Below are 242,630 nucleotides of genomic sequence, written 5' to 3'. Positions count from 1 at the left end.
AATCAACAGTAAAAACAATAACATACACCCTCCATTAAAATGGTTAATAATTAGTCAATAAACACATTAAAACAGTAAACAGATTAAAACATAGAATCTTAGAACCCTAAAGTTGGAAGAGGCCATCCAGTCCAACCCCATTCTGCCAAGAAACAGGGAAATCACCTTCAAATCACTCCTGACAGATGGCCATCCAGCCTCTGTTTAAAAGCCTCCAAATGTGCCATCACGCCTAGGGCTGTAGCTCTTAGTGAAAGAGGCGTGGACGTGACATCTTTTCCCCAGGGGATTGCTTCTTGCCCACCTTTAGGGAACTGGAACTCCCAAGGACCAGGACACAACAGATAACTCAAAATGGTATTTATTGTTGACAAAGAGTTATCTTTCTGGGGGATTAATCTTGATATTTCAAAAGGGACAAAGAAAAGATATGTTACGGTCTCTGAAGCCCTGGGTCCAAGGAGTTTTGCAGCTGAGAAGCTTTCCCTGTTCCCTCTTTCCTCAATGGCTGTGAAAGTCGGAACAATCACAACCCCAGTCCAATGCCTACGTTGAAGGCACAGAGTCTTCCTCTTGATGCCAAAGGACCAGTTTGAGGGCGCTTGAGTCTCCTCAACATCGTCCAGGGTGAACTGGGCATGAAGTCTGAGTCCCAAGGGTCAAACCTGAGAATTGGTGATGAGATATAACGTATCCAAGGGCCTTTAGAGCCAAGTCCTTTTTCACGTCCATCTGCTGAGATGTTTGATGGTGGAATGAGAAGAATGCCCTGCCCTCTTCCCCAGGAAGGGGAGGAGCCAAACATTTAAGCAGGAGAGGCAGTTTAACAGATGCAGACAACATTGATAGAAAGCAATAGCAAAGTATTGTGCTCCAAAACTCTGTCTGTCTGAATCTGGAAGTCCCAGAGTAGTTTGGCGTGTTCATTCTCTGTAACCTTTTCCGGCTTGTGATCCCACCAGTTCCTTGTCGCAGGCAGATGGTATTTGTGGCACAGGTTCCAATGGATCATCTGAGCAACAATGTTGTGCCTCTGCTTGTAGTCTGTCTGCGCGATCTTCTTGTAGCAGCTCATTATATTATTATTATTACTATTATTATTACTATTATTAGTATACTGGCACAAAAACACAGTATGCCACAGCAAACGAGATATATATGCTGGATTTCGTATCACAAAATTAAAAGTCGAACACTTCCCAAGCTTCTAGGACTATTTTATAATGATAGTAATTGAATACAGGGGTTCACAATCTTTTTAAACAGAGGGCCAGGTCACAGTCCCTCAAACTGTTGGAGGGCCGGATTATAATTTGAATTTTTTAAAAATGAATTCCTATGCACAGTGCACATATCTTATTTGTAATGCAAAAAAACACTTTAAAACAATACAATAATTAAAATGAATAACAATTTTGACAAATATAAACTTATTGGTATTTCAGTGGGAAGTGTGGGCCTGCTTTTGGCTGATGAGAAAGGATTGTTGTTGTTGTTTTTGTGTGCTTTCAAATAATTTCAGGTTGACCCTGAGTGAGGGCTGGGTAAATGACCTTGGAGGGCCGCATCCGGCCCCCGGGCCTTAGTTTGAGGACCCCAGGTTTAATATGATAATAATAATAATAATAATATAATATAATAATGTTAATATTAATTTATTATTTATTTATTTAGTTCATTTGTATACCGCCATTCTCAGCCCTAAGGCGACTCATAGCGGTTTACAACAAGCAAAAACAAGGCGAACAATCAAGGCGGCATCAACAAGATACTTAAAAACAGTTAACACAGAAACAAATTAAACAATTTAACAGTAATAAACATTCAGTGGCGTCTCATAACTAGAATCATGATCCAAACTCGTCAGTCGTAGTTCCATTTCCTGAAATTCATTGCACTGCTTATTCAAACGCCTGTTCAAATAACCAGGTTTTCACTTTCCTCCGGAATACCATCAATGAGGGGGCCAATCTGATGTCCGTGGGAAGGGCGTTCCACAGCCGAGGAGCCACCACCGAGAAGGCCCTATTTCTCGTCCCCGCCAGCCGTGCCTGTGTTGCAGGCGGGATCGAGAGCAGGGTCTCCCCGGAAGATCTCAAAGTCCTGGTGGGTTCGTAGGTGGAGATGCGGTCGGATAGGTAACTTGGGCCAGCACCGTTTAGGGCTTTATAGGCCAAAGCCAGCACTTTGAATTGGGCAGATGGATGTGAAAATATAAATTTATTATATTTATAGAAGTCAAATGACAAAAAGAGAAAAGGACTCAGACCCAGGCCTGCCTCCCTTCAATCTTCTTCAGACTCCATTGAAATGAATGCTGTGATTAAATCACGCCGCAATGCGTTTCCTCGGCCACTAGAGGGGGGCAGAGAGCAACCCTGGGAAAGAGGACCACCAAAGGGACAGGGACAGGGCGTTCATGAATACTAGATTTACAATAGTGTAAATTAGCCTATAGGCTGGCATGTCGCCGGGGGGGGGGGGGGCTCGAGGGGCTTCAGCCCCCCCCCCGAAACTCTCATGGTCGTTCGCGAAAAGGCCTTACTGGTGCATTATTTAAACTGTTATATTTATTCATTAGGCCTGTTTGATCAAGAAAAAATTTGTTTCTAAAATCGATTCGTAATTGGGGTGTTTTTTTGTTTCGATATTTAAAATATTAACAAAACTTTCCAAAAAAATGCTTTGTTATTTACGAAATTTCGTAAATATTTACAAAACATTTTTTAAACTCCATTTGCCTAGTATTTTAAATATCGAAATTTTTTCTTGATCAAACAGGCCTACCAACAGACCTCTGAGGATGCCTGCCATAGATGTGGGCAAAATGTCAGGAGAGAATGCTTCTGGATTGGTCATACATACAGCCCTGAAAAGTAAACTCACACAACCGGCCTCCCGCGCCATCCAATCGGCTCCGCCGGCTCCTGCGCCCTCCTCCTCCTCCTCCTCGGGTGAGCGCGCGCGCGCCATCCAATCGGCTCCGGCTTCTGCGCCCTCCTCCTCCTCCCAGCTGTGTTGCAGGAAGTGCTAGGAGGAGGAGGAGGAGGAGGAGGAGGAGGAGGGCGCAGGAGCCCGAGCCAATTGGATGGCGCGCGCGCGCTCCGCTCACCTTTACAACCGGCCTCCGCTCCTGCTGTTAGCCCCGCGCGCCATCCGGCTCGGGCTCCTGCGCCCTCCTCCTCCTCCTCCTCCTCCTCCTCCTAGCACTTCCTGCAACACAGCTGGTAGGAGGAGGAGGAGGAGGAGGGGGGCGCAGGAGCCCGAGCCGATTGGATGGCGCGCGGATGAGCGCGCGCGCGCCATCCAATCGGCTCCTGCCACGGTGCACTCACTGCTGGGGTGCTTGGGAGCGCCGGATTGGCTCCCAGGCACCAGCACATGACCACAGCACTGAAGTCAGCACAGCAGCCGCCATTCCATTTATGAGACGAGCTGAAGCTCGTAAAAAAAATGGGGCTGCTGTTTCGATATTTTCAAACCCTTCCGGGTTTGAAAATATGTTTTGATATCGCGTCGGATATGCAAAAAAAAAACGATTTAAATACGAAATAACGAATTAACGAAACAAAACCGACAGGCCTATTATTCATATCATGGGAAGTCTGACTTGGCCACGGTAGTCCACGCTCTGGTTACATCCCGTCTAGACTACTGCAACGCTCTCTACGTGGGGTTGCCTTTGAAGACGGCTCGGAAGCTCCAACTAGTCCAACGCTCGGCAGCCATGATCTTAACAGGAGCGGAGCGCAGGGAGCATACAACCCCCCTGTTGCGCCAGCTCCACTGGCTGCCGATCTGCTACCGGGCTCAATTCAAAGTGCTGGCGTTGGCCTTTGGAGCCCTAAACGGTTCGGGCCCAAGCTACCTATCTGACCGCATCTCTGCCTATGAACCCACCAGGAGTTTGAGATCTTCCGGGGAGACCCTGCTCTCGATCCCGCCTGCTTCTCAAGCTCGGCTGGCGGGGACGAGAGATAGGGCCTTCTCGGTGGTGGCTCCCTGGCTGTGGAACGCCCTTCCTACGGACATTAGACTATCTCTAATGGTATTCCGCAGGAAAGTGAAGACCGGGCTGTTTGAGCAGGCGTTCGAATAATTAGTGCAATGATTGGTTAATGAACACTGGAACGGAACAATGGATGACGAATCTGGATCATGTTTTTGATGACGAGACGACAGTGAATGGGTATTGCAGTAACTCTTTATTAATTGTGTAATGTGTTAGGTTGTTAACTGTTTCTATACTGTAGCACTGGATTTTTGCTGTTCGTATTTGTTGTGAACTGCTGTGAGTCGCCTTCGGGCTGAGAACAGCCGTATAGAAGTCAGGTAAATAAATAAATAAATAAATAAATGATCTGATCATCATACTCAATATATCCCATATGCATGGAGGGGGTATTGGGGTAATGATACAAAAGGTTTGCTAGGCTAGACCTCTTTCACTCAGACTCAGCCCCCCCCCCCAAAACTCAGCCCCCCCCCAAAGCCCCCCCTGAAAAAAAAACTCAGCCCCCCCCCACCCCGAATCGAAATCCTGCCTACGGGCTTGCCTATAGGACAGGGCAAACTTCAGCCCTCCAGGTGTTTTGGCCTCCAACTCACACAATTCCTAACAGCTGGTATAGAATATGTCACCATTGTGTTTAAAAGGTGGTGAATTTGTTCTTGGAGGATTAGAGGAAGAGGAAGCAGTAGCAGTAGCATTATCTTAATAATAGCAATAATCCTAATCATAGAATCATAGAATCATAGAATCAAAGAGTTGGAAGAGACTTCATGGGCCATCCAGTCCAACCCCATTCTGCCAAGAAGCAGGAATATTGCATTCAAATCACCCCTGACAGATGGCCATCCAGCCTCTGCTTAAAAGCCTCCAAAGAAGGAGCCTCCACCACACTCCGCGGCAGAGAGTTCCACTGCTGAACGGCTCTCACAGTCAGGAAGTTCTTCCTCATGTTCAGATGGAATCTCCTCTCTTGTAGTTTGAAGCCATTGTTCCATTGCGTCCTAATCTCCAAGGAAGCAGAAAGGAAGCTTGCTCCCTCCTCCTCCCTGTGGCTTCCTCTCACATATTTATACATGGCTCTTATCATATCTCCTCTCAGCCTTCTCTTCTTCAGGCTAAACATGCCCAGCTCCTTAAGCCGCTCCTCATAGGGCTTGTTCTCCAGACCCTTGATCATTTGAGTCGCCCTCCTCTGGACACATTCCAGCTTGTCAATATCTCTCTTGAATTGTGGTGCCCAGAATTGGACACAGTATTCCAGATGTGGTCTAACCAAAGCAGAATAGAGGGGTAGCATTACTTCCTTAGATCTAGACACTAGGCTCCTCTTGATGCAGGACAAAATCCCATTGGCTTTTTTTGCCGCCACATCACATTGTTGGCTCATGTTTAACTTGTTGTCCACGAGGACTCCAAGATCTTTTTCCACACGTCCTGCTCTCAAGCCAGGCCTCATCGTCCCCCATTCTGTCTCTTTGCATTTTGTTTTTCCTGCCAAAGTGGAGTATCTTGCATTTGTCCCTGTTGAACTTCATTTTGTTAGTTTTGGCCATTCATCTCTCTCATCTAAGTAGAAAACAAGCTTGCTCCCTCCTCCCTGCGGCTTCCTCTCACACTAATCATAGTATTATTATACCAATCATAGTATTAATACGAATCATAGTATTATTATTATTATGTTTATTATGTTTATTTACCACTCTCACTTTTCTCTCCACAAAGGAAACTCAACGCAGCTTGCATTAAAAGAATTTTAATGCAATCTAAAATCTACAAATACTCAAACATTAAAAATGAGTTTAATATCATTGGTTAGTTTAAAAATCAGTTGAAATCCATAAAAAAACATTCAAAACAACAACAATAATAGCAATCAGAAGAATACAGATTAATAACAGTAGAAGAGATAGCCACTCAGTTTTTGTTTTTTTGTCATGTCAGGAGCGACTTGAGAAACTGCAAGTCGCTTCTGGTGTGAGAGAATTGGCCGTCTGCAAGGACATTGCCCAGGGGACACCTCATAGAATCATAGAATCAAAGAGTTGGAAGAGCCCTCCTGGGCCTTCATCCAGTCCAACCCCATTCTGCCAAGAAGCAGGAATATTGCATTCAAATCACCCCTGACAGATGGCCATCCAGCCTCTGTTTCAAAGCTTCCAAAGAAGGAGCCTCCACCACACTCCCTCCGGGGCAGAGAGTTCCACTGCTGAACGGCTCTCACAGTCAGGAAGTTCTTCCTAATGTTCAGATGGAATCTCCTCTCTTGTAGTTTGAAGCCATTGTTCCGCGTCCAAAACCTGGATGTTTTGAAGTTTTTACCATCCTTGTGGGAGGCTTCTCTCATGTCCCCTTTGCATGAGGAGCTGGAGCTGACAGAGGGAGCTCATCCAGCCACTCAGTGATAATGAAGAAGAAAGGAATAACAATTAAAACTATGGAATCTTAGCAAGACCATGACAGTGATTCAGTTGCAATCTATCTATACAGTACACATAATATGTATGTGTGTGGCTGGGGTGCCCACTTCCACAGACAGGCTCCCACTTCCACAGTTTTACCCCACATGCTGAGGAGCCACCAAAAGCCCTCCCGTCAATGACATTTTGGGTTATAGCGAGCGCCATGAACATGTGGGTCAACCCCCGCCAATGTCCTCCCCAAACACCACACTGCCCACCACCCAAAATGCTTTCACACGGGGACATCATTTGGATTGCTGGGTAGGAATGGTTGGGATATGTGTTTCTTTGAACAGAACAGTGGTTGCCAACCTTTGCTCCTCCAGGGGTTTGGGACTTCATCTCCCACAATTCTTAACAGCTGGTTAGCTGGCTGGGATTTCTGGGAGTTGGAGTCCTGCACTCCTGGAGGACCAAAGATTGGGAACCACTGGAACAGAAGAAACGGGACCATTATCTGGTTTTAAACAGTGGATTTGAATGGTGGAGGCTCCTTCTTTGGAAGCTTTGAAGCAGAGGCTGGATGGCCATCTGTCAGGGGTGATTTGAATGCAATATTCCTGCTTCTTGGCAGAATGGGGTGGGACTGGATGGCCCACGAGGTCTCTTCCAACTCTAGGATTCTATGATTCTATGAATGTATTGTCGAAGGCTTTCATGGCTGGGATCACTGGGTTGTTGTAGGGTTTCCAGGCTGTCCGGTCCTGTGTAGAAGCATTCTCTCCTGACATTTCGCCTGCATCTATGGCATTATTCCACAGATATATAAACCCCACTTGCCTAGCTTCCAACATAGCTGGGATTTCTGAGAGTTGTAGGCCAAAACACCTGCGGAAGGACCCACAGGTTGAGAACCACTGATCTATGGCATGCATCCTCAGAGTTGTGAGGTCTGTGTATTGTTGAAGGCTTTCATGGCCAGAATCACTAGGTTGCTGTGTGTTTTCTGGGCTGTCTGGCCCTGTTCCCAATGCATTCTCTCCTGACGTTTTGCCTACATCTAGGGCAGGCATCCTCAGAGGTTGTGTGGTCTGTCAGACTGGGTTGCTGTGAGTTTTCCAGGCTGTCTGGCCATGTTCCAATAGTAGCATTCTCTCCTGACGTTGCCCCACATCTCTGACAGGCATCCTCAGAGGTTGTGAGGTCTGTTGGAAACTAGGCAAGTGGGATGTGTTGTCGAAGGCTTTCATGGATGGAATCATTGGGTTGCCGTGAGTTTTCTGGGCTGTCTGGCTATGTTCCAGTAGTAGCATTCTCTCCTGACGTTCCCCACATCTCTGGCAGGTCTCCTCAGAGATTGTGAGGTCTGTCAGACTGGGTTGCTGTGAGTTTTCCAGGCTGCCTGGCCATGTTCCAGTAGTAGCATTTTCTCCTGATGTTTCACCGCATCTGTGGCGAAAGGCCTCCTCAGAGGTTGTGAGGTCTGTTGGAAACTAGGCAAGTGAGACGTGTTGTTGAAGGCTTTCATGGCCGGAATCACTGGGTTGCCGTGAATTTCCCAGGCTGCCTGGCCATGTTCCAGTAGTAGCATTCTCTCCTGACGTTTTGCCTGCATCTCTGGTAGGTATCCTCAGAGGTTGGGAGGTCTGTCAGACTGGGTTGCTGTGAGTTTTTTGGGCTGCCTGGCCCTGTTCCAGAAGCATTCTCTCCTGATGTTCCACCTGCATCTATCTGTGGCAGGCACCCTCAGAGGTTGTGAGGTCTGTCAGACTGGGTTGCTGTGAGTGTTCCGGGTCTCTCTGACCATTTTCCAGAAGCATTCTCTCCTGATGTTTCACCTGCATCTGTGGCAGGCATCCTCAGAGGTTGGGTGGTCTGTCAAACTGGGTTGTTGTAGGATTTTTGGGCTGTCTGGCCATGTTCCAGAAGCATTCTCTCCTGAGGCTGTGGCTAAAGGTATCCTCAGAGGTTGTGAGGTCTGTTGGAAACAACACAAGTAAGATGTGTTGTGGAAGGCTTTCATAGCCGGAATCACTGGGTTGCTGTGAGTTTTCTGGGCTGTCTGGCCATGTTCCAGTAGTAGCATTCTCTCCTGACGTTTCTCCTGCATCTGGGGCAGACATCCTCAGAGGTTATGAGGTCTATGTCTTGTTGAAAGCTTTCATGGCTGGAATCACTGGGTTGCTGTGAATTTCCCAGGCTGCGTGACCATGTTCCAGTAGTAGCATTCTCTCCTGACATTTCCCCACATCTCTGACAGGCATCCTCAGAGGTTGTGAGGTCTGTTGGAAACTAGGCAAGTGAGATGTGTTATGGAAGGCTTTCATGGCCGGAATCACTGGGTTGCCGTGAATTTCCCAGGCTGCCTGGCCATGTTCTAGTAGTAGCATTCTCTCCTGACATTCCCGCCTGCATCTCTGGCAGGCATCCTCAGAGGTGATGAGGTCTGTTGGAAACTACGCAAGTGACATGTCTTGTCAAAGGCTTTCATGGCTGGAATCACTGGGTTGTTGTAAGTGTTCCGGGCTGTCTGGCCCTGTTGAGAAGCATTCTCTCCTGACGTTTCTCCTGCATCTCTGGCAGGCCTCCTCAGAGGTTATGAGGTCTATGTCTTGTCGAAGGCTTTCGTGGCCGGAATCACTGGGTTGTTGTAGGTTTTCCGGGCTGTGTGGCGCTGTTGAGAAGCATTCTCTCCTGATGTTTCTCCTGCATCTAGGGCAGACATCCTCAGAGGTTATGAGGTCTATGTCTTGTTGATGGCTTTCATGGCCAGAATCACTGGGTTGTTGTAGGTTTTGCGGGCTGTCTGGCCCTGTTGAGAAGCATTCTCTCCTGAGGTTTCTCCTGCATCTGTGGCAGGCATCCTCAGAGGTTATGAGGTCTGTTGGAAACTACGCAAGTGAGATGTGTTGTGGAAGGCTTTCATGGCCGGAATTACTGGGTTGCCGTGAATTTCCCAGGCTGCCTGGCCATGTTCTAGTAGTAGCATTCTCTCCTGACATTCTCGCCTGCATCTCTGACAGGCATCCTCAGAGGTTGTGAGGTCTATGTCTTAGTTGAAGGCTTTCATGGCCAGAATCACTGGGTTGTTGTAGGTTTTCCGGGCTTCTGGCCCTGTTGAGAAGCATTCTCTCCTGTGGTAGCATTCTCTCCTGACGTTTCTTCTGCATCTCTGACAGGTCTCCTCAGAGGTTGTGAGGTCTGTTGGAAACTACGCAAGTGAGATGTGTTGTGGAAGCCTTTCATGGCCGGAATCATTGGGTTGCCGTGAGTTTTCCGGGCTGCCTGGCCCTGTTCAGAAGCATTCTCTCCTGAGGTTTCTCCTGCATCTGTGGCAGATCTCAGAGCTTGTGAGGTCTGTGCAAGTGGCGGGCGGGCAGGGGGGAGGAAGAGGGGAGAGTCAAGCTCCGGAGGGAGGGCGGGGATTGGCTGTGTCGCGCGGGGGCCGTCCAATCGGCGCTGGTTGCGCCTGGGAGGCCCCTCCCCTCTGGGTGGGCAGGCGCGGCGCTGGTGGGTCGGTGGGCAGAGCCGTCGGAAGAAGGGCTTCTCTGCGGCCATGCTTCTTCTTCTTCTGCTGGTGGTGGTGTCCTTCTTCCCGCCGTGGGCGTGGGCTGGGCTGCCGTCCTTCCGTGGCCAGGTGTGGGAGAACCGCCCGGCGGGGACGCGCGTGTCGGGGCTGAGCGTGCCCTTGGCGCGTCTGTCGCGGGGCCCGTGGTGCGCGGAGGTGCGGGGGCGGCGCCGGTGGCGGCTGGAGCTGCTGGGCGAGGGTCGGGCGCACTTCCGGGCGGCGCTCCACGCGCGGAGCGGGCGCGTGTTCCTGCGCACGGCGCGCCCGCTGGACCGGGAGGCGGTGGGGGCGTACGGGCTGCGCCTGGCGCTGTGCTGCCGCCCGCCCTGCCCCGAGCCCGAGGGGGCCGCCGCCGAGCTGGCCGCGCTCCGGATCGCCGTGCTGGACGCCAACGACCACGCGCCGCGCTTCCCCCGGGGCGCGCCCTCGGAGCTGCGCGTGGCCGAGACGCTGGCGCTGCGGGCCGAGGTGTGGCGCGCCCGGGCCGAGGACGCCGACGCCGGGCCCAACGCCGAGCTCCGCTACTTCGCCCGCCCGCCCTCCGCCCACTTCTTCGTGGTGCCCCGCAGCGGGAGGGTCGTCCTGGTCCGCTCCCTCCTCCGACGGCGCGCACCCATCCCGCTCCGCCTCTTCGCCCGCGACCGGGGACGCCCCGCCCGGCTCAGCGCCCCGCTCCAGCTCCGCGTCCTCCCCCAGCCCGTGCCCAGGCCCAGGCCCACCCCCACGCAGCCCCGCCGCCTCCCGAGGAGCCTCCTCTCCTCCTCCCCCCCGCCGCCCCTGGCCTTCGCGCTGCCCGAGGACGCCCCGCCGGGGCTGCTGCTCGCCTCGCTCCGCCCGCGCTTCCCTCCCGGAGCCCGCTTCCAGCTGGAGGGGACCCTCGGCTCGTCGCCCCTCCGCGTGGGCACCCACTCCGGGGAAGTCACCTTGGCCAGGGCCCTCGACCGCGAGGAACGCGCCTTCTGGGACCTCACCTGCCGCGTCCAGGACAAGGAGACAGGTACGGACGCTTCGGTGCCCCCTAACCCCCCCCCCCAAACAGGCCTCGGATGTGGGTTGAAGGGCTCTCACAAATCCCACCCAGATGTAGAGTGGGTCATGGGGGCTCTATGTGCCAAGTTTGCTCATTGGGTGAGGGTCGCAGTGGTCTCAGGAAATGAGGGAAGGTACTGCAAGTCCCATGATCCTTGATCCATCCTCTTCAAAACTGCACCAGGATGTAGAATGGGTCATGGGGGGCTCTTTGTGCCAAGTTTGATCTGTCATTGGATGTGGGTTGCAGCGGTCTCGGGAAGTGAGTGGAAGTACTTCAACTCCCATCATCCGTGGTCCTTCCTCATCGAAACTGCACCAGGATGTAGAGTGGGCCATGGGGGCTCTGTGTGCCAAGTTTGGTCTTGATCTGTCATTGGTGAGGGTCACAGTGGTCTCAGGAAGTGAGTGAAGGTACTACAACTCCCATCATCTATGGTCCACCCTCCTTCAAACCACAACAAGATGTAGAGTGGGTCATGGGGGCTCTGTGTGCCAAGTTTGGTCTTGATCTGTCATTGGTGATGGTTTCAGCGGTCTCAGAAAGTGAGTGAAGGTACTGCAGTTCCCATTATCAATGGTCCAAATTGTTCCACACCACACCAGGATGTAGAGTAGTTTGTGGTGGCTCTGTATGCCAAGTTCGATCTTGATCCATCATTGGTGAGGGTTGCAGTGGTCTCAGGAAGTGTGTGAAGGTACTGAAAGTCCCATAATCCATGTTCCATCCTCCTTCAAACCACAACAAGATGTAGAGTGGGTCATGGTGGCTCTGTGTGCCAAGTTTGGTCTTGATCTGTCATTGGTGATGGTTTCAGCGGTCTCAGAAAGTGAGTGAAGGTACTGCAATTCCCATTATCTATGGTCCAAATTGTTCCACACCACACCAGGATGTAGAGTAGTTTGTGGTGGCTCTGTATGCCAAGTTCGATCTTGATCCATCATTGGTGAGGGTTGCAGTGGTCTCAGGAAGTGTGTGAAGGTACTGAAAGTCCCATAATCCATGTTCCATCCTCCTTCAAACCACAACAAGATGTAGAGTGGGTCATGGTGGCTCTGTGTGCCAAGTTTGGTCTTGATCTGTCATTGGATGAGGGTCGCAGCGGTCGCGGGAAGTGAGGGAAGGTACTGCAAGTCGAATATATATGATAACAATTATAGTTATAGGAGCCCCTGGTGACCCAGCGGGTTAAACTGCCGAGACGCTGAACCTGCTGACTAAAAGGATGGCAGTTCGAACCTGGAGAGCAGGACATTCGCCCCCGCTTCTGCCAACCTAGCAATTCGAAAACATGCAAATGTGAGTAGATCAATAGGAACTGCTTTTGCAGGAAGGTAATGGCGCTCCATGCAGTCATGCTGACCACATGACCACATGACCTTGGAGGCATCTATGGACAATCCTAAGGCTGATGTGGCCCCTCCATCAAAATGAGTTTGACTATCTTAGGCCCCTTCCACACAGATGAATAAAATCCCACGTTTTCTGCCATGAACTGGAATATATGGCAGTGTGGATGCAGATACTCCAGTTCAAAGCAGATATTGCAGATTATCTCTCTTGGTATTCTGGGTTATGTGGCTGTGTGGAAGGGCCCTAAGTCTCTGTTAAGAGAGGAAATACATGTTATTGGGTTGCTGTGAGTTTTCTGGGCTGCCTGGCCATGTTCCAGTAGTAGCATTCTCTCCTGACGTTTTGCCTGCATCTATGGCAGGCCTCCTCAGAGGTTGTGAGGTCTGTTGCAAACTAGGAAAACGGGGTTTATCTATCTCTGTGGAATAATGTCCAGGGTGGGAGAAAGAGCTCTTGTCTGCTGGAGGCAAGTGTGAATGTTGCAAACGGCCACCCTGATTTAATGCCGTTGTAGCTTCAAAGCATGGCTGATTGCTGCCCGAGGCTGTTAGCTGGCCCTGATTGATTTTTGTCTGGAATTTCCCTGTTTTTTGCGTGTTGCTCTTTATTTACTGTCCTGATTTTAAAGTTTTTTAAAATATTGGTAGCCAGATTTGGTTCATTTTCATGGTTTCCTCCTTTCTGTTGAGATTGTCCACATGCTATTGATATTGTTATTCAGGATGGGTGAAATGTCATAGAGGGATCGGATGTTTCTATAACTGTTGGAAGCTTTTTTGAGGCAAAGATTTTACATCTGCTGTGAATATGTTTCCTACTTGCTGTACCCACCACGCGTTGCTGTGACCAACCTTCCCTCCCTCTTTTTCTCCTTCTTTCTTTCTCTCCTTCCTTCCTTCCTTCCTTTTTTTGCTTTCCTTCTCGTTCCTCTCGAGCTCTTTCCTTCCTTCCACTCCCTTTTTCTTTCTCCCCTTTCTTCCTTCTCTGTTGAAGTGCAGGCGTTTTTCTTTTGCATTGTGGTGGACACTGGTCCTTGAACCCAGGTGAAAAAAACAGGTGAATGTCTGCATCTCTCACAGTTGTATTTGAACAGGCAAAGTGTATTTGTTTCTATCACACTAGCTGTACCTGCCACGTGTTGCTGTGGCCAACCTTCCCTCCCACTTTCTCACCTTCTTTTTCTCTCTCCTTCCTACCCTTGTTTTCTTTCCTTCTCTCCTTCCTTCCTTCCTTCTCTTCCTTTTCCCTTCCTTCCCTTTTCTTTCCCTTCTTTCTCCCCTTTCTTCCTTCTCTACCTATTCTTGGACTGCAACTCCCAGCAGTCCTCCTGATCAATCTATCTACCTATCTACCTATCTACCTATCTACCTACCTACCTACCTATCTTATCTATCTGGAGGATTGCTGGGAGTTGCAGTCCAGGAATAGGAAATGGGAAATATGCCGGGATTGGGATGCTCTCAAAGAGATCCAAGGAGAAGAAAGCTTGCAGCTTGGAAGCAGTGCATTTGGAGCATCCTCCTCTCCTCAAGGGCCTGGTCCAGGGGATGCTGGGAGCTGTAGTCCGGAATAGATTGTGGATATGCTGTTGTGTGTGTTTTTTGCCAGGGGAGTCATTTTTACACATTCTCTGTAGTGTCTTTTTGCTTTTTTTGGCTTTTTAAGTCTCTTCCGCTGTGTTTTTCAGTGTTTTTATGAGTGACAGTCACTTGTTGGCCTGACAGGTGTCTTGTATCCAAATTTGGCCCAATTCTGTCGTTCATGGGGTTCGGAATGCTCTTTGATTGTAGGTGAACTATAAATCCCAGCAACTACAACTCCCAAATGTCAAGGTCTATTTTCCCCAAAACTCCATCTGTGTTCATATTTGGGCATATGGAATATTTGGTCCAGACCCATTGTTATTTGAGTCCACAGTGCTCTCTGGATGCAGGTGAACTACAACTCCCAAACGCAAGGTCAAATGCCCACCAAATCCTTCCAGTATTTTCTGTTGTTCATGGGAGTTCTGTTTGCCAAGTTTGGTTCAATTTCATCATTGATGGAGTCCAGAATGCTCTTTGATTGTAGGTGAACTATAAATCCCAGCAACTACAACTCCCAAATGACAAAATCAATTTATTTGAGTGATGGTCACTCCTTGGGTTAGTAGGTGTCTTGTGTCCAAATTTGGTGTCAATTTGTCCAGTGCTTTTGAGTTCTGTTAATCCCACAAACGAACATTACATTTTTATTTATATAGATAAACTAGCTATCCCTTGCTGTGGCCCAGTCTGTGTATATGTGTTTTGTGTGTGTATATATGTGTGTATATATTTGTGTATATGTGCATATATGTGGTTTTGTGCATGCATTGTAATGTATTTTTTTATTTTTTTGCCTTTTTACATCTCTTCCACTGTGTTTTTCAGTGTTTTTCTGAGTGATGGTCACTTGTTGGCCTGAGAGGTGTCTTGTGTCCAAATTTAGTGTTTTTGAGTTATGTCAATTCCACAAACGAACAGAACATTTTTATGTATATAGATATTATACACTGCTGATCAGAGCTTTTCAAATATTTTTTTAGACATGTATCATCATTTTGCAACATAGCCATTCAATTTTATCAGCAAGCCAGAGGTTAAACCAACCCCTTATACTAGAGATGGACACATACATATACATTGTAACAAAATGTATGGAGATACTACATGTTTCCCAAACAGCCAGGATTTTATTGATTTTACAGATAGTTGCTTTTGTTGCCGTTGCATTTTAGTGAACCCCATGCATTTCCCCAAAAGATGACACTAAGAAAAAAGGCAGGCTGGGTGGATGTAAAAAGACATTGTAACAATTCGCTTCTTTGTCAAATGTGTTCTTAATTGTGGTTTGCCAGTCCATGTGCACACATAATTACCATGAGGAGGTGGAAAGCATCTTCTTGGAGGCAACAGTGATGATGATTGTGGTGTTGTTGTTGATGATGTAGACCGGGGGTCCTCAAACTAAGGCCCGGGGGCTGGATACAGCCCTCCAAGGTCATTTCCACGGCCCTTGCTCAGGGTCAACCTAAGTCTGAAACGAAGTCCAAAGAAGGCTTCAAACTACAAGAAAGGAGATTCCATCTGAACATGAGGAAGAACTTCCTGACTGTGAGAGACGTTCAGCAGTGGAACTCTCTGCCCCGGAGTGTGGTGGAGGCTCCTTCTTTGGAGGCTTTTAAACAGAGGCTGGATGGCCATCTGTCGGGGGTGATTTGAATGCAATATTCCTGCTTCCTGGCAGAATGGGGTTGGACTGGATGATGATGGCCCAGGAGGTCTCTTCCCACTCTATTCTATGAAGGAGCCTCCATTACCCTCCTCTCTGCCTGGAGGCTGGGTGGCCATCTGTCTGGGGTGCTTTGAATGCAATATTCCTGCTTCTTGGCAGAATGAGGTTGGACTGGATGATGGCCCAGGAGGTCTCTTCCAACTCTACGATTCTATGATTCTATGAAGGAGCCTCCACTACTCTCCTCTCTGCCCTGGAGGTTGGGTGGCCATCTGTCTGGGGTGCTTTGAATGAGATTTTCCTGCTTCTTGGCAGAAAGGGGTTGGACTGGATGGCCCACCAGGTCTCTTTCAACTCTAGGATTCTATGACTTGAAAGCATACGGCAACAACAACAACAACAACAATCCTAACCCATCAGCCCAAAGCAGGTCCACACTTCCCATTGAAAGACTAATAAGTTTATCTTTGTTAAGACTGTTCTTTATTTTAATTATTGTATTATTTTAAAGTGGGTTTTTTTGCACTACAAATAAGATCTGTGCAGTGTGCATAGGAATTCATTCATGCTTTTTTCAAATCATAATCCGGCCCTCCAACAGTTTGAGAGACTGTGACCTGGCCCTCTGTTTAAACAGTTTGAGGAGCCCTGATGAAGACTATTCATTTGGTGTTCATCATTATGATGAACCCCACCAAGTCCTTCTCTGCTGGTGGATCATGCCTTCCGTATTCTTTCCAGTGATAGGAACGATTGTGTTCCTTTCCTTGCTGATCCCCGTAGTTGGAAGGCCAGTTGGTGGAGCTGCAACATCATTGTGGGCAGTGAGTAAGGTGATGCAGATGAGGAGGAAATGGGCAGTCCTCCAGATACTCACTGAAGCAGAGAATTATAGAGATCCAAGGCACCACAAGCTTTGGTCCTCCACGTGTTTTGGACTTCAATTCCCACAATTCCTAACAGCCTCAGGCCCTTTCCTTTTCCCCCTCAGCCACTTGGCCATACCTTGTCATGTTAACAGTCCGTGATTGGTGACAGGAAATGTTTCTCAATCTCCACTGGCTGCCAATTTGCTACCGGGCTCAATTCAAAGTGCTGGCGTTGGCCTTTAAAGCCCTAAACGGTTCTGGCCCAACTTACCTATCTGAACGTATCTCGGCCTATCAGCCCACCAGGACCCTAAGATCTTCTGGGGGGGCCCTACTCTCTATCCCGCCTGCTTCACAGGTGCGGCTGGCGGGGACGAGAGACAGTGTTGTATCTCAGGCTAAGATTCACCTTGCTGTCTCTGACAAACCAGCCAAACTTGTGAGGTAGGAAGTTTATTGTGAGGTTTTCCAAACAAATCAGAGTATAAGCAGTAAAAAGATCAGTAGTACAAGGTAAAAATCCAATATAATCCCTTTGAGTCAAAGCAGGAGACTTGAAGCAAAGAAGCAGAGTAAAGTCCAGGAAATAGCATGAGGTTACATGAAACAGGCTTTTCCCAAGCCCCAAGCCCCAGAGCCGGAGCTAAAGCGAGCCATTTTTGCAACGTTGGAACTGACGCCGAACCAGCTCCAAGGCAGTTTACTTATAGGTAAAACATCAAAACACTGAACATCAAACAGGCAGCTAACAAGCAGTTTTCCCACCAACGGATGAGCTCAAGACTTGGCCGCAATTCGTAAACTCCATCTCAACACCTGTGGGGCAGCCTGACCTTCACCAGCTGTCTTATCAGCCACATTCCGTTCCTGTGAGAAAAGTGGCTTGTCTCTAGCTACAGATTGTGACTGAGAAAACTGAGAAAACTGAAAGCCCACACCTGCATCTGTATTCCCATTCCCATCATGCTCATCTGCACTTTCAGTCCCATCATGCTGTTGTTGTTGAACCACAACAGACAGGGCCTTTTCTGTGGTGGCCCCGCGGCTATGGAACGCCCTTCCCATGGAGGTAAGATCAGCTCCCTCATTGATGGTATTCAGGAAAAGACTAAAAACGTGGATGTTCGAGCAGGCATTCGGTTAACTCAGTGCAATAAGTGTAATGATTGAAGGACTGGCAATCTGGACGACGAAACTGGATCACGATTTTAGTCAAAAGATGAATTGGATTGTTTATTGATATATGTATTGTGGATTACGTTTTTATGCTTTTAAACTGTATACTGTTGTTTGTTATAAGTTGTTGTAAACCACGTTGAGTCGCCGGCTAGGCTGAGAAACGGCGGTATACAAGTATAGCAAATAAATAAATAAATAAATAAATCTTCCCAATGCCGCGACCCCTTAATACAGTTCCTCATGTTGTGGTGACCCCCAATCATAACATTATTTTCGTTGCTACTTCACAACTGTCATTTTGCTACTGTTATTAATCGTCATGTAAATATCTGATATTCAGGATATTCTGTTATTTAGCATTTATTATTATTATTATTATTATTATACTTTATTTGTACCCCGCTAGCATCTCCTAGAGGATTCGATGCGACTTACACAGGCCGAGGCCTCAACAACACAACATAACAATACAATCAAGCAAATCAAACAGTTAAAACAAATTAAAGCAAGGTAAACAACAAGCACAGTACATTAAAACACAATAAAACTGGGCCGGGCCAAAAGGTGGGTACAAGGATTAAAAGTGCTGATGTGACAGGAGGTGTATAAAGGGTTTCTAGGGCAAGTGCGATGTGCGGTGTGCAGCAATCATTGGTTCTGGTAAAGTGCTTGTGGTACTCGGTGGTGGAGATTTCCTAATCTGGGAAGGCGCATCGGAAAAGCCAGGTTTTTAAGTTCTTTCTGAAGATAGCCAATGAAGGGGCCTGTCTAAGGTCTTTGGGGAGGGTGTTCCAGAGTTGGGGGGCCACCACTGAAAAGGCCCTGTCCCGCATACCCACCAAGCGCGCTTGCGACGCCGGTGGGATCACGAGCAGGGCCTCTCCAGATGACTGAAGAGAACGCGTGGGTTCGTAGATGGAAATGCGGTCACTTGCTCAGCTGGTTCGAGGTTTTGGGCTGGAGTGTTACCAGTACACTGATGACACTCAGCTGGTGCTGAGGATGGAGGGCAGACCAGACTCCATACCTGTGCCTCGAGGCCGTGACTGGATGGCTGCATGCCAGCAGGTTGAGGGTGAATCTGGCAAAGACGGAGATCCTATGGTTGGGTCGACCAGGCAGTGGGGACATCCAGCTGCCTACCCTGGATGGTGAGGTGCCACGCCCATCATCATTGGTCAAGAGCCTGGGAGTCCTTTTGGACCCTCTGCTGAGGATGGAGGCCCAGGTCTCCACCGTGAGCAGGACCGCCTTCTTTCTTTCACCTGCGGCAGGCTAGACGGCTGACCCCTCCCTGTCCAGGGACGACCTAGCTACGGTGATCCAGGCCACAGTCATCTCAAGACTGGACTGCTGTAACACCCTCTACATGGGCCTCCCTCTGTCGGTGATCCGGAAGCTCAAACTGGTACAAAATGCAGCTGCTCAGCTTCTTGCGGGAATTCCGATGAGATGCCACATCACCCCAATCTGACTGCAGCTGCATTGGTTACCCATTGAGCACCAGATCACTTTCAAAGGGATGGGACTCACCTTGAAGGCCTTGCATGGTCTGGGGCCGATGTACCTGAGGGACCACCTCATCCCCTCCCAACCCCAGAGATCCCTCCGTTCTGAGGACCAAGATCTGTTGGAAATTCCCAGTGTCAAGACCTTGCGTCTAACAGCAACCAGGCGCAGAGCCTTCACAGCAGTGGCACCATCGCTTTGGAATACTCTGCCACCCGAAGTCCGTGCCTTGCGGGACTTATCAGCTTTCCGCAGGGCTTGTAAGACATGTCTGTTTCGACAGGCCTTTGCTCTTTGATATTGCTGTTTTTAAATTGTTTTAAATTGTTTTTAAATTGTGTTCGATTTTAGCCTGTTCTTGTAAGCCGCTCCGAGCCCCAGGGGAGTGGCCGCATAGAAGTTCGAATAATAAAATAAATAAATAAATAAATTCATCCAGAAATACCTGATCTGACCAAATTTGAATACTAGTGGGGTTGGGGGAGATTGATGTTGTGATTTGGGAGTTGTAGTTGCTGGGATGTACAGTTCACCTACAATCAGAGAGCGTTCGGAACTCTTAGCCAAAAAGTAATCCAAATGTCTTCTAAAGATCCAAAACGACAAAGTCTAGGAACAGCCAGGAATCACAGATACGGCATAAGTTCACAAGCAAGAAGATATAACTAGTAAAAACTTGAACAGAAATACAAGAACAGGAACTTAGAAATCGTCCAGGATATTTAAATCCAAAACGAAGGCTTGACTTGAACCAAGAACCAGGGAACTCAGGCTTAGCTTCTCACTCTAACACTACGTTGCTTGAACTGACCTTAAGGTAAACAACTTGCTGTTTAATAGACACCCATGAAATCATTTCGTTTCCCATGAATTTTCTCCACAACTTTCCCATGTAATCTCTCAGAACGACACAATCCATTTTCTGCTCTGGAAATAAAGACTTTTGTCGATCTCTGTAGCTACAGGTGGTTTCTTCTGGGAACTCTCTGCCCCAGAGTGTGGTGGAGGCTCCTTCTTTGGAAGCTTTTAAACAGAGGCTGGATGGTCATCTGTCAGGGGTGATTTGAATGCAATATTCCTGCTTCTTGGCGTTGGACTGGATGGCCCATGAGGTCTCTTCCAACTCTTTGATTCTATGATTCTCACTCAACTCTTCACTCAATTCCTTATCTGCTGTTGCTACTTCTGTCTCCCCTGAATGTCCTGGAAGCCCTGTACTTTCTGAGCCAGTTTTCTCACGAGAGAACCACCATTTCCCAGACTTGAAGGCCCATCACTTTGTGCCACAGGAAGCTCACAATCCTCTCTAAATCGTCTGTTGAACCATCATCCTCTGGCTGATCTACAACAGCTGACTCCTATGCAGGTCGTGGAGGTGAACCTTCTTTGTTTTGCTTCTCCACATTGACATTCTTCTTGATGGTGTCATTTATCTTCATCCCTTGATTGGTCCTCATCTCTCTCTTGTTCTAGAGCCAGGTAAAGAGAGAGATGAGGACCAATCAAGGGATGAAGATAACTGATACCACCAAGAAGAATGTCAATGTGGAGAAGCAACACAAAGAAGGTTCACCTCTAGGACCTGCTTAGGAGTCAGCTGTTGTAGATCAGCCAGAGGATGATGGTTCAACTGATGTGCCATTGATGCCAACACAAATCCATTGCTTGCTGGACAAGAGGGCTTCTTGCTCAACTAGCTTTTCTAGATATGATCACTGCACATCTAGATCTCCAACAACTGTTTTCATCACACCTGTTGAGTGTTCCTGGCTAAAACACATCCATCTCAATTGATTTGAAACAGCTTCAAACATCAAAGTCAGAATGATCCTTCTGGGAAACTGTGAGTCACCGAGGGGAGTTAGTTTTGAGGGATCTCAAGTTTTTAATTAGGCTTAATTCAACAGAAACAAACTATATCAAACCACAGTGACTGTGGTTATGCTGACTGAGCATGATGTGAGTTGAGCACCGTGTATCTAGAGAGCATCCGTTTGGGGAAGGCTGGTGGAGGTAGTGAGAGGACTGTGGACATTTGTAAATTAGGAATCACTAATTAGTGCTCTTTAGGATTTGAAAAAAAATTGTTCCTGTTTGGCCTTATAGCATAAGACATGATGACATAGAAGGAAAAATAAATGTAGATGGAGGCAGAGAACAAGCAAATTCACATAGAGTTAGAAGGTGTCATCCTAAAAGAGATTAAACAGAGAATGCAAGCTGTTGATGGGGATTGTGTTGAGGTGCGTACTGTGCGTTGTTAGGTGAGTAAGTTTAAAGATGTTGAGGGGACACCTTCTGCTGTCAAGAATTCAATGACTGCACGTTGCTTAAGTCACATTGACCGACAGTCTGCACAGGGTTCCATACTTTGCACTTTACCAACACAACTGTTTAATGCTAAGGCTTCCCACCAAAATGGAACTGTAGAGGAGAGTCTACCTAACAAGCCTGTACCTGCTGCATACCAGTACTACCATCTCTTGAGGAGTTACGAAGGTGGAGGCATTACTTTTCATTACTTTTGGGGTGATGCCTTCTGCTGTCAAGAATTCAATGACTGCACATTGCTTAAGTCGCATTGACTGTCTGTGCAGGGTTCCATACTTCGCACTTTAACAACACAACCGTTCAATGCTAAGGATTCCTGCTAAAATAGAACTGTAGAGGAGAGTCTATGGAACAAGCCAGTACCTGCCGCATACCAGTACTACCATCTGTTGAGGAGTCACGAAGGTGGAGGCATTACACAACCATTCAATGCTAAGGCTTCCCACCAAAATGGAACTGTAGAGGAGAGTCTACTGAACAAGCCAGTACCTGCTGCATACCAGTACTGCCATCTGTTGAGGAGTCACGAAGGTGGAGGCATTACACAATCATTCAATGCTAAGGCTTCCCACCAAACTGGAACTGTAGAGGAGAGTCTACTGAACAAGCCAGTACCTGCCACATACCAGTACTGCCATCTGTTGAGGAGTTACGAATGTGGAGGCATTACACAACCATTCAATGCTAAGGCTTCCCACCAAAATGGAACTGTAGAGGAGAGTCTACTGAACAAGCCAGTACCTGCCACATACCAGTACTGCCATCTGTTGAGGAGTTACGAAGGTGGAGGCATTACACAACCATTCAATGCTAAGGCTTCCCACCAAACTGGAACTGTAGAGGAGAGTCTACTGAACAAGCCAGTATCTGCCGCATACCAGGACTGCCATCTGTTGAGGAGTCACGAAGGTGGAGGCATTACACAACCATTCAATGCTAAGGCTTCCCACCAAAATGGAACTGTAGAGGAGAGTCTACTGAACAAGCCAGTACCTGCCGCATACCAGTACTACCATCTGTTGAGGAGTCACGAAGGTGGAGGCATTACACAACCATTCAATGCTAAGACTTCCCACCAAAATGGAACTGTAGAGGAGGGTCTACTGAACAAGCCAGTACCTGCTGCATACCCGTACTGCCATCTGTTGAGGAGTTACGAAGGTGGAGGCATTACACATTCATTCAATGCTAAGGCTTCCCACCAAAATGGAACTGTAGAGGAGGGTCTACTGAACAAGCCAGTACCTGCCGCATACCCGTACTGCCATCTGTTGAGGAGTTACGAAGTTGGAGTCATTACTTTTCATCCAACCCTTGTACTAATGGCAAAAAATCAATGCCAACATACAGCAACACAAAGAAATCACAATAACTAATTACTACATAGAACTATGGACTTAAAATAATCTAAAACCATTAAACATAAGACATACACAAAATGTAAACATTCAGGCAAGCATAAAATCATCTTGGTATAAACATTAAAATCCAGAAATGGTATACCATAGTCATTCTGAATGGTCATGGCACATGTTCCTTCATGATTGACATGTTGGATTCATGACTTTTAAAGAGTTATTTGGGTGTGATTCCAAGGGAAGGGTTGTCCCTGTTTTCTGTACCATTGTCTTGGCCGTGGAGGGTTGAGAGTGCTTTGCCTGCTTTTTTTCTGGAACAACTATTCCAGGAGCTCCAATTTTATTTGCTTGGAACTAAAGGTTTGTTTGCAATCTCAGGCTTGAGATTTTGCAACAGGGTGGCTTCCTGTTATAGCAGGGGTAGGGAACCTTCGGCTCTCCAGGTGTGGTGGACTTCAACTCCCACAATTCCTTGAGGCTCGTGTAAGCCTTTGGGGTGAATGCCGAGCCTCAAGGAATTGTGGGAGTTGAAGTCCACCACACCTGGAGAGCCGAAGGTTCCCTACCCCTGTGTTATAGTTTGCAATCATAGGGCAAGCCACCTGTCAATAATAGCTAGGATCCCTGGTCCCGCCCCTCTCTGGGTTTTTTGGAGGGAAGGGGCCATTTTGCAGTCGGTCTCAAAAAGGAAGTCAATGCAGAGGATGTATAAAGACTTTCTCCTGTACAAAGACCTCCCAGGGGAGAACAGTTTTGAGAGCATTGTCGAAGGCTTTCATGGCTGGAATCACTAGGTTCTTGTAGGTTTTTTCGGGCCATAGGGCCATGTTCTAGAGGCATTTCTCCTGACATTTCGCCTGCATCTATGGCAAGCATCCTCAGAGGTAGTGAGGATGCTTGCCATAGATGCAGGCGAAACGTCAGGAGAAATGCCTCTAGAACATGGCCCTATAGCCCGAAAAAACCTACAAGAACCTAGTCTTGAGAGCCTCTACATATTCCCAAAGGGTTCCAGGGAAACAGCTTTACAGCCCTGAGGACTTCCGGAGGGAATAACAGCTCTGCTCATCTCCAGCTAAGTGACTACAGGCCTGCTGGTACGTCTGCTCGGTTCTGAGACGCAGTTCAGCCGGTAGTAGACTCAAATCAGTCAGGTTTAGGTTCACAGCAGCCTGGGAGGAGCTAAAAGGGGGAATTTTCCTTTTAACAAAGTTTTTGAAGATAGTGCCTGTTTCCTGTAAACAAGATTGCAAGAGCTAATAGACTAGGTTCTTGTAGGTTTTTTCGGGCTGTATGGCCATGTTCTAGAGGCATTCTCTCCTGACGTTTCGCCTGCATCTATGGCAAGCATCCTCAGAGGTAGTGAGGTCTGTTGGAATTAGGAAAAAGGGTTTATATATCTGTGGAATGGCTGGGGTGGGGCAGAGAGCTCTTCTCTGCTGGAGCTAGGTGTGAATGTTTCAACTGACCACCTTCATTAGCATTTGAAGGCCTGGCTGAGCCTGGGAAAATCTTCTGTTGAGAGGTGTTAAGATGTGCCTGTTTGTTTCCTCTCTGTTGTTTTGCTGTTCTAATTTTAGAGTTTTTGAATACTGGTAGCCAGATTTTGTTCATTTTCATGGTCTCTTCCTTTCTGTTGAGATTGTCCACATGCTTGTGGATTTCAGTGGCTTCTCTGTGTAGTCTGACATGGTGGTTGTTGGTGTGGTCCAGCATTTCTGTGTTCTCAAATAATATGCTGTGTCCAGGCTGTGTCCAGCCATTCCACAGATATATAAACCCATTTTTCCTACTTCCAACAGACCTCACTACCTCTGAGGATGCTTGCCATAGATGCAGGCGAAACGTCAGGAGAGAATGCCTCTAGAACATGGCCCTATAGCCCGAAAAAACCCACAAGAACCTAGTGATTCCAGCCATGAAAGCCTTCGACAATACAGCTAATAGACTGTTACGCCTGTTTGTTCATTAATAAAGAACTGTTATATTAGGTTCTTGTGGGTTTTCTCGGGCTATAGAGCCATGTTCTAGAGGCATTTCTCCTGACGTTTCGCCTGCATCTATGGCAAGCATCCTCAGAGGTTGAGAAGGTCTGAGGATGCTTGCCACAGATGCAGGCGAAACGTCAGGAGAAATGCCTCTAGAACATGGCTCTATAGCCCGAGAAAACCCACAAGAACCTAGTGATTCCAGCCATGAAAGCCTTCGACAATACATTGAACTGTTATATTTCTCATAAAGACTGTTTAATAAGGGAAATTTCTCTAAAGGCTTCTTTTCGGGGCCCCTGGCTTTCCGCTGGATCCAAGCCATACATCCTCTCTTAAAGGCACTTCATTTAAGGTCCAGCGGCGACAGAACAGCTTTCCTTTCCTCTTTCTTTCTCTCTTTCTCTCTTTCTCTCTTTCTCTCTTTCTCTCTTTCTCTCTTTCTCTCTTTCTCTCTTTCTTGCTTTCTTTCTTGCTTTCCCCTTCTCTTTTCTTATTTCTCTGTCTTATCCACGTCTCTGCTCTGACCTGTTTCTGACTTGGTCCCAGCTGTTCCTATTTTCCTTGCTGCTGTTGACAGCTGTCTTGATGGCGACAGAGCCTTCTCCCACCCTCACCCCAAACCCAACATGGGTCCATTGTCAAGGCTGTATTTATAGAGCCTCCCCCTCTCTCCCCCCCCCCCCCCCCTCTGGTTTGTGGAATTACAGAATAAAATACAAACACTTCAAAGGGAAAGACAGAAATCCTCCTTAGTTGTAGAGGAATCTTTTTAAGAGGGATGTTTTCCAAGTGCCGGGGACTCTTCTTGGAGCGAGAGAGAGCAGGCGTGCTGCTATTCAGCTGGGATTCCGCCTTCCCGGAACGTGCTCTAATTCTTATTTCATATCTGGCTGTTTTCCTCCCCTTCCCCGGGTCCCACCGAGTGCGCAAAGGCTTTAATGTTGTCGGGAAGATCTCTTTCTGGGGTGGCTTCTATCGCGCCATCTCTCAGGTCCCCACGGCCTGATCCAAAGCGCGGTCTTAAGGCTTCTTGAAGTGTCTCTAATCTCTCATCTTGTTTTCCTCCAGAGCAAATCCATTCCCTTTAATGTTTTCTGCCAGTTCTGTGTCATTTGCAGCGGTTCAGCAGAGAGAGAGAACGGCACATTGCAGGGAAAAAGGAAAAGGATGATGGCTAGTTCTAGAAATAGCTGCTCTCAGAACTCGGGCTAATAATAATAATAATAATAATAATAATATAAAACTTTATTTATACCCTGCTACCATCTCCCCAGTGGCGCAGTGGGTTAAAGCACTGAGCTGCTGAGCTTGTTGATCGAAAGGTCGCAGGTTCGATTCCGGGGAGCGGTGTAAGCTTCCGCTGTCAGCCCTAGCTTCTGCCAACCTAGCAGTTCAAAAACATGAAAATGTGAGTAGATCAATAGGTACCGCTCTGGTGGGAAGGTAACGGCGCTCCATGCAGTCATGCCAGTGGCCACATGACCTTGGAGGTGTCTACGGACAACGCTGGTTCTTCGGCTTAGAAATGGAGAGAGCACCACACCCCAGAGTCAGACACGACTGGACTTAATGTCAGGGGACGACCTACCTACCATCTCCCCAAGGGACTCGGTGCGGCTTACATGAGGCCAAGCCCACAACACAACAATACAAGCAATAACAACAACAATACATGCAATTAAAATAAATCACGTAAACAATAAACAGCTATCCTGTGGCCCTGAGACAGTTGTTTTTTATGTTGCCAGTGAAAGAAACTGCTGTGTGGATTGGTGGAAAGTACCAGAAAAGTAATATTACAGAAACAGCGACACAGAAAGACAAATTCCAGCGTGATCCCCCTGCTGCCCCCCTCTTTTGCACATTTAATAAACATTTCTGTTTTGGAGAATGAAAGTTTCCTGAAATCCATATTTCATTCAAATGTATAAGGACAGGGATGGGCAAACCCAGACCCGAGGGCTGGATGTGGCCCTTTGGGCTCTTTTCTCAGGGCCTCCTCTCTCTCACCATCCTATCCTTCCTTCCTTCTCTCTTTCCTTCCTCGTTCCCTCCTTCCTTCCCTACCTCTTCCTCCCTCCCACTCTCCTTCTTTCCCTTTCAGCTTTTCGTCCTTCTTCTCTTCCCTCTTTCCTCCATTCTTCCCCCACCTCTCTCCTTCTTTCCTTCCTTTCTTCCTTCATTCACTTTTGTCTTTCCTTTCCTTCCTGCTTTCTCTCTTTCCTTCTCCCTTCCCATCGTTCCTTGCCTCCCTTTTACTCCCTCTCTCCTTTCTTCCCTTCCACCCTTTCGTCCTTCCTTCCCTTTTTCCTTCCTCCTTCCCCCTCTCTCTTTCTCCTTCCTTCCTTCTTTCCCTTTTGCCTTTCCTTCCTTGTTTCCTCCCTCCCTCCCTCCCTCTATTCCCTTCCTTCCTTTCTTCTTTCTCTCTTTTCTTCCTCCTTCCCTCCCTCCCTTCTTTCCTTACCTCCCTCTTACTCTCTCCAGGTATCCTTCTTTCCCTTCCATCCTTTTGTCCTTCTCTTCCGTCTTTCCTCCCTTCTTCACTCTCTCTCTTTCTCCTCCCTTCCTCCCTTCCTTCCTTCCCTTTTGTCTTTCCTTCCTTATTTCCTCCCTTCCTTCTCTCCCTCCCTCCATTCCCTTCCACTCTTCCTTCCTTCCTTCTCTTCCTCCCTGCCTTCCTTTCTTCTTTCTCTCTTTCCTTCCTTCTTCCCTTCCTCCCGTTTCTCCTTACCTCCCTTCTACTCCCTCTCTCCTCCCTTCCCTTCCACCCTTTTGTCCTTCCTTCCCTTTTTCCTTCCTCCTTCCCCGTCTCTCTTTCTCCTTCCTTCCTTCTTTCCATTTTGTCTTTCATTCCTTCCCTCTTTCCTCCCTCCCTTCTCTCCCTCCCTTCATTCCCTTCCACTCTTCCATCCTTCTCTCCTTCCCTCCCTTTCTTCCTTTCTTCTTTCTCTCTTTTCTTCCTCCTTCTCTCCCTCTCTTCTTTCCTTACCTCCCTCTTACTCCCTCCCTCCTTCCTTCCCTTCCAACCTTTCATCCTTCCTTCCCTCTTTCCTCCCTCCTTCCTACTCTCTTTCTCCTTCCTTCTTTCCCTTTTTTCTTTCTCTCTTTCCTCCTTCCGTTCCCTTCCACCTTTTCTTCCACCCTTCTCTTCTGTCCTTCCTTCCCTTCCTTCTCGTTTTCCTTCCTCCTTTCCTCCTGAGGATGTTTACCTGGGAGAACAGAAGGTAGAGAGGGAACAGGAGAACCATGTTTCACGATTTCAAAGGGTGTCCCATTGAGGAGGAAGAGAGGGAAAGCTGATTTTCTGCTGCTCTGGAGACCAGGCCACAAGGGAGCAATGGTTTCCAATGGCAGGGGAAAAGATTTGACTGAACAGCTTAGAAAGAACTTCCTGGGGAGTGTCATAGCCTACCTGAGAGTCTGGTGGAATCTCCTTCTCTGGAGGCTTTTCCGCAGAGGCTGTCTATCGGGAGTGCTTTGCTTGTGCCTCCCTGCATGGCAGGGGGTTGGACTGGATGGCCCTTGGGGGTCTCTTCCAAGCCTAGGATCCTATATCAGGAGTAAGCAAGGTGGGGTCTCGTGGATACACTTTTTCTCTCCCGTCCACCATCTCATCCTGACCAAGTCCAACCCTTTCGGGATCTAAACGTTGCCCGTCTTTAATGTATTGTCGAAGGCTTTCATGGCTGGAATCACTGGGTTGTTGTAGGTTTTTTCGGGCTATATGGCCATGCTCTAGAGCAGTGGTTCTCCACCTTCCTAATGCTGTGACCCCTTAATACAGTCCCTCATGTTGTGGTGACCCCCAACCACAACATTATTTTTGTTGCTACTTCATAACAGTCATTTTACTTCTGTTATAAATCATAATGTAAATATCAGATATGCAAGATGTATTTTCATTCACTGGACCAAACTGGGCACAAATACCCAATGCACCCACATGTAAATGCTAGTGGGGTTGGGGGAGGATTGATTTTGTAATTTGGGAGTTGTGGTTGCTGGGAGTTATAGTTCGCCTAGAATCAAAGAGCATTCTGAACTCCACCAGCAATGGATTTGAAGATAATTTGAAACACAGAACTCCCATGACCCACGGAAAACACTGGAAGGGTTTGGTGGGCATTGACCTTGAGTTTGGGAGTTGTAGTTCACCTCTATCCAGAGAGCTCTGTGGAGTCACGCAATAGTGGATCTGGCCCAAACTTGGCACAACTACTCAATATGTGCAAATGTCAACACTGGTGGAGTCTGGGGAAAATAGACCTTGACTTTTCGGAGTTGTAGTTCCAGGGATTTATAGTTCCCTACAATCAAAGAACATTCTGAACTCCACTGATAGAATTGGCTCAAACTTCCCACATGGAATCCCCATGATCATTAGAAAATATTGTGTTTTCTAATGGTCTTTGGTGACCCCTCTGACACCCCTTTGCGACCCCCTTAGGTGTCCCGACCCCCAGATTGAGAAACACTGGTCTAGAGGCATTCTCTCCTGATGTTTTGCCTGCATCTATGGCAAGCATCCTCAGAGGTAGAGAGTTCTGACCTCACTACCTCAGACCTCACTACCTCTGAGGATGCTTGCCATAGATGCAGGCGAAACGTCAGGAGAGAATGCCTCTAGACCATGGCCATGTAGCCCGAAAAAACCTACAACAACCCAGTGTCCCGTCTTTCCTTCACTTTTTTCCTCCGAAAGAGAAGAGGAAGGGGAGGAAAGGGCAGGGAGGGGTCTTGGGGAGAAGCCCCTCCCTCCTGGCCCACCCACCATGTGGCCCCCCAAGTTAGAAAGTTTGCCCATGCCTGTATTAGGATCACCAGAAGATGGAAGACCTCATTTCCTAGGCTGACCCTGGACCCAAATGCACTAATGGGTCATCCCTGCTGTACAGGATTCTGGGCCTTCTTTTTCACGATCCTGTAATATCAACATGCATATTCATCTAACCCAGTGGTTCTCAACCTTCCTAATGCCGTGACCCCTTAAGACAGTTCCTCGTGTTGTGGTGACCCCCAACCATAACATTATTTTCGTTGCTACTTCATAACTGTCATTTTGCTCCTGTTATGAATTGTAATGTAAATATCTAATATGCAGGATGTATTTTCATTCACTGGACCAAATTTGGCACACATACGCAATATACTGGTGGGGTTGTGGGGTGATTTTGTAATTTGGGAGTTGTAGTTTCTGAGATTTAAAGTTAACCTACAATCAAAGAACATTCTGAACTCCACCAATGATGGAATTGAACCAAACGTGGCACACAGGACAAACAGAAAACAACCAGAAGGGTTTGGTGGGCATTGACCTTGAGTTTTGGAGTTGTAGTTCACCTACATTCAGAGAGCACTGTGGACTCAAATAATGATGAATCTGGGCCAAACTTGGCATGAATACTCAGTTTACCCAAATGTTCACACTGGAGGAGTTTGGGAAAAATAGACCTTGACATTTGGGAATTGTAGTTGCTGGGATTTATAGTTCACCTACAATCAAAGAGCATTCTGAACCCCATCAATGATTGAATTGGGCCAAACTTCCCACATAGAACCCCCATAACCAACAGACAATACTGTGTTTTCTGATGGTCCTTGGCGACCCCTCTGACACCCCCTCGCGACCCCCACAGGGGTCCCGACCCCCAGGTTGAGAAACACTGATCTAACCTGTAATTTGTTTTGACAGCTGGCTATTTTGCCCAAAAATCGATAATCCTTTGCTATGGAAATGAGTAGAAAGACTTTTTTCTTCTTCCAAGGGTCATCTGATGACCCTGATTTGTGTGGGAGATTCAGGACAGGCTTTTCGTTCATATGTGGAACTCAATGTCACAAAATGTGGGGGGGGGGGTGCACAAAAAAGAGTTGATAAATATGTGGGACATGAAATAGATTTCTAGGTCACTTGTCATGATGGTTCAATGCAGGCTTGAGATTCTTTGACAACCGTAAGTCGACCTGCTGTTTAGCTTGACTTCTCAGGGTTGCAGAACCATAATGTGGTTGGTAACGTTCCTCCTCTCTGAATTCTTCCACACACCCTATGGTATTGGACACTCCCTAAGGTCAGAGCCTAAAAGGTTTAGATTTTTGGACCTCAACTCCAGGAATCCCACAGTTAGCAGAGTCAGTGGTCAAACTTTGCCCGACAGCATCAGCTTCTTGGAGCGGACTTCATACAATGCTTTCCCTGATCAAAGAAGATGGTTTCAGGCGCCGTGCCCAATTATTTCTTGTCTCTGTTTCCAATCGGACTCTAGAAACGAGGAGTTTGAAATGCCATAGTTTAATCTGCAGAAAAACACAATCAGGTCAGTATATACATAACAGTCGAGTGCTACAGCATGTTGTATTTTATAATGTGTTTTTTGTTTGTGTCAGGAGCGACTTGAGAAACTGCAAGTTGCTTCTGGTGTGAGAGAATTGGCTGTCTGCAAGGATGTTGCCCAGGGGACATTGCCTGGATGTTTTACCATCCTGTGGGAGGCTTCTCTTATGTCCCTGCATGAGAAGCTGGAGCTGACAGGCAGGAGCTTAGGACAAGGAACAATGGCTACAAACTACAAGGAAGGAGATTCCATGTGAACATGAGGAAGAACTTCCTGAGGGTGAGAGCCGTTCAGCAGTGGAACTCTCTGCCTCGGAGTGTGGTGGAGGCTCCTTCTTTGGAGGTTTTTAACCAGAGGCTGGATGGCCATCTGTCGGGGGTGCTTTGAGCGCGATTCTCCTGCTTCTTGGCAGAATGGGGTTGGACTGGATGATGGCCCATGAGGTCTCTTCCAACTCTTTGATTCTAGGATTATATCATTAGAAAGAACTTCCTGACTGTGAGAGCTGTTCAGCAGTGGAACTCTCTGCCGGGGAGTGTGGTGGAGGCTCCTTCTTTGGAGGTTTTTAACCAGAGGCTGGATGGCCATCTGTCGGGGGTGCTTTGAGCACGATTCTCCTGCTTCTTGGCAGAATGGGGTTGGACTGGATGGCCCATGAGGTCTCTTCCAACTCTTTGATTCTAGGATTATATGATTAGAAAGAACTTCCTGACTGTGAGAGCTGTTCAGCAGTGGAACTCTCTGCCTCTTGTGGAGTTTGGTAGAGGCTCCTTCTTTGGAAGCTTTTAACCAGAGGCTGGATGGCCATCTGTCGGGGTGCTTTGAATGCAATTTTCCTGCTTCTTGGCAGAATGGGGTTGGGCTGGATGGCACATGAGGTCTCTTCCAACTCTTTGATTCTAGGATTATATGATTAGAAAGAACTTCCTGACTGTGAGAGCTGTTCAGCAGTGGAACTCTCTGCCTCAGAGTGTGGTGGAAGCTCCTTCTTTGGAGGTTTTTAACCAGAGGCTGGATGGCCATCTGTCGGGGGTGCTTTGAGCGCGATTCTCCTGCTTCTTGGCAGAATGGGGTTGGACTGGATGGCCCATGAGGTCTCTTCCAACTCTTTGATTCTAGGATTATATCATTAGAAAGAACTTCCTGACTGTGAGAGCTGTTCAGCAGTGGAACTCTCTGCTCTGGATTTTGGTGGAGGCTCCTTTTTTGGAAGCTTTTAACCAGAGGCTGGATGGCCATCTGTCGGGGGTGCTTTGAATGCAATATTCTTGCTTCTTGGCAGAATGGGGTTGGGCTGGATGGCCCATGAGGTCTCTTCCAACTCTTTGATTCTAGGATTATATGATTAGAAAGAACTTCCTGACTGTGAGAGCTGTTCAGCAGTGGAACTCTCTGCCTCGGAGTGTGGTGGAGGCTCCTTCTTGGGAAGCTTTTAACCAGAGGCTGGATGGCCATCTGTCGGGGGTGCTTTGAATGCAATATTCCTGCTTCTTGGCAGAATGGAGTTGGACTAGATGGCCCACAATGGGGTCTGTTCCAACTCGAGGATTCTAGGATTCTATAAATAGGAGATCCTTTGCCAGAGGGTTTGCCTGGATCTACACCAGCATATCTGAGATTACAAGTATGAGCGGCATGTGTGTGTGTTTGTGTGTGTGTGCAATTTGTGGGTGGTCGTTGGCAGGCGCTGTTAAGTTTGCTTTCAGAAATAAGGCGAAAGAGGGCTTGATTTTCCAATGAGCATTAACGTCTTAAAATGACTTTGGCATTTAATGTTAAGAAGGCAACACATTCCCATTAGTGTTTGAGTGGCATGCCTTGAAAGATCTTTTCTCGCGTAATCCTCTGTCATGTTGGGCTTCTCTGACCTCCCGTCATCCCTCGGCATTAGCTCTGTAATCCCCTTTCGTTCACTTTTTTGCCCCCCTTTCCCATTCCTTAGCCAGGGATTTACTTTGGGCGGGCGGGGGGTTGAGCAGGTTCTCCAAATAGGTAACGCCGATCCTGTTATGTTTTATTTAAGCATATATTTGTATTGCTTAAGCCATGTGTCGGGAGAGCCAGCTCTGGCATTTGAATATTTTATCACATCGGGCTTTCACTTAGAATCATAGAACCATAGAATCAGGGGAGACAGAAGTAGCAACAGTAGATAAGGAATTGAGGGAAGAGTTGAGTGAGAATCATAGAATCAAAGAGTTGGAAGAGACCTCCTGGGCCATCCAGTCCAACCCCATTCTGCCAAGAAGCTGGAATATTGCATTCAAATCACCCCTGACAAATGGCCATCCAGCCTCTGTTTAAAAGCTTCCAAAGAAGGAGCCTCTACCACACTCCAGGGCAGAGAGTTCCACTGCTGAACAGCTCTCACAGTCAGGAAGTTCTTACCAATGTTCAGATGGAAGCTCCTTTCTTGTAGAATCATAGAATCAAAGAGTTGGAAGAGACCTCCTGGGCCATCCAGTCCAACCCCATTCTGCCAAGAAGCAGGAATATTGCATTCAAATCACCCCTGACAGATGGCCATCCAGCCTCTGCTTAAAAGCTTCCAAAGAAGGAGCCTCTACCACACTCCGGGGCAGAGAGTTCCACTGCTGAACAGCTCTCACAGTCAGGAAGTTCTTACCAATGTTCAGATGGAAGCTCCTTTCTTGTAGAATCATAGAATCAAAGAGTTGGAAGAGACCTCCTGGGCCATCCAGTCCAACCCCATTCTGCCAAGAAGCAGGAATATTGCATTCAAATCACCCCTGACTGATGGCCATCCAGCCTCTGCTTAAAAGCTTCCAAAGAAGGAGCCTCCACCACACTCCGGGGCAGAGAGTTCCACTGCTGAACGGCTCTCACACTCAGGAAGTTCTTCCTCATGTTCAGATGGAATCTCCTCTCTTGTAGTTTGGAGCCATTGTTCCATTGCGTCCTAGTCTCCATGGAAGCAGAAAGGAAGCTTGCTCCCTCCTCCTCCCTGTGGCTTCCTCTCACATATGTATACATGGCTATCATATCTCCTCTCAGCCTTCTCTTCTTCAGGCTAAACATGCCCAGCTCCTTAAGCCGCTCCTCATAGGGCTTGTTCTCCAGACCCTTGATCTGCTCCCTCCTCCCTGTGGCTTCCTCTCACCTATTTATCCATGTCCCTCATCATATCTCCTCTCAGCCTTCTCTTCTTCAGGCTAAACATGCCCAGTTCCCTAAGCTGCTCCTCATAGGGCTTGTTCTCCAGACCCTTGATCATTTAGTCACTTGAATGAAAGGATCCTGCGTTTTATCCGAGGCTGCGAGTTTGCCAGCGATATTGATTGAGAGGACATCTCCTGGCTTGACCAGAGAGCTGGACCAAGAGAGAGAGGGAAGTCATGGGAGAGGAGAGGAGGAGGAGGACAAAGGCCCCTTTCACACAGGTGCACAACATCCACATTGAACTGGATTATCTGGCCATGTGGACTCGAGCACTTCCAGGCAGCACTAAATCACGGGTTTTAATCAGTGCACCCAAATCCTTTGGAATTACCCTAGACCATGCCCTGACTTACAAGAAGCACTGCCTGAAAGTCAAGCAAAAAGTGGGCGCTAGAAATAATACCATACGAAAGCTGGATGAGGGCGAACAAATTGAAATTGAATCCAGACAAGACAGAGGTCCTCCTGGTCAGTCGCAAGGCCAAACTGGGCATAGGGTGACAGCCTGTGTTGGATGGGGTTGCACTCCCCCTGAAGACACAGGTTCGCAGTTTGGGTGTGACCCTGGACTCATCGCTGAGCCTGGAACCACAGGTTTCGGCGGTGACCAGGGGAGCATTCGCACAGTTAAAACTCGTGCGCCAGCTGCAACCGTACCTTGGGAAGTCTGACTTGGTCACGGTAGTCCACGCTCTGGTTACATCCCGTTTAGACTACTGCAACGCTCTCTACGTGGGGTTGCCTTTGAAGACAGCTCGGAAGCTGCAATTAGTCCAATGCTCGGCAGCCATGATACTAACAGGGAGCATACAACCCCCTTGCTGTACCAGCTCCACTGGCTACCGATTTGCTACCAGGCTCAATTCAAAGTGCTGGCGTTGGCCTTTAAAGCCCTAAACGGTTCCGGCCCAAGCTACCTATCCGACCGCATCTCGACCTACGAGCCCACCAGGACTTTGAGATCTTCCGGGGAGACCCTGCTCTCGATCCCGCCTGATTCTCAAGCACGGCTGGCGGGGATGAGAGATAGGGCCTTCTCGGTGGTGGCTCCTCGGCTGTGGAACGCCCTTCCCACGGACATTAGACTAGCACCATCTCTAATGGTATTCCGCAAAAAAGTGAAGACCTGGCTGTTTGAGCAGGCGTTCGAATAATTAGTGCAATGATTGGTTAATGAACATAGGAACGGAACAATGGATGACGAATTTGGATTATGTTTTCTGATGATGAGACGATAGTGAATGGTTATTGTAGTAATTGTTTATTAATTGTGTAATGTGTTAGGTAGTTAACTGTTTTTACATTGTAGCGTTGAATTTTTGCTGTTCTTATTTGTTGTAAACCGCTGTGAGTCGCCTTCCGGCTGAGAACAGCGGTATATAAGTAAGGTAAATAAATAAATAAATAAAGCTGACTGGCACAACCTGGGGATCACAACCTGTGCTAGTACGGCTATACCAGGAGCTCCAACTTTATTTGCTTTGTATTAAATGTTTGCTTGCAGTCCAAGGTTTCAGGGATTCTGCAGAAAGGTGGCTTCCTTTGGTTGCAGTCCTAGGGCAAGTCACCTGTCCATCATCGTTAAGTTTTGGTTCCGCCCCTTGTTCAGGACAATTGGGAAGGGAAGGGAGCCATTTTTAGATAGTCTCAGTAAGGAAAGCTAATTTAGAGGACGTGTACAAGCTTCTCCTGTACAAAAGCTTCAACCCTTAAGACTTTCCGGGGGAGAACAGTCTTAAGAGCACCCAAAGATTTCCAAAGATTTCCAGGGAAACAGCCCTAAAGCTTTGAGGAGTTTCGGAGGGTAAACAGTTTGGAAGACCAAAGAACTCCACCTGGAGAATCTACTGGCCTTACTGGTAGGTCCACTTGGTGCTCGAGATGCAGTTCGACCCGGTAGCGGAGCCCACATCAGTAAGGATTAGATTACAGTTAGCCTGGGAGAAGTTAAAAAGGGAATTTTCCTTTAAAGTAAAGAAACAGTTATTGAAGACAATTGCCTGTCCCTCGTGGACAAGATTAGGAAGCCACCAGTTTAATTTTATTGAAGACAAGAGAAGTTTCTGTTCCCACAAAACCCACAAGAACCTAGTGATTCCAGCCATGAAAGCCTTTGACAATACATAGTTTCTGTTTGATTGTTCATTAATAAAGGACTTTGTTATACTTCACAAGCCATCTAAAAACCATTTGTGGTGGAAAATCCTTGAGAACTTCTCTTCGGGGGGGGGGGCCCTGGCTTCCTGCTGGGCTCAAGTTGCACGCCCTATTTTAAAGGCAATTCTTTACAGGCCCAGCGCATGACAGAACACAACCAGACACAGTGAAGACATCTGCCCTTGCGCTATGCTGCTCTGCTGCTGAGTATGCATGCCCAGTGTGGAACACATCTCACCACGCTCAAACAGTGGATGTGGCTCTTAATGAGACATGCCGCATTATCACTGGGTGTCTGCGCCCTACACCACTGGAGAAATTACACTGTTTAGCTGGTATTGCACCACCTGACATCCGCCGGGAAGGAGCAGCCAATAGTGAAAGGACCAAGACAGAGACATCTCTAGATCATCCCCTGTTTGGGTATCAGCCAGCACGTCAACGACTTAAATCTAGAAATATTGGCATTCAGGAAGAGAGTGAAGACCTGGCTCTTCGAACAGGCTTTCAACTAAGCAGTACAATTGATTGATTACTGGAATATGGATTAATGGACAACAAGATCGGATGCTGATTCTATTGATGAGACGTGATGGATTGTTGTTTTTGAACTGTTGTATTGATGTTGATGTTAATTGATTGATATTACTGTTTTTAAATGATCATGATTTTGTACGGTATTGTTTATACTGGTTGTTAACTGCTCTGAGTCGCCGTTGGCTGAGAAGAGCGGTGTACAAGTAAAGTAAAGTAAAGTAAAGTAAATAAATAAATAATAAGATCTACAGAGACACTCACTGGAACACCTCAGCAAGCGAGAGTCCAAAAGTGGCAGGCTCAAACCCAGCACCTCAATCCATGGCTGATACCAAATGAGAGACTCCCCCCTGGGCACACAGAAGACGGGGCGACTTGGAAGGCGCTGAACAGACTAAATGCCCATCTTTTCCTCCAGTGAGGCTGAGGGTGGTGGATGGCGTGAGCTCAGGAGTTCTTGGTGGGCTATGCCGATCAGGTGTCCGTGCTAAGTCTGTTATTTTGGGGCTCTCCCTGTAGCCCTGAATTTTGGGGACCCCCCTGAGAAGCCTCTTGACCCTTTCCCTTTTGGCTTATGTTTCCTCCCTCTGCGACATGTACGCATACCTTTCTTACGCTTTCCGTTTGTAATTCTGGCACGTTGCCCATGTTTAGCGCAAGTGAATATACATGAGGCAAGTTTAGTCAACAAAGCTGTTTCTCTCCTGACTCGAAATGCTACGCACGCGGGAGATTTAGATATCGCATCTCTTGCTGCCGGCAGTCAGATTAGGAACATCTTTGCGAGGCCGCTTGCAGTTGAGCACCAAAGCTGTTTAGACCTGCTGGTTGTTTTCCACCCTTCATCATGCAAACATTTTAATTTCGGCAGAAGTCGTTAGCTTTTGCCCCACTTTCGCTCCAGATCTAACGGCATTTCAGCACAAATCTGTTAATCTGGTGACAGATGTAAATCGTCGAACATATGGACCAAGTCTGTCTTACTCTCAAAGCTGGCTTGTAACATTTGAAATTGGAGGACGCGTTGTGAGGCGGATACGTGGTTGGCTTCGCTGGAAATGACTATTTAATATCAGAATGCTGCTGATCCTTGTTTCTTTTATTCCATTACCATTTTTCAATCTCTAATCTGACATATAATGTTTATTACATGATTTGTAAATACTTGAGGATCTGTTCATCATATGGTTCGAGTTGCAGATTTTTTTCCCAGGCAGGACTTTCATTTACACCCAGTTGGGTTAAAAAAAACCCGATTGGTCCCTCATTAGAGTCCACACACGCCTCAGAAAGCTCACGCTTTTCTGTGTGTTCCCAGACACCAACATCTCCCCCTAAAAGACTTAAAAAGTAAAAATTACAAGGTTTGAATGAAAAGTAATGCCTCCACCTTTGTAACTCCTCAACAGATGGCAGTACTGGTAAGCAGCAGGTACTGGCTTGTTCAGTACACTCTCCTCTACAGTTCCATTTTGGTGGGAAGCCTTAGCATTGATTGGTTGTTTAATGCCTCCACCTTCGTAACTCCTCAACAGATGGCAGTACTGGTATGCAGTAGGTACTGGCTTGTTCAGTAGACTCTCTCCTACAGTTCCATTTTAGAGGGAAGCCTTAACATTGATTGGTTGTGTAATAACTCTACCTTCATAACTCCTCAACAGATGGCAGTACTGGTATGCAGTAGGTACTGGCTTGTTCAGTAGACTCTCTTCCACAGTTCCATTTTGGGGGGAAGCCTTAGTATTGATCGGTTGTGTAATGCCTCCACCTTCGTAACTCCTCAACAGATGGCAGTACTGGTATGCAGTAGGTACTGGCTTGTTCAGTAGACTCTCTCCTACAGTTCCATTTTAGAGGGAAGCCTTAACATTGATTGGTTGTGTAATAACTCTACCTTCATAACTCCTCAACAGATGGCAGTACTGGTATGCAGTAGGTACTGGCTTGTTCAGTAGACTCTCTTCTACAGTTCCATTTTGGGGGGAAGCCTTAGTATTGATCGGTTGTGTAATGCCTCCACCTTCGTGACTCCTCAACAGATGGCAGTCCTGGTATGCGGCAGGTACTGGCTTGTTCAGTAGACTCTCCTCTACAGTTCCATTTTGGGGGGAAGCCTTAGCATTGATAGGTTGTGTAATTCCTCCACATTCGTAACTCCTCAACAGATGGCAGTATTGGTATGCAGAAGGTACTGGCTTGTTCAATAGACTCTCCTCTACAGTTCCATTTTGGCGGGAAGCCTTAGCATTGATCAGTTGTGTAATGTCTACACCTTTGTAACTCCTCAACAGATGGCGGTACTGGTATGCGGCAGGTACTGGCTTGTTCAGTAGACTCTCCTCTACAGTTCCATTTTGGCGGGAAGCCTTAGCATTGAACGGTTGTGTAATGCCTCCACCTTCGTAACTCCTCAACAGATGGCAGTCCTGGTATGCGGCAGGTACTGGCTTGTTCAGTAGACTCTCCTCTACAGTTCCATTTTGGCGGGAAGCCTTAGCATTGAATGGTTGTGTTGTTAAAGTGTGAAGTATGAAACCCTGCGCAGATGGTCAATCGATGCAACTTAAGCAATGTGGAGTCATTGAATTCTTGACAGCAGAAGGTGTCACCCCAAAGGAGATTCATCGGCTGTTTATGGTGATTGCGTTGATGTGAATATTGTGTGTCTTTGGGCGAGTAAGTTTAAAAATGTTGAGGTGGGAATATCTGACTTGTGTGACAAACAAAGAGTTGGATGTCCTGTGACAGCAACCACAAGCAAAAGGTTGACAGATTGCTTCAGGATGATTGTTGTATCACTCAGAGAGAAACTTCAAGCATAATTGGCATTTCACAAGAACGTGTGGGTCACATTATTGCCCTGCTTGGCTATCGGAAGATCTGTGCACGATGGGTACCCAGGATGTGTTATTTCATTGTTACTTTTTAGGTAGAAAACCACATTGGTCCTAGAATCATAGTTTCCTGTAAACTATATTTGATTTTTCTTCTGCCAAAATAGATGTAGAATGTTTATAATAATTATGTAATAGTGAAATTGGTCTATAATTACTTGGTTTTCTTCTGTCTTGACCATCTTTAGGAATTAATGTCATAGATTCTGTTTCCCATGTTTCTAGTATTTTCTCCCCGTCCAAGATCGGATCAAAAATCTTATGCAATTGTAAACTCATATAGTATAATGCTGAGAATCCATTTGTTAGAGAGTATTTCTCACTTTTCATTTTTTGTAATTGTCTCTGAAATTGTATTGGTTTATTTACCATTTGTTGTTGTTCTTTCAATATCTGAGGTATATTTTGTGCATGAAGATATTTTTTATTTGTTTTATGCAAATCTCATATTTTAAAAATAGGTTTGAATAATTTTTTTATGAGGACTATAAGTTAAGGAAGAAAATAAGTTTCCCCCCTTACATTTCATCAACAGTTATTCCAATCCTTTGCTATTTGCTATTCCTAATTGGAGCTTGAGTAGATTTGTTTCTGATTTGTCCTTCACCGAATGCCTCTTGTGGTTGGAAACGAATTCTCCTGAGATATTTGACAGCCAAAGTATTATTGTCAGAAAATACTTTTATTTGCTTTTAGTTTCCTGGCTTTTGAAAAAAAGCACTTTAGTTTTAAGTGCAGAGAGCAAAGAGAGGTCTGTGACAAAGTGATATTATTTTATCTGGTCTGAAAAAGGCAAGCTGTCTGGGAAAGGAGCACAACCCGCCTTCCTTGTTTTGGAAGAGTTCATATTTTATAGATGAGCAGAGAGCAGGACTTGAAAGATAGAGTTGGTCGCTGTCATCCTGCATTTTTAGAATTGACAGATGGAGACTGTTTTACTTTTAAGCATTTGGAGCAAGAAGTCGCATCTCTTGGAATGCTCCTCTCTTGGAATGCAAAGATACAGAATGGGTGACAATGCCTGGCTCGAGAGCAGTACGTGTGAAAAAGATCTTGGAGTCCTCGTGGACAACAAGTTAAACATGAGCCAGGAATGTGATGTGGCGGCAAAAAAAGCCAATGGGATTTTGGCCTGCATCAAGAGGAGCCTAGTGTCTAGATCTAAGGAAGTCATGCTCCCCATTCTCTATTCTGCTTTGGTTAGACCACTTTACCTGGAATATTGTGTCCAATTCTGGGCACCACAATTCAAGAGAGATATTGACAAGCTGGAATGTGTCCAGAGGAGGGCGACCAAAATGATCAAGGGTCTGGAGAACAAGCCCTATGAGGAGCGGCTTAAGGAGCTGGGCATGTTTAGCCTGAAGAAGAGAAGGCTGAGAGGAGATATGATAGCTATGTATAAATATGTGAGAGGAAGCCACAGGGAGGAGGGAGCAAGCTTGTTTTCTGCTTCCTTGGAGACTAGGACGCGGAACAATGGCTTCAAACTACAAGAGAGGAGATTCCATCTGAACATTAGGAAGAACTTCCTGACTGTGAGAGCCGTTCAGCAGTGGAACTCTCTGCCCCGGAGTGTGGTGGAGGCTCCTTCTTTGGAAGCTTTCAAGCAGAGGCTGGATGGCCATTTGTCAGGGGTGATTTGAATGCAATATTCCTGCTTCTTGGCAGAATGGGGTTGGACTGGATGGCCCATGAGGTCTCTTCCAACTCTTCGATTCTATGATTCTATGATTCCTCTACTATTCCCATTCACCATCACCATTGTGATGTTTATGCAGGAGAACCTCCAAATGCGAACCTCACCTCCTCCAAGATGAACTGAACCCCCTCAACTGGGCTCTCCAGGCCAATGGAGACTCCACCTCAGGCATCAGAAGAGCTGCAAGACAACCAAGAACAAGCCACGAGAGTAAAGATGAAGATCCACCCAGAGGAAAAGTGTTCCTGCCAGACATCAAGGGAACCACTGACCGCAGAGGGAAGCTGAGGAGGAAACACAACATACAAACTATCTACAGACCCACCAAGAAAATCCAACAAATGCTCCGTTCAGCAAAGGACAAGAGGGATCATCTCACTTCTGCAGGAGTCTACCGTGTACCATGCAGCTGTGGACAAGTCTCCAGAGGGACCACCAAACGCAGCATTGCCCAGACACGCATCAAGGAACATGAAAGGCACTGCAGACTACTCCAACCAGAGAAATCAGCCATAGCAGAGTGTTGCAATCCAGAGCAGGGAACGAGGCCCTAAGATAACTATCCACCACACTTGGCTGTGAGAAACAATCCTTTTTTATTGAAGAAAAATGGTTACAAAATAAAGGAAAAATGCAAGTCAAAAGCCACAGCAAAATCAGCAAACATGAATTTAAATGGACAAAGCAAAACCAAAAGCCTCACTGGGAAATACTGGAATCTGTTAGCAATCCACTAACCGTACTTGATATCCTAGAAATCTTTCCATACTATGGCCAGGGAACCGGGAGAACTGCCAAGGTCTTCATCAATTCTGAAACGATGCCTGAACTGAGGGAATCAGCCTGGCGTATTGCAATTAAAACTCAAGAATCGGTTCCGTGAACCGCCCTTCTGTTTTGAAACCAATGTTTTTAATTCTTGAATTCGGGAGGATCGACGCAAACTGAGTGTTTTACTTCTGTCTTCCCAAATTTGGCCCCTTCTGTTGTCATTACAGTTAACAGGTGCAGAAGGGAGGGAAAGTTCAAGGTCTCCCTCTGAAACATTCTCATGAACACTGGTACTTTCATTTTCCAAATCTACAGAAGTTCCTTCCTCACTAATTTCTGGAACACTGGCATTTTCCAAACCTACAGCAGTTTCTTCCTCACTAATTTCAGGAGCATTGGCATCAAGAGGTACATTTTCATTAGCATCAGTAAATATACTTTCATTAGCATCAGGAGGAACAAACAGAGAATCAGGTTCAAGTTCAAACTCAGGCTGAACACCTGAGGAACCAACCTGGAAACAGCATATTATTGAGAACACAGAAGTGCTGGACCACTCTCACAACCACCATGTCAGGCTACACAGAGAAGCCATTGAAATACACAAGCATGTGGACAATTTCAACAGAAAGGAGGAAACCATGAAAATGAACAAAATCTGGCTACCAGTATTAAAAAAACTCTAAAATTGCAACAGCACAACAGAGAGGAAACAGGCAGAGACATCTAATTACCTCTCAACAAAAGTTTGCCCCAGGCGCGATCAGGCCATTGTATGCTAATCAAGGTGGTCAGTTGGAAGATTCACACCTAGCTCTAACAGACAAGAGTCCTTTGTCCCACCCTGGTCATTCCACAGATATATAAACCCTTTTGCCTAGTTCCAACAGGCCTCACTACCTCTGAGGATGCTTGCCAAAGTGCAGGCAAATGCCTCTAGACCAGGGCTCCACAAACTTTTTAAGCAGAGGGCCAGGTCACAGTCCCTCAAACTGTTGGAGGGCCGGATTACAATTTGAAAAATAAAACATGAATTCCTGTGTACGCTGCACATACCTTATTTGTAGTGTAACAAACACTTAAAAACAATACAATAATTAAAATGAGGAACAATGTTAACAAATATAAACTTACTAGTATTTCAATGGGAAGTGTGGGCCTGCTTTTGGCTGATGAGATAGGATTGTTGTTGTGTGCTTTCAAGTCATTTCAGACTTAGATTGACCCTGAGAGAGGGCCGGGTTAATGACCTTGGAGGGCCGCATCCGGCCCCCGGGCCTTAGTTTGAGGACCCCTGCTCTAGACCATGGCCATACAGCCCGAAAAAACCTACAACAACCCAGTGATTCCGGCCATGAAAGCCTTCGACAATACATTGAACCTCCAAGTGATTTGCTCTTTTTTGTGTACCTGGCGGTGCTTGAGTTATTTGAAAAAGGCATTCTTTGTTTTGGGGCAATCGGTAATACCCTTTAGTTAATAAGTTAACTAAGTATGAATTAGGGGGAAACCAGTCCGTTATTGAAAGGAGTCACAGTGCTCTGCCTAGCTTGGGAGTGATCCTGGATTCATCGCTGAGCCTTGAACTCCAGTTTTCGGCTGTGGCCAGGGGAGCTTTTGCACAGCTCAAACTTGTCATAGAATCCTAGAATCAAAGAGTTGGAAGAGACCTCATGGGCCATCCAGTCCAACCCCATTCTGCCAAGAAGCAGGAATATTGCATTCAAATCACCCCTGACAGATGGCCATCCAGCCTGTGTTTCAAAGCATCCAAAGAAGGAGCCTCCACTACACTCCAGGGCAGAGAGTTCCACTGCTGAACGGCTCTCACAGTCAGGAAGTTCTTCCTCATGTTCAGATGGAATCTCCTCTCTTGTAGTTTGAAGCCATTGCTCCATTGTGTCCTAGTCTCCAGGGAAGCGGAAAACAAGCTTGCTCCCTCCTCCTCCCTGTGGCTTCCTCTCACATATTTATACATGGCTATCATCATATCTCCTCTCAGCCTTCTCTTCTTCAGGCTAAACATGCCCAGTTCCCTAAGCCGCTCCTCATAGGGCTTGTTCTCCAGACCCTTGATCATTTTAGTCGCCCTCCTCTGGACACATTCCAGCTTAGAGTCAATATCTCTCTTGAATTGTGGTGCCCAGAATTGGACACAATATTCCAGGTGTGGTCTAACCAAAGCAGAATAGAGGGGTAGCATGACTTCCTTAGATCTAGACACTATGCTCCTATTGATGCCTGAGGCCAAAATCTCATTGGCTTTTTTTGCCGCCACATCACATTCCTGGCTCATGTTTAACTTGTTGTCCACGAGGACTCCAAGATCTTTTTCACACGTACTGCTCTCGAGCCAGGAATCGTCCCCCATTCTGTATCTTTGCATTTCGTTTTTCCTGCCAAAGTGGAATATCTTGTGCGCCAGTTGCACCTGTACCTTGGGAAGTCTGACTTGTCCACGGTGGTCCATGCTCTGGTTACATCTCGAATAGACTACTGCAATGTATTCTACGTGGGGTTGCCTCTGAAGACTGCCTGGAAGCTTCAATTAGTCCAACGATCGGCAGCCGGGTAGCTTACAGGAGCGGCGCTCGGGGAGTGCACAACTCCCTTGTTACGCCAACTCCACTGGCTGCCAATCAGCTGTGTCCAATCCCCAAGACTGCATTTTTCAGGCAAAAAATAAACTGACAGTTCAGCTTTTGGTGTGCCCAGTGGTGCAGTGGCAGGACTGCTGACCAAAAGGTTGATGAGTAGGTTCTTGTGGGTTTTTTCGGGCTATAGAGCCATGTTCTAGAGGCATTTCTCCTGACGTTTCGCCTGCATCTATGGCAAGCATCCTCAGAGGTTGTGAGGTCTGTTGGAAGTAGGAAAAATGGGTTTATATATCTGTGGAATGACCAGGGTGGGACAAAGGACTCTTGTCTGCTGGGGCTAGGTGTGAATGTTTCAGCTGATCACCTTCATTAGCATTTGAAGGCCTGCCTGAGCCTGGGAAAATCTGTTGCTGGGAGGTGTTAATCTGTGCCTGGTTTTTTCTTCTCTGTTGTTTAGCTGTTATAATTTTAGAGTTTTTTTAATACTGGTAGCCAGATTTTGTTCATTTTCATGGTCTCTTCCTTTCTGTTGAAATTGTCCACATGCTTGTGGATTTCAATGGCTTCTCTGTGTAGTCTGACATGGTGGTTGTTGGTGTGGTCCAGCATTTCTATGTTCTCAAAGGTTGATGGTTCAAGTCTGGGGAATGGGGTGAGCTCCCATCTGTCAGCTCCAGCTTCCCATGCGGGGACATGAGAGAAGCCTCCCACCTGAGAGGACTTCATATTTTCTTTTGAAAGCAACTTATTGAAAATTGCATTGCCAAACGATGCCATTCAGAATTTATGTCTTCATTTATTGATGGCCTACAGTGCTGACTTCCAAGGTTTTTCGTGTCCTCCTCATCCATGTTGAAGAAGCCACACGCCCACACACTGCGCATTGGAATGACCTCAAAATGCCAGGCTCAACCTGACTTCTCAGCCAGTGTTGTTTAATCATAGTAATACAATACCTCTTCCCTCACTAAAATGAAATAATGCAGAATATAGACTCTAATTGTGGAGACATGTTCACCCAAGTAAGATGCTTTGTCTTGTCAGTCCCACCCCCCCCCCCACCTTTGAAATCATTGAGTCTGTCATTGCCCTCCATTTATTGTGACCCACAGACGGTTCTATTGAGAATGACACGAGTATTTCTGATTCATAAAACTCAATCTGAAACATTCATAGCAAATGTTTGCAGAGAAAGCAAAACGGGAACAAGGCTAACGAAACCAGAAGTCTGCAAATTAGCTGACTTTTGTAGATGGACAACGGATTTAATGATTTGACGTGGTAATGTGACAAGTCTGGAGGCAAATCCTATACTAGCCAAGCTTTGACAAAAATTAATAACTTCTAACTTGTTTCCTGGAAAGGTTTGGCCTCCTGTTTTGAGCATCTGTACTTAGGAATAGAGTCCAAAGAACGGATGGGGCTTCCTTGGGAGCGGCCACACATAGAATAACATTACTCAGTTTTAACATGGGATAATTCTAATCTTTAGAACAGAATCTTCTCTTATGATATACAACCAGATGTAATTATGCAAGGCAGTGGTTTCAGTTGTTAGACTGAATAACCTGTTATCTCTGATCTGTTAGGAAAACAGAAATTTTCTCAGTGCATAAAACGCTTTAGAAGTGTTTTTCAGTGCCCAAAAATATATCTACCTCTCCCATAAAGCAACATGTTTTATATCATGCACTCAAGAGACAAGAATGAAGTAGACTTTGATAAAAATGACATATTTGGTTTACTCACAACTTTCATGTGTTCAGCATACACAGGTATAACACTTATCAGTCCAGTTTCAGATATGTTTGAGATAATTCTCTTGTGCCATTCGGCCAGGGCATTTCTTACAACAACAAGCAAGCAAGTGTGTGATCTGAGGTCTTTTTTTTTTTTATAATAATCTTTATTGGTTTTAAAATGACAAGTTACAAAATTACAAAATTGAGAAGGGGGGGTAAAGAGGACATAGGGGAGAGGGGGACGGGGAGGGTTGTCTTGAAACAGGAGGGAGGGAGGGACGGATGCTCTGAAGGAAAAAAGAAGAGCAGGCAGGGGGGCGGCAGTTCCTTGAGTATTGTTACTTGTTATGATCTTCTTGTGGGTACGTAAAGTGAGTGCCTTTCCTAGGATCCAGTGTGTCCCACATAGGAGACAAGTCGGGCTGTCGGCCCTTGTGGCCTAAGCATTAGTGGCACTCATGGAAACCTGTAAAGTATATACCTGGGTAATAAACTGTCTTACCCCTTGGGGACCGTGGTCCCTAGTCCTGCCCTTGGGTGTGTAGAGATGGGGGGGGGGGAATGGGAGGGGGATCTAAAAGCGACTTCCATTTGGGTTCCCTACAGAGTGTTCTCGGTTTCTCTACCGAGGCCCAGTTTAATTTTCTTGATTTCTTTTGCCCCTTATTTTCTAAGGGTCGGTACCACTGTGTCTCTTCTTTTTGTTTCTTCAAATCATTCATATCTCTGCCTTTCGTAGTCTTCGAATGCTGTCCAGTCTGTTAATCTGACTGGACCTCCGGAGCTTGATCTCAAAAGGAATGTCAATTTGTCTATATCTTTGACTTCAGAAATTTTGTCTATCCATTCTTCGATGTTGGGAAGATGCTCATCTTTCCAGTGTCTTGCCAGAACTATTCTTGCTGCGGTAGAGATGTATGTCCATATGATGTCGTCGTTATTATTGAGATTGAAATCCTCATCCGTCAGCCCTAATAGGAAGTACTCTGGTTTTCTGGGGAATCGTTTCTTGAGTATTTTCTGTGATTCTCCCTGGAGCTCAATCCAGAATTTTTGTACCTTAGGGCAGGTCCACCACATGTGGAAATATGTACCAAGGTGGGCCTTGCACTTCCAACATAAGTTTTGATAATTTGAATACATTTGGCTCAACTTGTACGGTGTTAGATACCAGCGGTGGAAAGTTTTCAGCCAATTTTCTTTTAACGCAGAGGAGTAGGTGTATTTCTGTGATCTGAGGTCTGAAGTAGTCTGTAGTCTGTCCGCAGTCATCTGCCTGTCATGGTCATCTGGTCTGCAGCCCCTTTGATAATTTTTCAGGAAAATCCCATTTGAATCCCAGCCCTGTAATAATGGTTGTTGTGTCTGTTTCCAGCTGAATATTCCATTTTCTGTGGTGCGGAATGTCTCTTAGAAAACCCAAGCTGTGTCGCTCTACACCGGTATCTGTTACATGAGACTCTAGCACCCTGGGAAATTAACTTGGGCACGAAAGTTCAGCTGTCAGCAATCGTTACAGACTTCCTACCTGGCGTAATGAATCAAAACGTCTATTCTTCATGCTGGGTCCCTAGAATTCTAGCGAGCAAACTCTTCATTGCCAGCAAAGCGGAGAAAATACGACAAATCCTTGTCCTTTGGCAACAGCAGAAATTAAAGGTCAAAAGTCTGTTTTCAATTTTTTCATCTCCTGTCCCCCCCCCCCCCCCCACTACTTCTTTCCAAGTCTTCTGTCAACAAATCTTCGTAGCCTAAATGAGCCCGGAGAGCCTTCAGACTCGGAATAAAAATAATGCCTTCAAGGGTGTTTGCATTTAAAAAACACACTCATGCAACAGCAGGGTTCCTTTTGATGTGACATTTTAGCACCATGAGGTTGAAATGTGTGTGCTTTAGTTTAGGCTTCATCTGACTGTTTGAGGAGCAGCGGGTTAAACCACTGAGCTGCTGACCAAAATGTAGGCAGTTTGAATCTGGGGAGCAGGGTGAGCTCCTGCTGTTAGCCCCAGCTTTTGCCAACCTAGCAGTTTGAAAACATGCAAAGGTGAGTAGATCAATAGGTAATGCTCCATGCAGTCATGCCGGCCACATGACCTTGGAGGTGTCTCCAGCCAACGCCGGCTCTATGGCTTCAGAAGGGAGGGAAGAGGAGGTAATGTTGGGAGAGCAACCCAACGGGTAGTTAAAGTGCTTCTGAGGATATTTTGCAGGGAATTGTTTCCTTTATTCAGGGAAGGTACACTGGAATAGCCACATTTTCAGGTTCCTCCCAAAGACTGCCAATGTGGGCGCTTGCCTGATATCCTTGGGGAGTGACTTCTAGATTCGGGGGGCCACCATAGAGAAGGCCCTGTCCCTCGTCCCCACCAATCGCGCCTGCGAAGGGGGCAGGAGCGCAAGCAGGGCCTCTCCAGATGAACGAAGAGATTGTGTGGGTTAGTACACAGAAATGCGGTCACGCAGGTAGGCGGGTCCCAAACCGTTCAGGGCTTTGTAGGTCAGAACCTGCACCCTGAATTGGGACCGGAAAATGAACTGCAGCCAGTGGAGCTCCTTAAACAAGGAGATTGGCCGCTCCCTGTAAGTTGCTCCAGTTAGTTACCTGGATGCCGCCTGTTGTACCAATTAAAATTTCCGAGCCGTCTTCAAGGGCAGCCCCACGTAGAAGAGTGCATTACAGTAATCCAATCTGGTTGCATTGCAGTAGGTGGTCTGTAGTTTGCTCTGTGAAATGTAAGGATGATCCAGTGGAGCCAGTGCAGCCCCAGCCCAGCGGAACGGCATAGCCTCCAACCCAGCACTGCAGCAGTGTGCAGGTGCAGCTGTACCAGGAGCTCCAATTTTGTTTGATCTGCATTGTATGTTTGTTGTAGTCCTAAGTTTCAGGGACTCTGCAGATAGGTGGCTTCTTTTGGCTGCAATCATAGGGTAAGCCACCTGTCAATTATAGTTAGGTTCCCTAGTCCCACCCCCTTTTTGGGTTTTTGGAGGGAATAGGAGCCTTTTTGGGTCAGTCCACACAGAGAAGCCTTTCATGCAGGACATAATACCAAGAGCTCCTGTAGAAAGCTTTGTCTTCTACAGCTTGGCCGGGGTTATATAGCCTTACAGCTCCTTTGCTGAAGGACTTCATTCAACCATCATGGAAACCTGAGTTCTTTTTCCCCTGGAAGTCTACAAAGCTCTGCTTGGTAAGAGTCACTTGCGGAAGCCAGAAGCAGTTGGTACCGGGTGCAGGGGCTCCACGCCAACAGAGGCAAAGACAGACTGTCCAGATTAGAAGTTAAGGATTTCCCCATTAGTTACAGTTATGAAGATAGTGCCTGTTCCCTGTGGACAAGATTGAGAGAGAGCCAATAGACTGTTAAGAAAGCCTTAAAGTACCTGTTTGTTTTCAATAATAAAGAACTTTGTTGAACCTTTAAGCAATCTAAAGACTCTGTTTTAAGGAAATCCAAAGGCCTTTAATCTGAGGCATCCCCGGCATCCCGTTGGGCACACAGAATTTATGTCCTGTCTACAGTCTGATGCACAGGCCCAGCATGCGACAGCACAAGCAGATTCAGAAGGGTGCAAGTGACTGCCTCCAGAACCAATCTGGAATAGAAGTGCTCTGGATGAGCCCCAGGTCTGCCTACCAGTGAAGACATGGTCCAAATGAAGGCAGGATCATCAAGTTTGCAGACGACACCAAATGGGGAGGGAGAGCCAAGACTCCAGAGGACAGGAGCAGGATTCAAAACGATCTTGACAGATTAGAGAGATGATGGGCCAAAACTAACAAAATGAAGTTCAACAGTGACAAATGCAAGATACTCCACTTTGGCAGGAAAAACGAAATGCAAAGAGACAGAATACCTGGCTCGAGAGCAGTACGTGTGAAAAAGATCTTGGAGTCCTCGTGGACAACAAGTTAAACATGAGCCAACAATGTGATGTGGCGGCAAAAAAGCCAATGGGATGTTGGCCTGCATCAATAAGAGCCTAGTGTCTAGATCTAGGGAAGTCATGCTCCCCATGCTCTATTCCGCTTTGGTTAGACCACACCTGGAATATTGTGTCCAATTCTGGGCACCACAATTCAAGAGAGATATTGACTCTAAGCTGGAATGTGTCCAGAGGAGGGCGACTAAAACGATCAAGAGTCTGGAGAACAAGCCCTATGAGGAGCGGCTTAAGGAGCTGGGCATGTTTAGCCTGAAGAAGAGAAGGCTGAGAGGGGATATGATAGCTATGTATAAATATGTGAGAGGAAGCCACAGGGAGGAGGAGGGAGCAAGCTTCCTTTCTGCTTCCCTGGAGACTAGGACGCAAGGGAACAATGGCTTCAAACTACAAGAGAGGAGATTCCATCTGAACATGAGGAAGAACTTCCTGACTGTGAGAGCCGTTCAGCAGTGGAACTCTCTGCCCCGGAGTGTGGTGGAGGCTCCTTCTTTGGAAGCTTTGAAACAGAGGCTGGATGGCCATCTGTCAGGGGTGATTTGAATGCAATATTCCTGCTTCTTGGCAGAATGGGGTTGGACTGGAGGATGGCCCAGGAGGTCTCTTCCAACTCTTTGATTCTATGATTCTAAGGCCTTTGAATGAAAGGAACACTTTTTGGAAGAGCTCCTTGTGTGAGTGGTAGGTGTAAGTGTGATTTGGAGATTTCTTTGCACCTTGTTCTGCTGTGTAATACAGACGGCACACATCGCAGCCCATGCCAGTCTCTCTCTCTCTCTCCGTTGCGCTCTCAGTCCTCTGGCAAGCCCTCGCCAGCTTATGCTTCACCAGACACTGAAAGACTTCTTTCCACAACTTGTCTGCTCGCATTTGTATGCCTTGGTGCAGAAAACATACAGTCTTGTCCAGTCCCTGTTACAGTTCTAAACTGAAGCCATGGTCGAGGAGCAAGTCAAAAATGTTTTTGCATACACTCCAGTTGCCTTTCTTTGACACATAATGGCATCGACTCATCCTCCGTTATCCCATTTTTTCAACTGCTTTCCTCTGCACTTTCCTTCTTTGTCCTTGGCTTACTTCAGTTGGAGAATAATAATAATAATAATGTATTGTCGAAGGCTTTCATGGCCAGTGATGAAGGGTCTGGAGAACAAGCCCTATGAGGAGCGGCTTAAGGAGCTGGGCATGTTTAGCCTGAAGAAGAGAAGGCTGAGAGGAGTCATGATAGCCATGTATAAATATGTGAGAGGAAGCCACAGGGAGGAGGAGGGAGCAAGCTTCCTTTCTGCTTCCCTGGAGACTAGGACGCAATGGAACAATGGCTTCAAACTACAAGGAAGGAGATTCCACCTGAACATGAGGAAGAACTTCCTGACTGTGAGAGCCGTTCAGCAGTGGAACTCTCTGCCCCGGAGTGTGGTGGAGGCTCCTTCTTTGGAGGCTTTTAAGCAGGGGCTGGATGGCCATCTGTCAGGGGTGATTTGAATGCAATATTCCTGCTTCTTGGCAGAATGGGGTTGCACTGGATGATGACCCAGGAGGATACTATGATTCAAGGTTGCGGGAGCCCTTCTTCCCATTTGTTTTTTTCCCCCATTAACAATTTTTTTTTTGCCATGTTGATCGTACCCTGATGTTGTTTTTGGTTATACGTTTAAAATGTTGGAGATTCTGCCTTGCTCATAATTCATAGGAAGCAGGGCCAAGTTAACAAATTCTTTGGTTGTCCTGTGATGCTGGGGCCCAGGTCAGTGTAGACTCCTTGGCTTGCGCATTCGATGGTTATGACCTAGTTTATCTATTGAGCAGAAATGTCAAAGGGAGCAAATAATTTTAGGCAAAGAATCTGCAAAGACAACATTCCTTCACTGTAAAATTCCTGTTTGCCTCTGAGTGCGTGAAGTGTGCTCATATCCAGCCTTCACTCAGCCATGAAACTCTCCAAGTTGCCTTTGGCCAGTCGGTCTCTCTCGGGCTGACCCTCCCTTCAAGGGTTCTTCTGCTGGGAGGATAAAATGGGGAAGGAAGAGGGGGAGGGAATCATGTATTCTTCCTTGAGCTTTTTGGAGTAAATACAGGGTAGAAATAAATAAAAATGACTGCATGCTTGCTATGGCTAGGTGCATGAGCCAACAAAGTTAAACATGAGCCAGGAATGTGATGTGGCGGCAAAAAAAGCCAATGGGATTTTGGCCTGCATCAAGAGGAGCCTAGTGTCTAGATCTAGGGAAGTCATGCTCCCCATGCTCTATTCCGCCTTGGTTAGACCACACCTGGAATATTGTGTCCAGTTCTGGGCACCACAATTCAAGAGAGATATTGACAAGCTGGAATGTGTCCAGAGGAGAGCGACTAAAATGATAAAAGGTCTGGAGAACAAGCCCTATGAGGAGCGGCTTAACGAGCTGGGCATGTTTAGCCTGAAGAAGAGAAGGCTGAGAGAGGATATGATAGCCATGTATAAATATGTGAGAGGAACCCACAGGGAGGAGGGAGCAAGCTTGTTTTCTGCTTCCCTGGAGACTAGGACGCGGAACAATGGCTTCAAACTACAAGAGAGGAGATTCCATCTGAACATTAGGAAAAATTTCCTGACTGTGAGAGCCGTTCAGCAGTGGAACTCTCTGCCCCGGAGTGTGGTGGAGGCTCCTTCTTTGGAAGCTTTTAAGCAGAGGCTGGATGGCCATCTGTCAGGGGTGATTTGAATGCAATTTTCCTGCTTCTTGGCAGAATGGGGTTGGACTGGATGGCCCAGGAGGTCTCTTCCAACTCTTGGATTCTATGATTCTATGATTCTATGATTCTATGGTGCATACCACGCTCTTGAAAAAAGCATTAGTATTTAATTATATGTTGTGGCTTTCTACACTGCAAAACAATACAAACTATATTTTACAAACATGTATGGTAGTGGGGTGATTGTGGAATCTTTCCCATTATACGGTCGATGTTCAGCCCTTCTGCGTCCCCAGTGGGTCACAGTGCTCGGATGAGCCTTAAAACCGAGCAGGAAGGTAAAACAACAAGAAACGACAACTTTGTCCAAACACCAATTTAATACAGCAGTTTTTCTTAATCTAGCGGTTGAGACCACTGGGGGGGGGGGGGGGTCACAAGGGAGTGTCAGAGGGGTCGCCAAAGACCATCAACGTACACAGTATTTTCTATTGCTCATTGGGGTTCTGTGTGGGAAGTCTGGCCCAATTCTATTGTTGTTGGGGTTCAGAATTCTCTTGGTTTGTGGGTAAACTATAAATCCCAGAACTACAACTCCCAGATGTTCAAGGTCTGTTTTCCCCAAACTCCACCATGGTTCACATCTGGGCATATCGAGTATTCATGTCAAGTTTGGTCCAGATATATCATTGTTTGAGTTCACAGTACTCTCTGCACATAGGTGAACTATAACTCCAAAACTCAAGGTCAATGCCTATCAAACCCTTGCAGTGTTTTCTGTTGGTCATGGGAGCGCTGTGTGCCAAGTTTGGTCCATACTATCATTGGTGGAGTTCAGAATGCCCTTTGATTGTAGGCGAACTATAAATCCCAGCAACCACGACTCCCAAATGACAAAATCAATCCCCTCATTAACCCCACCAGTATTCAAATTTGGGTTTTATCGGGTATTTGTGCCAATAAAACTATAAATCCCAGCAACTACAACTCCCAAATGTCAAGGTCTATTTTCCCAAAACTCCAGCAGTGTTCATATCTGGGCATATTGGATATTTGTGTCAAGTTTGGTCCAGATCTATCATTGTCTGACTCCACAGTGCTCTCTGGGTGTAGGTGAACTACAACACCAAAACTCAAGGTTCATGCTCACCAAACCCTTTCCGTGTTTTCTGTTGGTCATGAGAGTGCTGTGTGCCAAGTTTGGTTCAATTCCAACAAAGGGCCTACAAAGCCCTTTGATTGTAGGTGAACTATAAATCCCAGCAACTACAACTCCCAAATGTCAAGGTCTATTTTCCCAAAACTGCAGCAGTGTTCACATCTGGGCATATTGGATATTTGTGCCAAGTTCGATCCAGGTCCACCATTGTTTGAGTCCACAGTGCTCTCTGTAGGTGAACTACAACTCCCAAACTCAAGGTCAATGCCTACCAAACCCTTCCAGTGTTTTCTGTTGGTCATGGGAGTTCTGTGTGCCAGGTTTGGTCTATTCCATCATTGGTGGAGTTCAGAATGCTCTTTGATTGTAGACGAACTATAAATCCCAGCAACCACGACTCCCAAATGACAAAATCAACCCCCCCCCCCAACCCCACCAGTATTCAAATTTGGGCGTATTGGGTATTTGTGCTAAATTAGGTCCAGTAAATGAAAATACTTCCTGCATATCAGGTATTTACATGATGATTCATAACAGGAGCAAAATTACAGTTGTGAAGTAGCAATGAATATAATTTTAGGGTTGGGGTCAGGGGCGGCTCAACCCATTACGCAAAGTAAGCATTTGCAGTATAATTGATTTTGCCCAGGGGCAAAATTGGGGCGCTCTTGGGAGGAAATAGACCTTGACATATGCGAGTTTTAGTTACTGGGATGTATAGTTCACCTACAATCAAAGAGCACTCTGAACTCCACCAATGATGGAATTGAACCAAATATGACACACACAACTCCCACGACGAACAGAAAATATATATCAGGGATTGGTTTTGGGGGGGGGGGGGGCGCACCAAAATACGGTTTGCTTACCGTTGAAATTTACCTAGGGCTGCCTCTGGTTGGGGGTCAACACAACAGGAGGAACTGTATTAAGGGGTCGCGGCATTAGGAAGGTTGAGAATTACTGTAATACATTGTCGAAGGCTTTCATGGCCGGAATCACTGGGTTGTTATAGGTTTTTCCGAGCTATATGGCCATGTTCTGGAGGCAATTTTTCTCCTGACGCTTCGCCTGCATCCATGGCAAGCATAGATGACCTCACTACCTCTGAGGATGCTTGCCATAGATGCAGGCGAAACGTCAGGAGAAAAATTGCCTCCAGAACATGGCCATATAGCCCGGAAAAACCTACAACAACCTACTGTAATCCAGTTTGCAAAGTTCCATAGATTGTGCACCTTGCAACGAATCTGCCTCTCCTTGCTTCCTCCTTTCTTCCCAGTATTTGTGGCGCTCGCACTCCTTCTCTGTCCTGTTCTGCATCCTCTTTCTGGCCAGAAGCAAGTAGAGTGGATTAAACTTCCCTTATTCTCTCTCCCTAAGTCGGTGAGAAAGAATAATCCCTTCGTTTCACCTTGTTCTTGGAACAGCCCCTTTAGCTAAAATTTATATCTTAATTTCCTAATGGAAAAGTATTATCTTTCTCACTCCCATTCTCTCTCCGAATTGTTAGCTAACTGTAAGCAAACGGGGTTGGGATTTATTGCACAAAGTTATATCCTCAGGTTTAAGGTCTTGGTCTGGAAACTTTTGAAGTTAGGAAGATGCTGAACTGGCCATTCTAGCACTTTGGAGAGAGACCACTAAGGCTCCATTCATTTAAGAGTGTTTTGGTTGCTTGCTTGCCTGCTTCAAGTCACTTCTGGTCGCTTCTGGAGTGAGAGAATCAGCCGTCTACGAAGATGTTGCCCAGGGGACACCCAGATATCTTGCAATCCTGCGAGGAGGCTTCTCTCATATCCCCCACTGACATGAATCCTACTGGAGCATTGCAGCGCACCCAAATACTTGGGAGGAGTTACTCTGGACCGTGCTCTGACCTCCAAGAAGCACTGCCTGAACATCAAGCAAAAAGTGGGCGCTAGAAACAATATCATACAAAAGCTGACTGGCACAACCTGGGGATCACAACCAGACACAGTGAAGACATCTGCCCTTGCGCTATGCTACACTGCTGCTGAGTATGCATGCCCAGTGTGGAACACATCTCACCACGCTCAAACAGTGGATGTGGCTCTTCATGAGACATGCCTCATTACCACAGGGTGCCTGCGCCCTACACCACTGGGGAAATTACACTGCTTAGCCGGTATTGCACCACCTGACATCCGCCGGGAAGTAGCAACCAATAGTGAAAGGACCAAGGTGGTGACATCTCCAGCTCATCCCCTGTTTGGGTATCAGCCAGCACGTCAACGACTTAAATCTAAAAATAGTTTTCTAAGATCTACAGAGACACTCGCTGGAACACCCCAGCAAGCGAGAGTCCAAAAGTGGCAGGCTCAAACCCAGCACGTCAATCCGTGGGTGATACCAAAGGAGAGACTCCCTCCTGGGCACACAGAAGACTGGGCAACTTGGAAGGCACTGAACAGACTGAGCTCGGGCACCACGAGATAGCAGAGCCAACCTCAAGAAATGGGGCTACAAAGTGGAATCCACGACATGCGAGTGCGAAGAAGAGCCAACCACTGCAAGGAATCAGGAAACATGAATCCAAGGCATAAATATAAAAGCATAAAACCCAAGAATCAAAACCATGAAACAAAGGCACTTAAAACATGAATTTTCCAAGCAAAGCTTCCATGAATCAAGGATGAGATCTTGACTTGATTCCAAATGATGCTTCATCTGACTACATATCCTGTACTTGAGACTTTTATCTCCTTGTTAGCTATGTTTCTAATGCTCAGAAATTGGTTTTGCTTTATCTGAGAATGTCTTATCTTTTTCTCTTGGAGCCTGGCAGAACGCCGAAGCCACTGTTCGGCTCTCCTATTTTGACTGATTTCCTCTCATCTATCTATTTGCTCATTAATTTCTGCAGCTGGGCCAAGTGCCGAGCTGCTTTCATGTTCCACATCATGGGAACTCTCTGGTAACAATTCAGAAAGCACACCATCATCCCCACACCCCTCAGGGACATTCTCATGGGAAATTACACTTTGAACAGGGATCTCCTGGCCATTCTCTGCATCAAGATCACTGACCAAACCATTGCCGTCTTGAAACTCATCTTGAAACCCATTGACATCACTCCCCACATCCAAAGCACCCTGATCCTGGAACACAACCACAGGCTGAGCTCCAACATAAATCTTCACTATGTTAGTACAAGGAAAAAGTATGATGTTCCTATGCGTGTAACGTTGAAGTCAATACGGACTTTAGGAGGGTCTCCCCAGTAAGAGAGACCCCCTGGGACCGCACCAAAGAGGGTCTATGACCATGGCGAGCCATCAGAGAAGCCTGATTCCAGCAATTTTATTAATATTAATAATTGAAATGAGACTCTTGCCAAGGCGAAGAAGAGGCATTGAGGTTTAATGAGCGATTCAGCTGAGTCGGATGCAAATGCGAGGATAGCTCACCCACAAGCATACCAGTATATTGATCATAGGCATATTTATAGCAAATTCAAAGTTGCAGAGTTCAAACTCCCCGCCCCGGCTTCCCTGTTGTTCCCTGCCCCCAGTGCCTCTGGACCAGTCAGGAAGCTCCAGTCGTCCGTAGGAACCAATGGGGAGACCTCTGCCACCTGGTGGCGACAGCCAATCAGGAGAGATGGAGGCGGGATGAGGGAGCACAAAGGAATCTGGGAAAGGAAATGCCATGTGGCCGGCGAGACAAAGGGGAAATCTCAAGCCAGCCTGATCTATCAACATGTGGAGACTGGGGTGATTGTTTCTTGGTGGAGATAGCTGAATTAATCAGAGCGAAGGCAAAAGGTTTTTCAAGGACCTTTTTGTCCTTCAGGAGGAAATATGGTTAAGATTTTTGCCAAAGGGGCCAGCTGAGGGCTGGGCAATTCCTCCGAGGGCCACCAGCTGCCCAGGCTATTGTTCATGCAAAAGGAAGTTGTGGGGGGAAAAAATCCTGGAATGTTTGGGGCTTTGTAGTCCCTTTGGTGGAGTTTCTTCATGTATATAGGGGAAACAAAGGTCAGAAGAAAAGGGGAAAGGCTTCTGCCACACAAAGAAACCAGAAAACACATTTCCTATATCTAAAGTTCATAAAAGGCAAGATTTCATAAGGTTTGTCCATGTGGGGGGAAAGAGTGTCCATAGGGGATGGCTAAAACACAAGGGTGTTGCACAAAGGTCCTGGCAGGAGTTCTTGAGTGGTCCAAATAGACCTGGTGTCTCTGGAAACAAACTTTGCTCCCCGTCCTTGGAGAACCACAGCTCCCGAGAGAGGCAGAGACCCCAAGGTCTAGCTATTCCCAAAGTTTCATGCGGTCCTCATTGTTGTTAAGGCCTTGGCAAATTGACCAAGACTTAACCTCTATTGTGCAGTCTGGTACCTTTGTCCTTTGCAGAACTATAAGTCACCATCCTTTTTTGGGGGGGGGGCATGCTCGACGTCAACGTAATGCTTCATTTTACGATTTGCATGTGTGGCTTCCTCTGCAACCACAGGTGTGTTGTGAATGCTGAAAGACGCAACCGCTTTTGTTCTACAAGCACTACTTATTTTTAGGTAGGACACAAAGTACTTAAGCGCTGTAAAAGGTTAAGACTTTGGAGTCTATACTAAGAAACTTAAACTTGGAAGAGTTAATCGCTTCACCAGGGAATTTTCCTTTCCAGAATCCACTTACAAGTTGTTTATAGGCGACGGATTATGACCGTGCACGCGAAACTACAACTACCTTGTTGTGAGACGTTCCAATAAGACTATGCGATGCCTGATGGATAAACAAAAGGTTAAGAGAGACCGACCATATGCAAAGCGAGCAAAATTGGCCAAGATGATCTCTTCCCAAGTAGAGATGAAAAGCAAGTCTGGACCGTTCCATGGTCTGCCTTGGAAGGTGCTTCAGGGATATTATAGCTCGGAAAGAAGATTATACTGTTTACGAGATCAGTGTGTGTGACAAAGGGTTATATTTAGAGGGCTCAGCGTACTTAATTGTTCCGATAATGTGGTGTTCTTTTAAGTGTGCCGAGAGTGCTCTCTCTGTATAGTATGTCAGAAAGCACACCTGGTTGAAATCTTGAACGCAGCCACCATTTTGAACCTTTTCGTTTTGAGCATTTCTGGAAATGGCAAGCGCTGAGCTGCTGAACTTGCTGACTGAAAGGTTGGCAGTTTGAATGCGGGGAGTGGGGTGAGCTCCTGCTCTTAGCACCAGCTTCTGGCAAACCTAGAAGTTCGAAAACATGCAAATGGGAGTAGATGAATAGGTACCGCTTCGGCGGGAAGGTAATGGTGCTCCATATAATAATAATAATAATAATAATAATAATAATAATACTGCGGGGAGTGGGGTGAGCTCCCGCTCTTAGCACCAGCTTTAATAATACTGCGGGGACCAACAACCAACAAGCCATTTGAACCAATGCCATCAAAGCCAGAATTGAAAAGTCGACAACAGATCTCAAATGTGGACTCTGCAAGGAAGCAGATTAAACAATAGATCACATCCTCAGCTGCTGCAAGAAAATTGCGCAGACAGACTACAGGGACCTCTTGACCAGGAGCCAACTTGACCAGGGACCAATTTGACCAGGAACTCCTTTGTCTAGGGACCTTTTGAACAGGGACCAATTTGACTAGAGACCACTTTGACCAGGGACCAACTGACCAGGGACCAACTGACCAGGGACCACTTTGACCAGAGACCACTTTGACCAGGGACCAACTGACCAGGGACCACTTTGACCAGGGACCAATTTGACCAGGGATCACGTGACCAGGGACCCCTTGACCAGGGACCACTTTGACCAGAGACTACTTTGACCAGAGGCCACATGACCAGAGACCAATTTGACCAGGGACCACTTGACCAGGGACCACTTTGACAAGGGACCACTTGACCAGAGACTGCTTTGACCAGAGACCGCTTTGACCAGGGACCACTCTCCAACATTAATACTAAAAGAGTTACGAATCAGTTTTTGGTCAACTTTGGATTTGGTTTGGTTATTTGGGGTGCTGATTTGGAAAATGGCATTGGATAGACCACATCAGCCCTAGTTTCTGATACAGAACATATGCCATCCAGTAGTCCCCATCTCCTCGCCCACATAAAACCATATTTAATAATCTAGAGCTGATGTGGTCTATCCAATGGAATTTTCTGAATCAGCACCCAAAAAACCCCTATTTACTAGCACTAAAAATGAAGATACCAAGGTGCCACTACTTCCACGCACCACATGGAAGGGCTCTGCTGAGGGGAAGGGAGGAAGAGGAGAAGCAGGAGGCTTGTTGTTGGGAACCATTCATCTAAATCCTTATGAAGGTAGAAAAGCAAGAGCATGAAACGGTTCTGGCCCAACTTACCTGTCCGAATGCATCTCCCCTTATGAACCTGCTAAGACTTTAAGATCCTCTGGGGAGGCCCTGCTCTCGATCCCGCTTGTATCACAAACACATTTGGCGGGGACGAGAGACAGGGCCTTCTCAGTGGTGGCCCCTCGCCCTGCCTAGGGACATTAGATCGGCCTCCTCCCTCTTAACATTCCGGAAAAGAGTCAAGACCTGGCTGTTTGAGCAAGCATTTGAAAACACAACGTAAAGGACATAGGAACTTGGAACGACTGGACTACGAGATGGATAATGTTTTCAATTAGGAGATGCAAATGGCTTATGTTTTATTACTTTTGTTTGGTTTTACACTATGTATTAATGTTTTATGATGTTCTGGGCATCGAATTGTTGACTCTGTAAATCACCCTGAGGTTCCTGAGGGCTGAGAAGGGCGGTCTACAAATTTAGTAGATAAATAAATAAATGGGTTGGTACTGGGCTCGGCAGTTCATTTACACCTTTTGATGCCTCCAAAGAGCTATTTGCTAGCACTAAGATTTCTTTCCCTTTATTACCCTGCAGGAGCGGATTGGTACGTCGTGCACTTGGAACTTACCGTGACGGACGTCAACGACAATGTCCCGGAATGGGCCATGCAACCCTTTCCCTACTTGGCCACCGTGTCACCAAATGCCTCGGCCGGCAGCAAAGTGTACAAGCTCTTGGCGGAGGATCAGGATGAAGACGAAAACGGGGCTGTTGAGTATTTCCTTGTGGGAGGTAAATACAATACCATTCCCAATAGACAAAATATTGAATTGAAAATAAAATGAGAGTTACATTAATGACTAACAGTCCCCTGCCAGGTGTTGCTGTGGCCCAGTCTGGTGATCTGGAAAATAAAGTAAATAGAAAGTGCTGGTTTCTAATATATGTAATATATGTAATGTCTTTCTGCTTGTGAGTAAACAGTGTTTCTTGCTGTTTCTTTGTCAGTGTTGATGTGGAGAGTGTCTGATTTGCCTACTCTGGAACATGCAACATAGCATTGTCCTTCTTTAGGGGTCCCTTTAATCATAGAATCCTAGAATCCAAGAGTTGGAAGAGACCTCCTGGGCCATCATCCACTCCAACCCCATTCTGCCAAGAAGCAGGAATATTGCATTCAAATAACCCCTGACAGATGGCCATCCAGCCTCTATTTAAAAGCTTCCAAAGAAGGAGCCTCCACCACACTCTGGGGCAGAGAGTTCCACTGCTGAACGGCTCTCACAGTCAGTAAGTTCTTCCTCATGTTCAGATGGAATCTCCTCTCTTGTAGTTTGAAGCCATTGTGCCATTGCGTCCTAGTCTCCAGCGAAGCAGAAAGGAAGCTTGCTCCCTCCTCCCTATGAGTTCCTCTCACATATTTATACATGGCTATCATATCTCCTCTCAGCCTTCTCTTCTTCAGGCTAAACATGCCCAGCTCCTTAAGCCGCTCCTCATAGGACTTGTTCTCCAGACCCTTGACCATTTTAGTCGCCCTCCTCTGGACACATTCCAGCTTGTCAATATCTCTCTTGAATTGTGGTGCCTAGAATTGGACACAATATTCCAGATGTGGTCTAACCATAGCAGAATAGAGGGGTAGCATTACTTCCCTGGACCTACACACTAGGCTCCTCTTGATGCAGGCCAAAATCCCATTGGCTTTTTTTGCCGCCACATCACATTCCTGGCTTATGTTTAACTTGTTGTCCACGAGGACTCCAAGATTTTTTTCACATGTACTGCTCTCATGCCTTTCTGCTTGTGGGTAAACAGTATTTCTTGCTGTTTCTTTGTCAGTGTTAGTAATGAGAAAGTGTTGATTTCTTATATATGTAATTTCTTTTATGCTTATGGGTAAACAGTATTTCTTCCTGTTTCTTTGTCAGTATTGATGTGGAGATTGTCTAGTTTGCCTACTCTGGAACATGCAATGTATCATTGTCCATCTTCAGGGGTCCCTTTCAAATCTATGATACTATATCTCTCTCTGTGTTAATCATATCTATCTATATCTATGGCTGGATGGCTCTCTTATCAAGAAGGCTTTGGTTATGTTTTCTTGCCCTGGTGAAGGGAGTTGGACTGGATGACATTAAATATTTTCTGTTAGTCATGGGGTTCTGTGTGGGAAGTTTGACCCAATTCTGTCATTGGTGGGGTTCAGAATGCTCTTTGATTGTAGGTGAACTATAAATCCCAGTAACTACAACTCCCAAATGCCAAGGTCTATTTCCCCCAAACTCCATCTGTGTTCATATTTGGGCGTATGGAATATTCGTGCCAAGTTTGGTCCAGATCCATCATTGTTTGAATCCACAGTGCTCTCTGGATGTGCGTGAACTATAATTCCCAAACTCAAGGTCAATGTCCACCAAACCCTTCCAGTTTTTTCTGTTGGTCATGGGAGCCCTGTGTGCTAAGTTTGGCCAAATTCCATCATTGGTGGAGTTCAGAATGCTCTTTGATTGTAGGTGAACTATAAATCCCAGCAACTACAACTCCCAAATACCAAGGTCTATTTCCCCCAAACTCCATCTGTGTTCATATTTGGGCATATGGAATATTCGTGCCAAGTTTGGCCCAAATTCATCATTGTTTGAGTCCACAGTGTTCTCTGGATGTAGGTGAACTACAACTCCCAAACTCAAGGTCAATGCCCACCATGGAACCATAGAATCAAAGAGTTGGAAGAGACCTCATGGGCCATCCAGTCCAACCCCCTGCCAAGAAGCAGGAATATTGCACCAAACGCTGCTAGTGTTTTCTGTTGGTCGTGGGAGTCCTGTGTGCCAAGTTTAGTTCAATTTCATCATTGGTGGAGTTCAGAATGCTCTTTGATTGTAGGTGAACTATAAATCCCAGCAACTACAACTCTCAAATGACAAAATCATAATTTTTGGAGTGATGGTCACTCCTTGTGTTGTGAGATGTTTTGTTGCCAAATTTGGTGTGATTTCGTTCATTGGTTCTTTTGTTTTTAAGGTACTCATTATGCACAGAACATTTATATATAGAGAGACCAGAGTTCTGTGTCCTTGTAGTAGGTTTTCCTCCACTTCTCCTCATATAATGTGTCCAGAGGAGGGCGACTAAAATGATCAAGAGTCTGGAGAACAAGCCCTATGAGGAGCGGCTTGGGGAACTGGGCATGTTTAGCCTGAAGAAGAGAAGGCTGAGAGGAGATATGATAACCATGTATAAATATGTGAGAGGAAGCCACAGGGAGGAGGGAGCAAGCTTGTTTTCTGCTTCCTTGGAGACTAGGACGCAATGGGACAACGGCTTCAAACTACAAGAGAGGAGATTCCATCTGAACATGAGGAAGAACTTCCTGACTGTGAGAGCCGTTCAGCAGTGGAACTCTCTGCCCCGGAGTGTGGTGGAGGCTCCTTCTTTGGAAGCTTTTAAGCAGAGGCTGGATGGCCATCTGTCAGGGGTGATTTGAATGCAATATTCCTGCTTCTTGGCAGAAGGGGGTTGGACTGGATGGCCCAGGAGGTCTCTTCCAACTCTAGGATTCTATGATTCTATAATCATTAAGCTTTGGGAAGGAGAACATTTGCATAGGGCTCTGATTTTACTTATAAGCAAATGAGAATTTACCCAGTTTTTACTTTCTGATGCAACATATGAAACTCTTTGCAATTCTTACTGGACATTTTGGGAATTGCTCTCCAGAATGTATTTGTTAAATACCGGCGACTATTGACCATTTGATTACTTTTATACTGTTTATACTGTTTTATACTGTTTAATGCTATACTGTTATTTAAACTGTATATTTATGTTTTGGTTATGGGCACCATGAGGTGCCGTTTTGTTAGCCGCCCTGAGTCCCTCTGCGGAGGTCAAGATAGGACGGGTTACAAATGTTCGAAATAATAATAATAATAATAATAATAATAATAATAATATGTTCATGAGGGATAGGAATTTATACACATAGCAAAAACAAGTGTGCATTGCATTTTAGAAGAAATGTGCATAATATACTTGGAAAGTGTTTTAAAGTTGTGGAGAAACAAGGATGGAAGAAACATTAAATTGAAAATAAAAGGAGAGTTACATTCATAGAATCATAGAATCATAGAATCCTAGAATCAAAGAGTTGGAAGAGACCTCATGGGCCATCCAGTCCAACCCCATTCTGCCAAGAAGCAGGAATATTGCATTCAAATCACCCCTGACAGATGGCCATCCAGCCTCTGCTTAAAAGCTTCCAAAGAAGGAGCCTCCACCACACTCCGGGGCAGAGAGTTCCACTGCTGAACGGCTCTCACAGTCAGGAAGTTCTTCCTCATGTTCAGATGGAATCTCCTCTCTTGTAGTTTGAAGCCATTGTTCCCTTGCGTCCTAGTCTCCAAGGAAGCAGAGAACAAGCTTGCTCCCTCCTCCCTGTGGCTTCTTCTCACATATTTATACATGGCTCTCATCATATCTCCTCTCAGCCTTCTTCAGGCTAAACATGCCCAGCTCCCTAAGCCGCTCCTCATAGGGCTTGTTCTCCAGACCCTTGATCATTTTAGTCGCCCTCCTCTGGACACATTCCAGCTTGTCAATATCTCTCTTGAATTGTGGTGCCCAGAATTGGACACAATATTCCAGGTGTGGTCTAACCAAAGCAGAATAGAGGAGTAGCATTACTTCCTTAGATCTAGACATTCATGATCATAGTGGTTAAACCCTAAATGAATGCAGTTGGGAGACAGGCAAGAGATAGAGAGCATGCAATAAGATTGAGAGTATAATAAAAGGAAATTATTGGCCACATTTGGTCCCTGATCCCAGCTTCCATGTTTGTGTTTGCGTCTTTCTGTCTAGGTGGAGAAGACAGGTTTGAGGTGGAAAGGGACACAGGTTGGATCAAAACCACAGGTTTGTCGTTGGAGAAGGAGAAGGAATACGTCTTGACTGTGATGGCGGCTGATCAACCTGGCCGCCAAGGCTCTCCTGCCTATATTTCTGTGTTTGCTGGCCGTCGACCCCCACAGTTCTCCAACACATCGTATGCTGCTTACATTCCTGAAAATACTCCACCAGAAGAATCGTGAGTACTAACAGGACACCTCTCTTTTTTGCTGTTCATTCATACGCAGGATGTGATCCTGGTGGCAGCTGCTCTTTACATTGCCTGTTGTAAACAGGTCCACGCAGCTGCAGTACATTTAGGTGGCATGAGGGAGTAAGCATGTGAAAAGTAAATTTTACATTAAGACAGTGAAAGAGTTAAAGGGAAAGGTGGAAAGAGTGAAATGAGTGAAAGAATTTGGGATAGATAAGTGTTGCCAGGCAACCAGGAGGAGATATCTCTGTGGAAGGTTAAGAGGAGATCACATTGACCGGAGGAGGAAAAAATGGCACAAAAAATAGTTTTGAGAGAGATTGTTTTGTTTTGGAACAAAGAAGAAGAAGATGTTTAAGAACACACGCAGAGAGAGACAGAGATGCTGAATTGAAGGATGCAGAAAGTGTTGCAATCCAGAGCAGGGAACGAGGCCCTAAGATAACTATCCACCACACTTGACTGTGAAAAACAATCCTTTTTTATTGAAGAAACAATGGTTACAAAATAAAGGAAAAATGCAAGTCAAAAGCCAGAGCAAAATCAGCAAACATGAATTTAAATGCACAAGAACAAAACCCAAAGCCACACTGCAAAATACTGGAACCTGTTTAGTGATTCACTAACCGTACTTGATATCCTAGAAATCTTCCCAAGCTATGGCCAGGGAACCCGGGAGAGCTGCCAAGTCTTCATCAATTCTGAAACGATGCCTGAACTGAGATAGTCAGCCCGGTGGAAGGCAATTAAAACCCAAGAATTGGTTCCGTGAACCGCCCCTCTTCTTTGAAGCCAATGTTTTTAATTCTTGAATTCGGGAGGATTGACGCAAATTGAGTGATTTACTTCTGTCTTCCCAAATTTGGCCCCTTCTGTTGTCATTACAGTTACCAGGTGCAGAAGGGAGTGAAAGGTCATGGCTTCCCTCTGAAACATTCTCATGAACACTGGTACTTTCATTTTCCAAATCTACAGAAGTTCCTTCCTCACTAATTTCAGGAACATTGGCATTTTCCAAACCTACAGCAGTTTCTTCCTCACTAATTTCAGGAGCATTGGCATCAAAAGGTACGTTTCCACTAGCATCAGTAAATATATTTTCATTAGCATCAGGAGGAACAAACAGAGAATCAGGTTCAAGTTCAAACTCAGGCTGAACCCCAACAGAAAGGAAAGTCAGGCAAGGAAGTTTTGATTGCGTGTGTGCATATTTGCACCAATCCGAGACTATAAAACCCATGATGTAGGAACAGTCAAACATGGCACTGTATTGATGCTTTCTTGGCTTGGCTTGATTGTAAACTGCCTCTTAGTATTTTTCTTCAGAATTAAACTATAGTGTTTTAATCTCCTTGTTGGAGCCCTTGGTGGCGCAATGGGTTGAACCCTTGTGCCAGCTGGACTGCTGACCAAAAGGTCGGCGGTTCAAATCTGGGGAGTGGGGTGAGCTCCTGCCTGTCAGCTCCAGCTTCCCATGCAGGGACATGAGAGAAGTCTCCCACAGGACGGTAAAACATCCCGATGTCTCCTGTGCAATGTCCTTGCAGACGGCCAATTCTTTCACGCCAGGAGCAACTTGCTGTTTCTCAAGTTGCTCCTGACACACACACAAATAATAATAATAATAATAATAATAATAATAATAATAATACTTTATTTATACTCCGTTACCTTCCTTCCTTCCTTCCTTCCTTCCTTCCTTCCTTCCTTCCTTCCTGTCTTTCCTTCTCTTCTTCCTTCCTTCTCTATCTCTTTCCTTCCTCCCCCCTTTTTCTTTCTCTTCTGCTCTTTTCTTCCTTCTCTCTTTTCTTCTTTCCATCCCTCTTTCTCTACATCTTCCCCCTTCCTTCGCTCCCTCTTTCCTTCCTTCTTTCCCTTTTTTCTTTCCTTCTCTCCCTCCTTCCTTCTCTAACTTTCCTTCCCCCTTATTCTTTCCCTCCCTCTTTCCCTCCTTCCTTCCTTCTCTACCTCCTTCCTTCCTTCCTTCCTTCCTTCCTTCCTTCCTTCCTTCCTTCCTTCCTTCTCTTTTTGCTTCCATGCTTCCTTCTCCCTTTCCTTCTTTCTTTCCCTCCTTCTTTCTTTTCTCCCCTTCCCTCCCTCTTTCTTCCCTTTTTTCTGTATTGTCGTTTAGCTTTTCATCATTTCGCTTTTGGGGGCTTTTTAAGTCTCTTCTGTTGTGTTTTTCAGTGTTTTTATGAGTGAAGGACACTCGTTGGACTGTTAGGTGTCTTGTGTCCAAATTTGGTGTCAATTCCCCCAGTGGTTTTGGAGTTCTGTTAATCCCACAAACGAACATGACATTTTTATTAATATAGATTATTACCTACAAAAGAGCAATGGTTAATTCAAATTATGGATGTAATGAACCTGGGTGAAGTGACCCAACTCTTAACAAGACACCCCGGGAGACCAAAGAACAGGATGGACTTGTGACCATTCAGAACGGAAAGGAAGTGAACCTGCCTTCACCTTGGATGCTCCTTCCGTCCCCTCCCAGATGAGTCTCCTTTGCTGCATGAATTTCCCATGTTTCATTGGCCTTCGGATGACTATTATCTTCTGAGCACAAGCTGCCTTGATGGAATGTGTTGCCTTTCCATTGAGAAAGATGGACGGATGACGCTGGGTCCATATGCGAGGCGATATCCATATGCATCGAGGACTCTCTCCCCCTTTTCAGGATAACCGCTGCTCTAATCTTACCAGCTGTTCGCTTGACCCATTAAAATCGATGGGACTTTGTTGAACTTTGGAGCCGATCTGACAACAATCTGTCATAATTTTGTGTGCGTGCAATCAGATTAAACCTAAATGGTTTACTATCCGATTTCCTGCCCATGCATTCCAAGAACGGCGGGTTTTCTGGCCGTTCCTTCGAAAGCAAAGCAGCATCACTGTGTAGGGCTCAGAATTGGCCAATTCTGTGAAGGTTGGGTATAAGTTTATTTATTTATCGTGTCAGGGCAACCAGTCAATTGTATTACATTTCTAACAGAACAAAACAAACAAACAGACAAAACACAGAATTTGCAAGCTTGGTAGTTGATTAAATGTCCTTGGACTAGTATCTGGCCCCTTGGAGTGCCTCTGGTGTTGCCACAAGGAGGTCCTCCCTTGTGCATCATGTGGCAGGGCTCAGGTTGCATGGCAGCAGGTGGTCAGTGGTTTGCTCTTAATAATAATAATAATAATAATAATAATAATAATAATAATAAATTTATTTGTACCCTGCTACTATCTCCCCATGGGACTCGGTGCGGCTAACATGAGGCCGAAGCCAAAATACATCTAACAACATCAATCTTGTTGTTGTTCATTCGTTCAGTCATCTCCAACTCTTTGTGACCTCATGGACCAGCCCACGCCAGAACTCCCTGTCGGCCACCACCACCCCCAGCTCCTTCAAGGTCAGTCCAGTCCCTTCAAGGATGCCACCCATCCATCTTGCCCTTGGTCAGCCCCTCTTCCTTTTGCCTTCCACTTTCCCCAGCATCATTCCCTTCTCCAGGCTTGGCTGTCTCCTCATGATGTGGCCAAAGGACTTCCACTTTGTCTCTAGTCTCCTTCCCTCCAATGAGCAGCCGAGCTTTCTTTCCTGGAGGATGGACTGGTTGGATCTTCTCGCAGTCCAAGGCACTCTCAGGACTTTCCTCCAACACCACAGCTCAAAAGCGTCTCTCTTCCTTCGCTCAGTCTTTGCTAAGGTCCAGCTCTCACATCCGTAGGTGACTACAGGGAAGACCATGGCTTTGACTAGGCAATGGATCTTGGTTGCCAGTGTGATGTCTCTCCTCTTTACTATTTTATGGAGACTGGACATTGCTCTCCTCCCAAGAAGGAAGCGTCTCCTGATTTCCTGGCCACAGTCTGCGTCTGCAGTCATCTTTGCGCCTAGAAATACAAACCCTGTCACGGCCTCCACGTTTTCTCCCTCTATTTCCCAGTTGTCAATCATTCTTGTTGCCATAATCTTGGGGGGTTTTTTTTATCAATAACACAACATCAATAAACAATCAATAAAATACAAATCATATAAATCACATAACAAAACAACTATCAATCGTGACATATAAACAGTTTTAAAATGTCTGGGCCAAATGTAATAAATTAAAATTGAGAATATGCTGACGTGAACAGGTAAAAAATATAAGTGGATAGGATTTTTCAGAGAGGAACGAGGGAGCAACAATCCATGCTAAGTCAGTATTAAAGTGCATTATGAGGGCATATTGTTGAGAGTTCTCCTATTCTGGGAGAGCACACTGGAACAACCATGTTTTCAGGCTCCTCCTAAAGACTGCCAACATTGGGGCATGTTGGATGTCCCTGGAAAGTGAATTCCAGAGTCGAGGGGCCACCACCGAGAAGGCCCTCTCCCTCGTCCCCACCAATTGAACCTGCAAGGGAGGTGGGAGCGTGAGCAGGTCCTCCCCAGGTGATCAAAGAGATCGTGTGGGTTTGTACACAGAAATGCGGGCACGCAGGTAGGCGGGTCCCAAACCATTCAGGGCTTTGTAGGCGAGAACCTGCACCTTGAATTGGGACTGGAAAATGAACGGCAGCCAATGGAGCTGGAACAGGAGGGTTGACCACTCCCTGTAAGGAGCTCCAGTTAACAACCTGGCTGCCACCTGTTGAACCAGTTGGAATTTCCGGGCCGTTTTCAAGGGTAGCCCCACGTAGAGTGCATTACAGTAGTCCAATCTGGAGGTGACTAAGGCATGGACCACCCTGGCCAGATCTGCCATCACAAGGTACGGTCGCAGTTGGCGCACGAGTCTTAATTGTGCAAAGGCCCTCCCAGCCACCACCGACGCCTGAGCTTCAAGTGTAAGTGATGAGTCCAGGAGGACACCCAGACTGCGGACCTGTGACTTCTGGGGGAGTGTAACCCCGTCCAACACAGGTTGCCACCCTATACCCCGATCTGGTTTGCGATCTACCAAGAGAACCTCTGTCTTGTTGGGATTGATCCTCAGCTTGTTCCTCCTCACCCAGACAGTCACAGCAGCCAGGCACTCGTCCAGCACTCGAGGGGCTTCCTTGGAGTTAGGTGGAAAAGAGTAGTAGAGTTGCGCATCATCTGCATAGAGATGGCATCCAACTCCAAAACTCCGGATGACCTCTCCCAGTGGTTTCATGTAGATGTTAAAGAGCATGGGAGACAGAATGGAGCCTTGTGGGACCCCACAGTTCAAAGGCCAGGGGTCTGAGCAGGGGTCTCCCAGCTTCACCATCTGGGATCGATCCTCCAGGAAGGACCGGAGCCATGACAAAACCGTTCCCCCAAGTCCCATCCCGGAGAGTCGTCCCAGAAGGATACCATGATCGATGGTATTGAAAGCAGCTGAGATGTCCAAGAGAACCAACAGAGTCACACTCCCCCTGTCCAGCTCCCAATAATGAGGATGATTATGATGTTTTTATATTCTTCCCTATCATCCAACTCAGGGCCGATTCCAACTTAGAGAAAGGCAAACATTCAATGCCTCCGTAAAACAACAAGTACCAACATAATAATCCAAAATAACCTCACATGTGAAAACAACTTAGAACCTCACATTTATAAATTAAATAAAATCAATCAAAATTATATAATGACATAAAACCTGAGCATAAAACATCCACATTGATTTACAGGAGCCAGCTAAAGTTCACAAAGCTCTGTGGGTTGATTGTGTGACCAGTGATGATAACTGGACTAACGTGGACTAACAGAGCTAAAATACAATAATAGTTCTCAACCAGAGGTCTGGGAGTAGTTTCTCACTATCTAATCCTCCTCCTCTTTGTATACTAGTGAGTAAAAATAAGTCTTCAGAGGAAAAGTGTTCTTGCCATACATCAAGGGAACCACTGACCGCAGAGGGAAGCTAATGAGGAAACACAACATACAAACCACCTACAGACCCACCAAGAAAATCCAACCAATGCTCCGTCCAGCAAAGGACAAGAGGGATCCTCTCACCTCTGCAGGAGTCTATTGCATGCCATGCAGCTGTGGACAAGAAGCCTCCATAGGGACCACCAAATGCAGCATTGCCCAAACACGAATCAAGGAACATGAAAGGCACTGCAGACTACGTGAACCAGAGAAATCAGCCATAGCAGAGCACCTGATGAACCACCCTGGACACAGCATGTTATTTGAGAACACAGAAATGCTGGATCACTCCAACAACTACCACGTCAGGCTACACAGAGAAGCCATTGAAATCCACAAGAAGCATGTGGACAATTTCAACAGAAAGGAGGAAACCATGAAAATGAACAAAATCTGGCTTGTTGTTGTTCATTCATTCAGTCGTCTCTGACTCTTCGTGACCTCATGGACCAGACCATGCCAGAGCTCCCTGTTGGCCGTCACCACCCCCAGCTCCTTCAAGGTCAGTCCAGTCACTTCAAGGATGCCAGTATTAAAAAACTCAAAAGTTACAACAGCAAAACAACAGAGGGGAAACAATCAGGCACATCAAATCACCTCTCAACAAAAGATTCCCCCAGGCACTTCCAAGCCATTAAATGCTAATCAAGGTGGTCAGTTGAAACATTCACACCTAGCTCCAGCAGACAAGAGACCTTTGTCCCACCCTGGTCATTCCACAGATATATAAACCCATTTTTCCTACTTCCAACAGACCTCACTACCTCTGAGGATGCTTGCCATAGATGCAGGCGAAACGTCAGGAGAAAATGCCTCTAGAACATGGCCATATAGCCCGGAAAACCTACAACAACCCTAAGTCTTCAGTTGTTTATTTTGAAGTAGATGAGGAAGGGGACCACCTTGATTTCTTTAGGGAGGGGGTTCCAGAGGTGGGTGTGATCACGGAGAAGGTCCTCTCTCTCTCTCTCATTCCCACCAGCCATGCTTGAGATGGGTGTGGTGGGACCAAGAGCAGGGCCTCCTCCGCTGACCTCAGAGCCTGAGCTGGTTTGTAAAAGGAGATGCCGTTGGTCAAATAGCTCAGGATTATAACTGATGTTGGATTTCACTAAATGTTTTAGATATTTAAAATCTTTTGTATACATTCTGTAGCTTAAACTGCTTTTTGATTGTTTCTCCCAGTTTCTGTTCCTTCGTCACATCCGAATGTGATACGTTAGCAATGAGTTAGAAATTATTCTTAACCATTCTTTTTCCATCCAGATTTTTGACACTGTCTGCTTTGTCACACCAAAACGAATCACTGAGCTATAGCCTTGTGACAAATCCAAATGGGCTTTTCGGCATCAATGAAGTAACGGGGAATTTGTACCTCAGTCGAAATATGGATTACGAGAGCGACCAGCACCAGTTCCTCCTTGTGGTCCAAGCAACAGAAGACCCAGGGCAGCTGAGCAGTACGGTTGAGGTGAGTGCTCCTTAGAGTCCATCCCTATATCTATCGTCTCGTCTCGTCTCGTATCTATCTATCTATCTATCTATCTATCTATCTATCTATACCAGTGGTTCTCAACCTGGGGGTCGCGACCCCCAGGGGGGTCATTTGGCTATTTCGGAGGGGTCACGAGGCTGCCTCCTTTGGCCCCAAACCTCTGCAGCATTTTCTTTTGGTCATGGGAATTCTGTATGCCCAGTTTAGTTCAATTCAGTTGTTGGTGAAGTTCACAATGCTCTTTAATGGCATGGGAACTATATATCCAAGCAACTGCAACTCCCAAATGCCAGGGTCTATTTTCCCCAAACTCCACCAGTGTTCAAATTTGGGCATATTGAGTATTCGTGCCACGTTTGGTCCAGATCCATAGTTGTTTGGGTTCACAATGCTCTCCAGATGTAGGTGAACTTCATCTCCCCTAAATGACGGTCAATTCCTCCCAAACCCCTCCAGTATTTTTTGTTTTACATGGGAGTTCTGTGTGGAGGTCTCCGTGGTCTGTGGAAGTCAGAGCTGAATCGGTTGTAGGTACTGCAAATCCCATCATCTGTTTTCCATACTCCCCCAAACATATTTTTCTGATTTATCATGATACTTTAATTATGTTGAATTTGTAACAATGAAAACACATCCTGCATATCAGATATTTACGTTACAATTCATAACAGTAGCAAAGTTACAATTATAAAGGAGCAACGAAAATTTTATGGTTGGGGGTCACCACAACATGAGGAACCATATTTAGGGGTCACGGTGTTAGAAAGGTTGACAACCACTGATCTATACATACATACACACACATATATACATACCACCCCAGTGGGGTCATTCCTTGATGGTAAAAGGCTCCATTAATGCTTAAATAGATCTTCCAGAGAGGCCCTGCTCTCGGTACCACCACCTTCGCAGGCACGTTTGGTGGGGACGGGAGACAGGGCCTTCTCTGTGGTGGCTCCCCAGCTATGGAACTCTCTCCCTGGAGACATTAGGTCTGCCCTCTCTCTCCTGTCCTTCAGGAAGCAGCTAAAATCCTGGCTTTGGAGCCAAGCATTTGCAGATTGATGGCGACCTGATATAGACGAAGAGTTATTTGCCCACAATGTTCTAGACTGAGTTGGATGGAAGTGCATCTCTTTTAACTTTTGGATGAGAGCCAGTATGGAGTCGTGTACTTGGTTCTGGAGATCAGGGTTCGAATCAGCCATGGAAACTCACTGAGTGGCCTTGTGCAAGACACACTCTCTCAGCCTCAGAAGGAGTGAAAGGAAAACCCCTCCAAACAAAGCTTGCCAATAAAGCTCCATGATCTTAGAGTTGCCATAATGTTGTGATCGGAGTTGACCCCCCCCCCCCAGGATTTTGTGAAACATAGTTCAAAATCAAGGAATTCATAGTTTTGCCAAGGACACCAGGCTGGAATGATCCCATAATCCCCTATCTTTCCTCCTTTTTTTATGGACGGACTTTTATGGACTTTGGGGGGGGGGGGGGCTAATGTGACTTCCTTTTAGACCCTGCATGATTCCCCCTTTTCCTATGAACTCTGTGTATGCTCCCTTGCCCAGATCCTATACCCTATATGTATGTATGTCTATATTAGAAAATATAAAGGAAAGCAACCTTTTCATGAACCAACAACTCATGGCTCTTGGAGTTTTCAAACTTCCTGGGCTGATAATCCCCTGACAAAGGACTCAAGCAGATCCATTTGCATGGACAATAAGTAAATGGCTCTATTTATCTGGACCTCGGAGGGCTGATAGCCAGGCCATCCAGAACAATGGAGTCTATGGACATACTGGATCACCCAACACAAAGGATATCTCTCCATCTGTGAGGAACCGGGGATTTGTCATCCGTCTCCCTGCTGTGCCACATCCTGTTCTCTTGAAACTAGCATCTACTTCATCAATGAACTCCATATCACAGGACAGTGTAACAAAGGACCTGGCCTCTCGGGGCCAGACAAAGAATGTTAATTCAAAGAATCAAACAATAACCTAGGCCAGGCTTGAGAGCCTAAAGCTATCACCCAGCCATTTGGCAAACACCAGCCATTCTTAATCCAGTCAACTAGACATTTCTTCATTGTTTCCCTGTTGCCCGCTGCCCTTCTACCTCATTGGCTGAGCAGCCAAAAGCAGGGCCAGGGTCCTGCTTCGGTTGCTTCTACCCTGCCCTTCTCACTCCGGGGGGGACTCAGGGCAGCTTACAAAAGCGAGGCACAATTCGATGCCCGCAGTACATAACAATAGTAAAACAATAACATCAGTTAACAAAACAGCAGCTTTAACAATAACATCAATTAACAGGAAACAGTAATTATTATAAGGCAAAAACACCCATAAAATCAATAAAAGCGATAAAACCAATATAAACCATTTTCCTCATTAACGGTCAGCGCTTCACAATCTCATAGTTCAATTCCAATTCCACACTTATCAGTCCACCATTGGATCTCCTCCTGGCTTGCTGACATCACAGTCCACCATAACAAAGCCAGCTCAGGGGAGTGGGGGTGGGCATGGGAACTTTTGAATCTGAATGGTATATATATTGTATCTCTCTGCCCAGTAGGTATGTCGATTTTGTTGGCGGGCTACTGTGTTCTGTCTTCCAGGAGCTTGGTTTGCATTGTCTTTTAGCTGCATGGGATAGCATTCCTTTGCATTTCCCCAGGGTTGCTATAGACCCAGCAGCACCCTGGAAGTTAAACAGCATCAGAGTCTGGAAAGCCAGGCTGCAGGCCCTCTGCAGTTATTGGTTTAGAAAGTATCTCTTTGGGTTTGGAGTCCGTCTTTTTTCCTGGGCTTGAGATCTCCATTTTGGAATCTCCCCTGCCTCCTTCCGTAGAAAAAAGAACCTCAGATGTGCTGTTGGTCAGGCAGGGAGCTCTGAAAAACCCATTGTGAGTACTATTGAGTTATAGAGTGAGAAATATTAAGATATTGAGATAGTAATTGAGTAATTGAGTTATAGAGAAATAGAGAGAAATAGTTATTGAGTACTATTGAGCATTACTTCATCTCCAAAACTGACCTTGTGCTTAGATAGGGGAAGACCTGTTCTTTCTAACCAGAGCAGCTCAGGGTTAGGGTGAAAGATCCCAGGATTTTTTCTACCATTTGGAGAAAGGTTACCTCAGCAATTGAAGAAAAGGGAAAGAAAGAACATCTCTATGGTTTCTCAAATTGACTGTTTGTGTTGTAACTTGATCAAGCTGTGCCAAGTCTGCCAAGGACTTTGGAAATAAAGATTTTGTTGATGTTCATATCTTGACTGGCATCAGTTGCTGAAAGTGTTGAGTTATTGCTTCAAAGAAAGACCCCCAGCAGTTCGCCCAGATAAAGAGAGAAGCACATCTTAGTTTTAATGTTATAGCGTCTGGGTGTGACGACACATACTGCAATCGTCATCCTTTCCAGCTGGAATGAAATAAAAGCTTGGTGGCTTTCTCTTCAACTTGGTGAGATTTATTCTGAAATACTGGCTTCTTTTCTCACCAAACAACCCACAATGGTTGAATCTCTCTATCCACAGTCACTCTAAATTGCTCGACAACAGAGTTTGTCTTAGAGTTGCCATAAGTTAGAAACAAAAACACATAGTAATAAACTTCAGTGAGTCCCAGACTGAGAAAAACATGACATATACAGATGATGATGATGATGATGATGATGATGATGATGATGATGATAGCAGCTGTCATGCTACTAAATGTGCTACTTTTTTTCTCATTTTAGGTTTGGGTTGTAATCACAGATGTGAATGATTGTGCGCCAGAATTCCAGCAGTCAATTTATACCAAAGACAATGTTCCCGAAACAGTGATGGTAACAACGGCACTTCTACAAGGTTAACACCATTCTTTTTTCCCTTCTAAATGGGACATTGCACATCATGTTGTTAGGTTTGGCCGATCCAAAAAGCAGGCATGTTGACTACTCTTTCAGTATGTTGTGCTCTGCCCTGAGTCCCCTTCAGGGTGAGAAGGACAGAATATAAATCTTTCCAATAATAAATAAATAAATAAATAAATAAAAATTAAATAATAATAAAGTCAATTTTATGCGCCAAGGACAGTGGTTACTTATTTATTTATTGGTGGTTTCTGTTTTTGGTAGTCTGCTTGACCGATCCCTCACGAAATTTGAGACACGTTCTGATTGGGCGCCTCATTTTCTGTCCCGACAGTGTCAGCCAGCGACTGTGATTCTGATGAAAACGCGGACATCCTGTATTACTCCCTGAGCCCTGATTTCAGCATTTCCGATTCTGGCGCCATCTTCCCGGCAACGCCGTTGGACTACGAGCGCCCCAATCACCTCTATGAGTTCATCGTTATGGCCGTGGATAAAGGAGACCCTCTGAGGACCGGGACGGCAACCGTCAGGATCCGTATCTCAAACATCAACGATGAAGTGCCCAAGTTTTCACAACCAGTGTAAGTCCATACTGGGCAGTTTTGGATTCCAGTTTGTCTCCATTTCTGAAAACATTAATCCAAGGCACGAGTATGCAATCATAAACTCCAAGAGTACAAACCGTGAAACAAGAAATATTTAAGCATAACTCTTCCAAGCAAGGCTTCCATGAAACAAGAACGAGAACTTAACTTGATTCCAAACGATGCTTCATCTGGCTACATCTCCTGAGGTTTCCCCCACAGCTGTGGCAGGCATCCTCAGAGGTTGTGAGGTATTTTGGAAACTAAGCAAGTGGGGTTTACATATCTGTAGAATATCCAGGGTGGGAGAAAGCGCTCTTGTCTGCTTGAGGTGAGTGTGAATGTTGCAGTTGGCTGCTAGGCCATTCATTGCGCATCAAGCTGGCTCATTCACACTTGCCTCAAGCAAACAAGAGTTCTTTTTCCTACCCTGGACATCATTCCACAGATACACAAACCCCATTTTCCTAGTTTCCAACAGACCTCAGAACCAATGAGGATGCCTGCCATAAATGTGGGTGAAACGTCAAGAGAGAATGCTACTGGAACAAGCCATACAGCCCGGAAAACCCACAGCAACCCTGGGATTCTGGCCATGAAAACTTTCAACAACGCAATCTACCTATCTTCTAAGAGTAATTTCTATTTGGCTGTGCCTTTGTATATGTCTGCATGCGTGTGTGTGTATCTACCAACCTACCTACCTACTTATCCATCCATCCATCTATTGGGTTGTTGTAGGTTTTTCGGGCTATGTGGCCATGTTCTAGAGGCATTCTCTCCTGACGTTTCGCCTGCATCTATGGCAAGCATCCTCAGAGGTAGTGAGGTCTGTTGGAACTAGGAAAAAGGGTTTATATATCTGTGGAATGATGACCAGGGTGGGACAAAGGACTCTTGTCTGCTGGAGCTAGGTGTGAATGTTTCAACTAACCACCTTGATTAGCATTTGATGGCCTGGCAGTGCCTGGGGCAATCTTTTGTTGAGAGGTGATTAGATGCCAGTTGAAACATTCACACCTACCTCCAACAGACAAGAGTCCTTTGTCCCACCCCAGTCATTCCACAGATATATAAACCCCCTTTTCCTCGTTCCAACAGACCTCACTGTTGTATCTCAGGCTAAGATTCACCTTGCTGTCTCTGACAAACCAGCCAAACTTGAGAGGTAGAAGTTTATTGTGAGGTTTTCCAAACAATCAGAGTATAAGCAGTAAAAAGATCAGTAGTACAAGGTAAAAATCCAATAAACTCCCTTTAGGTCAAAGCAGGAGACTTGAAGCAAAGAGGCAGAGTAAAGTCCAGGAAATAGCATGAGGTTACATGAAGCAGGCTTTTCCCAAGCCCCAAGCCCCAGAGCCGGAGCCAAAGCGAGCCATTTTTGCAACGTTGGAACTGACACAGGATCACTTCCAAGGCAGGTTACTTATACGTTAAACATCAAAACATCAAGCATCAAACAAGCAGCTAACGAGCAATTTTCCCACCAACAGATGAGCTCAACACTTGGCTGCAAGTCGTGAACTCTCTCCTAACACCTGGCCAGCGTGACCTTGTTTCCCACCCAGTGTCTTATCAGCTAAATTCCATTCTTGTGAAAACAGCGGCCTGTCTCTAGTTGTGTCTCTAGCTACATGAGAAAACTGAAAGTCCACATCTGTCCTCTCATTCCCATCATGCTGGTGCTCTGTACTCTCATGCCCATCATGCTGTTGCTGCTGCTGAACCACAACACTCACAACCTCTGAGAATGCTTGCCATATATTCAGACGAAACGTCAGGAGAGAATGCCTCTAGAACATGGCCATATAGCCTGAAAAACCTACAACAGCCCAGTGATTCCGGCCATGAAAGCCCTCGACAATACATATCTATCTATTGATTGGATGGGAGGAGAGAACTTTTTGGAAACCAATTTCACTATGTAACAAAATTTGAAAAATGTTCTGTTTCTGGTTTAAAAGTGTCATTTCCGGTTTAATTGTGTGGTCCTTACTTTAAAAGGAGTTCTTCCACGCGAGAAACTTGGCTTTTGTGGCAGCCACAAACTAGGTTGAATTGGTTGAGACTCAATGATGGGAAACTCATTGAAAAACTAGAGCAAAATGTGCTGCAGGATATCCTAATAAACCTTTTCCATGTTTTTATGATTGAACCAATTAGGAAATAATGACCCAGGAACAAAAAATGTGTTACATCGTGTTTTCCTTTTTGATTCAGGCAGGCTTTTAAAGAAGCCTTTTAAGGATCATGTCAGGGGTTGCTGTGGTTTTGAGTTTTGAATATATTTTATGGGTTTTGACTGAATTTTAAAATTCAAATGACATTTAATTCTGGGTTGTTGTAGGTTTTTTTGGGCTATGTTGTAGAGGCATTCTCTCCTGACATTTCGCCTGCATCTATGGCAAGCATCCTCAGAGGTAGTGAGGTCTGTTGGAACTAGGAAAAGGGGTTTATATATCTGTGGAAGGACCAGGGTGGGACAAAGAACTCTTGACTGCTGGAGCTAGGTGTGTTCGGGCTATATGGCCATGTTCTAGAGGCATTTTCTCCTGACGTTTCGCCTGCATCTGTGGCAAGCATCCTCAGAGGTAGTGAGGTCTGTTGGAACTAGGAAAATTGGGTTTATATATCTGTGGAATGACCAGGGTGGGACAAAGGACTCTTGTCTGCTGGAGCTAGGTGTGAATGTCTCAAATGACCACCTTGATTAGCATTTGATGGCCTGGCAGTGCCTGGAGCAATCTTTTGTTGAGAGGTGATTAGATGTCCTTGATTGTTTCCTCTCTGTTGTTTTGCTGCTGTGATTTTAGAGTTTTTTTTAAATCCTGGTAGCCAGATTTTGTTCATTTTCATGGTTTCCATTTAATTCCGCTTTAATGTTTGTATATTAGTAATTTTCATATGGTACTGAAATGCTTTTAGCACAAAACAAACAAGATCACTGTGCTGGAAGGATGAAAGGGAGGAAGGGAAGGATGGAAGGAGAAAGAGGGAGAGAGGAAAGAGGGAACGAAGAAAAGACAAAGGGAAGGAAGGACAGTAGGAAAGAAGCACGAAAGGAAGGGAAGGGTGGAAGGAGAATGAGGGAGAGAGGGAAGAAGGAAAGACAAAAGGGAAGGAAGGATGAAAGGGTGGAAGGGAAGGATGGAAGGAGAAAGAGGGAGAGAGGAAAGAGGGAACGAAGGAAAGACAGAGGGAAGGAAGGCAGTAGGAAAGAAGGACGAAAGGAAGGGAAGGATGGAAGGAGAAAGAGGGAGAGGGAAGAAGGAAAGGCAAAAGGGAAGGAAGGATGAAAGTGTTTAAGGGAAGGATGGAAGGAATGGATGGAAGGGAAGGAGGAAGGAAATAGAGAAGGAAGGAAGGAGGGAAGGAGAAAGTGGGCGAGAGGGAAGGCGGGAAGAAAGAGGGAAGGGAAGGAGGAAGGAAAGACAGAATGAAGGAAGGACAAAAGGAAGGAAGGAAAAGATGGAAGGAGAAAGAGGGAGAGAGGGAAGGATGGAGGAAAGAGGGAACAAAGGAAAGACAGAGGGAAGGAAGGCAGTAGGAAAGAAGGACGAAAGGAAGGGAAGAATGGAAGGAGAAAGAGGGAGAGAGAAGAAGGAAAGACAAAAGGGAAGGAAGGATGAAAGTGTTTAAGGGAAGGATGGAAGGAATGGATGGAAGGGAAGGAGGAAGGAAATAGAGAAGGAAGGAAGGATGGAAAGAGAAAGAGGGCGAGAGGGAAGGCGGGAAGAAAGAGGGAAGAGAAGGAGGAAGGAAAGACAGAATGAAGGAAGGACAAAAGGAAGGAAGGGAAAGATGGAGGGAGAAAGAGGGAGAGAAGGAAGGAGGGAGGAAAGAGGGAACGAAGGAAAGACATTGCTATTGTTTTAATGTTATTGTTTTGCTTTATGAGTTTATTGTTGTATTTGTTATACTGTTGTTTTATTGATGTGTTGGCCTTGGCCTCTTGTAAGCCGCACCGAGTCCTTTTGGGAGATGTTAGCGGGGTATAAATAAAGATAATAATAATAAGGAAGGAGGGAAGGACAATAGGAAAGAAGGATGAAAGGAAGGGAAGGATGGAAGGAGAAAGAGGGAGAGAGGGAAGAAGGAAAGACAAAAGGGAAGGAAGGATGAAAGGGTGGAAGGGAAGGATGGAAGGAATGGATGGAAGGGAAGGAGGAAGGAAATAGAGAAGGAAGGAAGGAGGGAAGGGAAGGAGGAAGAAAAGACAGAATGAAGGAAGGACAAAAGGAAGGAAGGGAAAGATGGAAGGAGAAAGAGGGAGAGAGGGAAGGATGGAGGAAAGGGAACAAAGGAAAGACAGAGGGAAGGAAGGCAGTAGGAAAGAAGGACGAAAGGAAGGGAAGAATGGAAGGAGAAAGAGGGAGAGGGAAGAAGGAAAGACAAAAGGGAAGGAAGGATGAAAGTGTTTAAGGGAAGGATGGAAGGAATGGATGGAAGGGAAGGAGGAAGGAAATAGAGAAGGGAGGAAGGATGGAAGGGAGGAAGGATGGAAGGAGAAAGAGGGAGGGAGGAAAGAAGGAAGGAAGGAGGGGAGGGAGGATGAAGGAAAGACAGAATGAAGGAAGGACAAAAGGAAGGAAGGGAAGGATGGAAGGAGAAAGAGGGAGAGGGAAGAAAGAAAGACAAAAGGGAAGGAAGGATGAAAGGGTGTAAGGGAAGGGTGGAAGGAATGTATGGACGGGAAGGAGGAAGGAAATAGAAAAAGAAGGAAGGGATGGAAGGGACGAAGGATGGAAAGAGGGAGGGAGGAAAGAGGGAAGGAAGGAGGAAGGAAAGACAGAATGAAGGAAGGATAAAAGGAAGGAAGCAAAAGATGGAAGGAGAAAGAGGGAGAGAGGGAAGGAGGGAGGAAAGAGGGAACGAAGGAAAGACAAAGGGAAGGAATGAAGGACAATAGAAAAGAAGGACTAAAGGAAGGGAAGGATGGAAGGAGAAAGAGGGAGAGAGGGAAGAAGGAAAGACAAAAGGGAAGGAAGGATGAAAGGGTGTAAGGGAAGGATGAAAGGAATGGATGGAAGGGAAGGAGGAAGGAAATGGAGGCGGAAGGAAGGAGGTAAGGGAAGGAGGAAGGAAAGACAGAATGAAGGAAGGACAAAAGGAAGGGAAGGATGAAAGGGTGGAAGGGAAGGATGGAAGGAATGGATGGAAGGGGAGGAGGAAGGAAATAGAGAAGGAAGGAAGGAGGGAAGGGAAGGAGGAAGGAAAGACAGAATGAAGGAAGGACAAAAGGAAGGAAGGGAAAGATGGAAGGAGAAAGAGGAAGGAAATAGAGAAGGAAGGAAGGATTACAACGTAATTACAAATGTCAGAAATGGGGGCTCACTAAAAGAGTTTTTAAAGGCCAAGGGAAAAGCACGTTTCTTGGCACACCTTCTAAAGGCAGAGGGAGCGAAGCCCGAGAATAGCTGGGAGGGGAGCGCATCCCACCGTTTAGTCTGCCTTGGAGGGCCAAGGAATTCTCTCGCGACGCAAGCGAAAGGCTTTGAATCCTCAGGCCCTTTGAAGTGCTGCGTGTTAGTTGTCAAAGCGGGATGTACACGGAGACGTGGCAGTGTGCCGTGATCAAGATGCCAACTTGTCAGCAGGATCCTTCTCCAACAGCCTTCGCTCTGTTCCCCCTTTGCCCCCTCGGTTTTTTGTACAATCTTCACATTGCCAACAGCATCCCATTTGCACCGAGCATTGGTTGCACAAGGAGAGTCTTTGGAAGAATGGATGGGCAGTTAATATTTTTTCCCCAACCAGCCATCATGTGGATAGTTGGAAGCAGAGCTCTGCCTTTCCCCACATTTTTTTCTTCCTTTTAGTGTTATTTTGTAGTTAATGCATATCATTTGGTAGCTAATTGTTCGGCAGCTTGTAGTTAATTTCCACTGGCCACATAGGACAGTTTTTGTGTATTTCTTTTAGGTTCTATTTTGTTGTCTCTCTCTCTCTGTCTCTGTGTGTGTCTCTCTTTCTCCACACACACATGCACGCATGCACGCCCACACACACACACACACACACTAGCTATCCCCTGCCATGCATTGCTGTGGCCCAGTCTGCGTATATGTGTTTTGTGTGTGTATATATATATATGTGTGTATATATTTTTGTATATGTGTATATATGTGTGTTTGTGTATATATGTGTGTTTGTGTATATATGTGGTTTTGCACATGCGTTGTAATGTATTTTTGGGTTTTTTTGTTTTTCAGTGTTTTTATGAGTGATGGTCACTCGTTGGCCTGATAAGTATCTTGTGTCCAAATTTGGTGTCAATTTGCCCAGTGGTTTTTGAGTTATGTTAATCCCACAAATGAATATTACATACACACACACATATACATACACATATATATAGACATACACACATACACATACATACATACATTTACTGTACAGCAATTACTGACAACGAAATAGGATCATGATTAAATTAAGAGACGCATTGGTCTGTATTGGTGGCCCAATACTGTGAAATGTATATGTTTGTGTTTTATATTTTAATTGGAATATTGTTGTTTTAATGATGTTGTTGTAAACCGCAATGAGTCGCCGTTTTAGGCTGAGATATTGGCGGTATACAAGCGTACTAAATAAAAAATAAAAAAATAAATAAATAAAATATATGTATGTGTGTGTGTATATATATATATATAGAGAGAGAGAGAGAGAGAGAGAGAGAGAGAGAGAGAGAGACCAGCTTCATATTATGTTGTTTCAAGATGTTCAAGTATTATGCTATAAATACATATTTTCATAAGTAAAACAGATTGGAAAGAAATCAACATATAGCTTTTCTAGCAGGATGCTCTATATCATGTATGGACAAACCCAGGCCCAGAGTCCGGATGCGGTCCCTTAGGCTCTTTTCTCAGGCTCTCCTCTCTCTCACCATCCTATCCTTCCTTCCTTCTCTCTTTCCTTCCTTCTTCCCTCTCTCTTTCTCCTTCCCTTCCACCCTTTCATCCTTCCTTCCCTCCCTCCTTCCCTCTCTCTCTCTTTCTCCTTCCTTCCTTCTCTTTTGTTGTGGTTCAGCACCAGCATGATGGGAATGAGAGTAGTGCAGATGTGGGCTTGCAGTTTTCTCATGAATCTAGAGACAGGCCTGTGTCTTCACGAGAATGGAATGTAGCTGATAAGTCAGTTGCTGGGAAGCAAGGTCATGCTGGCCAGGTGTTGAGAAGGAGTTCATGGCTTGCAGCGAAGTGTTGAGCTCATCTGGTGGGAAAACTGCTCGTTAGCTGCTTGTTTGATGTTTGCTGTTTTGATGTGCAACGTATAAGTAACCTGCCTTGGAATTGATCCTGTGTCAGTTTCAACGTTGCGATATGGCTCGCTTTAGCTCCGGCTCGGGGGCTTGAGGCTTGGAAACAGCCTGCTTCATGTAACCTTATGCTACTTCCTGGTTTTTACTCTGTTGCTTTGCTTCACGTCTCCTGCTTGGACTCAAAGGGATTTTATTGGATTTTTTACCTTGTACCACTGATCTTTTACTGCTTATACTTTGACTGTTTCAATAAACTTCCTACCTCACAAGTTTGGCTGGTTTTGTCAGAGAAAGCAAGGTGAATCTTAACCTGAGGCACAACATCTTTTGTATTTCCTTTCTTCTCTTTCCTTACTCCTCTCCCTCTTTCTCCCTCCCTCAATTCCCTTCCACTCTTTCATCCTTCCTTCTCTCTTCCCTTCCCTTCTTTTGTCTTTCCTTCATTCTGTCTTCCCTTCCTCCTTATCTCCCTCCCTTCTCTCCCTTTCTCCTTCCATCCTTTCCCTCCACCTTTTGTTCTTTCCTTCCTTCCCTCTTTCATCCCTCTCTCCCTTCTTTACCCTTTGTCTTTCCTTTCTTCTCTCTTTCCTTTATCCTTCCATCCATTCCTTCTATCCTTCCCTTCCACCCTTTCATCCTTCCTTCCCTCCCTTTTGTCTTTCCTTCCCTCTTTCTTCCCTCTCGCCCTCTTTCTCCTTCCATCCATCCTTCCCCCCTTTCATCCTTCCTTCCTTCTCTATTTCCTTCCTCTTTCCCTTCCATCCATTCCTTCCATCCTTCCACCCTTTCATCCTGCCTTTCCGTTTGTCTTTCCTTCCTTCCCTTGTTCTTCCCTTCTTCCCTCTCTCCCTCTTTCTCCTTCCATCCTTCCCTTCCTTTCGTCCTTCTGTACTACTGTCCTTCCTTTCATCCTTCCTTCCCTTTGTCTTTCCATCGTTCCCTCTTTCCTCCCTCCTTCCCTCTCTCCTTCTTTCTCCTTCCTTCCTTCCATCCTTCCCTTCCTTTCATCCTTCCTTCCCTTTTGTCTTTCCTGCCCTCATTCTTCCCTCCTTCCCTCTCTCCCTCTTTCTCCTTCCATCCTTCCCTTCCTCCCTTTCACCCTTCCTTCCTTCTTTCATTCCCTCTTTCCTTCATCCTTCCCTTTCTCCCTCTTTCTCCTTCCATCCTTCCCTTCCTTTCGTCCTTCTTTCCTACTGTCCTTCCTTCCTTCCCTTTGTCTTTCCTTCGTTCCCTCTTTGCTCCCTCCTTCCCTCTCTCCCTCTTTCCATCCTTCCCTTCCTCCCTTTTGTCCTTCCTTCCTTCTCTCTTCCCTTCCTTCCTTCCTTCCTTCCTTCCTTCCTTCCTTCCTTCCATCAGTGGGCAGCCAGTCCTCCTTGCAGGGAGTGCTATCATGCGGCCCCCCAAGTTAGGAAGTTGGCCCAGTCCTGCTCTATATGTTGACTGTATATAGCGTCTTTCCCTAATTGCCAACTGGAAATGCAGCCAGCAACGCCTTTCCTTTCATGTGATGCTTATGTTTGCGTTTCCTTTCATCTTTTCTTGCACTGAATGTCTTGTGTTTGACAGGTACCGGAGTTTCGTTTCAGAGGACGCAGGTCCCAACACCCTGATTGCAACCGTTCATGCCATAGACTCTGACGGAGACGGCGTCTCGTACAGCATCACTGGAGGGAATCAAGGGGGGAATTTTATTATTGACCCTCAGAAAGGTAATTATACATTTGTGGCTATTATACATTTGTGACTTCAAATTCTGGCATGTGTCATGAGATGGGTTGGAGTCTGTGTCCTATCTTAATTATTCATCTATATAAATAAAAATGTCATGTTCGTTTGTGGGATTGACATAACTCAAAAACCACTGAGTGAATTGACACCAAATTTGGACACAAGACACCTCTCAGGCCAACGAGTGACCATCATTCATACAAACACTGAAAAACACACTAGAAGGGACTTAAAAAGCCAAAAAAAATACAAGGTATGCACAAAACTATATATATCTATATAAATAAAAATGTAATGTTCGTTTGTGGTATTCACATAACTCAAAAACCACTGGTCAAATTGAGACCAAATTTGGACACAATACCCACATCAGGCCAACAAGTGACCATCAATCATAAAAGCACTGAAAAACACAGTGGAAGGGACTTAAAAAGCCAAAAAACAAAAATTACATTACAACGCATGCACAAAACCACACATATATACACACACACACACATATATATATACACACATATATGCGTATACACATACAAAACACATATACAGAAAGGAGGAAGGAAGGAAGGAAGGAGAGAAGGAAGGAGAGAAGGAGGGAGAGAAGGAGGGAAGGAGAGAAGGGTGGAAAAAAAGAAGGGCAGAGAAGGAAGGAAGGAAGGAGAGAAAGAGAGAAAAAAGAAGAGAAAGAAGGAGGGAAAGAGAGAAAACGAAAGAAGGGTAGAGAAGAATGGAAGGAGAGAAGGAGGAAGAGAAAGGGAAAGAAGGGGAAGGAGAGAAGGAAAGAAAGAAAGGTAGAGAAGGAAGGAAGGAGAGAAGGAAATAAAAGTGAAAGGGGGAAGGAAGGAGAGAAGGAAAGAAAGAAAGGTAGAGAAGGAAGGAAGGAGAGAAGGAAATAAAAGTGAAAGGGGGAAGGAAGGAGAGAAGGAATGAAAGAGAGAAAGAGGGAGGTAAGGAAGGAAAGAGACAAGGAAGGATGGAACCAAAGAGCAACAGAAGCGAGAAAAGAAACCGGTAGAGAAGGAAGAAAGAAGAAGGGAAAGAAAAAGAGGGAAGGAAGGAGAGAAAGAAAAAAAGAGAGAAAGAGGGAGGGAAGGTTGGCCACAGCAATGAGTGGCGGGTACAGCTAGTATGTGTGTATGTGTATATATATACACACATACAAACACACTAGGGCTGGGCGATTTCGTTCGTTAATTTCGTAATTCGTTATTAATTCGTCATTTTTTTGATAACGAAGCGATATTGAACCATTCAGGAGCAACTAAAAAACGAAACGAATTTTTCAATTCGTTTCGTAATTGTTTCGTAATTGTTTCGAAATCGTTTCGAAATTGTTTCGTTATTATTTCCGCATGTCTGGTGCAAGTTTTAGGGTTGCTGTTTGTTTTCTCAGTGAAAAAAAAAATATAATTATCGCACCAACAGTCAACAACAGAGGGAGAGGGAAGCTTCAGAAGTTTTTTTTAGCGTATTGCGCGATCGCGGCCGCCATTAAAGAATCGATTCATTATTGTTTCGTAATTGTTTCGTAATTTCCGAAATTCCGTAAATTTCGAACTTTTTTAAAGGAAAATTTCGGAATTCTTTTAAAAATCGAAACTCAAAAACCCCCTAAAAACAAATCGAGTTTAGAAACAATTTTTTCCGTGGTTGCCCAGCCCTAAAACACACATATACACAAATATATATACACACATATATACACACAAAACACATGTACACAGACTGAGCCACAGCAACACATGGCAGGGGATGGCTAGTGTTTACATAACTATGGTATGAATGGGTACTTTACCCTTCCAATGGATTTCTTCTGATTTTGAGGGTTGCTTCTCGTTTCTGTCCTGGTGAACTGAACTGGAAGAGCCAAATCAACAGCATTATACTGACTGTGCCCACATAATGCATTTTGAAACTGCATTATATGATCAGCATGTAAACTTGTGTAATGCAGTTTAACCTCATTTTGCCTGCTCAAATGAGGCCGTAAAGTTTTGCTTCTGCAGCGATTCGCTTTGGGATTTGGCCCCTCCACCCTCCCTCCCGTCAGAGTCTTCCTCCTGAGCCTTCTTCTGTAGCTGTGCTCTTTATGTCTCTGCAGATCCCTTGATATCCTCGACACTCGTGTTTCTGTTGACAATACATCACAGCCACATTTCTCCTTTTCAGTGGTGTTTGTATTCTTCACGAAGCCCGTCTCCTGTGGAAGCTCTTTCGTTGCATTGTCCCTTTCAGAAAGAAGGCAAACCCAGGACATTGTGCTTTATTAAACAGTCGAGAGCGGTTCTGCCTTTCTGACACACTGGAGAAAATATTCAGCAAAATCCTCCCCCAGCTTGGAAAGTGAACCATTGCTAGCTGTTGCTATAATAAGTGTCCTTGAAGGTGTTGGTTTCTGTGACCACTTCATTGTCAAGTTAATGCTCTTCACGTATATCGCAATACTCATGAGGATTGCGCCACGTGTATTTGCCAGATACAGTCAGCAGCCTACATTTTTAGTTCTAAAGATGCTTGGATGTAAGCCGCATTTTTCATAAGCATATTATTATTATTATTATTATTATTATTATTATTATTATTATTTTAGTTGAAGCTATAAAGGTATCAGCAGAAGTGATTGCTATCTGGAGAGAAGTATAGATCCTAGGACTTCATCACACTAAAGCAGCGTTTTCCCTGATGTTTTGGCCTTCAACTCCCAAAAATTCCAACAGCTAGTAAACCGGCTTGGATTCCTGGGAGTTGTAGGCCAAAACACCTGGGGACCCACAAGTTGAGAGCCACTGCACTAGATGTCACGATGCCAGGGCTCTGCCTTATTCAGGTAGAGATGAACCAAACACTCAGTTTACATCAAACAGTTAATGTTGTATCAAACAGTTAACAGTTGTATCAAACAGCACTTACTTTCTGGCTGTTTTAATAGTCCAAAACATAAAACATAAAGATAGCACTCAGCCACAGAATATAAAAACAAAAACATGGTTGCAGGTTCAAGATAACACCACAGTCAAAAGGTTCAGTCCAGCGGTCAAACTCCGAAAATTCAATAAACATAGTCCAGGGATCAAGAGTCTATTGTAGTTAACAGCCAGTCCAAAGATTCAAGGTTCCAGGATTCCAAGAGTTCGGGAGACAGGTCAGGATACCGAAAATCCACAAACTTGGGGAAAAACCAGCAGCATCTACCACCAAAATAAGACAAATACTTTTCTCTCGAAGATCAGTCCCAAGTCTAGCTCCTTATATCCAGAAACATCCAGCTGCAACCCATCTCTTGCATACCTCCACCCTTGATTGCTTTCACCTATGAAGTCTTACTTACAGATTACTCAACCCTTTAGAACTAAGACTTACATTAACCCTTCCATCACCAACTGCTAGGCCTACCACCACCAACCACCACCAACGGCAGAACATGATCCATGACATTAGAGCATCTATCCATTTTAAATCCAGGTGCTGCCTCCTAGAGAATTGTGGGGTTTTTAGTTTAGAGAGTCCCAGGACCTCTCTGGCTGAGAATGTTAAAGGCCCCTCTTTAAACTACAAACACCAGAATTCTGCAGGAGTGGATTGATGCAGTGGTTCTCAACCTGGGGTCCCCAGATGTTTTTGGCCTACAACTCTCAGAAATCCTAACAGCTGATAAACTGGCTGAGATTTCTGGGAGTTGTAGGCCAAAAATATCTGGGGACCCCAGGTTGAGAACTACTTCTCTAGTGTGATGAGGTCGCTAGTGTTTTCAAAGAGGAGATTCAAAGGGTGTCTCACTTTAGAATCCTCAAACTAGTTGAGCCTTCACACGCTGGGCTTGTGCATCAGACTGTAGACAGGACATAAATTCCGTGTGCCCAACGGGACGCCGGGGCTGCCTCAGATTACAGGCCCTTGGATTCCCCCAAACAGAGTCTTTAGATTGCTTAAAGGTTCAACAATGTTCTTTATTAATGAAACAAACAGGTACTTTCAAGCTTTCTTAACAGTCTATTGGCTCTTGCAATCTTGTCCACAGGGAACAGGCACTATCTTCATAACTGACACTAATGGGGAAATCCTTAACTTCTAATCTGGGCAGTCTGTACTTGCCTCTGTTGGCGTGGAGCCCCTGCACCCGGTATCAACTGCGTCTGGCTTCCGCGAGCGACCCTTACCAAGCAGAGCTTTGTAGACTTCCAGGGGGAAAAAAGGAGTTCAGGTTGCTGTGATGGCTGCCTGAAGTCCTTCAGCAAAGGAGCTGTAAGGCTGTAAAATCCTCAGCCAAACTGTGGGGCCTTTTCTCCCTGGCCAAGCTTTTTATTTGTCGTGTCAGAACAACCAGTCTAACAGAACAAAGCAAACAAACAGAAAAATACACTACTTGTGGGTTTGGTAGTTGGTTAAATGTCCTTTGACCAGTATCTGGCCACTTGGAGTGCTTCCGGTGTTGCTGCAAGAAGGTCCTCCATTGTGCATATGGCAGGGCTCAGGTTGCATTGCAGCAGGTGGTCAGTGGTTTGCTCTTCTCCACACTCGCATGTTGAGGATTCTACTTTGTAGCCCCATTTCTGAAGGTTGGCTCTGCATCTCGTGGTGCCAGAGCGCAGTCTGTTCAATGCCTTCCAAGTCTCCCAGTCTTCTGTGTGCCCAGGAGGGAGTCTCTCATTTGGTATCAGCCATTGGTTGAGGTGCTGGGTTTGAGCCTGCCACTTTTGGACTCTCGCTTGCTGAGGTGTTCCAGCGAGTGTCTCTGTAGATCTTAGAAAACTATGTCTAGATTTAAGTCATTGTAGACTGTATATCTCCCGGCCAAGCCATAGAAGATGAAGCTTTCTACAGGAGCATGCAGTCATGCTGGCCACATGACCTTGGAGGTGTCTATGGGCAACACCAGCTCTTTGGCTTAGAAATGGAGATGAGCACCAACCCCCAGAGTTGGACACAACTGGACTTAAAGTCAAGAGGAAACCTTTACCTAACTTGAGTTGATATCATGCACAGAGATTTCCAAACGACGCTCTATGTAAAAATGAATGGTTTTGGGACAAAGCTATGTTTCATAGAATCATAGAATCCTAGAATCAAAGAGTTGGAAGAGACCTCCTGGGCCATCCAGCCCAACCCCATTCTGCCAAGAAGCAGGAATATTGTATTCAAAGCACCCCTGATAGATGGCCATCCAGCCTCTGCTTAAAAGCTTCCAAAGAAGGAGCCTCCACCACACTCCGGGGCAGAGAGTTCCACTGCTGAACGGCTCTCACAGTCAGGAAGTTCTTCCTCATGTTCAGATGGAATCTCCTCTCTTGTAGTTTGAAGCCATTCTTCCATTGCGCCCTAGTCTTCAGAGAAGCAGAAAACAAGCTTGCTCCCTCCTCCTCCCTGTGGCTTCCTCTCACATATTTATACATGGCTATCATGTCTCCTCTCAGCCTTCTCTTCTTCAGGCTAAACAGGCCCAGCTCCTTAAGCCACTCCTCATAGGGCTTGTTCTCCAGACCCTTGATCATTTTAGTAGCTCTCCTCTGGACACATTCCAGCTTGTCAATATCTTTCAATTCAACCTAGTTTGTGGCATCCACAAAAATGAAGTTTTTGGAGTAGAACAACTACTTTCAAAGTAAGGACTGCACGTTTAAACAGGGAATAACACTTTCGAACTAGGAACAGATCCCCCCCCCAATATTTGTTACATACTGTTACCGAATGTATTTCATGACCTCTCCCGTGAAACTGCCATTTGACATAGCGAAGATCTCTTTGAGCAAGACAGAATATTTGGAAGGGAAGACGAATGCACAGTCGTTCCGTTTGAAGTGACTCCGATGGCTTTGCCTGATCAGACTCCAGTCTCTCCCTCTTTTTTCTCCCCCTCATTTGTGGTTTCTTATGTTTTGCACTCTGGGTTTGTGCCCTCTCCTGCGTTGGGAAGCTAATCAGAAGTAAATAAGATGCCACAGATCTGTCCTCCTCCTCCTCCTCCTCCTCATTTGATCTGTCTTCGGGGTTCACTTATCATGAAAAATTAATGCCCATGCAAATAGTGCTTTTGCAATATTAATGTCCCAGATACGAATGTATTTCAGAAGCCAGAAAGAAAAGATGTCATCAAATGGATTATAAAAGGAATTGAAGGAAGTATCCTGTGCAGGTGGCAGCTTCCCCTGCCTCATTTATGGCTTTTGTTCTGTTGCAAATGCTTAATTGGCCTTAATACCGCGGGTATTCAGGTGCTAAGGGAAGAATGCAACGGAGAGAAAGCGCTCCTTTGGTGTGCAGCTGTTCATGTGAGACAGTTCCACCACTGATCGTTTGGAGTTGTTTTGCTGCTGAAAGGTGCGGTTTATGAACATTGCATTTTGCAGCAATCAGTGTGATTAACAGATGAATTCTGAACTTGAGGTGAAGGTGGGAGTCATAGAATCCTAGAATCAGAGTTGGAAGAGACCTCCTGGGCCCTCATCCAGTCCAACTCCATTCTGCCAAGAAGCAGGAATATTGCATTCAAAGCACCCCTGACAGATGGCCATCCAGCCTCTGTTTAAAAGCCTCCAAAGAAGGAACCTCCACCACACTCCAGGGCAGAGAGTTTCACTGTTGAACGGCTCTCACAGTCAGGAAGTTCTTCCTCATGTTCAGATGGAATCTCCTCTCTTGTAGTTTGAAGCCATTGTTCCATTGCGTCCTAGTCTCCAGGGAAGCAGAAAGGAAGCTTGCTCCCTCCTCCTCCCTGTGGCTTCCTCTCACATATTTATACATGGCCCTCATCATATCTCCTCTCAGCCTTCTCTTCTTCAGGCTAAACATGCCCAGCTCCTTAAGCCACTCCTCATAGGGCTTGTTCTCCAGTTCCTTGATCATTTGAGTCGCCCTCCTCTGGACACATTCCAGCTTGTCAATATCCGGCATTCGATTCTGGACTGTAACAAAAATCATTAGTGGGGAGGCGAGGCATCGATTTGGGGTTGGGGAAAGAGGAGAGAAGCCCTGACAACGTGGTCCTGACATGCCTCCTTTTTGGGGTGTCCATTGTTGTTGTTGTTCATTCGTTCAGCCGTTTCCGACTCTTCGTGACTTCATAGACCAGGCCATTCCAGGGCTCCCTGTCGACCGTGGCCACTCTCAATTATTTATTGATTGATTTATTTCCAAATTTAATACAATAAGAAAAAACAGTATACATCATCAATATAAAATACATTAAAATACAATTCATACAATTCATACAAGTTACAAATTCATCGCCATCTGCCAGAAAGGTCAGCAGTTATTAACTCAACCATCATTCTGCAAATGCATTATCCCAAAGCCATGTTTTTACCAGCTTTCTAAAGGTCAGGAGGGAAGAGGCAGGTCTAATCTCCATCGGGAGGGAGTTCCAGAGCTGAGGGGCCACCACCGAGAAGGTCCTGTCCCTCGTTCCCACCAAAAGTGATTGCGAAGGAGGTGGGACCGAGAGCAGGGCCCCTCCAGAAGATCTTAACAACCTTGATGGTTCATAGGGGAGAATCTGTTCGGATAGGTAAATTGGGCCGGAACCATTTAGGGATTTATAGGTCAACACCAGCACTTTGAATTGTGCTCGGAAGCTGATTGGCAGCCAGTGGAGCTGGTGCAACAGAGGAGTAGTATGCTCCCTGTATCCTGCTCCTGTTAGTAGTCTGGCTGCCACTTGTTGGACGAGTTGTAACTTCTGGGCAGTCTTCAGAGGCAACCCCACATAGAGAGCGTTGCAGTAGTCTATATGGGATGTAACCAGAGCATGGACCACTGTGGCAAAGTGAGACTTCCCAAGGTACGGGCGCAGCTGGCGCACCACCCTCAAGGTCTCCTTCAAGGTCAGTCCAGTCACTTCAAGGATGCCATCAATCCATCTTGCCCTTGGTTGGCCCCTCTTCCTTTTTCCTTCCATTTCCCCCAGCATCATTGTCTTCTCTAAGCTTTCCTTTCTTCTCATGATGTGGCCAAAGGACTTCATCTTGGCCTCTACTATCCTTCCCTCCAATGAGCAGTCGGGCTTTCTTTCCTGGAGGATGGACTGGTTGGATCTTCTGGCGGTCCAAGGCACTCTCAGAACTTTCCTCCAGCACCACAGCTCAAATGCATCTATCTTCCTTCGCTCAGCCTTCCCTAAGGTCCAGCTCTCACATCCGTAAGTGACTTTGAAGAAAACCATTGTTTTAACTATGCGGATCTTTGTTGCCAGTGTGATGTCTCTACTCTTCACTATTTTATCGAGATTGGGCATTGCTCTACTCCCAAGAAGGAAGCGTCTTCTGATTTCCTGGCCACAGTCTGCATCTGCACTCATCTTTGCACCTAGAAATACAAACCCTGTCACGGCCTCCACGTTTTCTCCCTCTATTTCCCAGTTGTCAATCATTCTTGTTGCCATAATCTTGGTTTTTTTGACGTTTAGCTGCAACCCGGCTTTTGCGCTTTCTTCTTTCACCTTGATTAGAAGGCTCCTCAGTTCCTCCTCGCTTTTGGCCATCAGAGTGGTGTCATCTGCATATCTAAGGTTGTTCATGTTTCTTCCAGCAATTTTCACCCCAGCCTTGCATTCGTCAAGCCCCGCACCTCGCATGATGTGTTCTGCATACAAGTTCAATAGTTTGGGTGAGAGTACACAACCCTGCCGTACGCCTTTCCCAATCTTGAGCCAGTCTGTTGTTCCGTGGTCAGTTCTGACTGTTGCTACTTGGTCCTTAGACAGATTCCTCAGGAGAGAGATAAGGTGATTTGGTATCCTCATGCCACCAAGAACCCACAATTTATGATTATCCACACAGTCAAAGGCTTTGGAATAGTCAATAAAACAGAAATAGATGTTTTTCTGAGACTCCCTGCCTTCCTAATGCACACACAAACACACACACACACACTTGATCCTGCTACGACTTACTGTAACACAGTCCAGGATCTGGAGAACCATATAAAGTGTTATAGTGGGTCATGTGTGGCAAACCCAAGCCCCGCAGGCCACATCTGGCCCACCATGACTTTTTATGTGGTCCTCCAGATCCTGGACGGTGTTACAGTAAGTCGTAGCAGGATCAAGTGTGTTAAAGAAAAACCTTATGGTGTTAATTATTATGTGCAGCTGGTAGTGTAGGTCAGCCAGCATGTTTGGGCCACACCTGATAGGGTACAACTGTATGGATTTTAGAATACAGTTTGGAGAAGCAATATGCTGTAATTCTGCCATGCCCTAACAGCAATGCTCTTTGCTATGGTGGAATAGGTATTTAATCAAGGTTTATGTTTTGCTCTCTCATTTGAATGTATTTATCGTGTCAAGGGCAGACCAAACAGTTGCATTGCATTTTTTAAACAAACAAACAAACAAACAAAACACAAAATTTGCAAGCTTGGTAGTTGATTAAATGTCCTTTGACCAGTGCCTGGCCCCTTGGAGTGCTTCCGGTGTTGCCGCAAGAAGGTCCTCCCTTGTGCATGTAGCAGGGCTCAGGTTGCATTGCAGCAGGTGGTCAGTGGTTTGCTCTTTTCCACACTCGCATGTCGAGGATTCCACTTTGTGGCCCCATTTCTGAAGGTTGGCTCTGCATCTCATGGTACCAGAGCGCAGTCTGTTCAGCGCCTTCCAAGTCGCCCAGTTTTCTGTGTGCCCAGGGGGGAGTCTCTCATTTGGTATCAGCCATTGATTGAAGTTCTGGGTTTGAGCCTGCCACTTTTGGACTCTCGCTTGCTGGGAGTATCTCTGTCCAGCATTTCTGTGTTCTCAAATGATATGCTGTGTCCAGGTTGGTTCCTCAGGTGCTCTGCTATGGCTAACTTCTCATGATTAGAGTTTGATGGGAGTTGTGATACAGGAACATCTGGAAATCTACAGGTTGTTGCCTTTTGTCGGGAGAGTGGGATTTGACAACCCTGCTTTTTCTGTACGAAAATGGCGATGCCAAACGAGTATCTTAATATCATTCTGTTAAACAGCCGAAACATGTCAAGTTATAGGAAAATGTACTAAGGTGAAGAATTGCATCCAGTGCAAATGGGCTCAAAGCTATGAGAGCTTCTGCCACGAGAAATCTGTTTGTCTTCAAGGTCCTGAATGACTTCTCTGCGGTTCTGGCTGCAAGAAGGATTAACCCAGTTCTTCTCCCGGAAAGAAAAAAACCCGGGTTGTCAGTATAGATTTTTGAAGGCTTTTATGGAGGTGGTTGCAGCATATTTGTGCCTCCTTTTGCTGTAAACGCCGTTGATTTGACTCATTCCGTCAGTAGCCCACCCGAGTCCAAATCTGCCACGCTGTCTCCTTGGGCATTTGATGTGCAGGCGGTGCTGTCAGTGGAAGTGTTCCTGATCTGTCAGAATGTCAAGGTGAAGCCGTGACACATGTCAGAATCCAAGCAGCGAAGGCGAAGACAGGGCATTGGCAAGTCAAGTGAATGGCACTTGTCATGTTCACAATGGTCCATTTGCAGATGGCACATTTTATTACGCCGGATAAATAATAGACGCAATGTGATGGCACTGCTGCTGCTGCAAGAGAGAGAGAGAGAGAGAGAACGGCATGTGCTCAATGCGGCTTTTCACATCGCTCCACTCGGCTTGGCTTTTCGAAATAAACTTTTTATGCACTTCTGATTTGCTGACCGTTGCATGACCCACCACATCGAAAGAGGTCCCGCTGAAGCAGAGGACACTCACACCTTCTGTCAGCTTTGCTTTCTAAAATAATGTCAGGATGTGCAGCAAATGCATCATGCTTGGAACACAGAGCAAATGCCACGTGCCTGAAAGGTTGCATCAAGTCTCAGACAAACTGGCCCGAAATTACAGGAGCAATGAAGATCACTTTGTATCCTTCTGTAACTATTTATTTTAAAATTAGTATATGTGGTGGTGGTGCCAGCAAGTGTTCCTGTTTTCCCTTTTGTCACTTAAATAATACTTAGGCGATCCCTCGTTGGACGAGTAAGATGGTCTTCCTTGATGACTATTTTTGTGGGTGTGTAGGTGACTATGGAGCCCTCTTCTTGACCCGCATCTTCTCCCACAGTGAAGGCATTGGTTTCCAGGTGGAAGGCGGTCCCAGTCGGGGTTGGCTTGACGCGCCTTCCTCCTGGCACGTTTCTCTCTTTCACCCTCCACTTGTGAATTCTGCAGCACTGCTGGTCACAGCTGACCTCCAGCTGGAGCGCTCAAGGGCCAGGGCTTCCCAGTTCTCGGTGTCTATGCCAGAGTTTTTAAGGTTGGCTTTGAGCCCATCTTTCAATCTCTTTTCCTACCCACTAACATTCCGTTTTCCATTCTTAAGTTCGGAGTAGAGCAACTGCTTTGGGAGACGGTGGTCAGGCATCCGGACAACGTGGCCGGCCCAGCGGAGTTGATGTTGGAGGACCATCGCTTCAATGCTGGTGGTCTTTGCTTCTTCCAGCATGCTGACGTTTGTCCGCTTGTCTTCCCAGGAGATTTGCAGGATTTTCCGGAGGCAGCGCTGATGGAATCGTTCCAGGAGTTGCATGTGACGTCTGTAGACAGTCCACGTTTCGCAGGCATAGAGCAGGGTTGGGAAGACAATAGCTTTATAGACAAGCACTTTGGTATCCCTATGGATGTCCCGGTCCTCAAACACTCTCTGCTTTATTCAGGAAAATGCTGCACTCGCAGAGCTCAAGCGGTGTTGTATTTCGGTGTCGATGTTGACTTTGGTGGAGAGGTGGCTGCCCAGGTAGCGGAAATGGTCAACATTTTCTAATGTTACGCCATTAAGCTGTATTTCTGGCATTGGAGAGGGATTGGCTGGTGACTGCTGGAAGAGCACTTTGGTTTTCTCGATGTTCAGTGACAGGCCAAGCTTCGTGTATGATTCTGCAAAGGTGTTCCGAGGGGCTTGTAGATCTTCTTCTGAATGTGCACAGACGACATTGTCATCAGCATAATGGAGTTCTATAACAGATGTTGTTGTAACCTGTTTTCCCTTTTGTCACTTAAATTATTATTATTATAATATTATTATTATTATTGTGGTTGAATCCAGACTCACAAAGTTTGGGAACACAATACACCAGACATCACGATTGTGGAAAAGAAAACAGTCTGGATTATTGATGTCGCCATACCGGGTGACAGCCACACTGAGGAAAAACAACAGGAAAAACTCAGCCGCTATCAAGACCTCAAAATTGAATGGCAAAGGCTCTGGCATCAACAAGCACAAGTGGTCCCAGTGGTCATTGGCGCACTGGGTGCCATGCCAAAAGATCTCAGCTGGCATTTGGAAACAATCAACATCGACAAAATCACGGTCTGTCAACTGCAAAAGGCCTCCTGACTTGGATCTACGCGCATCACTCGAAAATACATCACACAGTCCTAGACGCTTGGGAAGGTTCGACTTGTGATTTTGTGATACGAAATCCAGCAGAGAGATCTCTGTGCACGCTCCGCTGAGACAGGCCATTCTTCTGTTTCCTCCGTCTGCTTCTCTGGCCCTGGAACTCAACCAAAAAGCTCCTGTTTTGTAGCAGGTTTCCTATGAGGCGGGTGAGGTGGTCGTCCTTTGTGAGATTATACATTTTTCTCAGGAGGAGGCAGTGGTTGACAGTCTCATACGGCTCAACCATTACGCAAAGTAAGCCTTTGCAGTATAGTTGATGTTGCCCAGGGGCGCTCTTGAGGCGCTCTCGGGGGAAAATAGACCTTGACATATGCGAGTTGTAGTTACTGGGATGTATAGTTCACCTACAATCAAAGAGCATTCTGAACTCCACCAATGATGGAATTGAACCAAATATGGCACACAGAACTCCCACGACGAACAGAAAATATATATCAGTGATTGGTTGGGGCGGGGGCGCCAAAATACTGTTTGCTTACCGTTGAAAATTACCTAGGGTCACCTCTGCTGGTCCCACTGGAAGCCAGAGTGCCATCATCTCATTTTCCCCATCTCCATAACTCAAACCCTCTTTCAAAGCCTGCTGTGGTCTGGAAACCTCTCGCTCTACGGAAGCCGGGGTCTTCTCCTAATCTGTTTGGAACCCCCAACCCTCTTTTCTCTTTGGCAGGCTTAATCCGCCTCCGTTCAAGCCCACCTCCCAAACTGCAAGGGCAAGAGTATGTTCTGAACGTGACCGCTACGGACGACAATGCTTCCAGTGGACCGACTTCCCTTTCCAGCACTGCTCTCGTTCTCGTGCATGTGGATGATGTCAATAATAACAAACCCGTATTTCAGAAGGTAGGTGATCTCACCTCAGATATTTGGAAATAAGAAATCATTTCTGTATTAGTCTATATTGTACGGGGGGGGGGGGGGGGGTGTAGGGGGTGGGTGGAAAAACATTAAAAATAATTTGTTATACTTGTAATTACAATGCCCAAATAGTAAAATAAATATCACTTTTCTGTTTTTGAAAAATGATTAAATACGAGGGTTGAATGAAAAGTAATGCCTCCACCTTCGTAACTCCTCAACAGACGGTATGCAGCAGGTACTGGCTTGTTTAGTAGACTCTCCTCTACAGTTCCACTTTGACAGAAAGCCTTAGCATTGAATGGTTGTGTTGTTAAAATGAAAAGTAATGCCTCCACCTTTGTAACTCCTCAACAGATGGCAGTACCGGTATGTGGCAGGTACTGCCTTGTTCAGTAGACTCTCCTCTACAGTTCCATTTTGGCAGGGAGCCTTAGCATTGAACGGTTGTGTTGTTAAAGTGCAAAGTAATGCCTCCATCTTCGGAACTCTTCAACAGATGGCAGTACTGGTATGCAGCAGGTACTGGCTTGTTCAGTAGCATCTCCTCTACAGTTCCATTTTGGTAGGAAGCCTTAGCATTGAACGATTGTGTTGTTAAAATGAAAAGTAATGCCTTCACCTTCATAACTCCTCAACAGACGGCAGTACTGGTATGCGGCAGGTACTGACTTGTTCAGTACACTCTCCTCTACAGTTCAATTTTGGCGGGAAGCCTTAGCATTGAATGGTTGTGTTGTTAAAGGGAACATTAATGCCTCCATCTTCATAACTCCTCAACAGATGGCAGTACTGGTATGCAGCATGTACTGCCTTGTTCAGTAGACTCTCCTCTACAGTTACATTTTGGCAGGAAGCCTTAGCATTGAACAGTTGTGTTGTTGAAGGGAAAAGTAATGCCTCCACCTTTGTAACTCCTCAACAGACGGCAGTACTGGTATGTGGCAGGTACTGGCTTGTTCAGTAGACTCTCCTCTACAGTTCCATTTTGGTAGGGAGCCTTAGCATGGAATGGTTGTGCTGTTAAAGTGCGAAGTATGGAACCCTGTACAGACGGTCGGTCAGTGCGGCTTAAGCAACGTGCAGTCATTGAATTCTTGACAGCAGAAGGTGTCACCTCAACATCTTTAAACTTACTCGTCCAGTGATGCACAGTACTCACATCAACACAATCGCCATAAACAGCTTGCATTCTCTGATGGATCTCCTTTGGGGTGGCACCTTCTGCTGTCAAGAATGCAAAACATCCGGGCGTCCCCTGAGCAACAACCTTGCAGATGGCCAATTCTCTCACACCAGAAGTGACTTACAGTTTCTCAAGTCACTCCTGACACAACAAAAGTTTGGCACTTTTGGACAGGTGTAGGTAGATTGCTGGAGTTGTGATAGAAAAGTGCAAAAGGGAGACTTCTTATATTTCGGGATATATTTACCTACCTGTTTCATGTTTAGGGGATTATAGATGACGGAAAGTTTTGTGCGGAAGTGTCGGATTCCGAGAGAATTGGCTCTGCACATTGCAACAGAAAGATGTGTGTTACACAAAGGTCACTGTGGTTGGAGAGCTGTGAGATGGCTTTGCTACGATATTTTCACATTTCTGAGATACCAGCGCTTTTGGTTGAGAAGCAACAGTAGGGAAGAGACATGAAGGCATCGAAAATGCTGTTTATTCGGCCCGTGGTGTTTCAAACAAAAGCCAGGGTCACTTGCAAAACACGGCGGTTATATTCTGTATCCTTCAGATCCTTTTTTGACAAGTGAGAAATGGTTGAAAGATGGAACAAACGCGATTTCTGCCCTTTGAAGATCTCTCCTTTTGTCCCTTTCTTCTTTTCCCTTTTTTGTTCGCCCAAGACGAGGCCGTTAAATATCCTTCTGTGAACCTTTTGTATTTTTTCCCCTATTTTCCTTGCGATGTCCTGAGGTCATGGATTCCTTCCACTCCCTCCTGGGTTGCCATAAGTCAAGCATCGTATGCTGGTTGTTTGAACATGTGTTTGTGGTGCTCTTCTGTTATCGGTCTTGCCATTCTTTGCTAGTGTCAACATTACCGCGAGCATGCGTCGGTGCTGGAGAACCAGCCGGTGGGGACATTTGTGTTGCGCGTCGAAGCCACAGATGCCGATGAAGGAACCAATGGGGAAGTCAAGTACGGCTTGATGCATAGAGACGGTGCTCTTCCCATGTTTCACATTCATCCCGACACAGGTAAAACCAGCCGTTGGGCTTTAGGGTTAGTCCGAGGGTAAATAAAGGGGTCGGTGGTCCCTTCGTGGTTATGAAATCAAGTTTGGATTCAATTAAAGATCACTTTCAATGTATTGTCGAAGGCTTTCATGGCCGGAATCCTTGGGTTGTTGTAGGTTTTTCCGGGCTATATGGCCATGTTCTGGAGGCAATTTTTCTCCTGACGTTTCGCCTTCATCCATGGCAAGCATCCTCAGAGGTAATGAGGTAAAGCAGACCTCATTACCTTTGAGGATGCTTGCCATAGATGCAGGCGAAACGTCAGGAGAAAAATTGCCTCTAGAACATGGCCATATAGCCCGGAAAAACCTACAACAACCCATCACTTTCAATGTTGGGCTGTTGTAGGTTTTTCGGGCTGTATGGCCATGTTCTAGAAGCATTCTCTCCTGACGTTTCGCCTGCATCTATGAGCAGCAGAAAGTCAGTTTCCCCTCCCCCTCCTCCTCTTTAATGGGACACCCTTTTGAATTTTGAAACAAGGTTCTCATGTTTATTTATTTATTATTTACTTATTTACATCACTTATATCCCGCCCATATCAGCCCGCAGGCGACTCCGGGCGGTCTACATATCGGCACAATTCGATGCCATCAATACATACATTCAAAAGCAAAGACAATTAAGTGCATTTAAACAAAAAAGATAGTGCAATAACAATTTTAAAAGAGCTCTATCCTCTCATTCCAATCCCCGTCCGTTTCACCGTCTTGGCCGTTCCTGGGTCACTCTCCATCTCAAGCTTGACTATCTATTCCGGGGTTCCGAATGCTTGCTTGAAGAGCCAGTTTTTCACTCTCTTTCGCAAAGTCAGGAGGGAGGTGGCTGATCTAATATCCCTAGGCAGGGAGTTCCACAGCCGAGGGGCCACCACAGAGAAGGCCCTGTCCCTCGTCCCCGCCAAGCGTGCTTACGAAGCAGACGGGATCGAGAGCATGTTCCCTCTCTACTTTCGCTTCTCCCAGCTAAACATCCCCCAGGAGGAAAGGAGGAAGGAAAAAGAGAAGGAAGGGAGGAAGAGAAAGATGGAAGGAAGGGTGGGAATGGAGGGAGAGAGGGGAGGGAGGGAGGAAAGAGAGAAGGAAGGAAACACAAAAGAGAAGGAAGGCAGGAAAGAAAGAAAGAAGGAAGGAGGGAGGGAGGAAAGAGGGAAGGAGGAGAAAAGGGGAGAAGGTAGGGAGGAAGAGAAGGATGGAAGGTAGGCAGGGTGGAAGGGAATGGAGGGGGAGGAAAAAGAAGGAAAGGAAGACAAAAGGGAAAGAAGGAAGGAAGGAAAGGAAGGAAGGAAGGAAGGAAGGAAGGAAGGAAGGAAGGGGGGAGAAAAGAGGGAAAAGGATGAAAGGGCAGAAAGGAAGGGAGGAGGGTGGGAGAAAGAGGGATGTAAGGAAGGAAGGGAAGGATGAAGAGAAAGATGGACGGGTGGGAATGGGGGAGAGAGGGAAGGGAGGGAGGGAAGAGAGAGAGAAGGAAGGAAACACAAAAGAGAAGGAAGGCAGGAAAGAAAGAAGGAAGGAAGGAGGAGGGAAAGAGGGAAGGAGAAAAGGGGAGAGGGAAGGGAGGGAGGGAGAGAAGGATGGAAGGTAGGTAGGGTGGAAGGGAATGGAGGGAGGAAGAGGGGAAGGAAAGAGAGAAGGAAAGAAAGACAAAAGGGAAAGAAGGAAGGGTGGAGGGAAGGAAGGAAGAAAGGATGGAAAGGAAGGGGGGAGGGAGGGAGGGAGAAAGAGGGATGTAAGGAAAGAAGGTAACGATGAATAGAAAGATGGACGGGTGGGAATGGGGGGGAGAGGGAAGGGAGGGAGGGAAGAGAGAGAGAAGGAAGGAAACACAAAAGAGAAGGAAGGCAGGAAGGAAAGGAAGAAGGCAGGAAGGAGAGAGAGGGGAGAAGGAGGGAGAAAAGAGGAAAGGAGAAAAGGGAGGGAGAGAGAGGGAGGTAAGGAAGGGAGGGAGGGAGGAAGAGAAGGATGGAAGGAAGGTAAGGTGGAAGGGAAAAAGAAGGAAGGAAAGACAAAAGGAAAAGAAGAAAGGAAGAAAGAGAAAAGGACAAAGGGAAGGGGGAATAGAGAGGGAGGGGAGGAAGAGAAGGATGGAAGGAAAGCAGGCAGGGTGGTGGGAATGGAGGGAGGGAGAAGGGAGAGAGGGAGGAAAAAGAGAAGGAAGGAAAGACAAAAGGGAAAGAAGAAAGGAAGAAAGAGGGGGAAGGAAGGAAGGAAGGAAGGAAGGAGAAAAGGAGAAAAGAAGAAGGGAAGGGAGGAGAGGGAGGGAGAGAAGGAGGGAAGGAAAGAAGGCAGGATGGAAGGGAATGGAGGGAGGGAGAAGGGAGAGAGGGAGGAAAAAGAGAAGGAAGGGAAGACAAAAGGGAAAGAAGAAAGAAAGAAAGAAAGAGGGGGAAGGAAGGAAGGAAGGAAGGAAGGAGAAAAGGAGAAAAGAAGAAGGGAAGGGAGGAGAGGGAGAGAGAGAAGGAGGGAAGGAAAGAAGGCAGGATGGAAGGGAATGGAGGGAGGGAGAAGGGAGAGAGGGAGGAAAAAGAGAAGGAAGGAAAGACAAAAGGGAAAGAAGAAAGGAAGGAAGAGGGGGAAGGAAGGAAGGAAGGAAGGAAGGAAGGAAGGAAGGAAGGAAGGAAGGAGAAAAGGAGAAAAGAAGAAGGGAAGGGAGGAGAGGGAGAGAGAGAAGGAGGGAAGGAAAGAAGGCAGGATGGAAGGGAATGGAGGGAGGGAGAACGGAGGGAGGGAGGAAAAAGAGAAGGAAGGAAAGACAAAAGGGAAAGAAGAAAGGAAGGAAGGAATACAGGGGGAAGGAGGGAGGTATGAGGGAAGGAAGGATGAAAGGGTGGAAGGGAAGGGAGAACGGAGGGAGAAAGAGGAATGTAAGGAAGGAAGGGAAGGAGAATGGAAAGAATAAAGGGCGGACTTACGGAAGGAAGGAAGGAAGGAAGGAAGGAAGGAAGGAAGGAAGGAAGGAAGGATAAGATGATGAGAGAGAGGAGGGCTTGAGAAAAGAGCCCAAGGGGCCACATCCAACCCCCGGGCCTGGGTTTGCCCACACCTGGCCTGCTTAAAAACCTATGCCTTTGCTTCTTTGTGCCTTACTTACGTGGATGTGGGTGAGGAATCCTCTTTTGTGCATATATGCATGCGTGCTAGACTGAGTCATTTGTGTTTGTGGTATCTGTTTCTAGGTGTCTTAACAACCCTTCAGGTATTTGACCGAGAGAAACAGAGGGAGCACCCGATCACAGTGACGGCGACGGACCAGGCGGCAGAGCCGCTCATTGGGATCTGCCAGATCACGGTGGTCATCTTGGACGTCAATGATAACAGCCCCAGATTTGAAAACAGCCACTATGAATGTAATTACCACTCCCTTGGTTCTCTGACTGTGAGCTTGTCTAAGGGCAGAGATCTCTTTGGTGTGTGCTTTCCGTGGTTCATTTGTGTCCTCACCCTGCATTGAAATATATTCTATTATTATTATTGAAAGAAAGAAGAGAAAGAGAGGGAAGGTTGGTCACAGGTTGGTGGCAGGTACAGCTTGTGTGTGTGTGTGTGTGTGTGTGTGTAGGGAACCCCTGGTGGCACAGTGGGTTAAACCACTGAGCTGCTGAACTTGCTGACCAAAAGGTTGGCAGTTTGAATTCAAGGAGCAGGGTGAGAATAATAATAATAATAATAATAATAATAATAATAATAATAAAACTTTATTTGTACCCCGCTACCATCTTAGATGAAGGGCTAGAAGGCAGGATCATCAAGTTTGCAGATGACACCAAATTGGGAGGGAGAGCCAAGAATCCAGAGGACAGGAGCAGGATTCAAAGGGATCTCCACAGATGAGAGAGATGATGGGCCAAAACTAACACAATGAAGTTCAACAGGGACAAATGCAAGAGACTCCACTTTGGCAGGAAAAACGAAATGCAAAGATACAAAATGGGAGACGATGCCTGGCTCGAGAGCAAGACGTGTGAAAAAGTTCTTGGAGTCCTCGTGGACAACAAGTTAAACATTAGCCAACAATGTGATGTGGCGGCAAAAAAAAACCAATGGGACTTTGGCCTGCATCAAGAGTAGCCTAGTGTCTAGATCTAGGGAAGTCATGCTCTATTCTGCCTTGGTCAGACCATACCTGGAATATTGTGTCCAGTTCTGGGCACCACAATTCAAGAGAGAGATTGACAAGCTGGAATGTGTCCAGAGGAGGGCGACTCAAATGATCAAGAGTCTGGAGAACAAGCCCTATGAGGAGCGGCTTAAGGAGCTGGGCATGTTTAGCCTGAAGAAGAGAAGCCTGAGAGGAGATATGATAGCCATGTATAAATATGAGAGAGGAAGCCACAGGGAGGAGGAGGGAGCAAGCTTATTTTCTGCTTCCTTGGTGACTAGCACGCAATGGAACAATGGCTTCAAACTACACGAAAGGAGATTCCATCTGAACATAAGGAAGAACTTCCTGACTGTGAGAGCCGTTCAGCAGTGGAACTCTCTGCCCCGGAGTGTGGTGGAGGCTCCTTCTTTGGAAGCTTTTAAACAGAGTCTGGATGGCCATCTGTCAGGGGTGCTTTGAATGCAATATTCCTGCTTCTTGGCAGAATGGGGTTGGACTGGATGGCCCAGGAGGTCTCTTCCAACTCTTTGATTCTAGGATTCTAGGATTCTATCTCCCCAAGGGACTCGGTGCGGCTTACATGAGACCAAGCCCGCAATACATCAATACACAAAGGCAATAACAAATAATCAATACAACAATTAAAATAAAATAAAACTCAAAAACAAAAATACACAATAAGCAATAAACAATAACAATAGTGACATAAAGCATTTAAAAAAACCTATGTCCAGGCCAGATGTAATAATTAAAATTTAAAAGTGCTGGACATGAGCAAGGAGGTGAACTAGGATAGGGTTTTCAGAGAAAGATGAGGGCGCGCAGACAATCCTAAATCAATATTAAAGTGCATTTGACGACATATTGCTAAGAGTTTTCCTTATTCTGGGAAAGCACACTGGAACAACCACGTTTTCAGGCTCCTCCTAAAGACTGCCAGCGTTGGGGCAGGTCTGATGTCCTTAGGGAGTGAGTTCCAGAGCCGAGGGGCCACCACTGAGAAGGTCCTGTCTCTCATCCCCGCTAGGCGTGCCTGTGGTGCCGGCGGGACCGAGAGCAGGGCCTCCCCAGATGATCTTAATGTCCTAGCTGGTTCATAGGAGGAGATGCATTCGGACAGATAAGTCGGACCAGAACCGTTTAGGGCTTTATAGGCTAAAGCCAGCCCTTTGAATTATGCCCAGTAGCAAACTGGCAGCAAGTGGAGCTGGCGCAACAGAGGAGTAGTATGCTCCCTGAGTGCCGCTCCTGTTAGCATCCTGGCTGCTGAGCGTTGCACCATTTGAAGCTTCCGAGCAGTCTTCAAAGGCAACCCCACGTAGAGAACATTGCAGTAGTCTATACGGGATGTAACCAGAGCGTGGACTACCGTGGCCAAGTCAGACTTCCCGAGGTATGATCAGCTTCCGCTGTCAGCCCCAGTTTCCGCCAACCTAGCAGTTTAGAAACATGCAAAGGTGAATAGATCAAGAGGTACTCTGGCAGGAAAGTAATGGTGCTCCATGCACTCATGCCAACCACATGACCTTGGAGGTGTCTACCGACAACGCCGGCTCATTGGCTTAGAAATGGAGATGAGCAACAACCCCAAGAGTTTGATACGACTGGACTTAATGTCAGGGGAAAACCTTTGCTTTTTAAATAATTCTACTCTCCACTATCCTTGAATCAAAAGCCCAAAGCATTACATCTACACAAACCCAGAGTGAAGAACCGGCTATGTGGACTCTATAGCTTGTGACAGCTCTGAGACGATTTGGTGTGTTGTCTTGTGCAATTGGGTTAACAACCGCTAGCGTCCCTTCTGCTTTCCTAGATTTCTTAAGAGAAGACACCGACGTGGGGACAAGCTTTCTCCGTGTCGCGGCCCACGATGACGACTATGGCTCGAACGCCTCCATTACGTACTCTATCGCCAAGGGGAAACCCAACTACTTTGAGGTCAATCCTACCACCGGCTGGGTTTATGCCACTCAACCTCTGCTGCAGGTATGTTGTTACAGATGGGTTGATTCTGTAGCCAGGTGTGTCAAGGGATGGATTGTGTAGCTGAGAGAGAACAGTGAGGGTGACGCCAAGCATGCCCCCCCCCCCCCACAACAAGGGATGGTGACTTAAAGTTCTGCAAAGGACAAAGGTACCAGACTGCACAATAAGTGTTAAGTCTTGGTCAATTTGGCAAGGCATTAACAACAATGAGGATCCCATGAAACTTTGGGAATAACTAGACCTTGGGGTCTCTGCCTCTCTCGGGAGCTGTAGTTCTCCAAGGACGGGGAGCAAAGCTAGTTTCCAGAGACACCAGGTCCATTTGGGCCACTCAAGAACTCCTGGCAGGACCTTTGTGCAACACCCTTGCATTTTAGCCATCCCCTATGGACACTCTTTCCCCCCACATGGACAAACCTTATGAAATCTTGCCTTTTATGAACTTTAGATGTATGAAATGTGTTTTCTGATTTCTTTGTGTGGCAGAAGCCTTTCCCCCCTTTCCTCTGCCCTTTGTTTCCCCTAGATACATGAAGAAACTCCACCAAAGGGACTACAAAGCCCCAAACATTCCTGGATTTTTTTATTCACAACTTCCTTTTGCATGAACAAACTTCCTTTTGCCTGGGCAGCTGGTGGCCCTCGGAGGAATTGCCCAGCCCTCAGCTTGCCCCTTTGGCAAAAATCTTAATCATATTTCCTCCTGAAGGACAAAAGGTCCTCGAAAAAACCTTTTGACCTCGTTCTGATTATTCATTCCACTCAAAGCACAATAGATCAGGCTGGCCTTTGTCTCGCCGGCCGCATGGCATGGCATTTCCTTTGTTTACCCCTTTCCCAGATTCCTTTGTGCTCCCTCATCCCGCCTCCATCTCTCCTGATTGGCTGTCGCCACCAGGTGGCAGAGGTCTCCCCATTGGTTCCTACGGACCACTGGAGCCCATCGCCCAATCATGGCAGGGAACAACAGGGAAGCCGGGGCGGAGAGTTTGAACTCTGCAACTTTGAATTTGCTATAAATATGACTGTATTGGTGTGCTCCCCCCATGCTTAGCTTTGGCGAATTATTGCAGCTTTGCATCCATTTCAGCTGAATTGCATTAAACCTCGATGGCTTTTCTTCAACTGGTGAGACTTTTCATTGGGAAATCAGGGAAAAATATGGGATGCTTCTCTGTCTCACCAGGGAAAAAGAACTCTTTGATGAGTCTAATCGGTCTCTGCCTCCTGGCAAAGACCCCTAAATTTTAGCTCTAGATCAAGGGGCCCTGTTCTACCTTCGCAGCCCCTTTTCTCTTCTTGTATACAGCCTTCGTGTCACTTTGACGGTTGCTCCCCACCCAAGGGCCTGCTCTTCTTAAATGAATTATTTCCATACGCATGAAGTCGTTCGCAGCTGTCATGTCACGCAGATTGCTGCTTTGACTGAGAAGGAAAGGAACAAGGAACAGGGTTGGCAAGTCGCCTCCAAGAGACAGCGCATGGAGTCCATTACTGTTTTTTTTACTTCTGTATTATTATGTTTATTATAATGTTTCTCCCACCCTGGATGTCATTCCACAGGGATATAAACACCACTTGAATAGTTCCCAACAGACCTCACAACCTCTGAGGATGCTTGCCATAGATGCAGGCGAAACGTCAGGAGAGAATGCTTCTAGAACATGGCCAAATAGCCCGAAAAACCTACAACAACCTCTCCCACCCTGGACATCATTCCACAGGGATATAAACAACACTTGCCTAGTTCCCAATAGACCTCACAACCTCTGAGGATGCTTGCCATAGATGCAGGCGAAACGTCAGGAGAGAATGCTTCTAGAACATGGCCAAATAGCCCGAAAAACCTACAACAACCTCTCCCACCCTGGACATCATTCCACAGGGATATAAACAACACTTGCCTAGTTCCCAATAGACCTCACAGCCTCTGAGGATGCTTGCCATAGATGCAGGCGAAACATCAGGAGAGAATGCTTCTAGAACATGGCCAAATAGCCTGAAAAGCCTACAACCTCTCCCACCCTGGACATCATTCCACAGGGATGTAAACACCACTTGCCTAGTTCCCAATAGACCTCACAACCTCTGGGGATGCTTGCCATAGATGCAGGCGAAACGTCAGGAGAGAATGCTTCTAGAACATGGCCAAATAGCTCGAAAAACCTACAACAATGCAGTGATGGAGTTTTTCGGGGGTTAAAATGGCATGATGCAACTTGTAGTTCACTCACAACCTTATGCATATTGTATTGTCAAAGGCTTTCATGGCTGGAATCACTAGGTTCTTGTGGGGTTTTTTGGGCTATAGAGCCATGTTCTAGAGGCATTTCTCCTGATGTTTTGCCTGCATCTATGGCAAGCATCCTCAGAGGTAGTGAGGAAGTAGGAAAATTGGATTTATATATCTGTAGAATGATGACCAGGGTGGGAGAAAGAACTCCTGTCTGTTGGAGCTAGGTGTGAATGTTTCCACTGACCACCTTGATTAGCATTTGATGGCCTGGCAGTGCCTGGGGCAATCTTTTGTTGAGAGGTGATTAGCTGTCCCTGATTGTTTCCTCTCTGTTGTTTTGCTGTTGTAATTTTAGAGTTTTTTTTAATACTGGTAGCCAGATTTTGTTCATTTTCATGGTCTCTTCCTTTCCATGAAAATGAACAAAATAAACACAATCTGGCTACCAGTATTAAAAAACTCTAAAATTACAACAGCAAAACAACAGAGAGGAAACAACCAGGCACAGATTAACACCTCCCAGCAAGAGATTTTCCCAGGCTCAGCCAGGCCTTCAAATGCTAATGAAGGTGATCAGCTGAAACATTCACTCCTAGCTCCAGCAGAGAAGAGCTCTTTGCCCCACCCCAGCCATTCCACAGATATATAAACCCATTGTCCTAATTCCAACAGACCTCACTACCTGTGAGGATGCTTGCCATAGATGCAGGCGAAACATCAGGAGAAATGCCTCTAGAACATGGCTCTATAGCCCGAAAAAACCCACAAGAACCTACTTATGCATATTGTACAATTAAAAAAACCAACTTCTTCAAATGACACAAGCAACGCTGAATCCTCAAGCTAGTAATAAAGAAGGTAAAAATAAATGAATATGTCTGCCTGTGGCATTATTTGGAACATACCATTTCTGAGCAACGAAAATAAAAGCATGGTAGATCTGGTATTGTATGTTTGAAGGTAGGTAAAGGTAGTCCCCTGACATTAAGTCCAGTCGTGTCTGACTCTGGGGTGTGGTGCTCATCTCCATTTCTAAGCCGAAGAGCCAGCATTGTCCGTAGACACCTCCATGGTCATGTGGCCGGCATGACTGCATGAAGTGCCGTTACCTTCCCGCCGGAGCGGTACCTATTGCTCTACTCACATTTGCATGTTTTCGAACTGCTAGGTTGGCAGAAGCTAGGGCTGACAGCGGAAGCTCACGCCGCTCCCCGGAATCAAACCTGCGACCTTTCGATCAACAAGCTCAGCAGCTCAGCGCTTTAACCCACTGCGCCACCGGGGGCTCCATGTTTGAATGTATGTTTGACACCAGCCTCAAAAACGATTGCCGAAGTAACCCTTTCATGTCCTGTCCCACTTTCCTTTCCTTTTCCTTTACCAGAAATCCTTCATAACTCAAGAAATTATTGCAACGGATGGAGGGAACAGGAGCAGCAAGGCGGAGCTCAGGGTGACCGTCACCAGTGCAAAAAACCAGCCTCCTCGGTGGGAACAGGACACTTACCAAGTCATTATCCCAGAAAGCACAGCAAGAGATACATCCATTGTGGTGAGCGGGGACTGGGGATGGGACTGTGAAGCGCAGGCTTCAAAAAAAAAAGAAGAAAAGAAACGAGGGGTTGCTAAAGACCATCAGAAAACATATATTTCTGATGGTTTTATTTATTTATGTATTGACTTTGCTTCTATACGGCTGTCTCTCAAGCCCGAAGGCGACTCACAGCGGTTCACAAACAGTAAAAACAGTAGAAACAGCAGTGGTTCCATACAACATATAACAATTGACTTAACACATTATCCATAAATTACCAATAAGCAATTACAATGCACAATTATTACCAAAAACAACCGTACCCAATCTTCTCATCATCCAAGCGTAGTCCAGGTTCCTCGTCCATTGTTCCGTTCCTATGTTCCATTACCAGATTGCACTAAATTACTCAAACGCCTGCACAAACATCCAGGTCTTCACCTTTTTGCGGAATACCATTAGAGATGGTGCTAGTCTAATGTCCGTAGGAAGGGCGTTCCACAGCCGAGGAGCCACCACCGAGAAGGCCCTATCTCTCGTCCCCGCCAGCCGAGCTTGAGAAGCAGGCGGGATCGAGAGCAGGGCCTCCCCGGAAGATCTCAAACTCCTGGTGGGTTCATAGGCAGAGATGCGGTCGGATAGGTAGCCTGGGCCGGAACCGTTTAGGGCTCTAAAGGTCAACGCCAGCACTTTGAATTGAGCCCGGTAGCAGATCGGTAGCCAGTGGAGTTGGCGCAACAGGGGGGTTGTATGCTCCCTGCGCTCCGCTCCTGTTAACATCATGGCTGCCGAGCGTTGGACTAGTTGGAGCTTCCGAGCTGTCTTCAAAGGCAACCCCACGTAGAGAGCGTTGCAGTAGTCTAAACGGGATGTAACCAGAGTGAGGACTACCGTGGCCAAGTCAGACTTCCCAAGGTACGGGCGCAGCTGGCGCACAAGGTTTCGTTGTGCAAATGCTCCCCTGGTCACCGCCGAAATCTGGGGTTCCAGGCTCAGAGAAGAGTCCAGGGTCACACCCAAGCTGCGAACCTGCGTCTTCAGGGGGAGTGCGGCCCCATCCAACACAGGCTGTAACCTGTGTTTTAGAAACCTTTTTGGCAGAGAAGGCTGAAGATCTCAACACCTGTTCTTCTCTTCCTTTTTGGAAACATTGGTGGGGTTCAGAATGCTCTCTGATTGTAAGTGAACTATAAATCCCAGCAACTACAACTCCCAAAGGTCAAGGTCTATTTTCCCCAAACTCCACCAGTATTCACATTTGGGTATATTGAGTATTCTTGCCAAGTTTTGGTCCAGGTCCATCATTGTTTGAGTCTACAGTGTTCTCTGGGTGTAGGTGAACTACAACTCCAAAACTCAATGGCAGTGCCCACCAAACCCTTCCAGTATTCTCTGTTGGTCATGGGAGTTCCGTGTGCCAAGTTTGGTTCAATTCCATCATTGGTGGAATTCAGGATGCTCTTTGATTGTAGGTGAACTATCAATCCCAGGAACTACAACTCCCAAAGGTCAAGCTCTATTCCCCACAAATAGCACCAGTGTTCATATTTGGGCATATTGAGCATTCGTGCCAAGTTTGGTCCAGATCCATCATTGTTTGAGTTCACAATGCTCTCTGGATGGAGGTGAACTACAACTCCAAAAATTCAAAATCATTGCCCACCAAACACTTGTAGTATTTTCTCTTGGTCATGGGAGTTCTCTGTGCCAAGATCAGTTCAATTCCATCGTTGGTGGAGTTCAGAATGCTCTTTGATTGTAGGCGAACTATAAATCCCAGCAACTACAACTCCCAAATGACAAAATCAATCCCCCTGCTCAACCCCACCAGTATTCAAATGTGGGCACATTTGGTCCAGTGAATGAAAATACATCCTGCATATCAGATATTTACATTACGGTTCATAACAGTAGCAAAATTGCAGTTATGGAGAAGCAATCAAAATAATGTATTGTCAAAGGCTTTCATGGCCGGAATCACTGGGTTGTTGTAGGTTTTTCTGGGCTATATGGCCATGATCTAGAGGCATTCTCTCCTGATGTTTCACCTGCATCTCTGGCAAGCATCCTCAGAGGTAGTGAGGTCTGTTGGAACTAGGAAAATGGGTTTATATATCTGTGGAATGACCAGGGTGGGACAAAGGACTCTTGTCTGCGGAGCTAGGTGTGAATGTTTCAACTGACCACCTTGATTAGCATATAATGGCCTGGCAGTGCATGGAGCAAACTTTTGTTGAGAGGTGATTAGATGTCCTTGTTCAGCAAAGGACAAGAGGGATCCTCTCCCTTCTGCAGGAGTCTATCATGTACCATGCAGCTGTGGACAAGAAGTCTCCAGAGGGACCACCAAACGCAGCAGCAGCATTGCCCAAACACAAATCAAGGAACATGGAAGGCACTGCAGACTACTCCAACCAGAGAAGTCAGCCATAGCAGAGCACCTGAGGAACCAACCTGGACACAGCATTTTATTGGAGAACACAGAAGTGCTGGACCACTCTCACAACCACCATGTCAGGCTATATAGAGAAGCCATTGAAATCCACAAGAAGCAAGTGGACAATGTCAACAGAAAGGAGGAAACCATGAAAATGAACACAATCTGGCTACCAGTATTAAATTACAACAGCACAACAACAGAGAGGAAACAAACAAGGACTTCTAATCACCTCTCAATAAAAGTTTGCTCCAGGCACTGTCAGGCGATCAAATGCTAATCAAGGTGGTCAGTTGAAACATTCCCACCTTGCTCCAGCAGACAAGAGTCCTTTGTCCCACCCTGGTCATTCCACAGATATATAAACCCTTTTTCCTAGTTCCAACAGACCTCACTACCTCTGAGGATGCTTGTCACAGATGCAGGTGAAACGTCAGGAGAGAATGCCTCGAGACCATGGCCATATAGGACCTCACAACCTCTTAGGATGCTTGCCATAGATGTAGGCGAAACGTCAGGAGAGAATGCCTCTAGACCATGGCCATATAGCCCGACAAAACCTACAACAACCCAATCAAAATAATGTTTTGGTTGGGGGTCACCACAACATGCGGAACTGCATTAAGGGGTTGCGGCATTGGGAAGGTTGAGAACCACTGGCCTTTACCCAAGCCAAGGAAACTTGAGGTGGAAATAATCTGTGGTTGTACAAAAATTGGGTGTCCAAATCCCTTTCCAAGCTAGTGGGAGATCTTGCCCTCTTCCTGCTCTCAGATACGAAGCCTCCGTTTCTTGTTCTGTTCGTCACGTGGTGTTTTATTTATTTATTTATTCATTTATTTACTTTGCTTGTATACTGCAATTTCTCAGCCTTGTAGGCGACTCAACGCGGTTTACAACAAGAGCAAAAGTCAATCCAACAGCATACAAAATTTAAAAACCATTAACAGCATAATATACAGAATGACACATCAATAGCAACACATTAACGTCTCGTAACTAGAATCGTGATCCAATTCGTCTTCCATAATTCTGTTTCCTATATTCATCGTGTACATTGCATTGTTTAACCGAACGCCTGTTCGAACAGCCAGGTTTTTAGTTTTCTTCTAAACACCATTAACAAAGGGGCTGATCTAATGTCCATGGGAAGGGCGTTCCACAGCCGAGGGGCCACCACAGAAAAGGCCCTGTCCCTCGTCCCCGCCAGCCGTGTCTGTGATGCAGGCGGGATTGAGAGTAGGGCCTCCCCAGAAGATCTTAGAGTCCTGGTGGGTTCATAAGCAGAGATACGTTCGGATAGGTAGCTTGGGCCAGAACTGTTTAGGGCTTTAAAGGCCAACGCCAGCACTTTGAATTGAGCCCGGTAGCAAATCGGCAGCCAGTGGAGCTGGTGCAGCAAAGGAGTTGTATGCTCCCTGCGCTCCACTCCTGTTAAAATCATGGCTGCCGCACGTTGGACTAGTTGAAGCTTCCGAACCGTCTTCAAAGGCAACCCCACGTAGAGAGCGTTGCAGTAGTCTAAACGGGTGTTGATGAGGCCTTGCCCCTCTTCTCGGTGCATGAATGTCTCTTTGCTCCTGTGTGTGCTTCTATGTCTCTCCGTATATGCCAAGAGCCATCTCTGAATCTCTGAATGTTTGCAATTGCACAGACCATTAAAGCCACATCCCCGCTCGGAGACCCGCGGATCACGTACAATCTGGAGGAAGGGCTCGTTCCAGAGACCAACATGCCAATACGGTTCTACTTGACGCCAAACCGAGACGACGGCTCTGCCTCTCTCCTCGTCGCCGAACCTTTGGATTACGAAACCACCAAGCATTTCTTGTTAAGGATTCGAGCCCAGAATGTGGCCGCGGTGCCACTCGCTTCATTTGCCACTGTCTATATTAATGTGACAGGTGCGTAATGTTCATTTAATGTTCGGGCAAAATGTGCGCCAGCCGGTAGCGCATTAGTTTCACCTGCTTCATCCTTGGATCCAGTTGAACTGTTCAAGGATGCCGGTTTGGAAGTGCTAAATAACATACTGTCAACATCGAAAGAGGCCGCATTTAAAGGTTGTGGAGCTTGATTTCCAACTCTGATTGGAGGCAAACATAGCTGTCATACGAGGGTTGAATGAAAAGTAATGCCTCCATCTTCGTTACTTGGGTTTGGATGGGAATATTTTAATAAATCAAACGCAGAAGTAATCCTTAGAATGTGCTCTTTAACTACCACTATTCACTTTCCCACATAATCAGCAGACAATTGGATACATTTCTGCCAACGATGAACAACCACTATTCACTTTCCCACATAATCAGCAGACAATTGGATACATTTCTGCCAACGATGAACAACCACTATTCACTTTCCCACATAATCAGCAGACAATTGGATACATTTCTGCCAACGATGAACAACCACTATTCACTTTTCCACATAATCACCAGACAATTGGATACATTTCTGCCAACAATGAACAACCACTATTCACTTTCCCACATAATCAGCAGACAATTGGATACATTTCTGCCAACAATGAACAACCACTATTCACTTTCCCACATAATCAGCAGACAATTGGATACATTTCTGCCAACAATGAACAACCACTATTCACTTTCCCTCATAATCAGCAGACAATTGGATACATTTCTGCCAACGATGAACAACCACTATTCACTTTTCCACACAATCACCAGACAATTGGATACATTTCTGCCAACAATGAACAACCACTATTCACTTTCCCACATAATCAGCAGACAATTGGATACATTTCTGCCAACAATGAACAACCACTATTCACTTTCCCTCATAATCAGCAGACAATTGGATACATTTCTGCCAACGATGAACAACCACTATTCACTTTTCCACACAATCACCAGACAATTGGATACATTTCTGCCAACAATGAACAACCACTATTCACTTTTCCACACAATCACCAGACAATTGGATACATTTCTGCCAACAATGAACAACCACTATTCACTTTTCCACATAATCACCAGACAATTGGATACATTTCTGCCAACAATGAACAACCACTATTCACTTTCCCACATAATCAGCAGACAATTGGATACATTTCTGCCAACAATGAACAACCACTATTCACTTTCCCACACAATCACCAGACAATTGGATACATTTCTGCCAAAAATGAACAACCACTATTCACTTTTCCACACAATCACCAGACAATTGGATACATTTCTGCCAACAATGAACAACCACTATTCACTTTTCCACACAATCACCAGACAATTGGATACATTTCTGCCAAAAATGAACAACCACTATTCACTTTTCCACACAATCACCAGACAATTGGATACATTTCTGCCAACAATGAACAACCACTATTCACTTTTCCACATAATCACCAGACAATTGGATACATTTCTGCCATTTTCCACATAATCACCAGACAATTGGATACATTTCTGCCAACAATGAACAACCACTATTCACTTTTCCACACAATCAGCAGACAATTGGATACATTTCTGCCAACAATGAACAACCACTATTCACTTTTCCACACAATCACCAGACAATTGGATACATTTCTGCCAACAATGAACAACCACTATTCACTTTTCCACACAATCACCAGACAATTGGATACATTTCTGCCAACAATGAACAACCACTATTCACTTTTCCACATAATCACCAGACAATTGGATACATTTCTGCCAACAATGAACAACCACTATTCACTTTTCCACATAATCACCAGACAATTGGATACATTTCTGCCAACGATGAACAACCACTATTCACTTTCCCACATAATCACCAGACAATTGGATACATTTCTGCCAATGATGAACAAGTTTTCTGAAGCTGTCATGGAAGAAGTCGACACTCTGTTTCCACAATCAGTGTCTCACAGTTCTCTCATCCTGGGTACCCATCGTGCACAGATCTTCCAATAGCCAAGCAAAGCAATAATGTGACCCACACGTTCTTGTGAAATGCCGATTATGCTTGAAATTTCTCTCTGAGTGATACGATGATCATCCTGAATTAATTTGTCAACTTTTTTGCTTGTGAAACTCAGTGGTTGCTGTCACAGGAGGTCCAACTCTTTGTTTGTCACACAAGTCAGATGTTCCCACCTCAACATCTTTAAACTTACTTGCTGAATGACGCACAGTACTGACATCCACACAATCACCATCAACAGTTTGCATTTGGGGTGACACCTTCTGCTGTCAAGAATTCAATGACTGCACGTGGCTTAAGTCGCATTGACTGACCGTCTGTGCAGGGTTCCATACTTCACACTTTAACAAAACAACTGTTCAATGCTAAGGCTTCCTGACAAAATGGAACTGTAGAGGAGAGTCTACTGAACAAGCCAATACCGACCACATACCAGTACTGCCTTCTGTTGAGGTGTTACGAAAGTGGAGGCATTACTTTTCATTCAACCCTCATATAACTTACTTTGACTAATGACATGTCAAGAAAAAAAGGAGGTCTGATGTGTTAGAGCAGTGGTCCTCAACCTGGGGTCCCCAGATGTTTTTGGCCTTCAACTCCCATAAATCCTAACAGTTGGTAAACTGGCTGGGATTTCTGGGAGTTCTAGGCCAAAAACATCTGGGGATCCCAGGTTGAGAACCACTGTGTTAGAGGCATGACACGTTCCAATCTGTTGGGTATAAAATTCAATATAGCAAGATACTTTTCCACATTGCTGGTCTCTCTAAGTGCCTTGGACTGCAACTCCCATCAGGTGTAGTTAGCTTGGTGTCTTATCAGGGATGATGGGAACTGTACAGCAACAAGGGGAAGGAATCAGGGTTGAGTTGGCATTCATCTTTACATATTTTGATGTGGACTGTCCATCACAGTGTTTCTCAATCTTGGGGTCATGAGAGGGTTTCAGAGGGGTCGGCAAAGACCATCCAAAAGCATCTGTTTTCGATGGTCTCCCTTTGGCAGAGGAAGCTGAAGATCTCTCCGTCGGTTTGGTCCTTCTCTTGCTTTTTGGAAACGGACAGTGAATTCTCCAACCAAAAGCCCTCCTCCCCTGTGATTGGCCAGCCTTTTAGCCAAGGGGAGGGCTGTTTCTGAGACTCCAAGCAGAGAGGGGAAATGCGCACCATGATAGCATGGTGCGCATGCACGGAGGGAGAGGATGTGAGGCTGGAAGGAGGCTCACGCCAGTCAGTCCCTTCAAGGCATGGGGGTTCTGTATGGGAAGCTTGGCCCAATTCTGCATTGGTGGGGTTCAGAATGCTCTTTGATTGTAGGTGAGCTATAAATCCCAGCAACTACAACTCCCAAATGTCAAAGTCTATTTCCCCAAACTCCACCAGTGTTCACATTTGGGCATATGTAGTATTTGTGCCAAGTTTGGTCCAGATCCATCATTGTTTGAGTCCACAGTGCTCTCTGAATGTAGATGAACTACAACTCCAAAACTTGTGGTGAATGCCTACCCAACCCTTCCAGTATTTTCTCTTGGTCATGGGAGTTCTGTGTGGTTCAATTCCACCATTGGTGGAGTTCAGAATGCTCTTTGATTGTAGGTGAGCTATAAATCCCATCAAAATGTCAATGTCTATTTTCCCTAAACTCCACCAGTGTTCACATTTGGGCATATGTAGTATTTGTGCCAAGTTTGGTCCAGATCCATCATTGTTTGAGTCCACAGTGCTCTCTGGATGTAGGTGAACTACAATTCCCCAACTCAAGGTCAATGCCCACCAAACCCATCCAGGATTTTCTGTTGGTCATGGGAGTTCTGTGTGCCAAGTTTGATTCAATTCCCTCATTGGTGGAGTTCAGAATGCTCTTTGATAGTAGTTGAACTATAAATCCCAGCAACTACAACTCCCAAATGACAAAATCAATCCCCCCCTCAAACCCACCAGTATTCAAATGTGGGTGTATTGGGTGTTTGTGCCAAATTTGGTCCAGTGCATGAAAATACATCATATATATCAGATATTTATGTTATGATTCCTAACAGTAGCAAAATTCCAGTTATGAAGTAGCAACGAAGATAATGTTATGGTTGGGGGTCACCACAACATGAGGGACTGTACTAAGGGGTCGCGGCATTCGGAAGGTTTGGAAATGCTAGTCCATCAAGCCTCTGGAAATGGCTAAATCTATCTCTATAGTTTTAACAATCCCAATAACTGTTAAACACATGGAGTGACTGTCTGACTCTTAAACGCATTTTAGACGTCAACGACAACGTCCCTTTCTTCACCTCCTCAATTTATGAAGCTTCAGTGACGGAAGGAGCTGACATCGGAACCATGGTTTTCCAAGTCTCTGCCACCGACCTGGACCTTGGCCAGAATGGGGAAGTAGGTTAAAACTCAAACAGTGTTGTTATTGTTGTTGTTATGTTAATTTATATCCCATTTTTCACCCCACAAGAATACTCAAAAGTGTTGTTTATAACGTTGCAATCAGTGTTTTGTGATGTTCCTCCCCAAAGAATGAGATGGCAGGTCAGCCTTCCTTCGTTTTCTTTTGCTCGTTCCTTAGTTTTATTTTGAATCAGTAATTTTGAACAATGCTGTGAACACAAAATCACATGTGTGTACTCAGTTTACTGAATGTTGCCTGAGACCTGTTGCTTTCTTACGAGGGTTGAATGAAAAGTAATGCCTCCACCTTCGTAACTCCTCAACAGTACTAGTATGCAGCAGGTACAGGCTTGTTCAGTAGACGCTCCTCTATAGTTCCATTTTGGCCAGAAGCCTTAGCATTGAACGGTTGTGTAATGACTTTGTAACTCCTCAAGAGATGGCAGTACTAGTATGCGGCAGGTACAGGCTTGTTCAGTAGACGCTCCTCTACAGTTCCATTTTGGCCGGAAGCCTTAGCATTGAATGGTTGTGTAATGCCTCCACCTTTGTAACTCCTCAACTGATGGCAGTACTAGTATGCGGCAGGTATTGGCTTGTTCAGTAGACTCTCCTCTACAGTTCCATTTTGGTGGTAAGCCTTAGCGTTGAATGGTTGTGTAATGCCTCCACCTTCGTAACTCCTCAACAGATGGCGGTACTGGTATGCGGCAGGTACTGGCTTATTCAGTAGACTCTCCTCTACAGTTCCATTTTGGCGGGAAGCCTTAGCATTGAATGGTTGTGTAATGCCTCCACCTTTGTAACTCCTCAACAGATGGCAGTACTGGTATGCAGCAGGTACTGGCTTGTTCAGTAGACTCTCCTCTACAGTTCCATTTTGGCGGGAAGCCTTAGCATTGAACGGTTGTGTTGTTAAAGTGCAAAGTATGGAACCATGTGCAGACGGTCGGTCAATGCGACTTAAGCAACGTGCAGTCATTGAATTCTTGACAGTAAAAGGTGTCACCCCAAAGGAGATCCATCGGAGAATACAAGCTTTTTATGGTGATTGTGTTGATGTGAGTACTGTGCGTTGTTGGGCAAGTAAGTTTAAAGATGTTGAGGTGACACCTTCTTCTGTCAAGAATTCAATGCAGTCATTCATGTTTAATTGCACTTGATGTTTTTGCTTTATCAATGTATGTAATTTGTAATTTATTTCAGCATTGAATTGTGTATACCACCCTGAGTCGCCTTCGGGCTGAAATGGACGGGATAGAAATAATGTAAATAAATAAAATAAATAAATGACTGCACGTTGCTTAAGTTGCATTGACCGACCATCTACGCAGGGTTCTATACTTTGCACTTTAACAACACAACTGTTCAATGCTAAGGCTTCCTGCCAAAATGGAACTGTAGAGGAGAGTCTACTGAACAAGCCAGTGCCTGCCACATACCAGTACTGCCATCTCTTGAGGAGTTACAAAGGTGGAGGTATTACTTTTCATTACTTTTGGGGCGACACCTTCTGCTGTGAAGAATTCAATGACTGCACGCTGTTTAAGTTGCATTGACCGACCGTCTGTGCAGGGTTCCATACTTCACACATTAACAACACAACTGTCCAATGCTAAGACTTCCCACCAAAATGGAACTGTAGAGGAGAGTCTACTGAACAAGCCAGTACCTGCTGCATACCAGTACTGCCATCTGTTGAGGAGTTACAAAGGTGGAGGCATTACACAACCGTTCAATGCTAAGGCTTACCGCCCAAATGGAACTTTAGAGGAGAGTCTACTGAACAAGCCAGTACCTGCCGCATACCAGTACTGCGATCTGTTGTGGATTTATGAAGGTGGAGGCATTACTTTTCATTCAACCCTTGTACTTAGGCGATCCCTCATAGTCTGAGGATGTTGGGCCTCCAAATGTAGTGTCTTGGCAGTGGGTCCATAGGTGGGTGTGGAGCCCAGACCTGTTGCAAAGCCAGAGATTAAAGTCCTGCTTTTCATTGTAGATCTCTTCTCTCCTTTCCTCTTTCAGATCACTTATTCTCTGCTGCCCGATCGCAGCGAAGACTATACTTTCTTCCATTTGGATTCTAAAACAGGCGCAATCTATACGGCCTCTGTGTTTGATAGAGAAAGGAAAGCGTCCTATCTTTTGGAAGTGAAGTCGACCGACGGCTCGGAATCGTCTCGTCCAGGAAAACACGGGCAACCAAATTCTGGTGAGAAAACAGAGGGCAAAATCAGTCATACAGTATGTGTTTACTTAAAGAAAAAGTTGTTTATTTTCTATTTTATTTTATTTTTTCACTTTTACTGTTACAAAAGGAATGGGCAACCACTAGGGATTGGACAGGCTGCATTGGCTTCTCCTTTAGCTGCCCCCAATGCCTCCCTACACCCTTTTTGCTTCCAAATGCAGCCAATTAGGGTGCAATTCAAATGTATTTTCGGGTCCCCTGGGGCTGTGTTAACCCAGAAAGCAACTTCTGGTACTTTTCCTATTTATAAACAGCATTTCTGGGGACTAAACAAGCTAGGAGGGACCAAAATAGTAACAAATTGCATATGTAGAGAATTTAATTTTCCACCTAATGAAAAATGTTTTCAGGGTACTAGACCTTGAAAATGACTTTTGGGTGCCATATGTGGTCAGTGTGTGTTGCACCTTCTCATGAGATGATGCGTTTGATGAACTGCAAATGATATAATGTAGTAACTGAGTAACTCCCTGGACGTGCAGCGGGTTAAACCACTGAACTGCTGAACTTGCTGACCCAAAGGTTGGTGGTTCGGGGAGCGAGGTGAGCTCCTGCTGTTAGGCCCAGCTTCTGCCAACCTAGCATTTGAAGCCATGCAAGAGTGAGTAGATCAATAGGCACCGCTTCTGTGGGATGGTCATGGCACTCCATGCAGTCATGTCAGTCACATGACCTTGGAGTTATGACCTCTAGATTGATCTACCTACCTACCTACCTACCTCTATCTAATCTATCTATCCGGAGGATTGCTAGGAGCTGCAGTCCAGGAATAGGAAATGGGAAATATGCAGGGATTGGGATGCTCTCAAAGAAATCCAAGGAGAAGAAAGTGTGCAGCTTGGAAGCACTGCATTTGGATCCTCCTCCTCTCCTAAAGGGCCTGGTCTAGGAGATGCTGGGAGCTGTAGTCCTGAAGAGAGTGTGGATATGCTTTTGTGTGTTTTGTTTGCTGGGGGAGTCGTTTTTGCATATGCGCTGTAGCGTCTTTTTGCTTTTTTGGCTTTTAAATCCCTTCTGGTGTGTTTTTTAGTGTTTTTATGAGTGATGGTCACTTGTTGGCCTGAGAGGTGTCTTGTGTCCAAATTTGGTGTCAATTCGTCCAGTGGTTTTGGAGTTATGTTAATCCCACAAATGAACATTCCGTTTTTATTTATATAGACTAGCTGTACCCACCACACGTTGCTGTGGCCAACCTTCCCTCCCTCTTTCTCTCCTTCTTTCTTCCTCTCCTTCTTTCTCTCCTTCTTTCTTTCTCGTCTTCCTTCCCTCGCTCTTTCCTTCCTTCCCTCTTTTTCTTTCCCTTCTGCTTTCCCTTCTTCTTCTCTGTTTCTTTTCTAACTTCCTTTGCTCTTTGGTTCCATTCTTCCTTGTCTCTTTCCTTCCCTGCTTCATTCTTTCCCTATTTCTTGCTTCCTTCCTTTCTTTTTCTTTCGTTCCTTCCTTCTTTCCCTCTTTCTCTCCCTCCTTCCCTTGCTTCCTTTGCTCTTTGGTTCCATCCATCCTTGTCTCTTTCCTTCCTTCCTTCTCTCCCTGTTTCTCTCTTTCGTTCCTTTCTCCGTGTTCATATATGTGTGTATAGATTTGTGTATATATTTGTGTATATGTGTACATATGTGTGTTTGTGTACCTATGTGGTTTTGTGCATGCATTGTAATGTATTTGTTGGTTTTTGGCCCTTTACGTCTCTTCTATTGTGTTTTTAAGTGTTTTTTTGAGTGATGGTCACTTGTTGGCCTGATACGTGTCTTGTGTCCAAATTTGGTGTCAATTTGTCCAGTGGTTTTTGAGTTATGTTCATCCCACAAATGAACATTACATTTTTATTTATATAGACTAGCCGTCCCCTGCCACGCATTGCTGTGGCCCACTCTGGTGGTCATGGGGGTTCTGTGTGGGAGGTTTGGCCCAATTCTAACATTGGTGGGATTCAGAATGCCCTGTGATTGTAGGTGAACTACAAATCCCAGCAACTACAACTCCCAAATGTCAAGATTCTATTTTCCCCCACCAGTGTTCACATTTGGGCATCCAGATCCATCATTGTTTGAGTCCACAGTGCCTGCTGGATGTAGCTGAACTACAACTCCAAAACCAAAGGATACTGCCCTTCCAGTATTTTCTTTTGGTCATGGGAGAACTGTGTGCCAAGTTTGGTTCAATTCCATTGTTGGTGGAGTTCAGACTGCTCTTTGATTGTAGGTGAACTATAAATCCCAGCAACTACAATTCCCAAATGACAAAATCATTTTTTTTTTTTAGTGAAGGACATACATTGGGTTGTTAGGTGTCTTGTGTCCAAATTTGGTGTCAATTTGTCCAGTGGTTTTTGAGTTCTGTTAATCCCACAAACGAACATGACATTTTTATTTTTATAGATTATTATTAATTAATGTTTTAATTTCTTGGGGACTTGTGGGTTATTGGCTTTGAAATCCATAGTCTGTGGTTTACAGTTTCCCTATCCCTACTCTAATTACTCTATACGATGCTGGTGTAAAATTTGGATAATTGCGTAGCCAGGTTATAGACCAGGGGTCCTCAAACTAAGGCCTGAGGGCCAGATGCGGCCCTCCAAGGTCATTTACCTGGCCCTCACTCAGGGTCAACCTAAGTCTGAAATAACTTGAAAGCACACAACAACAACAACAACAACAACAACAACAACAACAACAACAATCCTATCTGTGAACTGACTGTGACCTGACCCTTTGTTTAAAAAGTTTGAGGACCCCTGTTATAGACAAACTGTTCATACTGCTACTCACCATATGGTCCTTCTATCAGAGCCAGCAGCACAACAAAGGGATAGTCAACGGGCAGGCTATTCCAAGACCATCTGATGGTCAAGGGACTTTTGCTGTGTTCTCAAAGAAGGAGTTAAATTGGGCCCGCGAGGCTCGAGGATGGGAAACGTACGATGCAACCATACAATTGCCACGTTAGACATCCGTTCTTCACGTGTTATCTGCTTAGACAAATTGAATGTGACATTCATTTGATATCCAAGTGCTTTTCTGAGTAATGTTGGTATTATAAATTGTCCCACAACCCTAAGGGTTAGTTTCTGCATTGTCTGTGTTATTCGTCTTCATTTAATGTGCGGCGAGACAGTTTTAGGAATTGTAGCTGACAGAAGTGGCACAGCCAAGGATTTTAATCTCTCGTTCCCCCGTCTCTCTAGACACGGCCTACGTGCGGGTTTTTATTAGTGATGTGAACGACAACAAGCCTTCCTTTACCAAGAATGTCTATGAAGTCAATGTGGATGAAGACCAAGACGTTGGATCGACTGTCATTACCGTCAGTGCTAATGATGAAGACGAAGGTAAACCCTTCAGAATTCCAAGTCGCGGCACCTGAAATATTAATGAGTTCATTTCTCAGGAGCGTGAAGGCCATATTTTCATGGGGGAACATCTCTTTCATCTATCTCTATTTATTTAAGGGCTTCTCTGTGGCTGAAAGGCACCGTTCATGCCTTGAGCTTGACAGATTGTAAGTTTGCTTCAATAATGGGCGCATGAGGTCTTGTAGCAAGTATTTATGGCACTCCAGGACAGGAAAAGCCCTCTGACTGTAAACACCACACCATTGATTGGGAAACAATCCTTTTATTGAAGATAATTAAAAAGCAGCAAGTAAAAAGCACTTAAAAGAAATAGGTAAATCCAATTAGGTAAGAAGATAAGCAGGAACAAAAATAATCCAGGGGAAAGTTCAGCAAAGTCCACACTTCTCTAATTTGTTGTTGTTGTTCATTCGTTCAGTCGTCTCCGACTCTTCGTGACCTCATGGACCAGCCCACGCCAGAGCTCCCTGTCGGCCGTTACCACCCCCAGCTCCCTCAAGGTCAGTCCAGTCACTTCAAGGATGCCATCCATCCATCTTGCCCTTGGTCGGCCCCTCTTCCTTTTGCCTTCCACTTTCCCCAGCATAATTGTCTTCTCTAGGCTTTCCTGTCTCCTCATGATGTGGCCAAAGTACTTCAACTTTGTCTCTAGTATCTTTCCCTCCAGTGAGCAGTCGGGCTTTATTTTAATTATTTAATATAATTCAGAAAACCAGGAAACATTAATCCAAGGCATGAGTATGCATTCATACAATACAAGAATCCAAACCAAGAAACAAGAAATACTTAGCAAGGCTTCCATGAACAAGGATAAGAACTACACTTGATTCAATTGATTGGAAAACAATCCTTTTATTGAAGATAATTAAAAAGCAGCAAGTAAAAAGCACTTAAAAGAAATAGCTAAATCCAATTAAGTAAAAAGATAAGCAGGAGCAAAAACAGTCCAGGGGAAAGTTCAGCAAAGTCCACACTTCTCTAATATAATTCAGAAAACCAGGAAACATTAATCCAAGGCATGAGAATGCATTCATACAATACAAGAATCCAAACCAAGAAACAAGAAATACTTAGGCAAGAATCTTCTAAGCAAGGTTTCCATGAACAAGGACGAGAACTACACATGATTCCAAATGATGCTTCATCTGACTATATTTCCCATACTTGCAACTTTTATCCCCTCGTTAAACTATTCCAAGCACTCAGAAATTAGTTTCGCTTTAATTGAGATTCCCTTATTTTTTTCTGTCGGATCCTGGCAGGCCGCCAAAGCCACTGTTTGGTTCTGAGCTTCTAAGTAAGGCACCCGCGGTTCACCCGGATAAAGAGAGAACCACGTCTTAGTTTTAACTTTATAGTGTCTGGGTGTGACGGCACAGTGCCTTTAAAGAACTCCCTTGCAAGCAGGGTGGCCTCTTAATTGTAAGATATAATAATAATAATAATCTTGGCCTTGTGTGAAATATCTTTTATCTCCCGTTCTCCATTTTTAGGAACCAATGCCAAGCTAAGGTACCAAATTACAGCTGGAAATACTGGAGGAGTTTTTGACGTTGAGCCGGAAATGGGCGCCATCTTCATTGCCCGGCCATTGGATTATGAAGAAGCCCAGCTGTACGAACTTCACTTGCTGGCCTCGGATGGGAAATGGGAGGATTACGCTATTGTTATCATCAACATTGTGAATAAAAACGACGAAGCGCCTGTTTTTGCTCTCAATGAATATTACGGAAGCGTGATTGAGGAACTGGATGGACTTCCAGTCTTTGTTCTTCAGGTATATTTGGGTATGCTCCTCTACATCATAGTGAGCGCGTTCCAACATAGTCAGTTTGCCGTATCCCCTTTGATCTCCTCCAGCCCCACATGAGTAGGCCTGGCTTGAGCTGTGCCCCTTGCTGCTATGCATCCTTGAAGATCAGGGGTTGTTGTTGTTGTTGCTGCTGCTGTTGTTGTTGTTGCTGTTGCTGCAGTAATATCGCTGTTGATCTACACTTTACTTCGGTGATCCCTCATTGTTCGAGTAAGATTGTCGTCCAAGTTGAGTGTTCTGTTGGTGGGTCCGTAGGTGACTGTGGAGCCCTCTTGTTGACCTGCATCTTCTCCCACAGTGAGGGCATTGGTTTCCAGGTGGAAGGCGGTCCCGGTCGGGGTTGGCTTGACGCGCCTTCCTCTTGGGACATTTCTCTCTTTCACCCTCCATTCGTGCTCTTCAAATTCTGCAGCACTGCTGGTCACAGCTGACCTCCAGCTGGGGTGCTCACAGGCCTGGGCTTCCCAGTTCTCAGTGTCTATGCCACAGTTTTTAAGGTTGGCTTTGAGCCCATCTTTCAATCACTGTGCTGTTGAAGCACAGTGCCCAAATATCTCTAGTCTCCATTTCCAATCAGGAGTCCCCGGTGGCGCAATGGGTTGAACCCTTGTGCCGGCAGGACTGAAGGCCGACAGTCCTCCCAACACAACTCTATGGCCACCAAAAAGTGGACCATAGAATTCCACTGGAGGACTAGACGTATGTTCTCTATAGGAATCTCTAGGCTCTTTAGTGTGACAATAGTCAACATCTGGTTGAGGCTGACAGTACCGTTGCACTTGATGTCTTAGAGCATTTCATCAAATCCATGAATAATCAAATCTGCAAAAGTCAGTAGGCATAATTCTACTGTATTATAATCCTTTTGAGTTTGGTGTGTCAATACTCGCCAAAAAACCGAGCGTAACTCGAGTGGGATGTCACTTCGAGAAAAACCCATAATTTCATGGTATTTATAGTTTAATAAGAAAAATATATTATTGTAATATGTAACTGTATTTAATAAACCAAAAACTAGTTATTTAAGTTACCTGCTTTTTCTATAATGCAATATATCTCAGCATTATAGAAAAATGCTGGTGTAGGAGCTGAGGATGAAATGTCCTTCTTGGGATGTGGCCCCATCTTCTCTGTATGCGGCTGCATGCGGCTGTGTGTCATCGAAAATGGCTATGCGTGTCAATGCTGACACACGTGTCATAGGTTCGCCATCATGGTCCTAACACATTACTTTTGGAAATCGTTTAGCAGTTATATATATATACATGTACATACATACACACACACACACTAGCCATCCCCTGCCAAATGTTGCTGTGGCCCAGTCTGTGTATATGTGTTTGTGTGTGTGTATGCATATGCATATATATATATATATATATATATATATATATATATAAATGCGTGTATATATTTGTGTATATATGTGTGTTTGTGTATATATGTGGTTTTATGCTTGCGCTGTAGCATCTTTTTGCTTTTTTGGCTTTTAAAGTCTCTTCTGCTGTGTGTTTCAGTGTTTATATGAGCGATGGTCACTCATTGGCCTGATAGGTGTCTTGTGTCCAAATTTGGTGTCAATTCGTCCAGTAGTTTTTCAATTATGTTAATCCCACAAACGAACATTACATTTTTATTTATATAAATACTAACTTTCTCTGGGCCACGTGTTGCTGTGGCCCACATGGAGGTTCTGTGTGGGAGGTTTGACCCAATTCTGTCGTTGGTGGGGTTCAGAAGGCTCTGTGATTGTAGGTGAACTATAAATCCCAGCAACTACAACTCCCAAATGTCAAGATTCTATTTTCCCCAAACTCCACCAGTGTTCACATTTGGACATATTGAGAACTCGTGTAGAGTTTGGTCCAGATCCACCATTGTTTGAATCCACAGTGCTCTCTGGATGTAGGTGAACTACAACTCCAAAACCAAAGGACACTGCCCACCAAACCCTTCCAGTATTTTCTGTTGGTCATGGGAGAACTGTGTGGGAAGTCTGGCCCAATTTTCTTGTTGGTGGGGTTCAGAATGCTCTTTGATTGTAGGTGAACTATAAATCCCAGCAACTACAACTTCCAAATGACAAAATAATTTTTTTGAGTGAAGGACATACATTGGGTTGTTAGGTGAACAGTTCTCCTTCCTTGGAAACTTTTAAACAGAGGCTGGGTGGACATCTGTCAGGGATACTCTGATTGCCCTTGGTGGTGCAGTGGGTTAAACCCTTGTGCCGGCAGGACTGAAGACCGACAGGTCGGAGGTTCGAATTCGGGGAGAGCACGGATGAGCTCCCTCTGTCAGCTCCAGCTCCCTGTGCAGGGACATGAGATAAGCCTCCCACAAGGATGACAAAACATCCGGGCATCACCTGGGCAATGTCCTTGCAGACGGCCAATTCTCTCACATCAGAAGCGACTTGCAGTTTCTCAAGTCGCACTTGACATGAAAAAAGGGCAACAAAGGGAGAAAGAAGTCAGAAGGAGACCAGCTAGGTTAGCAGTGAAAACACTGAGCAATCAGACCGCCCTTGAGAATCAGTGCTCATCCGTGCTCTCCCCGGATTCGAACCTGCGACCTGTTGGTTTTCAGTCCTGCTGGCACAGGGATTTAACCCACTGCGCCAAAGGGGGCTCCTAGTACAATAACAACAACAACAACAACAATAATAATTTTTGTTGTGTCAGGATTGACTTGAGAAACTGCAAGTCGCTTCTGGTGTGAGCGAATTGGCTGTCTGTGAGGACATTGCTCAGAGGACGCCCGGATGTTTTTTGATGTTTTGTCATCCTTGTGGGAGGCTTCTCTCATGTCCCCGCATGAGGAGCTGGAGCTGATAGAGGGAGCTCATCCGTGCTCTCCCCGGATTCGAACCTGCGACCTGTCGGTCTTCAGTCTTGCTGGCACAGGGATTTAACCCACTGTGCCACAGGGGGCTCCTAGTAAAATAACAATACTACTACTACTACTACTACTACTACTACTACTAATAATAATAATAATGTTTGTCGTGTCAGGATTGACTTGAGAAACTGCAAGTTGCTTCTGGTGTGAGAGAATTGGCTGTCTGCGAGGACGTTGTTCAGGGGACGCCCAGATGTTTTTTTTGATGTTTTGATAACAACAAAAACAACAATAATTTGGGCAATGTCCCCTGGGCAGCATCTTTGCAGACAGTCAATTCTCACACAGCAGAAGCGACTTGCAGATTCTCAGGTTGCTCCTGACATGAAAAAAATGTAGCCTGCAGTGTTCTGAAAGTTGCTTTTCCTACCTTTTCATAGGGATGCTATTTGCTTTCTGCTTCTGTGTAGTTCGTCATTAGTTCTTGTCCTTTGTTCCAAATTGGTCTGTGATGTGGTGACATTCTATCATGTGGTTACTAGAGTTCTTCCTTTCCCAACTTCCATTTCTCTAGGTTGTAGCCAACGATCCTGACAGCGCCCTGGATGGTGGTGACATAAGATACTCCTTGCATGGTCTTGGTGCAGACGATGTCTTTGCCATCGATGAGAACACAGGCAGCATCTACTCCCAGAAGATCCTCGACAGAGAAGAGCGAGCCCTTTGGAGATTTGTTGTGTTGGCCACCGATGAAGGAGGAGAAGGACTCACTGGCTTTGCAGATGTGATTATAAACATCTGGGACATCAATGACAATGCTCCAGTCTTCCCTTGTATGCCCAGCAACTGCAATGGGACCGTCTTTGAGAATTCTCCTGAAGACACCTTCATCATGGAGATGACAGCGACAGACTTGGATGACACAAATGTCGGTCTGAACGCCATTTTGACGTATCGAATAGTGGAGAATGTCAAAAATGACTTTGATATGGACGTGTTCAAGATCAATCCCAGCACTGGCAACATCTATGTGACAGGAGGGATGGTGGACAGAGAAACAGCAGACAAGTATGTCCTTGTGATTGAAGCAAAAGATGGAGGAGGACTGACAGGAACGGGCACGGCCACCATCTGGGTTGCGGACATGAATGACCACATCCCTAGTTTCACCCAGGATGTTTGGCACGTTGTCATTCCTGAAGCTAGCATGGTCGACTCAGAGGTTCTGGAGATATCAGCCGTGGATGGAGACAGTGGGGAAAATGCACTTTTGACGTTCAGCATTATTGGGGGAGATCCTGATGGAAGGTTTTACATTGAAAGTCATAAAGAAGACCAGCGTGCTTCTCTCCGGCTGAAGAAGGCCCTGGATTACGAGGAGATCCAGGAAAGGTGGTTCAACCTGACCATCAAAGTCGAAGACCTGGATTTTTCTAGCGTTGCCTTCTGTTTGATTGAGGTGGAAGACTGCAATGACCACAGCCCTGTTTTTAGTTCCCAGTTGGTTCAGCTCAGCCCTTTCTATGAAAACATCCCAGTGGGGACCACCATCATCACGGTGACGGCCACCGATGAGGACTCCAATTTGAATGGCGACATTGAGTATTCCATCCAGTTGGATTCGGATCCCGCTGGACAGTTTGCAGTGGACCAAGATGGCCATGTCACTGTGTCCAAAGCCTTGGATAGGGAAGCCACTCAGGCCTACGGCTTGATCGTTCAGGCCACCGATCAAGGCGTCCCTGCCCAAACTGGAAGTGTTACAATATTGATTGACTTGCTCGATGTCAATGATAATGGCCCAAGGTTTGAGGCGTCGTACATGCCTGTGGTCTGGGAAAATACTCCTGGACCTCAGCTGGTTGATATGAACACCACCTCGAATTTAATTTGGGCTTTTGATCCCGACAGCGATGAAAATGGACCACCCTTTGTATTTTCCTTGCCTCCCGATTATCAGAACCCGTTGGATTTCTCTCTTACTGACAATGGAAATAACACGGCAACAATCACTGCTCTGCGGTCTTTTGACAGAGAGAAGCAGAAAATGTTCCATATCCCCATTGTGATAGCGGATAGTGGGAGCCCACCCATGAGCTCCACAAACGTCTTGGCTATCACCATCGGAGATGAAAACGACAACAGCCATGAACCTGGCCATAAGATCATCTATGTTTACATACACCGAGGTAGGTACCCTATCAATGGTAGCTGCATACACATATAATGTGTGCAATGTCTCTGTAGTAGTCTCCTTCCAGGAACATTAGAAATCGTTGTTTGGTTAGAAGTGCTAGGAATCCCTTGGCAGATAAATTATGTATGCCAGGGTGGTTGCAATTATTTCCTCCAGTTCTAGATAGAGCAGACTTGCTCGACAAAATGGGTGAATTTATTTGCAAAAATATTTGTCAACTCTGATTCCCAAGATTTTGTGGATGAAGACCTGGCAGTTTGATTCTTGACCTGTGTTATATATGGAATGTATGGGCAAAAGCTACTTTTTCTTTAATATTGTGCATGGAAACTATTTTAAAGCACACTCGGAGACATCTGCATGGGACCATTCTTTCCCCCCACAAAATCTTACATTTAAGAGCAAAACTTTTGTTATGGAGACCTTGATGGAAAAGATGGACAAAGAATAATAGGTGGGAAAGGATGGCACCCATTAGGACAGTGTTTCTCAACCTGGGGGTCGGGACCCCGGGGGGGGGGGTCGCAAGGGGGGTTACAGAGGGGTTGCCAAAGACCATCAGAAAACACATTATTTTGGATGGTCTTAGGAACCCTTTTGGCAGAGAGGGCTGAAGATCTCTTCACCTATCCTTCTCTTTTTGGTGTTGGTGAACTACAACTCCCAGAGTTCAAAAACAGCCACCCCAGCCCTGCCAGTATTCAATGTTGGCTATGTAGGCGGTGTGCCAAGTTTTGTGCAGATCAATTTTGGGCTGGTTTCAGAGTGCTCTTAAAGGTTTCTAGGGTAGGGGCTTTCCTAATCTCTCCAGGAAGTGAGTTCCAGAGTCGGGGAGCCACCGAGGAAAAGGCTCTCTCCTTTGTACTCACCAAGCGAGTCTGGCAGGGGTGAAAGAAGGGCCTTCTCAGAAGAATGGAGGGCCCGAGATGGTTCATGGAGGGAGATACGGTCACGAAGGTAGGTGGGTCCCAAACCGTTTAGAGATTTATAGGTGATAACCTGCACCTTGAATTGGGACCGGAAAATAAACAGCAGCCAGTGGAGCTCCTTAAACAGGGGAGTTGACCGCTCCCTGTAAGTTGCCCCAGTTATTAGTCTGGCTGCTGAACGTTGGGCAAGTTGTAATTTCCGGGCCATCTTCAAGGGTAACCCCACGTAGAGAGCATTACAGTAATCCAGTCTAGAGGTAACTAAGACGTGGATCACCATGGTCAAGTCAGACTTCACGAGGCAAGGTCGCAGTTGGCGCACAAGTTTTAACTGCGTGAAGGCCTTCCCGGCCATCGCCGACACCTGTGTGTCAAGTGTCAGCGTTGAGTCTAGGATGACCCCCAAACGGCAGACCTGTGATTTCAGGGGGAGTGCAACCCCGTCCAGCACAGGTTGCCACCCAATACCCCGGTCAGCCGAACAACTGACCTGGAGGACCTCTGTCTTGTCAGGATTGATTCTCGGCTTGTTGTTCCTCATCCAGGTCGCCACAGCAGCGAGGCACTGGTCCAGTATCCTTGGGGCTTCCTTGGAGTCAGATGGAAAAGAGTAGTGGAGTTGGGTGTCATCTGTGTAGAGATGGCTCCGTACTCCAAAGCTCCGGATGACCTCTCCCAGCGGTTTCATGTAGATGTTAAATAGCATGGGGGACAGAATAGAACCTTGCGGGACCCCACAGGTCAATAATACATTCATGTTGCTGAAGTCAGCTTTATTTCTAATGAAATTTGGAGTTTCTCTGTACAGCAGAGAAAAAATCAGAGTATTTTCTACCGCATTACTTGAAATGCCTTGGATCATAACCTTTGTGAACGCCAAATGGTAATAAAAATGATGAATGCCGTAATAAATGCTCTGGCATATAAAGCTCTTGGGAAATCAGAAAATTAATGCAGAATTATTATAATTTATTTCAACAGGAAAATGGTCAACCGTAGTGCTCGGGGAAGTGTTTGCGCCCGATCAGGATGACTGGGACAATAAGACGTTTGTCCCCGAAGAAAAAATGCACAAGTGAGGATTGTATTTGTGTCAAGTGGGATAATATTTAAGACGTATGCTCCTGTAACGATGTCCTTATGCTTTGTTATGTATCTTACGTGTATAGAGATGGGATTATTGTTTGCTACAGAGAAGGCAGCCTCTTTTAAACTAGGAGTGGGCATTTATTGGTCATTTTTCTGTTGTTGTCCTTGTCGCTGAGTATCAAGTCCTCCAAAAGTCAAGGTGTGAAGCAAGGCTGATGGAGGAGAGACCCGTTCGTCCTGTCATCTGTGTGTTTATTTATTTATTTATTTATTTATTTATTTATTATTTGAACTTCTATGCGGCCACTCCCCTGGGGCTCGGAGCAGCTTACAAGAATGACTAAAATCTAACACATTTAAAAACAATTTAAAAACAGCAAATCAACAATCAAAGGCCTGACGAAGCAGATATGTCTTGCATGCCCAATGGAAAGCTGATAAGTCCCACAAGGCAGGAACTTCAGGTGGCAGAGTGTTCCCGAGTGATGGTGCCACTGCTGTAAAGGCTCTGAGTGTGGTTGCTGTTAGACGCAAGGTCTTGACACTGGGAATTTCCAATAGATCTTGGTCCTCAGAATGGAGGGATCTCTGGGGTTGGGAGGGGGTGAGGCGGTCCCTCAGGTACATCGGCCCCAGACCATGCCAGGCCTTCAAGGTGAGTCCCATCCCTTTGAAAGTGATCCGGGGCTCAATGGGTAACCAATGCAGCTGCAGTCAGATTGGGGTGATGTGGCATCTCGTCGGAATTCCCGCAAGAAGCCGAGCAGCTGCATTTTGGACCAACTTGAGCTTCCGGATCACCGACAGAGGAAGGCCAATGTAGAGGGCATTACAGTAGTCCAGTCTTGAGATGACTGTGGCCTGGATCACCGTAGCTAGGTCGTCCCTGGACAGGGAGGGGGTCAGCCGTCTAGCCTGCCGCAGGTGAAAGAAAGAAGGCGGTTCTGCTCACGGCGGAGAGAGACCTGGGCCTCCATCCTCAGAAAGAGAGGGTCCACAAGGACTCCCAGACTCTTGACCAACGATGACGGGCGTAGTGCCTCGCCATCCAGGGTAGGCAGCTGGATGTCCCCACTGCCCGGTTGACCCAGCCATAGGATCTCCGTGTTGCAACCCCAGAATGGAGATGACAATGTGTGAATGACAAACGTGCATCCTATGTCATGTTCTGTGACTCCTTTGTCTTCCATCCCAGTGCTTGTTGTTGAGTCTTTCCGTATGCCGATTGGTATCGAGAGCTAAGCCCGTATCCTCGGAAGCTTCAAGCTTCAATCTTGTGCTCTCGTCCTGGTCTTGCTTTTGGTTTTCCTCTGGCCTCCAAAGAAGGTAGAACAGAGGAAGCGGAGCAATAGCTCATGCTTACTTTCCCTTCTCTGCTGGGTGGTTTTGTGAATTGGATCCAGAACGACAGAAAAATAACTAGGAAAAGAAAGGGGTGGAACTATTGTGGGAGATGGACCTCCTGAATGAATAGCCTCCACAAGCCTGGACTACTGCCAGCAAAGTAAGTACTAGTTTGCAGTGATGCCAGCCAAAGACATTGGTGAAACGCCAGGAGAAAACAGTAATAATGACAACAACAACAACAACAACAACAACGTGTTGCTATGAGTTGTCCGGGCTGTCTGTCCATGTTCCAGAAGCATTCTCTCCTGATGTTTCACCCACATCTATGGCAGGCATCCCCAGAAGTTGTGAGATATACGAGGATTGAATGAAAAGTAATGCTTCCCCCTTCGTAACTTCTCAACAGATGGCAGTACTAGTATGCGGCAGGTACTGGCTTGTTCAGTAGACTCTCCTCTACAGTTTCATTTTGGCAGGAAGCCTTAGAATTGAATGGTTGTGTTGTTAAAGTGCGAAGTATGGAACTCTGTGCAGACAGTGGGTCAATGCGACTTAAGCAACGTGCAGTCATTGAATTCTTGACAGCAGAAGGGGTCACCCCAAAGGAGACTCATCAGAGAATGCAAGCTGTTTATGGGGATTGTGTTGATGTGAGGACTGTGCATCATTGGGTGAGTAAGTTTAAAGAGGTTGAGGTGGGAACATCTGACTTGTATAACAAACAAAGAGTTGGACATCCTGTGACCGGGTTTCACAAGGAAAAGGTTGACAGATTGATTCAGGACGATTGTCGTATCACTCAGAGAGAAATTTCAAGCATAATTGGCATTTCAATTATGCTTGAAATGCCAATTATGAAACCGCATTGAGTCGCCTGTTAAGGGCTGAAAAATGCGGTATAGAAATAAAGCAAATAATAAATAAATAAAATTTCACAAGAACATGTGGGTCACATTATTGCTTTGCTTGGCTATCGGAAGATCTGTGCACGATGGGCACCCAGGATAAGAGAACTGTGAGAAGCTGGTTGCAGAAACAGAGTGTTGACTTCTTCCATGATGGCTTCAAAAAACTTGTTCATCATTGGCAGAAATGTATCCAATTGTCTGGTGATTATGTGGAAAAGTGAATAGTGGTAGTTAAAGAGCACGTACTAAGGATTATTTCTGAGTTTGATTTATTACAATATTCCCATCCAATCCCAAGTAACGAAGGTGGAGGCATTACTTTTCATTCAACCCTCGTATAAACCTCCCTTGCTTAGTTTCCAATATATCTGTATTAGGTCCAGGGTGGGAGAAAGAACTCTTATCTTTGCTGGGAGAAGGGAAATGCATCACAATCAGCCCTTTAGGGTGAACTTCTACCTGTAGAATTAATACAGTTTGACACCACGTGAAATGGTGTGACTGAATGCAGTGGAATAATGAGAATTGCACTTTTGCAGGTATTTAATCTGCTTTGCCAAAGGGTTCTATTGCCTCATTGAGCTACCAACCTCAGCACCTTGTATCACTGAGTCATGACAGTTCAAGCGATAGAGAGGATGATGGAAGCAAAATGGGGTGAAAGAGCCTCTCTTTTCCTCCCTGCGTTCTTGTGAACGGAATGTTTCAGCTGCAAAAATACCCTTTAGCTCTTTATATAAACAAACCCAGCGGATGTGATAAGAATCTCGTTTGAGGATGAAGTGGGGGGTGAAGTTTGTCCCTCTTGTTGTGTTGCATTTCTAGGTCTTTCAAACTGAATCAAAGGACTGGCTCTCTGATCATGATGGATCATGCCCCTCAGGGAACATATGAGTTTAAAATCAGAGTGTCAGATGGAATTTGGCCAGATGTGGTCGCAACCGTCGAGATACACGTCAGAGAGATAGAAAATGAAGCCATTCGGAACTCGGCAACGCTACGCCTGGCAGGTTTGTTGCATTTGTCGTTATAGCTTCATTACCCCTTGTGCTTGGAAACTCAATCCTTGGACTCTGGTCAGGACCCCATCCTCTCCTGGCCACAGCCCTCCCTTTGCTAGTGGTTCTAGTTCACGGTGATGCCAACTGAGCATTCGGTGGCTTCAATCCAGTTGCTGATCCCAAATGAAGTAGACCCACTGAAGACATTTTTGAATTGATTCAGCAGGTCTCATAGTATTATATTTAGGTCTTTAAATTGCATCCTCTTCTTGTTTTTAATAGAGTCTCGCTTATCCAATATATATATAAATGGGCCAGCAGAACATTGGATAAGAGAAAATTTTGGATCGTAAGGAGGGATTCACGAAAAACTTATTAAACGTTAAATTACATTATGATTTCACAAATTAAGCACCAAAACATCATATTTTATTACAAAACTAGCCGTCCCCTGCCACATCTTGCTGTGGCCCACATGGGGGTTCTGTGTGGGAGGTTTGGCCCAATTCTATCGTTGGTGGGATTCAAAATGCTCTGTGATTTTAGGTGAACTATAAATCCCAGCAACTACAACTCCCAAATATGAAGATTCTATTTCCCCCAAACTTCACCAGTGTTCATATTTGGGCATATTGAGTATTCTTGTAGAGTTTGGTCCGGATGCATAATTGTTTGAGTCCACAGTGATCTCTGGATGTAGGTGAACTACAACTTCAAAACTCAAGGTCAATACCCACCAAACCCTTCCAGTATTTTCTGTTGGTCAAGGGAGTTCTGTGTGCCAAGTTTTGTTCAATTCCACCGTTGGTGGGGTTCAGAATGCTCTTTGATTGTAGGTGAACTATACATCCCAGCAACTACAACTCCCAAATGACAATATCAATTTTTTTGAGTGAAGGACATACATTGGGTTGTTAGGTGTCTTGTGTCCAAATTTGGTGCCAATTCGTCCAGTGGGTTTTGAGTTATGTTAATCCCACAAACGAACATTACATTTTTATTTATATAGATAGACAGTAAAAGCAGTTCAATACACAGTAACATTATATAGTAATGACTCCATTTACGAATTTAGCACCAAAACATTGCAATGTATTGAAACAGCTTCTTGGGGATTCTTCATCTTCAGAAGACGAAGAGGAGCAGGAAAGTGTTCAGGAATTGGAAGGGCAGTTGGAATCAGAAGATGAGGTCTTGCAAGTGCCCACATTTCTGGAAAGGCGAAAGGAAGCAGAGCAGAGACGGCGTTCAGCTAGAATAGCTGCTAGAAACACCGAGTTAATTGGGAGCCTCCCTAACCCCTCCTCCGAGGGGAATTCAGGGCTATAAGTCAGAAGTAGGAGCAGTTAGCTTTCCCTGGTAACAAACAACTCTGATGTTGATGTCTTAACTCCAATTGTACCTGGTTTGAGTCTGCTTCGGAGGATTTAGGGATCATTGCCCGTTGTCTGATGTAAGACTGCTGTATCTTTTGAACTTTACCAGAGACTTGAGTTTTGTGTCTGCATTAAGACTTCCTTGCTTCCTTTTGCATTTTTCAACTGCATGTGCTCTTCTTTTGTGTTTGCTGAAGTAAAGCATTTTCTTTTACTTTCAACATGGTATTAAGGCTGTTCTTGAAAGGCAAATCAGGACACAGCTGTGAATCTGGGTGGAAGGCCGACTGCGTTAGATAATACAGAATGTTGGATGAGCAAAGGTTGGATAAGCGAGACTCTACTGTATGCCCACACTTTGATTTCTCAGAATATGTTGTACTTGAAGCTTTTCTAGCAGTGTTTTCTAACATTATCTCAACCATGTGTTTTCGATTGCAAGTCCCATCAGCCTCAAATATGACTTGAATCCATGTGGATGTTGGGAGTGGTAGTTTAATACTAGACACCAACCTGAACACACTGGTTTAGACACAAGAATTTGGGGTGAGCCACAAAACTTCATTATCAAATAATATTTCTGAAGAAGTAATATGTGTGTGAGCGGAATCAGGAGAGAAAGAAATAGAGTCTAGCTTTTGCTTCTGTAAAACCAGTTTGTAGTCTCTTTAAATTTGAAACAAGTCAGAACTCAAAAATTCTGGATCAGAACAACTGCTTTCAAAGTAAGTACACCACAATGAAACAGGAAATAATACTTTCAAACCAGGAACAGGGATTTTTTTCCAAATGTTGTTACATGATGTAATTGCTGCCTCCCAGTCCCTCCTCTATGTCTTGCTATTGTGAAGCTGAAATAAGGGGTGAGATGTGGGTGCCATGTGCAGTTTTGAGCTCCTCAGAGGAGAGATGGTTGTAATGCAAAGTCCTAAGCAAATGCTTTAAAGACATGTGAATAACCCGATTTTCCTTTTTCAAATTGACCTTTTGGATCAGACATGACTGCGGAAGAATTCCTAAGAAAAGATAAGCTGGAAGAAAGCAAGCACGACAAGTTCGTAGACCTTGTGGCGGAGATCTTTTCAGTCCGCCCCGAGGATGTTGCTGTTTTCAGCGTGTCAGATGTCGATGGGAGGCAAACGGATCTGAGATTTGCGGTCCAGAATGGCTCGTTCTATTGTCGGCCAGAAAAACTGCAAGGGCAGATGGCTGCCTTTAAAAACAAGGTGAGGCTGAAAGGTTGCACGCACTCAAAGGGTACAAGGCACAATCACGGGTTCCAGAGAAATTATATGGAAAATGAGTGTTTGTGGATTGCTCAAACAGAATCTTAAGCACTGTTCATCTTTTGGGAGAAGACTGAGGCAAAGAAGGTGTTGAGTAGCTCAGCCTTTTCGCTATTAGCATTTTGCCATTGCCTCTATGCAGTGACCATAATATTTCCAGTCTCCCTTTTCATAGAATCATAGAGTAATAATTCAAACATTCATAGAATCATAGAATCATAGAGTTGGAAGAGACCTCCTGGGTCATCCAGTCCAACCCCATTCTGCCAAGAAGCAGGAATATTGCATTCATAGAATCATAGAATCAAAGAGTTGGAAGAGACCTCCTGGGTCATCCAGTCCAACCCCATTCTGCCAAGAAGCAGGAATATTGCATTCAAATCACTCCTGACAGACGGCCATCCAGCCTCTGTTTAAAAGCTTCCAAAGAAGGAGCCTCCACCACACTCCGGGGCAGAGAGTTCCACTGCTGAACGGCTCTCACAGTCAGGAAGTTCTTCCTCATGTTCAGGTGGAATCTCCTCTCTTGTAGTTTGAAGCCATTGTTCCATTGCGTCCTAGTCTCCAGGGAAGCAGAAAACAAGCTTGCTCCTTCCTCCCTGTGGCTTCCTCTCACATATTTATACATGGCTATCATGTCTCCTCTCAGCCTTCTCTTCTTCAGGCTAAACATGCCCAGCTCCTTAAGCCGCTTCTCATAGGGCTTGTTCTCCAGACCCTGGATCATTTTAGTCCCCCTCCTCTGGACACATTCCAGCTAGTCAATCTCTCTCTTGAATTGTGGTGCCCAGAATTGGACACAATATTCCAGGTAAAGTGGTCTAACCAAAGCAGAATAGAGCATGGGGAGCAGGACTTCCCTGGATCTAGACACTAGGCTCCTCTTGATGCAGGCCTAAATCCTATTGGCTTTTTTGCCGCCACATCACATTGTTGGCTCATGTTTAACTTCCTGTCCATGAGGACTCCAAGATCTTTTCCCCACGTACTGCTCTCGAGCCAGGCCTCATCATCCCCCATTCTGTCTCTTTGCATTTCGTTTTTCCTGCCAAAGTGGAGTCTCTTGCATTTGTCCCTGTTGAACTTCATTTTGTTAGTTTTGGCCCATCATCTCTCTAATCTGTCAAGATCGTTTTGAATTCTGCTCCTGTCCTCTGGAGTCTTGGCTCTCCCTCCCAATTTGGTGTCGTCTGCATCTATGGCAACCTCTGAGGATGCTTGCCATAGATGCAGGCAAAACATCAGGAGAGAATGCCTCTAGAACATGGCCATATAGCCCAAAAAAACCTACAACAACCCTTTTGATGATGTTGTTCGTTGTTTATGTTTTGGTTTGATTTTGATGTAATATGTTGTTCAGGCTTGACCCCATGTAAGCCACTCCGAGTCCCCATCGGGGAGATGGTGGCAAGGTATAAATAAAGATTATTATTATTATTATTATTATTATTATTATTATTATTATTTGTGATGTATGCAAAGCTCAAGGGCTGTTTTCTAAACTGCATTTTCCCTTCAGATCCAGCTGGCTTTAGGGGTAAATATTTCTCAGATTGATGTGGACGAATGCCAGAGGACCGACTGCAGCGGAAGCAGCGGCTGCACCAACTACATCACGGTGAGCGACGTCCCTTCCGTGACAGACGCAGGGAGTGTCTCGCTGGTCTCCGTATCCACCAGCGTCAGCGCCATCTGCACCTGTGCAGCCAGAGAGCGGGTCCATCGGTCGTGCAACTCTTACTCTCACAGCCCCTGTTTCAACGGAGGGACTTGCATTGACATGCTCAGCGGTTACAGGTGAGAGGAGGAACGATGCCTTCCACATTTCCCCTCTTATTTATTTATTTATTTATTTATTGACAGCTTTTCTCTTCCGCCCTTCTCCTCACCCCGCAGGGGACTCAGGGAGGATTTATTTTATTTGTCGTTTCGGAGCAACCAGTCCATTATATATTACATTTCTAACAGAACAAAGCAAACAGACAGAAAAATACACATCTTGTGAGTTTGGTAGTTGGTTAAATGTCCTTTGACCAGTATCTGGCCACTTGGAGTGCTTCCGGTGTTGCTGCAAGAAGGTCCTCCATTGTGCATCATGTGGCAGGGCTCTGGTTGCATTGCAGAAGGTGGTCAGTGGTTTGCTTTTCTCCACACTCGCATGCCGAGGATTCCACTTTGTAGCCCCATTTCTGAAGGGTGGCTCTGCATCTTGTGGTGCCAGAGCGCAGTCTGTTCAGTGCCTTCCAAGTCGCCCAGTCTTCTGTGTGCCCAGGAGGGAGTCTCTCATTGGGTATCAGCCATTGGTTGAGGTTCTGGGTTTGGGCCTGCCACTTTTGGACTCTCGCTTGCTGAGGTGTTCCAGCGAGTGTCTCTGTAGATCTTAGAAAACTATGTCTAGATTTAAGTCGTTGGCGTGCTGGCTGATACCCAAACAAGGGATGAGCTGACATTCAATGCCAATTTTGACATACAACATATACAGACATACACAGAGGCTATTTAACTTTTTCTCTCATCGTCCATCTGCGATGCTGACGAAGTACTTCCGCATTCCCCGCATGCTTTTGCTGAAGTCTTTATGGCCTCATAAATCAGTTAATTTAGCCTCCCCACACATTAAGGTGGTACCTAATTTTCCTACTTGACAGATGCAACTGTCTTTTGTGTTGCAAAGGTCGACAACGGGCTACACAATTGGTTGGAAACCCACTCCAACCCGGGCTGGCTTCGAACTCATGACCTTTTGGTCAGAGTGATCTTAATGCAGCTGACACTCAGCCAGCTGTGCCACAAAAGCCTCTTAGTTTTTTTCTACTAATTATCTCAAAAGTTATATTTCACAACATTCTATTTTCAAGAATGGACATTTGGATAAATCTCGTGTGCCATTTTGCCAGACCTCGTCTCTATTGCCCTCTTTTTCCTCTTTTTCCTCCTTTGTGTCTGTTTTTAGCTTGTCAATCTGTGGACTCTTGTATTTAATTTGTGTTATTTTTTTTTTTACTCTGTATTTTTTTTCTTTAATCTGGAGAGATATCTGGAAACTGCCAGGCATTCCTAACAGCTTATTGGAGGGCCAAAGTTTGCCCATTGGCTTTGTTTCACCTTAATGACCCTGAATCTCTCCTTGCACGTCCCTGGCACCAAAACATCAACCAATTCTGGCCGTTCCAAGTCCAAATTGCACGCCAGTATTAAATAATATATACCACCACGTACGTAGGTAATGTCCAACAGTGATAGCAATGGCAATAATGGCAGGAACCTTTGCAAGCCTCTCTTGTTACCACCGTTTCTCTCTCCCTTCCTCTTTCTCTCTCGCTCTTTCTCGTTTATGTTTGTTTCAGATGTCAATGTTCTGCTTCATTTCATGGACCAGATTGCCAGCAGACCAAGCGCAGCTTCCACGGGGATGGCTTTGCGTGGTTCCGTCCCATCAGGCCTTGCTTTGAGAGCTCCTTGTCCCTCGAGTTCATCACGGACGCTCCAGATGGACTTTTGCTCTACAATGGTCCCTTGTCCGACTTGGGTTTTGGGAACTCAGAAAACTTCATTGCAATAGGTATTTCGACCTGACGTGTTAAACGGCAGATTAATTAATCCGGACGCCATTACTGTGCTGCCGGAGTTCTCTTGGTGTGTAGGAATGATGCATCAGGAGAAGGGGAGGCAGGAGCAATATTCCTCCTTCCCTCTTCTCCTGGCGCGCCAATTCTACGCTCCAAGACATCTCCGGCAAAATTGTAATGGTGGCCGGTATGTTAATTTCCTTTTTTTAAGGATTTAAAAGGGGGGGGGGGGGTTGGGAGGAGGCGTGGGCTGCCTTGGGGTTTTTGGGTTCCAGGAGCCCAAAAATCCCGAGACAGCTGTGTGGATTGGAAACTGGAAGCCGTGCAATGCAATCTCCGAACCCTCATTACTTAGGCGATCCCTCGTTGTCCAAGTAGGATAGTCTTCCAAGATCAGTGTCCTGGCAGTTGGTCCGTAGGTGACTGTGGAGCCCTATTCTTGACTTGCATCTTCTCCCTCAGCGAGGGCATTGGTTTCCAGGTGGAAGGCGGTCTTGATCATGGTTGGCTTGGTGTGCCTTCCTCCTGGCACGTTTTTCTCCTTCGCCCTCCATTTGTGCCTCTTCAAATTCAACAGCACTGCTGGTCACAGCTGACCTCCAGCTGGAGCCCTCAAGGGCCAGGGCTACCAATTCTCAGTGTCAATGCCGAAGTTGAGCCCATCTTTAAATTTAAAATTTTAAAATTTTAAAATTGTTGTTTTTAAATTGTTTTAAATTGTTTTTAAATTGTGTTAGATTTTAGCCTGCTCCTGTAAGCCGCTCTGAGCCCCAGGAGAGTGGCGGCATAGAAGTTTGAATTATAAATAAATAAATAAATCTCTTTTCCTGCCCACCAACATTCCGTTTTCTGTTCTTGAGTTCGGAGTAGAGCAACTGCTTTGGAAGACGGTGGTCGGGCATCCGGACAATGTGGCCGGTCCAACCGAGTTGATGGCAGAGGACCATCGCTTCAATACTGGAGGTCTTTGCTTCTTCCAGCACGCTGACATTTGTCCGCCTGTCTTCCCAAGAGATTTGCAGGATTTTTCGGAGGCAACGCTGATGGAATCGTTCCAGGAGTTGCATGTGACATCTGTAGACAGTCCACGTCTCGCAGGGATAGAGCAGGGTTGGGAGGACAATAGCTCTATAAACAAGCACCTTGGTCTCCCTACAGATGACCCGGTCCTTAAACACTCTCTGCTTCATTCGGAAAAATGCTGCACTCGCAGAGCTCAGGCGGTGTTGTATTTCAGTGTCAATGTTGACATCTGTAGAAAGTCCACATCTTGCAGGATTATAGCATGGTTGAGAGGACAATAGCTCTATAAACAAGCACCTTGGTCTCCCTACGGATGATCCGGTCCTCAAACACTCTCTGCTTAATTTGGAAAAATGCTGCACTCGCAGAGCTCAGGCGGTGTTGTATTTCAGCCTCAATGTTGATGTCTGTAGACAGTCCACGTCTCGCAGGCATATAGCAGGGTTGGGAGGACAATAGCTCTATAAACAAGCACCTTGGTCTCCCTACGGATGTCCCGGTCCTCAAACACTCTCTGCTTCATTTGGAAAAATGCTGCGCTTGCAGAGCTCAGGCGGTGTTTTATTTTGGTGTCGTTGTTGACTTTGGTGGAGAGGTGGCTGCCAAGGTAGCGGAAATGATCAACATGTTCTAATGTTACACCATTAAGCTGTATTTCTGGCATTGGAAAGGGATCGGCTGGTGACTGCTGGAAAAGCACTTTGGTTTTCTTGATGTTTAATGACATGCCGAGCATCTCGTATGCTTCTGCGAAGGTGTTTTAGAGTGTCTTGTAGATCTTCTTCTGAATGCGCACAGACAGCATTGTCATCAGCATACTGGAGTTCTATAACAGATGTTGTTGTAACCTTTTGGCTTTCAGTCTGCTGAGGTTGAATAGCTTGCCATCTGTCCGATATATGATTTCCACTCTGGTTTGGGAGGAGGTGTGGGCTGCCTTGGGGTTTTCGGGTTCCAGGAGCCCAAAAATCCTGAGACAGCTGTGTGGATTGGTAACCGGAAGCCATGCAATGCCATCTCCGGGCCCAATCCACACGGCATCCTCAGATGGAAAGACATGGGCATTCTGAATGACTCAGGTCTTTCCAGGTGTCGAATTACTTTGGGACAAAGCAAGGTTTTCCTGCTTTGTGCTGAAGGAATTCGTTTTTACCTGATGCGTCATTTGGATGCTCCTGGTGAAAACACGGGAGGGCGCATATTTTAGGTGCTGTGTGGATGCACCCAAACTCAAAACCACATCCCACCAACCAGGGAAGTGCTACTCAGATAGAGAGATGGCACTTTTCCTTTTCAAAAATACTGTGTTCCTTTTGCAAGTGCAGAATGAACTTGCCCACTCAAGAAAGGAAAGTGAGATTTGTCCGTTCTTCCATCACAAAATTGATTTCCACTTGCAAAAAGCTGTGTATCCATTCAAATAAATCATGGAGAGCTGAACCTACAAATAACAGCACTCTCATCTTTCCCATTTCTATTCATAGAATCCTAGAATCCAAGAGTTGGAAGAGACCTTCTGGGCCATCATCCAGTCCAACTCCATTCTGCCAAGAAGCAGGAATATTGCATTCAAATCACCCCTGACAGATGGCCATCCAGCCTCTGTTTCAAAGCTTCCAAAGAAGGAGCCTCCACCACACTCTAGGGCAGAGAGTTCCACTGCTGAACGGCTCTCACAGTCAGGAAGTTCTTCCTCATGTTCAGATGGAATCTCCTCTCTTGTAGTTTGAAGCCATTGTTCCTTGTCCAAATCTCCATGGAAGCAGAAAACAAGCTTGCTCCCTCCTCCCTGTGGCTTCCTCTCACGTATTTATACATGGCCCTCATCATATCTCCTCTCATCCTTCTTTTCTTCAGGCTAAACATGCCCAGCTCCTTAAGCCGCTCCTCATAGGGCTTGTTCTCCAGACTCTTGATCATTTTAGTCGTCCTCCTCTGGACACATTCTAGCTTGTCAATCTCTCTCTTGAAATGTGGTGCTCAGAATTGGACACAATATTCCAGGTGTGGTCTAACCAAAGCGGAATAGAGCATGGGAAGCAGGACTTCCCTAGATCTAGACACTAGGCTCCTCTTGGTGCAGACCAAAATCCCATTGGCTTTTTTGCCGCCACATCACATTCCTGGCTCATGTTCACCTTCCTGTCCACGAGGACTCCAAGATCTTTTTCACACGTACTGCTCTCAAGCCACATGTCCCCGATTCTGTCTCTTTGCATTTCGTTTTTCCTGCCTAAGTGGAGTATCTTGCATTTGTCCCTGTTGAACTTCATTTTGTTAGTTTTGGCCCATCATCTCTCTAATCTGTCAAGATCGTTTTGAATCCTGCTTCGGTCCTCTGGAGTATTGGCTCTCCCTCCCAATTTGGTGTCTTCTGCAAACTTGATGATCCTGCCTTCTAGCCCTTCATCTAAGTCATTAATAAAGATGTTGAACAGGACTGGGCCCAGAACGGAACCCTGCTTTGGGCACTCCACTCGTCACTTCTTTCCAGGATGAAGAGGAAGCATTAGTGAGCACTCTCTGGGTTCGTCCACTTAACCAATTGCAGATCCACCTCACCATAGTTTTGCCTCTCCCACATTGGACTAGTTTCCTTGCCAGAAGGTCTTGAGGGACCTTGTCAAAGAAGGCCTTCCTGAAATCCAGACCCGCTCCATCCATGGCATCATTCCCCGCATCTACCCAGCTTGTAACTCTACCGAAACCTCTATCTATTCCTCTAAGTCCAAGTTTTCATGGCTTTATGATAAATCTATAGGCATGTCTTGTGTTGTGCAAAGAGACAGACATATATTGTGGTGGTTCCTTTTGCAAAATCCCAGTTGCTTTTTGTTTTCCATCCTTCAAAAACTCTGTTTTCTTTAGTAATAATGAATAGCGTGTTGTGCGTTCCTTGGGGTTCTTTTGAAAGGGGAACATGGACCCAACAGAGTGAAAATGTGTGTTTGGTAGCTTTAAATTTTGCATAAAATGAGAGTTGGGTTTTCTTGGACTGCTTTCTGAAGACAGTGTGCTTGTTTTGAGTTGGTTGCAGTCCCTGATGGTCTGCCGGTTGTTTTAAGACGGCAAATGCGTGCTCTGTGCTCTGAAGTGTGCGGTTACAATTCCTTCTTCAGACTGGGGCTTCTTGCCGATCCGAGTTGACGTTATCAAAGGGAAAACAAAGCAGACAACTCCATCAAAAGGAGCCCACTGGGGAGCATCCCTCGGCTTTGAGTGTTTCAGATATTTTGAGGCAGGTATTACATCATTAATGAAGACTTACTCATGTGTGTTGTTGCTTTTTGTGACTTGGTGGAAATGCAGACCGGCTTCTTCAGAGGTTATCTTTCTCAAGGCTTGTGAGAGCAAAGCTAATTCCATTATGCTGTCCTATTTGTAGGAAGGACAAATTGAGGGGGGAAACCACTTCTCCTGCTCCAGAGATGGCTCTTCCTGTCTTCAGGGGATCACAATCCTAATCATGTTTCAATGTTGGCCTAAATCACCCCCATTTCCTTTTGGAGAGAGTGTTGACCACCCACAAGGGAAGAGGCTGAGACAAGAAGGGATCACTATACTACATGGTGCAAAGAAGCCCTAAAAGATGGATGAGCTTTTCTTTTAAGACAAAGAACTGATTGCGCTTGAAGTGGAGGTGGATGAAGTCATTAGAAATACAGCACAAGGGGATAGATGGGAATCGGTCATTGCTCCGGTGCATCCGTGGAGAGCAGTGGCTCCCAACCTTCCTAATGCCACGACCCCTTAATTCGCTTCCTCATGTGATGGTGACCCCCAACCATAAAATTAGTTCCATAGAATCATAGAATCCAAGAGTTGGAAGAGACCTCCTGGGCCATCTTCCAGTCCAACCCCATTCTGCCAAGAAGCAGGAATATTGCATTCAAATCACCCCCGACAGATGGTCATCCAGCCTCTGTTTCAAAGCTTCCAAAGAAGGAGCCTCCACCACACTCCGGGGCAGAGAGTTCCACTGCTGAACAGCTCTCACAGTCAGGAAGTTATAGAATCCTAGAATCCAAGAGTTGGAAGAGACCTCATGGGCCATCCAGTCCAACCCCCTGCCACAAAGCAGGAATATTGCATTCAAATCACCCCTGACAAATGGCCATCCAGCCTCTGCTTAAAAGCTTCCAAAGAAGGAGCCTCCACCACACTCCAGGGCAGAGAGTTCCACTGCTGAACGGCTCTCACAGTCAGGAAGTTCTTCCTTATGTTCAGGTGGAATCTCCTCTCTTGTAGTTTGAAGCCATTGTTCCAATGCGTCCTAGTCTCCAGGGAAGCAGAAAACAAGTCATTAGAAATACAGCACAAGGGGATAGATAGGAATCGGTCATTGCTCCGGTGCATCCGTGTAGAGCAGTGGTTCTCAACCCTCCTAATGCCACGACCCTTTAATCCGCTTCCTCATGTTATGGTGACTCCCAACCATAAAATTAGTTTCCTTGCTACTTCATAACTGTCATTTTGCTGCTGTTAGGAATAGTAATGTAAATATCTGATATGCAGGATGTATTTTCATACAAATTTGGCACAAAGACCCAATAGACCCAAATTTAAATACTGGTGGGATTGGGGGAGGGTATTGATTTAAAAACATAGAATCATAGAATCAAAGAGTTGGAAGAGACCTCCTGGGCCATCATCCAGTCCAACTTCATTCTGCCAAGAAGCAGGAATATTGCATTCAAATTACCCCTGACAGATGGCCATCCAGCCTCTGTTTCAAAGCTTCCAAAGAAGGAGCCTCCACCACACTCCGGGGCAGAGAGTTCCACTGCTGAACGGCTCTCACAGTCAGGAAGTTCTTCCTCATGTTCAGATGGAATCTCCTCTCTTGTAGTTTGAAGCCATTGTTCCTTGTCCTAGTCTCCAAGGAAGTAGAAAACAAGCTTGCTCCCTCCTCCTCCCTGTGGCTTCCTCTCACATATTTATACATGGCTATCATATCCCCTCTCAGCCTTCTCTTCTTCAGGCTAAACATGCCCAGCTCCTTAAGCCGCTCCTCATAGGGCTTGTTCTCCAGATCCTTGATCATTTTAGTCACCCTCCTCTGGACACATTCCAGCTTGTCAACTCTCACATATTTATATATGGCTATCATGTCTCCTCTCAGCCTTCTTTTCTTCAGGCTAAACATGCCCAGCTCCTTAAGCTGCTCCTCATAGGGCTTGTTCTCCAGACCCTTGATCATTTTAGTCGCCCTCCTTTGGACACATTCCAGCTTGTCAATATCTCTCTTGAATTGTGGTGCCCAGAATTGGAGACAATATTCCAGGTAAAGTGGTCTAACCAAAGCGGAAAAGAGGGGTAGCATTACTTCCCTAGATCTAGACACTATACTACTTTTGATGCAGGCCAAAATCCCATTGGCTTTTTTTGCCGCCACATCACATTCCTGGCTCATGTTTAACTTGTTGTCCACGAGGACTCCAAGATCTTTTTCACATGTACTGCTCTCGAGCCAGGCATTGTCCCCCATTGCAACTTCATAACTGTCATTTTGCTACTGTTATGAATAGTAATGTAAATATCTGATATGCAGGATGTATTTGCATACACTGGACCAAATTTGGCACAAGGACCCAATAGACCCATATTTAAATACTGGTGTGATTGGGGGAGGCTATTGATTTTGTCCTGTGGGAGTTGTAGTTGCTGGGATTTATAGTTAAGCTACAATCAAAGAGCATTCTGAACCCCACCAACAATAGAATTGAATCAAACTTGGCAGACAGAACTCCCATGACCAGGAGAAAATACTGGAAGGGTTTGGTGGGCATTCACCTTGAGTTTTGGGAGTCTCTACATCTAGAGAGCACTGTGGACTCAAATAATGATGGATCTAGACCAAACTTGGCATGAATACTAAATATCCCCAAATATGAACGCTGGTCGGGTTTGGGGAAAATAGACCTTGACATTTGGGAGTTGTCGTTGCTGGGATTTATAGTTCACCTGCAATCAAAGAACATTCTGAACCCTGCCAACGATCGAATTGGGCCAAACTTCCCACACAGAACCTCCATGACCAACAGGAAATACTGTGTTTTCTTGTGGTCTTTGGTGACCCCTCTGACACCCCTTCGCAACTCCTCCAGGGGTCCTGACCCCCAGGTTGAGAAACACTGGTGTAGAGATATACGCAGAGACACTTGCGGTGCAATTCTCTGCATGTCCACTGACTGGTCAATGTCACTGTCATGAGCAGGAGACCCCAGTGGTGCAATGGGTTAAACCCTTGTCCTGGCAGTACTTGTTGCACTCCAGAACAGGAATAACCCTCTGACTTTAAAACACCACATGTTGAATAGGAAAACAATCCTTTTTTTATTGAAGATAAGTTAAAAAAGCCAGGTAAAAATATGCTTTAAGAAAATAGATGAGTCCAATAAGGTAAGAAGATAAGCAGGAACTAAATATTCCAAGGTAGGGTTCAGCAAAGTTCAAAAGTAAGATCTAGACTTTTGTAGTACAATCCAAAGTACCAGGAAAACATTACTCCACAGCATGAGTATATAAGCACAAGAGGCAGAGAGTGAAACAAGAAATCCTTAACATGAATCTTCCAAGCAAGGCTTCCATAGGACAAGAACAAGGACTTTGCAGGATTCTGAAACGATGCTTCATCTGACTATATTCTCCCTGGTGATAACTTTATATCCTTCTGTTAGGCTATTCCCAGCAGCACCCAGAATCTGGTTTCATTTTCCTTGACTGCCTCTCACCCTTATCTCTCAAAGCCTTGCAGAACGGCGAAGGCCTTGGCTGAGCTGTCTGTTTTGGCTAATTTCCAGCCACCTGTCTATTTGCTCACTTTCGATCTGCTCATTAGTTTCTCCAGGTGCCAAGTTGTTTTCAAACCCCAAATCCTGGGAACTCTCTGGGTCAGGGAGTAAACTATCATCCCTGTACCCTGTAGGGACATTTCTCATGGGAAACTACACTTTGAACCAGTGTCCTTGTGTCATTCTCTGCATTAAAATCATTGACCAGACCATTGCCATCTTGACCCTCAGTGACATCATTCCCCACATCTAAAGCACCTTGATCACCTTGAAACACAACCACAGGCTGAACTCCAACAGTACTGCTGACCAAAAGGTCGGTGGTTCGAATCTGGGGTGTGGGTGAGCTCCTGTCTGTCAGCTCTAGCTTCTCATATGGGGACATGAAAGAAGCCTCCCACAGGATGGTAAACACATCCGGGCAATGTTCCCATCCTTGCAGATGGCCAGTTCTCTCACACCAGAAGCAACTTGCAGTTTTTCAAGTTGCTCCTGATATGAAAAAAAAAACTGTTATGAGTGGAACTTACTTTAGATTAAGTATAGGATTGCAGCTTTATCATATTGCAGAATTGGAAGAAATTGTGGGAAAATATTCCATTTCTTTCCACTTTCCAACCATAATTGAGACCTGAAGCAGGACCTCCCACACATTTCACTCCAAAACTCTGACCATACCAGCTTTCTGATGCAACTTCAGATGTAACAGCAAGTAACACATTCAACAGCATCACTAGTTCAGTGCAAATTGAATTAAATTAAATTAAGGGCTGGAAGAGACAACCCTCCATTCCCTGCCTAGTGCCTGTGTGGGACCAAATCTATATCTATTCTTTTCTTTGTCCTTAATTTCAGAACTTTTGGGTGGCATTCCTGTGCTGAAAGTAGACCATGGTTTGGGCACCACAGAACTGCGTTTGCCTGGTTATGTGAACGTTACGGACAAAAAGTGGCATCGGCTGGAAGTGAGGAGCGGCAGGCAGGTAAATCGCACCCATTTAATACATATCCATTTTTTTATTGGTTGCTGATGGACAAATTGTGAGCATCTGAAAGGGCAACAGACGTCAGGAAGTTCAGCCTGAGTGAATTTCAGCAGATTTTTCTCCCCTTGCAATTATCATATTCCCAAATTTTTGGTAAACTTTTACAAGCCTTCTCCTTCAAACTGTGCCTCCGGCTATGATGGATGTCAAGTCTTCTCATATCCCCTTGCTCCATAATCTATATAAATAAAAATGTAATGTTAGTTTGTGGGGTGAACATAACTCAAAAACCACTGGAGGAATTGAGACCAAATTTGGACACAAGACACCTCTCAGGCCAATGAGTGACCATCACTCATAAAAACACTGGAAAACACAGCGAAAGGGACTTAAAAAGCCAAAAAAGCAAAAAGACACTACCGCGCATGCACAAAACCATATATATATATATATATATATATATATATTAGGCCTGGGCGGTTTCGTTTCGTTAATTCGTAATTCGTTAATAATTCGTTAATTTTTCCAATTACAAAACGATAACGAACCATTCTGGAGCAATCATTAAAAAAACGAATTTTTAAACACGTTTTGTAAATGCTTCGTATTTCGTTATTGTATTCGTTTCGTTATTGTTCAGAGGTCGTTTCGTTATTATTTCCGCATGTCTGGGCCAGTTTTATGGTTTAATTAGTGAAAAAAAATTATAATATCACACCAACAGTCAACAACAGAGGGAGAGGGAAGCTTCAGAAGTTTTTGGAGGTTTTTTAGCGTATTTCGCGGTCGCGTCCGCCATTAACTAATCGATTCGTTATTCTTTCGGAAATCGATTCGTTATTTTTTTACCATTTACGAAATTTCGTAAATATCGAACTTTTTAAAAGGAAAATTTTGTAATTATTTTAAATATCGAAACAAAAAACCCCCCAAAAAACGGATCGATTTTAGAAATTTTTGCGTTGTTACCCAGGCCTTATATATATATATATATATATATATATATATATATATATACACACACACACACACACACAGTAAACACACATAATATTTTCTGACCCACTTCTCCTTACTTGCTTACTTATATTACTACTTCATAATAATAATAATAAATGTTATCTGTGACCTGCTTTTCCTTTTTTACTTATATTACACTAACTAACACGATATTTGTTCCTGGGTTATCAGTGCCATTATTTCCTATTTGTGCCTATCATTTAAAAAATGGGAAAACTATAATACCCCTCAAAAGCTTAATAACAAATATTATTATGATATGATATATGACCATCTTCTATATAAATAAAAATGTCATTTTTCTTTTGTGGGATTAACATAGCTAAAAAAAAAACACTGGGCAAATTCACACTAAATTTGGACACAATATACCTCTCAGGCCAATAAGTGACCATCACTCATTAAAACACTGGAAAACACAGCGAAAGGGACTTTAAAAGAGAAAAAACAACAATTACATTACAACACATGCGCAAAACCACACACACACACACACATATATTAGGCTTGGGCAATCCATGGTTCTAAAAGGTTCTAAAGTACTTACAAAACTAAAGTTCTGGTGGTGAAAATTTCAGAACTCTAACAAAACTTTCAAAATTTAATTATTATTTCATTATTGGTGATTTTAATGACAGAACCAATTAGGAACTGCCATTTATTATGAAATTTTGAGAGTTTTGTTAGAGTTCTGAAATTTTCACCACCAGAACTTTAGTTTTGTAAGTACTTTAGAACCATTTAGAACCATGGATTGCCCAAGCCTAATATATATATACGCAGACACACATATACACAAATATATACACACACAAAGCACATATACAGAGCTTGGGCCACAGCAACGCATGACATGGGATGGCTAGTAATAATAATACAACTTTATTTATATACCACTCTTATCTGGGCAACTCAGCGGACTCAGAATGGTTTCCATGTAACATCATCAATACATACAGAGCAAACAACATAAACATAACATGTTTCCAATCTCCCCTTCTTGGGCAAAGTCATGGAAAGCGTGGTGGCCTCACAACTCCAGGTATTCTTGAGAGACACGGATCATCTGGATCCGGCACAGTCTGGTTTCAGACCGGGACATGGTACCGAGACGGTCTTGGTCGCCTTAGTGGATGATCTGCGCCGGGAGCTAGACAGGGGGAGTGTGTCCCTGTTGGTGCTCCTGGACCTCTCAGCGGCCTTCGATACCGTCGACCACGGTCTCCTTCTGGGGCGCCTTGCAGAGATGGGTCTCGGGGGCAATGCTTTGCAGTGGCTCCGGTCATTTCTGGAGGGTCGTACCCAGAAGGTGTCATTGGGGGACTCCTGTTCAACACCACAGCCTTTGACCTGTGGGGTTCCTCAGGGCTCCATCCTGTCCCCCATGCTGTTTAACATCTACATGAAGCCGCTGGGTGAGATCATCCGGAGTTTCGGGGTGCGGTGTCACCTGTACGCAGATGACGTCCAACTCTGTCACTCCTTCCCACCTGCTACTAAGGAGGCTGTTCAGGTCCTGAACCGGTGCCTGGCCGCTGTGACGGTCTGGATGAGGGCAAACAAACTGAAATTAAATCCAGACAAGACAGAGGTCCTCCTGGTCAGTCGCAAGGCCGAGCAGGGTATAGGGTTACAGCCTGTGCTGGACGGGGTCGCACTCCCCCTGAAGACGCAGGTTCGCAGCTTGGGTGTGACCCTGGACTCATCGCTGAGCCTGGATCCCCAGGTTTCAGCGGTGACCAGGGGAGCATTTGCACAGCTTAGGCTTGTGCGCCAACTGCGACCGTATCTTGGGAAGTCTGACTTGGCCACGGTGGTACACGCTTTGGTCACATCCCGCCTCGACTACTGCAACGCTCTCTACGTGGGGCTGCCCTTGAAGACGGCCCGGAAGCTTCAGCTAGTCCAGCGCGCGGCAGCCATGTTGCTAACAGGAGCAGGGCGCAGGGAGCATACAACGCCCTTGTTGTCCCAGCTCCACTGGCTGCCGATTTGCTACCGGGCCCAATTTAAGGTGCTGGTGTTATCCTACAAAGCCCTAAACGGTTCCGGCCCAAAATACCTTGCAGACCGCATCTCGGCCTACGAGCCCACGAGGACCTTGAGATCATCTGGGGAGGCCCTTCTCTCGGTCCCGCCTGCCTCACAGGCACGTCTGGCGGGGACGAGAGAGCGGGCCTTCTCGGTGGTGGCCCCCCGGCTGTGGAACGCCCTCCCTGCTGAAGTTAGACAGGCGCCCTCCCTTATGGCCTTCCGTAGGAGCCTGAAAACATGGCTCTTTGAGTTGGCCTTCAACTGAGTGCTATATCATTGGAAATGATGACCGGAATGGACCACGACTATGAAACCGATATGTCCCCATGATATGACGAAGCGGATTTTTAGTATAAGTATATGTTATGTAGTAGTAGATTGTTGTGTACTGTTTTGATTTATTGTAAACTGTCTTTTCTATGTTGTTGTTCACCGCCACGAGTCGCCCTAGGGCTGAGAGTGGCGGTCAATAAGTGCAAGTAATAAATAAATAATAATAAATAAATAAGATTAACAAAACAATATTGTCACCATAACACATATATATTGCTTGAAATGCATGTTGGATGCTTGCTCATTTGGAAGTCCAAATAAAAATAAAGCTGCATTCTGATTTTAACTATATTTTGTATCAGTCTCCAGTATTGCTTTGCTTTGTCACATGTCCACTACAAGGTACGTCCAGCCATATGTGACGGACATTTGGCAAAGAATACTGGAGACTGATGTGATGGCTTTCTTTGTTTGGACACAGGACGTGCGGTTCAGTTTGGATCGTTGCAGAACCGCAGTCGTGTCCGAGATGGAAGGAGTCGGAAAATGGCTCTCCACCGAAGACCGAACAAACTGTGAGGTGGTGGCCTTTGTTCCACAAGCAAGGAGGTAATGTTTACATGATCACAGTTGATACCTTACCCTATTTTATTTATCGTATCAGGAGCAAAGGTACAGTTATAATGTATTTCAAAAGCAAACAAAAAACTTGACATTCTATTCAATGTCCTTTGACCAGAAGCTGGCCATTTGGAGTGCCTCTGGTGTCGTTGTAAGAAGATCCTCCGTTGTGCATGTGGCAGTGCTCAGACCGCATTGTAGTAAGCAGTCTGTGATTTGCTCTTCTCCACACTCGCATGTCGTGGATTCCACTTTGTGGCCCCATTTCTGCATCTCGTGGTGCCTGAGCGCAGTCTGTTCAGCGCCTTCCAAGTCGCCCAGTCTTCTGTGTGCCCAGGGGGGAGTCTCTCATTTGGTATCAGCCATTGAGTTTGAGCCTGCCACTTTTGGACTCTCACTTGCTGAGGTGTTCCAGCGAATGTCTCTGTAGATCTTAGAAAATGTATTTCTTGATTTAAGGCATTGGCGTGCTGACTGATATCCAAACAGAGGATGGGCCGGAGATGTCACCGCCTTGGTCCTTTCACTCTTGGCTGCTACTTCCCGGAGGATGTCAGGTGGTGCAATACCAGCTAAACAGTGTAATTTCTCCATATGTGTAGGGCGCAGACACCCTGTGATAATGTGGCATGTCTAATTAAGAGCCACAGCCATTGTTTTAGCGTGGTGAGATGTATTCCACCTTGGGCATACCCTGAAATGAATATATAATAGAGGATATTCTTTTGTCACTGAAGGTTGAAGAAAATGCAGCTTCTAATTTGGCTGGTGTCTGTAAATGGAATGGAGGCAATGCCTATGTCTCTGGGAGGTATTGAAAACGAATCCCACGTGGGCATGAGAACCAGTCCTTGTGGTGTAAAGCTTTGACTTTTTTTGTGGCTGGACTGTAGCATAGTGATACAGTCTTAAGTTTGAATAAAGAGGCATGTGTGCCATCACACCCAGACATTGCAAAATTAAAACTAAGATGTGCTTCTCTCTTTATCTGGGTGAACCGCTGGGGGTCTTTCTTTGAAACAATAATTCAATACTTTCAGCAACTGATGCCAGTCAAGATATGAACATCAACCAAATGTTTATTTCCAAAGTCCTTGGCAGACTTGGCACAGCTTGATCAAGTTACAACACAAACAGTCAATTTGGGAAACTATAGAGAGGTTCTTTCTTTCCCTTTTCTTCAATTACTGAGGTAACTTTTCTCCAAAAGGTAGAAAAAATCCTGGGATCCTTCACCCTAACCCTGAGCTGATATGGTTAGAGAGAACAGGTCTTCCCCTATCTAAGCTCCAGATTATTTTTGGAGATGAAGTAATGCTCAATAGTACTCAATAACTATTTTTTCTCTATTTCTCAATAAGCTGCTCTTTATCTCTATATCTATCTATAACTCCATCAGCTTCCCTGTCTAAATAACCCAATAACTCAATCTATCTATCTATCTATCTATCTATCTATCTATCTCAATTTCTCAATAGTACTCACAATGGGTTTTTCAGAGCTCCCTGCCTGACCAACAGCACATCTGAGGCCTTTTTCTCCACTGAAGGAGGAAGGGGAGATTCCAAAATGGAGATCTCAACCCTAGGAAAAAGGGCGAACTCCAAACCCAAAGAGATACTTTCTAAACCAATAACTGCAGAGGGCATGCAGCCTGGCTTTCCAGACTCTGATACTGTTTAATTTCCAGGGTGCTGCTGGGTCTATAGCAACCCTGGGGAAATGCAAAGGAATGCTATCCCATGCAGCTAAAAGACAACCCAAACCATGCTCCTGGAAGATGGAACAGGCATGGGCTCAGAGTATTTTCTCCATTCCCAAATCCAACATTTTCAATGCTGAGCCTAATACGCCTTGCCTGTGACAATTGTGTTTGAGTGACTCTGATTTTTTTTATTTTTTGGTGTCAGGAGCGACTTGAGAAACTGCAAGTCGCTTCTGGAGTGAGAGAATTGGCCATCTGCAAGGACGTTGCCCAGGGGAGTCTGGATTTTTTATGCTTTGCCATCCTCGTGGGAGGCTTCTCTCATGTCCCTGCATGGGGAGCTGGAGCTGACAGAGGGAGCTCAGTTCACTCTCCCCAGATTTGAACCGCTGAGCTGTCGGTCAGCAATTCTGCCAGCACAAGGGTTTAACCCAGTGGTTCTCAACCTTCCTAATCCCGTGACCCCTTAATCCAGTCCCCCATGTGGTGGTGACCCCCAACCATAACATTGTTTTTGTTGCTACTTCATAACAGTCATTTTACTACTGTTATAAATCATAATGTAAATATCTGATATGCAGCATGTATTTTCATTCACTGGGCCAAACTGGGCACAAATGCCCAATACGCCCAAATGTGAATGCTAGTGGGGTTGGGGGAGGACTGATTTTGTAATTTGGGAGTTGTAGTTGCTGGGATTTATAGTTCACTTATAATCAAAGAGCATTCTGAACTCCACCAGCGATGGATTTGAACCAAACTGGGCTCCCATGACCAACGGAAAACACTGGAAGGATTTGATGGGCATTGACCTTGAGTTTGGGAGTTGTAGTTCACCTATATCCAGAGAGCACTGTGGACTAATGCAATGGTGGATCTGGACCAAACTTGGCACAAATACTCAATATGCTCAAATTTGAACACTGGTGGAGTCTGGGGAAAATAGATCTTGACATTTGGGAGTTGTAGTTGCTGGGATTTATAGTTCATTACAATCAAAGAACATTCTGAACTCCACCAACGATAGAATTGGCTCAAACTTCCCACATGGAATCCCCATGACCATCAGAAAATACTGTGTTTTCTTATGGTCTTTGGTGACCCCTCTGACACCCCCTCAGGGGTCCCGACCCCCAGGTTGAGAAACACTGGTTTAACCCATTGCGTCACCAAGGGAGTGATCCTGTTGACTCAATGACATTCTGTCATAAAAGAATTTGGTTTGCACTTGCAACCGAATGAAAGCTTCCGTAGGAGTCAGCTTTGGGGATTTGCAACACTAGTTGGTTTATTATCCGCTCTAGGCATCTCTCTCTCTCTCTCTCTTTGTAGCATGGTTATACTAACATTCATCTCTTATTTAGCACCTCTGTGTTTTGAAGGTACTTGAACATGAATCAGGTTCTTCAGTTGGGCGGAGTCAAGGAATCGATGCCGTATCCATACCCTCAGTTACAACAGAAACATTTCAAAGGATGCATTCGCAATCTTATTTTGGACACTCAGGTAAATCAGAGGGCGTTAGAATAATGCATAAGTTCATACGAATGAATACTTTAGGATTGAAAAAAACAAACCCAAAGGGATCTCTAGACTCCTATCATAATATGATTCTGCTACACAGTGGTTTGCTTTAAAGTTAGGATGTATCCAAATAAAACCTTATATTGTATTGACGAAGGCTTCCCTGGCTGGAATCACTGGGTTGTGGTAGGTTTTTTGGGCTGTATGGGCCATGTTCTAGAAGCATTCTCTCCTGACGTTTTGCCCACATCTATGGTAGGAATTAGGCTTGGGTAACCACGGAAAAATTTGGTTCTAAACTCTAAACTTTTGTTTTTAGGGGGCCCTTGCGTTTTGTTTTTTTTAATAATTCCGAAATTTTCCTTTTAAAAATTTCGAAATATACAAAATTTCGTAAAATTACGAATCGATTCGTTAATGGCGGACGCGATTGCGCAATATGCTAAAAAAACCTCCAAATGGGACAGGAGGAACTTCTGAAGCTTCCCTCTCCCTCTGTTGTTGACTGTTGGTGTGATAAAACAAACAACAACTCTAAAACTTGCACCAGACATACGGAAATAATTACAAAATAATTACGAAATAATTACAAAATAATTATGAAATAAGTACGAAATAAATTGAAAAAATTGTTTCGAATCTAATTTACTCCTCACACTATTCCTGCATGGCTCAATATTGGATCATATGCTAATTTAAATACGAATTAATAACGAATTACGAAATTAACGAATGAAACCGCCCAAGCCTAGTAGGAATCCTCAGAGGTTGTGAGGTCTGTTGGAACTAGGAAATTTGGGTTTATATATCTGTGGAGAGTCCAGGGTGGGAGAAAGAGCTCTTGTCTGTTGGAGGTGGAGCTGACTGTGAGAGCCGTTCAGCAGTGGAACTCTCTGCCCCGGAGTGTGGTGGAGGCTCCTTCTTTGGAAGCTTTTAAACAGAGGCTGGATGGCCATCTGTCAGGGGTGATTTGAATGCAATATTCCTGCTTCTTGGCAGAATGGGGTTGGACTGGATGGCCCAGGAGGTCTCTTCCAACTCTTTGATTCTATGATTCTATGAGGTAGGTGTGAATGTTTCAGTTGGCCACATTGATTAGCATCTGACAATTGTTTGGTGTGGCTTGTTACTGCTTGGGGGGGTTGGGACCCCCAAACACGAATCAAGGAACATGAAAGGCACTGCAGACTCCTTCAGCCAGAGAAGTCAGCCATAGCAGAGCACCTGATGAACCAGCCTGGACACAGCATTTTATTTGAGAACACAGAAATGCTGGACCACTCTCACAACCACCATGTCAGGCTACACAGAGAAGCCATTGAAATACACAAGAAGCAGGTGGACAATTTCAACAGAAAGGAGGAAACCATGACAATGAACAAAATCTGGCTACCAGTATTACAACCTCTGAGGATGCCTGCCATAGATGCAGGCAAAACGTCAGGAGAGAATGCTTCTAGAACATGACCATACAACAAGAAAAGCCTACAACGACCCAAAACCTTATATTTATTCCAAGTCTGTGAGAGGCACATCCCCTAGGACAGGAATGCAAAGGGTGTTTGAGTTCAGTCCAATAAAATTCCACCTTGCTTGGCACAGGTGTAGTTTGTCAGTGTGTATTTCATGTATGATGTATGTTTAAATGTAATTTCATGTAGTAGGAATGTGATTGTAATAGAATTGTATTGCCAGAATGTATGTTTACACAGTAAACTTAAAACAGCAAAGTAACTAGCTGTGAGAATGTGACCCTGAGTTCTTGGTGTGTGCAACATTAGGAAGTACCAGAGATAACTCCCTTCCAGCTGCAGTTTGCTTTTGAGCCTGTCTCTTTCGGTTTGTGTTCTTCACGTTTTGTCTGCTCATGGTGTATGTTGTATATTTTGGAACTGCTCAAGTAAAGCTAAAACCTGCTTTTTACCGGAGACTCCGGAGTCCATTATTCAGTGCTTCCGCGATTCTTTGCCCACGCTAACATAGTTGTGATTCAGCACCTCATTTGACATATATTTCCCTTATCTCCTTTCTATTGATCATGCACCTCCCCCTAAATTTGGTCGTTCTCATATTACAACCTGCCTGCATGTTCCCATGTGAGTTGCACATTGTGCAGCTACAAGCATCCTTTGCATTCTTGCACTTGTTACTTTGGGAACAAAAGGGGAAACACCTCTGTGGAAATGTGCCACATATTTAGGAAAGTGGAGAATTAATTAAATGGGGGGGGGGGGGAGGAAATCCTTGGCCTTGCTACACTACGTCTGTTCCTTGTAGAGCAGGGATAGGCTGCGCCCATACCTTGGGAAGTCTGACTTGGCCACGGTAGTCCACGCTCTGGTTACATCCCATTTAGACTACTGCAACGCTCTCTACGTGGGGTTGCCTTTGAAGACAGCTCGGAAGCTCCAACTAGTCCAACGCTCGGCAGCCATGATTTTAACAGGAGCGGAGCGCAGGGAGCATACAACCCCCCTGTTGCGCCAACTCCACTGGCAGCCGATCTGCTACCGGGCTGAATTCAAAGTGCTGGCGTTGGCCTTTAAAGCCCTAAACGGTTCGGGCCCAAGCTACCTATCTGACCGCATCTCTGCCTATGAACCCACCAGGACTTTGAGATCTTCCGGGGAGACCCTGCTCTCGATCCCGCCTGCTTCTCAAGCTCGGCTGGCGGGGACGAGAGATAGGGCCTTCTCGGTGGTGGCTCCTCGGCTGTGGAACGCCCTTCCTACGGACATTAGACTAGCACCATCTCTCATGGTATTCCGCAAAAAGGTGAAGACCTGGATGTTTGTGCAGGCGTTTGAGTAATTTAGTGCAATCTGGTAATGGAACATAGGAATGGAACAATGGACGACGAACCTGGACTACGCTTGGATGATGAGAAGATTGGGTACGGTTGTTTTTTGTAATAATTGTGCATTGTAATTGCTTCTTGGTAATTTATGGATAATGTGTTAAGTCAATTGTTATATGTTGTATGGAACCACTGCTGTTTCTACTGTTTTTACTGTTTGTGAACCGCCGTGAGTCGCCTTCGGGCTTGAGATACAGCCGTATAGAAGCAAAGTCAATACATAAATAAATAAGGTATGGCTCACCATTCGCTTTATTGACCAAAATGGATGTGAACTGTAACTTGACATCACATGGAGGGCCATGGGTTCCCCACCTCTGTTTTGGAGGCTGCGGTTACATGTGTGTGTGAGATACCAGGGGATTGATCAGCCACAATAGCCTGTTTCTCACAGTGTTGGCATTTTGAAGTTCCTTTTTTTGGCACCCGATCATAATTCTCTTTTACTTTTTTTCTCTTAAAGCTGTATGACCTTGAATCTCCCGCAGAGTCTTTGAACAGCTCTCCTGGTTGCGCCTTGACAGACGGCACTTGTGAGAAGAGGGGCTCCTCTCCTTGTGGCCCACACGGGAGATGTCACGGCGAGTGGGGCTCCTTCACCTGTCACTGCTTGCCAGGTTACTATGGCTCTAAATGTGACAAAGGTGAGCGAATGCTTTTCCCTCTTGGTATTTATTTGTCGTGTCAGATCAACCAGTCAGTTATATTACATTTCTAACAGAACAAAGCAAACAAACAGATAAAATACAAAATTTGTGAGTTTGGTATTTGGTTAAATGTCCTTTGACCAGTATCTGGCCACTTGGAGTGCCTCTGGTGTTGCTGCAAGAAGGTCCTCCATGGTGCATGTGGCAGGGCTCAGGTTGCATTGCAGCAGGTGGTCAGTGGTTGGCTCCTCTCCGCACTCGCATGTCGAGGATTCCACTTTGTAGCCCCATTTCGGAAGGTTGGCTCTGCATCTTGTGTTGCCAAAGCGCAGTCTGTTCAGCGCCTTCCAAGTCGCCCAGTTTTCTGTGTGCCCAGGGGGGAGTCTTTCACTGATTGAGGTTCTGGGTTTGAGCCTGCCACTTTTGGACTCTCGCTTGCTGGGGTGTTCCAGCGAGTGTCTCTGTAGATCTTAGAAAACTATTTCTTGATTTAAGTCATTGACGTGCTGGCTGATACCCAAACAAGGGATGAGCTGGAGATGTCTCTGCCTTGGTCCTTTCACTATTGGCTGCCACTTCCTGGCGGATGTCAGGTGGTGCAATACCGGCTAAGCAGTGTAATTTCTCCAGTGGTGTAGGGCGCAGACACCCCGTGATAATGCGGTATGTCTCATTAAGAGCCACATCCACTGTTTGAGCGTGGTGAGATGTGTTCCACACTGGGCATGCATACTCAGCAGCAGAGTAGCACAGTGCAAGGGTGGATGTCTTCACTGTATCTGGTTGTGATCCCCAGGTTGTGCCAGTCAGCTTTCGTATGATGTTGTTTCTAGCACCCACTTTTGCGTGATGTTCAGGCAATGCTTCTTGTAGGTCAGAGCACGATCCAGAGCACGATCCCTCTTGGTATCGTGCAGAGTATATTTTGCTGAGACCCCCTTCATTGATGGATTTCAAGAGGTCCTCCCAGTGATCACTTGTTTGGTCACCTGAAAACTGTGGAGGCACCTGGGCTTTGGGAGGACCCAGAGCCCAGGTGAAGGGAATGGAAGCAATATGTAGAATTTTGTGCTTTGGAACCAATGTGCATGTCTGTGCTCCCTGCAAAGCAAGACGAGGCTGAAAAAAGTCATCAAGCCCAGATTGGATCATGGTGGAAACAGGGTGTGAAAAAGGGCAGCCCCAGAGGCAATCAATCTGCAAATTGTCGAAGGCTTTCATGACCGGAATCACTGGGTTGTTGTAGGTTTTTTCGGGCTATATGGCCATGTTCTAGAGGCATTCTCTCCTGACATTTCACCTGCATCTATGGCAAGCATCCTCAGAGAGTAGACTCCAGTAGTCACATGAATAGGGGAGGGCAATTCTAAAAGCCTGTTTTTATCTCCCCCAATTTCTCTAGTTGCTGAAGAATACTCTTTTGGGCCAGGAAGTCACATTCGTTACCAGCTTCCTTTCACCGCACCTCCTCGCAGAACACTCGTTGAGGCCATGATGAGAATGCGTGAGCCCAACGGTATTATCATGAGCATGTCTTCCCGGAGCAAGAATGAACACATCACCCTCCAGGTGAAGGATGATGCTGATGATGATGATGAGTGGCGGTCAAATGTCAGTTCAAAGTGAATGTTATTCTGATCCAGTGAGGCATAGACAGGATGGATCTCTCCTGGTGCGGTCCGTTCATTGCTATTGTGTTAGGGATTCCTCATCTTCGGAAGAGGAAGGGGAGCAGGGAAGTGCTCAGGAATTGGAGGGAGAAAAAGAATCAGATGATGAGGTTGTGCAAGTGCCAACATTTCTAGAGAGACGAAAGGAGACAGAGCACAGGCGGTGTTCAGCTAGGATAGCTGCTAAAAACGCTGAGCTAATTGGGAGACGCCATAGCACCTCCTCTGTGGGGAAGTCAGGACTATAAATCAGAATGACTCTGATGCCAATGTTTTCACTCCAATTGAACCTGCTTTGTGTGATCATTGCCCGTTGTCTGATGGAAGACTGCTGTTTCTTTTGGGACTTTGTAAGAGACTTTAATTTGTGCCCACATTAAGACTCCCTTGCTTTCTTTTGTATTTTTCAACTGCATTTGCTTATCCTTTGTGCTTGCTGAAGTTAAGCATTTTTCTTTTACTTTCGGCATTGTCTTAAGGCTGTTTTTGAAGAGCAACTCATGACATATGGCTTCACATTTGTGCCCTTGGTTCCTCTTCACTTCCAGTGAAATCCAGAACGGCCATACTAGTCTAGAAAAAGAGCATTCATAGAAACCGCTAAGGAGTGTCACATGGGGCCTAATGTAAATAAACCATGCGTAGATCACATTTGATCAGCCCACATATGCTATTGTGTGTGTTTTTGCCGGGGGGGGGGGGGTCATTTTTGCGCATGCACTATAGCTTTTTTTGTTGCTTTTTTGGCTTTTTAAGTCCCTTCTGCTGGGTTTTTCGGTGTTTTTATGAGTGATGGTCACTCGTTGGCCTGAGAGGTGTCTTGTGTCCAAATTTGATGTCAATTTGTCCAGTGGTTTTTGAGTTATGTTAATCCCACAAACGAACATTGCATTTTTATTTATATAGACTAGCCGTCGTCTGCCACACGTTGCTGTGGCCCAGTCTGTGTATATATGCTTTGTGTGTGTATATACGTGTTTATGTGTGTTTTTGCATATGTGTGTGTGTGGATGGGTGTATATATATGAGTGTGTGTATATTTATGTATTTGTGTTCATATGTGTACATGCATATTGTGTATATGTGTGTGCTTGTCTATATACATATTTGTGAGTACATATGTGTATATGTATATGTGTGTATATATGTATATTTGTGTGTGCATGTGTATATGTATATATATTTGGGTATGTATATGTATGTGTGTATATGTGTGTGTGTTTGTGCATATATATACGTGTGTGAGTATGAATGTGTGCATGCGTATATGTATATGAGTGTATCTGTATATGTATGTATGGTGTATGTGTGTATATGTGTGCATGTGTATATGTATATGATCATATATGTATATGTATGTATGGTGTATGTGTGTATATATGTGTATGTTTGTGCATATATATACGTGTATGTATGAATGTGTGCATGTGTATATGTATATGAGTGTATCTGCATATGTATGTATGGTGTATGTGTATATATGTGTGTGTGTTTGTGCATATATATACATGTGTGTGTATGAATGTGTGCATGTGTATATGTATATGAGCGTATCTGCATATGTATATATGGTGTATGTGTGTATATGTGTGTGTGTTTGTGCATATATACGTGTGTGTGTATGAATGTGTGCATGCGTATATGTATATGAGTGTATCTGTATATGTATGTATGGTGTATGTGTGTATATGTATGTGTGTTTGTACATACATATATGTGTGTGTGTATGAATGTGTGCATGTGTATATGATTGTATCTGTATATGTATGTATGGTGTATTTTGGGGGGCTTTTAAGTCTGTTCTGCTGAGGTTTTGTGTGTGTGTCTGTGTGTGTGTTTAGGGGTGAGGGACACTCGTTGGACTGTTAGGTATATTGTGTCCAAATTTGATGTCAATTCGTCCAGTGGTTTTTGAGTTATGTTAATCCCACAAACAAACATTACATTTTTATTTATATAGATAAAATAAACAAATATTGGCATTGACCAATTGCTGTGTCGTTTCTCTACTTGTGTGCTAGCCACCTTGTAGAATCCATTGCTGAAATGTACACATAGTCTTGAGTATTTAAATGAACAACTCACAAAATGTTGGATTCTTATATCCATCCCTATTGATGAGGCAAGGTGCGACATCCTCTTTTGAGCCCGTCAGCTCCTCACATTACCTTCGCTTTGACATGAATGTATGCCACTCTCCTTGCTTCTCCTGGCTTTTTTGTCCTCGAGTGGTGGAATATTAATCTAAGCAATAAATAAATGAACCATGTATGCTTTGTGCACATTTACCGGTCAATTCACATTACCCTGATATATTAATATAGCATCATCCCTGCGGGAAGATTGCTGCATTTATCTAATCGTGTGAAAAGAGCTGCATCTCTGAACTTTGACTCTGTCTTTATGTGTGTGTATGTATATACACACACACAGTTTGCAGCCCACAATTGAATCTATAGATCAGGCATGGGCAAACTTCGGCCCTACAGGTGTTTTGGACTTCAACTCCCACAATTCCTAACAATTCCCACAATTTTATTTAATTGGAGTTTGTTTTGCCATTTTCCACAACAGGTCATTGTTGATAACAAGGGGCAACTCCCACAATTCTGTTAGGAATTGTGGGAGTTGCCCCTTGTTATCAACAATGACCTGTTGTGGAAAATGGCAAAACAAACTCCAACTAAATAAAATAGACAAGCTCACAATAGGTTCCATAGACAACAGAAAACCCCAGCCATATCTCAATATGCTAAAGAAACTGGAACAGAACGGAATAACAAAGATTGAGGACTTACTAAAATCAGATGGGACTGTAATTCAATGGGAGGAAATAAAAGATAAATGTGGGCTTGGAAATTGGTTACAATGGGGAGGGCAGAATTGAAGACTAAGGAACCCTCAGAAAAATATTTTGACAAAATAATAAAATGGAAAGTTGAGAAGGAGAAAGTAATCATGGGATTTATATATAAAATAATCACAGAAATACAATATAACACAAAATCTACCCTAATAGAAGTCTGGAAGGAGGAATTAAATTGCAGTGAGAGAGAAATAGATAATTGGATGAAGTCAATCAATAAAATAAAATACCTAAAGATTAAAGAAATGCAACGGAAAATACTGACAAAATGGTACAGAACTCCTGTGCAGCTGGCGCACGTTTAAATCATGGAAACGTGTCCAAAATTATGCTGGCACAATTGTGGAAAAATAGGAACATACGCCCACATGTGGTGGGAATGCAAAAAAATCCAAAAGTTCCAAGAAATAATCAGGAAGGAAATGGAGGCGCATATTAGGGATACATATAGAATGGAACAAGACCCAATTTTTCACCCGGAAATTGGAAAGTAAAGGGGAATATAAAGAAAATGAGGAAATAATAAATCACATGATAGAGGCAATCAAAGCCTCGGTGGCCCTGGGCTGGAAGGACCACAAGAAATGGGATATAAAAACTTGGTATAAATATCTAGCCGATTACCATCTCCAAGATTGTATTATTGAAAGGAAAAGTTACTATATGACAGGTCAAAGCAGAAGGACATGGGAAGCAAAATGGAAGGGTCTCATACACAGAATAAAGGGGAAAGATAAATACACCAAATTGGGAGGGATAGCCAATAGTCCAGAGGACAGGAGCAGAATTCAAAACGATCTGGACAGATTAGAGAGATGGGCCAAAACTAACACAATGAAGTTCAACAGTGACAAATGCAAGATACTCCACTTTGGCAGAAAAAATGAAATGCAAAGATACAGAATGGGGGACAATGCCTGGCTCGAGAGCAGTACGTGTGAAAAAGATCTTGGAGTCCTCGTGGACAACAAGTTAAACATGAGCCAACAATGTGATGTGGCAGCAAAAAAAGCCAATGGGATTTTGGCCTGCATCAATAGGAGCATAGTGTCTAGATCTAAGGAAGTAATGCTACCCCTCTATTCTGCTTTGGTTAGACCACATCTGGAATACTGTGTCCAATTCTGGGCACCACAATTCAGGAGAGATATTGACAAGCTGGAATGTGTCCAGAGGAGGGCGACTAAAATGATCAAGGGTCTGGAGAACAAGCCCTATGAGGAGCGGCTTAGGGAACTGGGCATGTTTAGCCTGAAGAAGAGAAGGCTGAGAGGGGATATGATAGCCATGTATAAATATGTGAGAGGAAGCCACAGGGAAGAGGGAGCAGATCAAGGGTCTGGAGAACAAGCCCTATGAGGAGCGGCTTAGGGAACTGGGCATGTTTAGCCTGAAGAAGAGAAGGCTGAGAGGGGATATGATAGCCATGTATAAATATGTGAGAGGAAGCCACAGGGAGGAGGGAGCAGGCTTGTTTTCTGCTTCCTTGGAGACTAGGACGCGGAACAATGGCTTCAAACTACAAGAGAGGAGATTCCATCTGAACATGAGGAAGAACTTCCTGACTTTGAGAGCCGTTCAGCAGTGGAACTCTCTGCCCCGGAGTGTGGTGGAGGCTCCTTCTTTGGAAGCTTTTAAACAGAGGCTGGATGGCCATTTGTCAGGGGTGATTTGAATGCAATATTCCTGCTTCTTGGCGGGGGGTTGGACTGGATGGCCCATGAGGTCTCTTCCAACTCTAGGATTCTATGATTCTATGATTCTACACGGTGTTAAATAAGACTATTCTCATGATTGAACAATTATAATAAACATAGCAAATGTACTTAACTGTTCCTGGGTGGGGGGTGGGGGGTTGTGGTGGTGGTGGGATTGGGGAAAATACTGGTATTTTGAATGTGAATTTCAAAGTTGGTATGTTTCTATGTATTATACAATAAAAAACTTAAAAAAAACCATAGTCCTAGACACTTGAGAAGTGTCCAACAGCCAGCATAGTGTTTGCTGCATACTAATCTTGTGCATCACATAATAATAATAATAATAATAATAATAATAATAATAATAACAACAACAATTTTATTTGTATATGCAAAGTTTCAGGGAAAAAAACAATAAAGACATCCAACCCCCCCCCCCAAAGGAATTGTGGGAGTTGAATTCCAAAACACCTGGAGGGCCGACGTTTGCCCGTGCCTGATCTATAGAGTCCTTCCACCATTTGTGGGCTGTTCTTCAGTATATACTGTAATATGAAAGGCAAAAATGATTGACACCTGTTCCTGCTTTCCTTGCAAGGTGGTCCTTGGCTTATTAACGGTGTCTTACAACCTGGGAGACGGAGCCTTTGTCGTCAGCCTTCCTTCCTATCAAGTGGATAATGGGGAATGGCATCAAATTTCCCTGGAGAGAAATGAAAACGAGTTCATTCTTTGCTTGGACGGAGGCGGCGGGAAGAGAGAAATCTCGAAGGCAGCGGGAGTCTACAAGGAGATCATCCTCGATCCCAACAGTTTGGTCGTTGGCAACACACACCCTGTCAATCAGAGCCACGCTTTCCAAGGTGAAAATCATATTCCGCTTATCCGTTGTCTCCGGTAGCTGTCCATCACGGAGGCAGGACGATTAAAAGAGTCACGGGATGACATTTAAGTGCCATTCAGAGTATTTGCGTATTAGCATTTTGCCTTCCTTACTCTTCGTGTGTTGTCCTTGCACAGCTAACAATCGAGCCAATGATAGTAAAGGGTTCCAAGGAGACATTCATTCTCCCACTTTGATTATTTTAACTTTTCTCATACAAATCTTAGCCAGTTGTAACATCATGTAAAGCAGGGGTGGAGGCAGAGGTGGCCCTAGGTAATTTTCAATGGTAAGCAAACAGTATTTTGGTGCCCCCCCCCCCCAACCAATCACTGATATATATTTTCTCTTTGTCGTGGGAGTTCTGTGTGCCATATTTGGTTCAATTCCATCATTGGTGGAGTTCAGCATGCTCTTTGATTGTAGGTGAACTATACATCCCAGTAACTACACTTGCTGCACTTGCTCCCTTGCCTGGCCCGCTTTGGGTCCGGAGGCGTGCCTGAAGACCCCGGCGTGTGCACCAAAAAGTCACCTTTTCTCCTGACTTTCTCCTCAGCCATTGGGACCAAGGAGAGAGAGAGAGAGAGAGAGAGAGAGGTGGAGATGCCCACCTTTCCTGAAGGTAGGCGCAAAAACAAAGGAGGGAGCGGAGGTGGGAGATACCTCCAGCCGGAGCGTCTCTCTCTCTCTCTCTCTCTCTCTCTCTTGGTCCCAATGGCTGAAGAGAAAGTCAGGAGAAGAGGCGACTTTTGGTGTGCACGTTGGGGTCTTCAGACACGCCTCCAAACCCGAAGCGGGCCAGGCATGGCGGGTGGAGCACCGGGGGATCAGGAAAAGGAGCCGGTCATGGGGAAGGGATTGAACGTGGAGAACGATTGAGCGCCAACTCTGCTCGTGCACCCAGTGGCTGAGTGGAGCAGGAACGAGAGGGGCTAGGCGAGGTTCAAGGGCCCGGCCCCTTTGGGAAGAGGATTGCCTGGCAGCGAGGCAAGAAGGCCGAGGCTCCCCCCGGACTGCTCGGGCTGTTGTGAGCTGAGGGGGCGCTCCTCAAGTGACGGTCGAGGGGCATTTACAGAGGCGCCTCTGCGCCCCTGGCAAAAAAAGTGTTCTGTGACCACTTACTTCACGTAATGGACGAGCCGCCCCTGGGTGGAGGTAAGGGTAACATTTTCAGAGCGGCAGCTATAAGGGGTGATACTGAAACGATTGAGTAGTAGAGAGAAGATTTCAAATAATTTGAATTTATCAGACAGGGTAAGATATAGAAATAATTCCCCCTCACTGCTTCACCAATTATCAGGAACCTGGGGAAAACAGCCGATTTCCGTTAATTATAAGGAGCTTGGCAGGGAAAAGAACAGGGGTTTTTAAAATAGTGAAAGACGCAACTGGGAGATCTTGAAACTGTTTCTTCAATTGTTTTCTCTGCCACCTTTTTGTTTGGTATTAAGGCTGAGTTGTATATGAAAAGTATACTTAGTAACACCCGCAAGTTCGCAGCTTGGAAGTGATCCTGGACTCATCACTAAGCCTGGAACCTCAGGTCTTGGCGGTGGCCGGGAGGGCTTTTGCACAATTAAAACTTGTGCGCCAGCTGTGCCCGTACCTTGGGAAGTCGGATCTGGCCATGGTGGTCCATACTCTTGTTACATCCCGAATAGACTACTGCAACGCTCTCTACGTGGGGTTGCCTCTGAAGACTGCCCGGAAGCTTCAACTAGTCCAACGAGCGGCAGCCAGATTACTAACAGGAGCGGGTACAGGGAGCATACAACTCCTCTGTTGCGCCAGCTCCACTGGCTGCCAATTAGCTTCCGAGCACAATTCAAAGTGTTGGTGTTGACCTATAAATCCCTAAACGACTCCGGCCCAGTTTGCCTGTCCGAACGGATTCTCCCCTATGAACCATCAAGGTTACTAAGATCTTCCTTAGGGGACCTGCTCTCGGTCCCACCATCCTCGCAGGTGCGTCTGGTGGGGACAGGGCCTTCTCGAACCTAGTGATTCCAGCCATGAAAGCCTTCGACAATACATTGTTTCTTCAATTGTTTTCGCTGCCACCTTTTTGTTTGGTATTAAGGCTGAGTTGTATGTGAAAAGTATGCTTAGTAACACCCTTTTGTGTTACAATAGTGTTTGTTTTATTTAAAGCAGTGGTTCTCAACCTGGGGTCCCCAGATGTTTCTGCCCTTCAACTCCCAGAAATCCTAACAGCTGGTAAACTGGCAGGGATTTCTGGGAGTTGTAGGCCAAAAACATCTGGGGACCCCAGGTTGAGAACCACTGATTTAGAGGGTTTAAATCACAATGATATTCACACTGAGGCTGTTATAGAGTGTTAACAATAAATAAAACGTTTATTTAACAGGCTTAAACTTCTTCTGGTACAAATGCGTAGTGGTTTCAGTAAGTTACTGGTACATAAGCTTCTGGTTACGTTTGATGTACAATTCTTAGATGGGTTCTGGGTTCAAATCTTTATTTATTTATTTATTTATTTATTTGCCATATTTATATACCATCTTTCTCAACCCAAAGGTGACACAAGGCGGTTTACAGTCGGCAATCAATGCTCCCAACAACATAAAATATAATTAAAAACATTAACATATAAGTAATATAAAAACAGTAGAAACAATTAAAACAACAACAATAGGTAAAGCAAGGTAAAGGTTTTCCCCTGACATTTAGTCCAGTAGTGTTCGGCTCTGGGACTCTGGTGCTCATCTCCATTTCTAAGCCGAAGAGCCGGCGTTGTCCGTAGACACCTCCAAGGTCATGTGGCCGGCATGACTGCATGGAGCACTGTCACCTTCCTGCCAGAGCGGTGCTTTTGCTCAGATATGCATATGCATATGCTCAGATTTGCATATTTTTGAACTGCTAGGTTAGCAGAAGCTGGGCCTAGCACTTGCTGACCTTGCTCCCCAGATTTGAACCAGTGACCTTTCAGTCAGCAAGTTCAGCTCAGCAGTCTCTGTTAATGTAAGATTAGTGTAATGTGAATGTTTAAATATAATTTTGTGTAATGCCTGTGAATATAACCTGATTGCTTTACCAAAGAGTGCGTTGACACTGAAAGGGTTAATCAGTCAATCCTCTAATGAACTGTGAAGATGTGACCCTGAGTGTGCCTGGAACGTGTAGGGAGGATCCAGAGATAAGACTTCGTTTGTCCTTCTAACTTCGGTGTGTCTTTTGTCTTGTTCCTGTCTGTTTGGTTGGATGTAAATGCGAATGTGTGCTGTATATTTGCTCTACTCAGTAAAGCTACATGTTTGCTTTTCCTGAAGTCTCAAAGTGTCCATTCTTCTAAGCTCCGAATGTCAAGGTCAGATGCCAGCCAATTAAAGAAGTATAGTTTATTGTTCAAACAAATACAAAACAGCCCAAAACAAAGCCACAGGGCAAAAAACACTTCAGTGTGAAACAGTCCAAAAAGGCAAAAGAACCCACAAAACTCCAAATCAGAATATAACCTGGATTATCCATATATATAATCCGGATTAAACTCAAAATGCTTAAAGTCAGCTCAAACTTGCTCCGTCAAACAACAGAAGCAAAACAAACTGTAGAATGATGTTCACAGCCACTCTAGAGAGCAGCAGCCTTTCAAGGGTTGCAAAATGTAACCCGAGCCTCAAACACTGTAGGAAACACCACGCTGAACTCCGAGGCTGGTATGCAGGAATGCAGGAAGGATGATAATGCCAACTCCAGAAACACAGCCGCAGACGTGGAAGGGAGAGTAATACCAATAGTTGAAGTTCAGTCCAGTCCAGTCCGAAGGGAAACGAAATGCTGCAAGGTCAGGTCCCGATCCAATGGAAGTCACAAGGAGCCAAAGCAATGGGGGCAATACGGCAGCTAATGCAAATATCAAAACAGTGCAGTCCAGCAGAAACCCACACAGTTACAGCCCCCTTTGCTGCTTAAACCCAGAGCATAACTTACGTTCCAAAGTCTTCTTCCAAACCCGTCTTCTGTAACACAACGATCCAGAAAGCACCCAACAAGACACCTTGCCGATTGCAAAGTTACAACTGCAAACACTTCCATTTTATCTACAACTCATCAGAACTTGATTCAGCCAACACCCTTGTCCCAGCTGCATCCTGTTGAAACTCCTCATCCGAACTGGAGTCGCCCCTAGTTCAGCTCAACCCATCCCCAGCTGTGCTTCTTCCACCACTCCTCCAAATAGTCCATCTCTGGTCTAATCCTGAAGTTCCCCAAGACCCATCTGTGCCTTCGCTACTCCAACCTTCAAACGTGCCACTGCTTGTGGGTTCAGCACAAATATCCTGAATCTCTTGAACTCTTGTCCAATCCAACCCATCAGACCCAGAGTCTGATATCCCATCATCCATATCATTTGCATCAAAACCTTCAAAAGAATCCTCATCAGTTGGCTCACTAAGTATCTCCCGGATTCTTTTCCTCTGTTGCTCTTCATCATAGTCTTGCTCGCGAGTAGTTTTCCTGCCTCTCCTAATACAACTAGTGTTACTATCACTGCCAGCAGACTCTATCACAACACCAAAGCTTCTGTCGCACTCTGACAATCTCCCCACAACACCTACCATCTTGGGTGTCATGGCTCCTTGGAGGATGGAGGTTGGCATTGAATGTATCTTTAGATTGTCAACAAACTCCTGCAAGGAATGCCTTCCAATTTGGAGGGAAGAGTTCAGAGCCGAGAAGCAGGGAGTGGAGTGGGAGCTCGTCTGCTGTGCTTCTGAACCTCTGAGGCCATTGTTAAACAGAACACATGCGCAGCCTTGCAGGGCCTGTGACATCTGTTTCAAAAATAGTTCTCGATCAGGAGTTTTTGAAAAACCGTGTCTGTTTTGTATTTCGCCTTAGGATGCATGAAGGATGTCAGATTCAATAACTACAGGCTCCCTCTAGATCCTTCCCTGAAGGAGCTGGTATTGAGTGCCCACGGAGTGAAGAAAGGCTGCCTCTCTGACGCCTGCAAAAGCAATCCCTGCAGCCAGCAGTTTGTCTGCATTGACCTGTGGATGGTGCATGAGTGCAGGTAAGGTTATGCGGGTTCCTAAAATTATGCATTTCTTTATTGACTGTGTTCTCAGCCCACAGGCGACTCAAGGCGGTTTACAGAGGCAACAATTCAATGCCCGACAACACCATAAAATACATTTAAAACCGCAATCTATAAAAATAAAAACGTAATGTTCGTTTGTGGTATTTATTAGGCCTGGGTAACAACGGAAACATTTGTTTCTAAAATCGATTCGTTTTTGGGGGGTTTTTGCGTTTCGTTATTTAAAATAGTTACAAAATTTTCCTTTAAAAAAGTTCGATATTTACGAAATTTCGTAAATGTGAAAAAAATTACAAAACAATAACGAATCGATTTCCGAAATAATAACGAATCGATTCGTTAATGGCGGACGCGACCGCGCAATACGCTAAAAAACCTCCAAATGGGACAGGGGGAACTTCTGAAGCTTAATTAAACCAAAAACAACTATAAAAACCCTTAGAAAACCAAAAACAACTATAAAATTTGCCCCAGACATGTGGAAATAATAACGAAACGACCTCAAAACGATAACGAAACGAATACAATAACGAAATACAAAACATTTACGAAACGATTTAAAAATTCGTTTTTTTAAAAAATTGCTCCAGACTGGTTCGTTATCGTTTTGTAATTGAAAAATTAACGAATTTTTTAACGAATTACGAATTAACGAAATGAAACCACCCAGCCCTAGTATTTATTTATTTATCGTCTCAGGCAACCAGGCAATTGTATTACAGAGAAGGCTCTGTCTCTCATCTCTGCCAAACATAATTGTGACAAAGGCGGTAATGTGAGCAGGGCCTCCCCAGACGATCTTAAAGTCCTAGATGGTTCATAAGGAGAGATGCATTTGGACAGGTAAGTTGGGCCAGAACCGTTTAGGGCTTTATAGGCTAAAGCCAGCACTTTGAATTGTGCCCGGTAGCAAACTGGCAGCCAAAGGAGCTGGCGCAACAGGGGAGTTGTATGCTCCCTGAGGGCCACTTCCGTTAGCAACCTGGCTGCTGTCCGTTGGACCAGTCGAAGCTTCTGGACAGTCTTCAAAGGCAGACCCATGTAGAGCACATTGCAGTAGTCTATGTTGGATGTAACCAGAGTGTGGACTAGACAGAATGAACCTCTTCCTCCAGGGATGCTTCTGTTTTGTTGTGTGTGTGTCAGTTCAGTACAAAGCATGGTGTTTTCTTTTGGAAGGGGTACTTTTAATATACTACAATGAGTCAGTGGTTCTCAACCTGTGGTTCCTCAGATGTATTGGCCTTGGGAAGTCTGACTTGGCCACAGTGGTCCACGCTCTGGTTACATCCCGTATAGACTACTGCAACGCTCTCTATGTGGGGTTGCCTCTGAAGACTGCCCGGAAGCTTCAACTAGTCCAACGAGCAGGAGCCAGACTACTAACAGGAGCGGAGTACAGGGAGCATACGACTCCTCTGTTGTGTCAGCTCCACTGGCTGCCAATTAGCGTCCGAGCACAATTCAAAGTGCTGGTGTTGACCTATAAATCCCTAAACGACTCCGGCCCAGTTTACCTGTCCGAACGGATTCTCCCCTATGAACCATCTAGGTTGTTAAGATCTTCAGGAGGGGCCCTGCTCTCGGTCCCACCACCCTCGCAATCGCGTCTGGTGGAGACGAGGGACAGGGCCTTCTTGGTGGTGGCCCCTCGGCTCTGGAACTGTCTTCCGTTGGAGATTAGATCTGCCTCTTCCCTCCTGACTTTCAGAAAGTTGGTAAAAGCTTGGCTTTGGAGTATAGCATTTGCAGAATGAGGATCGAGTCAATAACGGCTGACCACACTAAAGGGCTTTTGTAATTGTATGATCTGTATTTTAATGTATTTTTGTATTAATGTATTATGATGCTATTATGTTTACTATATTTGTGTTGAATTTTCTGCTGTTAGCCGGCCTGAGTCCCTCTTCGGAGGTCGAGAAGGCCGGGTTATAAAAGCTCTAAAGAAATAAATAAATTGGCCTTTGATTCCCAGAAGTCCTAACAGCTGGTAAACTGGCTGGGATTTCTGGGAGTTGTAGGCCAAAACACCTGGGAAGAACCACAGGTTGAGAAGCACTGCACCAAGTTAAAAATCTTTTGTCTGAATGTCAGTGATAAGGCTTCCTCTGAGTTTAACATGTGTTGTTATTTGTAGTCGGCGGTGTTTCAGGGCAAATGAGGAGGGACGATAAATGAGTCACAAAGCAAGGGTCCTTCATGGCAATGGCCTTCACCCGCCATTAGTCTGGGATCCTCAGAGGGAAGGGTCAGAGAAAATGGTTTGGAATCCATTTGAATTAAGAAGATTTGCCAGTTTGCCTCCAGGCGCAGCACTCTGAAGTTCAGGGTCTTGATGTGAAGCTGGCAGTTTGCTGTGGGAGTGCTGGCTTGCTTCTCGTGTGTTCTGCTGCTTGCGTATCTCAAAACAATACAAGTATTGCAAGGGCAGTTGTAAAAAGTATCACACCGCTGTACCACCAATTATAAGGAACCTGGGGAAACTATACCAAGCGATTGCCGTTAATTATAAGGAACTTAGCAGGGAAAGGATCAGGGAATTTTAAAATAGTAATTCCCTCAAGCTGCCAAGCCAATTATTTATAGGTGCAGGGGGATTTTTAAAACATGAAAGAGACAACTTGATATACATTTGAACTAAGCCTGAACTGGGAGGTTTTAAAACTGTTTCTTCAATCTTTCTCGCTGCCACCTTTTTGCTTGGTCATCAGGCTGACTTGTATGTGGAGAGTATACTTAATAACACCCTTTTGTGTTACAATAGTGTTCATTTTCTTTAGAGGGTTTAAATCACAATGATGTTCACACCGAAGCTGTTATAAAGTGTTAACAATAATAAAACGTTTATTTAACAGGCTTAAACTTCTTCTGGTACAAATGCATAGTGGTTTCAGTAAGTTACTGGTACATAAGCTTCTGGGTACGTTTGATGTACAATTCTTAGATGGGTTCTGGGTTCAAATCTTGATGTTAACAAAACAGGAGATTATCTCAGGAAATTAATTGCTGATAATAATTCCAAATAAAATTCCCCCTTTCTGGAATCTAGCCAATAGCCTTTGTCCTAGCCTTCCTCAGGGACAAAGAACAGACCACAAGCAAGGTCCTGTTCCACTATCTGTATTCTTTGCTAATTCCTCTAGCTCTTGAATACCACAAAAGATTAACCCAGCTCTCCTATCTAACACCAACCAACCAAACGTTATCACCAACTGACAAAACCCCCCAACGGACAATTTCCAACTGCCAACTCCAGCCTCAGTTCAAAAGGTACTTTTTTCCCTTTTTGAATGCTAGGCTCCACCCCCTATTTTCTAACCAATCCTGGCCGTCTAATCTCTGCTTCCTGGAATAGGACACACCCCCCCTAGAAAACCCAGGGCTTCTCCAGGCTCACATTCTAGCTGCTTAAGGTAAGGAGTTCTTTACAGCAGTGCATTCTCATGTCTAGAACACATAAATCCTGGTAGCATTGCTTTCTTAAACTTCTCAACTGAGAGGCGCAAAATCCACAGATATATTAACCCAATTTTCCTAGTTCCAACAGACCTCACAACCTCTGAGGATGCTTGCCATAGATGCAGGTGAAACGTCAGGAGAGAATGCCTCTAGAACATGGCCATGTAGCCCAAAAAATCCTACAACAACCCAGGCACGAAATCATTTTTGCTCATGGAAGCTTCTGCCCCAATATGTTTGCCTAAGATGCCACTGTGAGACATAGTTTGCTGAGGCTAGCCTCGTACGCATGATGTAATAGATTGGGGATTTTATTTCACCAATCCCACCGCTGTCACCAAAATATAAAGGATTATTCTATAAATTCAATTAAGTGTTTGGAGGCAGCTGAGACGTTGCCACCAACACACTATTTTCTGAGGTAATGTTCTGTGATCACTGGCTACCACCACACTTTAAAAGAGTATTTAGCTTCTGGCTTGGCAAGAGGTTTTAAGGAAGCTGAGTTGTGCTGGATTCACACTCAGGGCTCTGAACTCTGAGGTAAATAACACTGAGATTCTTTTAAAATAAATGCTGCCACTAATCTTAAAACTTAAACTACTATGGAACTAGTTCACATAGAGGCACTCTTGAGACAGTTGTTGTTTAACAAAGAATAAAGTTGTTTATTTGTGAGAGCTTCAACAATACAGGCACTCAAGCTTAACGGTTGCAATAATGAGTTGAAGCGTATGGTTACTTTAAAAACAGTTCAAGGCTTAGTTTCAAAATAACTCTTCCCTCCATCAGGAAACTAGCAGACTTCCCAAAATCTGGCCACCAGTATTAAAAAAACTCCAAAATTAAAACAGCAAAACAGCAGAGGGAAAATAATCAGGGACATCTAATCACTTCTCAAAAAAAGATTGCTCCAGGCACTGCTAGGTTATCAAATGCTAATCAAGGTGGTCAGTTGAAACATTCACACCTAGCTCCAACAGACAAGAGTCCTTTGTCCCACCCTGGTCTTTCCACAGATATATAAACCCATTTTCCTAGTTCCAACAGACCTCACTACCTCTGAGGATGCTTGCCATAGTTGCAGGCGAAACGTCAGGAGAAAATGCCTCTAGAACATGGCCATATAGCCTGAAAAAACCTACAACAACCCAGACTTCCCTCTGACTAGAATTCCTAAAAGTCCAGACAGTCCTTTCCCCTTTGGATCTGTCTATTCTCTCTACTAGCTATTCTACCTAATAGCTATCTATGTTTCCTAACTAACCAACTGTGGCTTCTCTGACTCCTCTTCTCCTAACACTCCCAAAACCCAACTCTCTTCTTCAATACACAAACCCTGACTCCGCTCTTCAAACACCAGACACTAACTGAGCTGTCAGATTTTAAAACGCACCCTTACAGGCAATTTTTTCTCCTGCACTCAAGCTAAGCTCTGCCCGCTTTCTCCTAGCTAATTACAAAGGCTCTCCACATTTCCCTCCAGGCTGCTCCTAAGCTCCGTCCCCTCTAGGAAATGGGTCCTCTGTTGTTTAACATTTATATGCGCCCACTTGCTCAGCTGGTTCGAGGTTTTGGGCTTGAGTGTTACCAGTACGCGGATGACACTCGGCTGGTGCTGAGGATGGAGGGCAGACCAGACCCCGTACCTGATTATTTCCATCTGTGCCTTGAAGCCATGACTGGATGGCTGCGTGCTAGCAGGTTGAGGGTGAATCCAGCAAAGACGGAGATCCTATGGCTGGGTCAACCGGGCAGTGGGGACATCCAGCTGCCTACCCTGGATGGCGAGGCGCTACGCCCGTCATCATTGGTCAAGAGCCTGGGAGTCCTTTTGGACCCTCTGCTGACGATGGAGGCCCAGGTCTCTCTCCGCCGTGAGCAGAACCGCCTTCTTTCTTTCACCTGCGGCAGGCTAGACGGCTGCCCCCCTCCCTGTCCAGGGACGACCTAGCTACGGTGATCCAGGCCACGGTCATCTCAAGACTGGACTACTGTAACGCCCTCTACATTGGCCTTCCTCTGTCGGTATTCCGGAAGCTCAAGTTGGTGCAAAATGCAGCTGCTCAGCTTCTTGCGGGAATTCCGATGAGATGCCACATAACACCAATCTTACTGAAGCTGCACTTGAGTAACCAATTGAGCACCGGATCACTTTCAAAGGGATGAGACTCACCTTGAAGGCCTGGCATGGTCTGGGGCTGATGTACCTGAGGGACTGCCTCACCCCCTCCAAACCCCAGAGACCCCTCCATTCTGAGGACCAAGATCTGTTGGAAATTCCCAGTGTCAAGACCTTGCGCCTAACAGCAACCAGGCGCAGAGCCTTCACAGCAGTGGCACCATCGCTCTGGAACACTCTGCCACCTGAAGTCCGTGCCTTGCGGGACTTGTCAGCTTTCCACCGGGCATGTCAGACATACCTGTTTCGACAGGCCTTTGATCTTTGATTGCTGTTTTTAAATTGTTTTAAATTGTTTTTAAATTGTGTTCTATTTTAGCCTGTTCTTGTAAGCTGCTCCGAGACCCAGGGGAGTGGCCGCATAGAAGTTTGAATCATAAATAAATAAATAAATAAATAAGATGGCTGACCCCTTGCTCCACCTCATAAAATGGTTGCCAAAATACCTGAGCTTTCCCTGGCCTAAAAGGTAGGCAATTCATCACACATGACATGCAACTGTGCGGAAACACACATGCCGGGACCTGGGTCCACTCCAGGCCGATTGCATTCCATTGTAACTGGCTGTGGATGATGGTGCTAAATGGGAGCATAAAACCCAGTCGATGCCCCAGAGCTTTGGACGAGCCGGTGCTGATGTTGCTGCTGAATGGTTTGATGCACCAGCTGCATTAAGATCACTCTGACCAAAAGGTCATGAGTTCGAAGCCAGCCCGGGTTGGAGTGGGTTTCCAACAAATTGTGTGTAGCCTGTTGTCAACCTTTGCAACCCGAAAGACAGTTGCATCTGTCAAGTAGGAAAATTAGGTACCTTAAAGTGTGGGGAGGCTACATTAACTAATTTATGAGCCCATAAAGAAGACTCCAGCAAAGCATTCCAGCGGGGAAGCATGCGGGGAATGCGGAAGTGCTTCATCAGCGTCGCAGATGGACGTTGAAAGCGACAGCTCCCCCGGTGGCCAGAAAAAAATAAATAGCCTCTGTGTATGTCTGTATATGTTTGTATGTCAAAAATTGGCATTGAATGTTTGCCATGTATGTGTACACTGTAATCCGCCCTGAGTCCCCTGCGGGGTGAGGAGAAGGGCGGAATAGAAAAGCTGCAAATAAATAAATGAATAAATGTGCCTTTGTGTCTTTCAGTTGCCCTGCAGGACACATGTTGGTGGAGAATGCCACCGGTCGGCACTGCATCTACACTGCCTGCGCTCAGAGACCGTGCAACTTCGGCACATGCGTCTCCCAGTCTGCAAGCAAGTTCCGATGCCACTGTCCCGACGGCTACTCGGGGCGCAACTGTGAGATCACCCTGGCCATTTTCCACAAGGATGCCGGCCTGAGCTTCAGCTCCATGTTTGCCATCTGCATCTGCTTCCTGGCTCTCCTAGGTAGCTATGGCAACTACATACTGTACTATCTTTGGTGACGGGCAACGGCTGTCCTCTGTCTGGCCCTTCATCCGTCTTCTGTCTCCATCCGCAAAGACTCCTCCTGGATCATGCCTTCGCTGTTTTGTCTTTCGGTTTCCCTTCCATCAACTGAGACATCTCTCCTTTCCATTCTCATCCATCTGCATTTGGTTTTCTTCTGTGTTCATTTGCTGCATTTTTGTATTGTTTTGTTGACAGTTGATTCAGAAAGAACAAGCCAAGCACATAGATGAAGGGGATCAATGGACATTAGACAAGGACCTCGTTGCACCAGACCAAAGCACAACCCAACTCTGCAATTTGGCCACACAAAGGCTGCCACAAAACCCAGAAACTGCTCGCGAAAGCAATTGACTTGCTTCTCTGTTGCTACTCAGAGGTTCTATTTAGTTAACATACTAGCACATACCTTTGGGTTGAACTCTCATTCATGGAATGGTTCGGCACCACAAAGCTGCTTAAGCCAAGTTGTTCAGAGAGAGAGAAGTTTTGCATCTAGCATTTAGTGGCTTAGCAGTTTCAAGGTCTGGCTTCTTACTGCCTAGGGGAATCCTTTGTTGGTTCGTTGGAAACTGGGGAAATGGGGTTTATATATCCGTGGAATGATGTCCAGGGTGGGAGAAAGAACTCTTGTCTGTTCGAGGTAGGTGTGAATGTTTCAATTTGCCACCTTGATTAGCATTTAGTGGCCTAGCAGTTTCAAGGTCTGGCTTCTTACTGCCTGGGGGAATCCTTTGTTGGTTCATTGGAAACTGGGGAAGTGGGGTTTATATATCTGTGGAATGATGTCCAGGGTGGGAGAAATAACTCTTGTCTGTTCAGGTAGGTTTGAATGTTACAATTGGCCACCTTGATTTAGTGGCCTAGCTGTTTCGAGGTCTGGCTGCTTACTGCCTGGGGGAATCCTTTGTTGGTTCATTGCAAACTGGGGAAATGGGATTTATATGTCTGTAGAATGATGTCCAGGGTGGGAGAAAGAACTCTTGTCTGTTCGAGGTAGGTGTGAATGTTTCAATTGGCCACCTTGATTAGCATTTAGTGGCCTAGCAGTTTCAAGGTCTGTCTTCTTACTGCCTGGGGGAATACTTTGTTGGTTCATTGGAAACTGGGGAAATGGGGTTTATATAGTGTGGAATGATGTCCAGGGTGGGAGAAAGAACTCTTGTCTCTTGGAAACTAGGGAAATGGGGTTTACTTTTCAGTTGTTATTAGCAACTTTTAATTACAGTCCAGCAAGCAGGTTTAGCCATTGCAGGCCTTAATATTACACTGGTGTTTCCAAAATTATCAACTCCATTCATAGAACTTCAATTCTTCCATTAATTCCCACACATTTTATTTATTTATTTATTTATTTACTATATTTTTATACCTCCCTTCTCAGCCTGATGGCGACTCAGGGCAGTTTACAAAACCGATGCAATTTGATGCCACAATAATACAAACAGTTAAAAGCATATAAACATCCATAAAATTCCATAAACAATAAAATCAATCAAACATAAAAACATAAATCCTCCATATCTAATTTCCAGAATCTTTATCTGATTGCAATTGTCCAGCCATTCCGAGGTCAAGTAATTATTTACTACATTGCATTTGAGAAAGCCTGCTCACAAAACCAGGTTTTGACTTTTTTTCGGAATGTTAGGAGAGTGGGAGCCAATCTAATATCTCTGGGGAGGGTGTTCCATAGCCGAGGGGCCACCACTGAAAAGGCCCTGTCTCTCGTCCCTGCCAACCGAACCTGTGAAGAAGGCCGGACAGAGAGCAGGGCCTCTTCAGAAGATCTTAAATTCCTGGCTGGTTCTCACATCGTTATTAAATCCACATTTATCAAATCTGCATAATAATATTTTGTGACACCCCAACCGTTTTGCAGTAGTTCCTTCCAATTTTAGAATAAGCCCTTCCAATTAAACATGGCAAGCATTGCACTACACTCAAATACAGCACAACATAGACAACACTGTTGTTTGGGAAATAATATTTTTATGGAGAGGGTTGAAGAGATACGTTTCTGCTGATAATGATGGGGTTTTGCTAGAACAAACTCATTGAGTGGAAGGAAAAAACAGAGAAATTTAAAGAACTATTGACAGTCAATTCACTCAGTTACAAATTGCATAGTTTAAAACATTGGTTCCGTGGCTCGAGAGCAGGACGTGTGAAAAAGATCTTGGAGTCCTCGTGGGGAGGAAGTTGAACATGAGCCAGGAATGTGATGTGGCGGCAAAAAAAGCCAATGGGATTTTGGCCTGCATCAATAGGAGCCTAGTGTCTAGATCTAAGGAAGTAATGCTCCCCATGCTCTATTCTGCCTTGGTTAGACCACTTTACCTGGAATATTATGTCCAATTCTGGGCACCATAATTCAAGAGAGATATTGACTCTAAGTTGGAATGTGTCCAGATGAGGGCGACTAAAATGATCAAGGATCTGGAGAATAAGCCCTATGAGGAGCGGCTTAAGGAGCTGGGCATGTTTAGCCTGAAGAAGAGAAGGCTGAGAGGAGACATGATGAGGGCCATGTATAAATATGTGAGAGGAAGCCATAGGGAGAAGGGAGCTTCCTTTCTGCTTCCCTGGAGACTAGGACGCAATGGAAGAATGGCTTCAAACTACAAGAGAGGAGATTCCATCTGAACATGAGGAAGAACTTCCTGACCGTGAGAGCTGTTCAGCAGTGGAACTCTCTGCCCCAGAGTGTGGTGGGGGCTCCTTCTTTGGAAGCTTTTAAACAGAGGGTGGGTGGCCATCTGTCAGAGGTGATTTGAATGCAACATTCCTGCTTCTTGGCAGAAGGGTTGGACTGGATAATAGCCCATGAGGTCTCTTCCAACTCTAGGATTCTACGATTCTATTTGTATCCCGTCCTATTCTCAACCTCCAAAGAGGGACTCAGGGTATGAAAACACCAATAAATACACAGTTGCATAAAATGGTAATAAATATACATTTAAAACAGTTCACCAGGTTTAAAATGTCCACCAAATCAGTCCAAAAAATGTGGTCCATAAAATCTTCACCAATAAAAGCTGTCTATTCTTGCTCCCACAGCCAAGTTTTAAGTGTCTTGCAAAAAGTCAGAAAGGAGGGGGCAGATCTAACCTCTTTAGGGAGGGAATTCCACAGCCGAGGGGCCACCTCGGAGAAGGCCCTGTCTCTCGTTTCCACCAAATGCGACTGCGATTGTGACAGGACTGAGAGCAGGGCCTCCCCAGATGATCTTAAAGTCCTTGATGGTTCATAGGGAGAGATATGTTCGGACAGGTCAAGTGGGTCAGGGCCATTTAATGTTGGAGAGTAGTCCCTGGTGAAGTGGTCCCTCGTCAAACAAAGGTTGGGAACCACTGGTTTAAATTAATATGGCGGCTACTAGATACCAGGCTTAGGATTGTCGCACCGTAGTGGAGGACGATGTGGAGGACAATCACCTCCATGAGCTGAATAGCATCTGTTTTGATTTGTCCCTGAGAAGACAGACAGTCCTGCAAGGAGCTGCTCTTTTGCTAGGCATCTTTGTGGTAGTGAACACTTGCAGGCGGTTGTATCTTTCTTCATGTACATTTGAGATCAAATATATTGCAAAAGAATAACTTAAGAAAACACAAATGCTGTGCCTGAATTATTTTTTTTCTAATAAAATGTTTGTTGCGCAACCCTTTCCTCCTTGGTTTAATGATATGCTCCTCGCTTCCCTTCTTCTTTTTTTGCATTTTGTTCCTTGTGATGTTTTATTGATCTGTGGCTGCATGCAATTTCACCGTATTGATTGAGATCCATAGGTCAAGTTCATTTAACTTAGCCTGGATTTGGATTCAGGCTAAGTTTGTGTTTTATTTCATATCATTTATTAGGTAAAAGTAAAGGCTTCCCCTGACATTAAGTCTAGTTGCGTCCGACTTGGGGGCTAGGGACTCCATTTCTAAGCCAAAGAGCCAGCATTGTCCATAGACACCTCTAAGGTCATGTGGCCAGCATGACTGCATGAATCACTATTACCTTCCCGTAGAAGCAGTATTTATTTTTTATTTATTTATTTCACTTATATACCGCTTTTCTCAGCCCTCGGGCGACTCAAAGCGGTTAACAATAGCAAAAATTCAATGCTTGACATCTTAGAAAAACAGTTAAAAACAATTAAAAATAGTAACATAATAAACAGTTATATATCAATATAACATCTTATTAGCGTCTCAAACAAAATCACGATCTAATCTTATCATCCATCGTTCCGTATTCCTATGTTCATTACACTGCCTATTCAAATGCCTGCTCGAACAACCAGGTCTTCACTTTCCTCCGAAATGCGAACAGGGAGGGGCCCGATCTATTATCTGTAGGAAGGACGTTCCACAGTCGAGGGGCCACCACTGAGAAGGCCCTGTCTCTTGTCCCCACCAAACGTACTTGTGACGCAGGCGGGATCGAGAGCAGGGCCTCCCCAGATGATCTTAACGTCTTAAAGAAGCAGCACCTACTGATCTACTCACATTTGCATGTTTTTGAACTGTTAGGTTAGCAGAAGCTGGGGCTAACAGTGGGAACTCACCCCACTCCCAGGTTTTGAACCGCCAACCTTTCAATCAGCAAGTTGTGCAGCTCGGCGGTTTAACCCGCTTTGACACCAAGGGGGGGGGGGTCTATTATTTATTGGGAATGCAATATTTGATTTGTTAAAGCATCTTTAGAAAGCAGTCCTGTGGAGAGGTTGTTTTCTTTTGGTTGTGTCAGGAGCAACTTTGAGAAACTGCAAGTTGGTCTGGTGTGAGAGAATTGGCCGTCTGCAAGGACGTTGCCCAGGGGACATTGCCCGGATGTTGCAATATTTGATTGGTTAAAGCATCTTTAGAAAGCAGTCCTGTGGAGAGGTGGTTTTGTTTTTGTCTAGTCAGGAGTGACTTTGAGAAACTGCAAGTTGCTTCTGGTGTGAGAGAATTGGCCATCTGCAAGGACGTTGCCCAGAGGACATTGCCCGGATGTTGCAATATTTGATTGGTTAAAGCATCTTTAGAAAGCAGTCCTGTGGAGAGGTGGTTTTGTTTTTGTCTAGTCAGGAGTGACTTTGAGAAACTGCAAGTTGCTTCTGGTATGAGAGAATTGGCCGTCTGCAAGGACGTTGCCCAGAGGACATTGCCCGGATGTTGCAATATTTGATTGGTTAAAGCATCTTTAGAAAGCAGTCCTGTGGAGAGGTTGTTTTGTTTTTGTCTAGTCAGGAGTGACTTTGAGAAACTGCAAGTTGCTTCTGGTGTGAGAGAATTGGCCGTCTGCAAGGACGTTGCCCAGGGGACATTGCCCGGATGTTGCAATATTTGATTGGTTAAAGCATCTTTAGAAAGCAGTCCTGTGGAGAGGTTGTTTTGTTTTTGTTGTGTCAGGAGCGACTTTGAGAAACTGCAAGTTGCTTCTGGTGTGAGAGAATTGGCCGTCTGCAAGGACGTTGCCTGGGGGACATTGCCCGGATGTTGCAATATTTGATTGGTTAAAGCATCTTTAGAAAGCAGTCCTATGGAGAGGTTGTTTTGTTTTTGTTGTGTCAGGAGTGACTTTGAGAAACTGCAAGTTGCTTCTGGTGTGAGAGAATTGGCCGTCTGCAAGGACGTTGCCCAGAGGACATTGCCCGGATGTTGCAATATTTGATTGGTTAAAGCATCTTTAGAAAGCAGTCCTGTGGAGAGGTTGTTTTGTTTTTGTTGTGTCAGGAGTGACTTTGAGAAACTGCAAGTTGCTTCTGGTGTGAGAGAATTGGCCGTCTGCAAGGACGTTGCCCAGGGGACATTGCCCGGATGTTGCAATATTTGATTGGTTAAAGCATCTTTAGAAAGCAGTCCTGTGGAGAGGTTGTTTTGTTTTTGTCGTGTCAGGAGCGACTTTGAGAAACTGCAAGTTGCTTCTGGTATGAGAGAATTGGCCGTCTGCAAGGACGTTGCCCAGAGGACATTGCCCGGATGTTGCAATATTTGATTGGTTAAAGCATCTTTAGAAAGCAGTCCTGTGGAGAGGTTGTTTTGTTTTTGTCTAGTCAGGAGTGACTTTGAGAAACTGCAAGTTGCTTCTGGTGTGAGAGAATTGGCCGTCTGCAAGGACGTTGCCCAGGGGACATTGCCCGGATGTTGCAATATTTGATTGGTTAAAGCATCTTTAGAAAGCAGTCCTGTGGAGAGGTTGTTTTGTTTTTGTCTAGTCAGGAGTGACTTTGAGAAACTGCAAGTTGCTTCTGGTGTGAGAGAATTGGCCGTCTGCAAGGACGTTGCCCAGGGGACATTGCCCGGATGTTGCAATATTTGATTGGTTAAAGCATCTTTAGAAAGCAGTCCTGTGGAGAGGTTGTTTTGTTTTTGTTGTGTCAGGAGCGACTTTGAGAAACTGCAAGTTGCTTCTGGTGTGAGAGAATTGGCCGTCTGCAAGGATGTTGCCCGGGGGACATTGCCCGGATGTTGCAATATTTGATTGGTTAAAGCATCTTTAGAAAGCAGTCCTGTGGAGAGGTTGTTTTGTTTTTGTTGTGTCAGGAGCGACTTTGAGAAACTGCAAGTTGCTTCTGGTGTGAGAGAATTGGCCGTCTGCAAGGACGTTGCCCGGGGGACATTGCCCGGATGTTGCAATATTTGATTGGTTAAAGCATCTTTAGAAAGCAGTCCTGTGGAGAGGTTGTTTTGTTTTTGTTGTGTCAGGAGCGACTTTGAGAAACTGCAAGTTGCTTCTGGTGTGAGAGAATTGGCCGTCTGCAAGGACGTTGCCCGGGGGACATTGCCCGGATGTTGCAATATTTGATTGGTTAAAGCATCTTTAGAAAGCAGTCCTGTGGAGAGGTGGTTTTGTTTTTGTCTAGTCAGGAGTGACTTTGAGAAACTGCAAGTTGCTTCTGGTGTGAGAGAATTGGCCGTCTGCAAGGACGTTGCCCAGGGGACATTGCCCGGATGTTGCAATATTTGTTTGGTTAAAGCATCTTTAGAAAGCAGTCCTGTGGAGAGGTTGTGTTTTTTTTGGTCGTGTCAGGAGTGACTTTGAGAAACTGCAAGTTGCTTCTGGTGTGAGAGAATTGGCCGTCTGCAAGGACATTGCCCAGGGGACATTTGCCTGGATGTTTTGATGTGTTACCATCCTTGTGAGAGACTTCTCTCATGTCCCCAGATGAGGAGCTGGAGCTGATAGAGGGAGCTCATCCACACTCTCCCCGGATTCAAACCTGCGACCTGTCAGTGTTCAGTCATGCTGGCACAAGGGTTTAACCCACTGCGCCATTGGGGACTCCTATGGAGAGGTAGAAGGGGAGGATCCATTGTTGTGGTAACGTGGGAATATGGGTAGGGAAGCATGCTTGTCCACATAAGCCTAGTCAAGAGGAAGAACCCATTGGGCGATACTGGTTTTACCTGTTGCCTTGCATTCTGGATATCAACTGTCCATTTGTTCCATTGTGGCCTGGATGGAGTGAAAAGGTGCCCATAAATAATTAGGTTTTTCCTTTATGTGGTCAATACCTGTCACTGTTCACTTTGAGAAAAGATGCAGCCTCTAAATTCAGCCAAAAGTGAAGGGCAAAAAGAGCCCAGCATGTTTGCCCACAGGACCATTTGCAAATTAATCAATAATTTGCAAATGGTCCTTTGGAATTCAGAGTTCGAAGGAGTGTGAGAATAGCCAACAAGAAGGAGGTCAGTAGCCTGACCTTGAGGAAAGGGGAATCTTAGATCGGGCTGACCGTTTGGAATTCAGAGTTCGAAGGAGTGTGAGAATAGCCAACAAGAAGGAGGTCAGTAGCTTGACCTTGATGAAATGGGAATCTTAGATCGGGCTGACCGTTTGGAATTCAGAGTTTGAAGGAGTGTGAGAATAGCCAACAAGAAGGAGGCCAGTCACCTGACCTTGATGAAACGGGAAGCTTAGATCGGGCTGACCGTTTGGAATTCAGAGTTCGAAGGAGTGTGAGAATAGCCAACAAGAAGGAGGTCAGTAGCCTGACCTTGATGAAATGGGAATCTTAGATTGGGCTGACCATTTGGAATTCAGAGTTCGAATGAGTATGAGAATAACCAACAAGAAGGAGGTCAGTAGCCTGACCTTGATGAAACGGGAATCTTAGATTGGGCTGACCGTTTGGAATTCAGAGTTCGAAGGAGTGTGAGAATAGCCAACAAGAAGGAGGTCAGTAACCTGACCTTGATGAAATGGGAATTTTAGATTGGGCTGACCATTTGGAATTCAGAGTTCGAATGAGTATGAGAATAACCAACAAGAAGGAGGTCAGTAGCCTGACCTTGATGAAACGAGAATCTTAGATTGGGCTGACCGTTTGGAATTCAGAGTTCGAAGGAGTGTGAGAATAGCCAACAAGAAGGAGGCCAGTAGCCTGACCTTGAGGAAAGGGGAATCTTGGATCGGGCTGACTGTTTGGAATTCAAAGTTTGAAGGAGTGTGAGAATAGCCAACAAGAAGGAGGTCAGTAGCCTGACCTTGATGGAACGGGAATCTTAGATTGGGCTGACCGTTTGGAATTTAGAGTTCGAATGAGTATGAGAATAACCAACAAGAAGGAGGTCAGTAGCCTGACCTTGATGAAACGAGAATCTTAGATTGGGCTGACCGTTTGGAATTGAGAGTTCGAAGGAGTGTGAGAATAGCCAACAAGAAGGAGGTCAGTAGCCTGACCTTGAGGAAAGGGGAATCTTAGATCGGGTTGACCGTTTGGAATTCAGAGTTCGAAGGAGTGTGAGAATAGCCAACAAGAAGGAGGTCAGTAGCCTGACCTTGATGAAATGGGAATCTTAGATCGGGCTGACCATTTGGAATTCAGAATTCGAAGGAGTGTGAGAATAGCCAACAAGAAGGAGGTCCGAGGCCAAAGTAATGCTTTCATGTATTGCAAAGGGTATTAAGCAGTGTGTTTGAAAACCTTTGTCAGAGCAACTTCTCGCTCAACCAAGCAGCTTGTGCTTGTTTGCCTGGATTATCTTGCAGTTCTTGTGTCCATGGTCTTGGGATTTTGTCATGTTCTCATGGGACTTTGTTTCGTTGGTGCCTCTTGAAATCCTGCTTTATAGTGCTATGTTTTATTGATCTTTGGAACATTACTTGCTTTTTAAACTTTTTATCTTATACTTTTTAATAAACGAAAAAGACTTCAGCCTGTGTGCAGTTCTGGTGATTTCAGCAAGGTGAATCTATTCTGAGGTGCAACAGAGATTACCAACAAATACCGGGTGTTATCAACTATATTTCAGAAAAGGAAATTTATTGAGTGACCAAACATCAACAGGTGATTCGAAGGCATGGACTTGAGGGAACTATGGTTTGGAATGCGGCGTGAACACAAGCGTTGAGTGGATTGTCTTGAATGTGAGCAGACACTTTGGAAGAGTGACTGGTTCACACAGACTTGGAGGTGAAGATGGATGGTAGATGTTGTCAGTGGATGGCAACTGGTTACTCTTTATTTTGGAGAGAAGTGACTAGTGAAGTACCTATAGATTCTGCTGATGTATATTAATGAGAGACATCTTCCATCCTGGCTCCATCTCAATTTCTTGGCAGATGTTGACTCTTCTTGATTGATGTGTTGACTTCCTTCTTATCATTATAAACATTTGTCTTATCACTGTCACCGTTCTTATCACAGTTCACCATTTCAGCTCTCATTAGCAGGTTTTAATTACAGTCCATCAAGCAGGTAGTTAATGGTTTAGTCATTGCAGGCTTCAATCTTTTAGAATGCTGTCTCTAAAATCATTAGCTCTCATTCATTTATTTCACACATCATATTAAATCTACATTCATCAAATCTGCATATTATATTTTCATGACACATACACACTAGGGCTGGGCGGTTTCGTTTCGTTAATTCGTAATTCGTTAATAATTCGTTAATTTTTTTAATTACAAAACGATAACGAACCATTCTGGAGCAATTTTTTAAAAAAACGAATTTTTAAATAGTTTTGTAAATGCTTCGTATTTCGTTATTGTATTCGTTTCGTTATTGTTTTGAGGTCGTTTCGTTATTATTTCCGCATGTCTGGGGCAAGTTTTATGGTTGTTTTTTGTTTAATTAGTGAAAAAAAATTATAATATCACACCAACAGTCAACAACAGAGGGAGAGGGAAGCTTCAGAAGTTTTTGGAGGTTTTTTAGCGTATTTCGCGGTCGCGTCCGCCATTAACGAATCGATTCGTTATTGTTTCGGAAATCGATTCGTTAATGTTTTGTAATATTTTTCACATTTATGAAATTTCGTAAATACCGAACTTTTTAAAAGGAAAATTTTGTAATTATTTTAAATAACGAAACGCAAAAATCCCCAAAAAACAAATCGATTTTAGAAACAAATTTTTCCGTTGTTACCCAGGCCTAATACACACATATGTCAGAGATTGACGATACCCAGCGGAAGGAATGCTAGATCAAGCAGACACTGAGTTGCAAAATAAGGACTCTGCAGGCTTTGAGTTACAAAATAAACTAAGTTTATTAAGTACATTCAACAGACACGTCTTTCTACAGCGAGCTACAATTCAGAAACTAGTCAAAACCGAAAGCCTCTTCACATCTGCTTATCTTCTCTTGCTGAGACTGGCACCTCCCTCCTGTTCTCAGCAAGAACAAACCTTATCTTACTTTCCTCAAGTTCACTTAATCACAGCCTCAAAGTATAAACATTTCTGCATGGCATTTTCAATTCACAGTAGCATCCATCTTTGCAATTCAGAGAAGCACATTGAAAAACACATATATAACTAAATTAATCCTGACAACATATAGGTAAGCTCCGTGGAAGAACCGTTGGCATTGTACTTAATTGGGTGAGCTTAGCTTCTCTGTTACGCACCTTCTCACTGTTTGACGGCTGTTAATAGCAGCAAATCGAGAAGACAGCGTAAGCCCTTGCTAAAACTAGCTACGCTTATTGGATTGTCTACTTAAAGGTCTGAATCTGGGCACAGTTGAACTGGCACAATCCCATTAGCTTTGGTACAAAGGCTGAGAGGAGACATTTGGCATGTCAGCATCAGGAGGAAAAGTCACGTAAGCGATGACCACGGCAGAATGGGTCCATTCTCAAGGCCCGATTCCAACAAGGCAGCCACTATGCACTGTAAATAAATACGACAACACGTCTGTTCTTACCCAGTCAGGTGTCATTGTGAATGTGAAACTCATGCCCTGTGTTTTAATCTCTGCCCTGTGTATTTCAATGTCTATTTAATAGAAATACATTTTAATATGTGTGTTTGTGGGATTTTTTTTTGCAATGTTTGTGTGTTTTGACTGTGCTGTGACCCACCTTGAGCCACAAGGAGAGGCAGGTAAGAGATTAATAATAATAATCTATATAAATAAAAATGTAATGTTCGTTTGTGGGATTAACATAACTCCAAAACCACTGGACCAATTGACACGAAATTTGGACACAATACAGCTAGCAGTCCAACGAGTGTCCATCACCCCTAAACACACACACACACACACAAAACGCCAGTGGAACAGACTTAAAACCCAAAAACTACACCATATATACATATACAAATACACTCATATACATATACACATGCACACATTCATACACACACAAATATACACATACACACATACATATACATACACACATATATACATATACACATATATATACACACTCATATACACAAACACATATATATACACAAATACATACACATAAACACATATATACACACACAAAACACATGTACACAGACTGGGCCACAGCAACGTGTGGCAGGGGACAGCTAGTAGTAGTAGTAGTAGTAGTAATAATAGCCCCCAGAGGCACCATGGGTTAAACTGTTGTGCCAGCAGGACTGCTGATCAAAAGGTTGGCGGTTCGAATCTGGGGAGTGGGGTGAGCTCCTGTCTGTCAGGTCCAGCTCCTCGTGTGGGGACATGAGAGAAGCCTTCCACAAGTTGGTAAAACATCTGGGCAACGTCCTTGAAGACGGCCAATTCTATCATACCTGAAGCGACTTGCAGTTTCTCAAGTTGCAAGGCAGGTGGACTCCGGTTGAGATGCGGCATTTCCACTTGTGACGCTTGGGCTTGGTTTCTAAGTTCTCTACTGCATTTCTGCCCTCTCTCTTCATCCAGTTCTGTTCAGCGGCCTTTTCCTGTGGACTCGGTGGAAGAGCCACAAAAACAAGAATGGGGGTGTTTACCACGCCACCACCTGCCACGACGACTTGGAGGACATCCGAGAGAACATCCTCAACTACAACGAAGAAGGCGGCGGGGAGCAAGACCAGGTAAGATTTCCTCTCTCTTTCTGGGTCTGGAGTAAGCATGCATGGCGGAGAACCTCTACTCTTAGCTATGGCTTGAGGAACATCTGCTTGGGCTTGATTTGATATCACTGCCATGTTTCTTCAAACCGAAATCTGACTCAAATGTCAATTTTTGGCTAGAAATAAAGGCAGTGAGTAAATAAGTGGGCAGGTTTAGAAGGTCACGAAGACGTAGACCAAGGCAACGCTTGTAAATGGCAACATACAACAAGGAATAACGCACACTACAGCAAATATAGTAGGCAACATCAGAAGGAAAATCTCATGTTATGAGGATTGAATGGAAAGTAATGCCTCCACCTTCGTAACTCCTCAAGAGATGGCAGTACTGGTATGCGGCAGGTACTGGCTTGTCCAGTAGACTCTCCTCTAAACAGTTCCGTTTTGGCGGGAAGCCTGAGCATTGAACGGTTGTGTTGTTAAAGTGCAAAATATGGAACCCTGCACAGATGGTCAGTCAATGCGACTTAAGCAACATGCAGTCATTGAATTCTTGACAGCAAAAGGTGTCACCCCCAAGGAGATTCCTCAGAGAATGCAAGCTGTTGATAGTGATTGTGTTGATGTGAGTCCTGTGCATTGTTGGGCAAGTAAGTTTAAAGATGTTGAGGTGACACGTTCTGCTGTCAAGAATTCAATGACTACTCGTTGCTCAAGTTGCATTGACTGACCATCTGCGCAGGGTTCCATACTTCACACTTTAACAGCACAACCATTCAATACTAAGGCTTCCCGCCATAATGACCAGAAAACTTTACTCTTATCAGCAGAGTTAAAACATAAACTTGCAATGTTACAAACAGTGCAACCAACTTACATGGTCCTTGTAAGCAATACAGAATAAGACTTCTTCATCCAAATGAGAGAGCAGTAGAAATGGTTGAGCAAAATGCCCGGGCAAAGGCTCCTCAGAGCAAAAGCTGAACTGTATTCTAAAATCCATACAGTTATACCCCAGTTACTAGTTGACCTTCATTAGCAGCTGCACATAATAATCAAGAGTATAAGGTTTTCTTTAACACTATCACATACTTGATCCTGTTATGACTTACTGTAACAGTTCATGGAGTATATGGTCGAAGGCTTTCATGGCCGGAATCACTGGGTTGTTGTAGGTTTTTCTGGGCTACATGACCATGTTCTGGAGGCATTCTCTCCTGACGTTTCACCTGCATCTATGGCAAGCATCCTCAGAGGTAGTGAGGTCTGTAGCCAGATTTTGTTAATTTTCATGGTTTCCTCCTTTCTGTTGACATTGTCCACCTGCTTCTTGTGGATTTCATTGGCTTCTCTGTGTAGCCTGACATGGTGGTTGTGAGAGTGGTCCAGCATTTCTGTGTTCTCAAACATTATGCTGGGTCCAGGTTGGTTCATCAGGTCCTGAACCAATGAAAATGAACCGAATCTGGCTACCAGTATTAAAAAACTCTAAAATTACAACAGCAAAACAACAGAGAGGAAACAATCAGGGACAGTTAATCACCACACCAAAGAACAGCCAGGCCATCAAATGCTAATCAAGGTGGTCAGTTGAAACATTCCCACCTAGCTCCAGCAGACAAGAGTTCTTTGTCCCACCCTGGTCATTCCACAGATATATAAACCCTTTTTCCTAGTTCCAACAGACCTCACTTCCTCTGAGGATGCTTGCCATAGATGCAGGCGAAATGTCAGGAGAGAATGCCTCTAGAACATGGCCATATAGCCCGAACACACCTAGCTCCAGCAGACAAGAGTCCTTTGTCCCACCCTGGTCCTTCCACATATATATAAACCCTTTTTCCTAGTTCCAACAGACCTCACTACCTCTGAGGATGCTTGCCATAGATGCAGGCGAAACGTCAGGAGAAAATGCCTCTAGAACATGGCCATAAAGCCCGAAAAAACCTACAACAACCCAGTGGCTCCCTTTTAATGCTGTGAAGGACATCTAATCACCTCTCTACAAAGGTTTGCTCTAGGCACTGTCATGCCATTGTATGCTAATCAAGGTGGTCAGTTGAAACCTTCCCACCTATCTCCAGCAGAAAAGAGTCCTTTGTCTCACCCTGGTCATTCATCAGATATATAAACCCCTTTTCCTAGTTCCAGCAGACCTCACTACCTCTGAGGATGCTTGCCATAGATGCAGGCGAAATGTCAGGAGAGAATGCCTCTAGAACATGGCCACATAGCCCGAAAAAACCTACAACAACCCAATCTTTATTTATAACCTGCCACCATCTTCCCAATGGGGACTTGGGGTGGCTAACAAGAGGCCAAGCCCAGTTCATGGAGTTACAGAACTATGAAAGAAGTGGTTCAAATAATTGCCTGCCTAGTAGAACAGGCAACTGTTTAAACTTCTCTTCCCAGAGTGTTTTGGGTCCATCAAGATGTTGATGTAAACATTAAGGTATAGGTAGCACGAGGGAGCTTAAATCCCATCGCTACCTGCCTGCACAAGACTCTCGTCTACAGAAGCTCCTGTCGAAACAAAATGCCATTGGATGCTCTTTTGTGTCAACTTAAAAAACCTCCCCCCTAATTGTCTTTGAGTAGGACAACATGTGTAAGATGGAAGCTGACCTGACACTTTCCTGCCTGAGGCACGGCAGCCAATGGTGTCCCTTCCTCACAAGTCCCGTCACGTCGTTCTCAAGGCCAGAAGTCATTTGTGCACCGAAAATCCCACAAAAAAATCCCTGGCAGTAAAAACAAAACAGTGCTAAATAGATGTTGGGATGAGAGTAAATTAATAACACGGGTTGGTGCTTCTTTGGGGCTGCCTGAAGTTTCCGTCTGATTTCATAGAATCATAGAATCCTAGAGTTGGAAGAGACCTCATGGGCCATCTAGTCCAACCCCATTCTGCCAAGAAGCAGAAATACTGGATTCAAAGCTCCCCTATTTATTTATCGTGTCAGGGGCAACCAGACCATTGTATTACATTTCTAACAGAACAAAACAAACAAACAGATAAAAAACCCCACAAAGTTAGCAAACTTGGTAGCTGATTAAACGTCCTTTGACCAGTCTCTGGCCCCTTGGAGTGCTTCTGGTGTTGCCGCAAGGAGGTCCTCCATCGTGCATGTGGCAGGGCTCAGGTTGCATTGCAGCAGGTGGTCAGTGGTTGGCTCTTCTCCGCACTCGCATGTCGTGGACTCCACTTTGTGGCCCCATTTCTTGAAGTTGGCTCTGCATCTCGTGGTGCCAGAGCGCAGTCTGTTCAGCACCTTCCAAGTCTCCCAGTCTTCTTCTGTGTGCCCAAGGGGAGTCTCTCATTTGATATCAGCCATGGATTGAGGTTCTGGGTTTGAGCCTGCCACTTTTGGACTCTCGCTTGCTGAGGTGTTCCAGCAAGTGTCTTTATAGATCTTGGAAAACTATTTCTAGATTTCAGTCGTTGACGTGCTGACTGATACCCAAACAAGGGATGATCTGGAGCTGTCTCTGCCTTGGTCCTTTCACTATTGGCTGCTACTTCCCAGTGGATGTCAGGTGGTGCAATACCAACTAGACAGTGTAATTTCTCCCGTGGTGTAGGGCGCAGACACCCCGTGATAATGCGGCATGTCTCATGAAGAGCCACATCCACTGTTTGAGCGTGGTGAGATGTGTTCCACACTGGGCATGCGTACTCAGCAGCAGAGTAGCATAGCGCAAGGGCAGATGTCTTCACTGTGTCTGGTTGTGATCCCCAGGTTGTGCCAGTCAGCTTTCGTATGATATTGTTTCTAGCACCTACTTTTTACATGATGTTCAGGCAGTGCTTCTTGTAGGTCAGGCAGCTCCCCTGACAGATAGCCATCCAGCCTCTGTTTAAAAGCTTCCAAAGAAGGAGCCTCCACCACACTCAGGCAGAGAGTTCCACTGCTGAAGGGCTCTCACAGTCAGGAAGATTCAGATGGAATCTCCTTTCTTGTAGTTTGAAGCCATTGTTCCAGTGCGTCCTAGTCTCCAGGGAGGCAGAAAACAAGCTTGCTCCCTCCTCCTCCCTGTGGCTTCCTCTCACATATGTGACATAAGGGTCCAGCTTTGCGACTGAAGGACCAATATGAGTCTCCCTTGAGTCTCTTTTTGGAGACAAAAAGTGGAGTATAACAATATAACAACAATAACAACGGCATCAATGGTGCAGACCTAGTTACATTTTACACCTAGCATTTCCTATGAGTTGAATGGATTTTCCGTGAATGTGTTTTAAACACTTAAAGGGATATTTATCACCAAGGTGGCACATAGAGAGCTAAGTTTACAAATCCTATTAGTACTTAATACGATTACCTCCCTCCGCAAATTGTTCAGGGTGGGGGAAATAGATTTGCCCACCCAGGGGTTCTGTCTGGAGGAAATCCACGTTGTTCTTGTGACACGTCAAGCGCTCTGTGTCCCAAAACCAGTCAAATGAGACATGGTACAGATTGCCTATACTGTGCCATTCTTTCCCCCCAAGCTTTGGCAGTTATATATTTAAAACAATTCATTCACAAGTAAGTAAAGGTCATGTGGCCAGCATGACAGCATGGTGTGATATCACCTTTCCGCAGAAGCATTACCTATTGATCTACTTGGCAGAAGCTGGGGCTGACAGCGGGAGCTCACACCCATCGCTCCTTGGATTTGAACCTCCAACCTTTCGGTTAGCGAGTTCAGCAGTTTAACTCACTGCGCCACTCACTACAAATGTGAGTAGATCAATAGGCAAGAAGGTAAAAGTGCTCCAAGCAGTCATGCCAGTGGCCACATGGCCTTGGAGGTGTCTATGGACAATGCCAGCTCTTAGGCTTCTGCAAACCTATCAGTTCGAAAACATGCAAATGTGAGTAGGTCAGTAGGTACTACTTCTGCAGAAAGGTAATGGCACTCTATTCAGTCATGCTGGCAACATGACCTTGGAGGTGTCTACGGACAATGCCAACTCTTTGGCTTCTGCCAACGTAGCAGTTCGAAAACATGCAAATGTGAGTAGGTCAATAGGTACTGCTTTTGTGGGAAGGTAATGGCATTCCATGCAGTCATGCTGGCCACGTGACCTTGGAGGTGTCTACGGACAATGCCAACTCTTTGGCTTCTGCCAACCTAGCAGTTTGAAAACATGCAAATGTGAGTAGGTCAATAGGTACTGCTTCTGTGGGAGGGTAATGGCACTCAATCCAGTCATGCCAGTGGCCACATGACCTTGGAAGTGTCTATGGACAATGCCAACTCTTTGGCTTCTGCTAGCCTAGCAGTTCGAAAACATGCAAATGTGAGTAGGTCAATAGGTACTGCTTTTGTGGGAAGGTAATGGCATGCCATGCAGTCATGCTGGCCACATGACTTTGGAGGTGTATACGGACAATGCCGGCTCTTTGGCTTAGAAATGGAGATGAGCACCAGAGTCAGACACAATTGGGAAGGGAAACCTTTACCTTTAGAAAGCAGCACCAGCAAAGCAATGTTATTCCCACTTCTTATGTTCATTTTACAAATGCAAAACTGTCCTTGACAGTTTTGCATTTGCTGTTTGCGGCAATTTGCAAGTTTTTCCATCCAAGGGCAAGAGAGGAGCGAGGGCCCAAAGGAGACAGCAAAGTCCAATCAGTGTTATGCCGAACCGTTTGGCTTCTGAGCTGAAGCCATTCCTGAGAATGAATGTCCAGAGACAGAGAATGAATCCGATATTTATTTATTTGTATTATTTATTTAAAACTTTAATATCACGATCGTTTCTACCTCCGTGGAGGGACTCAGACCAGCTTACAGCAAGGATTCAATGTTAACAGAACAATCTAAAAACATCATATAATGTGATTTGGCTTATTTGTGATTAAAATTACAAATAAGCCAAATTGCCAAGATAAAATCATGTCCAACTCAACTCATCTGTGGTCAATAACTTTGTTCTGTAGCCGGCCTCAACCATTACTCTGGTGTTGCGGAATATACGTTACCCAGGATCATGAGAGTACCTTTGGAGAAGGAAGAAGATGGAGAGACAGCTTGGTAGATTTCCAGGCGTTTATTTCTATCTCCGGAGTAGAGGGTGTTCAGCAAAACCAGGGGCTGACACAACCTGAAGTCGCAATTGTCCAGTTTTTATAGCATGAAATTGCTAGTTTTACACATGCGCAGAACAAATCTGACATTTACACAATACAATCATTAACAGATGTTTTCATATATAGTTGCTAAGGACATCTTTGATCAGGTCTTGGCAAGCATGTTGTGACCCCAAACATCTGCTCGGTTATATAACTTATCTCAACTTTCACCCATTACTCTAAGATGACATGTTCAATTGCTTTAATTCCTTTAAATTGAATTATAACATAAGATTTGATCAAAGCAATCTCCTAATCAATCCAGTCTTAATTATTCCATTACAACTTATCTCTTAGTATGAAGACTAAAGGAATTTGCTTAAAATAAAAGTGTTTCTGAAATTGCCTGCTATTAAGTGGTCAGAGGATGGCGCTCTCTCACCATATGACCTTAGATGTTCCAAGTCTTGGATCGATATATTGATTTCTGTGTCCTGCCAAATTCTCTTGTTGCTTCATATCTATTGTCAACATTGGCTAAATCAAACATCTGACTAGAGCACTCTGACCCCGTATCACTCAATACCATCTGCAGGTGCAAATTTAACTCTCTGGAACAGGTAGGCTTCTTTTTATTTTATTCTAAATTATGATTTTCCTTTATTATTATTTTATTTTCTTTTAACGGCTGCCACACTAGGAAAGCTTCCTTCCATAGCCAGGATTTCACCAGCCTCCTGAAGGACAGGAGGGAGGGGACAGATCTGATCTCAATCGGGAGAGAGTTCCATAGTCAAGGGGCCACCACAGAAAAGGCCCTGTCTCTCGTTGCTGACAGATGCGATTGCGAAAGTGGCGGGACTGAGAGCAGGGCCCCACCAGAAGATCTTAACAGCCTTGATGGTTCATGGGAAGAATACATTTGAACAGGCAAACTGGGCCAGAAACGTATAGGGTTTTGTAGGTTAAAACCAGCACTTTGAATTGTGCTCCGAAGCTAATTGGCAGCCAGTGGAGCTGGTGCAACAAGGGAGTTGTGCACTCCCTGTACTCCGCTCCCATTCAGTAATCTGGCTGCTGAACGTTGGACTAATTGCAGCTTCCGGGCATTCTTCAGAGGCAGCCCCATGTAGAGAGCGTTGCAGTAGTCAATACGGGATGTAACCAGAGCGTGGGCCACCGTGGCCAAATCAGACTTCCCAAGTCTCATATTCTCTGGCAATGATGAATTCCTCTTTAACGTAGTGCTAACTCCTTCCTTCCTTCCTTAGGATGCCTACAACATGGCGGAGCTGCAGATGTCCCTCCAAACCAGCCCGGCCTATTCTCTCTACAAGAAGAAAGGGAAACGGGCCGAGCGGCAGAGTCCTCTGAGCTGCGAGCTCCACGTCTCGTCTCCAAAGGAACGGCCGGAAGAATTGCTCTCGGCGGCCAAGGGCTCCTCCTCCTCCTTCTCCAGCACGGATTTTGGATGTTACCTGTCGGGCGTGGTGAGAAACATGGACCAGCAGCACCACGCTTTGCCTTGCGACTCATTGCAGGTGTTCCACACGGAAGGAGAGTGCTCGGAAGCCAGCAGCCTGAGTTCTCTTGGGTCCTGCGGATGGGACGAAGACGCCGTCTACGGGGACATCAAAGAATGGGGACCCAAGTTTGAAAAACTCAGCCAACTCTATTCGCATGCCAAGCCGGACGACGTTTAGACTTATCCAAGACTAGAAGGACTCTTGGCAATTTGGGGGTGGGGTGGGGTAAATGTACTTTGGATCAAGTTGACCCATTCGGAAGAATGCTGCACTCGCAGAGCTCAGGCGGTGTTGTATTTCAGTGAGATCTGTTAGAAGCAGAAAAGGGAAATCTGGGTTTGGACGCGAGAATGCTGCACTCGCAGAGCTCAGACAGTGTTGTATTTCAGTGAGATCTATTAGAAGCAGAAATGGGAAATCTGGGTTTGGATGGAAGAATGTTGCACTCGCACAGCTCAGACGGTATTGTATTTCAGTGAGATCTATTAGAAGCAGAAATGGGGAATCTGGGTTTGGACAGAAGCATGCTGCACTTGCAGAGCTCAGACGGTGTTGTATTTCAGTGAGATCTTTTAGAAGCAGAAATGGGAAGTCTGGGTATGGACGGGAGATTGCTGCACTCGCAGAGCTCAGACAGTGTTGTATTTCAGTGGGATCTTTTGGAAGCAGAAATGGGGAATCTGGGTTTGGACGGGAGAATGCTGCACTTGCAGAGCTCAGACAGTGTTGTATTTCAGTGAGACCCATTAGAAGCAGAAATGGGAAATCTGGGTTTGGACAGAAGAATACTGCACTCGCAGAGCTCAGACGGTGTTGCATTTCAGTGAGATCCATTAGAAGCAGAAATGGGAAATCTGGGTTTGGACGGGAGAATGCTGCACTTGCAGAGCTCAGACAGTGTTGTATTTCAGTGAGACCCATTAGAAGCAGAAATGGGAAATCTGGGTTTGGACAGAAGAATACTGCACTCGCAGAGCTCAGACGGTGTTGCATTTCAGTGAGATCCATTAGAAGCAGAAATGGGAAATCTGGGTTTGGACGGGAGAATGCTGCACTCGCAGAGCTCAGACGGTGTTGTATTTCAGTGAGACCCATTAGAAGCAGAAATGGGAAATCTGGGTTTGGACGGGAGAATGCTGCACTCGCAGAGCTCAGACAGTGTTGTATTTCAGTGAGATCTATAAGAAGCAGAAATGGGAAATCTGGGTTTGGATGGAAGAATGCTGCACTCACAGAGCTCAGACAGTGTTGTATTTCAGTGAGATCTATAAGAAGCAGAAATGGGAAATCTGGGTTTGGATGGAAGAATGCTGCACTCACAGAGCTCAGACAGTGTTGTATTTCAGTGAGATCTATTAGAAGCAGAAATGGGAAATCTGGGTTTGGACGGGAGAATGCTGCACTCGCAGAGCTCAGACATGTTCTCCCGCAGTGAGGGCATCAGTTTCCAGGTGGAAGGCGGTCCCGGTCAGGATTACCTTAATGTGCCTCCTTCCTCTTGGCACATTTCTCCCTCTCGCCCTCCATTCATGCTTCTTCAAATTCTGCAGCACTGCCGGTCACAGCTGACCTCCAGCTAGAGCACTCAAGGGCCAGGGCTTCCCAGTTCTTGGTGTCTAAGCCACAGTTTTTAACGTTGGCTTAAAGCCCATCTTTAAATCTCTTGCCCTATCCACCATCATTACATTTCCTGTTCTTGAGTTGGGAGTAGAGTAACTGCTTTGGGAGATGGTGGTCGGGCATCTGGACAACGTGACCACTCCAGTGGAGTTGATGGCGGAAGACCATCACTTCAATGGAATGGTAGAATGGAGAGGAACACTTGGGACATGGACCTGGGTTGTATTTTAATGGCCCCCTCCTGTGGGAACCCCCCTCCCTGGATACAAATACAATTGGAGGGGATGGAGAGCTGGTCCTTGTTAGGGTGGTTTTCTTTTACAGAGCTATTTGCATGCAGGGAGCAGGCAGTGCTGAGGTTTCTCTCCCCAGCGAAGAAAAATGGTGTAGCGCATCCCATTGTCTTGTATTATATTATATTGTACTATCACGCTGCCTCTTTATTTGTCATACCCTTGGAAAAACCCAACCTTGTGTAATAGCCGTGGAAATACAACCCTTTGGCTGGATGTCAAGCTTCTATCTTTTTGTCCCTCACAGCTTGGAATTATGGTTGAACCCTGATTGAACCTAGCAGTTCGAAAACATGCAAATGTGAGTAGATCAATAGGTACCGCTCTGGCAGGAAGGTAACGACGCTCCATGCAGTCATGCCAGTGGCCACATGACCTCAGAGGTGACTAAGGACAACACTGGCTCTTTGACTTAGAAATGGAGATGAGCACCAACCACTAGAGTCGGACACGACTGGACTTCATGTCACGGAAAACCTTTACCTTTTACCTGATTGATTAACAACCCCTTTTAGAGCTAACAACAAAAACAATAATACATCACACAGTCTTCTGAGGATGCTTGCCATAGATGCAGGAGAAACATCAGGAGAGAATGCTTCTAGAACATGGCCATATAGCCCGAAAAACCTACAACAACCCAGTAAAGGTTTCCCCTGACATTAAGTCTAGTCCATAACAACAACAACAATAGGTAAAGCAAGATAAAAGTTTTCCCTTGAAATGAAGCCCAGTTGTGTCCGACTCTGGCGAAACGTCAGGAGAGAATGTTTCTAGAGCATGGCCATATAGCCCGAAAAACCTACAACAACCCAGTGAAGGTGACGGTTTCCTTTGACATTAAGTCTAGTCTATAACAACAACAACAACAACAACAACAGGTAAAGCAAAATAAAGGTTTTCTCTTGACATGAAGTCCAGTTGTGTCCATCTCTGGTGAAACGTCAGGAGAAAATGCTTCTAGAACATGGCCATATAGCCCGGAAAACCTACAACAACCCAGTAAAGGTAAAGGTTTCTCCTGACATTAAGTCTAGTCCATAACAACAACAACAACAACAACAACAGGTAAAGCAAGATAAAGGTTTTCCCCTGACATTAAGTCCAGTTGTGTCCGACTCTGGTGAAACGTCAGGAGAGAATGCTTCTAGAACATGGCCATATAGCCCGGAAAACCTACAACAACCCAGTAAAGGTAAAGGTTTCCCCTGACATTAAGTCTAGTCTATAACAACAACAACAACAACAACAGGTAAAGCAAGGTTTTCCCCTGACATTAAGTCCAGTTGTGTTTGACTGGCGAAATGTCAGGAGAGAATGCTTCTAGAACATGGCCATATAGCCCAAAAAACCTACAACAACCCAGTAAAGGTAAAGGTTTCCCCTGACATTAAGTCTAGTCCATAACAACAACAACAACAATAGGTAAAGCAAGATAAAAGTTTTCCCTTGACATGAAGTCCCGTTGTGTCCGACTGGCGAAATGTCAGGAGAGAATGCTTCTAGAACATGGCCATATAGCCCGGAAAACCTACAACAACCCGGTAAAGGTAACGTTTTCCCCTGACATTAAGTCTAGTCCATAACAACAACAACAAGAACAGGTAAAGCAAGATAAAGGTTTCCCCCTGACATTAAGTCCAGTTGTGTCTGACTGGCGAAACGTCAGGAGAGAATGCTTCTAGAACATGGCCATACAGCCCGAAAAACCTACAACAACCCAGTAAAGGTAAAGGTTTCCCCTAACATTAAGTCTAGTCCATAACAACAACAACAACAACAACAGGTAAAGTAAGATAAAAGTTTTCTCTTGACATGAAGTCCAGTTGTGTCCGACTCTGGCGAAACGTCAGGAGAGAATGCTTCTAGAGCAGTGTTTCTCAACCTGGGGGTCAGGACCCCTGAGGGGGTCGTGAGTGGGTGTCAGAGGGGTCGCCAAAGACCGTCAGACAACATAGTATTTTCTGTTGGTCATGGGGGTTCTATGTGGGAAGTTTGGCCCAATTCTATTGTTGGTGGGGTTCAGGTTGCTTTTTGACTCTAAGTGAACTATACATGCCAGCAACTACAACTCCCAGAGGGCAAGGTCTATTTTCCTCAAACTCCATGTGTGTTCATATTTGGGCATATGGAATATTTGTGCCAAGTTTGGTCAACGTTTGAGTCCACAGTGCTCTCTGGATGTTGATGAACTGCAATTCCCAAACTCAAGGTCAATGCTCACCAAACCCTTCCAGTATTTTCTGTTGGTCATGGGAGTTCTGTGTGCCAAGTTTGGTTCAATTCTATCATTGGTGGAGTTCAGAATGCTCCTTGATTGTAGGTGAACTATAAATCCCAGCCACTACAACTCCGAAATGACAACATCAACCGCACCAGTATTCAAATTTGGGCATATCGGGTATTTGTGCCAAATTTGGTCCAGTGAATGAAAATAAATCCAGCATATCGATTCATAAGAGTAGCAAAATTACAGTTCTGAAGTGGCAATGAAAATAATTTTATGGTTGGGGGGTCACCACCACATGAGGAGCTGTATTAAGGGGTCGCCGTATGTGGAAGGTTGAGAACCACTGTTCTAGAGCATGGCCATATAGCCTGAAAAACCTACAACAACCGAAACCTTACAACCTCTGAGGATGTCTGCCTTAGAAGTGGGTGAAACATCAGGAGAGAATGCTTCTGGAACATAGCTAGACAGCCTGGAAGACTCACAGCAACCCGGAGATTCTGGCCATGAAAGCCTTTGTGGATCCATTAAGCATGTCCTGCCTCGAGGAGGGAGAAAACCCATTGAGAGCCATGTGGGAGAAGGCTTTGTGTTGGGAACGTGTTCTGGTGTGCTTTGCTGCTCGTGTTGTCCTTTAAACAGCCTTTCCTTTCACTTTGCTCCAATCCTGGTCTTGATTTATTTCTTTTTTTGCCGAACCTTGAATTTCTGAAGCGAAGAAAGTGGCCTCTGCAGTGCATTTCTATCTTCTTACCACATCTCTGCATTTCTACTTAACCGTTCCACGTAAATGTTCTGCGCCGAGCAAGAAGTCACTGTGGGCTTGCAATCTAAAGTTAGATTCAGTTCTTGTGGGTTTTTTTGGGCTATATGGCCATGTTCTAGAGGCATTTCTCCTGACGTTTCGCCTGCATCTATGGCAAGCATCCTCAGAGGTGAGACCTCTGAGGATGCTTGCCATAGATGCAGGCGAAACGTCAGGAGAAATGCCTCTAGAACATGGCCATATAGCCCGAAGAAACCCACAAGAACTGAGTGATTCCAGCCATGAAAGCCTTCGACAATACATTAAAGTTAGATTTCCTTCCTTGGCTGGTGTTTCCAGCCTTGAGTAACTTATCCCATTCCCTTGGCTTTGCGGAAAGGAGGCCTTCGCTGAGGAGTGCTCCTTAGATTATTCATCATTTTAGTTTTCACCAAACGAAAGACAGAAAAATGAAATGTAACTTTATGAGAAAAGTCAGGCAGAAGGGAAGAGCGGAAATTGGAAGACCATCCATGCGCAAGGGAGGGAACGAACAAGGGAGAAGAACGGATATGGAAGTGTCCTTGCAAAACACCAAAAATGTCTCAAAACGTCCAGTTTGTCTCAGTTCGCGAACCCCACCTCCTCCAAGAGGAACTGAACCACCTCAACTGGGCTCTCCAGGCCAATGGAGACTCCATCTCAGATCTCAGAAGAGCGGCAAGACAACCGAGAAGAAGCCACGAGAGTCATGACCAAGATCCACCCAGAGGGAAAGTGTTCCTGCCAGACATCAAGGGAACCACTGATCGAATAGGGAAGCTGATGAGGAAACACAACATACAAACAATCTACAGACCCACCAAGACAATCCAACCAATGCTCCGTTCAGCAAAGGACAAGAGGGATCCTCTCACCTCTGCAGGAGTCGACCGTATACCATGCAGCTGTGGACACGTCTACATAGGGACCACCAAACGCAGCATTGCCCAGACACGCATCAAGGAACATGAAAGGCACTGCAGACTACTTCAACCAGAGAAGTCAGCCATAGCAGAGCACCTGAGGAACCAGCCTGGACACAGCATATTATTTGAGAACACAGAAATGCTGGACCACTCTCACAACCACCATGTCAGACTACACAGAGAAGCCATTGAAATCCACAAGAAGCATGTGGACAATTTCAACAGAAAGGAAGACACCATGAAAATGAACACAATCTGGCTACCAGTATTAAAAAACTCTAAAATTACAACAGCAAAACAGCAGAGAGGAAACAACCAGGCACATCTTAACACCTCTCAACAAAAGATTTCCCCAGGCTCAGCCAGACCTTCAAATGCCAATCGTCAGTTGAAACATTCACACCTAGCTCCAGCAGGGAAGAGCTCCTTGCCCCACCCCAGTCATTCCACAGATATATAAACCCATTGTCCTAATTCCAACAGACCTCACTACCTCTGAGGATGCTTGCCATAGATGCAGGTGAAACGTCAGGAGAAATGCCTCTAGAACATGGCTCTATAGCCCGAAAAAACCCACAAGATTCCAGCCATGAAAGCCTTCGACAATACTCCTTTTTGGGTTAGGTTTTTCCATAAGAGTCAGTTTCTGTCTCCATTCATGCAATTAACGATGCCTATTTTGTGGATGTTGGGAGGTCTTGTTGGAGCTCAGTCTCTCCCAAACCTCTCGTATCTCTATGGGATTTAAATCATTGTAGAGTGAAGCCAGCGGAAAAAGAAAGGGGCCACGTGGCTGAAATGTGTCGTTTGGTTTATAGTCAGAACTTTATGAGCAGTCCTTTTATTCTCTCTTATCAGTTCTTCTCCGTGGCTTGCACTCCCCTTCTCTCTCCCCCCTTCCTACTCAGCTCTCCATTTTCCCTTCAAGGTCCTATCTTCTTCTTTGCAGGTTATAACGATACGTGGGGAAATTTAGGGAACTTTATTCGATAATAAAAATCCCACCGCTGCTTCATCAAATTATAACGACCCACAGCAGCCTACCAAATTATAACAATGACACCACTACAGATTAGCGCACCAAAGATATAGAGGGAGCATGGTTGTTGAACCAACTAAATATTTAAAAGTTAGGAACTGGGAACCACTGGAACTGAGAGACTTAAAATGATTCTTTAAAAAGGTTTCCGTTGCCACCATATTACTAATGAACAGGCTGAGGTACTATAGAAAGGTTGTTCAGTAACACACTTTGCGTTACTCTAGTTTTCTTAAAGGCTGTTAAAAAGCTGACTTGAATAACACTTTTACCACAAAGGTATTCACACTGAGGCTGGTATAAGTTGGTAAAAATAACAAGAACGTTTATTGAACAGACTTGAATATTTCAGGTACAAATGCTTATTGGTTTCAGTAAAGTTCTGGCATACAAAGCTTGTGGTTACATTTGAGAAGAGATCTTAAAAACTTAAAAACTTGAGTTACAAGTCTTAAAGTATCAACACAGAAAATTACTTCAGGAAATGAATCTCTGAAAGTAACTCCCACAAAAATCCCCCTTAGGAATCTAGCCAAAACCTGAACTAGCCTTCCTTAGGAAAAGAACAGACTACTAACAGGGTCCTGCTCCACACAGTATAAACAAAAGACTGACCCAAAGTTCTTCTTCAAAACCCCAAAACACTCTCACTAACACCCAACGTCTTCACTCTACCCTTTCCAAGCTCCAACTCCCAACTCTCAACTGGCAAACTGGGAACTCAAGCCTCAGTTTAAAAGTCACTTTTTTCCTTCTGATCACATAGGCTCCACCCTCATCTTCCTAACCAATCCTGGCCTTCTGATTTTCCTTCCAAGACTAAAACACGCCCCCTTAAGGCAAACCTAACCTAGATGGTGTCCCCCTGTCTCCCTTCTCTAAAATGGATGCATTGGCTTCGCCAGGCCCACTCCCTTAGGCCTAATCTAGCCTGTCAAGGTAAGAGATTCATTACACAGGTCGTAAAGTCCTCCTGAGAACCTTTCCACTACTTTCATCTAATTTAGTGGTTCCCAACCTTTTCCTGACCAGGGCCCATTTTGACCAGGGACCACTTGACTAGGGACCACTTTGATCTTTCCACTACTTTCATTTAACTCAGTGGTTCCCAAGATTTTCTTTTTTTTTTAATACTAGCGCCCACTTTGACCAGGGACCATGTTGATGTTTCCACTACTTTCATCTAACTCAGTGGTTCCCAACCTTTTCTTGACCAGGGACCACTTGACTAGGGCCCACTTTGACTAGGGCCCAATTTGACCAGGGACCATTTGACCAGGGACCACTTTGATGTTTCCACTACTTTCATCTAACTCAGTGGTTCCCAACCTTTTCTTGACCAGGGACCACTTTGACCAGGGACCACTTTGACCAGGGACCACTTTGATCTTTCACCTACTTTCATCTCACTCAGTGGTTCCCAAGCTTCTCTTGACCAGGGACCACTTGACCAGTGCCCACTTTGAGCAGGAACCATTTTGACCAGGGACCACTTTGATGTTTCCACTACTTTCATCTAACTCAGTGGTTCCCAACCTTCTCTTAACCAGGGCCCACTTTGACCAGGGCCCACTTGACCAGGGACCACTTTGATGTTTCCACTACTTTCATCTCACTCAGTGGTCCCCAACCTTTTCTTGACCAGGGACCACTTTGACCAGGGCCCACTTTGATCAGGGACCACTTTGACCAGGGTCCACTTGACCAGGGACCACGTTGTCTCCTTTGATTTTGGAATCTAAATAGGGCTGGGCCTGGAGTCTCCAGGCAGAATGATGAAGTCCTGGGAAGCCATGGCTGTCAGATGGAGCCGATAGTCCTGGTTTAGAGGGTGTCAGTATGAGGCCAATTCCTATGAGTCTACAGTAAATGTCACCATCATCATCCAAAAGATGAGAAATGATGGGGGAAGGGGAGAAGCAAGGGAGTGAAGGAACCCAATCGTGATTCATATCGTTTTGTGGACTGGGCGAAAGTGCAATGTCCTGCTGGGCTTTGTTTTGTCATTGTGGCAGGCTTGCTGTAGGAAAAATACACCATCAACAACCTTCTCGCCAACCTCTTGCCTCCTCTAACGACATCTAGTCATGGCTCAGGATTAATGATTTGCTTCTTTCCCATTTGTCTAAATCTCTTCCGCCCACAATGTGATATGCTATCATTTGAGTGCGCTTTCAGTCCAAATTAGACGCTTTTCTTTTGCTTGTAAACGTACTATTTACTCCCTCGGTCTGCGGTACAGAATAAAAAAGCTCTTGTAGACGTACCCTGCCATGTATTCCACTCACCCTGAGCCATTCCTTCTGCTTGGTTTGAGCCCTGATTGTGATGCATGAAGGCGAGAGGAAGGCCAGAACATTGATGGGGCAGATGTCTCACCGATTCAGACGAATGTGCCCAGGAAGGAAGACGGACAGACGGACACACAGAAGGAAGGCACAGCCAGTGCCCTTGAATGTAGACAGCTGGAGTGTGACAAGCATTGCTGGCTGTTCTTTCTGCTCCATATGAAACAGGTTTGGACAGTGATGGGCTTAATGCTCTCTATATAGCAGTGTTCCTCAAACTCTGCTCCTCCAGATGCTTTGGACTTCAGCTCCCACCATTCCTAACATCTGGAAAGCACTGGGACTGTGAGAGTCAGCTGCATTAAGATCACTACTGACCGAAAGGTCATGAGTTCGAAGCCAGCCTGGGTCAGAGTGAATTTCTGGCCATTGTGTAGCTTGTTGTTGACCTTTGCAGCCCGAAAGACAGTTGCATCTGTCAAGTAGGAAATTGAGATACCGCTTTCTGCAGGGAGGCTAATTTAACTAATTTACGATGCCATAAAAATCTCCAGCAAGCATGCAAAAAGAATGAGGAAGTACTCCATCATTGTCACTAATGGACAGTGAAGCAACAGCTCCCCTGGTGGCCAGAATACCCTCATGGAAGCTGGAATGTTAAGTAGCCTCTGTGTGTCTGTCTATATAGGTTGTGTGTCTATGGTATTGAATGTTTGTCATGTATACGTACATTGCAATCTGCCCTGAGTCCCCTGCGGGGTTTTTATTTATTTATTTATCGTGTCATCTGCAACCAGAACATTGTATTACATTTCTAACAGAACAAAACAAACAGATAAAAAAAACAAACACAATTTTTGCAAACTTGGTAGCCGATTAAATGTCCTTTGAGCAGTATCTGGCCCCTTGGCGTGCCTCTGGTGTTGCCGCAAGGAGGTCCTCCATCGTGCATGTGGCAGGGCTCAGGTTGCATTGAAGCAGGTGGTCAGTGGTTTGCTCTTCTCCACACTCGCATGTTGTGGAATCCACTTTGTAACCCCATTTCTTGAGGTTGGCTCTGCATCTCGTGGTGCCAGAGCGCAGTCTGATCAGCGCCTGCCAAGTCGCCCAGTCTTCTGTGTGCCCAGGGGGGAGTCTCTCATCTGGTATCACCCACGGATTGAGGTGCTGGGTTTGAGCCTGCCACTTTTGGACTCTCGCTTGCTGAGGTGTTCCAGAGAGTGTCTCTGTAGATCTAAGAAAACTATTTCTTGATTTAAGTCGTTGACGTGCTGGCTGATACCCAAACAAGGGATGAGCTGGAGATGTCTCTGCCTTGGTCCTTTCACTATTGTCTGCTACTTCCCGGCGGATGTCATGTGGTGCAATACCGGCTAAACAGTGTAATTTCTCCAGTGGTGTAGGGCACAGACACCCCGTGATAATGCGACATGTCTTATTAAGAGCCACATCCACTGTTTTAGCGTGGTGAGATGTGTTCCACACTGGGCATGCGTACTCAGCAGCAGAGTAGCCTAGCGCAAGGGCAGATGTCTTCACTGTGTCTGGTTGTGATCCTCAGGTTGTGCCAGTCAGCTTTTCGCATGACATTGTTTCTGGCACCCACTTTTTGCTTGATATTCAGGCAGTGCTCTTGTAAGTCAGAGCACGGTCCAGAGTGACTCCCAGGGATTTGGGTGTGCTGCAATGCTCCCGTGGGATTCCTTCCCAGGTAATCTTCAGAGCTCGGGATGCTTGTCTGTTCTTATGGTGAAAGGCACATGTCTGTGTTTTAGATGGGTTAGGGATCAGTTGGTTTTCCCTGTAATAGGCAGTAAGAGCACCTAGAGCTTCAGAGAGCTTCTGTTCAACCACCTCAAAGCTCCCTGCTTGAGTGGTAATTACCGCTACCCTGTGGGGTGAAAAGGGCGGAATATAAATACTATAATAAATAAATAAATAAATAAGCTGGCTGGGATTTCTGGGAGCTGAAGGAGAAGAGTGAGAAACACTGGTGTATAGTAATGCTTTCTCTGATCTGCCATATCATACTCATGTTGGGCGGGGGGGGGGGGGGGAAGGGAGGGATGCTTGTGCCATCATTCCCAAAATCCTCCACTACAAATGCTGGATGTAAGGCTGTGGGAGGTGTGATGGCACGCCTGAGCCTTTGGGAAACATGACTCTTCCAAGCAAGGTTTCCATGAGACAGGAAACCTTGCTTGGAATCTGAAACGTTGCTTCATCTGACTATATTTCCCATGCATGGAACTTTATATCCTCACATTAAACCATTCCAAGCACTCAGAAATTGGTTTCGTTTTCTCTGAATGCCTCTCATCCTTATCTGTCAAAGCCTGGCAGAACGCCAACGGCCATGGTCGAGCTGTCTGTTTTGGTTAATTTCGACCTGCCTATCTATACGCTCATTAGTCCCTGGAGATGCCAAGTTGTTTTCTAGCCCTGGGAACTCTCTGGGAGCAATTCAGGGAGTAAACTATCATCCACAGGAACATTCTCATGGGAAACTAAACTTTGAACAGGTGTCTCTATGTCATTCTCTGCATCAAAATCATTGACCAAACCATTGCCATCTTGACCCTCATTGACATCATTCCACACATCCAAAGCACCATGATCTTGCATTCATATGTTTTATGTAATTATAATGTTGTTTCTTGTTTTCGTTTTTGGATTTACTTTGCTGTAATTTGTTGTTTGGGCTTGGCCTCATGTAAGCCGCCCCGAATCCCCATCGGGGAGATGGTGGCGGGGTAATAATAATAATAATAATAATAATAGTAATAATAATAGTAATAATCTTGAAACACAATCACAGGCTGAACTCCAACACCCTGTCCCTTTGCATTAGAACTCATTGCCAGCATTTGCCCATTCCATGCCTCTCTAAATCACGTGCAAGAGTTGAAGCCATTGCCACGAATGAGGCCAGCGGGCATCTTGATTCGAAGGCCTGCATCTGGAAGGAGAGAAAGAATGAAAGCCAATGGGATGTTGGCCTGCATCAAGAGGAGCATAGTGTCTAGGTCCAGGGAAGTCATGCTCCCCATGCTCTATTCCGCTTTGGTTAGACCACATTACCTGGAATATTGTGTCCAATTCTGGGCACCACAATTCAAGAGAGAGATTGACAAGCTGGAATATTGCATTCCAATCACCCCTGACAAATGGCCATCCAAGCTTTTAAGCAGAGGCTGGATGGCCATTTGTCAGGGGTGATTTGAATGCAATATTCCTGCTTCTTGGCAGAATGGGGTTGGACTGGATGGCCCATGAGGTCTCTTCCAACTCTTTGATTCTATGATTCTATGATTCTATGATTCTATGAATGTGTCCAGAGGAGGGCGACTAAAATGATCAAGGGTCTGGAGAACAAGCCCTATGAGGAGCGGCTTAAGGAGCTGGGCATGTTTAGCCGGAAGCTTGGATGGCCATTTGGATGAGAGGAGATATGATGAGGGCTATGTATACATATGTGAGAGGAAGCCACAGGGAGGAGGAAGGAGCAAGCTTCCTTTCTGCTTCCCTGGAGACTAGGACGCAATGGAACAATGGCTTCAAACTACAAGAGAGGAGATTCCATCTGAACATGAGGAAGAACTTCCTGACTGTGAGAGCCGTTCAGCAGTGGAACTCTCTGCCCCAGAGTGTGGTGGAGGCTCCTTCTTTGGAAGCTTTTAAGCAGAGGCTGGATGGCCATCTGTCAGGGGTGCTTTGAATGCAATATTCCTGCTTCTTGGCAGAATGGGGTTGGACTGGATGATGGCCCATGAGGTCTCTTCCAACTCTTGGATTCTAGGATTTTATGATTCTATGAAAGAAAGAGGGGCACGATGTCCCTAGGGAGTTGGACTTTTCAGTAATCTGGGACTTTGACTAATCTCCTGCCGAGCTCTTTACTGAGGATAACATGGAGCAAGAACAACTTCATTTCCTATCAAAATTGTGCTACTTCTGCAATTTAAATAATTTTCTATCTACGAGTATTTAACCTCATGATGTGCCAGCTTTTCTGATTTCCCCAGGGCTCCTCTCTCGCTCCCGGCTTGTGGAATGACAATCTGGGGATCACAAATAGCTCAGCTGTGATGTGGCACCGAGGCATCGTCACAGGCAAGGTTGTCTCGCCATGTCTTATGGAGGAGGCGGCCGCTACAAATATGCCGAGACTCCAGAGCCTGATGGTCAGTTTCAGTATTGTATTGTCGAAGGCTTTCATGACCGGAATCACTGGGTTGTTGTAGGTTTTTTGGGACTGTATGGCCATGGTCTAGAGCAGGGGTCCTCACACTTTTTAAACCGGGGGCCAGTTCACTGTCCCTCAGACCGATGGAGGGCCGGACTATAGTTTTAAAAAATCAATTAAAAATTCCTATGCCCATTGCAGATATCTTATTTTGCTGTGTGGAAGGGTTCTTTCTCGCCCTCTTTAGGCAGTAATTCCAGGAGCAGAGAATGGGAAGTCTTCCTATTTCTAGTCTGAACACAATCTGGCTACCAGTATTTAAAAAACTCTAAAATTATAATTGTAAATAAAGAACAACACTCAAACACAGGGGAACTCCAGACAAGAAACAATCAGGGCCAGCTAATCACCTCTCAACAAAGGATTCTCCCTAAAAACTGTCAGGCTATGAAATAGCAATCAAGGTGGCCAATTGAAACATTCATACCTACCTCCAACAGACAAGAGTTCTTTCTCCCACCCTGGATCTTCCACAATTTTCCTAGTTAAAGGTTTTCCTCTGAGATGAAGCCCAGTCGTGTCCGACTCTGGGGTGTGGTGCTCATCTGCATTTCTAAGTCGAAGAGCTGGCGTTGTCCGTAGACACCTCCAAGGTCATGTGGCCGGCATGACTGCATGGAGCGCCGGGGCAGCCTCTCTTGGCTGGCTCACGCTGCCCATCGGGCTCGATGGGCAGCGTGAGCCTGCCAAGGGAGGAGCAGACCCGCACGGCCTACTCGCATGTAAAGCACCTCGCGAGGTGCTTTACACGCGAGTAGGCCACACGGAGCAGCTGCCCTTGGCTGGCTCACGCTGCCCATCGGGCCTGACGGATAGCGTGAACCAGCCAAGGGAGGGACACTGTGTGTGTGTGTGTGTGTGTGTGGGGTGCTCCTCCTCCACGGGCCAGATAATTTATTTATTTATTTATTTCATCTACTTATACCCCGCCCTTCTCACCCCGGGGGGGACTCAGGGCGGCTTACAAAGGAGGCACAATTAGATGCCCAAATCACACAACAAACAATACAAAATATAACAGTTCAACAATTAAAATGAAACATCAATACCTATTAAAATCATAAAAACTATCTCATGTCAGAGTCCATATATGAGAGTCCATATATCCATTCCATTCCATTGTCCTTGTCTATCGATAGGTCCTTTAATCAGTTGTCAGCATGGCCAAAAGCTTGGTCCCACATCCAGGTCTTTAGTTTTTTCCTAAACGCTAGAAGGGAAGTCGTCGATCTGATCTCCCCGGGGAGTGAGTTCCACAGGTGGGGGGCCACCACTGAGAAGGCCCTGCTCCTCGTCCCCGCCAGTCTCACTTGTGCCACTGGCGGGGTCGAGAGCAGGGCCTCCCCAGAAGATCTTAAACTTCGAGGTGGGATGTAGAGGGAGATCCGTTCGGACAGATACACTGGGCCAGAACCGTATACGGTTTTGTAGGTCAAAACCAGCAATTTGAATTGTGCTCGGAATTGGATCGGCAGCCAGTGGAGCTGACGCAACAAGGGGGTGGTGTGCTCCCTGTACGCCACTCCGGTGAGCAATCTGGCTGCTTCTCGCTGAACTAGTTGAAGTTTCCGAGCAGTCTTCAAAGGCAACCCAACGTAGAGTGCGTTGCAGTAATCCAACCGGGATGTGACAAGAGCGTGGACCACCGTGGCCAGATCCGACTTCCCTTAGTGGGCCGGAAGTGGCCCGCGGGCCATAGTTTGAGGACCATGTATAAATATGTGAGAGGAAGCCACAGGGAGGAGGGAGCAAGCTTGTTTTCTGCTTCCTTGGAGACTAGGACGCAATGGAACAATGGCTTCAAACTACAAGAGAGGAGATTCCATCTGAACACGAGGAAGAACTTCCTGACTGTGAGAGCCGTTCAGCAGTGGAACTCTCTGCCCTGGAGTGTGGTGGAGGCTCCTTCTTTGGAAGCTTTTAAGCAGAGGCTGGATGGCCATCTGTCAGGGGTGATTTGAATGCAATATTCCTGCTTCTTGGCAGAAGGGGGTTGGACTGGATGGCCCATGAGGTCTCTTCCAACTCTTTGATTCTAGGATTCTATGATTCTATGACCCCTGGTCTAGAGGCATTCTCTCCTGATGTTTGCTTGCCATAGATGCAGGCGAAACGTCAGGAGAGAATGCCTCTAGATCATGGCCATAGAGCCCGAAAAAACCTACAACAACCCAGTTTGAGTATTATTTTTGTACCAGGATTTTCTTCAATTTCTGAGAACAGCTTGCAGGAAGAAAGGCAAAAACTCAAGGTATTTGTACGGAGACAAGCTATGATCTTGTCTTCACACAAATACCCTGAGTATTTGCCTTTCTTATGGGCCGGTGAAACACACTCAGATCGTTCACGTGGCAGGGTGGATCTTGTTTTTCTTATCCCACCGCTGCCACCAACAAATATGAAATGCACACACCTCGGAGATGCTGGTAGAAATCTTCAGGCAGGGGGGACCTTTACTTTATCATCCCACCTTACCACCAATTGAGTAAAAGATGAGGCTTTGTTTATTTGGGAGTGGGGTTTATATGAGAGAGAGATAATTCTAGGACTCCTGTTTATGTTTACTTTAATATGTGCAATCCAATGCAACAAATTTGTCTTTGGCTCCACAAGACCTTCAACTTCTCTTCTAGGGAATCCTCTCTTAAATAAGCAAACACAAATTCTCGGTATCTGAACTGAACAGAACAACATTTATTTGAAGATTTCCCTGGAGACTAGGACGCGAAACAATAGCTTCAAACTACAAGAGAGGAGATTCCACCTGAACATGAGGAAGAACTTCCTGACTGTGAGAGCCGTTCAGCAATGGAACTCTCTGCCCCGGAGGGAGTGTGGTGGAGGCTCCTTCTTTGGAGGCTTTGAAGCAGAGGCTGGATGGCCATCTGTCAGGGGTGATTTGAATGCAATAGTTCTGCTTCTTGGCAGAATGGGGTTGGACTGGATGGCCCAGGAGGTCTCTTCCAACTCTTGGATTCTAGGATTCTCTTCTTTGACTTTCTCAAAACTCCATTTTCGAAAAATGTACACTTATATGGTCTTAAATACCGTATAATAGAAACGGCCATGTTGGATACGTGTGCGTTCACTGCTTACAAGGCAGGCTTTGGGAGAGACTTACTTTTGATCTGTGCACTGACTGTAAAAGTGTAATTGCAATGGCACAAACCAGGCTTAACATCATTCTAATGCTAGCCATTATTTCCAAGATTTAGTAGTTATATCCTATGGAGAAAATAATTAAAAAACTGTTCCATTTGAGGTCTAGATATTTTGATGTCTGCTGCAAAGTTGCATCCCACGACAGTCAATCAAGGCAGTGGGTATGACCTCAGGAAAATTGGTGCTCCTCCGTGAGGCTAAGCGTACCAGTTTCCCAGCCCTCCTCAGCCTCAAATCCGCTTTCTGGAATTCAAATCAGGCACATGCCACATGCAATTACTTCTGGCTGATCTTCCCTGATAGAAGCCGCTTTTCCCCCCCCATATCAGAGAAAGTTTCCAAAATATTATGAAGTTCCCCATTAGGAGGAGAGGGAAGAAGCAGCCAAGGATCCCAATGGATCCAAAATGCAGCTTCCCGTTAATGCTGTCCAAGTAACTCCGGCAGACAAGCGGCTGACCTTCCTAAGGCTAAGCGTACCAGACAGCCGCGGCAGAGGGAAAAGAGGCTACTACTAAATCATTTAACTTGGAAACTCAATAAAAGCTACTCTTATACACTGTCAAAAGCCCAAAGATGGTTTAAATAAATATTAACTCCTCTCTGCAAGTCAAGGCGCTTGAGACAAGGTCAAAAAGCTCTTCTTATGGCAAACAGATTTTGACACGAGGGCACGCATAAGCAAAAGCCTTCGGAAAATAAGGCTGGATTTAAAAAAGGACAGCAAACAGGAGGTTTGATAGGGAACTTTTATTCAAGACGACAACAGCCATGTGCCGTGCTTCGGCATCCTAGAGAATACCTGACCAGTCAATGGTGAACTATCAAGGTACTGATGAAGAAAGAAGAGGTTGTTGTAGGGTTTTCCGGGCTATATGGCCATGTTCTGGAGGCAATTTTTCTCCTGACGTTTCGCCTGCATCTATGGCAAGCATACTCAGAGGTAGTGAGGTCTGTTGGAAGTAGGAAAAATGGGTTTATATATCTGTGGAAAGACCAGGGTGGGACAAAGGACTCTTGTCTGCTGGAGCTAGGTGGGAATGGGTTGTTTTAGGTTTTTTTCGGGCTATATGGCCATGTTCTGGAGGCAATTTTTCTCCTGACGTTTCGCCTGCATCTATGGCAAGCATCCTCAGAGGTAGTGAGGTCTGTTGGAAGTAGGAAAAATGGGTTTATATATCTGTGGAATGACCAGAGTGGGACAAAGGACTCTTGTCTGCTAGGGCTAGGTGTGAATGTTTCAGCTGATCACCTTGATTAGCATTCAATGGCTTGGGGGGAATCCCTTGTTGAGAGTGATTTTATGTGCCTGTTTGTTTCCCCTCTGTTGTTTTGCTGTTGTGATTTTTGAGTCCTTTAATACTGGTAGCCAGATTTTGTTCATTTTCATGGTTTCTTCCTTTCTGTTGAAATTGTCCACATGCTTGTGGATTTCAATGGCTTCTCTGTGTCGTCTGAAATGGTGGTTGTGAGAATCTACATAGGGACCACCAAATGCAGCATTGCCCAAACACGCATCAAGGAACATGAAAGGCACTGAAAACTACTCCAACCAGAGAAATCAGCCATAGCAGAGCACCTGATGAACCAACCTAGTCACAGCATATTATTTGAGAACACAGAAGTGCTGGACCACTCTCACAACCACCAGGTCAGACTACACAGAGAAGCCATTGACATCCACAAGAAGCAGGTGGACAATTTCAACAGAAAGAAGATATATAAACCCTTTTTCCTACTTCCAACAGACCAATACCTCTGAGGATGCTTGCCATAGATGCAGGCGAAACGTCAGGAGAGAATGCCTCTAGACCATGGCCATATAGCCCGAAAAAACCTACAACAACCCAGTGATTCCGGGCCATGAAAGCCTTCAACAATACATTGAACATCTCTTAGGATGTTCTTCGTAATCTTTTCAATCGAATCTTTTTCCCTGCCATTCGAACCCATGGCTCCCTTCTTGTGCCCTGGTCTCTAGAGCAGCAGAAAGTCAGCTTTTCCTCTTCCTTCTCAATGGGACACCCTTTGAAATCTGGAAACATGGTTCTCCTGTTCCCTCTCTACCTTCTCTTCTTCCAGGTAAACATTCCCCAGGAGGAAAAGAGGAAGGAAAAAGAAGAAGGAAGGGAAGGGAAGGGAAGGGAAGGGAAGGGAAGGGAAGGGAAGGGAAGGGAAGGGAAGGGAAGGGAAGGGAAGGGAAGGGAAGGGAAGGGAAGGGAAGGGAAGGGAAGGGAAGGGAAGGGAAGGGTGGAAGGAAGGAAGGAAGGGAGGGAGGGAGGAAGGGAGGGAGGGAGGGAGGGAAGGAAGGGAGAAGAAATGAGAAAGAGGGGTAAAAGAAGGATGAAAAGGAAGAAGGAAAGTAGATAGATGGGGAGGAGGGAGGAAAGAGGGAAGGAAGGAAGGACAAAAGGGGGAAGAGAAGGAAGGAGGGTGGGAGGGAGGAAGAGATGGATGGAAGGAAGGAAGGAAGGAAGGAAGGAAGGAAGGAAGGAAGGAAGGAAGGAAGAAAGGAAGGAAAGAAAGGTGGGAGAGAATGGAGGGAGGGAAGGAAGAAAGAAGGAGAAAGAGGGGTGAAAGAAAGATGAAAGGGAAGGAGGGAAGGAGATAGAGAGGGGAGGAGGGAGGAAAGAGGGAAGGAAGGAAGGACAAAAGGGGGAAGAGTAGGAAGGAGGGAGGGGGAAGAGAAGTATGGAAGGAAGGGAAGAAGGAAGGATGGGAGAGAATGGAGGGAAGGGAGAAGGAAGGAGAAAGAGGCATGAAAAAAGGATGAAAGGGAAAGAGATAGAGGTGGTGGGAGGAGGGAGGAAAGAGGGAATGAAGGAAGGACAAAAGAGGGAAGAGAAGGAAGGAGGGAGAGAGGAAGAGAAGCATGGATGGAAGGAAGGAAGGAAGGAAGGAAGGAAGGAAGGAAGGGAGGGAGGGAGAGAATGGAGGGAGGGAAGGAGAAGGAAGGATGAAAGTTTCTCCCCTCCTCCTCAATGGGGCACCTTTTGAAACCTTGAAACATGGTTCTCATCTTCCCTCTCTACCTTCTCTTCTCCCAGGTAAACATCCTCAGGAGGAAAGGAGGAAGGAAAAAGAGAAAAAGGGAGGAAGAGAAGAATGGATTGATGAAAGGGTGGAAGGGAATAGAGGGAAGGAAGTGAGGGAGGAAGAAAGGAAAGAGAGAAGAAAGGAAAGACAAAAGGGAAGGAAGGAAGAAGAGAGGGAGGAGGGAGGAAGAGGGAGGGAAGGGAGGAAGGAAGGAGAGAAGGGAAGATAGAATGGTGTGTGTGTGAGAAAGAGGGCCTGAGAAAAGAGTCCAACGGGTTGTATCTGTCCCCTGGGCTTGGGTTTGCCCATACCAGGTATAACTCATACCTATGCATTCATAGAATCATAGAATCATAGAATCAAAGAGTTGGAAGAGACCTCATGGGCCATCCAGTCCAACCCCATTCTGCCAAGAAGCAGGAATATTGCATTCAAATCACCCCTGACAAATGGCCATCCAGCCTCTGCTTAAAAGCTTCCAAAGAAGGAGCCTCCACCACACTCCGGGGAAGGCAGAGAGTTCCACTGCTGAACGGCTCTCACAGTCAGGAAGTTCTTCCTCATGATCAGGTGGAATCTCCTCTCTTGTAGTTTGAAGCCATTGTTCCGCGTCCTAGTCTCCAGGGAAGCAGAAAGGAAGCTTGCTCCCTCCTCCTCCCTGTGGCTTCCTCTCACATATTTAGACATGGCTATCATATCCCCTCTCAGCCTTCTCTTCTTCAGGCTAAACATGCCCAGCTCCTTAAGCCGCTCCTCATAGGGCTTGTTCTCCAGACCCTTGGTCATTTTAGTCACCCTCCTCTGGACACATTCCAGCTTGTCAACTCTCACATATTTATACATGGCTATCATATCTCCTCTCAGCCTTCTCTTCTTCAGGCTAAACATGCCCAGCTCCTTAAGCCGCTCCTCATAGGGCTTGTTCTCCAGACCTTTTATCATTTTAGTCGCTCTCCTCTGGACACATTCCAGCTTGTCAATATCTCTCTTGAATTGCATTTATTATTTTGTTTATTTATGTCACTTTTATCCCACTCATGTCAGCCCGAAAGCGACTCAGGGCAACGTACAAATCGGCACGATTAGATGCCATATAAAAATACATACATTGGTTAAAAGCAAAAAAATAAATCATATTACAATACATTTAAAAACCGTAAAAGCAATAACAATAAAAATTATTAAAACTATGTCTCCTTGTTCAAATGTCCACCATTCACGGGCACCAATCCACTATCGACAGGCGTCTTTTAGGGACAAATGCAGAACAAACCTTACTTGTACAAAAAGAAACAATGCGGAGGAGATCTGCGATCCTTTGCATGCAAGGAAGTAAACCCATTCAACAGCACTTCTAACACATGTTTCAGAAAACATGGTTTGGATCACACTTCACGTCACTCACAACAGATTCATGGAACACGTTTTCCTTACGGGAAACAATCGGATTTGATAACAAAGAAAGAAGACTGATGGCCATCCCAATGGTGAGTTGTGGCTCACAACTCAATGAAAGAGTGGAATCCTAGAATCCTAGAGTTGGAAGAGACCTCATCCAGTCCAACCCCATTCTGCCAAGAAGCAGGAAAATCGCATTCAGAGCACCCCGACAGATGGCCATCCAAAGAAGTAGCCTACACCACACTCTGGAGCAGAGGGTTCCACTGCTGAACAGCTCTCACAGTCAGAATGTTCTTCTCAATGTTCAGGTGGAATCTCCTTTCCTGTAGTTTGAAGTCAAGAAGCAAGAAAATTGCGTTCAAAGCACCCCAAAAGATGGCCATCCAGCCTCTATTTAAAAGCCCACAAAGAAGGAAACTTCACCACACCCCAGGACAGAGAGTTCCACTGCTGAACAGCTCTCACAGTCAGAATGTTCTTCTCAATGTTCAGGTGGAATCTCCTTTCCTGTAGTTTGAAGTCAAGAAGACAATCACGTTCAAAACATCCCCAACAGATGACCATCCAGCCTCTATTTAAAAGCCCCAAAGAAGGAAACTCCATCACACTCGAGGGCAGAGAGTTCCACTGCTGAACAGCTCTCACAGTCAGAAAGTTCTTCTCAATGTTCAGGTGGAATTTCCTTTTCTGTAGTTTAAAGTCAAGAAGCAAGAAAACCATGTTCAAAGCACCCCCAACAGATGGCCATCCAAAGAAGGAGCCTCCACCACACTCTAGGGCAGAGAGTTCCACTGCTGAACAGCTCTCACAGTCAGGAAGTTCTTCCTAATGTTCAGGTGGAATCTCCTTTCCTGTAGTTTGAAGTCAAGAAGCAAGAAAATGGTGTTCAAAGCACCCCCAACAGATGGCCATCCAGCCTCTATTTAAAAGCCCCCAAAGAAGGAGCCTCCGCCACACTCCAGGGCAGAGAGTTCCACTGCTGAACAGCTCTCACAGTCAGGAAGTTCTTTCTCATGTTCAGGTGGAATCTCCTTTCTTGTAGTTTGAAGTCAGGAAGCAAGAAAATCACATTCAAAGCACCCCCAACAGATGGCCATCCAAAGGGGCCTCCACCACACTCTAGGGCAGAGAGTTCCACTGCTAAACAGCTCTCACAGTCAGGAAGTTTTTCCTAATGTTCAGGTGGAATCCCCTTTCCTGTAGTTTGAAATCAAGAAGCAAGAAAATCGTGTTCAAAGCACCCCAAACAGATGGCCATCCAGCCTCTATTTAAAAGCCCCCAAAGAAGGAAACTCCACCACACTCCAGGACAGAGAGTTCCACTGCTGAACCGCTCTCACAGTCAGGAAGTTCTTCCTCATGTTCAGGCGGAATCTTCTTTTCTGTAGTTTGAAGCCATTGTTCCCTTGCGTCCTAGCGTTCCTTGTCGAATGTAATGCGTAATGAGGTTCTAGATGCCACTTTTGCAACAAGGTACAAAATAAGCTCCAGTTATTCTACAGCACAGCCCGCAAACAGATTCCAACGAGGTCCAAATCTCTCAAATATAACATTCCAAGTGAGACCTGCTTGAAAAAGTGATCTAGACATCATGCCAAACTAGAACCCACCCTACTTTGTATCCATGAGGATAGGATTGCAGCCACAATTCCCAATTGCTTTTCAATCACTCATTCTGTGGCCTTTGCTTTTGATTTTTTACTCTCCTTTCTAAAGACAGTCTTCTGCTTTGGTGTTAACTTACTGACTTCCATATCAGAAGTGGTTTGTTACCTTTTCTTTGGGTTGTTGTGGGTTTTTTCGGGCTATATGGCCATGGTCTAGAGGCATTCTCTCCTGACGTTTCGCCTGCATCTATGGCAAGCATCCTCAGAGGTTGCTGGCCATAGATGCAGGCGAAACGTCAGGAGAGAATGCCTCTAGACCAGTGTTTCTCAACCTTCCTAATGTCTTGACCCCTTAATACATTTCCTCATGTTGTGGTGAGCCCCAACCATAAAATTATTTTCGTTGCTATTTCATAATTGTAATTTTGCTACTGTTATGAATTGTAATGTAAATATCTGATATGGAGGATGTATTTTCATTCACTGGACCACATTTGGCACAAATACCCAATATGCCCAAATTTGAATAGTGGTGGGGTTGGGGGAGGGGGGGGGGTGATTGATTTTGTCATTTGGGAGTTGTAGTTGCTGGGATTTAGAGTTCACCTACAATCAAAGAGCATTCTGAACTCCAGCAATGACGGAATTGAACCAAACTTGGCACACAAAACTACCATGGCCAACAGAAAACATGGGAAGGGTTTGGTGGGCATTGACCTTGAGTTTGGAGTTGTAGTTCACCTACATCCAGAGAGCACTGTGGATTCAAACAATGATGGATCTGGACCAAACTTGACACGAATACTCAATATGCTCAAATGTGAACACGGGTGGAGTTTGGGGAAAATAGACCTTGACATTTGTGAGTTGTAGTTGCTGGGATTTATAGTTCACCTACTCTCAAAGAGCATTCTGAACCCCACCAACAATTAAATTGGACCAAAATTCCCACACAGAACCCCCATGATCAACAGAAAATACTATGTTTTCTGATGGTCTTTGGCGACCCCTCTGACACTCCCTGGCGACCCCCGCAGGGGTCCCGACCCCCAGGTTGAGAACCACTGCTCTAGACCATGGCCATATAGCCCGAAAAACCTACAACAACCCAGTGATTCCGGCCATGAAAGCCTTCGACAATACCTTTCCTTTGCTACACCATTCAAGTCCCCATTTCTTGCTCTTTGCTCCCCTATATAGCTCGGCTCAATCTGCTCTCCTGTTGCCATATTGGAGAGTGAACACTCTCTCAGCCCTGTGACCCTGGCACGTTCTTCTGAGCACAAAGTACAGCGACCTAGAATAGCAAACGCACAAATAAAACCCTTCAAAAGACATTTGTGATCCTGATTTATTTTTCGAAGCAACTTTCCTTGACCAACACCAAGTCTCCAATCGCCAGATAATGCAACTGAAATTGCTTTGCAGGTATTAGGTCCAGTGGATCAGTGTGGCCAACATTAAAAATATAAGCAAAGCTCCTCTAAGCACCCTTAATACAGCTTCAGCCTCTTCTGGAAACGCGAGCTAGGTTAAGGATCCATAAGCCAAGCAGTGCCACTCAATCAACCCTCGTGTTGTGGTGACCTCCACTTTGGCAGGAAAAACAAGATGCAAAGATACAAAATGGGGGATGCCTGGCTTGAGAGCAGTTTTGAAAAAGATATTGGAGTCCTCGTGGAAAACAAGTTAAAACGTGATGTGGCGGCAAAAAAAGCCAATGGGATGTTGGCCTACATCAATAGGAGCCTAGTGTCTAGATCTAAGGAAGTAATGCTACCCCTCTATTCTGCTTTGGTTAGACCACATCTGGAATATTGTGTCCAATTCTGGGCACCACAATTCAAGAGAGATATTGACAAGCTGGAATGTGTCCAGAGGAGGGCGACTAAAATGATAAAAGGTCTGGAGAACAAGCCCTATGAGGAGCGGCTTAGGGAACTGGGCATGTTTAGCCTGAAGAAGAGAAGGTTGAGAGGGGATATGATAGCCATGTATAAATATGTGAAGGGAAGTCATAGGGAGGAGGAGGGAGCAAGCTTCCTTTCTGCTTCCCTGGAGACTGGGACGCAAGGGAACAATGGCTTCAAACTGCAAGAGAGGAGATTCCATCTGAACATGAGGAAGAACTTCCTGACTGTGAGAACTGTTCAGCAGTGGAACTCTCTGCCCCGGAGTGTGGTGGAGGCTCCTTTTAAACAGGGGCGGGATGGCCATCTTTCAGGGGTGATTTGACTGCAATGTTCCTGCTTCTTGGTAGAATGGGGTTGGACTGGATGGCCCAGGAGGTCTCTTCCAACTCTTTGATTCTATGACCCCCAACCATAACATTATTTTCGTTGCTACTTCATAACTGTCTTTTGCTCCTGTTATGAATCGTGATGTAAATATTGTGATGACCCCTAGCCATAACATTTTCATTGCTACTTCGTACCTGTAATTTTGCTACTTGCTTGTTTATAAAGCTATTGTCCTCCCAACCCTGCTCTATGCCTGCGAAACGTGGACTGTCTACAGATGTCAACATTGAGGCTGAAATACAACACCACCTGAGCTCTGCAAGTGCAGCTTTTTCCGAATGAAGCAGAGAGTGTTTGAGGACTGGGACATCCATACAGAGACCGAGTTTCTTGTCTATAAAGCCATTCCCCTCACAACCCTGCTCTATGCCTGTGAAACGTGGACTGTCTACAGATGTCGCATGCAACTGCTGGAACGATTCCGTCGGCACTGGAATGTCAGCGTGCTGGAAGAAGCAAAGACCACCAGCATTGAAGCGATGCTCCTCTGACATCAACTCCGCTGGACCGGCTACGTTGTCCGGATGCTCGACCACCGTCTCCCAAAGCAGTTGCTCCACTCTGAACTCAAGAATGGAAAATGGAATGTTGGTGGGCAGGAAAACCAGTGGTTCTCAACCTGTGGTTCTCAACCTGTGGGTCCCCAGGTGTTTTGGCCTACAACTCCCAGAAATCCCAGCCAGTTTACCTGATGTTAGGATTTCTGGGAGCTGAAGGCCAAAACATCTGGGGACCCACAAGTTGAGGACTACTGGTCTAGATGATCGTTGAGGGCCTCCTAAGGTCACTATATAGATCTAGATGGTCATTGACGGCCTTCTAAGGTCACTATATAGATCTAGATGGCCATTGAGAGCCTCCTAAGGTCACTATATAGATCTAGACCAGTGGTTCTCAACCTGTGGGTTTCTGGGAGTCTACAACTCCCAGAAATCCCAGCCAGTTTACCTGATGTTAGGATTTCTGGGAGTTGAAAGGCAAAATATCTGGGGACTCACAGGTTGAGGACCACTGTTCTAGATGATCCTTGAGGGCCTCCTAAGGTCACTATATAGATCTAAACCAGTGGTTCTCAACCTGTAGGTCCCCAGGTGTTTTGGCCTACAACTCCCAGAAATCCCAGCCAGTTTAACTGATGTTAGGATTTCCAGGAGTTGAAGGCCTAAACATCTGGGGACCCACAAGTTGAGAACAACTGTTCTAGATGATTGTTGGGGGCCTCCTAAGGTCACTATATAGATCTAGATGGTCATTGAGGGCTTCCTAAGGTCACTATATAGATCTAGATGGCCATTGAGGGCCTCCTAAGGTCACTACATAGATCTAGACCAGTGGTTCTCAACCTGTGGGTTTCTGGGAGTCTACAACCCCCAGAAATTCCAGCCAGTTTACCTGATGTTAGGATTTCTGGGAGTTGAAGGCCTAAACATCAGGGAACCAACAAGTTGAGGACCACTGTTCTAGATGATCATTGAGGGCCTCCCAAGGTCACTATATAGATCTAGATGGTCGTTGACGGCCTCCTAAGGTCACTATATAGATCTAGATGGTCCTTGAGAGCCTCTTAAGGTCACTATATAGATCTAGACCAGTGGTTCTCCACCTGTGGGTTTCTGGGACTCTACAACCCCTAGAAATCCCAGCCAGTTTACCTGATGTTAGGATTTCTGGGAGTTGAAGGCCTAAACATTTGGGAACCCACAAGTTGAGGACCACTGTTCTAGATGGCCATTGAGGGCCTCCTAAGGTCACTATATAGATCTAGATGGTCATTGAGGGCTTCCTAAGGTCACTATATAGATCTAGATGGTCCTTGAGAGCCTCTTAAGGTCACTATATAGATCTAGACCAGTGGTTCTCAACCCGTGGGTCCCTCCCCAGGTGTTTTGGCCTACAACTCCCAGAAATCCCAGCCAGTTTACCAGCTGTTAGGATTTCTGCGAGTTGCAAGGCCAAAACCTCTGGAGAGGGACCCACAGGTTGAGAACCACTGGCTTAAGCGCTGATCTGCTGTTTCAGCTGCTTTAGAGAGCGTTGCCCAAAAGAGCCCTGAGTGTTTGGAGCCTGCAGATGACACTCGCTGCCTTTAAAAGGCGAAAGATTTATACAATTTGAAGAGAGAGCAGAGTATTTAAAGAAGAGGGCAACCTTATCTAACCTCTCCATATCTTCAACATGTGCTGATCCCGAATTAGTGTGCAGCAGCACCAGCACCCAAAAGAACCCCGGAGCAATAATCTGCTGACCCGCGCTCCCAGCAAGACCAGTCACGCACACCGACCAGTTTAATTAAACTTTTACTACTTATTAAAATGTTTTATTACAGTATTATGTGGAAATGACAGAGGGCTCCAACCTCATTAACGGAAACAGGAGAAATTATTCAGGGCTTTGCTTGCTTCAAACAAAAAAAAAAAGTGGCTGGTGTCCAGGTTTGATTTAAACTCCAATTGATTACAGCCCGCTTTCCTTCCTTTCCGCAGCGGCACGGAAACGGCAGAAGGATCCCGCACGTTGCTTAATGAATGCTTGCCTAAATGTAGAAATTACTTTATGTGTGGGTGACAGAACCGTATCTCGCCCTGCGGTAATTTACCCAAGAACAATGGCAGAGGGGGGAAACGGTTAAATCACGGGGAAACAGAACGGAGCTGACTTGGGGAGCTTTAATCTCATTATACATCTTGATTTAATTAAACTTCGGGAAAGCTAGCTGAAGCTCTGCACGTTTCTCATCATTAGAAATTAATCGTAACTATTTTTGTGCCTGAATTATTGAGCAGGTCAAACGTGGTCCAATGGATGTTTACATCCGTCTCCAGAAACACTTGGTTACTATTTTATTTTCCACTAGCCATCGCCTGCCACGCATTGCTGTGGCCCGCATGGGGTTTCTGTGTGGGAGGTTTGGCCCAATTCTATCATTGGTGGGGTTCAGAATGCTCTGTGATGGTAGATGAACTATAAATCCCACCAACTACAATTCCCAAATGTCAAGATTCTATTTCCCCCAAACTCCACCAGTGTTCACATTTGGGCATATTGAGTATTTGTGTAGAGTTTGGTCCAGATCCCTCATTGAATCCACAGTGCTCTCTGGATGTAGGTGAACTACAACTCCAAAACTCAAGGACACTGCCCATCAAACCCTTCTAGTATTTTCTGTTGGTCATGGGAGAACTGTGTGCCAAGTTTGGTTCAATTCCATCGTTGGTGGGGTTCAGAATGCTCTTTGATTGTAGGTGAACTATAAATCCCAGCAACTACAACTCCCAAATGACAAAATCATTTTTTTTTGAGTGAAGGACATACATTGGGTTGTTAGGTGTCTTGTGTCCAAATTTGGTGTCAATTTGTCCAGTGGTTTTTGAGTTCAGTTAATCCCACAAACGAACATTAATTTTTTATTTATATAGATCAAGGAAGAGCGGTGGCCACGCTCCAGTGGGACTTACACTTGGGCAAATTGAGTTTAGAGAAGTAGATGGTGAAAACAGAAGAACGGGAGCATGCTTGCTCCATCAGTGTTTACCATTTATACAAACAATCAGCCACTGCCAGGACAGTCAGAGAGTTTCATCTATGCTGATGATCGTGCCATCACCACCCAAGCAGAGATCTTTGAAACAGCTGAACAGAAGCTTGCTGAAGCTTTAGGTGCTCTTACTGCCCATTACAAGGAAACCAGCTGATTTCTAATCCATCTAAGTTTCATCTGTATCAACAGGAACACCTCAGCAAGCAAGAGTCCAAAAGTGGCAGGCTAAAACCTGGAACCTCAATCCGGATGAGAGACTCCCTCCTTGGCACACAGAAGATTGGGTGATTTGGAAGGTGCTGAACAGACTGTGCTCTGGCACCATGAGATGCAGAGCCAACCTTAAGAAATGGGGCCACAAAGGGGAGTCCACAACATGCGAGTGTGGAGAAGAGCAAGCCACGGACCACCAACTACAATGCTGTCTAAGCCTGCAACATACACAATGGAGGACTTTCTCATAGCAATGCCAGAGGCACTCCAAGGGCCCAGCTCCTGGTCAAAGGACATTTAGCATAATGCCAAGTTTTTAACTTTGTTTGTGGTTTTTATACATTACTAGCCGTCCCCTGCCACGCGTTGCTGTGGCCCACATGGGGATTCCGTGTGGGAGGTTTGGCCCAATTCTAGCGTTGCTGAAGTTCAGAATGCTCTGTGATTGCAGGTGAACTATAAATCCCAGCAACTACAACTCCCAAATGTCAAGATTATATTTTCCCCAAACTCCACCAGTGTTCACATTTGGGCAGATTGAGTCTTCATGTAGAGTTTGGTCCAGATCCATCATTGTTTGATTCCACAGTGATCTCTGGATGTAGGTGAACTACAACTCCAAAGCCAAAGGACACTGCCCACGAAACCCAGTATTTTCTGTGGGTCATGGGAGAACTGTGTGCCAAGTTTGGTTCAATTCCATTGTTGTTGGGGTTCAGAATGCTCTGTGATTGTAGGTGAACTATAAATCCCAGCAACTACAACTCCCAAATGTCAAGATTATATTTTCCCCAAACTCCACCAGTGTTCACATTTGGGCATATTGAGTATTCATGTAGAGCTTGGCCCAGATCCCTCATTGAGTCCACAGTGCTCTCTGGATGTAGGTGAACTACAACTCCAAAACTCAAGGACACTGCCCATCAAACCCTTCTAGTATTTTCTGTTGGTCATGGGAGAACTGTGTGCCAAGTTTGGTTCAGTTCCATCGTTGGTGAGGTTCAGAATGCTCTTTGATTGCAGGTGAGCTATAAATCCCAGCAACTACAACTCCCAAATGTCAAGATTCTATTTTCCCCAAACTCCACCAGTGTTCACATTTGGGCATATTGAGTATTTGTGTAGAGTTTGGTCCAGATCCCTCATTGAGTCCACAGTGCTCTCTGGATGTAGGTGAACTACAACTCCAAAACTCAAGGACACTGCCCATCAAACCCTTCTAGTATTTTCTGTTGGTCATGGGAGTTCTGTGTGCCAAGTTTGGTTCAATTCCATCATTGATGGAGTTCAGAATGCTCTTTGATTGTAGGTGAACTATAAATCCCAGCAACTACAACTCCCAAATGACAAAATCATTTTTTTTGAGTGAAGGACATACATTGGGTTGTTAGGTGTCTAGTGTCTAAATTTGGTGTCAATTCGTCCAGTGGTTTTGGAGTTCTGTTAATATCACAAACGAACATGACATTTTTATTTATATAGATATAACTGTGTTCTCAATTTGCTTCTGACGTGATAAATTAAAAAAGTTTCGATGAATGAGAGATGGATCCTGCCCTTATTATTCAAATCCCATTTGTACCCACGCGGCTGTGCAGAAGAGATCCCTAAGTGAGATTGTGCATACAATTGCTAAGCCATTTGCTAATGACATGGGAGAAAAATATGTTTCGAACCTGCCTTCATCCTAAATCTCATATAAAATGTTAAAATTAGTATTAAAAACAACATTGCGGTGGCTCCTTTTTAAAAAAACATCATTAAAAAGTTTCACAAAAGGCTTTCATGGCTGGAATCACTAGGTTCTTGTGGGTTTTCTCGGGCTATAGAGCCATGGCCTAGAGGCATTCTCTCCTGACGTTTCGCCTGCATCTATGGCAAGCATCCTCAGAGGTAGTGAGGTCTGTTGGAAATAGGACAATGGGTTTATATATCTGTGGAATGACCGGGGTGGGGCAAAGAGCTCTTCTCTGCTGGAGCTAGGTGTGAATGTTTCAACTGACCACCTTCATTCGCATTAGAAGGCCTGGCTGAGCCTGGGAAAATCTTTTGTTGAGAGGTGTTAAGATGTGCCTGGTTGTATTGTTGAAGGCTTTCATGGCTGGAATCACTAGATTCTTGTGGGTTTTTTTCGGGCTATAGGGCCATGGCCTAGAGGCATTCTCTCCTGACGTTTCGCCTGCATCTATGGCAAGCATCCTCAGAGGTGTGAGGTATGTTGGAAGTAGGAAAAATGGGTTTATATATCTGTGGAATGGCTGGGGTGGGGCATGGAGCTCTTTCCTGCTGCAGTTAGGTGTGAATGTTTAGCTGATCACCTTCATTAGCATTTGAAGGCTTGCCTGAGCCTGGGAAAATCTGTTGCTGGGAGGTGTTAATCTGTGCCTGGTTTTTTCCTCTCTGTTGTTTAGCTGTTATAATTTTAGAGTTTTTTAATACTGGTAGCCAGTTGTAATGAAGAGTTGTAATGAAGGTGATCAGCTAAACATTCACACCTAACTGCAGCAGGAAAGAGCTCCTTGCCCCACCCCAGCCATTCCACAGATATATAAACCCATTTTTCCTACTTCCAACATACCTCACAACCTCTGAGGATGCTTGCCATAGATGCAGGCGAAACGTCAGGAGAAATGCCTCTAGGACATGGCTCTATAGCCCGAGAAAACCCACAAGAACCTAGTTTCACAAAAGTTTGCAAGAAAGAGAAAAAGAAATGGGAAACCAGGGTGGAAAATAGTCCACGTAAAATGTTGAAACGTGTGCTCTGTAACTACACACTTTGTGGAAATCGTTGTAGCACAAAATAGTAGGGCTGGGCAACCACGGAAAAATTTGTGTCTAAACTCGATTCGTTTTTAGGGGGTTTTTGCGTTTCGATTTTTAAAAGAATTCCGAAATTTTTCTTTAAAAAAGTTCGAAATTTACGAAATTTCGGAAATTACGAAACAATAACGAAACAATTACGAATCGATTCGTTAATGGCGGACGCGACCGCGCAATACGCTAAAAAACCTCCAAATGGGACAGGGGGAACTTCTGAAGCTTCCCTCTCCCTCTGTTGTTGATTGTTGGTGTGATAATTATATATTTTTTTCACTGATAAAACAAACAACAACTATAAAACTTGCACCAGACATGCGGAAATAATAACGAAACGATTTCGAAACAATTTCGAAACAATTACGAAACGAATTGAAAAATTCGTTTCGATTTTTAGTTGCTCCTGAATGGTTCAATATCGCTTCGTTAACAAAAAAAATAACGAATTAAAAACGAATTACGAAATTAACGAACGAAACCGCCCAGCCCTACAAAACAGCACTATCAAAGACTGAAAACTCAAATAGTTGGCTTTGTAGAGTTTTATTTTAAAATCCATTTTTGAAATTTTTTTGTGAAATCCCTAAAATAATTTTGCAAATCCCTAGCGTTCCCCTCGGAGGCCGTGGTGGTGCAACCGTTGAGCTGCTGAATTGCTGACCAAAAGGTCGGTGGTTCGAATCCGGGGAGTGGGGTGAGCTCCCACTGTTAGCCCCAGCTTCTGCCATCCTAGCAATTCGAATTTATGCAAATGTATTTTAAAATCCATGTTAAATTAGATTTTGAAAAGATTTTTTTTGTGGAACAATAATTTTGCAGATCCCTAAGGGTTCACCTGGGAGCCCCCGGTGTTGCAGCAGGTTAAACCGCTAAGCTGCTGAACTTGCTGACCGAAAGGTCGGTGGTTCGCATCCGGGGAGTGGGGTGAGCTCCCACTGTTAGCCCCAGCTTCTGCTATCCTAGCAGTTTGAAAACATGCAATAGATCAATACTTCTGTGGGAAAGTAACAACGCTCCATGCAGTCATGCCCGTGGCCACATGACCTTGGAGGTGTCTATGGACAACGCCGGCTCTTCAGCTTAGAAATGGAGATGAGCACCACCCCACAGAGTCAGACACAATTAGACATAATGTGAAGGGGAAATCTTTTTAAGGGTTCCCCAGAATGCAGTAGGAAAAAGAAGCAGAAGCAACAAGCCAGTGGTGCCTGAAGACTGCTCTACCAAACCGGAATCTTGAGTAGAATGCCCCTGTTAGTAATTCAAAGCAACGAAATCACAGTAGGTTCATATAGGCCCTATAAACAGGTTCCGCACACCCTGGAGGTAGTATTATGTCTTGGGCTCACAACCCTTCTCTGCACATCCAGATTCGGTAGGGATGTGGCGTCTACAACCAACAACCTTCCTGTACAAAGGAGTCACAAATAGAATTGTATCTGGGATGTTAGAACTCATTAAAAACCTGCACATCAATGGCAGTGTCTAAACCAGTGGCATCTGCGAACCAGTCTCACATTCCCTTGACAAATAATGTTACTGACACAGACACTTAAAAATCGTCACAGTAATTACGAAGTAAACATGAACCAGTGTATCATCCCATTTCAAAAAAAAATCCAAGCCGTTTTGTTAACGCTTAGGATTTTCTACCACAACCAGAGCAAATCTATGTCGTTTTTTTATGTCTCGCAAGTTTGTAAACGTGGAATGTTTTGTTATGAAATACTTTCGTGAAATACGTTGTATATGGAGGCAGGTTTCTTTTGATTTCCTCACAGAAGCGAGGATATGGTGACGGTTTCAGATCAGGGTCATTTTCCCCAGGACCATCCATAATCTGCAAAAGAAACGACAATTGTGTTGATATCACATTACAAGGTAATAAAGGAATGCTTGTTGCATCTCAGATTAAACTTCACCTTGCTCTCCAACACCACCACACCACGGCTGTAAGAATTATAGTTTATTGTAAAGTTTCCAAAAGAAGGCAAAGGTTAAGTCAATACAAAGTTCCAACGTTCAGGTAAAATGCATGGTACAGTTCCAGAAATCCTTAAGAGAAAATCAAGGTAAACAAGGGTCATGAAGCAGGAAGCACAATCTCTGTGCCAAGCAATTGAGCCCAAAAGCAGCACGAAGAAACCCAGGCTCCCAGGCTCCTTTCTTCCAATGCAGGAGCATGAAACTGCTAGCAGAAAGCCACGTTGAAACTGACAGCTGTGAATTGCCAGTGAAAGCCCTAAGTACATTTTGCACATCAAAACAATCTATTTTCCCACAATCTACCTTCCCACTGCTCCCTTGACCTGACGCTGACCTAACTTGGCTGCGATCTGCGAGCTCCGTCTCACAGTTTCGTTATCCCTTTGAAGCCGCACCTGGCCCTCCTCCTTATTAGCTGCATTCCTGTCCTGTGAGAACTGCTTTCCCAACTCGACTGCAGGCTGAGAAAACTGTGGCTCAGAAAACTTAAACTCATCAGGAAACTGAAACCCATCAGGCTGCTCAGGAACCTGTTGAACCACAACACTAGGAGGCTTTTCTTTGTAGTAAAATAATATAGTTGCACTACAATAACAAGGTTTCCACGACATAAATAAAGTCCTTTATACTTCCTTCTTTGCTTCCATGCTGTGCTTCTTTCTCTTGCAGATAAACAGCTTCATTCTCACAGAGCCTCTTCTCACACCAAACCTACAAAGGGGCTTCACACAGTAACTTTTTACACACAGCAGCCTTCACACATGATGGCCTTCAACCTGGGGCTTCTCTCACTGAAGCTTCTCATACAAGGCCTACTCACACTGAGGCCTTCTCACACAGAGGGCTCTCTCACACTGAGACGAACTAACAATGAGGCCTTCTCATACTGATCTCTTCCTTAGGAGGCTTTTCTTTGTAGTAAAATAATATAGTTGCACTACAATAACAAGGTTTCCACAACATAAATAAAGTCCTTTCTACTTCATTCTTTGCTTCCATGCTGGGCTTCTTTCTCTTGCAGAAAAACAGCTTCATTCTCACAGAGCCTCTTCTCACACCAAACCTACAAAGGGGCTTCACACAGTAGCTTTTTACACACAGCAGCCTTCACACATGATGGACTTCAACCTGGGGCTTCACTCACTGAAGCTTCTCATACCAGGCCTACTCACACTGAGGCCTTCTCACACAGAGGGCTCTCTCACACTGAGGCGAACTAACAATGAGGCCTTCTCATACTGATCTCTTCCTTAGGAGGCTTTTCTTTGTAGTAAAATAATATAGTTGCACTACAATAACAAGGTTTCCACAACATAAATAAAGTCCTTTATACTTCCTTCTTTGGCTTCTATGCTGGGCTTCTTCCTCATGCACATAAAATAGCTTCGCTCTCACAGAGCCTCCTCTCACACTGAAGTTACACTAGAGCTTCACACAGTAACTTTTTACATACAGCAGCTTTTATACTGGAGCTTTACACATGAGGCCTTCAACCTGGAGCTTCTCTCACCGAAGCTTCTCACACCAGGCCTTCTCACACTGAGGCCTTCTCATAGACTAAGGCAAGCATGGGCAAACTTTGGCTCTCCAGGCGTTTTGGACTCCAATACCCACAATTCCTAACAGCTAGAAGGTCAATGTTTGTTCATCCCTGGACTAAGGCCTATCTCTCAGTATGAGGCCTATCTCACAGACTGAGATCTTTCTCCCACTGAGGTTTACCTCAGACTGATGGCTACTAAGATACAGACACACCTACTTATAGAACTGCAGCTTTTGCTGAGTCATTGCATCCATTTAAACCTTTCAAAGCTTGACTCACATTTTTGAAATTAAAAATACCTAGTTAATTTTTAATATTTTTGACAAATTTCTCTATTCTCTATGAAATTAAAAAAACACCTTTATACACTATTATTAAAGGTCGTTGCAACAGAGGGACATACTATATATATACTAGCAGTACCTGCCATGCGTTGCTGTGGCCAACCTTCCCTCCCTCTTTCTCTCCTTTCTTTCTCTCCTTCCTTCCCTCCCTCATTCTTTCCTTCCCTTTTTCTTCCCCTTTTTCTTCCTTCCTTCTCTACCTGTTTCTTTTCTCACTTCCTTTGCTCTTTGGTTCCTTCCTTCCTTCCTTCCTTCCTTCCTTCCTTCCTTCCTTCCCTCCTTCCCTCCCTCCCTCCCTCCCTCCCTCCCTCTTTCTCTCTTTCATTCATTCCTTTTCTCCTTCCTTCACTCTTTCACTTATTTCATTCACTTCCTCCTTCTCTCCTTCCTTCCTTCTATACCCTTCTTTCTCTCCTTCCCTCCTTCTTTCCCTCTTTCTCTCCCTTCTTCCTTCCTTCTCTACCTTTCTTTCTTTCCTTCTCTCCTTCTTTCTCCCCCTCTCCTTCCTTCCTTCTCTACCCTTCTTTCCTTCTTTATCTGCTTCCCTCCTTCCTTCTCTACCCTTTTTTCTTTCCTTCCATCTCTCCTTCCCTCTTTCTCTCCCACCTTCTCTCCTTCCTTCCTTCTCTACCCTTCTTTTTTCCTTCCTTCTCTCCTTCTTTCCCTTCTTCTCTCCCTCTTTCCTTCTCTACCTTTCTTTCCTTCTTTCTCTCCTTCCCTCCTTCTTTCCCTTCATCTCTCCCTCCTTCTCTACCCTTCTTTCTTTCCTTCCTTCTCTCCCTCCTTTTCTCCTTCCTTCCTTCCTTCTGTGTATGTTTTGTGTGCATATGCATATATGTGTGCATATGTGTGTGTATATATATGTGGTTTTGCGCATGCATTATAATGTGGCTTTTTTGGCTTTTTAAGTCCCTTCTGCTGTGTTTTTCAGTGTTTTTATGAATGATGGTCACTCATTGGCCTGAGAGGTGTCTTGTGTCCAAATTTGGTGTCAGTCCAGTGTATCTGTCCGAACGTATCTCCCGCTACGTCCCACCTCGGAGCTTGAGATCATCTGGGGAGGCCTTGCTCTTGTCCCCACCACTGTCACAAGTGAGGCTGGTGGGGACGAGGAGCAGGGCTTTCTCAGTGGTGGCCCCTCACCTGTGGAACTCACTTCCGGGGGAAATCAGAGCATCATCATTCCTCCTCTCCTTCAGGAGGAGGGTGAAGACATGGTTATGGGACCAGGCCTTTGGGCAACCAGGCAATTAAATAAGACAATCAGACGAGTAAGACCAGTAGGATTGACGAAGTGGAATCAAAAAACAGATCTATGAGATAGCGAACACTGACAGTGTAGGAGGAGGAAGTGGGTTGTATTGGTTTTTATTGATTTTATTGGGATAATGCATGAATTGTTGGTAATTGTGAATGTGTTGTAGTTTTGTGATGCAGGCATCTAATCGTGCCTTTGCTGTTGTAAGCTGCCCTGGGTCCCCTTCGGGGTGAGAAGGGCGGGGTAAAATAACCCCAAATAAATAAATAAATAAATAAATTTGTCCAGTGGTTTTTGAGTTCTGTTAATCCCACAAACATTACATTTATATATATATATATATATATATATATATATAAAATATTGTATATACATATAATATCTATAATATTATAATGTAATACAGCACAATACTAATAATAATATATTATAATTATATATATTTTATGTTACTTGTAATATTACTAATAATATTACAATATAATGGTATAGTACAATGTAGTCATATATAATACTGATGTTGTACTATGCTAATGAGATATTATATTGTATGTATATATATATCTTGTAAGCTGCTCTGGGTCCCCTTCGGGGTGAGAAGGGCGGCATATAAATGTCGAAAATAAATAAATAAACAAATTTCTGGTGGCATGAATGAAAAAGCATGTACTTGCCTGGCCCTCTTGATTGTGTCCCTGTTGTCGCACATGTCAAGTTAGGTGCAACTGGAATTAACCCTTTCCTAAATGACCCCCTTTCCTCCTGAATGAGCCTGGGAGATACTTACGTGGCCATTTGCAATGTCAAGAAGGTCCCGCAGTCGGCAGCCCCTGTTGTGCCTTCTTTCGTAGCAAATGCTGTCCTCCAGGATTACAAAGTCCGTCCCAAATGACCTGAGGATTCTGTGGACATCTTCAGGAGATCTTTTTGCATACACTTGGTACACCTACAGCGGGCAGAATACTGTAACTCAACTAGGACTGATAATTAATCATTTTGCAAAACAACAGGGCAAAGGACTTTCTACCCCATCCTACCAGTTCCCAGTGACCAACCAGATGAGAAGGTCACAACAAATATCTTCCATTCCCATTCTCTAGCAATGACCGCTGACAGATACACTGCCTTCCGATATTGCAAGCAAGATGGCCACCACCAGGATTTATTTATTTGTTTCAGATTTTGACACCAAACAGGAAAGTGGAGTAGTAGCAATATATGTGCCAAGGACATTTACCCCTGTGATTTAAATTTTGGAAGCCTGTCAAAAATTAAGTGTTAAAGAAGGAAAAGGGATTAACCCAAAAGGGTTATTGGATGGTTGCGTGCCAGCAGGTTGAGGGTGAATCCAGCAAAGACGGAGATCCTATGGCTGGGTCGACCGGGCAGTGGGGATATCCAGCTGCCTACCCTGGATGGCGAGGCCCTATGCCCGTCATCGTTGGTCAAGAGCCTGGGAGTCCTTTTGGACCCTCTGCTGAGGATGGAGGCCCAGGTCTCCGCCGTAAGCAGAACCGCCTTCTTTCCCCTGCGGCAGGCTAGACGGCTGGCCCCCTCCCTGTCCAGGGACGACCTCACTCCGGTGATCCAGGCCACGGTCATCTCAAGACTGGACTACTGTAACGCCCTCTACATTGGCCTTCCTCTGTCGGTGATCCAGAAGCTCAAGCTAGTACAAAATGCAGCTGCTCGGCTTCTTGCAGGAATTCCGATGAGATGCCACATCACCCCAATTTTCCTGCAGCTGCATTGGTTACCAATTGAGCACCGGATCACTTTCAAAGTGATGGGACTCACCTTGAAGGCCTTGCATGGTCTGGGGCAGATGTACCTGAGGGACGGCCTCACCCCCTCCCAACCCCAGAGATCCCTCCGCTCTGAGGACCAAGATCTACTGGAAGTCCCCAGTGTCAAGACCTTGCGTCTAACAGCAACCAGGCGCAGAGCCTTCACAGCAGTGGCACCATCGCTCTGGAACACTCTGCCACCTGAAGTCCGTGCTTTGCGGGACTTACCAGCTTTCCGCAGGGCATGTCAGACATACCTGTTTCGAGAGGCTTTTAATGTTTGATACTGTTGTTTTTAAATTGTTTTAAATTGCTTTTAAATTGTGTTAGATTTTAGCCTGTTCTTGTAAGCCGCTCCGAGCCCCAGGGGAGTGGCTGCATAGAAGTTTGAATAATAAATAAATAAATAAATAAATATCCCTCCACAATGATTGATATATATATATATATATCTCAATCATTGTGGAGGGATATATATATCCCTTTTGCTTCTTATATATTTTTGCTTCTTATATAATTACAAAAAGGACCAAGCCTGGATATCTGATGTGCGGTCAACCATTGTTGGCAACATTGTGAGAAGGGGATGGGAAGGCCTGAGCCATCTTACCTGCTTTGTCCGTTCTCTCAGGCTTTTGTTTTCGTAATGGGGGTGGTTGGTCAAAACCCGGCCCGTACACAGTTTGACGCCTGCTAAGAGTTGCATGCTTCCACCAATCACTGCTTTCTTTGGGGTGTTGCTCCTGAACAAATGCAAGCATAATTTTACAATAGTATTAATGTAAGTAATGGGCTGGGA

The 242,630-nt window shown here is 45.3% G+C and overlaps 2 protein-coding genes across 2 annotated transcripts in view; one reads left to right on the top strand and one right to left on the bottom strand.

Annotated features, from left to right (window-relative positions):
• The first annotated feature begins 9,912 nt into the window (after positions 1-9,912).
• On the top strand, positions 9,913-205,536 carry LOC132783217 (neural-cadherin-like). Its single transcript, XM_060788311.2, has 33 exons — positions 9,913-10,976; positions 61,447-61,644; positions 65,719-65,944; positions 73,110-73,314; positions 77,085-77,196; positions 77,536-77,785; positions 86,622-86,764; positions 99,797-99,969; positions 102,027-102,195; positions 105,410-105,580; positions 108,152-108,324; positions 111,945-112,112; positions 116,186-116,435; positions 120,739-120,866; positions 122,901-123,087; positions 126,308-126,451; positions 127,969-128,252; positions 131,704-133,318; positions 135,237-135,330; positions 138,425-138,609; positions 140,973-141,202; positions 142,782-143,059; positions 144,610-144,824; positions 153,504-153,631; positions 157,443-157,570; positions 160,670-160,793; positions 164,132-164,312; positions 165,718-165,884; positions 171,150-171,414; positions 176,304-176,478; positions 183,290-183,534; positions 195,683-195,837; positions 203,153-205,536. Exons 1-33 carry the CDS (start codon positions 9,968-9,970, stop codon positions 203,582-203,584), a joined length of 8,607 nt encoding a protein of 2,868 aa, XP_060644294.2. The 5' UTR covers positions 9,913-9,967; the 3' UTR covers positions 203,585-205,536.
• A 29,904-nt stretch (positions 205,537-235,440) lies between these two features.
• The window catches only part of DPY19L3 (dpy-19 like C-mannosyltransferase 3), an 87,633-nt gene continuing 80,443 nt past the window's right edge, over positions 235,441-242,630 (bottom strand). The window contains exons 17-19 of the mRNA XM_067471140.1: positions 242,442-242,574; positions 240,832-240,990; positions 235,441-236,753 (exon numbers count right to left, since the gene is read on the bottom strand). Of these exons, the coding sequence (XP_067327241.1) occupies positions 236,583-236,753; positions 240,832-240,990; positions 242,442-242,574 (463 nt within the window). The 3' untranslated portion in view covers positions 235,441-236,582. The remainder of the gene's footprint in view (positions 236,754-240,831; positions 240,991-242,441; positions 242,575-242,630) is intronic.

The sequence above is a fragment of the Anolis sagrei genome, chromosome 8 (assembly GCF_037176765.1).
Source record: "Anolis sagrei isolate rAnoSag1 chromosome 8, rAnoSag1.mat, whole genome shotgun sequence".
NCBI classification, from domain to species: Eukaryota; Metazoa; Chordata; class Lepidosauria; order Squamata; family Dactyloidae; genus Anolis; species Anolis sagrei.
Note: the sequence above shows the minus strand (reverse complement) of the source record. Positions and strands in the feature narration are given on the sequence as shown.

What these genes read in the sequence shown, in the direction of transcription:
- LOC132783217 (XM_060788311.2), top strand. Translation starts at nt 9,968, where the DNA reads ATGCTTCTTCTTCTTCTGCTGGTGGTGGTGTCCTTCTTCCCGCCGTGG. An exon ending in CAAGAGATACATCCATTGTG is followed by an intron (nt 112,113 to 116,185) that starts GTGAGCGGGGAC and finishes GCAATTGCACAG; the next exon opens with ACCATTAAAGCCACATCCCC. An exon ending in AAGTGAGGAGCGGCAGGCAG is followed by an intron (nt 153,632 to 157,442) that starts GTAAATCGCACC and finishes GTTTGGACACAG; the next exon opens with GACGTGCGGTTCAGTTTGGA.